Source organism: Curcuma longa, unplaced genomic scaffold (genome assembly GCF_044706935.1).
Source record: "Curcuma longa cultivar G26 ecotype Majalengka, Jawa Barat unplaced genomic scaffold, ITB_CL_G26_1.1 utg2646_np1212_2152390_RagTag, whole genome shotgun sequence".
Taxonomy (NCBI): domain Eukaryota; kingdom Viridiplantae; phylum Streptophyta; class Magnoliopsida; order Zingiberales; family Zingiberaceae; genus Curcuma; species Curcuma longa.
In genome coordinates, this window is record NW_027435599.1 from 1,674,734 (window position 1) to 1,924,075 (window position 249,342).

The 249,342-nt window shown below is 36.6% G+C and overlaps 27 protein-coding genes, 1 non-coding gene and 4 pseudogenes across 37 annotated transcripts; 12 read left to right on the forward strand and 20 right to left on the reverse strand.

Annotated features, from left to right (window-relative positions):
* The first annotated feature begins 6,100 nt into the window (after positions 1–6,100).
* LOC141820030 (transcription initiation factor IIB) lies at positions 6,101–14,765 on the forward strand. The gene is made up of 7 exons (XM_074707310.1): positions 6,101–6,552; positions 10,639–10,663; positions 13,286–13,415; positions 13,511–13,641; positions 13,771–13,859; positions 14,110–14,186; positions 14,278–14,765. Exons 1-7 carry the CDS (start codon positions 6,200–6,202, stop codon positions 14,409–14,411), a joined length of 939 nt encoding a protein of 312 aa, XP_074563411.1. The 5' UTR covers positions 6,101–6,199; the 3' UTR covers positions 14,412–14,765.
* Positions 14,766–17,567: 2,802 nt separating this feature from the next.
* Positions 17,568–19,804, reverse strand: LOC141820015 (transport inhibitor response 1-like protein). 2 transcript variants are annotated; one of them, XM_074707295.1, is made up of 3 exons: positions 19,178–19,804; positions 18,509–19,037; positions 17,568–18,433 (listed from the first exon to the last, which is right to left on the reverse strand). In XM_074707295.1, exons 1-3 carry the CDS (start codon positions 19,792–19,794, stop codon positions 17,675–17,677), a joined length of 1,905 nt encoding a protein of 634 aa, XP_074563396.1. In that variant the 5' UTR covers positions 19,795–19,804; the 3' UTR covers positions 17,568–17,674. The 2 variants fall into 2 exon arrangements, with proteins under 2 accessions (XP_074563396.1, XP_074563395.1); XM_074707294.1 differs by having other exon boundaries at positions 17,568–18,457.
* An 8,812-nt stretch (positions 19,805–28,616) lies between these two features.
* Positions 28,617–31,501, forward strand: LOC141819901 (protein DETOXIFICATION 27-like). 2 transcript variants are annotated; one of them, XM_074707159.1, is made up of 8 exons: positions 28,617–28,964; positions 29,040–29,581; positions 29,666–29,752; positions 29,834–29,890; positions 30,009–30,247; positions 30,317–30,435; positions 30,559–30,614; positions 31,293–31,501. In XM_074707159.1, exons 1-7 carry the CDS (start codon positions 28,695–28,697, stop codon positions 30,571–30,573), a joined length of 1,329 nt encoding a protein of 442 aa, XP_074563260.1. In that variant the 5' UTR covers positions 28,617–28,694; the 3' UTR covers positions 30,574–30,614; positions 31,293–31,501. The 2 variants fall into 2 exon arrangements, with proteins under 2 accessions (XP_074563260.1, XP_074563259.1); XM_074707158.1 differs by having other exon boundaries at positions 28,620–28,964; positions 30,528–30,614.
* Positions 31,502–31,557: 56 nt separating this feature from the next.
* LOC141819903 (alcohol dehydrogenase-like 7) lies at positions 31,558–33,522 on the reverse strand. Its single transcript, XM_074707160.1, has 9 exons — positions 33,439–33,522; positions 33,177–33,360; positions 32,775–33,103; positions 32,579–32,661; positions 32,355–32,430; positions 32,223–32,287; positions 32,068–32,163; positions 31,828–31,989; positions 31,558–31,739 (listed from the first exon to the last, which is right to left on the reverse strand). The coding sequence occupies exons 1-9, from the start codon at positions 33,473–33,475 to the stop codon at positions 31,623–31,625; spliced, it is 1,149 nt and encodes a 382-aa protein (XP_074563261.1). The 5' UTR covers positions 33,476–33,522; the 3' UTR covers positions 31,558–31,622.
* Positions 33,523–35,579: 2,057 nt separating this feature from the next.
* On the reverse strand, positions 35,580–39,797 carry LOC141820002 (uncharacterized). The gene is made up of 5 exons (XM_074707277.1): positions 39,577–39,797; positions 38,428–38,846; positions 37,072–38,344; positions 36,837–36,983; positions 35,580–36,357 (listed from the first exon to the last, which is right to left on the reverse strand). The coding sequence occupies exons 2-5, from the start codon at positions 38,479–38,481 to the stop codon at positions 35,843–35,845; spliced, it is 1,989 nt and encodes a 662-aa protein (XP_074563378.1). The 5' UTR covers positions 38,482–38,846; positions 39,577–39,797; the 3' UTR covers positions 35,580–35,842.
* A 6,085-nt stretch (positions 39,798–45,882) lies between these two features.
* LOC141819875 (putative trehalose-phosphate phosphatase 6) lies at positions 45,883–48,326 on the reverse strand. Of its 2 annotated transcripts, none has more exons than XM_074707129.1 (11): positions 47,958–48,326; positions 47,720–47,860; positions 47,526–47,597; positions 47,334–47,432; positions 47,195–47,248; positions 46,971–47,072; positions 46,799–46,876; positions 46,607–46,676; positions 46,440–46,510; positions 46,258–46,350; positions 45,883–46,166 (listed from the first exon to the last, which is right to left on the reverse strand). In XM_074707129.1, the coding sequence occupies exons 1-11, from the start codon at positions 48,219–48,221 to the stop codon at positions 46,125–46,127; spliced, it is 1,086 nt and encodes a 361-aa protein (XP_074563230.1). In that variant the 5' UTR covers positions 48,222–48,326; the 3' UTR covers positions 45,883–46,124. The 2 variants fall into 2 exon arrangements, with proteins under 2 accessions (XP_074563230.1, XP_074563229.1); XM_074707128.1 differs by having other exon boundaries at positions 46,971–47,114.
* An 888-nt stretch (positions 48,327–49,214) lies between these two features.
* Positions 49,215–49,815, reverse strand: LOC141820105 (non-specific lipid transfer protein GPI-anchored 31-like). The gene is made up of 2 exons (XM_074707386.1): positions 49,458–49,815; positions 49,215–49,375 (listed from the first exon to the last, which is right to left on the reverse strand). Exons 1-2 carry the CDS (start codon positions 49,813–49,815, stop codon positions 49,215–49,217), a joined length of 519 nt encoding a protein of 172 aa, XP_074563487.1.
* Positions 49,816–50,381: 566 nt separating this feature from the next.
* On the reverse strand, positions 50,382–50,453 carry TRNAP-AGG (transfer RNA proline (anticodon AGG)). Its single transcript has one exon. It is a non-coding gene; the product is annotated as a tRNA-Pro (tRNA).
* Positions 50,454–52,923: 2,470 nt separating this feature from the next.
* LOC141820025 (NAC domain-containing protein 100-like) lies at positions 52,924–54,008 on the reverse strand (annotated as a pseudogene).
* Positions 54,009–56,782: 2,774 nt separating this feature from the next.
* Positions 56,783–57,292, forward strand: LOC141819980 (transcription factor ILI5-like). The gene is made up of 2 exons (XM_074707250.1): positions 56,783–56,909; positions 57,002–57,292. Exons 1-2 carry the CDS (start codon positions 56,808–56,810, stop codon positions 57,155–57,157), a joined length of 258 nt encoding a protein of 85 aa, XP_074563351.1. The 5' UTR covers positions 56,783–56,807; the 3' UTR covers positions 57,158–57,292.
* A 3,815-nt stretch (positions 57,293–61,107) lies between these two features.
* Positions 61,108–62,215, reverse strand: LOC141819976 (homeobox-leucine zipper protein HOX21-like). Its single transcript, XM_074707244.1, has 2 exons — positions 61,664–62,215; positions 61,108–61,576 (listed from the first exon to the last, which is right to left on the reverse strand). Exons 1-2 carry the CDS (start codon positions 62,177–62,179, stop codon positions 61,238–61,240), a joined length of 855 nt encoding a protein of 284 aa, XP_074563345.1. The 5' UTR covers positions 62,180–62,215; the 3' UTR covers positions 61,108–61,237.
* A 3,632-nt stretch (positions 62,216–65,847) lies between these two features.
* LOC141819961 (large ribosomal subunit protein uL15x-like) lies at positions 65,848–66,536 on the forward strand. The gene has a single exon (XM_074707229.1). The coding sequence runs from the start codon at positions 65,919–65,921 to the stop codon at positions 66,369–66,371; it is 453 nt and encodes a 150-aa protein (XP_074563330.1). The 5' UTR covers positions 65,848–65,918; the 3' UTR covers positions 66,372–66,536.
* A 2,186-nt stretch (positions 66,537–68,722) lies between these two features.
* On the reverse strand, positions 68,723–72,740 carry LOC141820074 (uncharacterized). The gene is made up of 7 exons (XM_074707358.1): positions 72,288–72,740; positions 72,122–72,177; positions 71,998–72,043; positions 71,100–71,183; positions 70,618–70,734; positions 70,063–70,142; positions 68,723–69,093 (listed from the first exon to the last, which is right to left on the reverse strand). Exons 1-7 carry the CDS (start codon positions 72,738–72,740, stop codon positions 68,991–68,993), a joined length of 939 nt encoding a protein of 312 aa, XP_074563459.1. The 3' UTR covers positions 68,723–68,990.
* A 422-nt stretch (positions 72,741–73,162) lies between these two features.
* LOC141819889 (phragmoplastin DRP1C-like) lies at positions 73,163–80,193 on the reverse strand. The gene is made up of 17 exons (XM_074707145.1): positions 80,005–80,193; positions 79,828–79,891; positions 79,637–79,741; positions 79,143–79,244; positions 77,597–77,647; positions 77,443–77,504; positions 76,991–77,081; positions 76,624–76,688; positions 76,324–76,518; positions 76,105–76,224; positions 75,955–76,025; positions 75,378–75,603; positions 75,119–75,169; positions 74,633–74,873; positions 74,306–74,445; positions 73,741–73,913; positions 73,163–73,354 (listed from the first exon to the last, which is right to left on the reverse strand). Exons 1-16 carry the CDS (start codon positions 80,134–80,136, stop codon positions 73,788–73,790), a joined length of 1,842 nt encoding a protein of 613 aa, XP_074563246.1. The 5' UTR covers positions 80,137–80,193; the 3' UTR covers positions 73,163–73,354; positions 73,741–73,787.
* A 7,770-nt stretch (positions 80,194–87,963) lies between these two features.
* Positions 87,964–90,761, forward strand: LOC141819861 (uncharacterized; annotated as a pseudogene).
* A 529-nt stretch (positions 90,762–91,290) lies between these two features.
* LOC141820052 (uncharacterized) lies at positions 91,291–95,321 on the reverse strand. The gene is made up of 7 exons (XM_074707332.1): positions 95,195–95,321; positions 95,083–95,118; positions 94,853–94,990; positions 94,559–94,645; positions 93,583–93,630; positions 93,433–93,509; positions 91,291–91,560 (listed from the first exon to the last, which is right to left on the reverse strand). The coding sequence occupies exons 1-7, from the start codon at positions 95,267–95,269 to the stop codon at positions 91,413–91,415; spliced, it is 609 nt and encodes a 202-aa protein (XP_074563433.1). The 5' UTR covers positions 95,270–95,321; the 3' UTR covers positions 91,291–91,412.
* Positions 95,304–97,194, forward strand: LOC141820106 (uncharacterized). Its single transcript, XM_074707387.1, has 6 exons — positions 95,304–95,344; positions 95,545–95,575; positions 95,667–95,804; positions 96,012–96,098; positions 97,023–97,070; positions 97,144–97,194. Exons 1-6 carry the CDS (start codon positions 95,304–95,306, stop codon positions 97,192–97,194), a joined length of 396 nt encoding a protein of 131 aa, XP_074563488.1.
* Positions 97,195–100,142: 2,948 nt separating this feature from the next.
* Positions 100,143–102,739, reverse strand: LOC141819851 (uncharacterized; annotated as a pseudogene).
* Positions 102,740–117,934: 15,195 nt separating this feature from the next.
* Positions 117,935–122,038, forward strand: LOC141819983 (triose phosphate/phosphate translocator TPT, chloroplastic). Its single transcript, XM_074707253.1, has 12 exons — positions 117,935–118,309; positions 118,404–118,469; positions 118,575–118,640; positions 118,730–118,808; positions 119,205–119,325; positions 119,428–119,523; positions 119,794–119,906; positions 119,985–120,062; positions 120,520–120,636; positions 121,154–121,253; positions 121,343–121,443; positions 121,649–122,038. The coding sequence occupies exons 1-12, from the start codon at positions 118,011–118,013 to the stop codon at positions 121,664–121,666; spliced, it is 1,254 nt and encodes a 417-aa protein (XP_074563354.1). The 5' UTR covers positions 117,935–118,010; the 3' UTR covers positions 121,667–122,038.
* A 260-nt stretch (positions 122,039–122,298) lies between these two features.
* LOC141819969 (uncharacterized) lies at positions 122,299–125,186 on the reverse strand. The gene is made up of 3 exons (XM_074707239.1): positions 124,800–125,186; positions 124,255–124,703; positions 122,299–122,951 (listed from the first exon to the last, which is right to left on the reverse strand). The coding sequence occupies exons 1-3, from the start codon at positions 124,962–124,964 to the stop codon at positions 122,513–122,515; spliced, it is 1,053 nt and encodes a 350-aa protein (XP_074563340.1). The 5' UTR covers positions 124,965–125,186; the 3' UTR covers positions 122,299–122,512.
* A 245-nt stretch (positions 125,187–125,431) lies between these two features.
* LOC141820064 (putative 2-carboxy-D-arabinitol-1-phosphatase) lies at positions 125,432–128,243 on the forward strand. The gene is made up of 7 exons (XM_074707347.1): positions 125,432–125,625; positions 126,394–126,602; positions 127,008–127,127; positions 127,236–127,335; positions 127,417–127,556; positions 127,639–127,718; positions 127,946–128,243. Exons 1-7 carry the CDS (start codon positions 125,493–125,495, stop codon positions 128,070–128,072), a joined length of 909 nt encoding a protein of 302 aa, XP_074563448.1. The 5' UTR covers positions 125,432–125,492; the 3' UTR covers positions 128,073–128,243.
* A 729-nt stretch (positions 128,244–128,972) lies between these two features.
* Positions 128,973–129,807, reverse strand: LOC141820065 (CASP-like protein 1C1). The gene is made up of 3 exons (XM_074707348.1): positions 129,573–129,807; positions 129,398–129,500; positions 128,973–129,315 (listed from the first exon to the last, which is right to left on the reverse strand). Exons 1-3 carry the CDS (start codon positions 129,755–129,757, stop codon positions 129,091–129,093), a joined length of 513 nt encoding a protein of 170 aa, XP_074563449.1. The 5' UTR covers positions 129,758–129,807; the 3' UTR covers positions 128,973–129,090.
* An 8,206-nt stretch (positions 129,808–138,013) lies between these two features.
* On the reverse strand, positions 138,014–141,703 carry LOC141819906 (auxin response factor 9-like). Of its 2 annotated transcripts, none has more exons than XM_074707163.1 (14): positions 141,536–141,703; positions 141,348–141,466; positions 141,145–141,240; positions 140,985–141,041; positions 140,725–140,874; positions 140,546–140,630; positions 140,342–140,432; positions 140,098–140,262; positions 139,867–139,980; positions 139,698–139,770; positions 139,445–139,610; positions 138,808–139,361; positions 138,521–138,708; positions 138,014–138,417 (listed from the first exon to the last, which is right to left on the reverse strand). In XM_074707163.1, the coding sequence occupies exons 1-14, from the start codon at positions 141,561–141,563 to the stop codon at positions 138,312–138,314; spliced, it is 1,992 nt and encodes a 663-aa protein (XP_074563264.1). In that variant the 5' UTR covers positions 141,564–141,703; the 3' UTR covers positions 138,014–138,311. The 2 variants fall into 2 exon arrangements, with proteins under 2 accessions (XP_074563264.1, XP_074563265.1); XM_074707164.1 differs by having other exon boundaries at positions 140,985–141,004; positions 141,141–141,240.
* Positions 141,704–146,653: 4,950 nt separating this feature from the next.
* On the reverse strand, positions 146,654–169,470 carry LOC141819905 (protein REDUCED CHLOROPLAST COVERAGE 1-like). Its single transcript, XM_074707162.1, has 24 exons — positions 169,346–169,470; positions 169,174–169,235; positions 168,852–168,944; positions 166,380–166,452; positions 163,022–163,375; positions 162,850–162,917; positions 162,645–162,776; positions 162,381–162,422; positions 161,323–161,847; positions 161,057–161,214; positions 160,420–160,960; positions 159,013–159,075; positions 158,811–158,912; positions 158,387–158,704; positions 158,216–158,308; positions 158,034–158,135; positions 157,833–157,937; positions 156,474–156,607; positions 154,843–155,026; positions 152,800–152,931; positions 152,583–152,695; positions 151,741–151,831; positions 148,382–150,874; positions 146,654–146,860 (listed from the first exon to the last, which is right to left on the reverse strand). Exons 1-23 carry the CDS (start codon positions 169,404–169,406, stop codon positions 148,598–148,600), a joined length of 5,823 nt encoding a protein of 1,940 aa, XP_074563263.1. The 5' UTR covers positions 169,407–169,470; the 3' UTR covers positions 146,654–146,860; positions 148,382–148,597.
* An 8,452-nt stretch (positions 169,471–177,922) lies between these two features.
* On the forward strand, positions 177,923–181,351 carry LOC141819876 (auxin-responsive protein IAA21-like). Of its 2 annotated transcripts, XM_074707131.1 has the most exons (6): positions 177,923–178,211; positions 178,313–178,760; positions 179,891–180,120; positions 180,197–180,338; positions 180,495–180,556; positions 181,050–181,351. In XM_074707131.1, the coding sequence occupies exons 2-6, from the start codon at positions 178,321–178,323 to the stop codon at positions 181,082–181,084; spliced, it is 909 nt and encodes a 302-aa protein (XP_074563232.1). In that variant the 5' UTR covers positions 177,923–178,211; positions 178,313–178,320; the 3' UTR covers positions 181,085–181,351. The 2 variants fall into 2 exon arrangements, with proteins under 2 accessions (XP_074563232.1, XP_074563231.1); XM_074707130.1 differs by lacking the exon at positions 177,923–178,211 and having other exon boundaries at positions 178,225–178,760.
* A 458-nt stretch (positions 181,352–181,809) lies between these two features.
* LOC141819931 (NADPH:adrenodoxin oxidoreductase, mitochondrial) lies at positions 181,810–191,874 on the reverse strand. The gene is made up of 15 exons (XM_074707194.1): positions 191,799–191,874; positions 191,659–191,710; positions 191,316–191,527; positions 191,100–191,204; positions 189,709–189,822; positions 189,555–189,608; positions 188,724–188,840; positions 186,869–186,978; positions 186,484–186,557; positions 185,928–185,989; positions 183,268–183,463; positions 183,086–183,149; positions 182,913–182,980; positions 182,535–182,680; positions 181,810–182,292 (listed from the first exon to the last, which is right to left on the reverse strand). Exons 3-15 carry the CDS (start codon positions 191,442–191,444, stop codon positions 182,053–182,055), a joined length of 1,479 nt encoding a protein of 492 aa, XP_074563295.1. The 5' UTR covers positions 191,445–191,527; positions 191,659–191,710; positions 191,799–191,874; the 3' UTR covers positions 181,810–182,052.
* A 3,475-nt stretch (positions 191,875–195,349) lies between these two features.
* LOC141819930 (uncharacterized) lies at positions 195,350–198,587 on the forward strand. Of its 3 annotated transcripts, none has more exons than XM_074707191.1 (5): positions 195,350–195,418; positions 195,543–195,589; positions 195,676–197,265; positions 197,518–197,659; positions 197,816–198,587. In XM_074707191.1, exons 3-5 carry the CDS (start codon positions 195,679–195,681, stop codon positions 198,475–198,477), a joined length of 2,391 nt encoding a protein of 796 aa, XP_074563292.1. In that variant the 5' UTR covers positions 195,350–195,418; positions 195,543–195,589; positions 195,676–195,678; the 3' UTR covers positions 198,478–198,587. The 3 variants fall into 3 exon arrangements, with proteins under 3 accessions (XP_074563292.1, XP_074563294.1, XP_074563293.1); XM_074707193.1 differs by having other exon boundaries at positions 197,822–198,587; XM_074707192.1 differs by having other exon boundaries at positions 195,366–195,589.
* A 969-nt stretch (positions 198,588–199,556) lies between these two features.
* On the forward strand, positions 199,557–200,961 carry LOC141819932 (GDSL esterase/lipase At4g10955-like; annotated as a pseudogene).
* A 6,910-nt stretch (positions 200,962–207,871) lies between these two features.
* LOC141820108 (protein FLOWERING LOCUS T-like) lies at positions 207,872–208,906 on the forward strand. The gene is made up of 5 exons (XM_074707389.1): positions 207,872–208,066; positions 208,142–208,203; positions 208,409–208,449; positions 208,546–208,762; positions 208,876–208,906. Exons 1-5 carry the CDS (start codon positions 207,872–207,874, stop codon positions 208,904–208,906), a joined length of 546 nt encoding a protein of 181 aa, XP_074563490.1.
* A 330-nt stretch (positions 208,907–209,236) lies between these two features.
* LOC141819879 (adenylylsulfatase HINT3-like) lies at positions 209,237–214,080 on the reverse strand. The gene is made up of 7 exons (XM_074707133.1): positions 213,805–214,080; positions 211,892–211,947; positions 211,628–211,685; positions 210,687–210,753; positions 209,794–209,849; positions 209,659–209,712; positions 209,237–209,587 (listed from the first exon to the last, which is right to left on the reverse strand). The coding sequence occupies exons 1-7, from the start codon at positions 214,012–214,014 to the stop codon at positions 209,501–209,503; spliced, it is 588 nt and encodes a 195-aa protein (XP_074563234.1). The 5' UTR covers positions 214,015–214,080; the 3' UTR covers positions 209,237–209,500.
* A 5,259-nt stretch (positions 214,081–219,339) lies between these two features.
* Positions 219,340–236,051, reverse strand: LOC141819977 (uncharacterized). 3 transcript variants are annotated; one of them, XM_074707247.1, is made up of 16 exons: positions 235,730–236,051; positions 232,258–232,660; positions 231,983–232,160; positions 231,762–231,901; positions 230,771–231,255; positions 230,439–230,698; positions 229,244–229,344; positions 228,643–228,787; positions 228,494–228,562; positions 228,324–228,369; positions 226,705–227,141; positions 225,356–225,435; positions 223,838–223,973; positions 220,900–221,089; positions 220,014–220,096; positions 219,340–219,907 (listed from the first exon to the last, which is right to left on the reverse strand). In XM_074707247.1, exons 1-16 carry the CDS (start codon positions 235,827–235,829, stop codon positions 219,785–219,787), a joined length of 2,976 nt encoding a protein of 991 aa, XP_074563348.1. In that variant the 5' UTR covers positions 235,830–236,051; the 3' UTR covers positions 219,340–219,784. The 3 variants fall into 3 exon arrangements, 2 of the variants coding, with proteins under 2 accessions (XP_074563348.1, XP_074563347.1); XM_074707246.1 differs by having other exon boundaries at positions 230,439–231,255; XR_012601111.1 differs by lacking the exons at positions 219,340–219,907; positions 220,014–220,096 and having other exon boundaries at positions 220,974–221,089; positions 225,342–225,435; positions 230,439–231,255.
* A 6,209-nt stretch (positions 236,052–242,260) lies between these two features.
* LOC141819904 (PH, RCC1 and FYVE domains-containing protein 1-like) lies at positions 242,261–248,468 on the reverse strand. Its single transcript, XM_074707161.1, has 9 exons — positions 248,373–248,468; positions 248,122–248,211; positions 247,891–247,977; positions 247,680–247,799; positions 244,736–246,835; positions 244,517–244,663; positions 243,299–243,819; positions 242,782–242,989; positions 242,261–242,528 (listed from the first exon to the last, which is right to left on the reverse strand). The coding sequence occupies exons 5-8, from the start codon at positions 246,674–246,676 to the stop codon at positions 242,818–242,820; spliced, it is 2,781 nt and encodes a 926-aa protein (XP_074563262.1). The 5' UTR covers positions 246,677–246,835; positions 247,680–247,799; positions 247,891–247,977; positions 248,122–248,211; positions 248,373–248,468; the 3' UTR covers positions 242,261–242,528; positions 242,782–242,817.
* Between the last annotated feature and the right edge of the window lie 874 nt (positions 248,469–249,342).

Sequence of the window (249,342 nt, forward strand, 5' to 3'; positions counted from 1 at the left end):
TCTGATCTTTCATAGATTATGTAAATTATTATGTTCTGCAGCCACTGTTCCTTCTCTTTCAATATATTTTAGTCAATCCTGCCGGTGCCAAGACCTTTCTAACAAGCACAGTAGTTTTTTCCAAAAGAAATTGTTATGATAAAGACCTGAAATCTATTTTGATCTCAACGCTTCCTTTTAACACATTTCAACTTAAGTTCTGTTTGATGGTTTTCCCCACTCATTAGTTGGACAAACCATGTCTAACTAGAAGCCAATCCAATCTCACTTGATCAGAATGAACACTGCTGTCATGAACAGGTTTCTGCATGTTCAGCACTCTCCTTTCTTGTTTAGATGGTTCTTTATATGATGATTTGAGAATTAAGAAACCCACTGTGGTTATGGTTGTCCCTTTGTGTTTAAATGTATTTGCTCCTGACATCAGAAAGCATCTAGACTAGAAAACCAAAGATTGCTATCATCTGTTTGAGTAATGATTGCCAATTTCTCTATTGCTTTGTTCCTTACCATGAGTAGTATGCACTCTTTGTACCTATCATTTTCTTTAAGTTTCTTAAAGTTATTAGTTTGTTCTTCTACTTACCATTTACTGCAAGTAACAATCTTCTCTTGTATTATAAGCTGGAGCTTGAAAAGGAAAAAAGAGAGGTTGACAACAATTATTATATGAGTTGGATGCTCATCAGTTCATCCGCATAAATTGCCAGATGCTCAGAACTTGGACATGACTCTGAGGGGACCATCACTCACCACTGGAGATTGGGTTCTTCAAATCTGACAGGATCTATGCGGCCTTCGCTACGACGATAGTGAGTATTGATTGAAGATTTGGTGGTTTGGAAAATTAAACATTCCCTGCTCATCTTTCACCTCTCTAGAGAATCACTCTTACTTCATAGCACAATTATTCAGTGAGTTGGCCCATTGCATCAGTGTTTGTCAGTGTTTGTAATTCCCCCCCCCACCCCTGCCCTTTGTTGTTCTATCAATATTGCTGTGTGAATTCTCCCACCTTCTCAGCTCATACCTTATCGTTGAACCTTGATTCCTTTCCCTGTCTTGCCAAAAGTTCATTAAGTCTTGAAAATAACAGGAAGTATGATAGAGTAGCTTGTCCAAACCAACAACATACTCCTCGTCGGCTACCCTCTCCTTCTGTTCTCCTTGGTACTTGGAGTGGTCCCTCTCAATAATTAACTATCTGCTCTTCTCCCATCCTCTCTTTATTTAGACGTGCGCTGTCGTTTTTTTCGAAAGAATCGGTCGGTTCAAATGTGGTTTATGTGTTTATCTGTAGTAATCAGTTGGTTGCACTGGCTGGTCCAGCTTTAAAAAGCTTTGCTTCTCTTGAACCTTCATGATATTAATGTCGATCAGTAATCTGAATGAGTTGAGCTGCAGAATTTTACCTCTTTACTTCTTTAAAGCACTGCTTATAGCGAAATTCCATGGTTTTGGTCTTTATATCGGCAGAAGTCCAAAGTTGCCACATGACCTTAGATTTGGAATAATGTGAAGCTATTAGGCAAGATCAAGGAGGATTAGATAAAACTCGGAGAGTAGCCAATTGACAACTTTAGCCTCGGATCTCAACCTCGACGTCTACTTGGTCTTGGATCCCAACCACAGCATTTACTGGATCTCATATGCTGATCTCATCTCAGCTTCGGGTCCCGACCTCGACCCCTACTTGATCTCGGGTCCCGACTTTGGCATCTACTGGATCTCATACGTCGACCTCATCTCAGCCTCGAGTCTTGACCTCGACCTTTACTTAATCTCGGAGCCCGACCTCGAACTCTACTGGATTTCATACGTCGACCTCATCTGAGCCTCAGGTCCCGACCTCGACATTTATTTGGTCTCAGATCCTGACCTCGACGTCTACTGGATCTCATACGTCGACCTCATCTCAATCTCGGGTCCTGATCTCGACGTCTCCTTAGTCTTGGGTCCCGACTTCGATGTCTATTGGATCTCATGTGCCAACTTCATCTCGACTTATGGTCCCAACCTTGGTCTCTACTTGATCTCGGAGCCCGACCTCGGAGTCTATTAGATCTCATATGCTGATCTCATTTCAGCCTCGAGTCCCTACCTCAGCGTTTACTTGGTCTCAGATCCCAACCTCGACGTCTACTGGATCTCATACGTCGACCTCATCTCAATCTCGAGTCCCATCCTCGGCGCCTCCTTAGTCTTGGGTCCCGACCTCAGTGTCTACTGGATTTCATGTGCTAACCTCATCTCGGCTTATGGTCCCAACCTCGGTCTCATGTGTTGACCTTATCTCGGCTTATGATCTTGACCTCGGTCTTATGTGCCGACCTCATCTCAGCTTATGATCTCGACTTCGATCTCTGCTTGCCCTCATCTCGGTCTTATGTGCCAACCTCATTTCAGCTTATGATCCCGACCTCGATCTTTGTTTACCCTCACCTCGGTCTTATGTGCCAATCTCATCCTTGTCGCGAATCTTTTGTCATTCACTTCTAAGTGGGGCTCATGAAGCCGGTTCGTTTGTAAGATCAGGAAACTCTAAGACTGTTTCCTTCGGAGAACAAGAAAAATATCTTGGAACACATGGACAATTGGAACGCGCATATCGGAGTATACCATAAATGGAAACACGTATTTCGAAACATATTTAAAATGGGTGCTGATGCTTCTGAGATTGAGTACATTGACAACTCTATAAAAGGTTATCTATACCTATGGAGACAGGTATGCACGCATAATATCTTAATTTCCCTAAGCCTTTAATCTCCTCTAGCAAAACCGTAACTTAAGTGTTGGAGTGACTTGTTGGGATTTAACTCCGGTATTATTTTAACTCTCTTTTGGAGTATTTTTTAGGTCTCTCATCCCTTCCAACGACTATCTTTGATGAGCGTGCATGTCAGCCTGTTCATTAATCGGTAGTTTAATCATCCACGGTATTTGACCGGAACGATAAGTATTCTGATTGACCTAAACTGTAAAATTTCAGTTATAGAAAATATTGCTTCTTGTGAAACTTGATGATTTTAGTGTTGATCAGTAATCTGAATGAGTTAAACTGCAGAATTTTAATTCTTTACCTCTTTAAAACACTGCTTTTAGCAAAATTTCATGGTTTTGGTGTTTGTCAGTAATCTGAATGAGCTAAATTACAAAATTCCAGTTTTAGAAACGTTGCTCCTCGTGAAACTTGATGATTTTAATGTTGATCAGTAATCTGAATGAGTTAAACTGCAATACTTTACCTCTTTAAAAACACTGCTTCTAGAGAAATCCCATGATTTTGGTGTTTAACAGTAATCTAAATGAGCTAAACTGCAAAATTCCAGTTCTAGAAAACATTGCTTCTCGTATAACTTGATGATTTTAGTGTTGATCAGTAATCTGAATAAGTTAAACTACTGAATTTTACTGCTTCTAGCGAATTTTCCATGGTTTTGGAATTTATCAATAATCTGAATGAGATAAACTGCAAAATTCCGACTCTAAGAAACATTGCTTCTCGTGAAACTTGATTGCAGTGTTAATCAGTAATCTGAATGAGTTAAACTGCAGAATTTTACCTCTTTAAAAACACTGCTTCTAACTAAATTGCATGGTTTTGGTGTTTGTCAGTGATCTGCATGAGCTAAACTTCAAAATTCAAGTTCTTGAAAACATTGCTTCTCGTGAAACTTGATGATTGTTGATCAGTAATCTGAATGAGTTTTAACTGCAGAATTTTACCTCTTTAAAAACACTGCCTCTAGCGAAATTCCATGGTTTTGGTACTTATCAGTAATCTGAATGAGCTAAACTACAAAATTTTGCTTCTCGTGAAACTTGATGATTTTATTGTTGATCAGTAACCATAAAGGCACTGCTACTGAAATTCCATGGTTTTGATGTTTATCAGCAATCTGAATGAGTTAAACTGCAAAATTCCAGTTTTAGAAAACACTGCTTCTCGTGAAACTTGATGATTTTAGTGTTGATCAGTAATCTGAAAGAGCTATACTGCAGAATTTCACCTCTTTACCTCTTTAAACACACTGCTTCTATCAAAATTCCATGGTTTTGGTGTTTATCAGTAATCTAGATGAGCTAAACTGAATATTTTTTACAGGTAGGAACTGCATTTGATATCATTTCTTTGTCGAGAAGCTTGAGATCAGTGGAGGACCACAAAGTCGATCGTATCATCTGCTTCTTTCAGGTAAGCCCATTGCCTGCTCTTTGTTTCAGCCTTCCATCATCATGCAAGTGTGAACTTGAAGTGATTCTGTAGGAGCCACCAGATTACATGTTTGAACAAATCTTTGAAAAGCAAAAGAAAATCTCCACAAGAAAATTGATCTGTGGACACTTAATTCTTGTTTGGATGAACAGGAATTGATATATCATTCCTCATGAAAATTTTTTCTTTTTTCTTTTTTCTTTTTTTGATAATCCACAAATCAACTGAGGAAATTTGAAATTACTATGGAAACATTTTGCCTAAAAGAGAAGAAGCCCAATGACTATAGGCTTGGCCCATGAGGAGGCCCAAAAGTTAACCTTCCATGTGTCCTTATCAAAGTTGTTTATATTTATTTAATAATATAGGGATAATTATTATATTTAACTAATAATATTTAAATTTAATAACTAATATGCTTATGATTTTTGTGAGAGTAAAATATTTAAATACAACTTGACGGCCTTTTATTCACATTTACTAGAATTCAAACCCTTAAAGAGGTCTTTAAACTTCTATAAGTTCACTCAACCATAAATGCCTTAAGGTGGCTATTTTAAATGCTCAAATATTAAATTCTAAATGAATAATGAATTTGTTAGTTTAAAACGTACTCAAATATTGAAATTATTTATCTACTTTTTTTTTCCTACTCAATATATAAGAAACCCAACATTATAAATAAAGTAGAATTTTCAAAGGACCCACTTTGACTTTTGAATTTCCCAATTTCATACCTTTTTGCTTCCAAAATGCCAAAAATATTTCTCATTTGATATGCTAAACTCATTTCTTATTTTTTGCTTATTTATTTTTTGAAAATTTAAAATTTTTAGTTGTATTGATGGAGCAATATCTTGCAAGTCAAGTTAAAGTGTTTGAAGTTTTTTTAGTTAAAACTAGTCTCTAATAAAAAAAGAAAAACTATTTCATATATTTTTCCAGGTTAAATAATATATTTCAACCATAAAAATATTAAATATTTTCAATTCAAAATACATAAATACTTTATCTTTCACAATAAAAAATATAACCAGATGAGTGGGAGCAAACTTTTCAATTCTCACTATAATTATATATATATATTTAGAAATCCCTAATCCTTTTTTAAAAACTAAAATGACATATTTTAGCTCATTAGGACATCTACAACGCTCATTAAAAGAGCGTTAATAACCCTTCCTTAATTTCTCTCCACATGACGTGGAGGAGTGGTGGAGGAGTAATCACATGAACGCGTTCAAAGGTTTGAACGCGTTCATGTGGTAGAGGAGGGTCCCACATATATTTTTTTTAATATTTTTAAGTGTTATTAACAAGTAGCGTTGCAGATGCTCTTAACAACTGTTTGATAACTCTTAAATTCTAGTTTAAATAATATTTTGACAACTTTTGATCTCGGACTGATGGTAAGAGATGAAGTGAGAATTTAAATTTCATTCTGAGCATATTATATGTGAGAAATTTAAAAAATTTATGATGTTAGATGGATCTATATACACTTTAGTAGATGAAAATTTTTTATGATATTAAATTGATTATTTTTAAAATTAATCTGATCCCAAGGTTAGATATCTAAATTTTTTAAAAGAAGTCAAATTCTATTTTATATTTCTAAAATGAACGAATTTGTGGTATTAAAATAATTTGTAAGAATAAAAACTTTTTTAAGCATGTGAAAAAGGAGGATGTATTATTAAAATAATTAAAAAGAAAAAACAAGTAGTTTTGGTATGTGAAGGAGGAGGAAGTAATATAACGTACGATCTCCGTTTACGGACGTTCGTATAAACTATTGAGCCTTGGCACTTGCCATTCATTATTTTCTGCTATCCGTCCGCATAATATATACCACTTGGCCGTTCGGTGCACCTACCGCACGCGCCCCATTTGTTTCTCCCCCTTTCTCCCCCCTGCGATTCGGCGCACCGGCGAGGAAGGCGATTTCGAATTCGATCGCGAGGGAGGGAGATCGAGGGCATGGGTGACGCCTACTGCTCGGACTGCAAGAGGAGCACGGAGGTGGTGTTCGACCACTCGGCGGGGGACACCGTGTGCTCCGAGTGCGGGCTGGTGCTGGAGGCGCACTCCATAGACGAGACCTCCGAGTGGAGGACGTTCGCGAACGAGTCGGGGGACAACGACCCGGTCCGCGTCGGCGGGCCCAGCAACCCCCTCCTCGCAGACGGCGGTCTCTCCACCGTCATCTCCAAGCCCAACGGCGCGCAGGGGGAGTTCCTCTCGTCCTCGCTGGGCCGGTGGCAGAACCGCGGATCCAACCCCGACAGGAACCTCATCCTCGCCTTCAAGACCATCGCCACCATGGCCGATAGGTTATTTGTTATTTTTTCCCCACTTCTTGTTTGCTCCGCAATACCTCGTTATTTCCTTCGATGGATGCATCAAAGTTTTCCCAATTCGCCACCGTCCTCGTTATTGCCGATTGATCCGTTACCTTTTGCACGATTTCGATATGGAGATTTCCGATGACGGCGAGGGCAATGTGCCCTAATAAAGAGAGTTGTATTTCTATAATCAGTAGAGGAGTTGGCTCTTGCATAAATTCTACAACCGGACTGCAAGTTTTAGGGCGGGGAAATTTCTTTTTGTTATAAAACCATCAGATGCCCCCTGTGTCGGAACGCTATTCGAAACTACTTTTGGGAAATTTAGAGTTTCGCTGACAGTTTCGTAAGCTTATTTTTCTTCTTCATTTAAACTTCTTTATGGGAAGAGAATACCTTACTAAATCAAAACCAGATTAGAGAAAAGATTCAACTGCAAGGGAAATAATTAGAAAAGTTAGGAGCTGATCTATTATGCCTTTTGCTTGACGCCTTGCCTCTTTCTTTTCCACCTTGGGCCACGAAGTCATGAGAAGGATTCGTTTTCTTGAAGAGAATATAGAAGACTGACCCTATCATGTGCATCACTGCTGAAGCACCTCCTGGCACTTTATGGCATTCTGACATACACCTATTTCCTTGAGAATTCATAACTTCCTTGTTAGTGTATGGCATTGATTTCTCATTATGACATACCCTAGTTTTTTACAAGTTCATACTGTAACTATACTATATTAATTGTAAGTTCATACTATAACTATACTATATTCATTATGACATAACATAGGTTTTTCAAGAACGATTATAAATCATGTATGCTAATGTAGAAAGAGTTTTTGCTATCTTAGCATCATCTACCAATTAAATGACATTATCAAGGAAGACATATGATGAATGTGAGGTTCAAAGGTTCAGAACTTCAATTCTACCTATGAGGAGATTGTATATAGATTTGAAAAGCTTCAAGTGATAGGTGGTTCAATTGGACAGCTATCGACTTGATGTTCGTCACAAGAAAACAAGAAGACTAAGAATTGGCTTGATGTAGTTTGACTGGTGGCCTCTTAAAAGAAATTTCAAGAACACTAAGCTGAATGGGGTTCATGGACATACTTATGAGGTTGTGCTCCTTTGTAGTATATTAATACTGTAAGAATAATTCTACTATAGTGTACAATTGAATGAGGATTAGACATGTTATTAAGAGTGTGGGCATGCCTTAAACGCTACTATAGTTTGTTGACTTATTTGAACTCTTAACACCAGAAATTAAATATCAATAATTGTTTTCAATGACAAATATGTTATAGTTGCCAATCAACAAATCCAATAAAGAAAGGGGCTGATATTTTTTGGGTTTGGAATTACTTGAACTAGCCTCCCACCCTTCATACTTTGAGGCTTGGCTTCGAACTATGGATGGTGTAAATCATACTTCTCAAGTCACAACCAAAATTATGAGTGGAGGCAAGGATGAGGTTGGCCAAGGAACCCAAGCAGTTTGGGGGGGGGGGGGGGGGGTGGGGTGGGAAATCATTACTTTGCAATTCAAGGTCAAGTACTACAAGGATGAAATTGCATGCTATAATAGTTTGGCGGACCTTCATTTGCTGTCTCAGATCATTAAGGAGTGATATGAAATATTTTTCTAAATGACATCCTTGATTCCAACATTCTACTGAGGGGTACAGGATACACCTTATGATTAATTGCCTATGGGCCGGAGTTATTTAGGTGACCTAGGGCCAAGGAACCAAGGGAGCTTAACTCTGGTGGATATTTGTTCAAGACAATAGAGGCCCTTCAGACTGAAGCTGCAGTTTCAATCTCAGACCTTACCCTTGTTGAAGCTCCTTTAGCTGAAGTGATATCTTGGTACTCAATCTTCTAGTTATCTTCTAAATTAGTTGGCCAAACTAGTTGTCGATGCACCTTCTGCCAATTCAACTCTTTTGATGTTGGCATCAAGATTTTTGAGTCTCTTTGAGGTAGATGACTAATATTTTTATTTTCTAGTTTCATTCACTTTATTTTGTTGTGGGCTAAGGGCTTCGTCATAGTTTCCCTTTAGCTCCTATGTCTTAGCCATGGGATTTCATCTTAAAATTGATCCTATTCATCAGCCCTCAGCCTCCATGCATGAGGTTAGGTTCAAGAGAGAGGCTTTATGTACAATGGTGTTCTTGATAGGGATTGAATGTCATTACTTTAATGGCGGTGGCTGTCTCTTATATTTTACTGCACATTTTTTAGTTGGTCTTGTTCTATTTTCTGTTGTTACTCAAGGCTCTTGATCCATCTTTGTCTGAATGAGTCTCTAAACAACACTTGTGTCTTTTTTTCTCGACTCAGTTAAGCTTTACCAACTAGCATTGATCCTCAAATTCAGACCTGACCCACCAAAAATCTTCCAACTATCGAGTTTTTTAGGCCTGGACTCGTCATCTTGCCACTGCAAACCTTCAGCTTCTTTGGGGTTTTTTAAGGTATTCTAACCATGCATGCCTTTCAACTACTACTAGACTATGGCTTCTAGAAACTTGGTCTATTGTCATCCTGATCCCACATGCCTTCAGTTGTTTGGATTTCCAGGTTGTCGCGGCCTTGCATACCTTTTGGTTCCTTATGGAGTTCTAGGACTTTGGTCTTCAATCATCTTGATCTTGTAAGACTTGGGCTAGTTTTTAGGGCATCTTAACTCCACAAATCTTTCATTTTCTTGTTTGTTTGGAGGGTTTGGTCATCTAGCTTGGATTTTCTAGGCATCTCAACATGCAAGCTTTTTAGTTTCTTAGATAAGTTATGACTTGAACATTCGGGTTATTCTTTTGCACACTCATGGCAAATTCTCCGCAGGCACTTAGATATACGATCTACAAAAAGAATCATAGTTTTCCCCCCAGGTTTTGAAAAGCATATAAAAACAATATGCTGTCAAACCTCTACATAATGCACATGTGATATACAGGGTATATTTAGGTCCATATTTTGAAAAAAAAAATATCAACATATGTGACAAAATATAATAATCATATATTTAATCATAATTCCATTGAAACGATACAGCAATCATATAGGTAAAACACGCTATATATAATAATGTAATTGTCAAATGATCAAAATTGATTGAGGAAGCTCTCATGCCTTAGTTACCCTCTTAATGTAAGATTTTGAAAGCAATGAAGTGAGTGAGACTCCAATGACATACCTGAGTCTCTTTTGGGGAAGTATTCATACAGTGTAAGGGTACAAGAGTCATCTTTTCAAGGTTCTGGATTAGCCGAATGATGATGGCTGGACACAGGGCCCATTAATTGCTTGGGCATACTAATAGTTGATCCTGGGACTCTGATCCCATCACAGGGGATTTTATGAGTGCTAAACTCTTATCTGAATAGTTTTTTGATGATAGAAAGGCGGATCACTAATAGCACATCCTGGGGCTCCCATCCCATCAGTGGGGATCTCATGAGTGGTAAACGCTTATTGAATAACTTTATGATGATTGAAAGGTGGATCATTAATTTAAATAGAAAATAATTTGTTAATTGTTAATTCTTGTGAGGAAAGTTGGTGAAGCGTCATGGTTGGGTATCTCTAGAAGTATAAGCTAATTGTCATCTCCACATAATAAAAAAACCATCCTATGTTTCAAATGATAGGGTAGCCAGACCTCTTGTTAATTGGAAAAAAAAGATATGGCCAGAAATGTAGACTCATTACTGTCACTTCAATATTCACTTGACCTTGTGTCTTGATGCACATTTCACATTTGCCTACATATTAGCATGCACCTTGTTCCTTTCCTCCTCTTTGCCCACCTCAAAACTATTATTATCTCTGGCCGATGAATTATTTAGATGCCTAAAAATGATCTCAAGAATGTGACATATATATGCACAATTTACTCAATTTAGCACTTTCAGTTAGATTGTATGGCCAGCATTTTCAATTTTTGAATTTTTGATGCTCAGTTGCAGTTAGCATGCAATTGCATTGCCATTTTTTTAAACCTCTATTCACATGGGTAGAATGATTGCTGAAGCAAGTTGTGTTTTGGTTTTCCTTTTCTAGGTTGGGTCTCGTCGCCACTATAAAGGTAAATAATTTTCCATTACATATTTTAATATTTTTTATTTACTTTTTCACTTGAAAATGCATTGTAACTGTATCTAATCTTTTTGATTCGTGAAAGAAACAAGTGGAAAATTTTAGGTCTTCCAAATTTTTTTGATGTTTAATTCGAGACGTGGATGTCATGCCAACTTGTTCTGTTGGCCTCAATCTTCTTTGCTGATTTTCTTGCCCAGTACCATTTGTCTCTCTATTCATTGCCATTTTATTTTGTCAGAAGGAAATGATCATTGTAGGTTCTTTATTGCCATGAAGTTATATTGGTTGACCCTTTTTATTTAAAACTACCTTTAATCTTCATTGTAATCTCACTTATACTGGTAGCTGGTGGATCTCATTGGAGTTGATTGCCGATAGTAGGCCAGAACCTTGCCAAAGGTGATCGTGAGCTTCTGGAGTCAATCAAGTTTTACAAGAGTTTGCCACTGGCTATTGTCAGGCATTAATTTTTAAAATAAAATTTAAAATTTCTATCCTTGTTGAGATTTGAACCATTGAACTTTTGAGAAGCAAAACTTGGCTACCGACTTGGCAACTTAATATATAAGTATATTTAGAACTACACCAATACAATATGGTTATATGTAAACATTATTTTTCTTTTTCAAAACATAGTTCCTTCCAGAGATATCTATTTGCTTCCATGAACCATTCATGTGTGTATATATATGCCATCAAACTACCAATGACATTTCTCATATTTTCATATTTTTCATGCATTAGTGAAGTCTAGAACCATATATTAGTTAAAACATCCTTAGTTTTATGTCACAAAGGCATTCCATTGATATATTTATTATTAGACACTAGGATCTTACAAAACCTTGTTTTGCTCAAATCATGATTTTGTATCAATTAGTTATCCATTGATTTTCATTCTCATATGTAGACATCACCAACACTTTTAACATCACATATTTTTTCCATTAGAATAATGCTGAATCATATTTTTCTCAAATACCTCAAAAATCTCTTGTCCATTAAGGGCCTTGTCTAACTTTGAGCACCTGCGAAGCCTGATCTAAAGCTAAGTAGCAAATCATTTGTCACTTTTTAAAGGATTGAAATTAATACTATCTTTTGCTGGAGCAGGGCGGGAAAAATGATAGTGATGAGAGATGGTTGAGGGGTTGGGTTCAAATGAGGGTGTTTTTAGATATGCGGGTTTCTTTTCATCTTCCTTTTCCCTCATGTAAATGAAATAGTTTGCATATGAAGATTCCACCCTTACATGCAATCATCCAAATAAATATCTTTCAGGCCTCTTCTTTCCACTCCCTTGACCTCCCTCCCCTTCTATTTCCCTCCCTCTAATAAGCATAACCTTAATGCTCTAGTCACCTTGACAACTTGATTTTAAATCAGCAGAAGTTGCACAAGTTTTACCCTGCCAAAATCTGGTGAATCCCAAGTGATGAAGATGAGCAACTCGGTGGGGAGCCTCGATGGCCACTTCTCTGTTGATGGGTCGCACCAAGCTGGCTGGGGCCAGGGAGGAGACGTTGCTTACTGACAAAGGTGACACTGTAGGCTGTTGAAGATGATACCATCACTGGAGCAGACATTGTACGCTGTCAAAGGTGGCAATGGAGGATGTTGAAGGTTGTTCTCGTTGCTGGAGAAGACACCCATGCTGCCAAAGGTTGAACTGGGGGCTGTTGAAGGCATTGCTGTTGAAGATGGCAGCGCTAGGGCGGTTGATGGTGGCACTGTCATTGGAGCAGCAGAGGCTACATGCTGCATCACAGGGAAGTGGTCACCTAGGAGAGACAGAAGGATTCAGTGAAGGAATTAATTTCCTTTCTTTTTTTTTTCCTTTCCCTCACAAAAAAGTAAACATAGCATAGACAGCATAAGAGATAAAATTTCAGCAAGGGCCAGTTATGATCTTTGGCAAGATTGGGTATTTTTGGTCAGTGGTCAACTTGCTGATGAGTTTCTGTCTGGTGTTCAATAATCAACTCCAACAAGGTCTGCCAACCAAAGGATCAACTTTGACGATCTTTGGTTGGCTCAAGCAACCGGGAGATTACATCCAAGGTTATCTTTGAGAAGGCATTGAAATGATGTCCTAATAGGGTATTTGGAGAGATGGGGCCTTGTTAGGGCATTTGGAAAAATTAAGGGCCTTTTTGAGGCTTCTGCCTAATTTATATTGGCTGAAACATAAAATTATATTATCTATCTTTCTTGTAACATGACCAATTTATACCGTTACTAAAAGGGCTTTTATAGAGCTTCAGAACTTCGGCACCACTGGAACCTACTGCTTCAGACCACACACATGCTAATCATTGAAATCTGAAAACACGAAGAAAAATGGCTATATTTTGTTACATCAGTAGCAAAGCACAAGCCATGAATATGTTTTTTGATTTGTTGTGCATATGCCTTTTCAGATCCTGCCATATCACCTCCTAGAACCAGAAGTTCAATTATTTGTGTTTTCAGCTGATAGTTTAGTTTACCTGTGTATTGTCAAATGATATCTATATATCATCTCCAACATCAATGGTTGCGAAGTGTGATAACTTGACAAGCATGTTCCATCAGTTCTTGCTCAGCTCATTGTTTTCTCCTTTTTAAGGACCGAGCCAATGAAATATATAAGAAGGTGGAAGATTTGAAGTCTGTCAAGGGACGAAATCAAGATGCAATTTTAGCTGCCTGTCTATACATTGCTTGCCGCCAGGAGGACAAACCTCGAACCGTCAAAGGCATGAGGCTATTTTTCCAGTTTCTTTGTGCATTCTTGTTTCCTTCCACTACAAATTGCTAGACATTACTGATAATATATTTACCATTCATTTAGAGATTTGTTCGGTTGCTAATGGAGCTACAAAGAAGGAAATAGGTCGGGCCAAAGAGTTCATTGTTAAACAACTTGAAGTTGAGATGGGACAATCTATGGAGATGGGCACAATTCATGCTGGAGATTTCTTGGTTTGTCTTTGCTCTATTCTTAACTAAATAACATTTTTATCACTATTTATTTTTCTATTCCTGCTTGTTATGTCTCGTTGTGAAGCTTGTTATGTTTCGTTGTTTTGACAAAACAATGGAATGCCACAGAGACGATTCTGTTCGCATCTTGGGATGACAAATCAAGCAGTTAAAGCAGCTCAGGAAGCAGTTCAAAAATCAGAGGAACTTGACATAAGGTATATTAATTTGGAATGGCTTAATTAATCTGATTTTTTTTTTTGCTGCTAAAAAGTTAAGACTTATTATAGTTGATGCCATCCATGGTCACATGTTAGCAATAATAGATTGTTAAATTTTATTGTTTATCCTGTATTCCTGAATTTTTTTTGTGCTTTACTCTATAATTAATCATGTTATTAGATTGTCATTATTTTCATTTTAGTATTTCGTTTTCTTCCAAAGCTTCAATTTTCTTAACTTGTGCAGGAGGAGTCCCATTTCAGTTGCAGCAGCTATAATTTACATGATAACTCAGCTATCTGATGAAAAAAAACCCCTCAAAGGTTCTTGTTTCATTATGTAGATCTTCCACCGTGATTTCCTTTATACCTTTTCTCTTGGTTGAATTCTCAATGAAAATTTTGCGGTTCGCAGATATATCACTCGCAACTGGGGTTGCAGAAGGCACCATAAAGAACTCGTACAAAGATCTCTATCCTTATGCTTCCAGGATCATCCCTACCTTCTATGCCAAGGAAGAGGATCTAAAGAACCTTTGCAGCCCATAAACTTGTTCTTCATTGATGGAGAGATCTCAAGAACTTCTGCAGCCAAATTTATTCATGAAGCGACTTCGAAATTTTATGCTATCGGATGTTGCGATGACCAAAAGATTTAACTGATTGGGTCAGTATCATTCGATTCCTATTGCAAATTCGATCTGCTCGTAGGGATTGTTCTCGTATAAGGTTTAGTTGTTGCTTAAATGATGTGGAAAAATAGTCGGCATACAGTGACTCGATTATCGATTATGATTATGGTAGGAGTAGACAAGCAAAGGCTGTTGTCTGAGTGAGATGAAGGATATTGCATGACTGATGTTGCACACAATCTGGTAGATGCTTATTACTTATTCGATCCAAGTTATTTTGCATCACATATATATAAATTGATAGTTTGTTTATATTTGTTTACTGTGAAAAAATAAAAAAAAAAAGCTTGAATATTTTTTATTTAATATGAGATAAACATTCAAGAACAACGCTTTCTGGATCTTTTCTTATGTATAAACATACAATACGTAAAAAAAATTATTTGATGTTTAATAAATTTTAAGGTTCTAGGTTATTTGTAGTGAGTTAAGAATGAATAAATAACATAAGCTTAAGAGCAAAAGTGTTAATATATATACTTTCTAAATTGTTAACGATCCACAAGTGAACTCAAAAGGATTTTTTTTATTTTAAATTAGTAAAAGTGAAAATTTTATTTAGAATCGATGACTTTAATTAGTTTGTGAAATATCAATAGGACATAATTACTATTCTAAATTAAGGTGCGAGAGATACTTGTCACAACAACAGATTCCCGTCACAAATTTGTGACGGGGATCTGGACGGTTCAATTTTAAAATAGAAGATTAAATTCAGATCATCCTAATCACTCATTCAATCTACGACCTAGATTTAATCTTAACTTTAAAATTGAACGATATAGATTTTCGTCACAAATTTGTGACGGAAGTCTATTGTGACAAGTAGCTTTTTTGTATTATTTAATGGTAAGTTACAAGTGAAATTAGAATGATTTTATAATTTTAAAAAATGAAGTTTTCAAGAAGTATTTTTATTTTTTAATAAATCAAAATCACACCTAATTGACTTAAACCGAAACACTTTCGGTTTGTCTAACTCACTTGATATATTTTTTGAATCGCTTAACTTGTATTCACTCCATTTTTAATAAAATTATATTTGAAATAGGGTGGCTTCATCTTTTAAATAACTAATTATTAAAATAATTATTTTATTTTAAATTGATTGATTTAAAATTGAATTTTTTTATGGTATCAACTAGAAATAAATGCCACTATAAATAAATATTTTAGAAGTCAAATCATTTTTAAATAATTATAATAGATATCTAGTTATAGAAACTATTAAATAGCTATTATAGTATTATAATAATATTATATTAAATATTATACGTTGTAATATGTAACTATTATATATTATAGTAGTTAATCATAACTTAATATTATTGTAACTTTTATATATTATAGTAGTTAATCGTAATTTAATATTATTGAAAGTAAAAATATTCTTAAGAAAAAATATTTGATGGATTTTTTTTTTAAACAAAAAGGAATGCCTTTTTTTATGATTTCTTTGTCCATAAGAAATTTAAATGGCATCAACAAGAAGATTTATATATCTTTATTATTAGAGTTGACTACTACATAGATGTTATCTCTTTGCTATGACCCACAGGCCTAATTTATTTTAGTTGCTGTCACTATGAAGCGACTTGCGGGACTTCTGTGGACAATAAAATCTTACCATAAATTATCAATGAGACTTGTATTTACACAAACTAAAAGAAGAAAGAAGAAAGGTAATCAGATAATTTGCAAGCATAAAAGCATCCTTAATGCTGCCAATTTGTAACATATAGTAACTCAACATTCACTTAAACTCTTTCCTACAAATGCTCTAAAGGCTCCATAATAGGTTTCGTTCGATCGATTCAATAAGGATAGATTGAAATTTCAACACCGAGAACTAGATCGTAAGCGGATCAATCGAACCTGTCGCGGTCATAAGCAATGCTGACTCACTCGTAAAGTTGGACGACAACTCTCAGACTAGATCAAGACACCCCTGATAACCTGAACCTACCAATTTCTTTGATATTTTGTTCTCCATGGATCCACAAAGGCCTTTCCCTGTCACACACTGTTGACGTATCATACGATCACAATCCAAAACCAAAACAATTCAGTGTCTTAATGTGCATTTTTATACCTTTCACCCACCTTCTGTCAGTGTCTCCATGGCTCATCCATCACACATAAGCCCTGCCTGGCCCTGCAGAGGGTGTGTTAGTAGCTGATTAGTCTTATAATCATAGTCCCAGTTCCGCAAACATCAGGCCATTTAATGACGATCTCAACAGGACAGAGTGGAAGCCGGTTGTCGCCTCTGAAATTTAAAGACACATTGATGCATGATGCTCCAGCCGCAAACAGTGGCATTGATGGTGCACAAGTGACTTTCAGAGATGCATTTATTTCCCTAGTCCTGCTGTAAACGAGTCAATCACGATTAAATGAATATACTTGAGCAATGGTTAATAATAATATTCATGAATAAAATTTGGTTCGACTCCTTTATAGTGTCCTATTCTATGATGATTTACAGGTAGAAGCACAGGTAAAACGCTGCGCAGAAGAAAGTAAACACAAACATACTAATTTGACAGAAATTATTGAGCAAGGCCTAACTGCTACTGTTCTTTCTGAACATAAGCAATGGCTGTAACTTTCATGCAATATTGCAGATGAGCAGTACCCTTCAGCTCTAAAAAGGATCTTTTAGCATTTAGAGCCAATCAAATACTGAACGAGGCACAGCAAGAAAGCTATTGAAGGAAAAATAAAGAGAGTAATATTTGATCAATGACTTGGAAATCCTGAAGAAAGAAAACACAGAAGATGATAATTCAGGGTTCCAAGGTCTTGTACCTCAACAAAGAATGCCATCTGATACCCGAAGAAGCAGCCTTGCCATCTTTCTCGATCGTTGATTGTCATACGACAAGTGAATTGTATGTTCTATCACATAGCCTTCGCGAGCAGATAATTGGGAAGAACCTTCAATTGCAAAAGCTTTCCTATGCAAACATAGCATCCAAAAAATGCAACTATCTCCTCCTCGTATCATGAGTTAAGAATATCGCTATAGATTTCTTCAACCAGGAGTAACCTCCTGGGTCAAGCTACAAAGGGAAATGACAAATTCCATCTCCCTGACTTCTCTACCGGAATGAAAACTTACAAGATCTTAACGAAAGGTGGTGCATCTTCCCTCGGTCCGGCGAGAGATCGGTACAAGTACAGCTTGTCCACGGCATCGCCATGAAGGTCCTGAGGGGAGTCCCCAATCACTTCCACCACCAAGTGAGGAAGCCTCCGGGCCACCTCCTTGCAGCCCCTCAAAGAGGGCATGCAGGAAGACATCCACAGGAACCTCATGTTGTAGAAATGGCAGACACCGAAGAGGAGGCCTGCGTCGCCGAAGGGGCTGTCCCTGATCTCAAGCTTTTTCAGATTGGGGCAGCCTTGGAAGAGATGCTTCAAGCTCAAGTCGCTGTCCCCTGAGAATGCCACTGAAAGAGTGCGGACTGATCTCCCATGGTTGGCGATGTACTCGAAGACCCTGTCGGTGAGGAGGCCGGAAATAGCAAGTCTGGTTAGCTTCTTGCAGTTCATCACAATGGCACCGAAACCCTCGTCCATGGGCTGGCTGGTGAGCCGATCGGGACGGCGGCGCCCCATGATGCAGAGGCGGAACACGGCTAGATCGGGGCAGTTCTTGGACATTGTCACGACGGCGGCGTTCGTCATACGCTGGCAGAAGTACAGAATCGAACGAAGGTTTGGGCATCCCTCTGAGATGGCGACGAGGCCAGAATCAGACACGAAGCCCTCGGAATCCTCCGAGGCGTCCATGGGGAAAACTCGAAGCTCGGAGAGCTTCTTACAGTTCGTTGCCACCGATCGGAGACCATCGTCGCCTATGGTGTCGAGAACCTGAAGGGATCGGAGAGAAACAGACTGACGACATGGAAATGCAGTTAGAATTTTAGGAAGGTGTTTGGTGGATACCCAGAAGGTCTGGAGGTTGTGGCATTGGACAATGACGGGCTTGAGCTGCTCGGCGGTGAAAACGGCGTAGCTCAGATTGAGGGAGACGAGGTTTGCGCAGGCTGGGAAGATGGCCGGGAGGTACGTGGGATCCAGGACGCGGAATCCCGACAGGCAGACAAGCGACTTGGAGGCGGCGAAACTCGACTCCATGTCAGTGACGTCGAGGTCTCCTGCACCAGCGTCGGCGGACCCCGAGTCGAAGGAGCCGATGCCGAGGTGGGTTAGCTGCGGCGCCCGCTCCATGAGGCGGCGGAGCTGGCTGACGGAGACGTGCTCGTTGACCCGGAGACGCCGGAGGGAGGGCGAGCGGGCTACGAGAGCCTCCAGGGCGGCGAAGTTGACTGGGCAATTCACGCACTCGAATGAGAGCGACTCCAAGCAGGTGATCGTCTCCGGGAACCTCGAAATCCAATCCACCACCTGCTCGTCCTCGTCCTCGTCCTCCTCCTCGACGTCGCTCTCAATCAGATCTAGTACTCTCAGGTTCCTACGGAGAACTAATTGCAATTAATCGTCTGAAAATAAAAAGTGGAGGAATTTCACATCCCCAGAGTTTCAAATTAGGGTTTTGGTGTTTCGTATCAGAGCAATCGGTAAAATGTGAGGAGAGGAGGAGAGAAATCGAGCCTGCAGAGCTCGGCGACGGCGGCGAGACCGGTGGTGCCGAACCCGTCGCAGCAGATGAGGGTGAGGTCGCGGAAGGAGGGGAAGGAGCGGGCGAGGAGGGCGAGATCGGCGTCAGAGACGGTGATGCGCTTGAGGCAAACCCGCTCGAACCACGGGTACGCGGCGGTCATGGCGGTCGCCCACGGCGAGAAGCGCGCGCCCCAGCCTGGAGGGACGAGGTTGAAGTCGTCGAAGCGGGGGCGGCCCTTGAGGACCATCGCCCGCGCGGAGCGGAACCGCGCCACCGTGCGGCCCGGCGACACGGCGTAGCAGTTGCCGATGAAGACCTCGCGCCGGGTCTGCGCCTCCGCCCGGTACCACGACCGGCACACCAGCGACGCCGCGTTCCGGTCGCGCCGGCAGGTGAGGAACTCGAGCACGCTCTCCAGCACGTTCTCCAGCACCTGCTCAGAGAACGGCGGCGGTTGCTCCTTCCCCCCACAGCTGCCGCTCCTCATCCTCGCAGCCGGAGCAGGTGAACCAGAGCACCCAGCGCCGTCGTCCCCGCCGGTGCCGAAACCCAAAGCGCAGCTCCGCTCCTCTTCCTCCTCCCCCTCCCCGTCACCGCCCTCCGCCATTCAGAACCACCCTCACAAGTACGGTACGCCCTCTGAACCATAAAAATCCTATTTTTATTTATGCAATCCATTCCATGGCCAGCGCTAGAAACGTTAACAGTGCAACAGTCTCAATTCCTGTAGAAACTTCCTGCAACAGCGACATTTTTCGTTTGTCGTTAAAATAAAAACAAAATCCACAGCTTTCCATTACACAACGAATATCTTCTATTATTCGAATGATTCTATGAACAAATGGCATATTTGCTTGATCATTTGCATTCTGATCTAGTTACTTTTGAATCTGAAAACACTGCAAGAGTTGAGCATAAGAAGTAACCTTAGATTGATCCTGGAATTAATGATAGACTTTTACTGCATGTGGACTTTAGCAGTAGTTTATTTACGTTGGTTCAGTATATATAAAATCAATTAAATAAATAATTTATTAAATTAAATTAACAAATTTAATACATGTGTTCAATTGAACAATATTCATCAATAATCAATATGATAAATAAACAAAAAAATTATAATAAATCAGTTTATAAAAATTTGAATTGAGAATTAGATAATATCTAAGCGAAATCACCATTTTTAAATGCCTGAAAACTCTTCCCTGAGCATGGTCTGGCACAGCTTGCCACAACCCTTCTCTTTATCTGAAACTGCTTGATGATCTTAACGATGAGACCAGGCCTGAGATTAAGGAATGATAATGTGGTTCCACTGAATAATACAATCATCTTGTAGAAGAGAGGCTCTGCTTTATCACTTTAGACTGATAGGGAGGATCACCTTTGCCTTTAGATGCACTTTGTCGAGCTCATCTCGCAATCTGAGTCCTAAACATCCGGTAAGGATCGCTGCCTGATTATCAAAAAATCTCCTTGATGATCATTGTAATCACTTTTTGTTATGGAATTGATACAAATGGACCCTTAGTGGCTCTCTTTTTGCTCTAGCATCCTAAAACTGTCAATCGGGTAGTCACAATAGAGAACACAAACAAAACAATGCATTGTCATCAAACACAAAAATTATCAGAGAAACTACTTTTAAGTTACAAAAATTGAAACACTAATTATGCACCAAATAAGACAAACAAAATTATTTATTTGTGTTGCATCTACGTGATCATAAACTATACAAATCATTGTTTAACTACCTACAAGCAATCTTAATGATCTTCTGTTATGACACACTTGTGTTTATCTTACTTGTTCTTCATCTTGCCATAGTGTCTTAAGTTTTTGAAAACAGATTGCTTTGGCGAGGATATATGATATCGATATACAGTTACATAGTTCTTTGAAGTAAAGTAATGCTAACAATATCGGTAGATATTTAGGCACTCGTGAGCTATTGTACATACGGAGTTGCATGAGCTGTGCTTCAAGTCTACAATAACATACTTAGGAAGTGTTTCTATTAGAGAAAATTGCTTTAATAGCCTTTAAAATGAGCTCCAATTTGGGAGTCCAAATTGCTACCAAAGAGAGGGTTGGAGACCCTTTGGTGGTAATGTTGAATGATACTATTGGAAAAGTGTGGACGACTATGAATTGTCTTTTTCCATATTCCACTCGACTTTTCAATCTTAGTGCATTTAACTACCCAAAGGTTGTATCTACTAATTAAGAAGTCATAATCCACATCATTATCCTAATCATGTTGTTATGCAACAAATTACAAGTGGAGCCATCACCTACAAAACTCATCAAATATTGCTCACAATTTACTAAAATGGCATGATGATAAGCATGGCCAAGGACATTCAATAGCAATCAATTATCAAACACTCGTGGCTTGCGTGCGAGATTGATCCAAGCTTTCTGATGTCGTGCCATGCCAAGGTGATGTGGCCGTGATTTGAATACCTAACCCTAGACAGCAAAGAACAGTTTTGAGGTCCCCTGATCACCATTAATTGTGTGGGAACCCATGCATTGGTGTCATTGTAAGTGATAGCTTTTGGGTCTCTTGGTGTTAGGGTTTGTGAGAGGCAAACAATGAACTTCTCAAATTCCTCGCAATAAAACCGAAACATATAGTTATATCTAAACTGAGGGCTCAGTTTATCTAAACATATAGCCATATCAAGAAAATTAGCAGTTTCAGAAACATTCAAGGAAATGCCAATTAAATTGAAGGCTAAGTTTATCATACCTTCATCCTTGAACTAAACCTCATCTTTGATACTGATACAAAGTTGCTAGCTTGCAGCTAAAGTATACTGAACCTGTTGGAACTGGCTCATGAACTAAGAAAAAATGGCACTTTGATCTGCCATTTTTCAGTTTTGTTGTTCCAGTTTCTTTACTGTCAATGACTGTTTGGATGTCGATAAGCTGTGGCAGAGTTCCAAAATCTTCAGATGTGAATACTGATGGTTGTATTCTGGTGTTTGACATCGAAATTGAGTTCTTTTCAGTCTTCTCAAAGAAAACATTAAAGAAAGAAAAAGCATGGAGTTTAGGATTTAGAATTTAGGACGCAATTCTCATAAGCATAAGTGAGTGAACTCACAAAAGGGATGAGCGAGTCTAATCCGACCTAAAATGTCAAGACACTTAAATGAAAGATCTCGGTGAAGATTATCCTCGTCTCTCACTCGACTCCTTTTAATGCATTGAAACCTAAAACAGAATTGAATCCCTTAACCTTTCTTTTTATCATCTAAACATGTTTTAAGAATCATATTAAGCCTAAAAGAGAGTATCATCACTTTGACAAGAGATTTCTTAATATTTAAGCATATTTTAAAAGTGATTAAGTCTTAAGAGTCGCACCATATCGAGATGGGTTGATAGAAAGAGTCGGTAGGTCGTTTCAAGCAAGGTTATAAGCTTTATTTCCATAGAAGTTGTTACTAGGAAGGATTCAAAAAATAATAAATTTATAAGAACCTTACTTAAAATATTTAACAAAAGTCAAACAAAAAAAAAAGAAGATAAATCTGGCCATCTACATTATTTCTATGGAAAGTATTCTAATAGATCCAAAAGAAATAAATAAATATTTCAAATGGCACTGAAATAATTGATACATGCAATCCAAAACTTCATGAAAAATGTGGAAAAGTATACAGTCGTACTATTGGCATTAAATTCTATTAAATTATAAAAAACAGGGATGAATGTCAATAAATAGTCACTTTCTGTATCAAAAATATGCCAATAAGGTTGGTGTCTGACACAATGACGAATTCTGAATGATCTTTAGCTATTTACTTGACACAAAATTAGGAAAAGAAGAGATTCAAAGTTCATCTGAAACGTTTTTTTCCTTATTTTTTTTGTTGTCCATCTAATGAATTGTGAGATTGCGATCGCGGCCTGCCCTGAGCTCATGGTTGTGGAAGACAATCTTAATTGTGACGTACTATGGATTAATTTCTGTAAATACGGAATAGATGAGAATCGAATCGCAGGTGTCTGGATGACAACGTACTATTCATACTCATTGCCCCGGGGAACAGTGCAATTTACTTTAATGATTGCGGAGCAACATATTATTCATACTTTTTGATTTTCTTTGATGATTAATGAAGATTTTAAAATTAATTAATTTGAAGAATTAGATATCTGAATTAATTATCAAAAAAAAATATTTTTTAAAACAAAGCCTTAAAGCTCCATTTGTTGCGAGGAATAAAAGGATGGAGACGTTATATCTGAATGAAAAAGATTAATCTTCCTTTCATCTATATTCACTAGTTTTTTTTTTTACCTTCTCTTACTTCATTCATCTTTTGCCCTTTTTTATTCAATATTTATTTCTTATGATCCGAAGATGGGCGGTTCAAGTTCACAGATCGACCATCAAATATCAAATATATTCAAAAAGCACCAAAGCTCACTGCTGATAGTCTAATGTTACTAGTAGTTTTAGCACAACAGATGTATGATATATACATACCCTAATTATATGGTCATCCCACCTTATTTTTTATCATCTTCTGCAAAAAAAAAAAAAAAAAAAAAAAAAGGTAGAATCCGCCACCTTAACGACCCCACACGGTCGGTCTTACGACCATCTGTGAAGAGGTAAATCGAAAAACTGTAATTGATCACGACGCAAGAAGGAGGGTATTACCTAACTTCATCAGAATTCGAATCTTTGTCCTCTTACTGCAAGTCTTTGCTTTTTACCATCGTACCATGCTAAGGAGACATTCATATGTTCTTATGATGCAATCAATTTCGAAGGTGACCGATTCTATTCCACAAGAAATAAAAAAAATTTGTTTGACCGATTTTATTCCACAAGAAATAAAAAAAATTTCATCAATCATTATGATAAATTCAAAAGTACACGGACTTCATGTATAACAATTAACATCCTAATTTTTTTAAAAGAAAAATATCTTACAATAAGATATCATAATTATTTAGATCATAAAACTTAGTATAATCAAATAAAAAATATTTGAGTAAATCATCGGTCATGTTACCTGCTGCACCTTTGCCCGGGGCCATTCATCCATATCTGTTCTCACGAAGACCGATAAAGCTGCAGACTGATCCTTCAGTTCAATCCCATCCCTTTCTTTTCTCTTGCAAGGGCAGTGGTGCCTTTCTGCCAGCTGATCGTGAGTTGGACCATTCGATAATCGCAAAGAGCCTGATCCGAGAGACTTCAATGCCGCTGCCCGAGTGCCTACCAAACCCTCTCCCTCCTGACATTTGTCTCCGTGCCCCCACAATTCATACTAACATGTGATCTCACTGTAATTAATATACGAGACTACATGTGTGCATAATAATATCTCACTTTATAGGACAAAACCTTCCATAATTAATTTATCATCCTTCCAACTCGTATCAGACAGTCCCCGTACTTCATTCATCCACCATTTTTTTAAAATAGGCAGTTAAGCTTTCACGAGCAAATATACATAAAGTTAATTAAATAAAAAAAATCTTATAATATAGAACAAGTTTTATAGCTATTGTTTCTTTGTCACTCCGTCATCTGTTAAATTTTTAAAGTTATAATCTAGGCTCTGATAGCACAGTCAAAACAAAATACTTGATATCAGCAACTCAATTGAAAAAGAGACAAAGTACTGAAGAATTAATGTATTTTTTTATTGTAGATGAATAAAAATTTAATTATAATCATAGATTATACTTGCTTTTATATAGTATTATGAAAAACTAATATGCTATGGATGTTAAACTTATCCATCTAGATTTAATCTTAACCAATTATTTATTTAAAATATATCATTGACTACAAGATATTTTATCTTAATTTTTGACTTAATTTAAATAATACAATAGACTTTATTCTTACTTTTGATAATGATTTATTTATATGTAGACTCGACTTTTGTTAATCGAAGTTTGACGATTCAAAATTGTCAGTTCGATGATTCTCGACAAATTGACCTTTAACATTAACTGTCCAAAATGATTATGATTCGTGATTTATCATGATTCATCCGAGTTCAATATTATTATATTTAAAAAAATTAAATTATAGATTTAAAACATAAAAATGATTTGAACTTATTTAAGTTGTTTATACATCCATATGGGTATAAGATTGAAATTGAAAACGATCAAGATTTTAAAATTGAGATATGAGAATAGAAAAGATAGTGCGAAAATAATAAAAATAAATTTTTTATTTATAGAATTTGAAGAATAAGGAATACTACAAAATCATAATTTTGATTAAAAAAATATTAAATAATCTTAATTGTTAAAACATAATTAAAAAAATCTCCTCTCTCATCGAAATTATTTTTATTATTTTCCTCTAGCATAAACAAACTATTAGTCAGACTGTTAACTAGACTTGCGAACCTTGATCAGTCTATTTATCATCGGTTCTCGCGTCTGTGAAATTTATTATGAACTGGGATAAAAGCATTGAATGGCCACAACTTTGTTGTCTTTTTGTGGCTGATGGGTCAAATCTTGTAACTCAACGACATCTGCGTGTTCGTCATTGCAAACCTCACTTCACAAGAAAAAAATTTCGGATCTTTTTTTTGTTGTTATTATAATTTAATAGTAGATTTGAGTGATGTGATTAATAGTAGATTTGATAGTATAATGACTTGTTGTGGATTGCTCGTAAGAGCATCTGCAATCGTTCCTTGTTATAACACCTTAAAAAAATAAAAAAAAAAGTATGTAGGATCCACCTCTATCAAATCATTGAACGTGTTCATATGTTCACACCTCCACGTCATGTGGAGAGAGAATAAAGCGATGTTATTAACACGCTAATAACATGCGTTGGAGATGCTCTAAATGTTTGTTGGTTGAGGTCGACCACTCGCTAATAATTCGAGGTCTGGTCACAACTCACAAATGATGTTGTCTTTCGATTGCAATCACATTGTCATTCGTCCACAATTCTATCGAATAAGATTCTTTTCTTTGCAGAAGAAAAGATTGTGAAGCATATATGCACACATGCAACATTACATGCCAGCGATCGAGCGATATGAAAAGAATTTCTCATCTTCAAAGCTCAAGATCAATCACGTGGTCGGTCCACTACCACAACATCTTGTTAGATCTTTTATACGAGCAATGAACTAACTATTCGATAATAATAAAAATAAGGTATCACTTTTTGTGTATATCCCTCGCTGGCATATATAGCGAAGTCACTATTAGACCTCGATTGATGTTTTTTTTAATAATTCAGATTTCGAATTGATTGATTTTAGAGTTGACCGATTCACCGATTGAATTGATGTTGCATCTATTAAAACGTGTCGATCAATAATAGTTATGTTAATAGACTATCATTTGTCCTTGGAGTCTTGGTGCCGCGGTAGGACATCCATATTGTCACCCAAGCATTCACGGTTCGATCCCCAATTACGGCGTATTTGTAAGAATTTTCCTCCAAATAGGGATTGCAATCAAAGGATGCTGGGCATCTGGGTTGGCCGCTACGTGCGCTTCCTAATTTACCCTGATGGTCGATGGAAAACTTCCGTGGGGCCGAATCGATCACCCTAGGAATTGAATTAATGCGACTAACTGAGATTTATCATCTTTTTTTTATTAATAGACTACCATTAAATTACCTGTCCATGTTCACACCCACGAGTCCACGCTAGATAGCTCTTTGTAATTCTACAAAATATGTTCTAACTAATCATTATTATTAGTATAATTATGCTCTTAATTAAACATATAGTTTTGATTAAATTTAAATTAGGATTATATTTTTGTATTTTTTTTATAATCCATATATCTGACTCTTTGAATTGACTAATATTGGAGGCGATTGATGTGACTCTGTAGAAATTTTCCTCTAGTTATCAGGATAAATCCGAGACATGCTCACATTGTTGGACATCGATCGATAGCCAACCTTCACAAGTCACTATTCATTGATGAGACTCATGCTCCACCTGAGTACTCGACCATGGCTCATAACACAGTCCCTCCGTCAGTGGCCCTAGGCTCATGGAGCCAGGACAATGAGTAATCATACTTCATGCCATGTTTCATGTTTTTTCCCCATCAAATAGAGCATAAATATGCTCCGGTCAAGGTTGATTTGTGATGCGCTAGAGATCCACCCATGGGCGGAGCTAATGTAAGCTCAGTATGGACAACCACCCACATTTGGATTCAAACAAAATTAAAAAATATATATTAATTAATTCTAATTTGAGAAGTTGGTAGTAATTATTTGCCCGGATATAAAAATAATTTTATATTCAAAAGCTAGGGGTGACAGAGGAGAGTATGTGTATGCATTAGAGAGACCATGATGGAAAGATATTTAGGCATGTATTTGTTCTAAGAGAAATGATACACTATATGAAAATGCAGCATGAAAATACAACATGATACACTACACTACATGGATGTGGGACTCAGATCTATCATGTATCATATATGCTGCGTTTTCATATATATAGTATATCATTTCTCTTGTTCTAATTATCAACTTTGTAGCCATGATTTTAATTGTGTTGTTCTTGGTGGTTATTACCCCTACCTATTCAACGATAAAGATCCATCAAAGAGATGGATAAGCCATGTAATATTATATAATGTAAGGGCAAACAAATGACGCAGCTCTAGATATGCTTTTAATCTACACTTATGAAAACATGCCTTAGAAATTTTAATTGAATTATGGATAACGTTATAAAAGAAAGATTAAAATATTATGAATGTAATAGATTTAATATAAATATGTAAACATCATTTCTAAAGTATGAGAGATGATGATTGAGATTCATTTATTTAAAAAAATCAATAATATTATATTAATGTTCTTAAAATAATATATTCATATTGAATACTATGATTGGATACTACGATGAATTAGACATATATATATTTCTAACCGGTTAGTAATAAAGCTATATATTGTATAAAATTAAATTTTAAAATATGAAGATTTGAAAAGAACCCTTAGCTTGTAAGATAATTAATTATTTTGTGCTACTTTTAATTATGATTAAGCAATGGGATAATATAGAAAATTAATTAATAAAAAGATAATCCGGCCAAATTTTTATGAATACGAGGAAGAATGGACTACGTGAGGTCTATTACATAACTATATATGTTATATTATAAGAGGTTCATGATGACTTGAATTCATGAGATCTGGCTATATATAGCTCAACAATTTGACCGACTTAAATCGCATACAGAAATCAACGTGATTTGATAATTACAAAGTAGGTATTTAATTTGAATATTTAATACAGTCCGGTTCATTAAATAAAATTAAGAATAATCCTATATTTTTATTTAAAAAAAACAATGGAGAAGTTGGTCCCTGGATTAATTGGAGGAGTCCAAACCAACTACGACAACCACAAAGTATGTTAATGATTAAATTGTCACACAATTCTTCTCTTCTTATAGATCCTGCCAAACCACGGCCACAAGAACAGGGAACGGAGGAGGAGGCGATCAATGGAGAGCGGTGGAGACCAGACGGTGGCGCTTTTAGATCGCCCAGGTGGCGATCGGGAGGAGGATCAGGGGGTCGCCGGACTGGCGAAGCGGAGTTGGATCGAGTCGAAGAAGCTGTGGCAGATCGTCGGTCCGGCCATCTTCGGCAGGGTCGCCCTTTACAGCATGAACGTCATCACGCAGGCCTTCGCCGGCCACCTCGGCGACCTCGAGCTCGCCTCCATCTCCATCGCCAGCACCGTCATCGTCGGCTTTAACTTCGGTCTGATGGTACGGCGGGCGGTAGCTTAATTGCTTGTTTACCTTGCCTTAATTCCATCAGGTTTGTAAGCTTCGATCGTGCAGCTGGGCATGGCGAGCGCCTTGGAGACGCTGTGCGGCCAAGCCTACGGCGCGAGGAAGTTCCACATGCTCGGCATCTACCTTCAGCGGTCGTGGATCGTGCTCTTCCTCTGCGCCGTCCTCCTCCTTCCGATGTACTTGTTCGCCCCGCAGGTGCTCCTCCTGACTGGGCAGCCGCCGGACCTGGCGGCGCAGGCCGGCGCGGTGTCCATCTGGTTCATCCCCACCCAGTTCTGCTTCGTCTTCTTGCTGCCGCTCACTCGGTTCCTCCAGTGCCAGCTCAAGAACAACGTCAACGCCGCCTTCTCCTTCGCCGCGCTTCTCGTCCATGTCTTCATCACCTGGCTCTTCGTCGCCAGGCTCAAGTTCGGCCTCGTCGGCACCGCGCTCACTCTCAACTTCTCGTGGTGGGTCGCCGCCGCCTTGATGTTCGCCTACGTCGTGGGCGGCGGCTGCCCGGACACCTGGAAGGGCTTCTCTCTCGAGGCCTTCGTCGGCCTCTGGGACTTCACGAAGCTCTCTGCCGCCTCCGGCGTCATGCTCTGGTCCGTTCGCTATGTTTCCGGCGATCCGCAACTGATTAAACAACAAATCTTTCCTCTCCTACGCTAACTCTGCTCCGATTTCAGCTTAGAGAATTGGTACTACAAAGTCTTGATCTTATTGACGGGGAATCTTAAGAACGCCAAGATCGCCGTGGACGCAATCTCGATTTGGTAAAACATCACGATTCTTTATCACAACTAGTTCGTCATTTCCAAACACATCAATAATCCGGCGTCACGTGATTAATGCAGCATGAACATAAATGGCTGGGAACTGATGATTCCTCTGGGATTTTTCGCCGGAACTGGGTATGCAAATCTCTTCTTCTTCTTCTTCACTTTTATCCAAAATTTTCAAATTGTGGCGTGCCCCCAACAATTAAAGCTAGCCGATCCTTAAGAAATTATCTTTGTTTAATGTAATTAGAGTGCGAGTGGCCAATGAGCTTGGGGCGGGCAATGGTAGAGCTGCAAAGTTCGCCACCATTGTATCGGTGACCACATCGTCGGTGATCGGCGTCTTCTTCTGGGTCCTCATCATCTCCCTCCACGATAAGTTCGCTCTCATCTTCACCTCCAGCCCGGTCGTGATCGAAGCTGTGGACAAGCTCTCGGTCATATTGGCAGCAACCATTTTGCTCAACAGTATCCAACCAGTTCTCTCAGGTGAAATTCGATTTTTTTTAAAAATAAATAAATATATATACATATTTATATTTATATAAAAATGTGCAGGAGTGGCTGTTGGGTCAGGGTGGCAAGCCATGGTGGCATATGTCAATATTGGGAGCTACTATCTAATTGGAATTCCCCTTGGAGTTTTCATGGGCTGGGTCTTCGATCTAGGAGTTCTGGTATATTTCTTTTTTTTTTTCCAGGAATTATAATTAATAATTTTATAAAAAATAAGAAAAAAATAATCTGTAATTGTAAAAAAAAATGGCAGGGTATTTGGGCTGGAATGGTAGGTGGAACAGCAGTCCAGACATTAATTTTGGCTTTCATCACCATCAGATGTGACTGGGAAAAAGAGGTAAAACTGTTTTTTTTTTTCATATTTTATTTTATTTATTTATTCATTAAAAAAGATTTTTAAAAAATCAAAAGCACATTTTTTTATTAGAATAGTAAAAAAACGCCCATTTTTTATTTATTATCATATTATATTTTATTTTTCAAAATTATTTTTATTTTTAATATTATTATAGTAACAATAAGCTCATAACTATTACTATTTCCATAACTACTATATAATTATAACAATTATGATATCTTAATTTTATGACATATGCAATTATAATAATTATGATTTCATAATTATTATAATATAGTAATGATTAGTATGAATCAGAATAAAATATTTATTTATAATTATTATAATATAATATTAATTATATGGATTAAAAATAAATTATCTATATTATATAAAATTATAATTGTTATAATATAATATAATTTATTTATATTGATTATAATTAAAATGTTCATATTGTAATAATTATCAACTCGTATCTTTTATAATTACGTTAAAAATAAAGCTAATTTTCAATAATAAATTATACTGATGACGTAGGATAGGATTTTTTTTTTTTTTTTGAATAGATACAAAAAAACATCCTCTTTGCTATTCCAATGAAAAAGGATGTCTTTTTCATATACCCATAAAAAAAGAATTTTTTATTTAGTTTTTTAAAATTTATTTATTGTGCAGGCTCTAAGAGCAACCTCGAGAATGGAGAAGTATGGTAGCAGCAGCTCCTCCAGTAAGCCATGAACTCAATGTTGTGATCTCGGAAGAACCTAATGCCTTTCTAGTTATGGCATTTGATGAGATTTTAATGATTATAAATGATTAAGAATTGTAGCTTGTAATAATTTAGATGACTTCTAGCTCTGCCTAAATTGTTCTCAAAACATAAATGTGAAAGATCAAATGGTTAAAAATCTATATAAAAAAAAACATTGACAAATTAAAATTATTTTTCAAAAAAATATCATTATTATTGTTCGAAAATATTACAGACATAAAAAAACATCATTATTATTTATCCATCCATATCACACATCTGATGCATTTTCCTTCAATCAGCAGCTCAAAAGCCTTGTTAATCTCATCCAGTCCAACTTCATGTGTCACAAACTCATCCAAGTGAAGCTCCTAATCCATCAAAGTAAACAGGAAATATTATATATTTTTTTCAGGAAAAAAAAATTCAGTTTGTTTGGCATTTAAAAATGTTGTAAACCTTGTTGAGATACTTGTCTATGAGGATGGGAATGTGAGTCTTGGATTTCAGTCCCCCGAATGCTGAACCAATGATCGTTCTACCGCACAAGATTTCTTTCGAGTCGAATGTGATCGGCGACATGTTCTTTTCGACTCCAAGAATGATGGTCTTCCCCCAACCCTGTATCGAAAAGTTTGGCACAATAATTTGATATGCTTGTTCATGTTCAATAATAGAGAAGGAGAAGAGGAGAAGAACCAATCGAGAGCTTCGATAGGCTTCCAACATCAAGGATGCTAGGCCGATGCACTCGAAACAGTAGTCTGCGCCGCCGTTAGTCATTTCCTTGATCACCTACAAATATATTAATTGAGCATGATATATATGTAGTTATGACTCGTGTGAGACCCAACCTCGTTAATCGATCGATCGCCGATATCATTAGGATTTATGAAATCAGTAAGACCCAACCTCTTCCCTAAAACAAGAAGCAAATAAGTTTTTCTTTCAATTAACAATTTGCTAGACTCATCAAAATGTCTTACCGACTTCAAATTTGTCCGGTTTCAAATCGACTCCAATTATCCTTCCAGCACCTTGAACTCGTGCCCCTTCTACGACCTGAAAAAAAAAAAAGAATTAACGATGGCGATAATCATCTAATTAGATAGATAAAGTACAATTTGACCAACAAAGTTTCACAAAAATTTCTCATTAATCTTGAAACCAAAATTATGCATAAATTTATGGTGCTAAATGAATGAATTACAGCCAATCCAATAGTTCCGAGTCCAAAGACTGCCACGGTGGCTCCGGGGTCCACATTTGCAACCTTCCAAGCTGCTCCAAATCCTGCATAGTTTTTTTTTTCAAAATAAAAAAAGATCTATAGGTTTGAAAGGATTTTGACATTAATGAAACTTTGAGGGGCATTTTGAGAAAGTAGGGCGTCTGTTTTAGCTCACCGGTGGAGAAGCCGCAGCTGAGGACGCAGATCTTCTCCGGCGGCATCTCGGAGGAGACCTTGACGACGTTGGCGACGTCTACGACGGTGTACTGGCTGAAGCTGGAGACGGCGAGAAAGTGGTGCACCGGATCGCCGGCGGCGTCGGTGAACCGGGTGGTCCCGTCCCGCGGCATCCCCGACGTCTGCGCCCGGAACGGGAGTCGCGAGCACATGTTGCTCCGCTCCGACCGGCAGTCGACGCAGTCGCGGCAGTCGGCCAGGAACACCGGCATCACCGTGTCCCCCACCTCCACCTCCTCCACCTCCTCCCCCACGCTCTCTACAACCCTGGGCGGACGCAGAGCAGATCATCGATCCGTAGAGTCAAGAAAGCAAAAAGAGTAATCAATTAACGGAATACCCGATGGCTTCGTGGCCGAAGATTCTGGGGAAGACGGTGGGGAACACGCGGAGGCGCCAAGCGGCGACGTCGCTGTAGCAGAGGGAGGAGCAGATGATCCTGACGCGGACTTCGTGGGCGCGCGGCGGGGCCACCACCACCTCCTCAATTAGGAGAGGCTCACCGGCGGCTCTGCACACCGCCGCTGCAAGCGTAGCTCGATGTACTGTTAGACGACACTGAAAACCACGGAAAAGAGGCGATTGATCGATTGGCTACGTACCTTTGCATCTGATGGGCTCTGGGAAAGGCATCGCCATCGAAGCCGTGTGAAGAAGAAGAAGAAGAAGGAGGAGGAGGATTAGTCTAGGCGTAGCAGAGAGAAAAACTCACAGGAGAGGAAAAGGAGCAGGAGACCACAATTAATAACGGTCGATTATTGCTGAGGGCCGACAAACTCACAGCAGGACAGCACGTCGACGGGCTGGGTTTCACTTGCATGCAGGTGGGTCCCACTACCATGCCTATATCTGTTATGCTGTATTTTCATATTGGATTTTCATGTAGAAAATTATTACTCTGAAAAAATAGTAGATTATAGATGTATTTCAATAAGGAAAAGAGTTTTTTAAGTTTTGAATGAAATTATATAATACAAAAGTTAAATTGTTACATCCGATCGATTAATCTGATGTTATTTATGATTATTGTTGAGAATATTTTCATAGGTGTATTCATCAGGTAGAGGGCAAAAGGATCAATCATTAGAAAGTAGAAGATTATAGACCATAGATTCATCACGAGGGACATATCTTTTTACATTTTGAATGATTAATTGTATAGTAGAAGAGTGAAATTGTATATTAATTATAGATTGTCCTACCAACTATCCAACCGATTAATTTGATGTTATTCACGACGATTAAGAATACTATTAAGGAGGAATCAACCTATAAGAAAATAGTAGGCCATAGGCGTATTTTGACAGATTGATTTTTCATAGTTTTGAATATAAATTGTATAGCAGAGGAGTGAAATTACATAGTAATTGTAGATTGTCCGATCGACTAATCCGATATCATTCACAATTATTACTGAGGGCCGACTAATAAGGAGGGATCAACCTATAATGAGATGGAGAAGATAGACGTATTTCCACCATAAGGGGTAGGTCTTTTTACATTTTGAATATAAATTTCATAACAGAGGTGTAAAATTGAATAGTAATTATAGATTATCTGATCGACTATCTAACCGATTAATTTGATACCATTCGTGATGATTAAGTCCGCCATCTTATTCTTCTTTTGATTAGTCACCATTCACGGCTAAGTCCATCGTCTTATTCTTCTTTCTTTCCCTCTTTTTTTTTTTTATTTTGTCCCCGGGGCCATGGTGCCGTAGATTCCATATCGAAGTTTGAAATTTTCCTCTAAATGGGCATCGCAATCAAATGATGTTTGGCATCTGGGATTTTTTTTTCATAGGACCCGTTTTCTCCCAAGTATTGAATCAATGCAACTAGGATTATTTTTTTTTTCTTTCCCTCTCTTTTCTCAACTTTTTCTTGATTCCATGTCGAAGTTTGTATAATTACTTTTAAATTTTGACTTATATTTATAAGAGCAATAACATGTTATAAAACTTCCAAAGATTATGCTTTAGGATCGATGTTAAACAAAATATTAGATGTAGATTTCAGTATTTAATTTCGATATTTTTTAATGACAAGAAAAACAAAATCAAATCCCACAGATTTTGGTAATCCAATAAATAATACCTTCTATTATTGTAGACGTGGACATCACAACCAAGCAATCTAATAAAATATAATTATATAAAAATAAAATAAAATAATAACTTAAATAAAGTAATCACGCACACAAGCATTATTTTAAAATTTAATGGATTAAAGTCAAAGGGTATCCTAAATTAAATAAATTATAAAAAAAATTAAAAAAACGCTCATGAGATATTTTATGTGAATATCTTTTATTTTTGACGTTATAATAATAATTACGAACTATTTGATAGTTTCTATAACGGTTAAAAGCTACCTAAGTAACTTTTACAATAAAAATTAATTATTTTATTTTAATCAAAATTATTATATAAAAATATTTTTTATTAATTTGATAAAAGTCTTTTAAATTGATCAAAATTATTTTAAATAGTTACAAAATTAGTTTAAATTGATCCAAATTATTTTAAATAGTTGTAGGAGATACTTAGTGGATCATCTTCGATATGCAACAAGATAGAGATTAAGCCATGTCGACAATGAATGAGCCGATGAAACATCCACATCGTTTCTGTTTAAGTTGAAACTCACAAAGCAGGAAAACTATTAAAAAGTTTCAAGTTTACTCTTTCTGAAAAGATAAATATGAAACAACTACAAACTAGTAATCTGAGTCTGTAGTGTTGTGATCGAAAGGAGCACAAATAGATGATATTGAAATCTTCAGCGTGAGAATTAACACACCAACACAGATTGTCTTGCATTATTCAACTAGAAACATATAGATCTAGATAAAGAGAAAGCAAACATGTTTTACCATGCAGCTTGAGTCTTCAGAGCGCAAGCCAATTAAAGATTCAGATCCAACTTGTTCAATCTTCTCCAGTTTATTCCAAACAGCATAACATCAAGCTCATACATTGAGAATGTGAAGCTTTTTGTGTTCTTATTTCCGAGAAGATGTGGAGTATTGGTCTCTGCTCTTTGATCTATTTCTGTTACTCCTTGGTGGGTGCGCAATGCCTCTGAAGCTCCTCCCCTCACCGACACCCTTGATCAAAGGGCTTGAACCATGGCCTACTCGCCTGGCTGACCTCCGGCGGGAACCACCCCAGCTGTTATTTCCCAGTGCTGCCCTTGCAACGCTATCTGTTGCTGCCTCCCTGGCCCTCAGTGGTTTGATTGGCTGCTTGTTCAGATAAGCAAGATGTGGAAGGAGGCCACAGACCGCCTTGCGAATCTGGTCGTCTCCGATGTTGCTTTGAATTGGGTTACCCAGAAGGTTGAGGGCCACTAGAGAGTGGTAGTTGGCGACAAGCTGGCCCAAAGCCTTTGCAGTTGTTATCTTGTTAAAGCTAAGGTCCAGAACAGTGAGTTTCAGAAGCCTGTGAAGTCCCTCCACACCACTTATCTTGTTTCCAGCAAGATACAGCTCCTTGATCACGGTGCAGTTTGACAACCCTGAAAAACAGTCATAATTTGAACAAAACTAAGTTTTAAAGAGGACGAGAAGTTCAAGAATAATGTAGCATTAATGTTCGATTAAGAGCTGCTAGAGGGATGAAGGAAATTGTGTGTATTGCTAATTTGGTCCAAATCGGTTTAGAACGGGAAGAGGTCACAAACTCAAATAAGAGCAAAGCCCACGAATGCAAGTGTACAAGCTGTGAATTTGTATTAAGAACATACATCTCTAAATTTAATGTATACACAGAAATTAAAAGGCCATAGATGGCGCAATGTTCATCAACTAGTTCAACTCATTGCAAATCTTCCCAAGAAGGTTATTGTGATTTGTAAGATATAAGTATTTCAGTAAACCAAAACTAGATATTATTGTCTACATAATCATCTCACAGTCATTTCGTGATAGAGAGAACCAAGTTAAAGAGCATAACAAGCAAATCTGCTAACAAAAGGATAAAAATAGTTATTCATACCATGACCAATTCGTGAAATTCTGTTGTAGCTGAGATTAAGAACTCGAAGCCTTGTTAGTTCCCCAAGTCCTTCAATTGTAGCGATCTTGTTCCTTGACAAGTCAAGCATGTGAAGACTCTTGGGTAGAGATCCTGGTGAAATGTGAACTACACAAACATGAAATAAGTCATATACCACATCGACAGGCATACACAATTCCTATTTAATTTACATAATTCTGAAGCTAAGCTTTACCTATGAAGTTGCCAGATAGATTGACAGATCGGAGGCTACTAAAAGCTGAAATTGCAGGTAACACCTTTAAGCCCATGCCGGCAATGTGAGCGACTGAAGAAAAGGGAGGAAGGGATTGTATAATGTTGTTGGCCTGCAAGACCTCTTCCATTGCACGCCGACCAGTTCGATGGTTGTTTCTACTGGATGATTCCCCAATCTCTAGAAAACTTGGTGGTGTAGCAGACTCAAGTGCAATTTCATCTCCATTGTCATCATCCTCGATTGGGCATAATGGGCTGTCATCAAGACTATGCACCCAAGCATCCACTCTATCTAAAGAGGAGGATTCTGTTGAAAAAGCAACCCACTGGTTTGGAGGCCATATATCATTCCTAAATTTAGCCTCAGACTCTTCCATAATCTTCTTGTTCTTCCAATCAGTACCACGATTGGGTTCTACTGTGTCGGAGCAGTAACCATCCTTCTGGTTGGATGTATGATTGATGGAAGCATACCGATGAGGTTTCATTGACCAGCTCCGATGAAGATTTCTGTGGCTCCATAAGAAAAGCTTCCACCAAAGTTTCCTACTTCGTGAAGGAAGAACCTGGCTTGAAGACCTCTTCTTTAGCATCACTTTATCAGCACTGCAAGAAGTCATTACCGATGCAGGGCTACCTGGGATGCATTTTGGTGGTTCTCCAGGGAAATCTCCGGCCAAGTTTTTGAGGTCGTCGTATGAATGGGACTTGGTTGGAGACATAAGCAATTTACTAGATCTCTTTGTCTCAATATTAGAGCATGAACGCTTCAACATAGGAGAGCCCCAAGGGGCGGTGGTGCGTCCCATCCCTGGATCACTTACATGCCCACTCTGGATCACTAATTCAGGTGTTATTCCCTCGTCTTTCTCAGATTTATCCTCAGGTCCATTGATCATTTTTTGGTTCAAACCATAGGAACTGGTTTCATCTTTTTCTGCCAGGGCCTGCAAATCAAGGTCAGATAAATCCCTTTTAAATGACATGATCTCGTCATGTTCGTCACCTCCCTCATAAGCTGCTTCAGCTGCCACGTCTATTTGGACAGAGTTCTCATCATTCTTTTCACCCCCCACCAGTTTAAGTTCGGTGGAACCTCTTCTGCTTGCATTGGTTTGTATTGGTTGAGAGTATTCGAAAGATGCATTGTTACTTGCTTTCTCGATGGACGCATAGGAGAGAGCTTCAGACTTAATAGGCAAAGCTTCCATGATATTCTCCTCCTTCGAATGGATTTCATTTAGCAATCTCTGCAAGCAAAAGTTGAAATGAGCAACAACCTAGACCAAATTTATCAAAGAGAAAAGGAAACAAAAATACCATCTTTACTCACCTTGGACTTCTTCTTTCCAACCCAAAGAGCGGAAAAGCAACCGATCAATGCCATTTTCTAGCTGTAAACACAAAAGATGCCAGAGCACTTGACAACTATTGTTTCCCTATGATTCTGAAGAACACCTATCAAACTCTATGAAACTAAATGGAAGATTAGGAGGTGAAGAATCAGGTGATCTATTTCTACGGAACTGATTCACTGGTTAGCCATTATCAATTGGAGATCCTTCTATTATACGACAGAGTAGCCAGACAAGCAGGAGAGCGAAAATTGGAATAGAGACAGGGAAAAGTGCATCCTCCCTAGCCCACACCTTTTGCAAGGTGCGAGGGAATGGTAACCCAGTGACTTCCAGAGTGATTTAAGGAGCAACAGTTTTGGCAGAGCTCTCCTTAATCTTTGTCTGGTTCCAGAACCTAAAGAGAAAGATGAAAAAAAGGTAAGATTTTTAAATTTTACAGGAGCAAAACTATCCTTGTTGATGCAATATCCCGATCATTAGCAAACAGTTTGGATGTGTTAATCTTTTTGTTTCAAGGAAAAATGACAAGGAATTTTGAGAAGCAGAAATCCAATGAATCGATAGAAAGAATAAAAAACGGTGCAATGCCAAACAGATACAATTAAATACTGAACTTAATGGTGTTCAATAAATCCTTGAAATATATATAACAAGCAAGGTGTTCTAAACCACAAAACTAATTTTGTTGTTGCGGCGGATGATCCGACGGCTGAAATTAATGGAGCATCAGAGAGCCGACTGAGAGAAGCCTCCAACCTACACAAGCAGGAAGATCCAAAAGCCGTAATTGTGTAAGGAATAGGAAAACTATTGGGAAGCAAGCTGCCGATAACATGGTTCTTGCTTCCTCCTGTTGGAAGGCTTTGGAAGACAGGATCCAAAAAGAGAAGATCTTAATGCGATTCCACAAGCCATAAGAACAGATCAACTTTACGCTTTTGCATCTAAAGTAACATCCGTAGAATCAAAAAGCACAAACAAAACAAAACAAAACAGAAAAGGATCTTTAACAATTCGATCACCAACTGCCCCCGCCCCCAACAAAAGGGCGAATCAAGAGCTCGCGGCGAAAAATGACGAATCAACAATAGAAATACCGACAAGGGGCTCAGAGGAAGACGCACCTGCCTCAATCTGCCCGAGTCTCCACAAGGCGAGCCGGAGACGAGGCAGCGACGAAGACCACCGAGACGAGAGGTGCAAGGGAGGACTTGGAGGCGAGGGCGAGAGGAGAAGGAAGGAAAGGGGAAGGAAGAAGAGGCGAGAATGGAGAGGAAGGCGGTGGAAGTGGCTACAAATAGCCGGGATCCGCCGCCGATGCCATGGACGTGCTCTGACACGCGGATGGACTCGCTTCCTCTCTTCCGTTTCACCAACCTTTTTTATTTATTTTTTCTCACCGAGTTAAAAAAAAAAAACTGACGCGATTTATTTAGCACTTAATTTACCAATTACTATATATATATAACTCATACGTAGTCATATCACGCACCCAATTGCATTTTTTTATTTAAATTAAAAAAAATTAAAATTAAAAAAAAATAACATGAACGGATTGTTCACGGATATTATCTTGCACACCGCAAACGTTTTAGTATTAATTTTTTTTATTTTTTAATTCTAAATTTTAAATTTAAATTTTTAAAAAAAATTAAAAATAAATTAATACCAGATACATATGGACATGATAACATTTCACTATATATAATTTTAATATTGCAACTACACAAAATTTAAAATCTTAATTACATGAAAAAAATAATAAAGATAAATTTTCACGGTAATATTAAAAATATTAAAGTATTTATTCTAAATTTTATATTTAAATTAGCTTTTTATTAGACTGATTTATATTATTTTATTATAATAATTTTGACTAAATTTATTATAATTATTAGATCAGTTGTCTAAAACTCCTATCAATTTTAATTAAAGTTGTTATTTAAATATAAATTCATTGATTAAATTAAAATACACATCCTATCAAATTTAGTCACTATCATTATAATCAACATCTTTATCATCCCCACGTCAAGATATTAAAATAATTTTCTTCAAAATTATTATAATAATATTGAAAAAAAAATAATTTTTTATATATTTTTTTAAAAAATAGAGTGATGAAAAAAATAAGGGCGAGCGTTGTTTGGATTTGATTTTTTGCATTTTATTTTATTTACTTTTCAAAATAATTATCTGATAATATTTTTTTAATTTAATGATATTTTATTTTTTAGCGATACGCACGGATATTGTACTCTATCTTACTTATGGGTCGAAATCAATTCGAATTGATATTCTTCTCTGCGTCATATTCATTTCATTAATTGCATGTCCAAAATGTAATGAGAATATCTCTGACAAACGTGGCGGCTTCAATTTAATTCTTCCAAAGATGCCTCATGGTTCACAGTCTGAGGTGAAAATAAATCGAATCTAATACGAAAATATGGATCGAAATTTGATATTTAAATTTGAGTTTGAAAAATATATATAATATTTAAATTCAATTTAAAATTTAAAAATATAAATAATTTTGATTTGAGTTCGATTCAAAATAAAATTTAAACTCAAATTTAATTTGAATTATTTGAATTTTGATTTTGATATTAAAATTATAATTTAAAATAATTTAAATTTAAGAATTCATTTATTGATCTTAATTGGACATATTTAAATTAAAATTATGAATTTAATTCAAATTTTTGCAAGTAGCGCATGAATAATCAAATAAAATATTATAAATTTGAATTTGATTAAAAAAATTATCAAATATATTTAAATTTATCTTGAATTTGATAATTTTCAATCTGAATTAAATATTTTTGAAACTGATTTGAAAAACTAAACACAAACAAGCTCATTTCGTTTGAACCCTAGTCCTGAGATATACTAAATTTTCTAAAATCTAAAAGTGTTAAAATTAAATAAAAAATATTATTGTCATAAAAAGAACGTTCCACTTAAAAATATAAAATAGTATAGTACCTTATTTATATATTTTTTTTACAAACTATTTGTTAAAATAATCAAGTTAAATCAAATCAAATCTAAAATAAATGAAATCGTTAAAATGATTATTTAAATTTTCTTTATGAGGTTGAGTTTGATTCGTTTAGATGTTATCAAGCTTTCAATTTAAACTTATTTGTTATTAAAACTTTTATATTTTTAAGTTTGTTTAGTTAGTTAGTGAATTTTATATTATAAATTTATTTATTCAGAGTTTTTTTATTTATTTATCATATTGATAAAATTTTTATTGATGAACATAATTTATAAATTTTGTTAGTGAATATATATCATGAATAATTTATAAATTTTATTCATAAATATTAATGAGTTAAATACTTACATGTTTAAATTTATTTACATAATTTAATATGTTGTTCAATTTTACTTATTTAATTGATCTTGTATATATTAAACGAATATAAATAAGATCTTATGAAATATAATACTTCAGTAAAAGGTGGAATCTGCCACTTCAACGGTCCCACACGATCGATCCTATGAGTGAAATCGAATATAAACTTACTTGTAGTTGTAAACTTTAGTTCATTTACATCCCTAAGACCATCTATTACAAAAAAAATATGAATTATACAATGGTATTTTGGACTGATACTCCATAATAATCTATGATTATAAGAGATGGGTTCGTTGGTCCGTAAGGAAAAAGATTGGGTTCAGTACTTAGGCCACAGGAAAAGTTGTGCGCGCAATATAGCATGTTTAGTACCTAGACTTAGGAGGATTCAGAAATTGAGTTCAAGAGTCGTATAGTACTCGACCTTAGAGTTTGATATTTGAGAAGCTGGTCTAGAGTCAAATGGTACTCGGCTTCAAAGTCCAGTGCTCGAAGCCAAATGGCACATCACATTAGAAATGAGAGATTGGGAAAAGAGGAGCGAAGTTTCAGAAGAAGATCAGGTGCAATAAAATTACAATGATGATGAACGTTAATACTCATTAATAATGAAGCATTGCCGAAAGAAAAGATCACAAGGTCGTTGTTAAACCAACGGGTAATAATGGGAAATTCAAAATCATGATGCATGCGATGATGAGGAGTGTTACTCGATGAAGACTATAAAAAGAAAAATAGTTAATAAAAGGGAGGGGATGTTCTTCCTTATCAACATTCTCGTTTATTCTATTGCATTTCTACTTTCTCTTCTCAAATCTCACTTGAGCATTAGAGAGCCATGCCGAAATAAGGTCAATGTCCTTTGATTATGTGTTAATTTTGAATAGGATAGTTATCTTATTATAAGATATAGAAGTTACGGAAGTTACGAAGAGCACGCGCGCGCTCAAACACAAGCATCCAAGGAGTACTAGTATCCAAATTCCACACCGTATCATGGATAAATATAATATTATTTTGATAATTTTAAAAATAATAATACTCGTTTGATGATATAAATAAAAAAAACTCTTTTAATTTATTATATATATAATTATATTTCTCTAAAAATTAATGATTTAATTCCTTCTCAATCACACTCCATGAATCAAATCAAAGAAGTCAATCTCTATCTCTCGCATTTCGTGACATTAACAATATTGGATTCAACCACAATTTCTTTTTAATTCATATATGAAATTTTTTGAATTGATTAATTTTGAAAATGATCGATCCATCTCTATAAAAGTTTTTCATCGATTATTAAGATTAATCAAAAAAACATGAACAATAGAAACTCCACAATCAATAATTTAAGGTTATCTTCAAATTTTAAAAAATAATTTATAATGCACCATAATTTTGATTGTGTTTGGTTCAAGTTATCACATAATCAAGATTGTGGAATATAAAATATAATTTAATATTATTTGGTTCAACTTATTTATTTGAAGTAATAAAAAATAATCTACAATTTAATATTTATTATATTACCCTTAATTTAATATATTTTTAGAATAAATTAAATTAAATTAATAATATGAATATTAATAATATTAATGATAATAATAAATTGATAATATATAAAATAAATAAATAAAATTTATTTATATTTTTTAATTTAAAATAAATTTATATATATATAATAAAATAATTATTTTAGGAAAATAATTCATTAAATTAATAAATATAATTTATTAATTTTATTTTTTAAAATTTAAAATAAATTTATATATATTAATAAAATAATTTATTAAATTAATAAATATAATTTATTAATTTTATTTTAATAAAATAATTTATTAAAATAATTCATTAATTTTATTTTTAATTTAAAATAAATTATCTCTTTTAAATTTATAAATATTTAAATTAAATTTTATTAAATTAATTAATTTGATTTTAATTAGATTTCATGATACATTTCAATTAACTAAATTTTAAAATCAAAGGATAATCATAGAAAAAAATTTTGTTAACTATCGAAATCGTAGAAAATCTTAGACTGTCAAAGTAATCATATTCTCATATTATAATCTATTTGCTAATGTAGTAGTGATGTTAATTGCATTATTAATCAAACGTCGATAATCTTGGACAGATAAAGATAATCAAAAATATCAACGATAATAATCTCCAACTAAATATATAATAATAATATCATGGAGTGCAATGATATGGTACGGAATAATAAAAAAAAATTGGTCATTTCTATGGACTATTAATTTGGACGCATCTCACTCCGCCTTATCTTATCCTCTCCTCACCCTCCTTGAAAAATTCATAAAGACGAAGAATATTTACAACATTTATATGTTCTAAAATGCTCAAATCTTTACAACATTTATATGACTAACACCTCCAAACTAATTAAGAACGCCCCCAAATATTAAAAAAGGAAGTATTATTATACATAAGATCGAGCATGCGTAAACAAAATCAAGAAAAGAAGTTGCCTCAAAAATTAGTCCTCCCTACTACTATGTTCTCAATTTACTCCTCCTCCTATCTAATCCAAGTTAACTCGGTTCTCCGATCATTAAGTCTCTTAGCTTGGGATGAGAACATGGCAGAATTCACTAAGTCTCTTAAAAAAGGAAGTGACTGATTCATTCCATCGATCGGCGATCATTTTTCTTGATTTTGTTATGCACGATTGAATATTTGAATATTTAGCACTTTATTTTTTGAGTAGTAAGTTTTAGAGTGTTATTAATGTGTATCTATCTCGGCTCATCTCAACCCCCAAGTTTCAAATACAAATCCTAAACCTCAAACCCTGAAAGATATGAGTTTTATCCGTGCTTTAGTTGCGATTCTCTCTTTACTTGCAATAATGTAATTATGTTTGAGAATTAAAAATAGTAATTATGAATCTTAAACCCCAAATTAAACCCCCTGAAAGATACTGCTACTTCACATGAGAGTTTTCTCCCTGTTATGTTTGCTTGTGTCTCCTCTGTGTCTGTCTTATTATTGGATTGGGACTGATTAGGCGCCGTGGTCCTTGACTCCTTCTTGTGTACCAAAGAGATGAGACGAGATGAGATGATCACAAGTCCACACTGGAATAGGGATGAATGCCAGATTATGACGTTTTGATTGCCACTTACTGCCTGCACCATTCCTTTTCATTCAATTCAGTCATTATTAAGCACCTCACCAAACACCAATAAAACACAATTGATTCAGTCCAGTCCAGTCCAGTCCAGACAAGAAGACACACCACATGATCATCAACTTTCATTTCCTTCACTCAAATATATATGTAAGACAAGAATCTGATGGATATATGTGTGGTCCTTGTGAGGGAGGGTCTTAAAGGTTGCGAGTATTGTTAGGTGGCCTACAAGGGAAGAGAAGGAAAGGGAAGGAAAGTCAGTGACTGCTGTCTCTGCCAAAGCAAACGGCCACACGTTATCATGTGTGTATTGAGTGGGGTTTGAAAGTGACCAAACTAAGTTTATAATGGAATCTAGCAAGTAATTGATTATTGATCCAAATTGAAGTTTGTTTATGATGGAATCTAGTAAATATCGATTATCGATCCAATTTGAACATCACTAGAAAACTACAAGTGATTGAAGTATTGTTGCAGTGAACAATATTAATACAACGGTACATTAATATTTCCTTCTTTTCACGGCTTGCCTGTGGCTGTGGTTTGTGGACGACCAACTCGGCATAGATGCCAAAGAGAAGAAGGAAGATCGCTGTTGGATTGGATGGATACAAAAATCTTAAAAATTCATTCCTCCATTATTTTATAATAAATAAATAATAAAAAAAGACGAGTAATCCATCATTTTTAATGAAACTTAAATTTTTCCGTTCTTAAATTCGTCTTCCCAAATAAACAGAACATAAGGAGCGGCTTCTGAGAGCCCAACTAAATAATTGAGAAATATGGGCCGTCCGATTGGCCTACAAAATCTAGTTGTGAACCTGATATATATTTTCTGCCATTGAAGAATTACAATGCATAACTGTTGGCTATACACCTATTTCAACTAGACTGAAGTTGAATAATTGAGAGACAGTAAGTTATCGACTTTACATATACATAAAATGAGGCAGGAAAACCAGTAAATAATGGTCTCAAAAGAATGAGAGACCGTGTATTTAAAAAGTTGAAGAACAGAAAAATAAAATGAAAGAAAGAAAGAAAGGAGAACAAACTGTTCTTTGTTCTTGTGTTTTCCTATGGACATGGCAAAAAAGCCCATGCCTTTAGATGCTGCTCCTCAAACCAGACACTGTGGATCATTGGTTGAGCTCCACAATACGACGCAAAAACGTCAGAACCTGTGGAAATAACCCAAATTAATGATATTAGCAACAAGTTGTGAAATGAGGAAAACAAACTGAGAGACAAGTTGAAGTTGGTAAGTCTCACCTCGGCTGGCTCTCTGAGAGAAAAAGCAGCATTTGTTTCCTTTGCAATCTTTGAAACAAGGATGCCAAATCCTTGTCCTCTATCACGCAACACCTAAACAGATTGATCAAACACTAATTTTATTGTCCGTTCATACGACAACAAATGATGATATATATATATACACACACATATATATATACCTTGAAGGCATCTTCATCAGTACGATCATCTCCAATGTACAAAGGCAATACGTCATTGCGGTTACTTAACCCTGGATGATCATGTTTCCATCATGATGAGCAACAAAAACAAACTTATGATCACTGTTTAGTAATAATTTCAGATAAGATTTGATCACAAAGCATACCAAGAGACTCCAACAAGAACTCGAGGGCCTTCCCCTTGTCCCATTTAATTGTCGGTCGAATCTCCATAACCTAAAGTTTAAGAATCAGTCATCAAGAAGTACTCGAGTAACAGGGGAATCCAGTTCACAGAAATTGAATGTAGCCAAATGTTGTTGAATAAATGTTGAAAACTGATGGTTAAGATGTTTTACCTTTCTTCCATGAGTAAGCCTCAGCTTGGGGTACTCCTTTAGAAGAGATCGGACTTTGTCGGATAGTAAATTCCATTTCTGAGATTAAGAAGGCAAAAGTTAGTTTATTTTGTAAGCAAGAAACTGGAGTATTATTTGTCGCAGTGGTTTACGATGTGTATCACATGTTTACCTTCTCTTCGACACATCGGAAGTGAACAGAGAGACAAAATTTATTGTTCTCCACTCGTGATCCACGGACACTCTTTGTAGCCTCCACCAATTTCTTGTAGACCTTGACAAGGGCAGAATGCAAACCATCAAATTCTTGCTTAGCCTTGTAGTAAAGCAATTAAAAATATTATTCCTTTAGAAAAGGAACATTTTTAATTGAGATCCGGGAATGAACAAACTCACCTCATCAATCATTGGAAGGAATTCACTGGCCGGCTGAAAAAGAACAGATTTTGCCTGTGACACCAAGGTAAAGTAAGGATCTCCAAAGCAACATAAGAAAGGTGGTGGGTAGACGGAAGAAGTTCAAGAGGAGAGCCACCTTGGCTTTTGTGTGCTTGTGCCCATGAATGGGGCCTTTGATGTCCATGCCATGACTACCAGCGTAGTACAATTCTGATAGCCTCACAAAGCTGGAAACCTGATCCAGAATGGACCATGCACCAGAACCAAATGTCAAAGGCAATGGAAGAAACTTGACTGCAAGAATTCTTGTGCAAGCGCAGTAACGTACCTTTTCTCTGCACCTCCCGCTAACGATAGCAGTTGGGAAATGGCTTGCAACATCTCTCACGGCCTCCCTCATCTAGTTCAAAAGAAGTAATTGACCAGGTCAAGGGTTTGAAAAGAAATTACAAAACATTTTCCACATAGAAAAATATTGTTGACCTAAAAATTCCTTCATTTTTTTTGGGGGAGCAAACTCACCTCATCGGACATGAAGGCACAGTCAGGGTCGTCGACAATGGGAGACAGGGTGCCATCATAGTCGAGGAACATCACGATCTGATTCCCCTTGGACGCGACCATCAGCTCCTCGAAATTGTCCAATGCGGACGGATGCAATTCCTGCGCGCAAATTACCCCAATTCAACCCCCGGGCCAAATTCCACGGCTGATTTATAGAGAAAAAAAAAATCCAACAATCTTCAACAGTAACACTCACCAGCCATCTTTCATAGTCACCTCCTCCATGGGAGGCCGTCAACAACGCCGCCTTGATCTGAGTCGGAGACGATGCCGGGATGGACTCGATCCACGAACTGGGTCTCCCGCCGCGGCCGAGTTCGATCTGGCGGAACATTTTCTTGCAACTAGGGTAACCGACGATGGAGTCGGTGGTCGGATAGGGGAAGCGAGCGAACTTGTTCGCGGCGGCGACCACCGCGACGGCGAACTCCTCCGACAGCATCAATCCCTGCCTCATCATCTTCTTCGACACACTTTCCGTCACCTAAAGACCGAGAGCAGAATCGAATCAACCAAATGGAATCGAGCTCTTCCTCCTGCTCCGGCCACTGGCTTCGGTTTCCGATTTGTGGGAATGGGCGAGGAGGGGCGACGGACACCCGGGCCTTAAATAGCACTCCGCCGCGCAACAGCAGCAGAAACTCGTGGACTCGTCGGATTCAACTGGGCCCGCCACGCTCGAGAGAGAGAGAGAGAGAGAGAGAGAGAGAGAGAGAGAGAGAAGGTGTGGAGCCCGCCGAAATCGCGGGTGAGAGGCGGGGGAAGCGTGTGCGGGCCGCTGTGGGGCCCGGGAAGCGGACCGGACACATGGCGCCCGTGTCCCGACCCACGGACTCGACGCCCACCGAGTCCAACCCAGCTAATCGCAGCCTCACGTCCGCGACAGCCCTCGTGTGGTTGGCCACTCGCTGCCTTCACTGCGGGGCCCACATAAAAATAAATACTAAAACGAAACTCAACATTAATTACGGCCGCTTTCCCCGTAACTTCTCGCACGAAACGGTCGTCGTTAATTACCAACTAACCTCTCTTAATTATCACTAATTCACAAGTTAGTTAGTCGCACGTCTCTTATTCGACCATGTATTGTTGCATATTTATTAGAATCATGTGAATTTCCATGAAATTGGCGCGCAATAAATATGATTGAAGTTCTTCTTTCTTCTTTCTTTGATATTTCTCAGATGTGGCATAGGAAGCCTGTCTGAAAAATTAATTAGTTGACCTTAGAAAGATTGTTTTTGTGTGTTTAAAGACAGATTTAAATTAGCTTTTATCTTGAGTTTGAAGTCTGAGTTACTTGATATATATATAGTACACATTTGACCTATTCATTCCCTTTTTCTATGATGATTTAGATTGGCAAACGGAAGAACAGATTCATTTTGAAGAACCAAAATGGAAAAGATCATCATCAAATTAAACATTCAAGCTGATCAAATCCCTCTTGCTGCTACATGCCGCTACAGTAGTAAAAGATCAAAGCAGTTGCCACTCCGATCATGCCTGCAACGCTAACTGGTGGTGCAGCTGCTGCGTTAGACGACTGGCCGGCGAGCGGAGACGGTGCAATGGCAGCTCTCAAGGAGGGAGACGGAGCTCCGCCGAGAGCAACTGCAACGATCGACATGAACAGTTGAGTAAATCTATATATATATCTGAAACAGAGATCGAGAATAAGCAGCAACAGAGGCACCTTTACAGTCGGCGAGGGGAGGGACGGAGACGGCACAGGAAGAAGGGAGAGCCAGGGCCCTGGTCATGTTGATCCTGACCCCCATGGCGGCGCCCTGGCTGAAGGCCACGCAGAGGCAGCTTTCCTGTTCTACGGCGACCTCGTTGAGCCCGGAGCAGCATCGCTTCTGTGGCCGGGCCTCGCTGCTGCCCTCCTCCACGAAGGAGAGGCAGCCGGACAGGCTGAGCAGGGCGGAGGAGCAGTCCTCCGTGGGGGGAGGTGATGGTGCAACTGCATGGCGACGGCGAGCGCCGTCCCCGTGCACGGCCACGGCAGCCAGCCAGATGAAGAGAGGCAGCAGAGCGCGAGTCCGGGCCATGGCTGTGGAAATCGATGGATTGAGAGATGTTAAGGAAGAAGAGAGGCGGCGTTGGAAGTGCAGGGCGATGCAGAGGTCGACAGGTGTGGGCAGCGATGGACTGGAAGAAGACAAGTTTCTTCGTCTCCGTTTGGAAGGTGCAGCTTTTTGCCTCGTTCTTCGGCGTACGTTATCATTTTTTTTTCTTTTCTGGGAAACTGTGGACCATTTTCAGGAAAATCGATTCCTTATAAAGAAAAAAAGAAAAAAAAAATCGAGTTCATATAAACATTTATATTATAACTATTTGATCTTTACTCTTTAGATGAGTATTTTTGTAAACAAAAAAAGTATTATTATTTTACTTAATTAAGATATATAGATTATATTTTATGATTTCTCTATTCAAATTAGTATAAATAAGTAATTTTATTGAAATTGTTAACTTTTTAATAAGTCACAGTAAAGATAAATATAATAGACATAAATTTAAAAATAAAAAAACGGCTATTTAATTTTAGATTTTTAAATATAAAATCATATCAAATTTTTATTTCTCAATAGCAAAAAACATTAAAATAACTGAGGGGGCATTCCGAGAATTGAACTCGGGACCTCTCGCACCCTAAGCGAGAATCATACCACTAGACCAAATGCCCATGTGATAGCTAATTGTTCGCTAGTAACTTTATTTAAATATTATTTACAATATTATAAATGTTTGCTATTGTTTTTCAAGCAAAAAAAATTTAAAAGCACCCTAATTATCATGTTCATCAAAAGGTTATTATTTATAAAAAATAAGAATAAGGCACTATCATATTTTTTTATCTTGAAAAATACTCTTATTCTAATATTATTATAGTAGTTAAAGAGTAACTATTATATAACGTGTCCAAATAAATCATTTTTCTTTTTATTCAATACGGTTAAAATCATTTTAAAAAATTTAGTAATTTTGATCAAGTTAACAAAAAAATTAATATAAAAGTGCTCAATCTATATATATATTTTTTGACTAAGTTAAATATTTTAACAAGTAGCTGTTATAATAATATTATTGAAATAAAAATATTTTCAAAAAAAAAATATAGTAGGGTGTTATTTAATTTTTTAAAAAAATATTTTTAACAAAAAAATTTATAATAAAGGCTACCTTTTAATTTTTGCCTATATTATAATTTACCTTATCTGATTTTTATAATTTTCTACGTATCTGATTTCAGTATTGGTTCAACATAAATTAATATTAATAATTTTTAATTTTGATAATTTAATAGTAGAACTTCCACTCCACACATGTTACTTATGTGGATTTATGCCCAACCTGTGAACATGATCAAAACATGAACAGTTGAGTAAAACTTTAAACCCTAAACTCTATCAACAAGACGTGATTACAATGCAAATTAATTCTTTTTTTTTTCTATATGTTAATTGCTTCTGTTTTCTTTATGATCTTCCGTATGATTACTCAACATTTTTTGTCTCAACTGAGACATTAGATTTGCATGTGAATCTATTGAAAGTGATGTGAAATCACCCCGTGATCATCATAGACAGATCCAAGAATTAAAGATAGACTGGACTTTGAGTGTGGAAGGGATGGACTAAGCATCAAATAAAATGAACAAAGTGAAAAAGAAGGAAAGAACATATCAATTTCTCTTTGGTGTCAATTTATAAGCTATAAAATGTCTCTATAAGTTTTTTTTTAGGATTGGGCTAGAGCCTATAAGACAACTCTATCTTAGATTCGTCTTTATTCGTGATACATATATACAACAACCAAATGATGTTTATGCACACTGAATCTACCATGTGCTAGGAATAGAGTAAGTTATTTTCGTTTGGTTTTTGAGGAATGAAGATCTTGCAAGTGTTTTTGAAGTTCAAGTCAAAGACCTAGTATTAGATTTAATTTTTCAATAGGTGGGTTTACATGTTAATTTAAGAATACACCCGATGACTAATCTAATTAAATTATTCATTGGATTTGAGTTATTAGATGTGAGTTTATATGTGTAGAATTTATTAACTCGCAATCTGTTATTGATGATGGGTTGCTAATAGATTTGGGCCCACCATATAAAAGGACGTGGTCCCTATAGAGTTAGGTCATTCTGATAGATAACTTCGCCTTCCATTAGCAAGGAGAATATGATGTCATCACCCTAACACCCTACAGAAGATTCGTCCATTGCATCTTCATAGGATTTTTGGATTTCGTAGACAACGTTGAGACGATGATATTTCCACTACAATTAGGTTCTGTTGATTTTGTATCATCATTTAGTTTTGATTTTAATTTTGTTGTAAAATTCGATAAAACTAGATTTTGTAGCATGAATCTATTTTTGCATGTTTTAGATTCATGTTTCCATCACCTTAGTCATGGCTTAATTTAACATCATACTTGATTTCAGTTTGCTGAAACTTCTCAATAAACACAAACATTAATACTGAAACGAGAAACTTCTTTTTCTTTAATGAAGATCTTTCTAATGGCAAAAAATCTTAACACAAACATGTTTTCAGACTGTTTATTATCTTTTATTTAATGAAGATCTTGCAAGTGTTTCTAATGCCTGAGAAATTTTTTTGATGAGATCTGTTTTTTACTAGAACTTTAAATTTTATTTCTGATGATTCAAGTCAGACACCTCATTCATGGTTTGATTACTGAATCTTCTCAACAAACACAAACATTAATACTGAAAAAGACGATTCTTTTTCTTTAATGAAGATCTTGCAAAGTGTTTCTAATGGCAGAAATGATGAGGTAATTTATTTTTCCGATTTAATATCAGACTTATTACAGATTACTAGATCTTACAATCACAATCTTCTCAATGAACACAAATATATTTTCAAACTATTTATTATTCTTTCTTTAATGAAGATCTTCAAACTTTATTTCTGATGATTGAGATCAGATACACCTCATTCATGACATCAGACTTGATATCAATTTGCTGAATCTGCTCAACAAACACAAACATTAATATTGAAAAAGACAGTTTTCAATCTCTCTATCATTTTTTATATATATAAAATTTAGGTGAACTAACTTATTCTCCCAAGTTTGAAACTTCTGGCAAAGTCAATGTCATCAAATCAAAATCACAATTATGGACCACCAAACAATATTTTCTGCTTCAATAAACAAAACAAAAATCACAACACAAGCCTTTAATATCTAAATATCAGTCTGTCTTTACAGTAACACTTGATCAGATAACAATTCTCGGAAGAACTGCTGCTGCAAATCCGTGAACAACTCCATTTCCTCTGTCTTCTCCATCCTCAAGTTGCTGCTGCTGCTGCTGTGATCTCCTCCACCTCCAGGGTTCTTACAGAACACTCTACAGACCACCCAAACATCATTCTATCGAATTAAAGAACATATCAGATGAGTGAAAAATAAAGAAAATGATTAGCAAAATGAATGAATTGTATTGAGAATCAATCAGTACGTGAATTGCTGTAGGGTTTGCTCCTGCTTTTCTGTACTCATGCATGACCCAGTTAGTCTTCTCTCCTCTGGGTGCCCTACCTTTGTGGAAAACCAGTGTCTTCTTCAACCCGATCAAGTCCCTTTTCTGGTGGATTTCCTTATCTTTTCCTGTTGCTTTCCAGTAGCCAGAACCAGTGGCCCTGTTGGTCCTCAATCCCGTAGGGTACTTCCTGTCCTTCTTGCAGAAGAAGTACCACTCTTCTCCCAGTTTGGTGCTCGCTGCAGGATCAAAATATATAGAGATCATCAAAAAGGAGTACTCGATTATGAGTGCTGCAGAACGTACGGCCAAGGAGAGTAGAACTCGCATGGCAAATTCCATGGCTCGACTTTGTTGTCGAGCTCGCTGATCACAGGCGCAGAGACTCTGGAGTCACAGAGCTTGGGAGCAAGGTAGTGAGTGATGAGCTCCTCGTCGGTCGGATGGAATCTGAAACCAGGTGGCAGGTTCATTTTTCTGCAGAAAAAAAAATGAAAAAAAAAAATTTGATCGATCAAGAAAGATGATGAGAGGAATGGTTTAGAAGATGAGAAGGCGAGTTTATATGTGCTGCTGTAGAACATGAAAGAACTATGGCCGACTGTACTTGTAATCCAGCACAGTTAGAAAATCTTTTAAAAAAACAGAGGAATTTGCTGAGAAAATAGCGTTGAATGATCCAAACAAATAGAACCAAACGAGATGGGTTCATTTCAGACATCATTTCTTAGCAACTAAGTAACAGGACGGCATTGAGGTTGATTGGAGCAATGATTTAACCTTTTTCATATAGGAACAGAACAGGATTGAAGATGATGATGATGATGATGTATGACTTTTTTCATTCTTCTGCATTATGATTACAGAGATCTTAAAATATTGTCATTAAATTATTTTATTCTGCTGTAAAATAAACATGAACTTTTTCATTCATTGTTTACTAGAGTGTGAAGTTTTGAGCCAAACTTTTAATTCTTTCTCCTTAACTTCTCATTCTATTGAACTCTTTTGCTTCTCCTTCACCAAGCTCTTCGGTCGCCCACAAGTTTGTTGCCCACTCCCACGCATCCTTTCTCTTTTTGCTTCTCCTCCTTTTTAAACCTGTTTCACGATAACTTTATATTGGACAGTCTAGGCCAAAGCTACTATGATAATGTACTAAATTAAAAATCATAATATTTTAATTTCGATTTATCTATTAAAATAATATAAGTTGATAATTTCAATATATTTTCTGCTAAGTAAGAAGGATGAGTTGTTTGGATGATTGTTGAGTTGCTTGAAAGAATGAGTTACCTTGTATGGCTGAGTTCGAGTTGTCAAATTCGAGTCCTCCTCAAGTCTAAGTTGTCAAGTCCGAGTTGTCAAATCCTAATTGTCGAGTTCTAGATTTGCGAACATATTTCGCCCCACCTTCAATGATGTTTTGAGATTATCATGAGTCATCTATTTTCCAAGATACAACTGCAAATACCAAATCTCCACCAAGCACTGGAGTCACGACAAACTAAGATAGTACTCAAAGACTATCACGAGTAGATCTATCAAGTGAATGCACAACAAAGAAAAAGACAATGAGTGAAGGAAAAATGAATAAAAATTATTTTTGCTTGCACACCCTTCTTCAAGATCATGACCTCCTCTTCTATAAGAGTTCCAACCTTAGATAATGTTAAATGGACATTTACTATTTGACATGCATAGGTCGTGCTCGCACATGAGTCAATTTGGATCAGTGCAATCTATGTCTTATATTTGCACCCCTTACATATCCACGTGTGAGAAAGAATCTCTCCCAATGTATTTGTTTATAATATACAGGAATGTAATTCAATATAAATCAACAATAAAATCATGAGACTCTCAACATAGAATTAAAAAAAAAACTCATGCACAAGAAAGTCTAGCTCTTTCATCTATCTATTATTATTTTCATTCAAATTTCTAACACTTTATTAATAAATATGATTCGTAAACATTTCATAGTCTTTGTTCATCAACATTAATAAATACATGTGAATTCAAATTTATTCAAAAAGGTGGATCCACCATCTGAGTGACCCTTCTAGAATCGGTCATATGGATATAGAGGGAGATAAATTCATATAACAGACAGAAGACATATGACAAGGTAAATAGGAAATCATGAGTTTTCTGTAATATTCAATCTTTATTTGTTACATCAAAAATATCATATGTCCACCATATACGCTCCACCCTAGGGGTGAATTCAACTTACACATTTAATTGATCTTGATGATCATAATCAAACTTCGAACACTAAATTTATTTATAAATATTTAATTCGTTTATAATCCAATCCTATTAACTATAAAAAGTTATATAACATTATTTTACGACTTCTCTTGTCCATATGAATCTTTCAGAATGCGCGAGCCATTCATTTCATTAGTTAACCTTATAATTCGTCGAGTGAATGGTTTTTGTCGATTAGTAGGCCCATCAAGCATGTAACAATATTATTACAATGGTTCTCCCAAGTCCTAAAGGTGTCATCGTAAAGGAAGGGTCCCCTACACTTCTCACCCTCTCTCCGCCGGGCCCCACAGCCCTCCCAACTCCCAAGTGGGTGCAGGTCACTGCCATTAAATCACATCTCTCCTTTAAATAAATAAATAAATATTAATTAATTAATTTTTTAAAAAACAATTACGTGGTAAATCCAAAATGGTAGGAAAATAATAAAATAATAAAAAACGGATCCAATAATTAGGCGATGTGGGCCTCACTGCCGTCCGGCCCACCAAGTGGTCCAGCGACACACCTCGCAGCCCTGCAGCATCACGTGGAGGCACCCACGGTGCCCAGATGGACCGGTCGCCGGCGATCTGCCACCGTCGCCGCCCCACCAGCCACCGCGCGCGCCGTCACGTCAGCCCGCCGCGCCACCAGCCGCAGCGCGTGAATCGCGGGCGCTGGCTGTTTCCTTCGCCGCCTCAACCCAACAAATTAAATCAATCGAATCCATAAAAAAATTATATATAAAATAAATTTTAACAGGACAATAATATACGGAAATTTTCATTTCGGCCCCATGCTAGTTTAACAGATTTTTAGATTTTCCCCTGTAGTTTAAAATATTATATTTCAAAACTATAGCTTTTATTATAATTCACAATAGGGTTACAAACCAGCCAAATCCAACTAAATTTTGTATTGTTCAAGTTTATTTAATTATTTAAGCTTGACTCTCAAGTTTGGTTCTTATGAAATTATACATCAAATTTACTCACAAAAGGTAGGAGCCGTAATAGTTAATTTTAACAAAAAACATTGTGGTAGGTTGTAAAATTGCTAAATATCACCCATGGAGTTAATGCGAGGAGAGTGAAAGAGTGGTGGTCCACCGGCCGGGCCCGACCGTTCGGGCCAATGAAAGCTACCACAGCGAGACATGTGGGCCCACTGCCTTCTCCTACTAATACACACTCCCACCTTCCTCCCCACTACTCCTCCTCCTCCTCCTCCTCCTCCTCACCCTCGCCGGAGGCCATCATGTCGAGCCGCCGCTCCCGGATCTCCGACGACGAGATCAACGACCTCATCTCCAAGCTCCAGGCCCTCCTCCCCGAGTCTCGCCGGAGAACCACGAGCAGGGTAGCACAACCAAACCACAATTCCTGCGTGAGCTATATACTTCTCTCTTTTCCCCCGGACGTTTCTGACAGCGCCGACGAATTATAATGCAGGCGTCGGCGGCGAAGCTGCTGAAGGAGACGTGCGGGTACATAAAGAGCCTCCACCGGGAGGTGGACGACCTGAGCGAGCAGCTCGGCGGGCTGATGGCGACGATGGAGGCCGACAGCCCGCAGGCTGAGATCATTAGGAGCATCTTGAGGTCTTAATTGTTGGTTATGTTAGTTAATCTGCGTAATTAAGGCTGCTAATTAATCCTGTAACCTCGGCCCTGTCTTAATTGGTGGTGTGCAGTGTAAGTGTATTTATGATCTTAATTACTTTATCACTGATTAATTAATGTTTGAGACACAGTAATTTCACAATATTATTATTTGTAATAATAACAATATTATAACATTTATTCTCATAATTGTATTCATATTAAATCCATAAATAAAGGTAATTAAAATAAAACAAACAATTATTTATGTGAATGAATAAAGTTATATGAATATATATATTTTTATAAAAAATAAATTTTATATTTATAATTGAGCAATTTTATCGAATCAAGTATCTAAATTTTTTAATATGCAAACCACACGTCCTACTTTTAAAATTACTAAATCACACGCGCGCTAATTAATTTTTTAATCTCTCTTTCCATCGTTAGCCAATAAAAGTTTCCCAAAGTGCGATAAGCTCGCAACACTGCTTGTAATATGTAGACAATCGACTTAAAACATCCACCACTTTGTTTGTGAGCTCACTTTGTGCTTGATGACAAAGTGAAACACTTGAAGGAACTCCACCCAATTCCCAAAGAGCATGACATTGGTTGAGCTTGGTTTGCGTTCAAGAAATCGAATCGTAAAGGCCATATTCGAAAGGAGATATTGGCTCCAATGATCTAGAGCACGAACAAGAACAAGGGAACGACATCAATGCACATGTTAGAAACACCACATTCAACTTTGAAAGGTTTCTTTAAAGCCCGATAAGGAAGGGACTTAAGGATTTAATTTGTTACCTTTCCTTTGAGAAATTGAAAACTTTGTTGAGCTTGCATAATCCAATCTTACATGCCTGATTCATTATTCATGTTAAAGTGTTAGAGTTTAGAGTTTAGGATTTAAAATTTAGGTTAATCATATCCACTTTGCAAGTCATAGTTTCACATGTATCCCTTGACCCTCCTACAATGATTCAATCTCAATTAGTCAAGACTTAGTCTACCTTATCCTAAAGGATTGGAGTGACAATTTGTTGTCTTATGTTATAAATAATTTGTACCATTTGGATCAATAAAATTATTAAAGGAAAATTAAAATAATTTTATTGTTTAAAACATAATATTAAATTATATATCTTTTTTTAAAATTTAATATTTTTGAAATAAAATATTTTCTTTCAATTTATATTAACCTATTTATAATGTTTTTTAAAAGAAAATAAAATATAAATAGCACATATGGTACAGTTAATAATTCTTTACTATACGATTTTGTTAACACTCATAGTAAAATTCAATAATAAATAAGATAAAATATGATATGATAACACTTAAAATATAATTTAATTAGCATTAAAAAATAATTTATTATATAGTCTAATAGTATTTTAAAATTATAAATATAAAGATATGATTTCAGGAATTAATGGGGAGCAAATTAAACGGTTTCACAGGGAGGAGTACGGTTGCGAAGGGCCCCACAGGCGTCCCAGTTGCGTCACCAAAATTTAACGGCTGTCGGGCGGAGACCGCGAGCACCCGTGTCCGGACTCCCGATTGTAGGAGCAGTCCACGTCAGGCGGAGGGCCCCACGCGGGGCCCGCACCGCCATTCCATTAAATTGCGTTGCATTGCATTAATCGTGCAACCTTGGGCTTGTCGGATCCTCCACCTCCCCAACAACATCGCTCCAAATCCCTTTCTCTCATTTCCTTGTTTATTTATTCAATTTAAAATTATTTTTATTTCTTGATCGATCGAGTCTTTATTCGGCTATACCACTCCCATCCACAATCCATATATAGAAGGACATCGAAACACCTTAAGGACGTGGTTGGATATCTTGGAAGCGATACGAACTCAATGGGAGGCCTTGTATGATTAAAGCCAATGTGAGATTTTGAAAAAGGATCGAATCACATTAGAATTCTAAAAAAATCTAATTTGATCTTCTAAGAATAAATAGATTTCTTAATATCCTATGCTTGTTAACATATTTATATTACTTATAAGGAAGAAATGATGCTTATACGAGACGGGTTTTATCCCTTTTGGATCATTAAGATATTTTAGTTAAAACACCTTTATGACTTTCAAAGGGTGCAAAAAAAATAATGCTATGGGACCTCGACACTTTCATATTCATCGTAAGGATGAAATAATCGATATACAGGCTGATTTGGACTCCTCGAGTCAGCAATAATCTAATTTGGTCACGTGAGAGATCTTCGATTGAGTCTAGAATGTTTCAAGGAATTCCAATAATGTTCTTAGATGTCAAATTTAGATTTCATGAATATTTCAGGGCTCATGTATAAACCCATGCTAAAATGATTTCAGGGCTAATGTATAAACCGATCAGGGTAAATCGAGAAGCGGGTCCATTCTAGCACTATAAGGCTCTTGCTAAGATTTCACAAATATTTTAGGGCTCGTGTGTAAAACAACCAAAGTTACTAATGCAATCAATCATGCACCACCAACTGTACCCGACCATGATTTGAAATCACTGATTTGATAATTTCAAAATATCGACTTTTATCTTTAATTTTTCAAAGCGATCAAAGTTCACGATTTAAAACTATCGATTATGATTTGATTCCTGATTCGTGACAGTTCAAAATTATTGTTATTATTATTTTAAAAATTATAAAACACTTATATTTATTTAAGTTATATACGTATTGTCATTGGTATTAAAATCTTATACTTCCTCCTGTAACAATTTTATTCCTTTTATTTTTTTTTATATTTTTTGTCTTATTATTCGTATTTGAACTTTCAAAAATTAAGAGTCAAATCTAAAATATTATATTAATTCTTGAATGATTTTTATTTTTTTATATCAATAAATTTGTAATCTAATATTAATATTATTATATTATATAGATTAATTTTGTATGTTTTATAATAGTCTTCACTTTATATAATTTTATTATTAGATAAATTATATTCATTGATAAACGTACTATTGAATATAATAGTTTGTATAATAAAATCAATATTGAATATATTGAATGAATAAAAATATAAAAAAAATTAATAAATAATTAAAAGAGTTAAATGAGATTAATAAATTTAATGAGTTAAAAGTACAATAGAAACAATTTAAAATAAATAAATTAAAAAATTTATTTTAATAGAAAGGTAAGATAGTTTTATAATTCAAAATAAATAAATTTAAAAAATTAATTTTAATAAAGAGATAGAATAGTTCCACGTCATAAAATTCAAAATAAAAAAATTGAAAAATTAATTTTAATAGAAAGGAATCCCTACAATTTGCAAAATTTACAAAACGGCCCATCCAAATATCAAATTCAAAATATTCTAGATTTGATTTGAATGAGTGGATAATCAGAAGTGCATCAAGTTTGTCATCTAATCTTTATATTTTTTTGCTCTCCAAATTGTCTTCATGCCTGAGCAGTGGCAGTCCATGCCCCACCTCTTCTGTGCCTCGCACATGTCTATGCCTACAAACAACTTACTTTGAAAAAAAACTCAAATTAAAGGACAATTAATTTGTTAAAAAGGATGAAAAATACTTTAGCATAGTTGGCAACACATGCACTAGTTTCAAGGCTATCATTTTATATGCTGTATATGTACATATATGTGTCTTTAGTCCTTTTCTTCTAAGGGGAAATAGATTCATTCATATATTAATTAGACGACTAGATTGAAGATATATAGTGCAAGACTAGTTGTGTATGGTAAATCTCGATTGATCATAACTTCAAGAGGTCAAAAGAGAAGATAAGTGCATTCGTAGTAGGAAGGAGACATTTTGCTTACACATACAATGAATGACCTTTGCACATGTCTATCTTCGACAAGCATTGTGATCACCTCACTATCGATCATATTGGTGCATTGAATTTACGATACAAGTTGGTTAGAACTTAGCAATTAGTCGTCGAATGAATTGGAGCTCAACTCTCAATCTATTTTTATTTTTCAATCTTTTTTGTTTGCACAATTCAAAAGGAATATCGATCGTTATTATGAGTGTTTCTGATACAAGAGCAATCGATCAATCGCTGAAACTTCGATCGGAGAAGCTAAGATCGAACTAGTGGAAGTGGTGGTGGTGGTCCGACCATGGCCAAATTAAGGCGGGGTGATCCTCCATGCCGCACAGCAAGTTGCTGAAATTCTCCTGCTCATGGCCGCCCTCGAGCTTGGGGCACGCCGCCACCGCCGCCGCCTCTGCCCTGCCGCCCGTGGCGGAGCCCTGGAACGCCTGGTTCATGTCCAGCGGCCTGGGCGTCTGGAACAGCGGCGAAGTGCGGCGCGAAATCTCCAGGTTGATCTCGTAGCTGCTCTCGCTCCGGTTGCTGCAGGAGCCTTCGGTCTCCTTGTTGAGGTTGATCACGTCGGAAGCCGCCTCCCTTCCTCTGATCGCCGAGACCTGCGGCAGATCGTCAACCGGCGAGTCGGATCACTGCAAAATTAATTCAGGGCGTCGGCGAGGAGAATTCGATCGCGAAGATGGTACCTCGGCTTGGAGCTGGTTGTTTTTGGATCTGAGGACCTCGTTCTCGGCCTTGACGGCCTCGAACTCCCTCCGGAGCTCGTCGAAGTCCTTCTCCAGCTGCTTGGTCTTCCAGCGAGCTCGCCGGTTCTGGAACCAAATGGCCACCTGCCGGGGCTGCATCCCCAGCGCCCTAGCCAGCTGCAGCTTCCTCTCCGGCTCGAGCTTGTTCCCGAGCTCGAAGCTCTTCTCCAGAGCTCTCACCTGCTCCACGTTCAGCCTCCGCTTCTTCTCCCCTGCCAGCTGCAGCCCCTCCTCGTCGGACAAGTACTCCTGCTCACCTCCGCCTCCGCCGCGCCCCGCCGCGCCACCTCCCTCACCGTCGCAGGCGCTGCCCATTGGGCGAGGCGGCCAATTGGGTGGACCCAGGCCGGCGCCTTTGGCGTGCACTTGCTGGTGCTGCTCTTGCACCTGCGCCACGAAGGTCGGGTGGAAGAAGGCGGCGGCAGCGGAGCTGGCGGCCATCTCATTGCAGGCCATTGATGAGGTCAAAAGGAGGAAAGCAGAGGAGGAAGATGCATGTGCAGAGATCTGAGACTACAGATGGCTGATGAGATCATTAAGTAGTTGAATATTCTGATAAATTGAAATATATATATATATATATATATATATATATATCTGAAAAAAATTAATTAAACAAAGATTAATGTCTCATTTTTCGTTCATCATCGTACGATAAGATTAGCAAAGTACACAAAATTTCTATCTATCTTGGTCACTATGTAGTTTTACTTCTTATGATAAACAAGGAATTAGGGTTTAACAAAATAAAATATCTCATTTTTTTTGTTCATCATCATCTTTGTCGTACTATAAGATTAACAAAATACATAAAAATTCTATCTATCTTTGTCACTATGTTTAATTAGACTACTTAATTAATTACTAAGGTGATAAACAAAGAATTAGAGTTTATAATAAAATATGATGTCTCATTTTTCGTTCATCATCATATGATAAAATTAGCAAAATGCACAAAAATTCTATCTATCTTTGCCATCATGTTCAATTCTACTTCTTACTATAAGGTGATATTTGCAAAGCAACTATGTGTAAGATAAACAAGGAATTAGGGTTTATAACAAATCAAATATGATGTCTCATTTTTCGCTCATCATAGTACGATAGGATTTGCAAAATGAACAAAAATTCTATCTATCTCAATTCTACTCCTTACTAAGGTGATATTTTAATTAATTTTGTTACCGAACTAAAAAATAAATATTTTTAGGAAAACGTATTGATTATTGGAGTGGGGATTCTTTTCCATGTGAGGTGTGGGGTTGACATGAAAATAAGGTAACCAAATAAAAGATAGGAAATGGAGGAATGGGCTGGATGCGTATAGATAAACCATTGAATTTGTAGGGGGTGGCCATAGGAAAGAATCTTGAGAGAGAGATGGGTCCTAGGGTTACGATTAGGGTTGCCACCTAACCCACAACAAGCTAACGTGCTATCTTGTTCCTTTCTACATCACCTTTCACTCTCCAAACCCTAATTCACGTCTTTATATATTACCATCGAAAAAGAAAGGGTAAAATAAACTTTTTACCGACCATTCATTTGGCCCTTGTGGCAAGTCTAACTAACCCTAGCTCTAAACAAAACAATTTTGAATTAAGAAAATAATTTGCATATTTTACCATTCTGTATTTTTTTTACAAATATGTTATGGTAAAAATCATTATATTTTATCTAGCTAGCACTTTAAATTTATAATTAAAATTTTTGAAATCTAATAGTAAATTTACTTTTTTTTAAAAAAATCTGGTTTATTTTAATTTTTTTAATATCTATATTGTTTCCTCGATATTAATAAATTAATTTTGGATGAGGAAAAACACAAAGTTTGGTGTTCCCAAGGAAATCTATCTACCACATGAACTCAAATAAGGGAAGATTGTTTATGATGCCATCACAACAACTAAATCGTTCTCACACCAAATCCAAAGCAGCATAAGGCGACGTGGGCAATTTTTATATTTTTATTTGAAAATACTTTTATTAGCATTTATGACTATTATAACATGAAGTAATTACTCAATAATTATTATATTATGGCACACTACAATATTTATTTTAATTAAAATTATTATATATAAATATTTTTATCAATTTGATCAAAATTATTTAATCTTTATTAAATTTATTTTAATTTGATCAAAATCATTTTAAAATTTTAATAGCAATTATTTAGTACTCGTTATAATATTACTATTATAATATTTAGGTAATTAATACAATACTATTATAATATTTATAGTAGTTATTGTTATAATAACATTGAAAGTAAAATTATTACAGGTATAAAAAATATAGTGGGGTGTGCGATTAATGGAATGCCTTTTTAATTTTTACTTTTAAAAAAATATTTCTATTTTTAAGAGTTTAAAATTTTTATTTTAGAGAAATTGTTGAATTTGTGACAGGGATACCTAATATTTTCCGAGAATTATTGCTCCTAAATATGAAATTTATAAATGTTATATTTATTTTCCAAATTTGCCTTCTTGGCCCATGAAGGCCCAAAAGTGGAGAGCCCAATTGTATTACCGGCCCAATTGCATTGGTCAAGTCTAACACACTTCAATTTCACTTTTTTTTTAAATAAATAAATAAATATATCAATCAAAGCTTTGTTATTTATTTATTTTTATATTTTCCATTTAAATAATTACATCCTAAAATGATCTTCTATGAAAGTTAGCAAAGTGTAGGAGTTAAGTGATAGAGATTTCTACATTAATGATGGTTTTAATTAATTTAAAATATAATTACACATAAAGATATTTATAATATTATTTATAAATCTCTTTAAACTATATTTTTTTTTTTCATGCATTCAAATCGATAGAGGGATTGAAGAATGCCTCAGGAATTTTCTATTTGGAGAGTCTTATTGGTGAAGATGGCTTTAGTTTTGTTCGCAAAGGTTGGCTAGACGAACAAACTCGAGAGTTTCCAAGGCCATAAGAGAATGACCGGCGTGTGTCATGTATTCATGTGACATAGTTAGTCCATTGTGCTTATGGCGATCGGTAATTGCAAGTAGAGAGTAACTATCTCGGTTAGTTTCAACATTCGAATTTGGTTAAACTAATTAATCGGCTAATGCTTTTGGTTTAAATACATGGCAAAGGGGAGCTTGGAGAGTTCCCTATTCAATAGCGCCTCTTAAGTGAATTGTGCACAAAATTAAGAGATCCCAAATCTTAGTGGAGTAGTCTTTGCATACCAAATTTGTATGTGCTCTATGTGAAACCCGATGTTTCCAGCTTTGGAGTAGTATTGTTGGAGCTTCTATCAAGCCGATGAGGCCCTGGATAGGACTAAAACAACCTCAGATCGAACTCGAGTTAACTCACAAAGGGCCGAGTTAAACAACAAGTGAAAGATACCAAATTTGTATGTGCTCTCTGCGAAACCCGATGTTTACAGCTTCGGAGTAGTATTGTTGGAGCTTCTATCAAGCCGATGAGGCCCTGGATAGGACTAAAACAACCTCAGATCGAACTCGAGTTAACTCACAAAGGGCCGAGTTAAACAACAAGTGAAAGATACCAAATTTGTATGTGCTCTCTGCGAAACCCGATGTTTACAGCTTCGGAGTAGTATTGTTGGAGCTTCTATCAAGTCGATGAGGCCCTGGATAGGACTAAAACAACCTCAGATCGAACTCGAGTTAACTCACAAAGGGCCGAGTTAAACAACAAGTGAAAGATTTACAAGTTAGTTTGCTTATAAACATTAGTCTATTCATGAACGTTTACTTTAGATTCATTTACAATCATACAAATATGGAATATAATTTCGTCTATATGCTTATCTATCAAATAAATCTCAAATATAACTCGTAATTCAATCTTTAAAATCTGTATCTTTATTAGAATTCGAACGCTAGTCCTCGTTTACTATTGTTCATAGGTGCAATTGAGTTCTATCTTGATACTTTGTGTTGGTATTTTTATTATAATATTTCTTTAATTAAGAAATTATTTTACAAGTTTTTTTACTGAAATTTCTTCACTAAACCAGTACCTCGCTGACTTCATTTCATCAGAAGCCGTCCAACTTCAATCGGACGAGTCAGCTTCAACCCCTACTTCTATATAATGCTCGGTCTCGAATTTTTCCCCACCCTCTGTCCCTCTCTCCTCCAGTCTATAGAAACCCTAACCCTAGAGGAGTAGGAGGTGAGCCGCCATCCGCCGCCATGACGACCCGCTTCAAGAAGAACAGGAAGAAGAGGGGCCACGTCAGTGCCGGCCACGGTCGCATAGGGAAGCACCGCAAGCACCCTGGTGGACGCGGAAACGCCGGAGGCATGCACCACCACCGCATCCTCTTCGACAAGTACCACCCGGGGTACTTCGGCAAGGTCGGCATGCGGCACTTCCACCTCCTCCGTAACAAGTACCACTGCCCCATCGTCAACGTCGATCACCTCTGGTCCCTCGTCCCGGACGACGTCAAGGATGCCGCCTCCAAGGATGGCAGCGGCACCAGTGCGCCGCTCATCGACGTCACTCAGTTCGGCTACTTCAAGGTCCTCGGAAAGGGGGAGTTGCCGCCGGGCCGCCCTATCGTCGTCAAGGCCAAGCTCATCTCGAAGATCGCTGAGAAGAAGATCAAGGCTGGTGGCGGCGCCGTCGTGCTCACTGCTTGATCCTGTCGGTTAGTTCCATTTCTTGAGTGACGATTTACTTTACTCTTAAAATTCGTGTACTTTTGGATTTGGATCTGTCAACGTATAAGTCATCGTGGTATTCTGCCGAACGTTCTGGTCAATTCCAATCTTTGTTGCCATTCAAAATTAAGTTTTTTTTGCTCAGGTTTGAACGGCCACTCCATGCATCTCGTATATTTCAATTTGCTACGTTACTGTTCAGTAAGAACTCATCAGGAATGAGTTAGATTCCAATCTACAAAGTTATCTGTAGACAAATATTACATAAAAATTGGATTTTTTTTGCACGTTGAGGTTCTTGAAAACTGAGCTTGCTGCTTGTTTCTTGTGTTATATATTTCAACTGGATGCATTCTGTTTTAGCATCTTTGCCTGTCATTGAGTTAGAAATAATGAGAAATTTAAAAATTTGCAAGTTATCATTTCATGCATCTAACTTTTAAAATTATCTAAATTGCATATTACACTGAAATTTTCTAAAAGGCACCTAATTGTCAAAATAGTGCCACTTGATTAGAAGAGACTTCAATTGATTGAATGCAGCTAGTCAATTGGTTACAGTGTTTGATGATTGTATATAACTTAGATTTGTGTCAAATAAGTATCTGTATAGGGCAATCTTTTCTGAGATTGCATTTTTTTTTCCTTCAAATTTTGAGATTGATAGAGAAGTCAAACACTTTTTGCAAAAAGTACACCTTCAAGGCTTTAGATTCATGTTGTTTCACTATTGGTATTCTTCTAAGTCTATCCATGTTTACCTTTTTCAGATTTTAATCCTATTAGAATCATTAAACACTTTTGGTTGAAGGTGTTTAATTGTGACCAGTAGATTAATCAATCGACTAAAAATGACTCTAGTTGTTTAGATTCAAATTGGCCCTTGGTGATTATGAAGGCCTTGAATTTGTTTGATAAATTGACATTGTTAAACTCTTGGAGTCCCCTTTTTGCCCATTTTTTGTTCATATTTTGAAGCCTTTATAGTTGTTAAATACTTTTGACTAGTGTTTGATTTTATATTGCTGCACTATTGAGTTTTCTTTGAGGCTATAATTTAAAAAAAATTATTTTGCACTTTTTTGTCAAAAAATGTTTGATGGCCTTAGAAGTTTCTTACGCTTGCTAAATAGGTATCATTATACTCTTGGATTTGTTTTCTTATTTTGATTGTTATTGAGTCGTTATTGATTTTAAATTTTAAAAATAATTTTGTAAAATTTTGGTCAGATATAATTGAAAATTTTAACTCCCGATTCTCACGTAGGTTGTTGGGTCGAATCTTGGTGGGATAATCGAATTTGCGTTTTGTCGTCGGTCATTTTAGGATTTAATCGGTCATAAAATAACAAATGAAAATAGAATTTTAAACATTGAAAGAGTGAGTAATTTAGGATTGATAATTGCATCAATTTCAATTATTCATGAGAAAGGATATAAACTAAAAACAATGACCTGTCTCATCATTTATAATTATATCAAGAATTTTTCAGTCATTTAAAAATTATAATTATAACAAATAGATTATAGTATTGAAAAAAAAAGGATTTCAGAAATATCTCATACAAGTGAATCTTTATTAATAAAATTTGTATTAGAAATAATTTCTACCTTTATAAATACGCTAAAAAATACTCATTATGAAATTTCAACAATTTAATTTATTAACACTTTCTGAAAAAAAAAAAATCTAATTTAGATTTTAATTTGGATTTCTAAAGTTGTTACTAAATGATGCTCTTGGGGTTTGGTGCGATGGTAATTGGAATGATGAGTTTTTCAAACAATGAGATTGGATTCTCAAGCAGGGGAAATAAATGTATCACTCATAGTCCTGAGCCATTCTTGTGGCTCATCTGTGTTTTTATAACTTACTTAGATCGATCATCGTGAATGAAGGATAGACATACCTGGACACACATCATTTTTTGTTTTACTAAAAGTGATCGTCACTGCATCTGTTGCCTTTTGATTCAAATTCATGCTTACTAAATTTCCTTCCTAACTAATAATCTATGGAATTAAAATAATTTAAAAATTCAATTTAATTTATTTAATTTTTTTTTAAATAATAAGATTATCTACAAGCACAGAACAGAAACATCAAAGAATTAAATGTAACTTCCAAGAAAGCATTACACAATGCTAAATATGATTAGAAGCAAGTTAATAGGAAGATAAAAATTAGAGACTATGATCCCTGAGAGGACATGATCATATACCATTTGAGTTATATGAATGGAATGATCATGACAAAATTCACAAGTTATTTCTCTCCAATATTTTCTATGTTTCCATCAAAATTATCTACCTTATTCTCAATCCTTAATATATGTGGAGAAGCTCTCTTGTACAGTTGCTTCAAAATCATAAAACTGAAGAAGAAAAGCACTATAAAAGAGGAAGAAATTGGCATAAACAAATCTAGAGCTGTACAATCCATATTCGACAACAATTTTAAAGATTAGCAAACATACATTGGCACGTTTCAACATGGGACAGCTCTGGGTGTAGTTTAACACCAGATTGAGAAGTGGCTGGTAAAGGCACAGCCTGTGGGACGAAGTGAAACACCAAATCGTAATTGGTCAACCGATTTTATGGAGTAATCTCATTTTTACCAAGCTCACTTGGAGGAGGAAGAAGAAGAGCAAGTCTCTGTTTGCACCGTTGAATCCTCTGAAGACGCTGTTTTCTCAATCTACATCACATTGGTGAAGAAACAATAGATTAAGAAAAATCTTTACACTTTTAACAGTTTCTGTAGTTTTTCTTCTTGACTAGCAAAACATAGATTTGTTCTTCGAAACAAAAAAAAAAAAAGAAATATATTGAATGCTAATTGGGCGAACGTCTCTTTGTTCTTAGCTAACAGCCAAATCAAGGCAGCAGCTAGCAGGTGCATTTTTTACAATGCAAAACTCGTTAAGCAGCAAATTCATAATACAGAAATTGGATCAATAGTGATTTTTTTTATTCACAAAAAAAAATGTATTTCTTAGTTAGTAGGATAATAATTCACATATAAACAAAACATTCTTTTAGTCTCTTCTACACTATCTCATCTTACAACAATAATTATTTTATTCCTAATTATTTCCAAATCGATCTTTGCTAAGATAGAACAGCAATATGTTGATAGATTAAAGCACGAACCAGAAGATTGCATGTATGGAAGTGTCAACCTTCAGTAACATCTGAATAAAGCTATCATAAACAGCAAGAGTTTGTAAACGGATATACTCATTGCATAGAAGTAGAGTGGCTCCTAGAAGGCTGGTACTACCTTCTTTAGATAAAAAAGGAGGAAGCACAATGGCCTACGAGGATCCAATAAATAAGAATATTACATACAGTAACAAGGGAAGCAGTGACAGTATTTCAATCATCCATGCCACAATTCTTTGGGTTGTTTGTCCAACAAAACATCGTGGTGGGGAGATATTTTAGGCTAATCAATGACATGTAGTTAACACCATTATATGTATACAACCAACATCTAAAAATTAATGAAAAAAAATTGTATAGTTCTAGCATATGCTAAGCAACTGAACTTGCTTGATAAAGTTCAATTTTCCACTGAAAAATTGAATAACAATATGCAATTTCTTATTGGTTAAGAAAGATGGAAAGGATAACAAAAATAAAGGGAAAAATATCATAAGCATACCGCGCCCTGACACTTTTTGCATGTTTTACATGTCTGTGGAGCAAATCTTCCATAGATAACTCCTCGATAGAGCCAACATGCTGCAAGTTTAATTTACATGTCAGCACAAGTTTGCTTTTCATATTAAAATTATACCATTCTGGTCATTAACAAAGAAAAAATGTTATTAAGCAAATGAAAGCATGCAACAGAAGCACCTAGAAAACCACAAAAGAAGTGATTGTGAAAGTAATGAACGTAGTGCTTGGTATAAAACTTGGTCTTCATTTCTAATGTCTCAGTTCCATCAAGCTATATATATGTCTTGACTACCATATCTAGAGAAAAAAATAATAGGGTCCAAGTCAATAATCCAAGTAGTTAATATAGCTTGCATGACACTGTAAATGGTCCTCTGATTAACAAAATAAAGATTGCAGTTGACAAAAAATTTGTTGATCTCTCTCTCTCTCTCTCTCTCTCCAAGACATCTAAAATCCTCTTTTATTATTGCTGAAGCCATGCTTTACAGCCTCAATACCATTCACAACTTGTTCAGTCACTTCAGAAATATACCTCATCGTCCTTGACATCATCAGCTTCAGTATCATTTCCATGTGCATTCATTTCAGAATCTACCATAGAAGCAGGCAAAGGTCTTGGAAGAAGCTTCTCACCATCTCCAAAGTTTGTCTGTAAATAAATAGGGCTCATGTTCAAATAAAAGAACAAAAAAGAGAGAGGGAGGAAATTGTTAATGCTTGACAAATTATTACAATCCTATGCACCTATGGACGCAAACTACCAGTCCGTATGGCAGGACCCAATGCCATAATGTTCACTCTTGATAGTAGATATACACGAGAAAGATCCTTTTGGAGAGTATAATCACTGGGTATTAAGCAAACTCAAGAAATGGTAAAGTGGTCATCAAATGACAAACTGCTTATCAAGATGATTCTTATAGTTTGAAGCATAGAAGCTTGAAATATCAAATTCACACACACACAAAAAAATCATAGGATATAGTTTTCTTGAATACATGAGAATGTCAAAACCTGAATTTCATGAGGATGACCATTCCACACCCATAATCGGCAAAGAGAATAAAGGGAGGTTGAGCAACCATCCAATAACTTGACCTTCAAGAGCCATAATAGTCATCATCAGCGACGAGGTTTAAACTACTGCACAGTGTGACTGACTACCAATAGATGCCATTACATCAACCAAGCGTGCAAACTATGTCATAAAACAAAACCAGCCTAATTGAACAAACAGTAGTGTTCTAATAATAATAATAATAATAATAATAATATTTGCTTGGAATAGCCAGGTCAATGCAACCTTCATTGAACTAAATAATCTTTTATCCAATAACATATTGACCATGCTCCAAATATTATAGAGGACGAAATACTTAGCTATAAATGTCCTTCATCTTGCTAATGGTTTGAGTATCAACTAATACTTACTAAAAAAATGTTGTTGAATTAATATGAAACTGGAATCAGAACAATAATGGAAATGTGAAACCTATAAGGAAATGCCTTTTACAAACACTAAAGAGCAACAACATTCAGCATTCATGTTCCACCAAATATACTCTATCGACTAAGGTTTCTATCGCCTTTTTAAAACTAGATATTCACTATAAATATTCCCACAAAAATCATGTTAAACCTAATGGAGATATCTCATATCAAACAGATTCTATTTTTATGCACAGAAACATGAAAAAGCATGTCGATTTCACTTAAAAGGATTCAAGCTCGTATATTAGGTTGGTATCTATATGCTTAAGATATTTAATAGTTGTTGAAGGATAACTCTTCATGACATTAGGCATACATAGACATGGAAGACAGCTACAAAGACATATATGCATTAGTGTTAATATTCCTCTTCTACAACATAGCAAATAAGTCTTAAAACGTATCCTGTGCCAATGCTTACTTTACGATCATTAATCACCATAACATCATCTTCCCTGCTCCTTTCCCTGCACAGCTCATTTTGATCGGTGATAGCAAGAAGAAAAGAGGTGAAGTTAAGATAAATCATGCAAATAGTCACTTACCTCTTCCTAAATTTTTTGTCCTCTGGTGTTGAAGACACTGAAGGATGCGGCGTAACCTGAGGTGTAAATTGAGAGGAATGTACAGACCAGAGTTCAATCTACCGTAGCAAGCTCTAGTTGTGATAAAACCACAAACGAAGGTATGAAATCATAGTGAAAAGTGAACCTTTGGATGAACTCCTGATTGGACGCTCTTAGTCGGGCCGGTGGGAGCGACGACAGGCCGAGGGACCACCAACGGCGCAGGAGGCGGCCTCAGGTGGTGGATGGGCACATGCATCTGGGGGACCATCGGATCTGCGGGCCCGTACGCGAAGGGCCTCGCCTGTGCGACTGCCGCAAAGGTCATAACGGCAGCGGCCTGCGAGGGGCGCACGGAGGGGCGCGGGGGGAAGGCGTCGCGGTGGTGGTAGAGGAATCCCTGCGTGGGAGGGGGAGGGTTTAGGGGTTTGCCGAGGAGGGGCTGGTGAGAGAAGACCGGTGAAGGGCGGAGTGAGGCGGAGGCGTATGGGCGCGGTTGAGGGAGGGGATGGGCGGAGGAGGAGGGTGGATCCGGTGCGGAGCCCGCGGGGGAGGCAGCAGCATCGGCAGCGGAGGCGGCGGAGGTGGGAGAGGCCATGGCGGGCAGATTCGAGGGACGAATTGCCAGGGCGGTTCAAAAAGGCAGACCGCCATCACAAAGAGAGAGAGAACCTTTCTTTCAACCCATCTGTCACGTGCTCGGCTTTAAGTAACCCTAAATTCCCGGTCCATTGACTCGGATATGAAGTTGGGTGGATTTTTGCTTTTTTTTGAAGCTAGAAAAATAAAATTTATTTTGCCCCTTAAATTTTACCTCATATTTTACAGGATTAATTATTAAACCTATAAAATTTTATTACAAAACATGTCATATTTATGTTATATATATTGATTGTATGATTTGAGTATTTATATTGGATTAGTATAAATACTTATATCAATTTGGTTCAAATATAAAATTCTTTTTCATTTCCATTTTCATTTTCTTAAAAATTAAAAAAAGTTAGTAATTGCACTCCATTAAATCAATGAGAATTTATTTGGTTGGACAGTTATCATAAGCACTATGCATTAAAGTAGAACACAAGTATTTATCTAATACACGTTTTCTTCATCTTGTCTTTGCCTTCTCCTTGGTGTCCCATCACAATTCACATCTAGGGCATTGCTGTCACTTCACCAGATTGTGGTTCATGGCGAACATAAGTAAGCCTGCACGAGAGAGAGAGACGGTGAAGAAGAGGTGTGTGGACTAAAGACTGCAAAGGGAAGAAGAATGTTGGAGTTTTTATTTGCAAACAAAAATTAGGGGAAAATAACAAACAATAAAGTTTGCCTGAGTTTTTATTTGATACCAAGCATATTTAAAGAAGTAAATGGAAAAAAAGGAGTGATCTGCCTTGAATATACTTTTTATTTTATAAGATATTAAATAAATTAAAAGGGGGGCTAGAGATGATCCAACCAAACAGGATGCAAAAAGAACACTTATGTAAGTACAGATGCATAAGCAGTGACCTACTGCTAGTCGCGATGGTATGGAGAAAATGCTCGATGATAGAATCAAGGAATGGAACTTTGTGGAAGTGGATTCTCACCTTTGCTTTTACTCATTTGTGTGGCATCTGATGCTTAGTTTAGTTTATCATTTCCATGCGACAGAATCAATCTCATGTCTAGCTGACTTATAGAGCTCTAGTCGCTTCGCTATGGCATTCCTCTTCTCCATGAGGGATGGGTCCTCATCCAACATAGCACTAAGTTGTTTCTTCTGCAAGGCAAAAATGAATAATGTCAAACTGAACCAATTTTGAAATTTGTATGGACCTAAAGGTCCAAGTAAAATGCATTCAAGAGCAAATGGATGAGCATTCAAGTGCGGGGTCAACCCTTTTAGTTGGCAAATCAATTGGAGCTAAAAAACGAGGCTCATTATAAAATGTATCGTTTAGTACAACTCTTTTGGGTCTTAGTTCTTCTGTTACGGATAGGTTGTCTGTTATCTTAGCAAGTTCATAAAGATTATATATACGTAGTAGTGTTAGTGGAAAACCCATTGCATAACTACATGATAAGTAGGCATCATTTTAATGCATCTCAAGGCTTTCATGAGTGGCTGTGAAATTAAAAATCACAAGATGAGTGTGGTGACTGAAGACACACCTCCCTACTCCCGACATGGGCATAGAATTGATTAAGCAGTGACCTCTTTGCTTCTCGAACTTGACAATGAACAATAGCCTTCGGGATAGTATTCCTCAGTGTGTCACATACCATGGCGACGTACGCATTAACATTGGAGCCTGAAAATCAGATGATGTGCATCTCAAAGAGGCCATTGTGAAGAAAAGAAAATAATCTTAAGCATTAATTTGACTGGGATAAAGAAAACAGCAGGATGAGATGTCAGATATTATCAGAGTGAACTCAAATTAGTATATATTGTACTCTCAGTGAACGAAAACTTTACAACCAGGAGTATCAACTTACCAATCCTCCTTAAATGGTTATCTCCGTATCTATCTGGTGCTTGAGAATTTGGTATGGAGCCAGGAGCTTGACCTTTATCAGGTTCATGAGAAAGTTTCCTGAAGAACTCCACTGTAAGGTAGGTGGACTCCATTTCTACCAGACGAAGAACTGTTTTACGGCCTTCATCTCGAAATCTTTCCAAGGCTTCATTTGCTGCAGCTGCTATGTCTGACTGGAGAGTTGGAAAACGCTTCAATTCCTACCGATAGAAAAGCAGCCACCACTTCATCACAATCCAAACAACAAAAACTATGGCGCCACAGATAAAGTTCACTACAGTGAAAAGACATCCAGAGAACTTGTAGGAAAATGTTATATGATAATTAATGGACATGATAATGAAGAAGCATTTAGGCACAACTTGAGCTTCTAGATAAACAAGAACCAGAAAGCATGTATTACATAAATTATATGCTTCCAAACTTTTACCAGAAGGATGCTTACCTCTGTCTCACCAATGGACTTCCGAACAAGTTCTTTCAGGACAAAGTGCACCTGGAAATTAAAGTGAACGAAATTTGCTTAGGCTATAGCTAAATGAAAGTTTACAAATTAGTTTGCATAGTTGATTTATATCAATATCCAGACAAAAAAAAAATACATATTTGTAGAGCAATTGCATCACACAATAAGCAAAAATGAAGCGTTCATAGAAGCATAGCAATGATATCAAAGGAATAGGAGAGTGGGCAAAGAGAGTTACAGCATCAACAGAAGCCTCTGCAGGACCTCTGAAATAGCCAAGAGAACTATCTATCAGCCTTCTATATCCTTGTTCAGGAGCAATCAAATGGGGCTGATAACCATCTGCCTCTGAAATAACCTTTTTAACATTCTGCAGAGACAAATGCCTATCAAAAGGGAGTTTTTTTAAAGCAGCAGGTAGTTGGTTGTCGAAGACCCCATATATGCGATCTCCACCAGGTCGTCTAGAACAAAAAAAAATGAAAACATAACACAAGTTAAGTTTGCCATATATTTGCCACATTAAAGAAATTTCTCTTTGTCAATATGATTTCAGCAAAACATAGGTCAATCAAATTTTACCAAAAAAGGGAATAAAAGATAAAATCACAACTGCTACCAGTTTAACGAAGGACCAGTACTCTGACAATACAGCTGTGTCAAAAAATACATACATTTTTTTCCATACACAGACAATTGACTGGCTTATTGCTCGGTAAACCAGTAGATAATTGTCTGAGCTTGGACCAGTATCAATACTTACAGAAGATTTAACTGTGCCATCAACATAAGAAAATCAAGTGAAAACAGTTTACCCTCCATCCAAATGTTCTTTGAAAATTCGATCGAATGCACGGCACATCTCCAATATTGTGTAAAGTTGTGCCTGCAAATTCGAACCATGCAAGAACATTGAGTGGGTTAAAAGTTTATGCACAAAAACAGTATTGGGGTATGTATCTTACTCCTCCATCAGCCCCAATAGGCCTGCCAAGCCGATCCAACTCAGCTTCAAGTTCATCAATTGTTTTGTTAATTAAAGCTATTATACTAGGTATTCGTTGTCTGATCACACTCTCCAGATGCTAGAAAAGAGAAATGATTGATTATTTCCAGTATAAAAAATTACCAACAAAATGGGAAAAGAACAAGAGAGCTAAAATGAGAATGGAGAAAGGATCCACGTTGGACAGTAGTTTTGCAAGATACTCTGAACCCATTTTATGTGCTAGATGTCCATAATCAGGGCTGGCAGCAAAATACTCCTGTTCCTTCCGCCGTGCAGCAATCATGTCCACATTCTTGTTGATATCAGCTTGTGAGCGGTTGACAATTCCTACCCAAGGATGTTGCAGCCGATATGATCTTCCTTCCAGCACCTAGAACAACAAAAACAAAGGTAAGCTTTCAAAGGGAGGGTTGCTCTATAAGATATAATGTTCACAAATTTTACATCATAGATTCATTAGTGATGTATAGCTTACATCAAGAGCATTAGTACCCTTGTCCATAAGATCAAGCTTTGTTACAACACCAAAAGTTCGCTCACCTGGATAAATGAACAAAAAATTTACATCCATTGTTTATATGTATACATGTAATCAAAAGGCCTAAGTGATCTCTATTTTCAAAAAGTTAAATGAGAATGACAAACTTACACATATAAAATTTATTATTATTAATCTCTCAAGTATTATATTCTACATTATTATGCTATACTTTATTATTATTATAATGTGCTATTCATAATCGGCAAATAAATTCTGATTATCTGTATCTCCATGAATAATTTAGTTGTCACTAAAACAAATAAGTTTTATCTCACTAAGTAAATATAAGTAAATTCTCTACCTGTAGGATCCACCTCCCTTGCAAGTTTGATGGCATCTGAGGTGGCAATATCTTGGTTAGCAGGAGAAATGGCCAGAATGATACAATTGGGCTACAATTATGGGAAAAAAAACTCAGCATCAAAATAAGGAAGATGATGTTATAGTTTCAATAGAATTTGAAAAATACTAAAGGCTTCCTTGAAAGAGGACACCAAAAAATAGATTTTCTATGGAAGCAATCACACCTTGTGCAAAGTGGCAAATGACCTTGCAGTATGTATATTAAGAAGGCAAGTAAGTTGGAAGAGTCATGTTAGGTTGGGTACATAATCTTGGTGCCTAAGGTTATATAGATAGGTAAAATAGAACCAGAAACCTAACTATTTGTTGTTTAACTCAACTCAAAATTCAATGCATATAACTAATTCCCATAACAATGGAAAAGCAGAAATCTAGAGGCATTTTGTTAACCTTTTCAACATAAGACCGAACCATATCCTCAATATCTCTCACGATGGATTCAGGTTGTCCCTCTGCATAAAAAAGAAGATTCAGTAATTTCCTCAGAATAGAATAATATTGTTCGCTGAACTACAGTTGATAACTTTTAGGTTTAGATCATTACCTACAGCAACCTTGGTCAACCCAGGAAGATCTATGAGTGTTAAATTAACAACTGCAGAAAAGCAATGTGATCAAACAAAATGATCTGGAAGATACTGATTTTTGTGCAGGAATCAGAACATCCATGTATAACAAAAGATCTGAAAATACACCATAAAAGATACAGTATCTTGCATAATTGGAATTATAACAAACAAAAGATAACATTTCCATAGTTTTATGGCAATAAATATATGGATCTTACATGTGATGCATACTTATCCATATCAGTTTTGTTTATATGCATGTGGAATGTGTGTTTTCATGAGGGTACATAACATAAATGATAAGCACAGCATATCTAGTGCGCCAACCATCTTTCCCAATCAATCATATTAACAAAGTTCCAATTCACGCTTTATTCATTTTTGATCAAATCCTATCTGCAATTTTAAACAGCATCAAGTGTGATATTTTATCAGTATTTCTAATCTTCATACGGTAGCATAAAAGTAAAGGAACTCGTGCAATAAGTATCACATGATATAGAAAGTAACTTCAGATACTTGTGTCAAAAACTAACTTTTGTTTCAACATTTACATAAAATAATGCAGCTAATTTTAATAAAAAAGGCAGACCATAACGATGCAATGTAAATATCACTACTATGTGCACCACCTTTGAAGGTATTGTAGGCTTCAGAAAACAAAAGTTTCTACAAATTGACAGACTAAAGCCACAGGCTAAGTTAATACATGCAGGTGATCAGATGATTAGCAGATAACTTTATCTCATCCAACTGATCAAAGCTCACCTTCTAGATGAATTCCCCTAATGAGCCATAGAATGATGTTGTATAGTGGCTATTTTTGGCTCACTCCTGTGGTACCCAATAGAATGGTCACTCTAGCAAGTTTTTTAAAGGCCTTCAGTACCACCATAATCAGTCAGCTATTGAGTGGGAGAAAAGATAAAAGAAAGAAGAACTGGAGGAGAAAGAAAATAGACATTTCAAAGAAAGACTGAGAAGAAAGTGAGAGGAATCTTCTCTTCATTACCCTAAAAATTGATACATCCAAATTGCACTGGAAACATCATCACAGCTGCCTCATCTTGCCTACCTTTGCCACCATCTTGGACATGACCCCTGACTCTGAGTTCACTTGTCATCTTTCCATTTATCATCCACTCACATGATGTTATTTTTACAAAAAAACACTAACTAGCCAAGTATGAATCCTCATGGTTCCTCAGTTGTAGTTGTATTTCCTTGCCTTGGTGCATTCATTTCATCTCAAATCCATGTAAGGGCTTGCAAAAAACATATCAACTTCCAGAATGTAGTTTTTCCTTATGATTTGGTTACCCTCACCATGTAAGGGATTTATAAATTGACTGAGAACAACAGGTAACATTTACAAGATTCATTTTCCTCTTGCGGGAACTTATGAAAAAGAGGAAAATAAACAAATGGTAAAAAACAAATTTATATATTAACATTTATCAACAACAGTTTGTTAAATGAAAACCTGAGCAAAAACCATTGCAAGCATACTAAGTTACTAACCATGTGGTGAGTAAATGCTCAAATGGATTGGGACATTGGATATTTGTTTTGTTTTTCCAGTAATCCGATCAGTTTCATCTGCAATCTCCTTCCTCACAGCAGCTGTATATTTTAAAAATTCAGACAAGATTAATCATGTTGCTCGTACAAATAGATTTAAGTAAAATAATTAAAGCAAAAATTAGAAGACAAAATCAGAAACCTTTCACTGTACTTGAAAGTACTATAAAGGGTATCAATTCATCAAAATTGTTCAATTTAAAAGAAAGAGGAATTGAATATTTCATCCATCTACCAAGCAAGTAGAATCAAAGAATCACTGCAAATATGCAAGGTCTTTCCGCTTAGAAAAAATATGAGAAAAATCTAAACGTGAAACAGTACTACTACAAAAACGAAAAGTTCATTACAAGATATTGTGCGCATAAATTGAGCTACTAATATTCTTCAGAAGAACAGAGAAAAAGTAAATGAGTTAGTGAACCCGATCGTACCAAAGTCGGTGTACTTCCTCCTAGGAGCATGAAGAAACTCTGCGTATTCCGACCCGCTCTCAGTCTTGTGAAGCTGCAACACCAACGGCCTCCTGGTCACAATACCTGATCCAAACGCACAGATCTCAAACTGTCTCCCAAGGAATAAGAAGACTAACACGGATCGAAACAGATCCTCATTGAGTAATTACCAGATCCACGAGGCAAGAAGTCCCTTCCCACGATGCTCTCTAGCACGGACGACTTCCCCGAACTCTGAGATCCCGAGGAAGCAGATCAAGAGCCGATGAACAAGTCCAAAAATTGGACAGATTCAAGAAATAATAAAGCTGGAAATGGACTAGGAGCGAGGGGAGACGCATCGTTACCTGACCACCAACGACGGCGACGGAGGGGAGGGCTTCCCAGAGGGATCCACCCTCGCCGCCGTAATCGCCGAGGACGGTGCACGCCCTCTGAATCCGGTTCACAAGCCCAATCAGGCTCTCCATGGTCGCCATTGTGGTGGAGGACGAGCACGGCGAGGGAGGAAAGCGGCGAGATCCGCGAGAAGGAAATTAAAAAAAAAAACAAGAAAAAATGGTTTTCGAGGTGTCCTCCACAACGTCGCCATTTAAAAAGGTACGGGACCGGCGATTCAGTTGGACGGATCCTCGCCGTCCATCACATGAGGTTCCATGGAACCTCCGTCAAAATGAACGGACAGGATCGGTGGTAGCTCGAACTGACCCCTCGAAGATTCGAAGTGAACTAATAATTTGAAAACTCGATAGACCTCCACCAACCACCCACCTTCCTTGCTTGCATTTTTTTTTTAAATTTAAATTTAGTTTTAAAAATTAAATCATTTTATTTTTGATCGTTAGCACAATCAACTTTATTAAATATCTGAATATATCTTATTAAATTTAGAGTTCAATGCTAATCATCTAACATAAACTTAAGACTTTAAATATTTGATAATTAATAATCGAGCCAACCAGAACAACCTATGGTCAATTGCTAAGTAAAAAATAAATTATTTAACTATTAATAATCTTAAAGTAGATAGTAATTATTAATTTTTTAGTATGCAAAAATTGCTGCTTATTTCAAAAAACAAATTTAATTAGAAATTAATCTAAAAATAAGAATTATTAAGTTAATTTAAATGGTAAATAGACGTTATCTTTGCTTATTAATTAATTATTAAACAAGTTAAATTATTAATTTAATTGAAGACGTGAATTAATTGCATCCTTACTATATTAAGATAATTAATTAATTATTAAAAAATAATAAATTTTCTGATTTACTGCCTAAATTAAATATATGCATTAATTAAATTCTATGAAGATTTATTTAAAATATGTTTAAATATATATTAAAACTCTCTTGAGAGATTATCTACTTCTAAAATTAATCTAACAAAATTTGAATACCTGAATTATAAAAAAATAAAGATATCAATATTTTCATTACTCTTCGATACAGTGCAAAGAGAAAAAAACTAAGGGAAAACATTTGTAATCAGGAAACAGATCCATGATGCACTTTCAAAAAAGATGGCATTACATGAATGTGCATGATGACTATGAGCAGTCAGTAACTTATTGATATGAACAAGTTCTTATATTCAGACACTAACATAGCTCAATCACAGAGATTGATGTATCGGTTACCCATCCGAAGTTGCGAGTATAGAGCAAAAATTCATGCTTTGGGAGACAAATTATGTAGTTAACAATGACGGTTAGGGAAGACATACTCGAGATAAAAATGAATTAATGAAATATTTAACTTATGGAGACTGGACCGTTCTTCCGTCCTCTGTCCCTCTCAATTGCAGGTCTTAAAGTTACAACATGTTCGATCCTAATGCTGCTTTGATGATAGTTCAGCTTCTATTTGCCGTGCTTCATCTACCAAATCCTTCAGTGCTTTCGACTTCTGTGATTCATTGATAATTTTTTCAAAGGCTGGATTTTTCATAATTGTGATGGTAAGATCCACCAGGTGCTTCAAGCACAAGATGTAATGCTTCTCGACATCGGGGTATTTCAATACCATGCTCCATTTGTAAGACTACATAAGAAGAAAAGAATAAATGATTAACACAGTCTATCAGGAAACTTGCCAAGCAGTTGCAATTCAATACCAAATGAGATTTTTTTTATAATGGACAAACATGGAAGAGATTTTTTCCATGACAAACTGGCATTTCAATCCACAATGTTTATCATAAAATAACAACTGTTTGTCTAAAGGCAATAATTGGTACTCTTTAACAATTGATAATACTCATTCCTTGCAGTTTGGGGTTCTGCTGGTTCAATATTTGCGTCGAGAACTTTGTGAGCCTCATGGAGAAAACTAAGTATAACTAACCACTAAAGAACATCAATAGCATTGACTTGCTCCAAAAAAGGAGGTCAATAACCAGAAGATTTTTTCCTTTTCAATTTTAATTTCTACCTTCGCCGCCTCTTAAACCATCGATAAGTTTCTCTTGCAAAAAGTCTTGGTTATTGCAAAGCAGAGGCTTCACCCAACATATGTTAAAAATCCACTGGGGTTTGGATGAGCAAAATTCAGTTATTTTTACCCATTTAAGAAAGAATATGGAGGGCGTTACGTGTGGGTATCAATGAATCATAAAGCATAGCACAAATCATGACACATGATAAACAAAAAGTATTTAAACTGAGTTATAGATGATATGAATTGAGCTATGGTAATCTACACAACAGTGCGGAACTTGAGCAGAACAAGGAGTTTAACTACTGAAATGCTTAGCTGTTGTCACCACGGGTGAATCACAGACAATAACGGTTGTGTTCATATAGAATACAGAAGTTGATGTTATGTTCATGAAAAGAGGAGTTCAATTTCAAACTTTGAGTGGAACAAAATCAACAAAAACATGTCTTCAGACTTTGAATTGCATGCTGAAAACATATCTGTGTTCACCCATAGAATTGTTCAGTTAAATAGGTAGTTTACTTTCTCAAAGAGCTGAGCCAGAACTAAATTTTAAAGCTATTTTCAAACTGAAGTTTCAGATGCAGCTAAATGTTAGTACACCGTGAACAGGCACAACACACTATCTCTTAACTAGACAATAATCTTGAGTAGATTTCAATCTAGGATAGACTGCTAAATAACTAAGATTTAAGAAAAAAAGAAACAATGCATGTATGGTGTACCTCTTTGAATATAGAAATACACTCGCAAAGAGCAAATTCAATTTCTGATGGATATTCCAATGCATCCTGAATTTAGAAATGCTAAATACATGTAAAAAAGCAAGATAGAATATTTTTAAAAAGTAATATGAAAAATATCATAAACAAGTTGCTCCAAAGCAAAATGTATAGACGGGATGCAGTTCAATAGTCACTAAGTCAACCAAGAATTAGTTTATAGCTGCTTGCAAATCTTCTTGGAAAGCAAGACCATTTGCAAACTATTCCTGAATAAGATACTGTATTTTCCACATAGAAAATACACAATCTGAATGGCTGTAGTGAACATACATCTTGCCCAATCCCATCAATGTAGCCAACATAGTCAATAAATGAAGGGCTGAGAAAGCCAATTACTTTCTTTCAATAGACTGATTGGAGAAGCCCAAACCCCAATGCCTGTGTTTAGGTAATTGTTTACAAAAAACCAAGTCCAAGGTACCACCTTTATCCATTTAGTCCAAAGTTAATTCTAATACACTTCCTTGTTCATTCAGCACGGAAATATGTTGGGTGTCTTTATTCATCATTATTTCAAATATATTCTCTTGCTCATAAAAAAGCCAACTTAGAATAAAATGGTCAAATATAGTCATCATATCAGGCAAAATATTATAGACGCTAAGAATGACAATTTTTTTCAAATTGAGAAAAATGAATTTCCTGTAGATATTCTTGGGACCTGAGACAAAACTTGATCACCTATCACTATTTTGTTCATGTTGTCGTGGAAGGACTTCAAAGATGGCATTCTGTTTATCCATATAAGAATAATGAAAATAAATATGATCCAATATGTCCCCTGCCAACTACTAGCTGGATTAGCTTCCATTATAAAAATACTAGACAATCTGAATCAGAGATGCTTCACCAATGAATCTTAGAAGATAAAATTGACTTCAATTAAAAAAAGACAATCTATATTCAAGATACAGAATGGACAGGAAGCATTAAGGTGAATAAGAAACACATCTAGAGGTAAACTGCAATTCTCTGTTTTCATTTGTACTAAAAAATAGCTACTTGCTGTGGATACTGCAACAAGCATACGTTTGTTTATATTGGAACTCCTTGCACAGTTGTGAGCAGTAACAAATACTAGATGCTTACAGTGTAGATTGATCTCTTTCTTAATAGCTTAAACTTTTTTAAGTGGCTACTAAATCAAATTTACTCAAAGGAGGAGGTGTGCATGATAAACAAGAGAAAATAAGTTCATAGTATGGACATGTTTTAATACCTATTTTTTTATAGTGTCTGTCTAACACTATGATCTAATCTGAGATTGAGGGATGGATCAACTTCCACTGGTTCATCCCTTGTTGACTTTTGCTGAGTCAGTTGTTGGATTGATCTCTTCAATTGACTCGGCTTTTATCGACTTGACTCCTAGCCAATCTGTCTTTAGTGGCCTGGTGTCGAATAGAAAAAATCCTGATGAATCAGCTTTTTTGAAAGAGACTAACATAAGATTAGAAAGGGGCTAAGACGTATCTTGGCGTGTCCCCTCTAATCCTGCTTGCAGTGCAGTAGATTTAAAGAATAGTAGAAGAATTGAATTTTTTTTTTGTTGTTGAAATGACTACCTTATATAGAGAAAAAGACGTTTTGCTCTTGTAATGGTTGCACGCCTTCCCTTTATTTGGCATCATTATTCTAGGCGGCTACATAGCCCCCTGTATTTGTAACTATTGCACCCCTCCAGCCAATGCTCATTATTGTTGATAAGATAACCATCAGACCTTTTGACTTGATGTCTTTTCCGTAACTGATGTGCCTCTTGCTCTACTACACGCTAGTTCAATCTTGTTAATCTGTTCAAGAAAGTCTTCCGTTGACTCAGCCCCAACTTTGTTGAATTCGACAAAGTTGCTTTAATTACTCCCGAGCTCTCAATAAGTACTCAGCTGAATCCAAAGTTAGCATGATCTAATCCAACCCAAACTAGGTGCAGCTAAGACTCCGAGTGACTCAAATCTACATTGATTGAGTTAAGGATATGCCACGTAAAGCCTACGTTGATTGAGTCAAGGACATGTCACATAGAGTCCTTATTTATACCTCCATATAACCCCGTAAATGACAATCTGAAATCCATTAATCAGTTATGGTTTAAAAGCATGAGACTATGAATAGCATAGGTAATATAGGTAATGATGAAAGGAGATATATTTGGACATTAACCTTAATCCCAATCCTCTTTATCTTCTACATTTTTTTTCCTTTTCTCAATTAGGCAAAAAGATCTTATAGGCTGCGTTTGGTTTACAGTAGACAGAAATACAGAGACAGAAATACAGAGACAGAAATACAGTAGAGACAGGGATGCATTTACAATGGTCTCTGTATCGTGTTTGGTAATACATAGACAGGGACACTGTTGGCTGATTTCGGCCGGAATTCGGCCGGATTCCGGTCGAATCGAGGTCGGAGTCCGACCGCGGTCGACGCGCCTGGCGCATATCAGGGTCGGAGTCCGGCCGCGGTCGACACGCCGGCGCCGGGCGCGTCGACCGCGATCGGACTCCGACCCCGATTCGGCCGAAATTCGACCGGAATCCGGCCAACAGTGGCTGGGGTGCGCAGGGCTCTGTTTTTGGTCGGATTCCGACCAAATTTCCGCCCACAATCCGACCGGAATCCGACGTCGGCCGGAGCGCCGGCGAGTTGCGCGTCCAACGCGCTCGGCCTGGCGGCCGGCGATGACCGGACGGCGGCGCGACGGTGCCGGAAGCGGAGATGGGTAGTTTTTGTCTCCGTCTCCGTTTCAGTGTCCCAATTTTTACAGTGGACAGAAATGGAGACAAAGACGGAGACAGAAATCCTATTTTTGTATCTGTCTCTCAAAATCAAACGGGGACAGAGACAAAAGTTTCTACTCTGTCTCTGTATTTATGTCCCTGTCTCTGAAACCAAACGCAGCCATAACGATAACTCTCGACAAGTCCTCTGACATGTGTTATTCTTACAAAATCAATCATGTCACAAAAAGAAGATATTGTCAGCAATCTTGAATGATGCGATAGATTTTTACCACATCATATATACCCATCATTGTTCTTAGATAAATTTAAAAAGAAAATCATAAAAACAAAATTCTGAAATGATTTTTAGAGCAATTGGCCAAATAATAATAATTAACATGAGCATATTTTACAATAATTGTTGCATCCAAAATTCACCTCTTATCTCTATACACCAATAACAAAGTTTAGTGATGAACTTAATTATATGTTCAATCACTAAGGAAGAGTTTGAGACTGAGAAAGAAAATGGAACAAAAAGAGAGAGCGCTGAAGCTTATCATTATTAACTCTCTCCTTTTTGACTTGTCTAAGGTAGGAAGTTTTAGTTTTAGGGTTATTGAATCTTAAAATTTATGAGCTGTATTAGGATTTAGGGATTAGGGTCCCCAAGCAATAACTAAGGGTGTAATCAAATCGAGCCGAACATTAAGAGGCTCGAGCTCAATTCGTTTTCCCTAAGCTCAAGCTTGACTTGATCAGTTCGATTCGAACTTTAATTCTTAAGTTCGAGTTCAGCTTATATTGAAATTAAATAGTTCACAAATAGCTTGAGCTCGGTTTAAAAATGACTCATTTAAAAGTTAAACGAGCTCAACTCGTTATATATATTGTGTGTCTTATAATGTGTGATTCGTCTGTGAAAGAATATTCAGAGTGTCCATAAGTGTTTCGGGCGCCCAAAACACTAACAGTGTAATTTTTTTAATTTTTATATTAGTTATTTATTTTTTAGTTTAAGGTTAAGTCATTTAAGATTTTAACTTTAGGATTTAGGAGTTGAATTATAATATTAAATATAAAAAAAATAAAATAAAAATAAATTAGTTGCTCACAAGATGTATCAGATTATTATTCCGTACTTATTATCTGACACACCTCCTAAGCAACTAAATTTTTTTTTTATGTTTAATATTATAATTCAATCCTTAAATTCTAAAAGAAAAATCTTAAATGATTTAACCGTAATACATTGTTACTGCTCCGGACGTCTCGAATATTATTATATATATAATATGATAAACAAGCTTCTTAACGAACATGTTCGTGAATCTCCAAAAGAATATGTTCACGAGTTCACGAACTAAATACTGTTAAGCTTAAGTTGGCTCAATAATATTTTCAAGTTTGAAATCAAGTTCGAACTTGACTCATTAGCTTAATCGAATGAATTTTTTTTTTTTAATCGAGACCCCGAATGGTTCGCTAACAACTTACTACGTTTACACCTACAGTGACAATAATTTGCATGCCATCCATCGTCATGCTCGACGCCCAGGTGACCTAGCTATCTGTTAAACTTACTCATTAATTAATTAATTTATTTATTAATCATTCTATTTTTCAAAACAAATAATAATAATAATAATAAGCTGTCCTCCACCTCTCGCTCACGTGCCAACCTTCATACAAGATTTTTGGAACCTTCTGCTGCTTCTTTTCCCTTTCCCCCTCATCCCATGTGCCCTCTCTCTTTCTCCAATTACAACTTCACTAATCACTAACAATTACCACCTTAAACTTATTTTTATAATTAAAACAAACAATTAAATACTAATTAAAAAACCTGAGGTTGAAGGATATCCTTTATTTTTATTATCCGAAGAGACATTGCAAATTAAAAAATAATTATTCTAAATAATTATTATAACTAGGGAATATTTTTAAACAAAATAGGGATATTTTAAGATAAAAAAATAAAAATTGATAATTAAAATAAACACCAGTGCATCTTTTTTATTATTATTATTATTTTTTCCTCTCATGAATTATGAGAAGTGGTCCATCCTTAGATTTAGCAGTGACTGGCTATTGCTTTTGGGCCGAGGGCCCCACCCGACGCCGTGTTGTGTCGTTTTGGGTTGTGCTTCGATTATGCGGGGTGACCGTGGTCAACCCTATGCGATCGCAAGCAGACAAAATCTCCTGCGAATCTAATTTTTTAAAAAGGTTTTTTTTATTGTGGCAGTTTGGTAATAAAAGGGAAGGAGTGAGGGCGTTTGTGAGATGGAAATACGCTGCGCCATTTAATTTGCTGTCTCTGTGTCTTTCTCTTGGCTTCCACCCTGAAGCAGCTCGGTGTTGGTGTTGCTGTCATCGCCATGGTCTCTGTGCTGCGCAGTGGCAAACCCTAGATTTGTTTGTTTATTCGTTTTATTTATCGTGGATCTTGAGTTTCTCCGCGATCTCAAGACCCAAGGCGAAGGGCTGTTTCATCTCCTTTCCCTTTCTTTGATTGATTGCGTAGATGAGGCGGCGGAGGAAGGCTTCTTCGTCTGCGGGCGGGGCGGAGCACCCCCATTCGCGCCGCCGGATGCGTGGTCGGGATCTGTTCTTCTGCTTCGGCTCCCAGCCGTCCGGCGGTGCGGCGTCGTCCGCCGGCGGCACCGCCGCCATGCGCGCGCCCTCTTCGAAGTCCGTCCTCAGTCCCGGCCGCGGACGCGAGGCCTCGGCGGGGCCGTCGCTCTCGTCCTCGCTCAGCCGCCGCCTCCGCAGCAGCGGGAGCGTCAAGGGCGGCCAGTCGCCGATGTTTCCCTCGGTGGTCGGGGGGCGGCGGAAAGGCGTCGCCTTTGAGGCCGCCGAACCCTCCTCGCCCAAGGTCACCTGCATCGGCCAGGTCCGCGTCAAGAGCAAGAAGAAGGCCGCCGCCGCCGCTGCTGCCGCCGCCGCCAAGGGCAAGGGCGTCGCAATGCGGTCGCGCTCGATGCGGGGCAGCGAGATCGAGGCCAGCTTCCGGCGGACGGAGGGGATCGGCGGGATGCGCGAGTGCCTTCCGAGCAGGAACCAGAGGTGGGTCTACCAGCTTCCTGTGAGCATCTGCGAGGCGCTGCGGGCGATCGGGTCGGAGTTCAATTGCTTCTTCCCCTGCGGCGGAAGATCCCTGTGTTCCTCTTCGCGGTCCGGCGAAGGGAAGGAAGCCGAAAAGAGGTCGAATTCTTGCGGCGCCGTGTTGGCACGGTGGCTGATGGCAGTTCCCGACGCCAACGACGGGAAGAGAAGGGAGATGGATGATCGGAAGCAAAGGGAGATGACGATGCTAGTGAAAGAGCGCATAGACGGAGAAGACTTGGAGCTGGAGACGAGGGAAGAGGTGGTGATGGTGTTGGAGAAAGGGGAAAATAAAGAAGACGAGGAAGCTAGGGTTAGCATTTGCATTCCCCCCAAGAATGCTCTGCTTCTGATGAGATGTCGATCCGATCCGGTGCAGATGGCTGCACTGGCGAGCCGGTTCTGGGAGTCGCCGGCGATGCAGGTGCGCGTGGACGAGGGCGACGGGAAAGGGGAGGAAGATGGTGCAGATGGAGCATCAGAGGGAGAAAAGAGGGATTTTGAAGTTGCTAAAGAGGAGCTGAAATCGCAAGGCGATGAAGGAATGCGAGGAGGCGATCAAGGTGCGATTTTGATAGCAGAAGAGGCAAAAGAAGAGACGATGCGACTCGTTCCTGATGAATCGAAGAAAGAACTCAGGAAGAAGTAGCTGTAACTGATGCAGAGAAAGCAGATTCGGAAGAGATCGAGAACAAGACTCCCATGGAGGATAAGAAAGCAGAAGGAAAGGAAGATGAAAAAGGAAGGAGAGCATCCAACAGGCATTCTTCCAGATCGAAGGAGACGAGCAAGAGGCGCAGCTCGGCTTCCAGAGAGAGGGACAGGCGGCGGCATAGCTTCTCCACCGACAGGGAGGTAGGGAGGTCGACCTTGGGCAGCGACAAGGAAGCAAGGAGAGCAAGTTTCTCCGGCGAAGCCAAGGGGAGGTGGAGTTTCTCCGTCGAGAAGGATGGTCTAGGACTAAGATAAGATGGTTACAGAAGAATTCTCAGCCAAAGAGAAAGGATTAACGGACAAGATTGTGGTTCAAAATTCTCCTTGCGTCGAAGAAAAAGAGGACTCCGGTGAAGTAATCGATCGAGCCGGAGGAGGGGAAAGGGCGGTAGGATCGGAGGTGGGAGAGAAGAAAGAGCCGGAGAAGAAGAGCACGGCGTTGCCTGACTGCCTTCTCCTAATGATGTATGAACCAAAGTTATCAATGGAGGTTTCCAAAGAAACTTGGGTTTGCAGCAACGACTTCCTACAATGGCAGCTTCACCACCCTAATTATCGGCCTCGGCAGCCTTCCAAAGCCACCGCTGCTATCGGCAACATGACTGATACCTCCACAAGCGCCGCCGCTGGCAGCAACAATGGCACAAGAAACACTACACTGAATGAAGCAAATAAAGACGAGGTAAACAGTGGGAACACAAGTGACAGAAGCATGGAGAACAAGGAAGCTGTTATTTCAATCCCGGAGATACCTCAGCCGCCTCCACTGCCATCTCCTCCTCCACCGGCACCACCCTCTGCGCCAGAGGCAGAGAAGAAGTTGAGAGGCAATGCTGGTGCAGTGCCCACTCCGGTGCCACCTTCTGCGTATGGGCCACTAGTGCTAACACGGTGCAAGTCGGAGCCGATGAGGCCATCGGCGAAGCTGACACCGGATGCCTGCTTTTGGAAGGACCGGCATCGGCCGATCGGAGCCACCGGAATTGGGTTCTGAGTTGATCTACCAATCTGATTTGAATGATTCTGCCCACTTCGGTAAGCTAAGCAAAACTGTATTATCCACTGCTCGAAATGTCGATCACATTCTGTGGTATTGCTGTTATGTAGCTTGTTCAATAACAATATCAATGGAAAGTCCATGCAAAATTTGTATCTTGTCCTTTTATTTGTCACTCATGATCATCAACTCAAGATGAAATGAAGTCGTCCAGCAAAGTGGAGGCCCCTCCCAGCCCTTACCTTGATCATCCTGCCTGCCACTTCACAGTGGTAAAAAGAAGGCAGAGAGGTGGAAAGCTCATGCATGATTGGAGAGCGACCTGAAAATCATTTCTCATCTCTGCCATGGCCATCCATGTTTTGCTCAGGTTCATCACTTTGGCTGCGAAAGCTTGTCACTGCCATCTCCTTTTTCTTACGTCTTTTTGGTATCTGTCGTTTTGAGCACCACAGCATGTTAATGGAAGAGATGTAGCAAAAGAAAACAAGAAGAAATTGAGCTGAAGCTAAAGGATGTAACTTTTACAGTCCACTGAGAAAAAGATTTACCAACCTTTTAGATTCCGTGTTGCATGCCGCCTACTGTGCATTTAGACCTTACAACAGCACGGCTCTGTATTAAGCTTTTCACAAGGATGCAAGCCACGGCTCTGTATTAAGCTTCTCACAAGGCTGCAAGCCATGGAAGAGTAGGAGTGTGCCCATGGTCGATGTTCTCCCAGCCATTATGACCGAATGATAGACAACAGTTACCATGAAAACTGTACCTAAATTTCACAAAATAGACAAAACATGATATGCCTCACTGGCCCCTTTCGTCCCTCGTAAGACTACAATACGTACATATATATATATATCCAACAGGTACACCTGCTTTAGAATTAGATCACCATATGTTTATCAGTGCTGTCACTGTTGAAGAAATTTTTGTCAGCGAGACAGTTCCTAGCATTCTGAATAGTAAAAAGATACATAGATGTCAACTTCTCAAGCTCCTGCATTAAAGAGACCCCAGTCATGGACTTTGAAATTTGTGACTGCGAGTTTGAAGACTTCGGCCAAAGGTAGACATCCAGCTTGGGCAGCAGGTACAGTTGGACCAGCGCCTACAACGCTTGCACTTTCGCTTGATGTGCTAAAATCACAAGCAATAAGATACAAGAATTTCAGATGCAATGTAATTGCCAAAGAATTTAACCATATTAATTGCAAAATTTAACCATGAAAACTTCAACAACAGATAGACTCACATCACTTCGCTATAATTGCACTGTTTTTTTTTAAAATTTTCTTTTATTTAATTAGTTGTTTAATTTAAATTTATTGTCTTTAGTATTCTTAGTTTAACAGTCATCCATCCAAACATAGAAGTAGATTCCCTTCTTTATTGTTTTTTTATATATCCTAGTGTAGTTACTTATCAATAATCTTAGATTAACATAAAGAAAGAAAACTCCACTAATTTTATGACATATGAAAGATATAAATTCTAGCTGCAAAGGTATTAAAATCAAAATAGAAGATGAACTTAGATGTAGGAGAACTAACTTGAAAATTCTAATATAATAGAAAAGAATGAAAATGAATATATTCACTAAAAAATGGACCATTAGACAAAAGATGAAATGAAACAAAAAATAGAAAACTTGACGTAGTAAGATAATTAACTTCACCTATACTAGGTGACATATGAAAGTGCATTAAAATTTTCATGCATGCACATTATATGAAGACAAACAATACAAAATTGTCATGCATAGTGGGAGTTATTTTTCCCATGAAAGTCCTAATCAAACTCACATCAAAACATCACATGAGTCATTTCAAAGTTACATGGATACACTAAATATCCCTTTTAGTCACAAGGAGATGTTTGGTTCTTATCCAGACATACTCCTATATTGATGAGGCAATTTCCAAAAAAAAATAGATATACTGTTAAGATGTTTGTGCCCATTTATAGTCATTTTTTGAGTCACAAAACTCATCAGCCGATTGATTGATTTTATCCATTAAACTAAGAAATTTAAACTTTAGAAGAATTGCACAAGTAATTGATTGGTATAATATTGATGCATCCGATAGACTAAACCATAACCTCTCCACCTTTATCTATACAATTAAATTTAACTTTGTATAAACACTTGGTAAAGCATGAAAACCTTTTTTGAACACTTGGCACAATATTGAGTCATTCTGTGTATTCACATTCTCACTAAGCTATTAAGCTACTCTTGTAGACTCACTCTAAATAAACTATGACAAATTGTAGAATCCATCCAAGCGTAAAAGAAACTTATCAAAATGCCATCTGAAAGAAAGCTCTTCAAGTGATACACAAGATTTTTCAAGGACAGCAATAAATCTTCAAATTCTTTAAGAACTTGCACTCCATTATTATTTGGGTGATATTAAACATTTTTTTAGAAAATAATTTCCCCCTTGATGTTTCAACAGAGTGGCTAGGGGGTGGTTAAACAAATTTGAATTTTCGAAACAAAGAATAAGGATCCAGGAAGCGAGACTTCAAATGCAAACAGCAAAAATATGAAAAAATTACTATGAGAAATTCTATGCGGGTATATTTAGGCTTTTGATGTTATATGTACTACAGGAGGTTGAGTTGACAACTTGAGTATAATAGGAAGTAAATATTTGAAGTTGATTGCGAACAATTCTAAACGCAGGTGTGGATGTAGCAATGCTAGCCAACTTGGCGTCCAGACGACTATACATCTTTGTATATCATTGAGCTTGCCTATCTTGTCTTATTGTGCTTACTTGTTTATTCTTATGTTTTTGCTTTAGCAGTGTTTAAGATATCGTTACATCCTGCTCACATACACTTAACACTTCCTTTCAAATAGCATTCATAACTAATGTTGTCATATTTTGGAAAAGATCCATATAGCCAACTTCAAATAGTTGGTTTACCTTAGTAACTTAGGAAATGATTGATAGAAAAGGAAAAGTGAATAAACGCAAAATAAAAATGGTACAAACTTACTTTATTACTAAGGGCTCATATGCAGTAATTAGCACATCAGTTGTCACTTCCCTAAGGCGCAAATTTGCTAAATATACCTGCAAGAAACAACTCGGGCATTCAAGTCTCCCTAAACCTTAGTTAAGTCATTAGGTGCAAAAGTGAACTTACTCGAACCAAATTTTGTGCCTCTCTCCCTTGCCTTCCCTTAGCAATGGCCTATAACAATATTATAAATATCTCACAAGAATAATAACAAAAAAAGAAAAGAAAGATAGGAAAAGATGAACAAAAAATAAATCAGAGGAGAATATAGTCGTAATCAGAGAAACAGAAAATTGCATAAATGTATGATCTTAACAGATATCAATTATAATATGAATCTCTTAGTTGTCTGGGAATAAAGCTAAAGAAGTATAGACCTACAGTCAATTAGAGCATCTCATCTTTCAATAAATATCATCTGTTATGCACATACATATACTGTAATTGCATTTTCAAGTTCAGATTAAGTTGAATCTGACTAATCTATTAGTTGTTTGTCAATCATTCAATTGCTGAAAGTAGTCAATTTACAACAGATGACAACTTCAGCAAGCAGTAAATGAATAGGACATATTAAAAGAATACACAGAAAACATTTGATAAACATAGTCTATGGTATTTGGAATAATCTCTACGATAGTTAATCCAATAACCCAATCTAAACAAGGACAGAAGTTCTGCTTAAAACTCATTAAAACTAGCTTATATTCAATGTTGACACTAATTTGAATATAACCTTGAAAGATAATGGAATAAACAAATGTGCTATAAAGTTGTTAAAGAGCTAAAAGAATAGTGACGCCTGAGCCATATTGAGAATTCATTAATTCTCATTATTTCCAAATACGGTTTCAAATCATGTATTTTATATTTATGCATTGTTAAACTATCTAAGATTTAGACACATGAGTAGTATATACCTGGACAAGGGTACCTATTTTATTTACAAGTCAGAATTGCAGACAAGACCAAAAAAAACCCACATTTAAATAGTTAATAACCACAATGTTTAAGTATTTTTCCTTTTAAACTATTACACACAAGCATGTAAAAATCCATATCCCAAGAAACCGTATCCAAATAAACATCACGAGTAGCTTACCATTTGAGCAACTGCAATTGAAGCTATTGCAGGACCATTGGTGCTGGTTAAACCGACAGCCTCGAGAGTACCAGACTGCTCAAGGACCTGTGTCGAGAGTCATGGAGGAAAACTATAAATAAACAGTTTATTCACCTTAGATTCTGATTTTTTTTTAAGAAAATGTATTTTAAATCTGATCATACTGGGCCAGTGTGAAACAATAAAATGGATTAGTTTGCAACTTATTAGCTATGGTTTTACATTAACAAAAATAATAATGGATAGCAAAACACTGGATGAAGAGTAATTTACCATAGTATCCTCTGCATCTTGTTCACCTGCAATGTCACGGAGGAACCAAACTGCACTTTCATTATCTCCAACCTCATGCTTAATATCTAACAGCTCAAAAATAAGGCTCTCATCCCGGTCGGGATCTGCAAACACTTCCTTCAATTTTTTTTTAAAAAAGGATACTCCAATCTTAAACTCAAATTTGAAAAATCTGAGACTTAATTTGGTAACAAGCAAAATTTGGGTACCTGATAATCAGGCACTTCTCGAAGGTTGCTCACGTCCTGATTATGCAAAAGCAGCCATCAATGCATAATCATAGCAAAGTGAATTTTAATCCTTGCCTAAAAATAAAGTTACCTGAAACCTCAGAGGAAAGCAACTAGAAATGGAGCCCCCAAATAAAGGACGCACAACACAATCTTCTCCACTCATGTTGCTACTGCTTCTTAAGTGCTTCCCTTTCCCAATGGTCAAAAAATCCAACACTGCTGAAATATGCATAAAGCAGTGTTGGATTTTTTGACCATTGGGAAAGGGAAGCACTTAAGAAGCAGTAGCAACATGAGTGGAGAAGATTGTGTTGTGCGTCCCTTTATTTGGGAGCTCCATTTCTAGGTCTTTATTCTGAGGTTTCAGGTAACTTTATTTTTAGGCAAAGATAAAATTCACTTTGCTATGATTATGCATTGATGGCTGCTTTTGCATAGACAAAGTTCTCGAGAAGTGCCTGATTATCAGGTACCCAAATTTTGCTTGTTCCCAAATTAAGTCTCAGATTTTTCAAATTTGAGTTTAAGATTGGAGTATCCTTTTTTTTTTAAAAATGAAGGAAGTGTTTGCAGATCCCAACCGGGATGAGAGCCTTATTTTTGAGCTGTTAGATATTAAGCATGAGGTTGGAGATAATGAAAGTGCAGTTTGGTTTCTCCGTGACATTGCAGGTGAACAAGATGCAGAGGTTACTATGGTAAATTACTTTTCATCCATTGTTTTGCTATCCATTATTATTTTTGTTAATGTAAAACCATAGCTAATAAGTTGCAAACTAATCCATTTTATTGTTTCACACTGGCCCAGTATGATCAGATTTAAAATACATTTTCTTAAAAAAAAATCAGAATCTAAGGTGAATAAACTGTTTATTTATAGTTTTCCTCCATGACTCTCGACACAGGTCCTTGAGCAGTCTGGTACTCTCGAGGCTGTCGGTTTAACCAGCACCAATGGTCCTGCAATAGCTTCAATTGCAGTTGCTCAAATGGTAAGCTACTCGTGATGTTTATTTGGATACGGTTTCTTGGGATATGATTACATGCTTGTGTGTAATAGTTTAAAAGGAAAAATACTTAAACATTGTGGTTATTAACTATTTAAATGTGGTTTTTTTGGTCTTGTGCAATTCTGACTTGTAAATAAAATAGGTACCCTTGTCCAGGTATATGCTTACTCATGTGTCTAAATCTTAGACAGTTTAACAATGCATAAATATAAAATACATGATTTGAAACCGTATTTGGAAATAATGAGAATTAATAAAAAAATTGTCCAATATGGTTCAGGCGTCACTATTCTTTTAGCTCTTTAACAACTTTATAGCACATTTGTTTATTCCATTATCTTTCAAGGTTATATTCAAATTAGTGTCAACATTCAATATAAGCTAGTTTTAATGAGTTTTAAGCAGAACTTCTGTCCTTGTTTAGATTGGGTTATTGGATTAACTATCGTAAATTATTCCAAATACCATGACTTATGTTTATCAAATGTTTTCTGTGTATTCTTTTAATATGTATTATTCATTTACTGCTTGCTGAAGTTGTCATCTGTTGTAAATTGACTACTTTCAGCAATTGAATGATTGACAAACAACTAATAGATTAGTCAGATTCAACTTAATCTGAACTTGAAAATGCAATTACAGTATATGTATGTGCATAACAGATGATATTTATTGAAAGATGAGATGCTCTAATTGACTGTAGGTCTATACTTCTTTAGCTTTATTCCCAGACAACTAAGAGATTCATATTATAATTGATATCTGTTAAGATCATACATTTATGCAATTTTCTGTTTCTCTGATTACGACTATATTCTCCTCTGATTTATTTTTTGTTCATCTTTTCCTATCTTTCTTTTCTTTTTTTGTTATTATTCTTGTGAGATATTTATAATATTGTTATAGGCCATTGCTAAGGGAAGGCAAGGGAGAGAGGCACAAAATTTGGTTCGAGTAAGTTCACTTTTGCACCTAATGACTTAACTAAGGTTTAGGGAGACTTGAATGCCCGAGTTGTTTCTTGCAGGTATATTTAGCAAATTTGCAACCTTGGGGAAATAAACATTTGATCTGCTAATTACTGCATATGAGCCCTTAGTAATAAATTAAGTTTGTACCATTTTTATTTTGTATTCACTTTTCCCTTTTCTATCAATCATTTCCTAAGTTACTAAGGTAAACCAACTATTTGAAGTTGGCTATATGGATCTTTTCCAAAATATGACAACATTAGTTTATGAATGCTATTTGAAAGGAAGTGTTAAGTGTATGTGAGCAGGATGTAACGATATCTTAAACACTGCTAAAGCAAAAACATAAGAATAAACAAGTAAGCACAATAAGACAAGATAGGCAAGCTCAATGATATACAAAGATGTATAGTTGTCTGGACGCCAAGTTGGCTAGCATTGCTACATCCACACCTGCGTTTAGAATTGTTCGCAATCAACTTCAAATATTTACTTCCTATTATATTCAAGTTGTCAACTCAACCTCCTGTAGTACATATAACATCAAAAGCCTAAATATACCCGCATAGAATTTCTCATAGTAATTTTTTCATATTTTTTCTGTTTGCATTTGAAGTCTCGCTTCTTGGATCCTTATTCTTTGTTTTGAAAATTCAAATTTGTTTAACCACCCCCTAGCCACTCTGTTGAAACATCAAGGGAGAAATTATTTTCTAAAAAAATGTTTAATATCACCCAAATAATAATGGAGTGCAAGTTCTTAAAGAATTTGAAGATTTAGTGCTGTCCTTGAAAAATCTTGTGTATCACTTGAAGAGCTTTCTTTCAGATGACATTTTGATAAGTTTTTTTTACGCTTGGATGGATTCTACAATTTGTCATAGTTTATTTAGAGTGAGTCTACAAGAGAAGTTTAATAGCTTAGAGAGAATGTGAACGCACAGAATGACTCAATATTGTGCCAGGTGTTCAAAAAAGGTTTTCATGCTTTACCAAGTGTTTATACAAAGTTAAATTTAATTGTATAGATAAAGGTGGAGAGGTTATGGTTTAGTCTATCAGATGCATCAATATTATACCAATCAATTACTTGTGCAATTCTTCTAAAGTTGACATGTCTCTCATATGCACATAGTAAATTTCTTAGCTTAATGAATAAAATCAATCAATCGGCTGATGAGTTTTGTGACTCAAAAAATGACTATAAATGGGCACAAACATCTTAACAGTATTTCTATTTTTTTTGGAAATTGTCTCATCAATATAGGAGTATGTCTGGATAAGAATCAAACATCTCTTGTACTAAAAGGGATATTTAGTGTATCCATGTAACTTTGAAATGACTCATGTGATGTTTTGATGTGAGTTTGATTAGGACTTTCATGGGAAAAATAACTCCCACTATGCATGACAATTTTGTATTGTTTGTCTTCATATAATGTGCATGCATGAAAATTTTAATGCACTTTCATATGTCACCTAGTATAGGTGAAGTTAATTATCTTACTACGTCAAGTTTTCTATTTTTTGTTTCATTTCATCTTTTGTCTAATGGTCCATTTTTTAGTGAATATATTCATTTTCATTCTTTTCTATTATATTAGAATTTTCAAGTTAGTTCTCCTACATCTAAGTTCATCTTCTATTTTGATTTTAATACCTTTGCAGCTAGAATTTATATCTTTCATATGTCATAAAATTAGTGGAGTTTTCTTTCATTATGTTAATCTAAGATTATTGATAAGTAACTACACTAGGATATATAAAAAAAATAAAGAAGGGAATCTACTTCTTCTATTGTTGGATGGATGATTGTTAAACTAAGAATACTAAAGAGACTATCTATATAATATGGAAGGAAGTAAATTTAAATTAAACAACTAATTAAATAAAAGAAAATTTAAAAAAAAAATAGCGCAATTATAGCGAAGCGATGTGAGTCTATCTGTTGTTGAAGTTTTCATGGTTAAATTTTGCAATTAATATGGTTAAATTCTTTGGCAATTACATTGCATCTGAAATTCTTGTATCTTATTGCTTGTGATTTTAGCACATTAAGCGAAAGTGCAAGCGTTGTAGGCGCTGGTCCAACTGTACCTGCTGCCCGAGCTGGATGTCTACCTTTGGCCGAAGTCTTCAAACTCGCAGTCACAAATTTCAAAGTCCATGACTGGGGTCTCTTTAATGCAGGAGCTTGAGAAGTTGACATCTATGTATCATTTTACTATTCAGAATGCTAGGAACTGTCTCGCTGACAAAAATTTCTTCAACAGTGACAGCACTGATAAACATATGGTGATCTAATTCTAAAGCAGGTGTACCTGTTATATATATATATATGTACGTATTGTAGTCTTACGAGGGACGAAAGGGGCCAGAGAGGCATATCATGTTTTGTCTATTTTGTGAAATTTAGGTACAGTTTTCATGGTAACTGTTGTCTATCATTCGGTCATAATGGCTGGGAGAACATCGACCATGGGCACTCCTACTCTTCCATGGCTTGCATCCTTGTGAGAAGCTTAATACAGAGCCATGGCTTGCATCCTTGTGAAAAGCTTAATACAGAGCCGTGCTGTTGTAAGGTCTAAATGCACAGTAGGCGGCATGCAACACGGAATCTAAAAGGTTGGTAAATCTTTTTCTCAGTGGACTGTAAAAGTTACATCCTTTAGCTTCAGCTCAATTTCTTCTTGTTTGCTTTTGCTACATCTCTTCCATTAACATGCTGTGGTGCTCAAAACGACAGATACCAAAAAGACGTAAGAAAAAGGAGATGGCAGTGACAAGCTTTCGCAGCCAAAGGTGATGAACCTGAGCAAAACATGGATGGCCATGGCAGAGATGAGAAATGATTTTCAGGTCGCTCTCCAATCATGCATGAGCTTTCCACCTCTCTGCCTTCTTTTTACCACTGTGAAGTGGCAGGCAGGATGATCAAGGTAAGGGCTGGGAGGGGCCTCCACTTTGCTGGACGACTTCATTTCATCTTGAGTTGATGATCATGAGTGACAAATAAAAGGACAAGATACAAATTTTGACAGGTTCAGGACTTTCCATTGATATTGTTATTGAACAAGCTACATAACAGCAATACCACAGAATGTGATCGACATTTCGAGCAGTGGATAATACAGTTTTGCTTAGCTTACCGAAGTGGGCAGAATCATTCAAATCAGATTGGTAGATCAACTCAGAACCCAATTCCGGTGGCTCCGATCGGCCGATGCCGGTCCTTCCAAAAGCAGGCATCCGGTGTCAGCTTCGCCGATGGCCTCATCGGCTCCGACTTGCACCGTGTTAGCACTAGTGGCCCATACGCAGAAGGTGGCACCGGAGTGGGCACTGCACCAGCATTGCCTCTCAACTTCTTCTCTGCCTCTGGTGCAGAGGGTGGTGCCGGTGGAGGAGGAGATGGCAGTGGAGGCGGCTGAGGTATCTCCGGGATTGAAATAACAGCTTCCTTGTTCTCCATGCTTCTGTCACTTGTGTTCCCACTGTTTACCTCGTCTTTCTTTGCTTCATTCAGTGTAGTGCTTCTTGTGTCATTGTTGCTGCTGCCGGCGGCGGCGCTTGTGGAGGTATCAGTCATGTTGCCGATAGCAGCGGTGGCTTTGGAAGGCTGCCGAGGCCGATAATTAGGGTGGTGAAGCTGCCATTGTAGGAAGTCGTTGCTGCAAACCCAAGTTTCTTTGGAAACCTCCATTGATAACTTTGGTTCATACATCATTAGGAGAAGGCAGTCAGGCAACGCCGTGCTCTTCTTCTCCGGCTCTTTCTTCTCTCCCACCTCCGATCCTACCGCCCTTTCCCCTCCTCCGGCTCGATCGATTACTTCACCGGAGTCCTCTTTTTCTTCGACGCAAGGAGAATTTTGAACCACAATCTTGTCCGTTAATCCTTTCTCTTTGGCTGAGAATTCTTCTGTAGCCATCTTATCTTCCTTCTCGACGGAGAAACTCCACCTCCCCTTGGCTTCGCCGGAGAAACTTGCTCTCCTTGCTTCCTTGTCGCTGCCCAAGGTCGACCTCCCTACCTCCCTGTCGGTGGAGAAGCTATGCCGCCGCCTGTCCCTCTCTCTGGAAGCCGAGCTGCGCCTCTTGCTCGTCTCCTTCGATCTGGAAGAATGCCTGTTGGATGCTCTCCTTCCTTTTTCATCTTCCTTTCCTTCTGCTTTCTTATCCTCCATGGGAGTCTTGTTCTCGATCTCTTCCGACTCTGCTTTCTCTGCATCAGTTACAGCTACTTCTTCCTGAGTTCTTCCTGAGTTCTTCGATTCATCAGGAACGAGTCGCATCGTCTCTTCTTTTGCCTCTTCTGCTATCAAAATCGCACCTTGATCGCTTCCTCGCATTCCTTCATCGCCTTGCGATTTCAGCTCCTCTTTAGCAACTTCAAAATCCCTCTTTTCTCCCTCTGATGCTCCATCTGCACCATCTTCCTCCCCTTTCCCGTCGCCCTCGTCCACGCGCACCTGCATCGCCGGCGACTCCCAGAACCGGCTCGCCAGTGCAGCCATCTGCACCGGATCGGATCGACATCTCATCAGAAGCAGAGCATTCTTGGGGGGAATGCAAATGCTAACCCTAGCTTCCTCGTCTTCTTTATTTTCCCCTTTCTCCAACACCATCACCACCTCTTCCCTCGTCTCCAGCTCCAAGTCTTCTCCGTCTATGCGCTCCTTCACTAGCATCGTCATCTCCCTTTGCTTCCGATCACGCTAACCATCTCCCTTCTTTTCCCGTCGTTGGCGTCGGGAACTGCCATCAGCCACCGTGCCAACACGGCGCCGCAAGAATTCGACCTCTTTTCGGCTTCCTTCCCTTCGCCGGACCGCGAAGAGGAACACAGGGATCTTCCGCCGCAGGGGAAGAAGCAATTGAACTCCGACCCGATCGCCCGCAGCGCCTCGCAGATGCTCACAGGAAGCTGGTAGACCCACCTCTGGTTCCTGCTCGGAAGGCACTCGCGCATCCCACCGATCCCCTCCGTCCGCCGGAAGCTGGCCTCGATCTCGCTGCCCCTCATCGACCGCGACCGCATTGCGACGCCCTTGCCCTTGGCGGCGGCGGCAGCAGCGGCGGCGGCGGCCTTCTTCTTGCTCTTGACGCGGACCTGGCCGATGCAGGTGACCTTGGGCGAGGAGGGTTCGGCGGCCTCAAAGGCGACGCCTTTCCGCCGCCCCCCGACCACCGAGGGAAACATCGGCGACTGGCCGCCCTTGACGCTCCCGCTGCTGCGGAGGCGGCGGCTGAGCGAGGACGAGAGCGACGGCCCCGCCGAGGCCTCGCGTCCGCGGCCGGGACTGAGGACGGACTTCGAAGAGGGCGCGCGCATGGCCGCGGCGCCGCCGGCGGACGACGCCGCACCGCCGGACGGCTGGGAGCCGAAGCAGAAGAACAGATCCCGACCACGCATCCGGCGGCGCGAATGGGGGTGCTCCGCCCCGCCCGCAGACGAAGAAGCCTTCCTCCGCCGCCTCATCTACGCAATCAATCAAAGAAAGGGAAAGGAGATGAAACGGGCGTTCGCCTTGGGTCTCGAGATCGCGGAGAAGCTAAAGATCCACGATAAATAAAAGGAATAAACAAACAAATCTAGGGTTTGCCACTGCGCAGCACAGAGACCATGGCGATGACAGCAACACCAACACCGAGCTGCTTCAGGGTGGAAGCCAAGAGAAAGACACAGAGACAGCAAATTAAATGGCGCAGCGTATTTCCATCTCACAAACGCCCTCGCTCCTTCCCTTTTATTACAAAACTGCCACAATAAAAAAAAACCTTTTTTAAAAAATTAGATTCGCAGGAGATTTTGTCTGCTTGCGATCGCATAGAGTTGACCACGGTCACCCCGCATAATCGAAGCACAACCCAAAACGACACAACACGGCGTCGGGTGGGGCCCTCGGCCCAAAAGCAATAGCCAGTCACTGCTAAATCTAAGGATGGACCACTTCTCATAATTCATGAGAGGAAAAAATAATAATAATAATAAAAAAGATGCACTGGTGTTTATTTTAATTATCAATTTTTATTTTTTTTAATCTTAAAATATCCTTATTTTGTTTAAAAATATTCCCTAGTTATAATAATTATTTAGAATAATTATTTTTTTATTTTTTAATTTGCAATGTCTCTTCGGATAATAAAAATAAAGGATATCCTTCAACCTCAGGTTTTTTAATTAGTCTTTAAATTGTTTGTTTTAATTATAAAAATAAGTTTAAGGTGGTAATTGTTAGTGATTAGTGAAGTTGTAATTGGAGAAAGAGAGAGGGCACATGGGAGGAGGGGGAAAGGGAAAAGAAGCAGCAGAAGGTTCCAAAAATTTTGTATGAAGGTTGTCACGTGAGCGAGAGGTGGAGGACAGCTTATTATTATTATTATTATTATTATTTATTTTTAAAAAACAGAATGATTAATAAATTAATTAATTAAGTAATGAGTAAGTTTAACAGATAGCTAGGTCACCTGGGCGTCGAGCATGACGATGGATGACATGCAAATTATTATCACTGTAGGTGTAAACGTAGTAAGTTGTTAGCGAACCATTCGGGTCTCGATTAAAAAAAAAAATTCATTCGATTAAGTTAATGAGTCAAATTTGAACTTGATTTTAAACTTGAAAATATTATTGAGCTAACTTAAGCTTAACAGTATTTAGTTCGTGAACTTGCGAACATATTCTTTTGGAGATTCACGAACGTGTTCGTTAAGAAGCTCGTTTATCATATTATATATATAATAATATTCGAGACGTCTGGAACAATAACAATGTATTATGGTTAAATTATTTAAGATTTTTCCTTTAGGGTTTAAGGGTTGAGTTATAATATTAAACACAAAAAAATTTTCAAATAAAAAAAATTTAATTGCTTAGGAGGTGTGTCAGATAATAAGTACGGAATACTAATCTGACACATCTTGTGAGCAAATAATTTATTTTTATTTTTATTTCTTTATATTTAATATTATAATTCAACTCCTAAATCCTAAAGTTAAAATCTTAAATGACTTAATCTTAAACTAAAAAATAAATAAATAATATAAAAATTAAAAAAATTACACTGTTAGTGTTCTGGGCGCCTGAAATACTTCTGGATACTCTGAATATTCTGTCACAGACGAATCACGCATTATAAGACACACAATATATATAACGAGTCGAGCTCGTTTAACTTTTAAATGAGTCATTTTTAAACCGAGCTCAAGCTGTTCGTGAACTATTTAATTTCATTATAAGCTGAACTCGAACTTAAGAATTAAAATTCGAATCGAACTGATTAAGTCAAGCTTGAGCTTAGGGAAAACGAATTGAGCTTGAGCCTCTTAATGTTCGGCTCGATTTGATTACACCTTAGTTATTGCTTGGGGACCCTAATCCCTAAACCCTAATACAGCTCATAAAATTTAAGATTCAATAACCCTAAAACTAAAACTTCCTACCTTAGACAAGTCAAAAAGGAGAGAGTTAATAATGATAAGCTTCAGCGCTCTCTCTTTTGTTCCATTTTCTTTCTCAATCTCAAACTCTTCCTTAGTGAATGAACATATAATTAAGTTCATCACTAAACTTTGTTATTGGTGTATAGAGATAAGAGGTGAATTATGGATGCAACAATTATTGTAAAATATGCTCATGTTAATTATTATTATTTGGCCAATTGCTCTAAAAAATCATTTCAGAATTTTGTTTTTATGGTTTTCTTTTTAAATTTATCTAAGAACAAGGATGGGTATATACGATGCGGTAAAACTCTATCGCATCATTCAAGATTACTAACAATGCCTTCTTTTTATGACATGATCGACTCAGTAAGAATAACATATGTCAGAGGACTTGTAGAGTTACCCTTACAAGATCCTTTTGATGCCTAATTGAGAAAAGAAAAAGAATGTAGAAGATAAAGATGATTGGGATTAAGGTTAATGTCCAAAGATATCTCATTTCATCATTACCTATGCTATTCATAGCCTCATGCTTTCAAACCCTAACTAGTTAATGGATTTCGGATTGTCATTTACGGGTTGATATGGAGGTATAAATAAGGACTCTATGTGACATGCCCTTGACTCAATCAACGTAGGCTTTACGTGGCATATCCTTAACTCAATCAATGTAGATTTGAGTCACTTGGAGTCTTAGCTGCATCTAGTTTAGGTTGGATTAGATTATGCTAACTTTGGATTCAGTCGAGTACTTATCGAGAGCTCCGGAGTAATTAAAGCAACTTTGTCGAGTTCAGCAAAATTGGGGCTAAGACCATCTCCAACTCATATCACCAAATTTGGTGTCATTTTCACACCAAAATGGTGCAATTTCAACACCAAATACTATTTCAACTCCAATCCACTCACACCATTTTACACCAAAAAAGAATATTCTTTAGAATATTCTATTTATTTTTATTCATTTATTCATAATTTAATTATGAACATACATTTTAATTTAATAATTAATTTATAATAATTATTATATTTAAAATTAATATTTCATTTATATTTAATAAGTTAATTTTTCAAATTTATAATTATTATGATTTTTATTTTTAATATTTATTACATAATTATTCAGACATAAATATATTTTAAAAATATTACAAAATCACACACAATTAGAATAAAATATATTACTAATATAAAGAAGACAATGATACTTAATTAAAAATACAATATTATGGGAATTTAACATTCAGAATTACTATATTGTTCCCATATATGATCAATTAATGTATTTCGCAGAGCAATATGAGCTTCTTTGTCTTTGATTTGTCTGTATCAAGTTAAAAAATCTTCAAACCGAGTACGATCATCTATTGCTGCCTCAACATATGGAGTTGGCACCTCGAAGTGTTCCACAATTGGTGCATTTAAATCACGTTCATCTTCAATTATCATATTATGCATAATAATACATGATGTCATTGTATCATGTAAAATATTTTTCTGCCAAAAACGTGAAGGTCCTGCAATAATTGCAAAGCGTGATTGGAGCACGCCAAATGCTCGCTCAACATCCTTTCTACATGCTTCTTGCTTCATTGCAAATAATTGATTCTTTCTACCTCGTGGATCATGAATCGTTTGAACCAGTGTTGACCATTTGGGATATATACCATCAGCTAAATAATAACCCATATTATACTCTTTTCCTTGAATGACGTAATGAGCAGGAACAGTAATACCTTCAGCAAGATTAGCAAAAATATGAGAAGACTCAAGCACATTAATATCATTGTTCGATCCAGGAAACCCAAAATACGCATGCCAAATCCATAGATCATAATCAGCTACTGCTTCCAAAATAATAGTTGGTTTTCCACTACGACCATAATATTGTCCTGCCCATGCTGTTGGACAATTTTTCCACCTCCAATGCATGCAATCTAGGCTACCTAATATTGTCCGAGGAAGAAATTCGTACACCTTCATCTCCTTATGTTGCTACTTTGGATCTTAATATCACTTCTTCAGATAGCGGTGGTAGTTCTAGCAAACGACCTCCTGGGGTGAAGAAAGCAAAAATGAAGAAAAAAAATGATGATCAAATTGCAAAGGTAATCAATATTAATGCTCAACTTGTTGAGGCAATGAATGCAAGTACTGCTGCTACTACAAAAATGACAGATGCTATGATCTACAAGCAAGAAAATAAAATTTTGTTCAAAGATTTGTACTCGATCTCTGACCCAATGATGCGTGATTATATTCGCAATGAACAAATTAGAATTATGCAAAAGAGAATGGAAGCTCAGGGATCTCGTCCAACTGCACATCAAGGAGAAGGATCTCAATCATCTCCAATACAGAGAGAAAGATCGCAACTCAATCAAAATCAAAGTGAAGATCAAGAATCTCAGAATCCTGCGAATTTTTATAGCCAATATCATAATTATTTGAGTGGAACGGGGAATGATTTTCCCGAATATTAGTATTGTAATGTTAGGTTTAAGTATCTCAATATCGTTTTTATTTGTATCTTAAATATTTTTAAGTTTATGTATGTTGTACTTCTTATGTATTTGAGTGATTATTAGTAATATTTTGAATTTGTGTTAGTACTATTTTTACTTTGTATGTTAACATAATGGATGATGCATTTTATATTTATGCATATTAAATTTTTTAAATTTTTATTATATATGTTTTAAAATTAATTAAATAATATATAATTATAATTAAAATTAAAATATATTAAATATATTATAAATAAAATTTATAATAAATTAAATTATTATAAATATGTATAATATAATTAAAATATGGTATTATATATATTTAATTTATATTTATAATAAATAATTAATATTACTATAAATAATAAGAAAAAATAATAATTATAAATTTATTTTTATTTATGATATTTAATAATATATATTATATTTATTTTTAAATATAATAATATATATTATTTTATTTTTATTTTTAATTATATAATATAATTACAAAAAATAAATAAAAAAATGGCATCACCAAATTTGGTGATGCTACAGTGCATCACCAAATTTGGTAATGCACTGTAGCAACACTAAATTTGGTGATGGTATTTGGGGTACCGGTTGGAGGGGAAATGGTGTCAATTTGACACCATTTTGGGTATTTGGGGTACCGGTTGGAGATGGCCTAAGTCAGCGGAAGGCTTTCCTGAATGGATTAACAAGATTGAACTAGCGTGTAATAGAGCAAGACGCACATCAGTTACGGAAAAGACATCAAGTCAAAAGGTCTGATGGTTATCTTATCAACAATAATGAGCATTGGCTGGAGGGGTGCAACAACTGCAGCAGGGGCGGCTCAAGCTTACGGGGGGCCCTAGGTGAATATTTACGATCTGATAATGAACGATCTACTGAGAATTAATAATAGAACGGAAGTAATTTACGATCTATTAAGAATTAATAATAGAACGGAAGTAATTTACCTTGGTAGTCCGCCTTATCAGAAACGATCCACTGTCCCTCGAACGATTCGTCAGGACTCGTAGAACAGCTGGATCAAACACAAAAAATCACTATCTAAAAGTTAAATCTCAGCAACAATAATACAGAAGGAAGCTAAGGAAAAAAAAACACTGGTATTGGCACAAGTTAAAAGTTGAAATCCAAACAAAAACATACTAACATAGAGAAATTATGGTAATAAAAAAACAACTGATATATTAAAAAAAAGTATAAAGTTATAAAAGAACTTAGATGGTCAATTTTTTTATGGGAAGTATGACATCTGTAGGGAATAAAATTAAGAGCACCATGGAGAAACAACAGGATTTTCATATCTGGTGCAGAACAATAATCAATCCGGAGAAACAACAAAATAAAAAGAAATTATCGGATCCACCCAAATACGGAGTAAACAGTCAGCGAATCCGGTGATCCGCAATGAATCCGGCGATCCACAGTGAACCGTGAACGCCGAACGCCCAGCGAATCCGGCGATCCGCAGTGAACTCCTCGTCTCCTCCCGGTCAGGAACGCCGAACGCCCCGAGGAAGAACGCGAAATTCGCGGTTTCGCCTGGCGCCTGCTTGAGCTCGCTGCTCGCGTCGAACGGTCGAAGAAGAGGGGCGAGGAAGATGGTTTCGCCTAGCGGCTGGCGCCTGCTTGAGCAGTTGAGCTCGCTGTCGCTGCTCGCGTCGAACGGTCGAAGAAGAGGGACGAGGAAGAAGAACGCGAAATTCGCTGCTCGCGTCGAAGAAGAGGGACGGTCGAAGAAGAACGCGAAGAAGAAGCTCGCTGCTCGCGTCGATTCGTCGAACGATCGAAGAAGAGGGGAGAATGGGAGATGAAGAGTCGAAGAGGCGAGATCGGGCGTTTTGAAGAGGCGATATCGGGACGCGGCGAGAAAGAATGCGAAGGGACGGATTTCCGGGTCGGATTTTAATAATCTACCATCCATTAACCCTAAATCCCTTAATTTTTTTTGGGCCCCAATCAAAATTGGGCCCTAGGCATAGGCCTTACCAGCCTATGCCTAGAGCCGGCTCTGAACTGCAGTTACAAATACAAGGGGCTATGTAGCCGCCTAGAATGATGATGCCAAATACAGGGAAGGCGCGCAACCATTACAAGAGCAAAACATATTTTTCTCTATATAAGGTAGTCATTTCAGTAAAAAGAAGTATGCATAATATCCTTGCAGTTCTCCTATTATTTTGTAAATCTAACTTGAACGTCAAAGGGGCCACGCTAAGATGCGTCTTAGCTCCTTTTTAACCTTATGTTAGTCTCTTTCAGAAAAGCTGATTCGTTAGGATTTTATATGTTCGACACCAAATCACTAAAGACAGATTCGCTAGGAGTCAACCCAATAAAAACTGACTTGATTGAAGAGATCAATCCGATAACAACTGACTTAGCAAAAGTCAATAACGGATAATCTAATGGAAGTTGACCCATCCCTCTATCTCATACTGGATCATGATATTAAACAGATGACATTATCAGGTAACAATATACCTTTTAAAATTTTATTGAGTGTCTCGATAAAGTTATTGCTAGCTACCAAATTAGTAGGGTTTGTCATTTTGTTATTTTCGCTTTCTTCTGCAACAAAAGATGGAATCCGCCACCTCAGTAGTCCCACACGGTCGGTGTTACAACCATCTATGAGGAAGTAAATCGAAAAGTTATAGTTGACCTACTAGTTATTTATGCTTTCTAGTTTGACTGCAAGTGTAATTACATAATTCTTTATTGAAAAAAATGATAATCCCAGTCAGTCGCAATGACTCAATCCCTGGGGTGACCGGTACGGTCCCACGGAAATTTCCCACTGGCCACCAGGGTAAATCGGGAAGTGCACGCAGCGGCCAACCCAAATGCCCAGTATCCTTTGATTGCGATCCCCATTTGGAGGAAAATTCCTGCAAATACGCCGTAGCTAGGGATCGAACCGCGGGTGCCTGGGTGACAACCCGGATGTCCTACCGCGGCACCATGACCCCGGGGACCATAATTCTTTATTGAAAATACTTGATTAAGTAGTGTTTGATTATTTTTACGGTTAATGCTAATTAATATTGGTGTCCAGCTTTAGGTTGAATCATGTGACTAAGTTGTATAGTGCCATATTACATGGTCTGACCCTACATTTGGTGCGAGGTCTAATGATAAGTAGCTAGTCCACACTTCATCTAACGATAAGGGAGACTTCAAGTCATGACAATCGATGTCATGATACTATTGATGTAACGGCCTACCAAGAACTTATTTGCATTTCATCTTGCTCAATCATCAAACATATTATCTAATCTACGTTGTTATCTGATCTTTAAAACTTGTTATACTACGAATCACATTAGTAAAAACTTCATCAATGTAAGATTAATATTGCTCACACCTATAAATACAAAAATAGTGGGCAACATATATAGGAGATCGAGATCGATCCCTTATGCATTGTAAATGTAATGAATGTTCGTAAACAAATTAATATTTAATTTGATAAAATTTATTTATATTCATTCAATTATAAAAGAATATATAAAATAAACAAACTTGAAAATTAGTGAGCTTGATTAGTTAATATATATTTATAAAAATATTTATGAATAAATTTATTATTATATAACTTATATAAAATTTAATTGTAGAAAAGATCTTTCGCGCTCTTTACACTTTAGTATTCATAATATGTTAAAATTAATACATATATAAATATAAATTTTATAATTTTATAACACTAACATTGTTGATAGTTCAGCATGATTAAAAACTAGAACAATAAGAGATTTTTAAGCTTAAATAAATTTAATAATTAAATAAATAAATTTAAACACAATTAAATTTAGTTCAGTTCAACTGTTAATTTATTCTCTACTTACGTAAGTGTTATGTTTAAAAATATCTTTCTAAATTGTCATCCTGTATGATAGCACTTTCAAATATAAAGTAATAATTACCGTTCAAAAGGCAAAACGAAGAAAAAAATTATGATTTTTAATAATTCATATATTTAAATTTTATCTGACTAATTCTAAAAGATAGATGATTTTCTACTTTAATTCATCTATCAAATAAATTTAAAATATAATATATACATCCTGGATGGATGTTTTAAATATTTTATTTTTAATGAAATTTAAATTTATTTATTTATTTTTATTTATTTTTACTGTATCACTCTCTAGAAGCATTGTTGGTTTTACATTGTGGAGGAGGAGGAGGAGGATTGCGATGAGGTTGATACAGGCGCATGCATGCGTCAGAGATTTGGTTTCCACTCTCTCCCCAGGCAGGCAAGCAGGCAGGCAGGCAGGCAGGCAGGCAGGCAGAGCATGCAGCAGAACAGAAGCAGCGGCGTCCAGCTCAACGAAGGAGCAGAAAGGCGCATGCAGTGCGGCGGCGTCTCTCATGCTCTCTTTGCCTCCGGCGACTTGAATCATCTAATTAATTAATGCCCTTCCTCCCTCTCTCCTCCCTCTCTTCTCTATACTACTCTTCCAATTCGATCCCTCACTTCGAACCTGCCCTGTTTTCTTCAAGGATGGTCCTCCACTCCACTCCACTGCACTGCACTGCCCTGCACTCCCACCGCTGCAGTGCGGGACAGTAGAGCTAGGGCAGGTACTCCGCCCCCACTCCGCGCACGTGAGTTTCACGTCCTTTGAGGCAGGCTGCTTCTGGGTTAGTAATTAGGGATGACAATAATCCCAAGGAGATATGATATCCGATTTAATTTAATGAAGAATACAGAGAGGGTCCGATTAAATAATAATCATAATCAAGTATGAGAATTTTGAATTTCAAGTCTTAATACGGGATTCATTTGGGATAGAAGATTCGGGACGTCTGTTAATATTTCAGGAGTCTGAAATATTAACAGTATTATTATTTTTATTATTTATTTAATTTTTTAAATTTTGATTAAGTAATTTAAATTTTTTTTTAGGATTTAGAAGTTAGATTATAATATTAAATAAAAAAAATAAAAAAAAATAAAATTTAATTGCTAATGGAGTGTGTGGAGTAAGATGTGTGAGATAACAATTTGATATATGCTATGAACAACTAAATTTTTTTCATTTTTTATTTTTTTTTTGTGTTTAGTATTATAATCCAACCTCTAAAGTACTGTAAAAAAAATCTTAAATAATTTAATCATAAGTTAAAAAATAAATAAAAATAAAAATATCACTGTTACTATTTCAGACGCTTGAAATACTTTCGGGTGCCCCGATTCTTTTGTCGCGGATGAGTCACGCATTATCAGACACACAAGATATCGAAACCCTATATATATAGAGTCCTAATATACTGCGTGTCTGTATGTGTGTGCAACGTCCGTGACAGAAGATTTTGAACTTCTAGAATAGGAACAATACCATTTTATAATTTTTTTATTTTTTACTTACGATTAAGTAATTTAAAATTTTACTTTTAGGATTTAAAAGTTGTGTCATAGTACTAAACATAAAAAAATTTTAAACGAATAAAAATTAATTGCACATGAAGTGTGCAGGATAAAAAGTATGAGATAATAATTCAATATATCCCATGAGCATTAAATTTCTTTTCATATTAAATTTTTTTTCATGTTTAATTTTACAACTCAACTCTTAAATTCTAAAAGTAAAATCTTAAATGACTGTAAGTAAAAAAATAAATAATATTTATAAAATTACATTATTTCTATTCTGAGCATCCAGAATTAATCCGAGGGTTTGGAAACTTCTATCACGGACACTGTATACACAAACATATGCCCATAACATATCAAATTTAATTATATATATACATCTTATGTTGCACATTCCATGATATCTAGTATAATTTTTTTATTTTGATTTTAAATTTACTTTAGAATGTAAGATTTAAAATTTAAAATTTAATGTTAAGATTAAAAAATAAAAATTTAAAAAAGTAATTTATACTATGAGCATATATACTCATAGAATATGCAGCATATAAGTCATTATATATATATAATTTTATTATCCTACCCATTCATTTATGAATGGGCATATGATATATGATGTGATAAATTAATTTAATATTTTTTTGAATTTATTTTTTTTAAAAAAAATACTAAATCAATTTACCTCTTAATATTTTCTTTTTCTAAACACAGAATCGGATCACACATTGCCATCCCAATTCTTGACCCATCTCGGCTATCTTTTTTTTTTCTCTAAATCACTGTTTCATATAATTTTTAATTTATTTTTTTTTCCTTTCTTTCTTTTCTTTTTCGTGATGGTTCGTCAGTTCATGGTCCAGTAACTTGGCCCAAATGCAAAACTGAGCCTCTTTTGTCGTTGGTTTGGCCCATATTTTTAATGTTAAATATTTTTTCGAAATTAAAAATCATTTTCTATATAAATTTTAAATTTTATGATCATGATAATTTTTTATAATAAAAAAGTAGAGTAAAAAAATTCCCTATATATATATATATATATATATATAGTAATTGCTACGAGATCAAATTGAAATGATGTTAATTAAATATTTTAATATAATAAAATTTTATATATAATAATGTGATTCTATATTATAGCAATTACAATCTCAATTGCACTCTAAAATAAGAATATTTTAAAATAAAAATTAAACATATTATTATTATTTTAAAAAATCTTTTTTTTTAAATCTCCAAAAAGAAATGGGCGCATGAACGAGCACGTGCCTTGACCACTGACACAGGCGGCAGCACTAGCAAGTGCATGGGATTCTTTTCTTTTAAAGGAAGTCTGGCACCACGCTCCCTGCATATGTCGGCTACTAATTTAACACAGAGATCGAGTATATGCAAGAGACCCTCAGAATTTTTATATTTTATTTATATTTTTATATTATAAATATGATATTCAAATTAATAAGAACTTATTTATATTTATTTAATATATATAAGATTAATTAAATTATCAAACTTGAATAATTTATTAAAATAAATGAAAAAATTTGAATACCTATATATTCATGAATAATTTTCATGAACAATATTTATAAATCATCATTAGATTTTAGGATTTAGGATTTTAAGGTTTAGGATTTTAGGATTTAGAATTTAGGGTTTAGAGTTTAAGAAAGTTTCAAAATGAATAAATAAATTTATATTATCAAATTCAATAACTAATCAAATAAATTTGAAATGTAAAAATTTTAAACAATCAAATAAGTTGAATTGAGAGTTTGCCGGATATTAGTTTGGTTCGAGAATAACCACGCTGAAGCTGTATACGTCGCTCTTCTCGTTGACTCGAAGTGTGTAAGCATACTCTGCAAATAGGAAAAGAAAATAAGTTACATTGAATCACCAACAATGTGGACGCAATTTTTGACAATTCTAGCTAATGGATCACAACAAGTAGCTGCAAGAGTTTAAATTTTATCAGAAGGGATATCAAACAGTGCAAGCTAAAGTAGGATCAGGAAAGAACTGAGTTTTGAATCATGGAATCAAAGGATAACCAAACCTGGGGCAATGTTTATGTATCCACAAGAACCAGCAATCATGGACATCGATCTCGACCCCAAAATCTGCCACTTTTGCACCATATTCTCCATCCAAAAGGATGTTGTTGGATTTCACATCCTTGTGCACAACAGCATTACCAGAGCTTCACAATGTTCTTATTTGCCTGATCTTCGTTAGGGTAGCAACCTCTGCCTCGAAGAAACTGGCATTGGTGGATGGCTTTGCGTTCTCAACAATCAACATCCATTGAAGATGCCCACAGCTTCTTCACTGCAGCAGTCTCGCCGTGGCTGAGAATTGCCCAGTAAGAGTGGAACCAAACTGCTTCAAGTTCAACTGTTGAACTGCATTGCAGTAAGGAAAGAGCTTCAAATTATGATTTGATGGACTAATACACACACACATCACAACATTTCTGTTTTCTTTTTCATAATATTGTTGCCTTCCTCTAGTGACGGATGTTCTGAATTCTACTTATTTTAGGTTCGTCTACTGGCGACGGTTAGAGGAACGAGACGAAAGAGGAAAGAGAAAGCAGAGTAGTTTGTCTGCCATGATCGATTGAGCAAGTCAATGCCTTGGCTCTGTTTTGTATAATTAAGCAATCTTCATCTCTGCTTTCATCTCACAGCCCAGAGAGGAAGCATGTGCTGCAGCCATATCGACACAATCGCCAACGCTGTAAACACTTCAAACATTCAAGCATGTACTGTTCTCATTTGAAATCGCCTTCCGAATGGATCGTTGGCCACCTGACTTGTAAGTTGACGGTTAAGATAGTACCCACGAAGAACAAAGGACGAGGCCGATGGCCTTTGATGTGCCACCAAACTCTGTATTGCAAGAAGGAAAAAAGAGGATGATAACGAAGGTCAAGGATGCCTGAGCTCAACCGTTCTGATACTCAAGTCAGATCTTTAACCGGAGATGGAGAAGAAAATACGAGAATGTAGAGAGAATGAATATTTGTAATTCTATGCGCGTACCTATATTTGTGAGAGGGGAAAGTTATATTGACTTAAGAAAGAGAACAATAAGAAAATTGTTTTATCTTAATTAAGGAGAATATCCCTCAATAAAAATCTTGTCAGAGGAGATGTCCCATCTGGATAAGGAGAACATCCCATCATCACCGCAGTAACAAAGAATCTTATCACCCATACCTGATACAACATCAGACTGCGTTATCATGACGTATTAATGGGGTAGATGAGCTATCTAAGATATCCTATAATTGTATGTGTTTTTTTGACGGTGGCCTGTTCAGCTAAATGAGGAAATGAGCAGAGTCAGTTGAGCGCGGTGTAGGCATTGAGGAGGCAGAGTGCGGGCGGCAGAGAGAGTCTGAGCTGAGGACAGCTTAGACGAGTCTTGAGGCCGAGGCGGGGCTTGATATAATAGGGAGGAGACTTGGTGAGGCAACTTAGTCTCAGAGCTCGGAGTCGGATGTCGAACCAGAGTTGGACTTTGGGAGGGGTTGAGAGCATGATCCCGAGCTGAACTGAATGCCGAGTCGAGTCTTGGATCTTGATCTGTGTTGGTTACTCAGGCCTGACCACCTTTCTCGAGTTAGGAATGTGAGCGCAAAGCCGAGTCGAGACGTGAGACCAAACCAGTCAACCCTGGAGTCAAGTCTTCTATCTGACATATCATCTAACCAGATCGGTAAAATCTTAACCTTTTGGACCAAATCGTACTGACCCAAAACAATTACTGATTCATACACTATGTGTGAGTCTACTCAATGCTGACCTAGATCATTCAACAACATTTTCTTCTTGCTTAGTTGTGTTTTATAAACGTCTTGATTAATACACATGATACTTAATATTCATCAGAAGATAACCAAGTCTCTTCAACAAAATTTATCTCCTATAATAGAACACACTGAACACTGAACAAAATTAATAATTAAAGAGAAAGATGAACTACATGATGACAATACAAACTCTTATCTCCATTTTCTTTCTATATCACTTTGTTTTAGATAATTTGTACAGTATCTACGTCCACAAAATTGTTCACGAGAACCTTCAAGTCCCACAAAAAGTTTGGGTCCGTGTCATCGCGAAAGAGGATAAGGAGGGTAGCCACAATGTGTGGGTTAGATAACCCGATGACTCTCCACCACTGCTCTCTGGATAACCCTCGCATACAACAACCCTGCGCCGCTCCCTTATCAAATCATAGTTTTAAATGTTATTCTCACTCCCCTCCTTTCTTGCTTGTGTAATAAAATTAGAATAGAAATTAAAGACGTTTCATTTTACATTTTAATTACTTTTTAAAATTAACTTTATTTTTAACTATTATAACAATTCATAACTCCTACCATATATATATATATTTCAATTCTAATTAATACAAATAAATTATATTATTAATAATTATAATTCATAATTATTATAACATAAATACCAATACATTATATTATAGTAACATTTTATTTTTATCCATATAAATAAATATATTATAATAATATTTCTATTATATTATAACAATTACTATTGATCTTCTTTTATAAAAGGTAGAATCCTACTATCCCAATGACCCCACACGGTCGGTCCTACGACTATCTATGAGGAAGTAAATTGAGAAACACGGTCGGTCCTACGACTATCTAGGAGGGATATTGATTTTGTCGTAACCAACTCTATTATGCGTAATCAACTCAATATATGCTTCAAAGCAATAATTATTATTCATAATTCTTATAATATAAATATTTTATTTCTCATCAATCAATATTAGTTAACATAGATGAACTCATATTATAACAAATTAACAATTAAATCATAACTGTTATAATATAGATAATTTATTTTTAATCAATATTATTCAATATTATATTATAATAATTACAAAATTATAATTATTATAATTATATAAAATCAACATATAACAACTATCTATAATAGCATAAAAATAAAAATATTTTTTTTATAAATTAAATATTTAATTTTTACCATCTGATTAATTCAAAATATAATTAGTTCGATCTTATAAAATTTTTTATCGGCTATAAAAAGGCATATCTTATAATATTATAAAAATTTTAAACTATTCAAATGTCCACCATTATATCATAACCTAGGGACAAAATAAAAATAATTTAAAAATAAAATATCCTTAAAATTGAATATCTTTTACTAATAATAAATAAATAAATAAATAAAAGACTTCCGTTCAATAAACAATACAAAGCACCATTTTAATTTTTATCCAGCGGACGAGATGCGGATGTATTAAAAATCTACGTGAGAATAACATGGCGGAGGCGTACCTGCCAAACGATGCGTAGGAACTTATATGCGGGGAGATCATCCGCCGTCCGTGCGCGCTGAGATTAGCGTGCTCGCCGGCGAATAATTTTCCGGATGCAGTTTTTATGCGGTCGGATGGCGCAGCTCCTTTGTCTCTTCGCTGCCAACGGTTGCGCTTAACTTCTCCCTCTCTTCGCCCCCTTTCCTCCATTGCTCGGCTCTCGATCGATCGCGAGCAGGATGGCGGCGGCGATGGCGGCGAGTATCTCCGGCAGCGGTAGCGGCATGACCTCCCTTCTCCGTCTCCGGCGCCCGGCCATCGCGGCCCTCTCCGCTGCCCGGCCCGCCGGCTCCGTGGCCGACGGAGGAAACCTCATCTGGGGCCGCCAGCTCCGCGCCGCGCTTCTCCACCTCGACCGCGCCACTCCGCCTGCCAGAATCGCTGCAGCCGTCGCCGGAGGCGACCATAAGGCGCCGCTCCGCCCCGTGGTGGCCGCCGCCGCGTCCTCCTCGCCGGCCGAAGGGAGCGATCCCGTCGGGTGAAGCCCGCCTCCACTTCCTCCGTCGAATTCTCGAAATCCCTTCGCTAAAATTTAGGGTTTTTTTCTTTATTTTCTTTTATATTTAAATCAGGGAACCAAAGCTGAGCTTCGCTGCCAAATACCCCGCTCTGGTCACCGGCTTCTTCTTCTTCATGTGGTACGGTAACCTCACCGCCAAACTTTTACTCGCAGTTTGACTTGATGGACTACTTTTTATTCCACTCAATTTAAATATATATATATTTAAAAAATTTATTTGCAGGTATTTCTTGAACGTGATTTTTAACATCCTCAACAAGAAGATATACAATTACTTTCCCTACCCATAGTGAGTTCGTTGTTAATGGCGCACAGAGATTCATAATTTGGTCACTTTATCTAGCTTTGCGGTAAGCTCACCGGGTTCCGTCGATGCAGCTTCGTTTCCGTGATCCACTTGTTCGTCGGCGTGGTCTACTGTTTGGTCAGCTGGGGCGTTGGTCTTCCCAAGCGCGCCGTAAGTCCTGCCGTCCGTTTTCAAATTGCACGTTGCCTCTTAGAATTACCCTTGCATTTGATCCTTCGATAAGTTTAGTAGCGAGTTAATTGTTGAGAAATGATATATTACATGAAAACGCAGCATGATACACTATAGAAAAAGCAAGACCTGGGTCTCACATCCATGTAGTGTAGTGTATCATGTTGCGTTTTCATGCTGCGTTTTCATGTAATGTATCATTTCTCTTAATTGTTATTCCTGTAAATGCCCGATCGTGAGTAGCGATCAGGTATTTGTGCGTGGACACGGTTCAGATAACTGATATCGTTTCACTGCAGAATTTTGCTAATTTTGGAGCTTTGCTTAGTAAGCTATGGCATGGTATTCGATTTAAGCTTGTTTATTTTCTTATAGCCCCTCGACTCGAACCTGTTGAAGTTGCTCATCCCTGTTGCCGTCTGCCATGCTCTTGGCCATGTCACTAGCAATGTGTCTTTTGCTGCGGTTGCAGTCTCATTCACTCACACAATCAAAGGTAACCTTGAACTTTGGCTTACTGGAGTTTTCGAGTTTCAAGAATTGTTCCAGTTCAGTGCTTCTAAATTGTACTCTTGACATTAAACTGTTTTCGTGCCAGCTTTGGAGCCCTTCTTTAATGCAGCGGCTTCCCAATTCATCCTTGGACAGCAGATACCATGGACTCTCTGGTTATCTCTAGCTCCAGTTGTGATTGGTAATTTACTGCTCTTGTGTTTTTGCATGTTTATATCTTTTGAAAATGTGAAAGAAATGCTGCTAAAGATCATGCAATCTTCTTTATGCATTTATATTGGAAGTGTGAATTGTGAGTTCAGTTTTTGTTATATCAAAAATATTAATGAAAGGAGTTGCTATAGATTGACAATTCCTTCTGGACACTGCAACTGTATTTTCATTTCCTATTCACATTAAGTGGGGAAAATATTTCATATATGAGAGAATTGTATGGTAAATCTTGTTACAGGTGTTTCAATGGCATCCCTCACGGAGCTATCGTTCAACTGGACAGGCTTCATTAGTGCTATGATCTCAAACATCTCCTTCACGTATCGCAGCATTTATTCTAAGAAAGCCATGGTTATTGTGTCTCTTCACCCTATATTTCATGTCATATTTGTGTAATTTGCTTACAAACTGGCAATTTGTTTGTTGCAGACTGACATGGATAGTACAAACGTTTATGCTTACATATCAATCATTGCTCTGGTTGTTTGTATCCCTCCTGCAATTCTGGTGAGTATGTCAATAAAATGTATAGAACAATCAAGAGGATGTTTTTTTTACTGCATTCAAATGCTGCACATCAGATATTGTATATCATACTTTGAATCTCACCCAATCATAATAGACCATTTTAGTTAGTCTAAGATTCATTCCATATTTTTGAGCAATTCATTATGATCCTATATTCGCATGTTGGCTGCTTTGAATGGTTGACATGATTGGTTAGCCTATGGAACCAACTACTTTAAGAACCTAATATACACTCTTGCTGTACTGCTTCTTAATGTATTAATATCAAGGTTCAACCTAAAACAATAGGCATTGAGTAGAAGACCTGTCAGTTTTCACACTATAATATGCTATTCCCTCTTTGCTTAATGTATTAGTTGTTCCTTAATTTAATGACAATTGTTTTTAGCATCTTCATAATTTAGTTTTCACTGGTCATTCATGTTGGAACTTGCAGTTGGAGGGACCTCAACTTTTGCAGCATGGCTTTAAGGATGCAATTGCCAAAGTCGGTACCACAAAATTTATCTCTGACCTTTTCTGGGTTGGAATGTTTTATCACCTCTACAACCAGGTAATTGTTTGACATGAAGAATTAATAGTCATAAATCTATCATCTCCACCTGCAATTCTACAAATAATTACTTTGTTTACATAATATTATCATTTTGTATTTTTCAATCACTTGACTAGGAAGAGCAAAGATTAACTTTTAGATGCACCCTTTAGTGATTCACTGTCCCAGCCGATTAATGGGATGGATTATCAACACCACACACTGTTCCTTGTTTTCTACTTTACTAACTTAGATGGCTCTCAAGGAAAGAAAAAAACACAACTAAAGAAAATATATGTTTTCTTTAACAATGCCAATATCCCATTTTAAAAACAATGTAGTACTATTCCATTGACATTCTACAATGCACAAGAAGTAAGATTTCAGTTGCATTTGCCAGAGAATTATCGGAGTTGGTTGGGTGGCACATAGCCGTTCGTCTGATGATTCTTTCATAGAGTTAAATGTCACGATATTTCTAATCAAGCCATTCAATATAATTATTCTTACAAAGTCTAATGCAAATGATCAACAGCTAGCAACCAACACCTTGGAACGAGTTGCTCCTCTCACACATGCTGTTGGAAATGTTCTCAAACGTGTATTCGTGATCGGCTTCTCAATCGTAATCTTTGGTATGAGCTACCATAGATTAGTACAATATCTCTTTGTCTATATATTTACCATACGCCGTTGGCATTTTAACTCTTCCGGCCTTTCACAGGGAACAAGATTTCAACACAAACAGGCATTGGCACCGGCATTGCCATTGCTGGCGTCGCCCTCTACTCGTATATTAAGGCAAAGATGGAAGAGGAGAAAAGAGTAAGTTTTTCTGCTCAATCAGCAAACAAGTAACTAGGTTAACTCCAAACTGAAGAATAAGTTTAAAGACGAGAACTCAATCAGCAAACACCTTTCTTTTTACTGAACTCCAGGCCGGTTGGTCTTTTGCTTCACTAGGAAAACTCGGTTTGCTTCGCTAGGAAAACTCGGTTTTCCCGACTAATCTCTTTTGAAACATCTGCAGCAAATAAAAGCTGCGTGAACAGTGGACAGCTTTGGGCTTGGAAGATTCCATGGACTTCAAGGTCTGGCACAACATTTGTGCCAGTTGAAGAAGAGAAAGAATAGTGATGTGAGGCAGGCAGCCACTTGAAGCCCACCTACTTTTACATCTCATTTCTTTCTCTGGTTCTTGTGTTCCTTCATTGCAGAGTAGAAATCCTCCTTCCTGGCTAATTAATTTCTATAACTGCAAATAAATTCTTGTTTATAAGCTTAAATAAGAGCATCAGAGTGCTTGTAGTAAAATTAAGCTGGAGATTTGGAACTGTGGGATTTTGAGTGTATTTATTTTGCTGCTCTGCCTGTCTTTGAATGTAAAATCTCAATCAAAATTGTGTCTAAGTTGGAATTGTTTGGTTGGATCTTCCACTAGGTTATTCGTACAGATTCTCTTGTGGTGCACTTGGTTGAAATAACTATAAAATTAGTTTATATAAATATAAATTATAAATTTATTATATTTGTAAATCGAAATTTAATCTTTCTCAGCATATTAGATAACACAAGAAAATCTTCCTACAATTTTTAAAACTCAAGATGATATATTTTGTTTAACCTTATGGAACATAAAACATGTTAAATTTTCTGAAATTTGTATTCAAATAACTGAATCATTGCAACTTTGCTGATCAAACAAAAAAGCAGTTACAAATCGTTGCGAAGATTGATTTGTGACCTCATTATTCTATGACTTGACAAATGCATTATATAAATCCTGCAAACATTAAATGACATAGAAGATGATAATAAACCATGTTTTCTTAGTTAACATCCATGTTTATGGCACTAAACTAGGAAGCTGCATATTCTCAAAGTCTCATTTTTCTCATGGAACCAACAACCTCTTGAAGCCAGCCTTCTGATCTGCAGTCAACCTCGTCGGGAACTTGATGTCGAACTTGATGCGAAGATTTCCCTTCCTGGATGGATCTTTGGGAATTGGCATTCCTTCTCCAGGCACCACCTCCTCGTAGCCAGGATGGATGACCTTGCTTATGGGAATGGTGAGGCTCCGACCATCAAGTGTAGTCAAATGAGCTGTGTAACCGGTCAGGGCTTCTGCCAAAGAGATCTTTTGTGTTGTAACCAGATCATTGCCTTCCCTGCTGAACACAGGATGAGGCTTCTCGTCGATGATGAAGGCGATATCCGCGGGAACTACATTTGGTGATTCATTTCCTTTTGCTGGGAATGTTATTTTCGTGCCCTTCTTCCATCCTGGTTTGACATCGATCGTTAAGATTTCTTCCACAGTCAATGTTTTCCTGCAAAACATGTATACAGAAGATAGTCTTTTAACAGAATGATCCAAACTGACTGAATAAGCTGAACATCAGTCTAGAAGGCAAGTCGACTCTTCGTAGGAAACATATACGAGTCAGAAATTGAAGATGTACTAGTTAGTGATGACTCAAACTCAACTTCAGCAAAAATCAAAACAAGCGTACGATTCATTTGCTGCTTGATCTGCCCAATCTGAGTGTATCAAGAATAGGAGACGCGTCTACCGTCATCCTTGTTCCATCAGCTTAGTAAACACAAAACGTTAAAATGATTCATCTATTCCCTCATCCATTGTCCAACAAACTGGGTCCTTCGTTCTCAATGCATCAACAAATCTTTGTTCTAAGTAGGGTACACAGTTCAAACTTTTGAACTAAAATCTTTTCATGATAACCATAACCACAAACAATATTGACAATAAGACCACTTACATAACCATTTGATTGACTACAAAACTTAGTTGTACCTGCATGTTAACTTGAACTCACACAATTCATTATCATTAAAACAATTTTTTTTTTACAAAATGATCGGATAATACAGTATTATTGCATCACAATTTAACGATAACCACAGTGAACTAGGTGGCAAGATTTAGTGTGTCATGATTTGTTGTTTAATGCCATAGTTTACTACCATCAAGTGCCACAGTTTAGTGTAATCCGATTTCCAAGATTCAATATTACTAAATGCCATGATTTATTGTTTAGTGTTTTATCATGTGCTCCACCATTTAAGATTCGCTGTTACCAAGTGCCACAACTTTATGCTAAAAACTCTTGTGCCTTAAGATCTGAGCAGATCCGGATGACCAGGTGTGCTAACATACAGAATAACAAGCAAGTCACATAAAACTAAAAGCAATGAAAACCATTGTCCCAGTGCTATAGTAGTGAAGTAGCCAAACACTGTGCAGAAGAAAATTGCAGGTTTGATCCTCACTAATCATGAGAAACTGGAGAACCATAGAACTACAAATTACCATCTTCATATGTGAAGACGGAAAAAGGGGCAAAAACACTTCTTCCTAACCTTAGGATCCACTTTTGCGAAGAGCCTAAATTGATCGAATCTTCTTTCCCTCATTTATAAAGCATAATATTAAAGAGAGCAATCATTTATGCAGGAACAGTTTGTTTTCAAAAAGAATGCAGGAACAATTTCATCTCACCAAGACATTCCAGGAAAAAAATACTGTAAATTCACCGAAGGAAGATGCACTAAGTACGTGAAGATAAGAAAACACTTTGAATCTTAATCAGAAAGATAGGAGCAGAAGCTTACCCACTAGCATCCAAAATTTCTCTGGAGATTTTCATCTTTTTGGTGGTCCCTTTGTACAACTCCTCGAGGCTGCACGGCAGCCGCTGCTCAATGGGGGCTGCCTTCCGCGGCACTTGAGAGGTCATCGATGCACCCTCCCCGGCCGCGCCAAAGGGAGAATTGAAGATATCTTCACTGAACATCCCCATTCCCCCGGGGAATCTGGATCCGGCCCTGGTGCCACCGCCACCGCCGCCCATCCCACCAAACGGGCTGGAAAACCCGAAGAATTCTGCAAAAATATCGTCGGCGTTCCTGGGGTTGAACCTAAACGAGGTCGGCCCATCCCCGCCGCTGGAGAAAAAGGTGGTGCCTCCTGGACCACCGGCGCCCGGCGGGGGGACCTGACCCTTGAGTCCCTCCTCGCCGTACTGGTCGTAGACAGCCCGCTTTTGGGGATCGCTCAGGACCTATAACAGACAGGCAAAAGCAAACGATGAGATCTTGAATCAGAAAAAAATCAGAAATTTACAAGAGAAATCGAAGAGCGAGGCTCCGATTCGTGCCTCATAAGCTTCCGAGATCTGCTTGAACTTGGCCTCCGCCTCCTTCTTGTTGTTCGGGTTCTTGTCAGGATGCCACTTCATGGCGAGCTTGCGATAGGATTTCTTCAGATCGTCGTCCTTAGCGCTCTTCTCCACGCCGAGTATCTTGTAGTAATCCACCCCCATCTCTCCGTCCGCCGCCTCTTCCCTCCTGCTGCCCTCACCGGCGAAATCACTATCGCTACGATTGCTGCTGCTGTACCTTCTTCTCTTCTCCTGATGATGAGGCCTGTCGGTGCCGCTCCGCTTGGCTCCCCTCGATTCTTCCACCGTGCCGTTCTTCTCCTCCCTCTTCCGCAAATCGCAATGCGAATGGATCGATCGAAGCTCCGCCTCCTCTCGATAGTTCTGCGCGATGGCAGCGTCGAATCCAACGGCTATCAGGAACAGATCGACCTCTCGAGAAGGTCGTCGAAGATTCGAGAAGCATCCATCCCAAGACAGGAGTTAATTGGGCTCAAATTGTTAGCCCGACAAGTCAATTTGGGCTCGAATTTTCGGCCCATCTTCAACCTCTCTCTCTCTAAGTGAAAGCGCCACCCTATCCAATCTCCCTCCCGTCTGAGCTGGCAGAAGGCGATCCACTCAAGTAAACACGCGCAAGCGGTCGGCACTGTGGTTCCTGGAGCGGCGGAGGACTCCGAGGGGACGGCGATGGCTGTTGTGGTCTGCGCTTCTCTGTCCTCGAGCTCATCGGCGGCATTCCTCCGCTCTTTGAGGCCGAGGCCCTCTCCTCTCCCGGCCTTCCTTTGCTCCTTTCGCAACCCCGACTCCACCCACCGCGACGGTAACGGTTTGTTTTAAATCCAGGGCCTTGTGGCGCGTGCTTCTTTTTGTTTTAGGTAAGAATTAGGGCATTATATTGTGTATTAGATTGAAGTCCATTTGATGTCTACCTTGAGTTGAACATCAAGCTAGAGTTTAATAGGATTCAGAAGTTGGGACCTCGGAAGAGCTTCTTATGTGCAGAATTGACTGTGGATGGATGATTAAGGAAGTTGGTTTGGATTGTAAAGGAAACCTGCTTGAACAATAACTCTACTGCCTAATAGGAGAGGAAGTAGTTTCACAGGGAAGAAAGGAACATTGATTTTCTTATCATGTAAAATTTAATGATAGTTTTAAATATTTTGAGTGTTGATTTGTGTTTTTTTATTGAAAATAACATGAACATATAATTGGAAATTTAATGTCTTTTTTGTTTTTTTTCTTGAAAGAGTTGTTTTTACTAGGACGTCTGTGAAGGCACCTTTATTACTTTGAATACACAATTTGAAAAAAAAATTTCTTTGGCGCACTATTTTCTGTTGTAACCCTTAGCCCTTCATGTGTTGGTTCTGAATGACTTCCGTGTTACAAGAAAGCTGTTTTAGTTATTCCCTTCCATGGATGTAGTTTAGCTACCTTGCTAGAACTAATGCAATTTATATTATGTGTGTCTTTTAAAAAAATGTTGCCACGTAATCTGTACTGAGTCCATCTTATGTTTCAAATTAATTTTTATTCATGTATTCTAGGAATCTTTGCAATCTACTTACATAAGACAATGTCACAGGTAAACTTAAAAGTCTGGAAACTTATGTCCAAAATCCAACTAGTAGCGTATCCATAAACCAACTTGAAAGTCAAGTTCCAACAACTGGAGGCGCATATGATTTTAAGGGAGCTACAATATCAGTAACTGACGAAATCTTGTCTTCTCCAAAAATGGTGACTCTAGTAAGACATGGTTTGAGCTCTTGGAATGAAGAAAATCGAGTTCAGGTGTGATTCACCACTTTAAGAAAAGCTTTTAGTAGTTATTTTGCCTTTATTGAATAGTTATACTTTGAATTGGATACTAGTTTCTACCCAATCATGCATCTGAATCATCTGAGTTCTTCCCACCATTTTAATCTGACTAGCTATCAGCTCATCAGTACCTACATCTACTATTATCATTTCTAAATTTTATACAATTTCATTTTGATTGTCACTTTCAAATCGGATTTTTCTCTTCTGTTTTCACTAAACATATGAAATTTCATTTGAGTCATTCCAGTTATATTCTTTTTTGTGTTTCTAGGGCTTCTTTTAGTTATCTATCCTGTTTGCTTTGAAAAAATGGTCTATAAAACTATGATGCAGCCTATGCTGTATTAACAATAATTTTTGTTCTCTTTACTACAGGGTAGCTCAAACTTGTCCTTACTGACAGATGTTGGAGCCAGGCAAGCAGAGAAATGCCGTAGTGCTTTAACCAACATAAGCTTTGACATTTGTTTTTCTAGTCCTATATCACGTGCAAAGGTTCGAACTGTTTTTCAGAATTCTACCATTTCCATTTGTTATCTTATCTTCCAAAGACAATTTGGTTTATAGCAATCTTGTTCTTGATTTATTCCTTACCTTGTATAGTCTACTGCTGAACTTATTTGGCATGGAAGAGAGGAACCATTGATTTTCCTTGATTCATTGAAAGAAGCACATCTATTTTTTCTTGAGGGAATGACAAATGGTAAGTCAGCTAGAAATCATCCTTTTCTTTCTGGCCTCTTTTGAATTGTGTGCATAATAATGTTTGAACTTTTGGAGGCAGCGGATGCTAAAAAGAAGTACCCAGAATTATATACTGCTTGGAGAGAAGATCCTTCCAATTTTAGTGTTAATGGAATTTATCCTGTTCGAAAATTGTGGGGCACGGCCAAACAGGCCTGGAAGGATATTTTGTTCACACCAGTAAGTAGCTAGTGTGTATGTCCTCTGTTGAGTTTTTTTTTATTTTTAAAAACATGCATAATGATTATTTTATTTGTATCAGGGAGAGAGCATTCTTGTTATCACCCATAAATCAATTTTGCGGGCCCTTATTTGCACAGCTCTTGGACTTGGTCCAGAGAGGCAAGTTTCTCTTGTTTTTCCATAGAGGATTAAGGTCACTACTGTGCATATGAGCATGATATCTTAGTTTTACTGAAATTTTTTTTTGTTCTGTCCGAGTATATTATATTTCCTATATAGCCCTTAGATGAAAAATTGAGAACTTGTCCAAGTTTATTATGTTTATTTGAGTTTTTTTTCCTTGTTGATGGAAAATAACTTCACAAGCAACTTCTTTGGTGCTGTAGGTTTCGTGCTGTTGATGTGAATAATGGTGGGATTTCGGTCTTCACTTTCAATAGACGAGGAGAAGCTATGCTTCAAAGCTTGAATATGACGGCCCATATGTATAGCAGTCACATCTATCAGTATTAGAATTTATAGCATTGTCCCATGAAGATAGATACCTTTCTATTTTAGACTAACTATAGGAAAAAATCTCAAGTTTTTCATGGGGTTAGAAAATGAGAACTTGGTAAATGACTAGGATGCATGAATCATCCTGTATAGAAATATATCAATCAATAAAATTCCTGTCCTATGATTTCATTATTGTTGTACATTATGATATTTTTTTCAAACAGCTTATTGTGGATTTTACTTTTCACTGTAATGAAGCATTTTACTCCACAAGAACTGAATAAAAGGAATTACAAAGGTGACTTCATCCTCCACAAACAAGGTATGATATATCTGGCAACAATAGCTCTTATTTTATCACATCACTGCCTCATGTTGAAATTGCTTTATAATTTGAGAAAAACAATAGCCTCAAATTCGTACCAACCATAAAGAGAACACACTAGTAATTTGAGAACTGAAGTATTTGGTTGTCTTAAAGGATCATTTATAACATGGAAGCAAAATAATAAAGAGCTTTGATTTCATATGATTAGATTTTACAATTTAAAGTTGGTAACAATTTATTACTCATCATGTTTAGAAGAGATTGCATTTAGAATCTTGCATTTAGAAGAGATTAAGCTAGTTTAGCTTTCAAACTTGTTGGTGCAAATTTAGCTGCAAAATTCATCTCGAAATTATATCTATTGTTTGCATCAGTGTTTTCATACATAATGATAGTACTTTCAGGATCAAGCTAGTTTTGGTGAAGAATGACCTAAACTCCGATAAAGATGATTCATTAAAGTTGTATAGTTGTTTGATCTAGCAATATCTTATATGAGAAGCTCAAACTCATGACTGATCATTGACAGAGTTGGTGGATTGGCCACTAGGATGTATAGTCACTCTATTCAGTGATTGAATGGAATGGAAGATGAATACCAATATAGTGATTGATTCTGTAGAAATTTTTTTTAGCAGATCAATACATGAATATCTGCAGTGAAATTAAATGTATCGATGCATCATTTCCCAATAGATATTAGGATCATGGAAACTTAGGACTCAACACTTGGTGAATGTCATAGAACACAATCAGAAGGAAGGTAACAACACCGACACAGCCGCATATCATTGCTCCCATGACATGATCACAAAAGTTTGGAACTCTGTCACATATAGGGAACCATCCTGCATGAGAGTTGCCCTTCTTCCCTAGCTGTGCCATGGCTCCTGCTGCTGCAATGGCAGCTGTTAGCAGCATCGCCAAAATCTACAATAAAGGTAATCAGATGAGAAGAGTTTAAGAAAGTAGGTCAATGATAAATAGGCCAGGATGAAGTTCATGGACTTACCACATCAAACACAATGATCGACCTCGATAGCAAGCTTGTTGAAGGTACAAAAAGCACAATCAAGCTGTAGATAAAAGCTATACCATTTGCTATGACAAAGAACCTACACAAAAAAAGTTTGTTGAGAGATTTACATCAAACAGAAATGGAGATGGTTCTCGTTATGATAGCATACACAAGGGCAGGAGTGTGCTGGAACTTGGCTTCCAAGGTAATGCCAAACACGATGGTGGAATCATGGCTCGTTGCCATGACGATCACCGCGCAAAGAGTGGCTGCCACAGCCAGCAACCTGAGAAGAAGAAAGAAAACTCTCACAACCTTGGCCATTCCGGTGAGGTTGTAAGTTGCAGTGCTCATCTGCTGCTATAGAAACATAGGAAATCCAGAGTTGATACTGAACTTAGCATTTAAATAAGCAGAGCAGGTGGTGGTAGCTTTGGGGGTTAAACAAGAGTGTGAATATATTTGTGTTGGTAATCTGTTTCTATGCTCGGTTGAAAAATCTCACCTGTCTCCATCTCCTGTGCTACCTTCTAGGAAGCTAATTACATCACTGCATATGATTTTAGGTGTGTCCAGATGGCTGTGGTTAGTTGTCTTTGTCCCTATGAAGTTATGCTGGGGCTCCAATGATACTTGTCATGTTGTTAGGATATGTATAAGATGGGCAGATGGCCAACCTTAAGAAGTTGCTAGTGTTTGAAGGATTTCTGGAGTGACTTTTCAACAAAGAAAAGGGCATACTGATATGAGCAATCAGTGAAAATCTGTTAATGCTATTAAAATCTTCATTGATTTATTTTTCTCATTCTCACTCAATTATTGTTTTTCTTATTCAAAGAAGTTGAGCGTTAAACAGTGATTGCTTGATTAAGATGTTTTTTTATTATTAATGTGTAGTAGGAGTTTAAATTTATATAATGAATTTAATTTTGTTGTTATGTTATGTACAGAAAATATTCTCACACTCTTCAGCAAGAGGTGGAATTCTCTACCCCAACGGTCTCACACAGTCAGTCTCACGACCATCTATGAGTACAGCTGTGGGCCAACCCATGGCAGGGCGGGTCAACCCATGGTGGGCCTATCATATGGCAGGGCGGGACGGGCCGACCCATCAAGTTGGCGGATTTGAAAATCTCCAATCCAACTCAAGGCGAGCCGCGGGTTAGGCGGGTTAACCCATGGGTCTGTTAAAAAATATTAAAAATTTTAAGTTTGAATTATAATTTAAATTGATTAAGTTAAAATTTTAAATTTGAATTGTAATTTTTAAGCTGTAATTTAAATGGATCAAACCCATTTTCATTGAATTTTCTACTTTAATTTTAAAATTTAAAATAAATAAATAAATTTTTTCAATCCGCGGGCCAATCCAAGTCCGTCGCGGGCCAACCCAAGCCCGTCGCGGGCTTAGGCGGGCTAACCCATCTGAATCCCTTTTAAAATGGGTTGATAAAATTGCAACTCAATCCGTCTAAATTACTTGGCGGGGTGGGCCAACCCGACAGACCTAACCTAAATTGACGACTATATATGTGAGGAGGTAAATCGAAAAACTATAGTTGACCACGACGGAGGAGGGCATTGCCTCGGCTTCGCCGAAATTGAACCTTTGCCCACTTCAACAAGTCAATATTCTCACACTCAATAGGTAAACAAATGGGGATCGTAATTATGGTGAACTTGCTACTCACCTACTCTGTCATTAGACTCTATTAGGCTTTCAAAAAATATCTAGGGGGTGTGGTGCAGTAGTAAAGTAGAAACAATAAGAGGATCAAGATTTGAATTTCAAATGATATAAATATTTTGAAGGTGGGCTTTTTAAGTGTGCATAAGTTGTGCTTTGAATTTATAGATGAATATTTAATAGAAAATATATATAGGATTTAGTATCATCGAAATTACAATAGAAATTAAATTGCATAAGATTAAGATGATGAATTTGAGTATATAGTGGAATTGGTATCGTTTCTATGATGGGTTTTTTTTTTTTTTTGATGTCGGCATCACACTCTTCTCACCAATAGAAAATAGAGAGATCTTGAACTATTCAATCCTATAGGGATGCACTCTATATATAACAATGAATTCAATTCTATTCTCAATCCATTATTAATAGTTATAAAATAACATATCAGCCCATCAAATTATGAGATAATATCTAATAATTATCTGATTATTATTGGACATGTCTTCTTCGAGATTATGTACATCAAGAATAGGACATTTGCCTCTCTTGTGAGGGAACATTTAGTGATTTCTTCAAGTCACAAGGAAAAGGAAAATATCGTCAAAGAATCTTAAGAGTTTTCCTTATTTTTTATTTATTTATTTTTGTTCCATCGACAAATGTTGTCTTAATTATTACAAGTTGATGGAGGGAGGGTATGGTTGGATTACAATAACTCTCCCCCCATCATTCTAGTCAAACTCGAGTCGTAGTCTAAGCTTGTCCTAGTCCCTCAACCTCCATCTAGTTCGAACAACTTGCATTTTTGATCCAAAAGACATTATTAGGAGATCGAGGAGTCCTCTCAATCTCCATCCAAATAGTTGCATAAGAGACAATGCTCGAAGATAAGATCATCATTTTTATTTTTTTTTATAATTTAAGTATCTAGTTCTTTGAATCGATTAATCTTAAATGTGAGAAACAATAGACATGGATCTTATTTGGGTAATGATGTCTTATTTGGGTACTGATGTCATCATCAATAGGAAACAAGGAGATCTCAAACTATCCAATTGGGATCAGCAATGAATCTAATTCTATTATAAGTTCATCATTAATAATTACGGAATGAATTAATGGATTATAATATATCAATCCACATCCAATAATATAAACTCGCAATTATATTTACTGAGATGGATTTGTTCTACCAACCAAATAGCGAGATAATATCCAACAAGTATATGATAGGTAAACTAGAGAAAAAGTCATCTATTCTATAGTCCAACTCGGGTCATAGTCTAAGCTTGTCCTAGTCCAATGTGTAGGGACTCTCAACCTCCATCTAGTTTGAACAACTTGCATTTTTGACCCAAAAGACATTAATTATCATCGATCGAGACGTTGAGAAAATAAATTCCTATTAGGGTTTTGAAAGTCTTAATCTATCATCTTTATTAGGAGATCAAGGAGTCCTCTCAATCTCCATCCAAATACCAATCGATGCATAAGAGACAATGCTCGAAGATAAGATCATCAATTGTTGCACTGCTGAAAAACCTCTAAGGCATGACATAGCTCCACTCATATTATGCAACATGAATTGACCATGTCAATATCGACATCCGTATTGATTTGAACATTAATATATATGTCACCTTTATAAAAAAATATATGATTCACATATCACATATATATTATATTAACATACATTCATATTCATTTTAATATTAATACTTATTATTTATGAATTTTACTGTTCATTCATTTTATCTTTATTTTTATTTTATATTAAATAAATATATATATTCACGCATATTAACAGTGTTCAAAGAATTGAACGTTAGTGTGTGTGTGAGAATTTTATAACACTCATCCATATTGATTGTAATATCATTTGAATGTTATAACACCGACACATTAACATCAATATGAATACTCTAAACGTTTTAAGAGTGCACTACTATCATCACATATAACTAGCTAGATGTACTGCATAACAAGTAATGTTTCAATTATTTTCCTTAACTTCTTGAAACATTTCTTCATACTAGAAATCTCTCCTAGCATTGGCTTGTAGGTAAAAAGTGTCTTGAACTTGTCAAATCATATCGAACATATCAAGGATGTACAATCACCTGAATCACCCTTTCTATTCGATCACTGATGTGCTTAGGTTGGACGAGACAAACTTTTCTTCATCCCGTGCCAAATCTCTCCCAACGGTACGCCAACCTGTGAGAGACGGCTTGTGTTTGCGGATGACCTCACTCATGGTTACGTTGTGTGCTCACGGCCACAGGGTGACCTCGCTCATGATTATGAACGACTTCATGGCCACAAGCGGCCTCGCTCTGCGACCACGAGTAAAGTAAACAAAACAAAGCCTCCTTCCACTAGGACTTCACTGATATGTCGGATTTTAGTAGACCCAAGAAAGACCAACATGTTTAACCCTTGAGTCATGAGTAGTCAACTTTTATTTCAGTGAAATAAGACACTTCCAATTTGCTGACAATATGAAATAGGGTTCGTGTTGACACGTGGCCTAAGAGGAATGATCATAAGATTTCGTATGAGACTTTAATTCTTAAGTGGTGGTTCTGCATACAAGTTTCGGTATTATCTAAATCACTTATCCAACTTTCATAATATCCAAATTATGTATTAAATTCTAGAAATATCCTTTCTCTTTTTTCTTTCTCTATAGGTTCATTAGTCAATTTTGTCCAAAACTGATTGATGAACTTAGAGAATCTAAGCAACTTTAAATCAAAATTAATATATTCCTAATTTTAAAAAATATATTTTATGGCCTCGAATCTAAATTTGAGAATAGAAAATTAAATTGAGAGTAAATTTTTAAATGTTTACTCTATCAATTTAAAAATTTACTATTCTCAATTTATATTATTGAATTCAAATCGGAGAGTATACATATATTAAAAATATGTTGATTTTGATTTAAATTCAGAATTCTTTAGGTCCATAAGTTAGTTTCCAATAAAATTAACTGATAAATATACATCATTCAAAAATTTAAAAATTTAATATTTTTCAAATAAGGGAGTTCTAAAAATAGTATCATTATTCTCAATTTGTGATAATTTTTATCAAATTTTTATAAATTTAAAAATTAATTATGCTTAATCTATATTATTGAATTTAGATATGATAGCGTAGATATATTAACGGCTTTGGTTTTGATTTAAATTATTCACTGCAACGCAGCCGAAGAGGAATGATCTTAAGATTTCGTAGGAGGCTTTATTCTTTAACGGTGGTAGTAACCTCTTCCCAATAAAAAAACCCCACTAAAATAATGTTCATACATAAAAAAGTTGACAAAAATAAAAAATCATTGATGTCTCGATCAATTTAATATTTAACGCACATTCACACACCAATTAATAGGTCGAATTTACACCAATGTATAAGAGAGATCTATACATATTCATAATATTTATAATTATAATTTATTATAAATCAATAATAATTGTTTTAAAACTTTAATGTGAGACTATTCGCTATTATCTTCAATTTCATTCGTTATTCCCTTCCAATTCCCACGTTAATATAATATAACGTTAGTAGGTACTAGGTATTTAACCCTTCTAGTCGATTAATTTTGAGGTAATCGACCACCATCAATCACCTGAGTAAATTGAGAAGTTAAGATAGACAACCCAACCTAACAGTCAACATTCTCAGATCCGCTACCCATTTAAGGAAAAATTTTCGTAAATTTGTTACAGTTAAGTTTCGTTGACGGACTTAGTCATCTCACTATTGCCTCGGGAGCAAAAAAAATATTAAGAGCCTAGATATCAATAATTGAATCATGTATGATATATAGGTGAGTTTTATTTTTTGAACTTTAAGATATATATAGCTACTAAATAGACTTGATATCCTTAAACTGTTTATGTAAACGATGGCATATCTTATCTAAAATTCTCATTGATACAATTAAGTTCTCATGATCGTGTTTGTTTTTTGTCATGAACACTCGTCTAGTTCTATGAGAGGCTCTAAAAATTATGCCTAATAATTTTCTTCAAAAGGTCTCACTTCCCTCTCACATATGTGATTTTTTAATTAAGGGTAACTCGTATTACTCCGTTTGAAAGCATAAAGTGTTGGTACAATCGATCTCAAATCAAGGTTGACCAAGTTGACTAAATTTGGTTTGACTCAAGTTGAGTTTTAATATTTAATCAATATGTTAGTTAGATGTCAAATAAATAGGTCAAAGTTAATTGAATACTTGATAGGTGAAATAGAAGTCAAGTAGATCAAGGTTAATTGGATACTTGGTGCTGGAAAAATCTAAGTGGATCATGGAGGACCAAACATTTGACATAAGACGAGAAGTCCAAGTGGATCACGATTGACTGACACTTGGTGATGATGAAAGTCCTAGTAGGTCAAGATTAACCGAATGTCAAACAACAATTGAGGAAGTTCTGATAGATCAAGGTTGACCGGATGTCATGCAATAATGAAATCCCGACAGGTCAAGGCCAATCGGATGTTAGGCAACAAGGAAGTCATGACAAGTTAATATTGATCAGATGCTAGACAATAGAAACTTTAGGTAGGTTAATTTTAATCAGATGTTGAGCAGGAAGTCCTGCTATGTTAAAGTCAATTGGATATTGGACAAAATGAGAATTCAGTTTTGATAAGACTAAAACAGGAGTATTAGCCAATTGATAGTGATGTGAAAATGATAGAACAAACTTTCAAAGGTCATAACTTTTGATTCAGATATTAGAACTAGATAATGTTTGATGCAAAATGAAGCTCGTTCAAAGCTCTTTGTTACTTGATATCAATCAACTAATCATGAGTATGAGTCAACTGATGGCAATCAAAAGTGAATAGAAGCAAGTCAAATTCGATTGCTTGATTCGACTAATGAAATCAGTTGATTGATGGGTTGTATTAGTTGATTGATGGTAGTTTACAGCGAATAGAAGTAAGTCGAATTTGATTGCTTGATTCGACTGATAGTATCAGTCGACTGATATTGATCAGAAGTTGAATAGAAATATATTGACATTGTTGCTTAATTTGACTGATGGAATTAATCGACTAAGGAGTTGCATCAATCGACTAATGTTTAAATAATTAATAACATCAAATAGATTTCAAAAGGTTCAAAGGTTGTTCAATGGGTCGAAGACATATCAATCGACTAATGTGTAAGATCAGTCGACTGATAGATAGAAGAAATTAATCCTAACCTAAAGATTTTAAAAGAATGGTGTCGAGAAGTTTTTTGTGGCCGGTTCTTAGAGGTTTGATGAAGTACTGGTGCATTTCCAGACCAACAAGAGATAATTCCAAGCAATAAGAAAATCCTCAAAGCAAGATATATTCATGTAAAGTAGTTTACTTTAATTGTATTTACATTTGTATTTATTTTCTTATTGTGTTTGTTGTAAGAACAACTTGTCAGAGACTTCCCCGTCTTTGGAAGGTATCCGAAAAGGAGAAGTTTAAAAGAGATCACTAGGAGTGAGCCTTGAATTAGTCTCCTCGAAAAGGTGGATACTAAGTAAATCCCAAATTTATGCATGTGGTCGTAAGTTTGAGTCAAGATTTCTACTGTATATTCAAACGATGAGCTCGAAATCAAAAAGATAAGCGATCATGACTATTCACCTCCTCTAGCTCGCAAGGTCCTAACATAAGGATCATTAAAAATCATATGTTTAACCTTAATACTAGATAGGTATCACTGATTTATTGGATAATTCAACTAATTACAATATTTTATCACTTGAATTATTTTCCAAAATAAACGTCTTTGAGCCTAAGCATCAGTTTGACATTCGATGCGTATAGATCATGCTCACACACAAATCAATTAGATTTAGTGTAATCTAGGTATTGGATTTGCACCCTCACACACACAAGAGAGAGAGAGAGAGAGAGAGAGAGAGAGAGAGAGAGAGCCTCTTGTGATTCAATATAAATCATTCATATTATTCTAAAACTCTCAATGTGTAACTATTCTTCTATTCATATCCGAGGATTTCATTCATTATTCTCTTTCAATACGAGACTATTCTCCCAATCAAATGGGAACTAATTTCTAATCGTTTTTTCCATTCACCTTTCCAACAGTCCATAATTTATCGTTCATGCCACCATGGTTTCATTGTTTTCCAGAGCACCTTAGTTGTCATCATGCATTGTTACTTTTCTGTAAAAAGGTAAAATTCACCATCCTAACGCTCTCATACGGTTGGCTCCACGACCATCTGTGAGGAGGTAAATCGAGAAACTACAATTGACCACGACGGAAAAGGATATTACTCAACTTCGCCGCATGCATTGTTACTCGATTCTATACCAATTGAACTTTCAAACAATATCTCTATATAGACTGATTCACCTATTAAATAAATTAAAATATAATTTATACATATTCAAAGTCAACCTCTAAAATATTCATCCCTATTAGAATTTCTTTCTTTTGAATTTGACACAACTCCTCTCGGAATCCACCTCTGTTAAATTATGAACTCGATGAATAGTGGATGATAGAAATCATCTTCGAGGGTTGATGGGTATCAGTTGACCTTCCCAGTTTGCCATGCTCCTCTATTAAAGGAGAGCTCTTCGCCTTCCTCTCATCAAATCCACAATGGCGAAAGACACAAGGAAGGGGAAGCCTGGAAATGGAGGAAGACTTGATTCAGTGAGAGTTTTGCTCATGATCACCTTCTTGGATGAAAATTACTACTTCACTATGTACTCGATCAGTATGTTTAAGTGCATTCATCCATTTAGAAAGTAGATTGAAGTTTAAATTTTGAAAGAACAATCATTCATGAATGACTCAGTATGTGGTTGTTGATGAATCTTTCATCCATACTCATCTCAGTGCTTCAGTAAAGAACAGCACTAGCTACAAATGCTAACTGAGAAATAATTCACACCACATTTTTACAAGTCTAATACATCGAGGTCGCAACACTAAGACTCGCAGAATCAACTCCAAACTACAGATTCGACACATTAGAAGTATATCGTCTTCTGTATATACATATATTTATATATATATGATACTAAGAGGTAGTGATTAACATTGACCGCAATGTTCGCATCTCCGATTTATTTTTACCAAGTTCTTAAAGACATGAGCTGTGAATTCTCGTGATTTCGACGTCAACAAATGATGTTAGCAGTCATCCTTCAGTTCAGGATCCTCTTTCGCCGTCATCCACTGTTTAAGTAAGACTGGCTAAGACTGCCCATAGGCTTCATTTTCTTCACCTCTTCAGTTGGGTAGATGTAAATCTTCCTAACCATATTGCAGAATTCCCTGTTTCATTCATATAATGTGATTTTAGATAAACCCAACAAGTTATACATGTTAACTATACAAAGCGGAAAAGGAAGTAGGTAACAAGATTTGAGGGAAATACATCCAAGGGTCATCGCCGAGTAGCATAATATCACCCTCATCGTCAGCGAAGACGATTTCCCATTTATTCGGGTGATGAAGTTCCCCTTTGATATCGAACATTTCTTCTAGTTCTGTTATCAGTTGATCATATCCTTCTAAGATGGTAAGATCCACGGCTCGGCCCACTGCAATGCCTTGCATGTGAACCTATTCACAATACAAAATTGTTTTAGCGAGTTAACAATAGTGTTTTTAAACAAGCCAATTCTGGAAAAAATACATAGCATCAGTTGAGGAAGTGCTCACCTTGATGCGGCTTCTGGCTAGACAATTCGGTTGACCGTGAATTTCCTTTGGACCATCTTGGGGGAATTGTTTTTGTTCTTTTGGAGTTTTGGAAAGTCCCAACTTCTGTTCGGAGTCTTCCGAAGGAGTAGATGGTTTTGCAGGATGATGCTCAAGAGGCACAATGTTTGAGTGATTGGATAGATCGATCCCGAATAGGCGGTAATTGGCAGCACTACTTTCAGGTTTCTTCAAGTCCTCTGTGGCATTACCTAACTTAAGGGCAGTCATACTGCAAGTAGTGTACTTGATCTCTTCACTTGCTTCTTGAGATAGTTTCAGTGAAGTTAGAGAGGAAGCTGAGCTCTTCACTGGAGATCGGGCTTCCTTCAACCAGCCATCAAACATTAAAGCATCCTGTGGACTTGTCGCACGTAGGATACTGTTTCTTTTGTGTCCTTTTCGAATCGATAGCCATGTATCTCCTGTTTCGTCAATTTCTGCATTTCTACCAGTTAATGCTGCTAAATCTTGTGGCTCAGACACTTCCGAGTACCAGAATGATGCATTAGATTCTGCAAGAAGAAACAACTGAAAATATAAGATAGAGTAACAGACAATAGAAATAAGTCGATAAAAGTAAACTAATCTTCTCTACCAAAGACTGAGATATCATCAATGTCACTGGGCTGCCTTGATCTTTTGCTCTTGGCAATCACCGGTGGTGGCACATTTTCAGCGGAAACATTGGCATTGAAAGGTTCAATCTCCCAAGGAGAGACTCTCTTCGGTCGCTCAATATTAGTTGCCTCATCCCATTGAACCTGAAAAATATATGCATTATAGATGAAAATTCAAATCATGCAAAATATCTTAGCACAGTAGATCAAATCATATAAAATCAAATCAACCTTCAAGGATCTCCATTTAGAATCTTTCCACTGAGAAGAAAGATCTTCAATCCCAACAATGGTCCCCAAAAACCTTGAGGTTAAAAATTATATCCATCAGAGAGATGACAAGGGACTAGCAAATACATCTGAGGATGCAAAATGAGATATATTTTCTCTTCTGAATTACCTTTTTTCAGGAACATCATCACCCTCAAATCTCATCTTAAATCTAGTCCCTACCGAGTATCCAACTTTCAAAGCTTCTAAGTACTTGTTGACGTTTACAATATACTGGCATGTCCTGTTGTATGGACCACAAACCGCAATCATAAGAATACAACCAGAGCAATAGAAGGAAAGAGTTTCTCCATTCATCAGAGCGTGCTTTATTGAATGTGGATAAGTGTTTGTTTCCAACCTTGGTTTGTAGTAGACGGTAAAGAGAGTATGAGTTGTGAAAGCATGCGAGGCAGTCGCAAGCACACCAAGATGCATACTCTGGCTGGATATGACTGATGCTGGAATTGTCATCGGTTGCCTAGCAAGGCGTCTTACCCCCACATGTAGCTCTCCATCCTCCCCTCTGATGAACAAAAATCCTCAAGACTCGAGACCCTTGCAATTCCTCAAACTCTTGTTTTTGGAAGTGCATGTAATAATACCTTAAGAAAATAAATGCATCTCCAGCAACTAATCTCTTAGATGTGATGAAGGTACTCCATCCAGTGGTGAGCAAGTGCCTCCGCGGTTGACCTGTATAGCTCAAGTGAAACAACACATAAGGGTTGACCACAGAAGAATTGATGGAAACTAGTGAATTTCAATCAGAAATAGAGTGCTCGAGAAGAAGTTGAAAACTTATTTACCTCTGAAGATATGCTTGAATCTCCATTCAAAGTTGTGGAGATCCTTAGCCACAAGTTCCTGAGTTGGAATTTGTTGTGACATGTCCTGCAGTAGTAAGAGTATCTCACAATACACAAAATGATCTTTAAAAGCCCCTAAACAGGCAAAATAGAGATGGCTTGAAAGAAATGGAACTCACAAGTGGAGGAAGACATTCAGTAGCATGCCTCCTAAGAACAGAGAATCCACCATGAGTGCTTGTGTCTGAGGCTGTCAAAATCTTACAGAAAGAGTGCACTTTAGGTCTTGCCTCCACGGGACATTCATTAGGACTTGGAACTTCATGTTGCTATCAGAGCCCCATCCAAAAAAATGAGTACTCATTAATAATCTCAAAAACTCAAAGTGAGGAGTACAAAAAGAAAGGAAAATGGGTCAAGAACTAATTTGAGTCCTTACATCAACTTCCGGGAGAAGAACTATTTGAGCAAACACTTCATCTGTTTCAGTATCAGCCTAACATGTATGGTAATCAAAGAGTAGCAAGAACAGAACCTTGATAAGTTTAAGGAAAAAAAATCATCGTAACTAAAGCAATAGTCAAGAAATATGAACTCGCTTTCAGTCGAACATCCACAACGCTGCAGAGAATCTTGAAAGGGAGATTGAAGAGAGGAATCTGCTGATTTAGCTCCTGATTCATCGATGCTTCCAACTATAAGTACATCCAGACACCACAACATCAAGAAAACAACCATAAACAAAATAACTCTTTTCTTTTTTTGCTTTTGCAGCTTTTTTGTGGCGAGTTCGTGCGTTCACCTGTTCCATATGGCCCTGAGGGAAGTAGAAGACCTTTTCCTTGGCCCTCGGCACTTCCACCAGAGGACCAGCGCAAGCCCGCCACAGCTCCTCATAGAGCAGATCCCCTGCAGACAGACCTTAACAAGAGCACTCTACGGTTAGAAACAATCGGGAGAGTGACCCAAACAAGGCCCCAAAGGAGGCACCTTTCTTGCTCTCGCGCCCTTCCGCCATCACCGTCAGCAGCAGAAGAAGAAGCTAATAACCAGCCGATGGCGATCCCAATTTCCTCCTCCTCCTCCCTTCTCCTACGCGAGGACCTATTGCAGGAGCAGCAGCAACGGCAGTTATCTTATTATTACCCCATTAAAGCAGCGGCGCTACCATATTCGCCAAAACAACGCCGCCTTTATTAAGCATAAAAAACTCATTTTTAACTCCTCCGTCATCACTCTCCCTCCCACCATTGCTCTTCTATCTTCTTCCCCCTAGTCTAGATTGGTCCCACGCTTGGCTTGGCATGCTTTTGGAGTCAGTTTTGTCCTGGCCAGTGACGCTTCAGAACTGTGATCTCAATAAAGCGAGCAGCTTGCGCCTCCTTCTCACGCTCGTCTCCTTTCGCCTGCCACGCACTACAATGTTTAGTTTAGATTATAAACTACTCTACCAAAACACCATTCTTATCCGTACGTGTACGCAATGGGTTCGCCACTTCGCTGTGCCACCCAATGACAAACAGATGGCGGCCGGATGGGTGGTTAAGGCAAGGTCTCGGTTTGACAAGCCAGCGCGAGGGAGAGAAGGAAGAAGGTAGAGAGAAGCACAGCCGAGGAACTAAATTATTAGGAGCTAAAGGGAAAAAGGGGAACACCGTCGCCGGACCGCCCCCATTTCATTCTTCGACTCCCTCTCTCGCCGTCTCACGTTGCCTCCGACGACGGCGGCCACGGCCGGAAGCGGTGTCGCCCGGACAGCCTCCGACGGCGTCAGGCATCCCATTCCATCGCATTGCCACCGTCGATCTTCCCGTCGGTCGGCGCCCTGCGCCCTCGGAAGGATGCATAACGACGGTCTTGCCGCTGAATCCGCAGTTTCAGGAAATGAACGGTGGATACCGATCCGACGACCTTTGCTGCACCACGTGTCAGATTTGCATTTCCACGCATCCAACCCATGATCATTTAATATTAATTTTTTTTTAATTTTCATTTCTTTCGACTTAAATATAAAATTTTTAATCTTAAATTATAAATTTTAAATTTTAAAAAAATAAAAAAAATTAATATTAAATATTCATGAATGTTCACGGATGAGTATATAAAGTAATATTTCATTATATATATAATAAAATAGAGCAATGATACACTACATAAAAAATATAGCATAAAATTCATCATGACACGTTATATACAATGGATCTCACATTCATGCAGTTAAATGTGTCATGTTAAATTTCATGCTACATTTTTTATATAGCGTATCATTTTTCAATGAAATATTATCCTACATACTCATCTGTGAATGCTCCATAAATACCTAATGTTAATTTATTTTAGAATTTAAATGAAATGAAAATTGAAGAAAAAAATTAATTATGTGCTCAAGAATTGATCGCACATGAGGATAATAAAATTCTATATATAAAGATAGAAATATTACCCTACTAATTCATCCATGGGTAGCCCATGGATTTTTTTTTAAAATTCTCACTTCTTTTATATGAAAATTGAAAAAACATATTTAGATAAAATTTCATCTCTAAATTTTAAATCTTAAATCCTAAAAAAATACTGAATTAATTTGCTACGAATTGTCCATGGATGGATAAGGCAACAATTTCTAAAACTAAGTAACTTTTTTTTTCTATAATTCAATTATCTAACTCAAATACTTTATAAGCTCACACTCTAAACTATGTATGATATAGTATGAGAATTATCCCCGGGGCAATTGTGCAACGGTAGGACATCCAAATTGTGACCTAGGGACCCGCGGTTCGATCTCCAACTATGACGTATTTACAGGAATTTTCCTTCAAATGGGAAACACAATCAAAGAATGCTGGGCATCTGGATTGGCCGTCGTATGCGCTTCCCGATTTACCCTGGTGGTCGGTGGGAAACTTCTGTAGGACCGGACTGACCACCCCCAAGGATTGAGTCCATAAGATTTATCATTTTTGATATAGTATGAGAATTGAGTTGCTAAAACCTCAAATTAGCATGAGAATTGTTTTTTATTGTTTTATTTTTTTTATTGTTATGAAGTGATCTCCATCTTAAAAAAACGAAGGACTTGTTGGATGAGCTCAACACATTTATATCTCTCTTATATTATCAAAGTGATTAGGATTGTGATTGCACGCCAACAAGACGTTGTAGTGATCCTCTTAGTGCTTTGTAACACTAAGACCACCAATTTAATTGGATTTTATCAATTAATTTTAGAGACAGACTCTTGAGGTAAGAGGTGAGAGAAAGTAAGTTCTTTATTCTAAAACTTTTAAAATTAATTATGTTAATTAAAAAATTATCTCTTTGAGAGAATTGAAATTATGGGTCACTAGATACCTAATTGACAACTAATCGTATCCGACAAATAAACAAACGCTAATCATATTCTAATTATTGTTTAACAACGACATCTTGCACTTACTTGGTTCGATTCCTTGTGGGGCCCAAGAATCTCACCTAAAATATTTGATATGGATTGTGATATTTATATAAAATGGATTTTACTAATTAATTAGCTTGTCATGAATATTAATTATATGAATATATCGCGGTAATTAATCTGTCGGCACACTCATAATTCTTTTATTATCGAGTAGTATATTTGTGCAAGCACGCGCATTAAGCTTTAATTGGATGGCATCTAAATCTATCTTGAATAAAGTTACAAGATATAGAAATTAAATCAAATTCAAATTCTTCGACAATCAAAGTTGTCGTTTGGTGAAAAATCAAAGTTGAAGAGATAATTAATTATTAACACTTTATAATTATTGAGAAGATTGATTTTGGGGGAATTATCTTTGGAAACTAAAAGTTGCTATACTTCTTCTAGGGTGACGTGGCAGAATCTTAGTGCTCCTATGTGGCACTAATAGTCAAAGATCTAGTTGATCTGTTAAATCAAAAGGCAAGAGAAAATAGAACTTATCTGAAGCTCCTATATATACAAATCTCAGCCTCTCGGTATCTCGACTTCTTGATCTCTCAGTCTCTCGGCTTCTTGACTTCTTAGCCTCTCGGCCTCTTGGCATTTTGACACCTCAACTTGTCAGCCTCTCGGCCTCTTGGCACCTTGGCTTCTTGGCCTCTCGATATCTCGACCTCTCGATCTCTTGACCTCTATCTCAACCTCTCGGCACCTCAATATCTCGACCTCGGACACCATCTTGACCTTAGATGTCATCCTTACCCTGACTCAGGGGCTACGAATGTTTCCGAAACACGCAGCAACTTAAGAATAAAAGGACGGTTACGAGATTATCAGATATGGTTCTCCCGAATACCCTCATATCCGCACATAATGTCAAAAAAAAAAAAAAACAGAAGCAATCAACATTGTCAGATATTGTCCCCTTGTACACCCCCATAATGATATCGATCCGGTCGACGTGGAGATGTTTTCCTAATGGTTATATAAACCTTAGAAAAGGTACATCTAAAGGATATTTTTTTTTCTTTTCTTCTTCTCCTTCTTTGAGAGCTATCTATTCTTCCGAACAACCATAACTTGAGCGTTGGTGTGGCCCACCAGAGATTTTTTGGTGTCAGTCTAACCTCCGGCCATAGTGTGTTTCAAGTCCCCTTCATTTTCTTAAGCGGGAGTCTACGCACATCGGATCCTTCATTAACTGATGGCTTAACCATCCATGGTAGCTAACTGGAACATATGGAATATCATAATCTAAATGACATTGAATATCTAATAATTAACACTCATTTATTTGGATAGTGAATTTGAATTTGTGTAATCGAATACATGTTAATGTTTCCTTCTATTTACAGTTTATGATGTAACAATAAAGACGAATACATACTTATTAATGTTACAACATCGAATTTTCACAATATTTCATATTTCAACGACTAGTGACCTTCCTCAATCTCACTACTAAAGCTCTAACCTTACTTACCCTCCCCTATGCTTTCGATAACTAACTTAAGACCTAGTTACCCTCCTCACTCCCTTCTTCAGTAAAAGATGGAATCCGCCACCCCAACTCCGATCACTCACGATCATCTATGACAACATTGTCTCGACTACCCTCCTCACTCCCACAACAACCTTGTCCTTGAGATCAAATTTCAATGACCATAAATTCACTTGCTCTCTCGCTCGCAATCGTAACTCAACTCGTAGTACCTCGAAGAAAGATACAAAATGCAAGAAAGCTATCGATATAGTTGAGGGCTCAATCATGATTAGAAGAAGTCAAGTAAAGTAGTTGCAATAAGAGTCGACTTGATTGAAGCATGCACTTTGCATTCCTAGAGTTGGACCAAGGATCTAGTACCTAGCCACTCTTTGCAACATGCATCTTTGTGAAATGGGGCATGGCCACATTGAGAGGCTCTTAGTCTTCTCAAACCTACATTAGAGGCAGCCTTTCCACATGTAACTCACTATCTAGTGCACCAATATGCTCTCCTCTTTTCGACATGTTTAATTATTGAGTCTTCTTCCACAAGGATCTCGCAAGATAATGATGGGATCAAGCATATATTTGGATATATCTAGACCTAATCCTAACTATGTTTTTTTTAATTTCTTGTTGAACGAATATATGGTACATTGTTCTTCCACCTCTTTTTGACCTAGACTTAAACTTGTTAGGGTTAAGTGGGCATGTCGGGTCGGATAGATTGATTGAGTCGATCCTGAAGGTAAGTCAAGCTAGGGGTGGACTCATTCCGACCGAGTAAAATTATCATCTTCATTCTCCACCCTTCATTCACGTTCAAGAAGGCCGATCAATCCAAATGGACTAAGCAAGTCAAGTGAGATAGTCGAGCTAAGTAGGTCAATCAAGCCAAGTGAGTCGGTTGGGTCAAGCTAATCAAATTGGTCGATCTAAACAAGTCTATCAGTTCTAACTCAGAAAGAAAAATTAAATTTAAAATCAACTTGTTTGGGAAAGAGTGACTATATTTTGGTACACAATGACAACAAACACATGATAAGAGGGTAATTTTGTTCATCTTCTGCATTGGATCAACTAGCTGATTCTTCTCATCTCTCAACAAGAATAAATCATTATTAGTACTAGATGATATCTAAATCAAAATCCAATTAATTATCATTACATTGACTAATGAAATAAAAACATTCAAGGAGCATTTTATTGTGATGTGAAAAATCAGTTTAACAAAATACTCTGATTTTAAAAATAAGTTCCAGAGTAGTATGAAGTTCTACCTTAACAATAAACAGCAGATCTTCTATAGGATTAGTACATGAATGGAATCACAAGTAACTTTTGCCACATCTCGTGATCGTCTTGTTTGTCTTTTCAGCATCCCCTGTAGATTTTCATGAAAATAAAACTTCAGATTTTTTTTTGTTTTTTGAATTAGAATCTCCAGAAAGCCCTAAATGTTGTTCAGTGCTAAGAAATCAAAGAAGAGATTCCAAAAACTTGCAAATAAAAAACATAGTAAATGTTGTAGTGAGTAGTTCCCTGTGAAGTTTGCTGGAATTATAGTCTTGCAGGAAACCAAACAAGCATAATGAAGGAGAAAACGAAAAAAATTTGGGTGGTTTTGGGCTATTTGGTTAGAGTAAAACCATATTTTCAGACCAGTGTTTCAAAACTCCCTTAGTGATTGACTAAAGTGTTCTATCTTTGGTTTAATTAACTTCCTAACCATTGCGCGTTTTAATGTACATAATTGTTCATCTCTGATGCTACTACTATCCCACCTCATATTTCTTAGGAAAGCCTTTGGCCTTGCATTCCCACTAGAACAATTTAAACGCAACCAGAAAGGAAAGCAAAATCTTATGACCTTAAAAGAAATGATGAAAACTTTTTCCTTAATCAGTATGATTCCTTTACTAACTTGGCACTAAAACCTTGGGCAATTTCGCAAATACATGAAAATGATAATTTATAGGAGGTTACAATGAACTACCTTAGAGCAGTGCAGAAGCAAGCATATTTGGAAGTGTGACAATAAGACGTGTTCCTAGAATTTGAAAATGAAGGCGAGTTTCTAGATCTAACTCTGGAATATAACTTAGCCACATGTATTACAAAACTGTGCACAATACAAAATATTTGAAAAAGGAAAAGTTGAAACATCACACACGTACCATTATATGGATAGAAACCTATATAGAAGATGTATATTATCAAATGGAAGTTACTATAATTTTGATCCAAGTTTACAGAAACTTGACTTGGATATTACAAGAACAGAATTAGAGTTGATATCTTCACTGAGGCAATTAGGAGAGCAAATAACCAGAATTAGAATACAATATGGCAACATTTCAGAAATCATTGTCATTTACAACAGGAAAGTTTGTGAATTAATCTACATGTCGGACAACCAGACAATTGCTTAATATTATCCACAATCCAAGACAGAAAAAAAACATCTGAAACATGAGGCAACCATAAACATGTGGCAATTTCATTCAGTAAAATAAGGTGAAAGTGCCATTTATGATGAATTGACTAAGAAAGTTTGTCCTAAATAATGAAATAGTTTTCACTAATTACAGCCAAATAATCAAGTCTATTGATGCTTTCAACTATTTGCCAAGTTGGCTGAACATTGGACAACTTACAATATACAGAACCAAGGTGTATGCATCTCCTGAAAAAATGAGCAGGCCACTCTTAGTTAAGATAAATTTTAAATTTCTGAATCTTAGTCTCATGTCCTAATAGAATAGTGAACCAGTGTATAATCACCATTGGTTAATATCAAAGAGACTTCTAGGTTTCTGATTTAAGTTAATGCAACGAAACAAAAGCTCATTATTGCTGTATGCGCAATTATGAAGATAAGTAACATCATCAACAGATAAATTACCTGCCTCAGACAATGAGATGATTCATCCCTTCTTATCTCAATATCTCATCTACCAAAATTTGGCCCAACTTCTTTATCAAAAGCAGTGAGAGAAGAATTCCAATAAACTGTAAGATCACATATTCAATTCTCAAGTCCCTTTTGTTGATTGAAGAATAAGAAAATCTTTCGAGCCAGTTAGCATATGAAGTCATGATGGATTTCTTTCTTGTGTGACTAACTGGCATTAGTATTTTCGCTGGAAGACATAATTTCTGGCCTTGCCACGTCACTTACTCTTACTACTCTGCTACAGATAACTTTGAAGGACTGTGATTCATAAGGCCTATTGAGCAAACTTATGGGAAGCCTTAATGTCAGTTTACGTCGACGTCGACCCTTGATGTATAAGCTAAACCTCCCCTGGTTCTCATTCTTTCTGCTACTTCCATTGACACTTGTTGTGCTGTCATCTTGTGTGTCTTCTCTTAAAACAGTCTCAGAATTCAGTTGACCAGCCTTTATGTTACTTTTTGATTCTTCTGATTCTTGTTTCTCTATCCAGCTTACATCCAGTGATTTGCTAGCGTTTATTAACTCAGTAATTCCATCATTCTCTTCAGTCCCGTTTCCTTCTTCATTATTGATATCTGACTGAGACCTTGTGCTGACGCCAGTGCTTATTTCAGATGCTATCGTTGGTGCCAATATAGATTCAGCAATAGAATTTATAACAGGTGGCCAAATATCCACTGGATGGCTTCCAGACCATACAGATCCTGGTACAAAATCAGGTACATTTCGACCAGCATTGCACTGCCATGGATAACAGTCTCCATGAAACATGTTGCTATTCATACCAAAAGTGGAATTGGGAATGACTGGAGGTTGGGTGTATGGTGGATACATTATTGGGAAGGTATGAACGATGCTAAGAGGCCTAGGAGAAGAAGGATAAGGAAGATGAGGTGAGCTACACATGGGAGTACCAGCATGAAGGCTAGTACTCAAAGGCCACGGGGCAACTGCAGGAATTGTACCACTAGGAGGAAGACCAATACTTACAGGAAGGGGACCAAGTACTGGGGTAGGAGATGGATTAAATGGCGTAGCAAAGGCAGACAGCTTTTTGGAGGGGATTTCTCTCCCGTCGGTGATACTAATCTGTGATTGCACAATTGAATCAGCGGCACAAACTTTGTCAGAAGTGTCATCGTCAACCTTTTCGAAATCTTCCTGGACACTAGAGTATGAAGTGATTTGAGCAATGCTACATGAGGTGTCCTCATCATTTCCTTCATTTTCAACAGTGATAATGCACTGTAATGCTTCCGCAGATATATTTCTAGGTGAATTCAGACTGCAATTGACATTTTCTTCTTGAATCTCATGATCAAGCACATTAGTCACAACGTTATTATTGGTAGGCAAGCTCCCACTAGAGGCCACCTCCAATCCAGAAGATAAAGGTTCTAGAGGACTATAAATTTCACAATCTTGCTTTCTTCCTTCTTCCTTCTCAACTTCAACATTTCTAACTGTGTTTAAAACCTCTTGCTTTTTAACCAAGTCCTCCTGAGCTATGCTAGATATCTCAAGTAGCATAGTAGAATTTTCATGTTCCACAAATGGAAGTGAGTCCTTTACTTCTGGTACATTGCTTCCAACAAATTCCTCTTGTTTTGATGACATATCCTCCAGGGATTTCCTATTCTGTATCTTGGCAATGGTTCCTGGAGGTGCCAATGCTACATCTTTGTATGATGGAGAGTTACATAGACCAAGAAGCGATTGATTGTGAGGCTCAGAGATAGTATTTTCCTGGTTATCATTGTGAACAGAGAATGACTGCGAATCTATGACTGCCATGCTTTCAGAAGCATTCCCAGGCTTACTCGAGTTCTCATGGTTGGTGGATGAAGGCAATGACTTGACCCTGTAAGTGACAGCCCTGTATACCTTCTGACTAAATTTGGTTCCAGGTGACTGAACTTTCATGTTAACATCCTCATTGACGTTTCCAGGAACCACAGTTCGTTTTCTTAGCAAGTAATACCCTTTGCTCAAATAAGAAGATTGTGTCTTTGATTGCACCATCTCATTAGGAACATTATTCATCTGGTAATTGTAGGATTTCCTAATATTTGTATACTGATGTTTGATTCGGTGGAATGACCCTCCAGTGGACCTTGGCCTTTGAACAGATTGCCAACCATTTTCTACCTCTGTATTTGCCTCCCTTACACCTTCACTAAATGAATTGAGATTCTGTTCTCTCTCCATAAATTGTTGAGGAACTGCTAACGGTTTTCTGCTAACTTCTTCATATTTAGCCTGTTGACAAACTGCTAAATGATTTTCAATAACAGCTTGTTCATGACCTGCATCAGTGATTTCATTATCGACAATGTGAATGCCATCTTTCACCAGTTTCACATCATCTGCAAGATTTTGTTTTTGTTGTTGGGATGATGAATCAGCGACATTCAAATTTTGAGAAGATAGCACTTTGACCTGAATTGGTAGGCAATTGAGTTTACTAGGATTGAAACAAATTACAAATAAGGTAAAATTAAATTTCATGAAATATCAATTCCAGGGTAAATTGGCGGTTTACCATACAATTTGAGAATATCCATCAAACAGTATTTATCCAAGATTGTTTACAAAAATTTGAGGATATTCTGGAATAAAGAACTAAACTAAGCATCAACCTAAATGAATGATATACTTATCATACATTATTCTAAGAACACTCGTAAGTCAAAGGACTGAAGGTTACTTTCATTGAACATTTATCCAAACTTTTTTATAAGAGTTTATTTGGGAACAAAGAACTAAAATTATCTGACAAAAATCAATATATAATTATGATACCTTAATCTAAGAACACTTATTAAGTCGTAATTTTGTAGTATTTCAAGGTCATTTTCATTGAATATGGCTGAATAGATGTTGTTTCTCAAGAATTAGTTTTGGAAAACTGTAAAATTACTTTATAAGTACAACACTAGGTATCTTGGTTATTCAAGTTCAAACACAGGAAAATCCAACTGTCTTGACTCTTGAGCCACTCCTCTGTTGGACTGTCATTGTTATGGATAAAATGTTGCAAAGCAAGATGCTTTTATGTAACAAGCTTATCTTCTTGATGCTGAAAGGTACGCATGGTGAAGAATATGTATGTTCATGTTATCAATAACTTGATGAGTGTGAATATCAAACAAATATCCATTATTTTACATGAGCGTATCGAAACCAGTACTAAAACAAACCAACACAGTTTTGGCAAGCCATCATTTGAATTATGCAGAGATTAAGCATTATAATAATAACCATTCTTTATTGAAGAATAAAAACAAGATGACTTATCAACACACCTTCAAACCCAGGTTTTTCCTCTTCAATAACTCTGCGTCCTTTGCTTTATCATCTTGATTGGGATCAATATAATCAAGAAGATCAGACACACTGCCCGACAGAATACATAACCAATCAAGTTTTCTTAGGTAAAAAAACAATCAAAGGAATTTTTTGTTGCATATCTATGGGATTAAAAAAAAGTACATTTATTTCAGGAGCACTCTTTATTTTATTTGAAGCATGTTGGGGGCACGCTCTTCTTAGTTCTTTAATCAAAAATGTGCATCTCTTGTTTATCCCTCTTATGTAGAATTAGATTTCTTTTTTCAAAAATATATAAATATCCAAACCAGCTCTAAATAATGGAATTCACCAGAACATTTTATATACTAGCTAGGTGTTACAAGATGTTAATATAGTGAAATTAGTTTCATGTTTAAGTTTTTAGCTGGATCTGACAAAATAAATAATTTTTCATAAAACCACTAATTTCCCTTCCTTCCAATGTAAAATTAACCATTTTTATTGATCGGACGGATAATGAATGTGAGTTCTACAGAATTTTTGTTAAGTTTCAAGATGAGTTAGAACTTGTAAGAAATTAGATGATTTCTGATAAAAAAAAATCTAATTTTGGCATTAAAAAATAAGGTAAAAAGCAGGGAGCGATTTTAATTTTTTTTAAAAAAACATAGGTGACCCCATCAGGATAAGCCCAGAGATAAATGCCTAAATATTAAATCAGTATAAGCAAATGCTACAAGACAGGACGTATGTTGGCAGTGCATTCATCTATCTGAGAATATTCATGTTCAATGACTGCAATAGTGTTGGAACAATTATCCATCTGTTGTAGTACCTTAGGTGGCCTTTGCTGGCAATAGATGCATCCGGCTTTCGCATACCATTCCGAGCAGCTTCTTGCTGCTCAATAGCCTTTGATTCAAAGTACTCAAGCCAGGCAGCGGCATCCTGCAAAACCAAACAACAGTTTCCACAAACCAGACATTGATGCTGTACAAGATCCTTAAAAAAAAGCTTTACAACATGTCGCCACATAAAGACACCTAAATTACCTGAGTACGCAAGTCATCTGGACCCAGCTTTGCTCTAAGTATTTGAAGTGTTGTTTGCTCATGTTGAACACTCAAAGGATATGCTTCCATTAAGGATAGTGCAATAGCTATGGCATGGTAGCTTGCTGCAGTCTGATAATTAATGCAATAGCAAAACTTGTTATACTGCATAATGATGATAGCATTTAAATTTATCAAGCTTTCAAGAGAAAGGGAGCAGTAGAATCTAACTGTTATTTTATGATCAACTAAATCTAACTTTTGTTACAACAGATGGACTGGAAAGTGAATTTGGTTAGTTAGAGTTCATTTGAAAGATCTTCATAGTAGATCATACAAAAGCACAATAACAAAGGGGACCTCAAAAAACCCACCTAATTTAGGCTATCATGTTTTACGCTACCCACATTCAGGACGAGAATGGAAAGGACTAAGTAGAAAAAGCAACTCAAGGAGAGGTGGGAAGGAGATATGAGATGGGCAGAGGATTTTACATCCCATCTTGCCCACACAATTTTTGCCCAATACTCCTATGTTCTGCCACCATCAAACTGATAAGCACACACCCAAAAAGGGTGCCTTATTAAGAGGAATGCCTAAGTAGGCACTTATATTCTAAAACATTTCATTATACTAAAAGACCATCTACTCTTGAAAATAGTTTGATTTCTTTGAATCAAGCTATTTTAGTGAAATAGCTTGAGTAAATAGAAAGAAAAAAATTAAAAATAAAAAGAGGTAAATGTCTATTCAATTTTTATAAGTAAATATATTTTTTAATTTAAAATATAAATTAGTTAATTAATGAGTTGACTTGTTCAATGTTAATAAGGCAAGCTGTTTAAAAAAATATTTAAAAAAATGAAAGTAAATATTGATTAAATTATATAGGCATTGAAAATTTCTAAAAATGCAAAATAAATTAATTCAAATGATCAAATAGTTGGATGGAACAACTTGAGTAACTGAAATAATTTTTTTTTAAAAATAATTTACATTTAAATTTATCCTTTCTTGGTTTTTTTTTTTTAATCTATTTTAATTAGTTGACACATCCTTTTTTCGTGAAAAAATATATAAAATAATTTTTCAAAATTCAGTCCAGCAACTTCTTGCATCAAGAGCTTGATAAAATAAATTTGATTAATTTTAACCATGTTTAATTTAAACAATATAAATAGATTTCCTTATAGAATAAGATAAACAATTATTTTAAACAAATGAATTATTTTAGCCCAGCAATTTTATAAAATGAGAACCCCTCTCCTTTTTTTGAAATAATTCTAATTTAAAACATTTAAATCAATAGGAATTTATTACTAAAGAACAAAAACAAAAATTATAACCAATTTCAATTAGTCAAGCTATTTCACCTACACAACTTGACTGATTGGAATTAACTAATGTTATATTTTTTAAAAATAAAAATTAAATTTACCTATTAAATGACCATTTGCTTCCTATTATTATTATTTTTTCTAAATCCTCTTTAGTCACTCGAGTTGTTTCACCATATAGCTTAGTTCAAATAAATTGTCATCCTCAAAAGTGAAGGGTATTTTAGTCCAAAGAAATGAAATGGGCCTTATTTTGGCATTTTGAAACACATTGGCCATGTTTGGTCATTCCACATTATGAGTAGCAGTATTTGGGTAGCTCCAAGTCGATATAGTTTTTATCCCTCGTGAAGCAAAGGAAGAGATTTTTGTACCTTAACATGAATTTATGCTACTAGTATTGATGGAGATCAAGTTTCTGATTTAAGTTCCATTCTCAATACCATCATCAGACACTGGAATATGGAGAAATGAAATTAAATGCAAAAAAAAAAAAAAAAAAAAAAAAACTTAACCCAAACCTATGGACCATGCTAACTCTATTAACACCAAATGAAAAGTAAGTACCAGCTGCACCAGCAAGAAGTAATTACTAATTATTTGTGGGATTTATTACATCAACCCAATGTTTTAAAACCATTAAAACGCACACAGATTATTCAAAAAATCATGAGAAAAAAGAGATAAATGAAAAACAAGAACAAACCTGAATATGGTCGGGGCCAAGTAACTTCTGATTGCATTTCAAAGCTTTATGAAGATATCTAAGTGCCACATGCACATTTCCCAGGCCTTCCTCCATCATAGCCACATTAATATATGTAGCAGCTGTGTTTGGATGAGATGGCCCACAAGTAAGATGTAAAAGATACAATGCACGCTTCACATACCTGATTACAATTAAACAAAATAATTTATGGAAGATAGAAAGCAACATGTTCTGGAGCATGATCACACATATCAGTCTTAGTAAACCTATTGAAATCTACTAGTCAATGCAAGTTACGACATATTTTAAAAACTGATGACCTTTTTGTGCATCAATTTTAACACTTGCATTGACATTGAGCTAACTAAAAGGAGAATATTCATTTATCTACTATGTCTATTAATAAAGAAAATATTTCAAACAGTAAAAAAAGTTGGAACTCAGAAAAATAGCTAATGTTGGAACCTCAAATAAACTTCTCGATTCTTTGAGTAGACAAATTCCAGCTTTTACCGGATGCATAACACCATCAACAATGAACAGAATGACAAAAGTACTGAATATTCAAGCCAGATCATAATGACAAACATCAAGAATAGACAATGTACTTATTAATATCCTTTATCAACATATGTAGACAATTTTCCTTTTGTGAATAAAGGGAAAACAAGAAAATTCAACTAATCTAGCAGTCTGACAACCATTGCAGACCACAGATCTATGGCAAAGGACCAACTTACGACCATGGGAGAATAAGTGCTAAGTTCTAACTTCATCAGATCTACTTTCCCAAAGAAAAAGCCAAAATTCAAATACATTGAATTTTCTTTTATAAGGCCCCAAAATAAATGAAAGAATCTATGACATCAACATGTTTAATGAACCCTTTGACACTGACAAAGCTTTAAATTAAATGAAGTACCAGAACATAGACTTGAGGATTGTAGGCAAAGACTTCATCCTCATTGTAGCCAGGATACAGTTTTCTTCTGTTCTTTCATAATAAGTCCAAACTATTTGGATCTACATTCTTCTAGGTTCTTTTTGGCAAATATATGTTTAGTCAAAAAAATTTACATATATAGCTCTAATCTCTGTTCAAACCAAGCGGCTTTTGTACCAAAAATCATCTTTTGCCATTGTAGAAATCTTACATCTCAAGTTCAATAGCTTCTGATGAACTTTCACTCTTCAATAGTCTGTTTGGTAGTGTACTTCTTTCCAACACAAAACAAAGAAAGACATCTTCCTTGCAGTGCCCTATATCAAGAATATTCTACCAATGCACTATCCTAGTTTTACTGAAACTAAGGTTTCTACTCCTGTGTTATAAGTTATAACTCAGGAAGTATTATTTCATGCAGATAACCTAGTTCAAAAGTTTCAATGAACACTACTGAAATTCTGTCTCCCTCTATTCAGGACATGAACCAAGGCTAAGAAGTATTTAGTCAATTCTGATTGACAACATGGATATGATGTGTCATGAGATATGATACCAGCATTTAAAGCCATGTATTTGTAAGAAACGATACAGATGTCTACTGTACTTCCGGAGAGAGAAGCTTCGGCACTAGGAAGAATGAAAATAATCCATGAAGTATAAAAGATATAAAATTGGATCTTACTTTAGTGCCAATTCAGTGTGTTGAAGTCTGTAATAAAATACAGCTAGATCACCATAACTCTTCATTGTGTCTGGATGATCCAAACCAAGCTCCCTCTCATTTATGTCCAATGCCTTCTGCTGATAAGTTGTAGCCTAAATGTTGCAAAAACTCAGTGGACTCCCAATTAAAAATGTAGAACAAGTTGTGAAGTGCAAAAACAGAATCATAAACAATTGTCATGTATATTTTAGAGATACACGAATAATAAGAATGATGGATAAAAAAACAGAGCCATTATTATTCAGGTATGAAGAGGAAATTTTGATGGAACATTTTGTGTTTATCTCTTAAGCGAGACATGTAAAGTTGTACCCGATGCGCGCTTGACCATTCTATATCACGTGCCATGATCTCATATAAGTGGCCCATATTCAAGATACCTAAATTTAATTTTATTGTTAATAATTTAATATATCAATAGAAAAGAAATTTCAGATCTACCACAAAACATATCAATCGACCTAGTGAATCCATATAAGAGCAAATCCTGTTCTCCTGGATGGCAAATGAGGTGCAAACTCGTGCACTTCACTCCTCAAATGGACAGGAGCAATAACCTGATTGCTCAATCCACATGCCATAGGTCAATAGTGTAGGTGGCACTGATACCATGTTAAGGCACAAAATGGAAGTCCAATCCAACCAAAAATGTCAATGCACTTTGTAGGAAGCCTTCTAGCACTCATGAATCACCAAGTGGAGTGCAGTTAACCACATCGGACTGAAAATGGGTGCAGATAGGCTATCCAAGAGGGTGGAGCAAGCTGTAGACCCTATAGTCTCAATGCCAATCAAACGCACAAACAGCTTCAAAGACCATAGTTGGAACTAGATGTGTGAGTTATTTTGATTAAATAGAATTATATATTGTCAATACCAAATCAATGATCTAGTCTCAATTGCATAAATATAAATTCATGTTCACCATTTGTTGAAAGGTTGATACCGTGGGCTCGTTCTCAATATAGTAGCATTGCAGTATTTTTTTTTCTATTCAGATGAATGTTCAATCACTTGACAGAATACAATAGACACATGCATTCATCATGATATATGGCTCTGAAAAGACTGCACTCTAATCTGCTTTAACTGGCAGATGAATCACAATGACACACTCGAAGAATTTTCTCATGCATAGTGAGAATGAAGGATTAAAGCAGGTAAAGAAAAGTATAGATCACATGCATATACATGTGTTAGATTGATTGTAGGTTGAAAATCCTAATAAATAGTCACAAGTATGAAGTACGAAACAAATTAGATACTCAAATTCCATGAAACATAACATTAAGTTGCACAAGTAAAATGAAAATGCACCTGATTAAAATCACCAGTATGGTATAGGACTACAGCTAAAAGACTGTATGCTCCAGCAGTCATCCGATGATAGGGACCACAGACTGCAATCAGTTTTGCCAGAGCCTGCGTCCATATAACACTTGAAGACATGAGAAAACGATACACCAAGAAGGCTTGGTTTAGAAGGAAATACATAAATGTATGTTACAAAAAAATGACCTTTGTCCCATAGTTGATTGCATCTTCAAGTTTTCCCTTGTCAAGTGCTGTTTTTGAAGATTCCAGTAGTTGTCGCCCATCTGCAGATGAGCATGCAACTTGCTGCAGAAGATTTGAAAGAAATTAAGGCCCTCCATTGCATGGAACACTTTTAAGCTGATAATCAGTTTTTGTTGGTTTACCTTGTGAACAGGAACAAGGCTGATGATGTCCAATTTATCAAATGGAGAAGCTGAATCCATATCAAAATCTCTGGGTGCCAGTTCGATCCCCACCTAGGAAGAGTGAAGGTAATATAAAAAGGAAAATTATATGTCATGCAAAACTTTTCCATAGGTGAAAATGATAATTACCTTATGGCATACCCCTCTCAAGAGGGCATACTTTCTTATGTCCTGATAGTTTGAGATTGTGAGTTCCCAATCATATCGCTTCTTCAAGAACAGTGTGAGCCATGTCCAGACCAGAGAATGAACATTGACAGAACGATGTGAAATTCCAGCATCAGGGATCCCAAGGAGCAAGTTAAGAGTTGCAGCTATTGATGTAGACAAGTCTCTGGTTTCATTAACAGCAGCAATCACAGCCCGTACAATATGTTTAAAAGATCTTACTATCATCTCATGAATGCAGAGTGACTGCACATGAGATAGCTTCTCTGAAAGATTCACCTGAACAATGAACATAATAAAAAATGTATTTTAACCATTTTAGCGGTGAAATACATCTTGAAAATGTAAGTATACTGAATCTCTTCGAGTTAAATGGGTAACTTACAACTTGACCAAGCGAACGCATTCGTAGGCCTCTTGTATGCATGAAATCGGTCAGAGTTCGACCATCAACAGGGGAAAGTTCTAACGACCCAAAGTCTGAAACCTTTAGCACATATCAAGGAACAATTCATAATTGTTGAAGTCATCAACAGAAAAAAAAGAAGCATGCAACAGATGTGAAATAAACAATCCTATGAACCTACCAACTTCGGGAGAGCAACTTCATTGTAATATCTTGTTGCCATTTCAGTTAATTCCTGTGGAGACTGATGATGAAAAAATGAATAAATTAGCACAACACTATGCAAAATTGGTAATTCTCAAATGATTGAAACAAAACAAAATTCATGATGTGTGATAGATGGAGAAAGGTAATGATGTTGGATTTTTTTCCTTTTTTGTCCCTGGGCCTTTCTGTCTACAAAATTTATGCTACTTCATAGGAGCAAAGTGCACAGAGTATTTTTTTACCCTGACTTGAATCCTAAATCATTGAGAAAGAGAATGTGGAAAGATTGAACACATTCAAGAAATAAAGCATCGCCATAATGCCTGACCTTACATAGGTTTATACCAGAGTTGTGAATATCCTAACCTTATTGGTAGTAAATTAAAACTGACTTAGCTGATTAGTTTACTACATCAGGCTAACAAGGGGCATGCTCTGCACTCCCTATGAGCTTACTTTTAGATACAGTAAACAACACAAGTTCTCTCAAAGTAGCAACCTGATTCAGGCTAACCAATTTGTAATTGTGGATGAAAGACTAGTTATCAAGTAGCAAGTCACAAAAGTTCTACTACATGGTAGTGAGATAGCTTAACAAAACAATGCACATGATAGTACAACTTGTTGCTTGTTGAAGCCAATAAGACTCTAATTTCCAATCAGTTAAAGGATAAACCACAACCTAAACTCAGAACCTCAAACACTATACCACTGAAGCTGACCTTTCATTTAAATGTTAGATAAGTAGTCAGTTTGACTGGATAATGTTTTCTTTGAACTTCCACATAAATTGAATTTGAGATAAAAAATACAATTCACTCATGAATAATCAGATAATATCTAAATAGAGATACTTTATTCATATCCGTTGCTCCCAGAACAGCATATTCAGACTGAATTTGCATGTGTTGCGTGCTCATTGAAATGTGAAAAGACATACTTGTAAAATAAGATCAAAAGCCAGAATAGGAGTACAGAAATTTAATGCCACACAATTCTACTATACTAAAAGTAGATTCCAGAAGTCTTGCTGATCTTAAATATTTTGAGTAAAGGAATACATCATAGAGATTAACATTGATCGGTAAACAAGAATTAGAATTTTGCATGAATGTCTAAACTTCCAGTCAAAGTTATTTTCACTTATCTTCTGCTTGAGAATTGAGAAGAAAGAACATTTCATTAATGATAAAACTCAAAAATCATAATTAATTATGTAGAGAAGCATTCTTGTCTCAATATTGCAGAAATTTTCTCAGAATTCTGTTGCAACTCTATTGTGTAGGGTTGATAATTTCTGGAATTCTTAATTTAGCAAGTGAAAAAATTAAGACATAAAAAAAAAAAAAAAGCTACCCTAAATCCTCTATCCCATAATTACCTTCATATCGAGTCTAACATTAGATTCTTTTAACCGTGTATATGCTGGTTCAGGTAGCAAATCTTTGAGCATGGAAGCTTTCTCAGCTTCTCTACTTTCATTCTGAGGTTCACTGAATGGCAGGCTCACATTTTGCTTCCCGTCAAGGGTCTTAGTAGTTAAATTTTTATCAACAATTGAAGTTTTCTCTTCATCAGGGTGTGGTTGCTTTGAAGGGATTTTGAGGATTTTAAAAGGTTTCCCAAGGCCTTCCACTTTCATCTCATTTTTGGTCGTTTCTCCTGTTTGTTTTTCACTTTTTCCACCTGCTTGTTTCTTGTCCTCCTCACCATTATTTTGATCCTGCAAATGTTGAATCCAACAGGCCCCCAGTTCCCATCTCATGAAGGCATTGCTTCCAGCTTGCTCTTCCTCAAGTTTAACCAAACTCTCCTTCAGTAATTTCTCCACAAACATTTGTGCTCCAGAGAGTTCCTCCTGTTTTGAGCTTTGATCCCTTTTCTCTCGTGATGTATGGCTCTTATGAAGAAGCATTCTGAGACTGAAACAACAGATAATAGATTCAACATATTAGGCATGTAAACATATAAAATGGGTTCAGACAAAGAAACAAATACATCTATATACCAACAAGAACCTGTTAATATTCAAAGCATTTGCACCACCGTTTGTTTGATCCTTGATTTCAACGCCTTGGAAAGGTAAATTTATTTCACTTTCCTCATTGTAATTGACTTTCACAACAGCTATGTAACCACAGTAACGCACAATAACGACCCCTAAAGTGACAATATCCTGCAGTCAAAACCCGCAAATTTGTTGATTGACAACAAACATTAAAAACCAAAATAGATAATTGCATAGTTATCGTAAGATTTACTAACAATATACAAGTTCTCTTACATGAGCTGCTGTATTCTCATCAGCAGTAATTCCTTTTAGCAAGTTCCTCTGGATAAGATTCTGGAAATCAATTCCAGTAGTTTTCCTCCCATCAATCTTTGTGTCTATCTTACAGCTTGCATCTGAAGCGTCTTTGATGACAGTGATGCTAAAATCTCCCACTGTCTCAAAGTGCAGTATTTCATCTTCCCCCAGTGAAAGCTTGTCATGATTTTTCTCCATAAGTTGCTTCATTGTTGCAATAGCTCTTAACATTGCAACATCAACAAATAAGCTATGAAGAAGGAAGGCTCTTCTGTCACGTATTTGTCTCTCTTCTGCTGTCTTACAAGGCATGGACTTAAGAAAAAGGAACTCATTTACCCAAGGCATGGTTTCGCCTTCACCATCCCATGCACATCCACCTCCATTCCCTCCCCAGGTTTCATCCTCAGCGGGTAGGGAAGGAAATATAGATGGCGACTGAGAAGCAACTGGAGGTACAAGCCATGTGTTTGCACGAAATCCATATGGAAGATTTCCAAACTGAAATGAGATGATAGAGCAGCTAAAGAATGACAATACTACATCCATGGCTAAAATAAAGCATCATAAATTGTAAGATTGACACACAATAAAAAAAATGTACATAGGCTACACTCTAAATGTTGCAAGCATAATTTGAAATGAGAGGAGCTAAATTTTAAGAGCTCCTGAACAGTAATCAGGCACATTATAGTTACAGGGAAATAAAGTTGATATAGCTACGGATCAAACTCAGGGTCTCTCAAACATAATTATGTATGAGAACCTGATGGTTTGTTTATTTTTGGTCAAGATTCACGTTGAAAAATATTTTGGATCATAAATGAAGAGGACGCCACAATCAAACTGCAAGTCACAAATTTAATCATACAACAAATCGATATGAAAAGAAGTAATAGTGTATCATTTCATCCAAAGAAAAGGGAACTAGAACAATGAAGTACCAAAACGTAAAAAAGAAACAATAAAAATATTTCCTTGGAACTTTTTAGAGGAAAAAAACTTGAATCTACCAAGATAGAAAATAAACCAACCTTATTACGTTTTATGAAGGCTTTCATGAGATCCTCGTAAGCCTGAAAAGAACATATCATTGGGATGATGACTATGTTAGAAGTAACACTAACGCATGAGAAATAACTCACAATGTGTTCAAAATTGTCAAAATCAACTGTTCTAGCATTGTTTTGGGAGAAAATTCTCCAGCATTGTTACTTCAGCTAATTGCCAGTAATGAATAAAGTAGAAGACAAATGATTGAAGATCAAATGTAATCAGGGAAGGGATGAAAGCCTGACATTGTCAAATGCTCTACTGAGATGTCTCAAGAGATCGACAAGATTGTGGCAAAGGACGCGATGCTTCCCGAGACTGTAAAATCCTCTAGCACAAGCCTCGATGATCACAACCTTCCCGTTACATAGCTTCACCTAGCCCAATAACGAAATAAACATGATCAAATCATTCGAAACAGAGTAGAATGTTAGGGCGGAAAATACATACTTCGAGGAAGAAAAGATGGTCGTCGGATGGGCATTCATCCTTCCGAAGACTTGTCGTCCGTCTTATAACTGCAAAATAGGAATCGACCATAAAAAGGCCGAAGAAAACAAAAAACAAAAAAAAAAGGAAACAGTTTGATTCTAAATTCAAGTAGGGAAGAAAATGGACTCACACTGGACGGGAGGGGTCAGATCGGCAAGCGAGAAGAACTCGTAGAAGGCTCCCAGACGAGGGCAAGCGCCACTCATCTCGGCCTCCAGATCATCCGACGAATCCTTGGCTGGCGGCGAGGATGAGTCAGACTTTGGTGGTCCTTGGCACTGATGTTCCGAAGGGGTCTTCCGGTTCCCCTCGGCGTCGGCGCTTCTGAGGCTCTTCTTCCCATCCTTTTCGGTAGCGGAGGCGGCCTCACTGGGAGACGGCGACGGCGACGGCGACGGCGGAGGCGGGCCAAAGCAGGTGGTGGGGGAGACAAGGTCCAAAAGGCGCCGCACGTGCTCGACGGCACGCTCCTCGTCGTAGCCCTCTGCCCATTTTATTAAAAAGTCCCCTCAAAATTTTAATTCGCCATAATATTATTCAGTGTTCAAAATCTTTTATCATGGATCTCTTAATTATTCACATTATTAAAATTATTAACAAAATATAACATAATAATTTTTAACTCTCATAAAATAATATGAGATGTTTGCTATATTGTCGCCATTAAATAATTTACTAGGATAATGGTTGAAAATAAAATGATAGTATTTAGACACATAACACCTCCAAACACAGTAAAAAAAATAAAAAGTAAAAATAAATTAAGATCTTCAAGAACTTCATGCATGGAATGAAGATTTGTTAAATAAGATACTTTGGGATATATAATCACAGAAGAATTTTCTATGGATAAATTGGATGCATTATCATTATGTTAAGAATGCAGATTTTAATTTGAGCATAGAAGGTAAAGTTTTCGGATTCTCCTCTAATTAAAAGATTTATTGAAATTTGAAACAAGACTGTCCACAGTTCAAATGGTGTGGAGAGGGCTAATATGGCTATGATAGATTTGATTATTGGTGAGATAAAAGGGGTTTCTAAGGCTTATCATTTTTTCATGCCACGGAGTTTGGAGGTAGTTTGGAGGACGGGTGAGATGCTATCTAATTTAAATCAACACTGATAATAGTATATTACATCGGTTATAAATAATCATTATTATTTCAGTAATAAGGTGGAATCCACCATTTCAACGGTTTCACATGGTCGGGCCCACAATCATATGTGAAGAGATAAATCGGGAAGCTACAATTAGCCACTGCAGGGAAGACATTATCTCAGTTTAGCCGAGATTCGACCATTATCTACTTCAGTAAATTTGCTCCATAGTAACCAACTCAATTATGTTCCGAAAGCAAAATATATAATTGATAACTATAATGTTATAATAGTTGTAGTTGATAGCTACTATAATACGTGCACATGTGATTAATAGTATTTTTTAATTTAATATTTAATTTTTTAAATCGATTAATTTTGAAGATGATTAACCTGACTTCACATAAGTTTTTTCTCGGCCATTAAGATAAATTCAATTAATTATTTGATAAAATTTATGATTGACTACTTAGTTGTTGGCTATACAATTATTTTTGTTAATTATTCGACTAGAGGTTGGTCTAACTGATTAGAGTCGGCTCTTAATAAAAGCTCTTGAGAGTTTTGAGCTGATATAACTCTAATTTGAAGTCCTTATACTAAGTAAATACATCAATCATAGGTCTTTGGCATTGACAAAATTATAAGTTCAAATTCAAAAAAACTATTGTATTGTAAGTATTTTAAGTAAAGACTATAAGAAATATATCTTACTTTCTCTTATGAAGGGACATATAGAAGTGGAAATTTTTGCAAGTCATTGGATGAGTGATAGGTCAGAAAGTAGGAATGGAGTTAGTTGATAAATCGGAAAACACTCGTAACGAGCAATCCATCAGAACACAATTCATCTTAAATACATGGGAAACTGAGAAGGTGTCCTGTCGTTCCACCATTGTCCCATAATAAGAATAGAATCTTTAAACCATGTTAAAGAAGTGAGTTAGCAATTTTTATACTATTACTTATCTTCCTTGGGGCTATATATGACACAAACAATCAAATATACACTAGCACCTACCTTATATATCTATGATTTTATTTGTCTATTCTCCTCTTTAGTCGAGTTCAATTCATATTTAGATCGCCATTATGTTTTAAACAGATGCAAAGTGCTATTATATTAGATAGGGGTCAATATCTCCACAAAAGCATAACTACAAGTAACTAGTAATTTTTTCTAATTATTATTAATCTAAATTATCTTAATTTTATTGTAACTATATTTTTCTTAAGGTTGCGACAAGGCATTTTTCCACTTTGATTTTTTTATCAAAATGATATTTTATTATATTGTTCAAATCATGTATAATTATCCAACCATTATAATCTTTTATTTAATTTCTAAATCAATTTAACATATTATAGTAACTACCAACGTATTCGTCTGATTCAAAATTTAGATGAAAGATAATAGTGCTGAATAATTTTAAGTATAATTAAGCAATTATACATGTATGAATAATAGTATTGAAAGTTTTTTTAATAAAAAAATTAAAATAGGATGTGATGATTTGAAGAAAATAAATATTCTTTTGATTTTTATCCTAAATATATGCTATTATATTAAATAGGGGTCAATATCTCAACAATAACTACAAGTAACTAGTTTTTTTTAATTATTATTAATTTAAATTATCTTAATTTTATTGTAACTAATCATTGGCGTAGCTAGTGCTGGGCTACATTGGACTGGAGCCCACTGGGCTCATGGGCTGGAGCCCAGTGCAATCCAATAATTTTTAATTTAATATATTAAATTAAAATTTAAAAAAATTAAAATAGTCTAATTTAACTTTATTAATTTAGTCCAAGGCAATTGAAGATCTTAGTTATGTCTTTGGTAACTATATATTTCTTAAGGTTGAGACAAAGGATAAAGTCGACTCTAGCACCCATCAATGTAACGACGATGAGGGAGAGCGAACTACCTCTTGGGTGAAGAAGCCTGCAATATGACTAGTTTATTCCTAGATAGTATTCCTTGCTTAGCTCCCACTTTGGTTTAAAAATAACAATAACCAAAATGATACTTCATATATTATTCAATCATGTATAATTATCCAACTATCTCTCTAGTACTATATAATATTCTATCTAATTTTTGGACACTTTATAGCAACTACAAATGTGTTCATCCGACTCAAAATTTAGATGGAAGATAATAATATTGAATAATATTTGAGGATAATTAAGTAATTATATATACATATATAAATAATATAATTGAATATCTTTCCAATAAAAAATAAAAATAGAATGTGATGATTTGAAGAAAATAATTTTTTTTATTTTTATTCTAAATATATGGTCATTACTTATAACTATATATAATCATTTTGTGTGCCTATTGATAATCATTACTCGAATGCTCATATTTTAATTACCTTCGACCAACGTGAGAGTGCATGGTTTAAGGACTGCGACATCCACTGACTCATTCAGCTTTGATCCTTTCACCTGAAAAGAAAAAGACAACACGATTTATAATAAACAAATTACACATGTGCCAATATTTCAAATTTTATATAAATAAATCCAATCATTTTGTCTGCTGACGTCAGAAACATCCCATCCCTGATTCTGATAAATTTATTTAATTCTTCCATTACCAACGTTTATTTTCTGTCAAATTATCTCTTATTCGACGCTAAAATACCTTATTTTTAGGGCCCTATTCGTGAATAAATTTAGTGTTTATGTTAATAAAGATTTATATCATTCAATACTAATAGGATTAATTCAATAAATAAGCTTGAGTAATTTTTTAAATTAAATAAATATTTAAATAAATATGTTCAACTTATTAATATTCATAAATAATATTTTTAAATAATATAAATAATATATTCATTAATAAATTTTTTATTAATATGTTCAACTTATTAATATTCATAAATAATATTTTTAAATAATATAAATAATATATTCATTAATAAATTTTTATTAATATATTAAATAAATAAATAAAATTTAAAATAAATAAATAAATATAAATTATCAAATTCAATAATCAATCAAATAAATAAAAATTTCAAATAAACATAATTAAGAATTCAATAATATCTAAACGAATCAATCAATCTATTTTATCTTTTAAAATCATTATTTAAAAAATATTTTAAAAATTTCTTTGATCAAATAAATTGATACGACTGAAAAGCGTGGTGACTGAGAAGTGAAATATGATAATATTATTTTACTCATGTGATATCTCTATAATTTAATTTATCACAAATGCTATCCGAGAATAAAATTAAATAAAATGTTGTCAAACTTTATTCATTAATTGCAATACTAGTATTTTGTCCTCATGAACCGTATAAAACTCTTTGAAAGAGACAGAACAACTTCATTAAATACAATTAATTTTGACAACAAACAAAAGTATTTCGAGACGTCGATGGTACGTGGGCTCCATGTGATATTCATGAGTTTTAAGAAAAAAGTATTTCTAATTATTTAAATAGATATTTTTGTTCAAAAATTATTAATAACAGTGTTTTATACTACTCTTTCTGTTAAATTTTAAAATAATTTTGATTAATTTAATCAAAATTACTTAAGCATGATGTCTTTTAGAATAATATATTTTAGAGACGAATCTTAAAAACAGGATTGTTCTAAGCTCTAAATTATTATCTATGTAAAATTTTCTATTTAGCCCATTAAAATCCATTCCTTCCACACCCAAAGTTAGAGTCTTCAATTTATGTTGCCTCCTGAGACATAGCTAAATTGGTTATAACGAAACAAACGTACAGAAAAGGATAAGAGTTCGAATCTCGATAAAATCGAGCAATACCCTCCTCCGTCATGACAAACTGTTTATTGATTTACCTCCTCACAGATGATCGTGGGCCGACCATGTAGGGCCGCTGGGGTGGCGGATTTAGTTAAAAAATTTAAATAGGTTATATTAGTATTTTATCAATTCATTTTAAAATAAATTCAAATGGGTTGACTCACTTGGACCTGTGATCCTCGCAGGCTGATCCACGGTGGATTTGGGTTGGCCTGCGGATTGAGATTTTTTTCATTCTAAAATTTAAAATAAAAGTAAAAAAATTTTAATGAGATCTTGTGCTTAACTTATCTAACACGCAACTAAACTTAATTTTTTTTTTCAATATTTTTTATATATATTTTATGAACTCGTGAGCTTAATTCACTTAATCCACAACCTATGGATTGACCTATCTAACTCACAATCTATCTGGAGTTGGGTTAGATTAGAGATTTTTTAACCTGTCAAGATGGCAGGCTAGCCCATCCCGCCCCATCATATGATGAATTTTTGATAAGTTGGCATGTCCCATCATGAATTAATCCATTTGACTACATTATCCAAAATCCATCCTAATTTCTAGATTTGTCCCTAGAGTATTTTCAAGGTGAAAGAATTTTGTATTAAAATTGTTCTAAAATGATATAATTTTAATCTAAATTAATTTAAATATGAAATATAAAGGTTATTTTAGTTATAGCTGAAATGTTATTTTTGATAGTTTTTGAAAAATATAATCATGCATTTGATTTGATTGGGATTGAATTTTTTTTCATACATTTTAAATCTTAGCGTATTTATGTCAAATGTATTTTAGTACCCTTTGTTCAACTGGGCCATCTTCCGTCAAACGAATTATATCCACCATTCAATTTCCATTCTTTTAATTTCAGAAGTTATTTTCTCAAATACGCTACCTATGTACTTCCAATTGATCTCCGACTTTTTTTGGATTTCTTGAGAAATAAAAACTAATAATAATAAAAAAAGAATTAGTTGATTACGTGCAACACGATTTCAGAAAAAGGAAAGAAAAAAAAAAAAAAAAAAAAAAAAGATTGCGTTTAGTTACCTCGTGGGACAAGGAGAAATTGGTGATGTTGCAAGCGACGGTGTTGAGGCAGAGCAGCCGCCGCACATCGATGATCTTGTCAGTGGATATTCCCTGCAAACGATTCACGCAGGAGGATCAAACGATTTTGCTTTTGCAAAAAGGAAAATCAATTTTGATTTCGTTGTTCGATGGCAGAGACCGGCATTAGCGGAATCTAAGTGTTCTTGAGTCCGTCGTGTTCGTCGGGAGCTTGTTTGCGTCTTTACGTTTTCAGATTTCAAATCTGAATGCGAATTAAGCAGATAGAAGAAGAAGAAGAAGAAGAAGAGAGATAGCAGACCTTCAAGACGACATGAGACTCATCTGGAAGGTTCACCCGGACGTCCAGAGCCAGAGGAAGAACTGCGCGAGGACAACAGCAATCGATCGGCAGTTTAGGTCATCAAATCCAACTGAAGGAGAGAGAGAGAGATAGAGAAAACAAGGAGAAATAGATCGGTTTGTTTGCTTACCTTTCTCATCCTTCTTCTTCCGCTCGCCCTTGCCCTTTCCTCGACCGCCCTTGGGCGCCATGAGGACGACCGACTCGCCGCTCCGCCCGCTGCTTCAAGGAATCACAGAGTAGCCAATCTCTCCGCCGAGCACTAATGAGTTGGATTTCGAATTAGCGAATGGGGGACGAAGGCCTCGCGCGTCTAGAGGAATCGATTAGCACTCCGTGAGCTGAAGAACTCGGCGACACTCACCGCGGAAGCTAAGGGAGGACGCCGATGACGCCGGCGATGAAATCTAAGCCCGTCGGAGAGGAGAGGAAGCCGCCATTGGTGGCGAGGGGAGGGAAGGAGGAGGTGAATGGATAGAAGCAGCAGCGGAAGGAGGAGGATAGCGAGAGGGGGGTGATAAGGGAGGAAGGGCGGAGATTCAACGGTCAGATATAACGTTGGCAGCTACTGGGAGCGACCCGGATCCGAACACCGTTCTCTGCTCACTCGGCGTCCACCTACCCGAGATCTACACGCGCATTTCCCAGCGTCCCCGACGTTCACATGGCCGGGTACGGAAAATGGTAGCCCGCGCGGGGATGTCATTTATTTCGGGTTGAATTGCAACCGTCGGATCGTCGATGGAGGGCGGAGAGCGGTAGGTGTTTCTCAATTTAATTGGGATATCGTTTAATTATGTGTTAATATATTAAAAGAAAATATTGTAGTAGATGGGCCAGTTTTGGGCCTGGTAATGGCCCAATTAGCTTGTGAGCCATAATTTTAGGTTGTTAAAGTTTGTTCGTCTTCGAAAGACTTAAAGCTTAGAAGATGCCTTGAGATGTATTTGGACACTCCCCACTCTAATCCCCTTTCTCACGGCGCAAACAAGGAGCTTGAGAAATGATTACACTAACATGTGGATGAACCGATTGTTTGCGTTAAGATGTATTTGCAATGGTAATAAAGAGATACAAAGGTAACATTAGCTATACGGTTCGCCGGTTTCACTCACATTAGGCCCTCTATGCTTCAAATGCATCAAGTTCCTCCACATGTTCATCCTTCTTTGCTCGTGTATGAGCTCACTTCTCGTTAGGCCATCTACAACTAAAAATATTCGGTCACATCGAGTTACCGAGGTTCTCGAGCTCCTATACACACTATTCTAAATCTTGGCACAGTCTAATTTAAATCATTTACTAAGCAACTCAAAATAACTTACTCAAATTCAAATACTTGAAAGTATCATTGCACCTGCACAATAACAACAACAAATAAGTTTTTTCCACTAAATGAGATCAATTATATCATAATCTATATTTAAATAAATTTTATTATATTTTATTATTGATAATCTATTGTATCATCATCTTTATTGTTATTGTTGCACCACAAATTAATATATTTTACAATTTATCTTAAACTCCATTTTTTAGGATAAAAAAGTTTAATAATTTAGATTTCATCTTGGAGTCAGACTATCTTTTTTATTATTTCCATTTTAAACTATAATAAATTAAAAATGTATTAGCATATTATAATATATGGACTTAAATTAGTAAAAATTACAAATTAAAAAATAAACAATATAAAAATTAGTTGGATGAAATTTGAATTATTACGTGGAGTCTATATTAACTATATTGATTAAGTCAAAGAGATATTACGTGGAGTTTATATCCATCGAGTCAACATCGTGCCACGTAAGATATTTATTAGTCAAGCTTTCATCTATTTTTTTAGTTTTAAGTCAAGGTGTTTGGACAGATATCTTTAGAGCTCTGCTGTCTGGAAACGGCGACAACGTTGACGTCCCCGTTTCCGAAACGCTGGAAAACGTTTCTATCTGTGGAAACGTTGAATTCCGCCCCTGCCGCCTTCGTCAGGCCCCGGAAATGCAAGTCCCTCTGCTCCTTATTTGCTAGGCTCCTTGTCCACCCCTTCCAGTGGCTCCCTCCTCAGCAAATCCGCCAGCACGAACACCCCGCCGACGTCCATCAGCGCCGCTACCCCTTCGTGCTCCTTCGTGGCACCCCTTCGCCCTGCCGCCTTCGCCAGGCCCGGGAAACGCAAACCCCTCTAGCTCATAAAGTATAGCGCTGTCATGCAGTGCTCATTGTCCGCCCCTTCTAGTGGCTCCTTCCTCAGCAAATCCGCCAGCACAGACACCCCGTCGACGTCCATCAACGTCGCTGCCCCTCGTGCCCCTTCGTGGCACCCCTTCGTAACGATTTGATGAGGTCTTTAACGTTTTCAAAATCTGAAAACTTCCAACTATTGCCGTTTCTCGTTTCCGTTTCCGTTTCTACGTTTCCCGTTTCTGTCTCCAAGTTTACAGTATAGCTTTAGAGTGCTGTTTTTTAATCTTTTAATAATAAATAATAAATTAAAATGGGAAGCCTTTTTCAGTTATTTATTTTTTGGCAAAAGAAAGAAAGAAAGAAAAAAAAAAAAGGTATTCCAATAATGACGCGCGCAGCCATGTCCGCCGCCGACAGTAGCGAGCGACGGCGACGCAGCATCCGCAGGCGTTTTGTCGCCGCCTGCCCGCGAAGCTGGCCATCACCTACCTTTTCCCGACCACAATCATTTGCGAGCCGATACCTTCTGCTACCCCACCCATTTAGCCCTCCTCCTCCAACAACAACAGCAACAGCAACAGCAACAGCAAAGAGCGAAAGGCAATTATTCCCATTCCTTTGCCTTCCAGGGAAGGATTGGCCTGGGGAGGCGAAGCCACGGCAACGAGCTACTTCACCCTCAAGATCGCTGCTCGTTCTGATTAGTCATTAGATGGAGAATTGATTTAATTACCATCGGAATGAAGCCGTAAATATAATGGGCTAAAATCCCCAGCTCTGTTTAATTTCAGATCGAACTGGCGTCTACAGAGTAAAACCGGAAATCACTACAACAATGACCATTAACTTGATTCACTGCGTCTCCTCAGAGCGTGAGCATGGAGATGGCCGTGAGCATCTCGTCGCTGGGGCCGAGGACCCGCCTCCGTCTGTCACTGCCGGCGACGACGGCCCGATCGCGGAGGAGAAGGCGGATGGACCTTTCCCAGCGGTGGAAGCGGCGGCGCGTGGAGACGTGGCCTAGTCGGAAGAGGAAGAAGCGGATGGAAACGGCGAGCGCGGAGCAGGAGTTGGGGTGGCGGCCGGCGGCGACGAAGGGCAGCTTGAGGGCGAAAGGGCAGAACAGGGAGGCAAGCAGCTGCCAGCTGCCGTGCCCACCGCAGAGGAGCTTGAACTTGCCGATGATCAAGAGGTGGACGCCCATGGCGAACGGCGAAGAGTCGACGACGACGACGACGAAGAAGAAAAATAAATAAACGGTGTCGTAATGATAAATAAACGCCGCCTGGTTCGCTTGAATTATTAATTAATATTTTAAGATACAATCATTGTGAAAATGACATCATCGCCGACGTCATCGCGTAGGGACGAGTCCTCCTGCTTGACCGACTCATTGTTCCCGTTAAATAATTTAATTGGATTGATCATTTCATTTGAATATAGATTTAGGTGGATTGCCCCATTTGAGTCTAATCATTTAGTCTTCAAATTTTTTTTTTTTTTGATTCTGGAACATAATTGAGTTGATTAAGATGAGATAAATTTATTGAAATAGACAAGAGTTGAATTTTAACGAAGCCGAGATAATATCATCCCCATTGTAGCCAATTGGAACTTCTTAATTTACCTCCTCATATATGGTTATGAGACCGACCATGTTGTCCCCGGGGCAATGGTGTAACGGTAGGACATTCGGATTGTAACTCAGGGACCTGTGGTTCGATCCCTAGCTACGGCGTATTTACAGGAATTTTCTTCCAAATGGGGAACGCAATCAAAAGGATGCTGGGCATCTGGATTGGCTGCCGTATGCGCTTCCCGATTTACCCTGGTGGTCGGTGGGAAACTTCCGTGGGACCGGGCCGACCACCCCCAGAGATGTGGCTACTGGGATTATCATGTTGAACTGGCAGATTCTACTTTTTTTATTGAAGTAGTCGTCATCATACTAACCTATTTAGGCCTGCAACCCATGTGGATTGGCTCGTGATGGACTTAAATTGAATCAAAAATTGAGAAAATTTATTTATTTTTTTTAATTTAAAATTAGAATAAAACTCAATAAACTAATAGTTTTGATTCATCTAAATCGTAATTTAAGTTTAAAATTTTTAACTTAATCAATTTAAATTATAATCTAAATTTAAAAAATTTTATATTTTTTATATATTTTTATTTTTTAACAGACTCGTGGGTTGACCTATCTAACTCATAATCTGTCTTAAGTTGACGATTTTTCAACTAGTCATGTTGATACACCGACATGCTCCGCTCCATCATACGATGGATTTTTAATGGGCTGACCCACTCCGTCATGAATTAACCCATTTGACAGCTTTCAAGCCTATGACCTGCACGGATTGCTCCATGATGGACTTGGGTTGATCCACAAGTTAAAAAGCTTATTTTTCTTTTAAAATTTAAAATAAAAATAGAAAATTTAATGGATTTGTAGATTTAACTCACTTAATCTACAACCAAATATAAATTTATTAATATTATATATATATATATATATATATATATATATATATATATATAATTTTGATGAATTTATAGGTTTAACTCATCTAATCCGTAATTCAAATGTACAATTTTTAATCATATATATATTTTTTATTTTTTTATAAGTCCATGGAGTAGCCCGTTTAATCCATAATCTGTCTTGAGTTGGCTTTAATCAGTAAAAATGATGGATCAGCTCGTCCAATCATATTTCGTCTCACCTTGTAATATGAATGGATTTTTGATGGATTGATCTATTCCATCATAATTTAATTTGTTTGATCGCACTAATTTTGAGTGGGTGCAAATTGAAAAATGAAAATGGAAGAAGAATAATTTCAAGTAAACAAGAATATCCTGAAGTTGTCAGACGAGGGCGGCTGAATAGCTTGGGATCATAAAGCGGTTCTTTATTTAATCCACCCACCACTCCAACTGTCTGTTTCTTTTTCTATGTCAATGGACCAAAACAGGCCTTTAGGGTTCTTTCCTTCCTTCACCAAAATCCAACAGAAACGGTTGGATAAGCTCCATCTGATTTGCCACTGCTGTGCGTGAGAGAGAGAGAGAGAGAGAGAGGGAGCTTAAAATAACAGTGGAAGAGCAAAGGCAGAAAGTAACACAGTCCAGTTTAGTTTAATATTTATTCCGATTAATACATTATGAATGGTTTAAATGTTGGTTCAAGGCTGATCAATATGCACGCTCTTGTAATGAGGCTGTGGAAGGAGAAGACGAGCCCTATAAAGTACTCCAAAAGATGATTAGAATGACAACCGGGGGTGGATCCTGATAAATCACTCCGACGCTCAAGTTAGATTTTGACATATGTTTAAAAAAGCACATCGAAACTGGAACAGGATGTCGACATATGCTTAAGGAAGCACACCGAGATCAGAATAGGAGGTCGGCATATACTTAGGAAAATATATCGAGATCAGAGCAGGAGGTCGACCTATGCTTAAGGAAGCACACCGAGACCAGAGAGGCCGGCATATGCTTAAGGAAACACACCGAGACCGGAGTAGAAGGTCGGCATATGCTTAAGGAAGCACACCGAGACTGGAATAAGAGGTATGGGGGGTTTATTTGGGTTGCTTCAATAACTTCATGACAAATAAAGGATACTTCATACTTATATCCACCCTTTTTTCTCGTACTCTATTATATTCGACGTCCTAGTAATCACTAAATAACCCTCCGGATCAATATTGTTTGATGATTTTTTACTTTAGCATTGTTGCAGGAGACGAATAAAAATGGTCAAATTATTGAATTTAAAGTTATGACTTTATCCGATGTTACGTAATTTATAGAGATGAGTTTGTTTAACTTGCTAAATTTCAACTCAAATAGATCGAGCGGGGAGGTCGGATTGCCAAGTTGGTTAGGTCTGAGCTGTCAAAGAAAGTTGAGCCATCAAGTTGGCTAAGTTGCTGAATTGGTTGAGTGGAGTGCCTGAATTGTCGAGTATCAAGTGGAACATGTGATCAAGTAGGGAGACTGGACAAGAAGACTAGGCTTTCAAGCTAGGAGACTAGGGCCGCTAGACAGGAAGGTTAATTAAGTTGTCAAGTTAGAAGGTTGAGCTATTGAGCCTAGAGGTCGGGCAGAGAGCTACTAAATGGGAGGTCAAGTTGTTGAGTCAGGAGGTCGGATAGGGAGCTATCAAACGAGAGGCTTGACAGGAAACTGCCGAAGTGCTAAGTCGAGAGATCGGGCAAGGAGTTATCGAATGAGATGCCAATCATAGAATTGTTGAATTGCTGATCAGGAAGGTTGGACAGAGAGTTATCGAACGAGAGGTCGATTTAAGAGGTGCCAAACTGTCAAATTGGGAGACCAGACAGGGATTTACTAAGCGGGAGGTTGGGCAGGGAACTTGCCAAACTGTTGAGTCAGCCAGAGAAATTGATTAGGGAGCAAGGTTATCGAACTGATAGGTCGCGTTGCTAGGCAATGAACAGAGCTACCAGGTTGGGAGACAAGGTTATCCAGTAGGGAGGTGTATTGAGCACTATCCAATAGGGAAGTGAAGAACGTCTACAAACTCTTATATTTCTTTCATTACGATATTTTTGAATAACTTTCCATATTCATATTACAAACTCAAGATTTTTTTTAGTGATGATTACCATGATGATATTGATATTAATGAAAGTGATAATATTGATGTTGATCTTAATCTTGATACAAAGTTGTTAAATATGATGAATATGTTAAATATGGATATGTCACCGAGTATATACTAATTTTATATCGATTTCATCTTTCAATTCGCATTAGCATGAGCAATACCTCCTTGCACAATATAGACTCTACTCATCTCTTTTCGGATTCTGCTATGGTATGAGCTTCTTTTTATAGGTTTGAAATCTTGACTGTTTAATGATCATTACTCAACTATTTACTATCTCACTTAGCTACTATCTCACTTGATTGACGATAAATGGCTGAGCAATTAGTTCGTCATTAACATTTGACCATTTTTATATTAATCATTAATATGTCCGTTAGACACTTAAGACAAACATAAAATAGTCCAAGTCAAAAAATATTAACTAAGTTGCTTAAATAAATTTTTATCTCAATCGGTCCGACATTTGACACACATAAGTTAAGCTCATATGAGTCAATTGGGGCCCCCTATGAACATGCACATGAAAGTATTTTGTCGTGATATTTTAACACTTATACTCGTGATTTTAATCCTCTTGTATATTTTAATTCGTGTTTATATCGTATTTCACGAATCGAACTCATTTTTGGGGTTTAATGCAAATTTGCTCATATTTGTGGATTAAATGCTAAGCGATCAAAGGGATTGTGGACTTGAGTCGCATCAAATTGAATTAAGACCGTTCATTCAAGATCATGATCGATTACCATCCGTTAAAGATCTGGTCCATAAGTCAAAGAAGGAGTAGATCAAGACCATAGATCAAGATTTGAAGCCTTTGATCTAGCTTTGAATTCAATCCAACCGTTGATCCAGATCCGGATTAATTCTGGCCGTTGATGTAGATCCAGACTTTGATTCAGACGACGGAGGAGGTCGAGAACAGAGGAAGGGAAGGCGGAGCAGAGGCGCGACTTCATCTCCTTCTCCGACGATCACCTTCGTCGGAAGTCAGGCCATTAGGGTTAACGATTCCCTTCCCTATACATCTACATCCTCGGCCATTACGCTGGGCTCCGGCCAGCTTCAGCTCCATTCCATCTTCATTTCTTCCATCGACGCAGAAGAGGACCTTCTTCTTCGATCATCGCCGGAGCTCCACCATCGTCTTCCGCCTCCACACACCACCGGAATTAGGTAAAGGGAGTTCTCTTCCTAATTACCGATCCATCTTCCATCCGAGGCTCCACCTTCATCTGTCGAGAATTCTTCTTCAACCGGAGTTTGAGGATTCCCTGCATTGGAAAGCAACACGAATTAGTCCTTCGAGGAGGTTAAGAGGATTCTCTTCTTCCTGGGTTCATCACCGGTTCATCTACCTCTGGCGATTCACACTGCAAGCCACAGTCGAAATTCAAGGGGATTCCCTTATTCCGGTCATCCCCGATTCATCCATCCATCTTCCTCCTGAACTAGAGTGCCACCATTGCAATTCTTCGAGCTCCAACAGAATATCAACATCGGAGCCTCCTTCCTCCTGATTTCAGCGGATCCAGATTGATCCGAGCTTGGAGATGACCTAGCTCGACGTGGTAAGCAATCTTAGATTCATAGATACATTCATTGTGATTGTAATTTCTATTCCTATGATCAACTTGATGGTTGCGTTTCAATTCCCGGTTACACTTGATTTGAACTTGATTAATTTCTTTCTGGACTTAGGCGTCCTCTTCGTCTCTTTCAACTCCGGCTGCGTGGCCGCGCGAGAGCAACGGCCGATTGTTGCACGTTTCCGAACTCCGACGGTGGTTCCGGACGTGGCGTGCCCTGTTTGGTTGGGCTGGGATAAGAGCAAACCTGGTCCGTTCATGCTGGATAGGAATTGGGAGACACCGAGACACCGAAGCACTCAAGGTGTTTGTTTTTTTGTCTTCTTCTCCTCTGAAACAACCGTGCGAATTACTCAACTCCTTTGTGGTCCAGCCATGGATGCTCGCGAGCACGGCCAAGCTTTTAGCTTTTCTTCTTTATGGGTCATGGATTTCGTAGACCGTATTATTGTGCTTTTTGGCCGTGCTAAACCAAAGCAAGAACTTTTGGCATCCAATCACAGTGCAGTTTGTTAATAATCCAACCATGAGCCCCGTGTCCAGCAAGCTGCCGTGAGTGGACAAAACCAAGCCCAAAGGTGGCTCCTTTTTCACCTCTCTTTACTTTCTCGCTTGTCTTTGCTGATCTACCGCCTGAGCAGCCTTCGGATCGCCACCGGTTTGATCTGTGATTTGCTAGGGAGGTAGATGTTGCCGCCTGTGGAGCAAGAGTACATAGGCGCCTCGGAGCGGGAGTTTTCCGTTGGAGGCGGCGAGGAAGGGGCTCTCAACCTCAGGGCGACGGAGCTCAGGTTGGGGCTGCCCGGGTCAGAGTCGCACCACCGGGACGACAACGTCGGGCTCACCCTGGATCTTCTCCCCAAGAGCTTCGCCTCCGGCGCCAAGAGGGGGTTCTTCGACGCCATCGATAATGTCGGGAAGTGGGGCTTTGCGGCCGGCGAGGGCGGGTCTGAGGTGGACTTGGTGAAAGGCGGCGGCTTGTTCTCGCCGAGGGGCGAGGTTGCCGCCGGAAGCAGCGCGGGCCAGGCCTCTGAACAAGGGAATGTAGGGAAGGGGCAGGAGCGGAAGGTGGCAGCTCACTGCGGCGGTTCCATTGGGAGAGATCGCTCGGTGGCTCCGGCAGCGAAGTAAGTTGCTCCGGTTCTTCATATGCTTTGCTTTGATGGAAAGTTTTGAGATTTGCATCTTCATATACATTGAAAGTTGAGATTTTTGGATTCAGTTCCTTTTCCTAGATGACTAAGTTTATATCTTCGTAGTTGAAGAAAGATCTTCATAGTTTAGATCTTCAGAAATGAGAGGAAACTTATACAAAGGTTTTTGAAGTTTGCATGAAACAGCATGATGGAACACATGATTTCTGATTGAGAAATAGAGATTTTTTGGATTACTTACTGCTAATGCCTAATCGAACAACCCACCAAGAATGATCTGTGCATTCTTAGGGGATGATGATTTGCACATTTTCTAACAAGGATAACATAATATCACCTGATGTTATGTTGATTGAATGAGGGAATGATGATCTTAAGGATGATGACAAGCTGCTTGTAATAATTGGTGGTTCAAGGAATGCAGGAGACAATCCATCCAGCCACAAGCATGGTTGAAATGATAAGACCAGAAGGTAGCAACACTTCAATTTGACAATTGGGGGGTCATTATTGAAGCAGACATGTCTGAGATGCAACCAAATTTGTTTACGATTGTATCTTTAATATCGTTCTGCTACCCGAAAGTGAAGGCACAATTGTGGTGGTCCAAGGTGGTGCAAGTAGAGGAGGATGAGGTGAGGTTATTTGTGGTGAGGGAAATTCTGTGAAATATTTCCATGGTAGGTAAGGTAGCTAACAACGCGAAGCACAGACCAAAAGATAGATTTATCGAAACACAAGGATGAAGGAAAGAAGAGTCTATTGCTGGGGAGGAAATAGATTTTCAGTCCCATAGATTTTTACCAAAAAGGTTCGAGATATCTATCTCTTCAATGTTTAACTTTTTCTTGTTTATTTCTAATTTTCATAGAAGGAGAAGCAAGTATCTGTGAACTTCATTGTCGTGGTATCCTATATTTTGATACTGAAATGCTTTTCTTCTTTCTTTCGACATTTTCGACATTTTGATACTGAAATGCTTAATATTGGCTATCAATAGACAGGCCTTTAGCATTACTAGTCTATCCTATTTGATGGTGATTCTATATTTCATGTGATTGGAAACTTCAGTTAGAAAATTGAATATGTTGTGTTCATGGCAGGGCACAGGTGGTTGGTTGGCCACCAATCCGTAGTTATCGAAAGAATACCATGGCCGCAAACCCATCGAAGACTGAAGATGATGCTGAGGGTAAACAAGGGCTAAATTGCCTATATGTGAAGGTTAGCATGGACGGAGCTCCTTATCTCAGAAAAGTCGATCTCAAAATATACAAAAACTACAAAGAGCTTTCGTCGGCACTGGAGAAAATGTTCAGATGCTTCACGATCGGTCGGTGAGCAGTTTAGTTTAACCTTTATGTTTATTTTTCTGGGAGTAAATTGTTTTGTCATTTCATGTTTTTCAGGTCAGTGTGATTCTCAAGTATTTCCAGACAATGAGGGATTATCCGAGAACCATTTGACCGACCTTCTAAATGGTTCTGAATACGTACTTACTTACGAAGACAAGGACGGAGACTGGATGCTTGTTGGTGATGTGCCGTGGGGGTCGGTACCTAATCTGTTCAATTTATCTTGAGGGGTTATAAGGAAGAAGATAATTCATGTCTTGCAAGAATTCTGTTATCATATCCTCTTTTCAAGTTTCAATACCCTGATGAATCTCTAATGCCAATCGACTTGTCAATGCTTGTTTCATTTCAGGATGTTCACAGACTCCTGTAGGCGGCTTCGGATCATGAAAAGTTCAGATGCTATTGGTTTAGGTTCGGTTTCTTCTGTTTCATTTTCTAGATCTCAAAATCATGTACCAAGAATTGATTGCTTGTAGATTGCAAACAACTTGCATTGTATCGTATAGATCGCAGTTTCTGGACCAAAAAGATACTTAAATTTATCAATGGATTAGAATGCCGGGCAACTAAGAACTAACAAGTACAAATAGGATGTGTAGGAGATGTGTAGAATTATTAGAAAGGAAACAAGAGATTTAACTCGAATAAATGATGTAAGAGATCTGAATATTACTACTAGCTCAATGGATAGATAAAATTCGGTAGTCGAACCTCAGTAATTGGTAACCTAATCCACAATTATTGAATTGTGTTCTATTACATTAGAATTTTCAGTCATAATTTATTGTCAAATTCTTAAACATTTAGATAGTATTTTCAGTAGTCGAATTCGAACATAAACTCTGTAGTTGCTCACACTGAGATGTGCCATTGGGCCTAACAAGACTGTTTTTTCTTTCTCTAGCTCCAAAGGCCATGAAGTCCCAGAACCACAACTAGGCCCGTGACGCACATGAATCAGAAGCTGCGGGTGCAACCGAGAATAGAGGCGAAGGGGTTTTAGTTAGCAATTGTTTGATGTATTTTGCAAGTAAGACTTGCAAGTCGGTTCCGATTTCATTTTGCGAAATTAGTTAGACTAGTCTGCCTCTTCCATGTTTCCTTCGTTTCTGCAATGTGAATGTTGTTGCCTGTAAAGTAGGCCTTGTATGAACACCTGACTGAGTTCATATAACTTCATATGATGAAAGGACTATAATTTTGTCAGTACCTTTTAGCTCTTTTTTGTGTAGTCGATTAGCTAGTTACTAAAAGCAAGATTCTATTGTTGTTGTTGTTGTTGTTACTAAGAGCTAGCTTCTTCGTCCGGTTTCACCATTCATTTGTTGCAAGCTTGTGTTGTCGATTGCCTTTGCGTGAGTCAAAGTGTATGATCACCCTAAACCCTAAAACCAGTAGGATGTTTGGCATGAGGAAGCCTGTGTCGTTTCGCTACCTCAAGGTCATGGTGTTTGTTATTTATAGTTTGATCAAGTCTTCCTGTCGACACCCAACTATAGTGAGCTTGCTGTAGGGCTCGCAGCAAGTGATGGCCTAGCCGCGAGCTCACAGAGGAAGCATCTACAAGCTGGACGCAAACTCGTTGTTGGACTCACGACAAGCAACAAGTATGCTCGAGAAGACAATAGAGGAAAGAAATATTGTTCCATCCAATTTTGGGTGGATTGAAATCTAACTAAAAATTAAGTCCCAAATGGATTGTTAATCCATCCTTTAACTAAAGGAAAAAACATCTCAATTCTCATACCTTCTCCATCCTTTACTACTAGGCGAAAAAAATAAAGAAATAAATTTAAAAAAAACTTACCCATGAACAAAGAACATTGTTGCAGCATTCTTGAGGAAATACATCTTGAGGCTTCAGCAACAGGTTATTAATAAGATGCATTTGTTTGTACCGTTAACGGTCAGCGTTCATGATGCGCAACTTTGAGGAGTTCATCCCATGTCGTCAGTTTCTCTCTCGGTTTGTTTCTCAGTTGACCTTCGAATTTTTCCTTGGCATCTATCTTCTCCCATCCACTGAAAGTAACATATTTTACGTTCTTACTTTCGAGAATCTGGAGTAGCTGTTTCCTTCCTGGTTTGGGTGATGTAGAAGCTGCCGCGATCAAACCATTGTTCAGATCCTCTAAAATACTTGCTACCTGCGATTTCAACACCGCTCGTCTTAGTGATGCACGCTAGAAGAAGAATAGTTGTATGCATCAATGTGGGACATAAACTCCAAGCAGAGATAGTTTATGTATTGTATCAAATCAAAATGCAAGCTTGCTTGTGAATGTAAATTGTTCTTGTTTACGATCGAAGTAATCTAATGGTTGATGTAACTACCACACTCGTAAATGAAAATATGAGAATATTCGTATTCAATGAGATGTTAACGTACTGTTTCTTCGGCGCAGTACAGGTTTGTTCCGATAATTCCTGTTGGTCCTCTTTTCAACCACCCGACAACGTATAAACCTTTCTCCAAGTTTGCTTGCTCTTCTTGGTCGCGGCTGAGCACTCTACCCTTCACATTGGGTACTACGCCTGTGAGCATTCATTATCTTAGAAGAAATCAATGTTATGATACAAAAGAATTGGGTCAGACTAATCCCACAGTAATAACTGAGTTTTGGCAATGGCAAATGAAGCAACTGTATAATTAAAGCAATAAATTTCTCAAAAAAAAGTATCTAAAAGAAAGAAGTTTGTTAGCAATTGGTCAGGAAACCATTTCAAGTCCGAGTGTGGACACTGCAAAGGGGCATGGACAACTGACCTTTGTAATCATCAAAAGGCAATCCATGAACTGGTAGAGACTTGTAACCAATGCTCTTCAAGACCAATCTAAAAAGAGAGTATGAAATTATATAACAAAGCGAGCATTCTCTACATTCAAATTGCTTCCGAGAAGGAAAACGAAAAGCAAGGAGGTAAACTTGAAGTGCTTACCCACAACTGAGTTCCTCAAATTCACCAGTTCCAACCGCAACTTGTTTGCCAGAAAGACCATTTTCTATTTGAATAAAACATGTGCACATGATAGTCAGAAAATAAGAAATCTTGCATTCGAAAGTAAATTGGAAAAGAACGCAAACTTTCTCATGAAGAGCTAATTGCCACAGAGATCTAACCTTTCAGACAAGTCTTCTCAAGACACACACCTCCAACTCTTAATGGATCCTCTGAAGGTAAGAACCTGTGAGGTTTCCTGAAAAATTTGAAGTTCAATTCTCGCTGGGCAACAAGATCACGTTGTTGATGGGAAGTAGCTGATTTACATAGCAAATCATAAACCCGTCTATGAATTCTACTACTCTTCAGTTCTTCCTATAAAATAGCAAGAATAAGCATAAGCTCCAATAATTTAGGGACTGTAGTAATGCTAGATGATTAATCTTTAATACAAGTACAGTTTCATGAAAATGAACCGTGTTTGCAGAATTAATTGACAATGAACAGCCAAACCTACAATAATCATCTACCTTTTTCATCTAGTCTTAGGACCAATACTAGCATTGACAATGTTTCTTCAGTTATTTCTATAACCAGCACAAATATTACCACAGGTTCAAATTTTGTTCCATGCTGGCCAGCACGATCAGCATTTTTTGTTCTGGTGGCCGACCAGCATGCAAGATGGTACAAAATGCCTTGAGCCCTCGACATGGCTGCAAGAAGCTCCACCTTTCTCCTCCGATACGCTCCAAGCCCCCCAACATGGCCATGAGAAGCTGCATCTTCCTCCTCTGAGATACTCCAAACCCCCGACACATCCACTAGAAGCTTAGTCTTCCTCATCAAAGATGTCGCAAGCCCCTAACACAGCCACGAGAAGCTCTGACCTCCTCCTCTGAGTTTCCGTGTGTGCCACAAGAAGCTCCACCTTCCTCATCTACAAGCAATGAAGCAAACCAGCAGCGTGGCACTGCTGCTGCATATGATCTTCAAGCGGGCCAGCAGGAAGTCATGGGCAGAGGTTATATGGAAGCCGTATATTATGCCAAAGCACCAATTCGTCATGTGGCTTCTTGCAAGTGACAGAACACGCACCAAGTACAAATTGGTGTACGAAGACTACAAGACATGTCCCTTGTGCCGACGGGAGGATGAGATGGCAGACCACGTTTTCTTCACTTGATCGGCCATTAAATCTCTATGGGAAAAGGTCTGACGATGGCTGCATATGAGCGACAAATTTTGGACAGCGGAAGATATGGTGAACCTCTTCCAATGCAGGTTCAGTGGGAGTAGTATGCTCAACAAAGCCCCACATTTGGGTATCACATGTATGATCTATTTGATTTGGCAAACCCGTAACCGATGCCAATATGAGGGTGTGGTTCCTAGCATTGAGGGAATGTTTATGAAAGTTCAAACACGTCTTTAGATTTTTGAGTGCTCCCCATGTAAGATCATGACTTAGGGTCATGAAACTCTTTTAATACAATTTACCTTTACCCAAAAAATGAAGCAAACTAGGGTTCCCAAATGTTTCTTCAAGGTACACGATTCTTCCATCTCTTCCTCCACTCCATCCACCTCTTCCTCCGGCACCTCCTCTACCTCATACTCCTCTTCCTCTGCCACCTCTTCCTACAACTGAGACCTGACCAAAATAAGATGATACTGTTTTGAAACAATATCGTTCCAGTCTCTGGCCGATACTCTGAATCAGATTGAGACTTTAAACCTTGACCAAACTTATTGTGCATTTGATAGCATGTAATGATAAACAAAGCCAACTTAATTCCAATAAACTATTGCACCCATATATTGGACAAGACACTCTATGCTACACATAACATGTCATGTAGCCACACATATATGTTAACCTGTAGGCACCATATGCATGATGTTATAAATTATCAGGGATAAAAGAGAACCCAATTAGGATTTGATTTATTCACGCAATGAAATTGATTGACCAAAGTTGAGGTAATGATGCTAGACAATAAAGAGGTGATAACCAGCAGAACCTACAATGTACCTCATCGGTTTTCCTCAACTCTTGAGACCAAGACTAGCATTGACAATGTTCCTTTAGTTATTCCTACAACTAGAACCAATATTATGCTCAAACTTCTAAATAAACTATGAATTTCAATTTTACAAGGAAATAGTAAAACATAATCAAAAGTTGTATTAAAAGGCAAGAGTTAAGCCAGAGTCTCCTAAGGATGAAAGGATACCATCTAGCAATTATTCATGGTGAATATATTATTCCTTGCAATCTAAATGAGATGGAAAACAAAATTTAGTTAGGAAATAAATGAATTTGATTAACTATAACTTGCAACTCAAGTAGAATGTTTGAAAGTAATATCTGCTTCAATGTGGAAGGAAAAGCTAGGTCAAGCTGCTGCTAAAAAATCTGACACGAGATGTGAAAGAAAAAAAAATCAAGATGCAGCATGCATTGCTAATGTATACCAGATCTACAGGCCATTTGCTGGTATGCAGTGGTAAATAGTGTGAACTGAGATAAACTCTGGTGACCATATATTAGACAAGCACAGAATGCTAAAATGTCAAAGTGGCCACAGATATATATTATACTGTAATCACCATATATGTTAGGCTATAAATTATCAGGGATAAAAAAGAACCAAAATAGAACTTGATGCTATTTTCAGGAGTTAATGAGATGAAATTGATCGACCAAACTTGTGATAATGATGCTAGACAATAAAAAGTGGAATCACAAAAGAAAATAGAACACAAACAAATAAGCTTATAGTTGCTAGTGAATATATACATGATTCTTTCTTTTTTTAAAAATATATATACATACTTCTTCAGCAGGGGATATAACCAAGTCAGGTTCATTGATGTGAACTTGGAGATCTTTCACACCTGCATGACATTCAAAAATAACTGTAATCTCCATTGAACACCATAAAGGTTATGGGCTCAATATCAAGTTACTATTTCTCTAATAAGTTAGCTAGGCTAGGATGTGGAATGCATATATGTATCCGACAGGTAAAAAGCACTTTGCATCTGCCACAGCTAATGGCATCAGGCATCTAATCCCTTAATCTCTTTGCTCTTCCAGTGTTCATGTTTTCTTAAAGGCTTGAAATTCGAATTATTAAATGATCAGCTTTTATTCTTTTCAAGATTTTATATCGTTCAATAAACTCTATATGTTGCTCTAAGAGTTAGATTCTTGCACAAAGGAACAACTGTCTCCCATAAGAGGATATGCACTATAACCTACTTCAGGAGGTCGGAGAACTTTTCCATAAAGATGGATTAGATGCCAGTTTCTTTCACAGCAACACTTTTCTAAAAGAAAATTGCTGTTGTATTGAAATCTCTACAACATATCTTAAAACAAATCATACCTAAGATTTCACGCAGTTCCTTTGCAGTGCATGCCATCTGTGCTGGGCCCCGTCTTCCAACCAAATAAACCTTTCTTTGTAAAGAAGAAGAATGGGCGAAAGCCCAAACAAAACCCCCATTGTCTACAAATACCTATAGAAAACCTTCTGTTCTAAAAACTTCCTATAAGGCCTCAATATATTAAAAAAAAAAATTGAAAATATCTTTTTGATGAGGATGAGGCCTTAATAGGGAGTTTTCAGAAAAAATAGGCCCTTTTTGGGTGCTTTCAACAATAGGGGTCTTGGAGGGCTTTTCACCAAAAAGAAAAACTTCAGTATTGAGAACAGATTTTGCAAGGTGAACATTAATGTAGAACAAATGAACAGTTGGCTGAGCCAAAACCTTATGGTGCTCTCATGAAGAGAAACTAAAGCATGCTCTGCAATATCTGTTTTCTGCAATTCACTGGTCGACCGCAAAAGAATACGTGCCACATCCAAGGCCACATTCCCCTGAAAGCAAAGCATTTGGAATTGGAATTGAAATATTGAGGGGAACAACCATGAAATTAATGAAAGAAGGTACACATTAGAACTAACATTTCAAAACTAAATTGAAATGCAAACAAAATAATGTACATTTTCCTCTACTGAATAGGTAATAAACCACATTTTTTGTTTCAAACAACATAACAGTCTTTATGAAAACTCTGTTCCTGATCATATGTAAATCAGACTTCCCCACATACAGATGCTCAAGAAACTTGATATGCCTTGTTGTTAATTTTGAAATATATATATAACAGGAAAGCCATCAATTGGAAGAAAAAAAAGTGAAATGCAAGTAGTTTGACAGTAGTCATTTTAAATGCAGGCGAGGTGGTGAGGAGGTGTTTTCAAGAATCATACAAAGAGATCAACCTAAAGAAGAACAACTTGACTATGAACAAGACTTATTTGAATAAGCTTCAGCATTTTAGGAATAACTGCAAAGAACTTTTAATTTTTAGGCAATAGTATAATGCTGCTATTGGAGAATATATTAGAATAATAAATGCATTCCTGGATTCAGGGTAGATGAGACGTTGGTGAGAGAAATGGAGAAGACTAACAGAACAGCAAAACAAAGTTAGTCAAACAACAAAGAAAGAAGGGACAAGTGAACCAATCTAGGAGTATGTCATGATAAGAGGAAATTTAGGAGTAAAAGCTAAGACAAGGGTGCTAATAGTGCATTTGGTTTGCAAGGTTAGCTATTCTATATTTCTATTCCTTATTAATTTTCATGGAATAGGTATCCTATATTTGGTCGGGTGAATGAATTTGAAAAACTAATTCCTAGAATTGTTATTCCTTATTGATCCTGCTTAGCCATCCCTTTTGCTATTCCAAGGAATGCATATTCCTCTTCTACCCATTTTCCAATGATCACATTCTTAGTAGGGTGGACAAGTTAGGCGAACCAAGTGGGTTGAATAAGTCAAACCAAAAGGATGAATAGATTGAGATTGAGAGAGCCAAGCAAAATAGACGAATTGGGAGGGTGAGCTAATTGGACAGGAGGAGCAGATTAGGTGGACTGGCTGGATTTGTTGAGATGGATGGGATGAGCTAGTCCGGATGAATGAGTAGAATGAGTGGGAAAATAGGCCTAGCAAGTTGGGCAAAAAGGATAGGCCTGGTAAGTTGAGCAAGTCGGATACACTGGGAAGATCACAAAGGCAAAGCAGACCAAGCAGATCAGACAAGTAGGGTGGGTCAGGTGAGTGAGCAAAGCAAGCAATTGAGGCAAACAGTGTGGGCAACCCAAGCAATTGGGGCAAACAGTGTGGGCTAAGCAAACCCATGTGTTCCAAGCAAATCAGACATAGTTATGTAGAATATCTCTACATAACATACAAGTAAAAATGAACCATCTATTCCATTCTATAGACTAAATACATAGTCTTATTACATGCCTTCTGTTCCAATTTCTAAAAACAATTGTCACATTCTATCAATTTCAGTCCATGATCCAGATGTACCATCAGAGAAAACAACAATGAAATCTTAAAACATGGAATGGATGCAAAAGAATCACAATGGGAAAACTCAACCTACCCATTGGCATGATTAATGATCCAGATTCTAGATTTCTTTAGTCTGAAACAATATACTTCATTGTGATTAAACCACCACAAATTTCAAAAATGTTACAATTTTTTGTTAGCATCAATTACGTGATTATAGAATCTGGCAAATAAATTTCAGTAAGATACCTGGCCAAGCACAACAGCTGTATCCGTGCTCTTCAAATCAGGTGTCATGTTATGGTAGTCAGGGTGTCCATTGTACCACCACACAAACTCTCTAGCTGAGTGTATCCCCATCAAATCCTAAAACATAAAATGTCGAAGTTGAAAATGAATAGACATTGGTAAAAGAATAATTCAAAAATAATAAATGTCTGAAAGAAATGTATTACTACTGGAGTTGACTGGAGACAGATTAAGAACCTAAAATTATCACAAGGTTAAGGTAAAAGGGAATGCTTTTATAATTTTAGCTGGTATCATAACCTCATGTTGCTGTGTTCCACACTTCCAATCATACTATGCTATGTTTTGATATAAAAACACGGTACAAAACAAACTTGTTTAATTTTTAACTTAAATCCTCTATTTTTCCATTGCCTGCTGCCGTGACTGTTGCTATAGCTAGTGGAAATATTTGAGACAATTATGAGGATGAAAATAAGTACTCTTTATCCATTTAGACGTTCCACCATTTTACCAAATATCTAATAGTTTCTATGCATTAAGATTCAAGCTTTTGAACATTCACTCCAGAATGATAAGTAAAACAAACTATCAAGTTTTATTTCATTCAGACATTATATAGTGGCATATTGAACTTGTGGAACACTGGTCACAAGCAACATTTCAAACATTAGCACTGCAACACAACTTCTACAGTGCTGTTATCAACCTGCAAAGCCTGAGACAAGCGAAAACATATAAACAATACATGTACTACCCAATAGATGCATAATTCCATCTTGTGCTCAGTTGAGATAAGAATGCAAAGGGGATCGACTGAAAGGAACTTACTTCCCCAGGCACTCCAAGAGATCTGTCAGTTTCAGCACCATATGCAACAACAACCTGACCAAGAAACCATAAAGGCTGAATTAAGAATATTAATGGAAAAAAAAATTAAGAAGTATGAATCACATCTGCTACCGTCAAACCTTATGAAACTTACCACATCATAAATATCACGGAGCTCAGGCAGATTAACATCAGAACCCAGTGACACATTCCCAAAAAATGAGCATCTCTCACTTGAAGCAACCCGAGAGAACTGGTTTATAACAATCTGTTCGCAAATTTCTGATGAATTGAGCACAACAAATAGACATCCTAATGAAAAAACGAGAACCTACATAACAAAGAATAGAAACCAACTAGAATATCTAATTTTATCAAGCAATTTGATTTAATTGGCGTGTCAAATAATATCAACTGTCGACATAGTACGATACTTAATTGACACGATTAGCAAGAGCAACAAGGAGAGATTATAGTAATTTGACGAAATAATATATTTCAGTAGTGCTACAAAAGGACACATTATTCAAATGAATCATGATCAGTACCAAGAGAATAAGTATGCCTACCAAGCCAATATCCATAAGCATCTACAAATACCTTCAACTAACTACATTGATGACAAGTAGGGCTCACATTTTCTACGTTGCCTCAGTACTTTACAATGTATAGGAAGTTGCATTTCTTCCATATGGAGCCAAAATTCTCAGAGTGGATTTTTCAGCTACAAGCAAGTAAACTAAAACGAGCCAGGAAAAACCCAGCCTGATATTTAGGAATGTTTGGGAAAGGTTCAAAAGTTCAGAGTTAAGACCTAGATTCAATAGCACTAACTCGGACTAAAGGCTATGTGATACAATGTTGCAACATCACCTTCTTCTTTTAATCATAAGCCTTTGTACACACATTGAACACCTCCCCTTCATCACCCTTGTTTTTGTAGTCATATATCATGGATCCAATGCCTCAAAAAGCTTCTTGATCGAGACTCCAATTTCTCCAAAATTACATTTAAAGTAAAAAATTCTAATCAAGCTGAACTTATCCTCATTTCCCACAAAATAGGGAACACCATTACAACTCAAACAAGATCTAAATTTCTCAATTATATTGAGTTGATGAATACAAAGATTGGAAAGAAGGCAATGAATAACATCTGTTGTTCGTATTTCAGAAAAAATAAGCTTGCAAGATGTGTAGAGATGTCAACTGGCAGCAGTAAAACCCACCAATGAAAACCTGACTCAATCATAATGAACTTAAGACAGCCACTGCCTAAACCTAGAGAATCTATCTTGTAGAACCAACTGACAATTATCTGTTCTGATAAAAAAATCTTTAACTAGCAGGATAATTTTAGTCTTGTTTATTTCACCATATTTTTATAGTTCTTGTACACACATTTGTAGCATTAAGCTCGTATTAATATCTCTGCATTTGAAATTAGCAATCGGACAAGAATAAAACTCCAAAAATAGTTGATCTATTTGTCAATATAAATTCTTTAAAAAAAAGAGAATGAAATCAAAAGTTAACATAACCTGCCTTTGTTTCAGGATGATCAGGTGCTACTCCTGAGCGAACTAATCCAAATGGAGTTGGCAATCGGTCAAGAATGTCAACTTGTGCCCTTTCCTGTGCCTTTAACATCTGCCAACAAAAATTCCAAAGTCATGACACTGAACAAAATCTGCAACTTCTAAACAAATAAATAAAATAAAGTTTAGTAGAAACAAGGAGCAATCAGAAAAAAAAAAAAACCTTTTCTGCTGTGTAAAAACCAGCAGGACCACTGCCAACGACGCAAACATGGAGAGGTTTATGATTCAAGGAACAAAAACTTTTAGAGCTGATCTGTTTCCACCCACGCAGAAGCAACCCAATCATCATGCTTTCTTAAAACCCCGAATGCGAGCGTAACAGTAACTATACCAGAGGAGTGCCAAATGAGAAAAAATTTGGCATGCAACAACCTGAAGGAAAAAAAGAAAAAAAATTCAACTATCACGCCCCAAGCAGCTCACTACAGCCGTTGGCATATGAAACCCACTACACATTAGGAACATTCATATAGCAAGAACATAAATCGCCAAAATCACTTGACCGCACGAAGCTCCTTCGTTGATGCAAGACGATCCTCACTCACTCAGGGGCTGCTGGAAATGAAGAACAGCAAGAAAACATCAATTTTTACCATCAACAACCACCCAAAACTCCGAAATCACAGAAATGCTCAAAACGCACGTCACCGCACGAAGCTGTGATGCGACAGAAGAATATGAAGAGGGCTAGGGCTACTGATTCCGGAGATGGGGGCTGCACGCGACGGCGACCACAGGATGACAGCGAACGCGGGCTGCTAGCAGGTGATGAGAGCGACTGCAGCGGCGTCGATCACGCAAAGAGGATAAAAGGGGAGGGGAGACTGCCGGAGGGGGAAAAAGAGGCGGCGACGGCGGAGGCGGAGGCGGCGGCGGAAGTCGCGAGAGGTCGAGGGGATTCGGACAAGCTCATCGATCAAATCGGCCGTCGTTCCATTATTTCCAATTTTATAGATATTATTACAATATAAAATTCTAATTATACAAAATATTTAGATATTAACTCATTTAAATAAATTGTGATTCACTAACATCGACAAATAAATTTATTTATCTCAAATTTAATTTTGACAGGCTTTAATTTGAATATTTCACACTTATGAAATATATTTTTATAGCATTTTAACAAGGTAATTAGTATTAGATTATAAATTTATTTTATATTAATTTTTTTTAAATATTTAAATCCTAATGAACCTATTCGTTTCAACTTGTTACGAAATGACTCAAACAAGGCTAAGCTTTGCACATCATCCCCGGGCAATGAAATGGTAGGACATTTGGATTGTGATTAGGGATTCACGGTTATCCAACTACGATGTATTTGTAGGAATTTTCTTCCAAATGGAAAATGCAATCATTTGATTGGACGTATAAGATTTATCATAGTGGTCGGTGGGAAATTTTACACGCACCGAATCGATCACCCCTAAAGATTGTCCAAAATTTATCTTTTTTTTTAGACATCATCTTTGAACAACAGGGTCTAACTTACCTCTATATGTGTGGTACAGATAAAATATTTAAAAATAATAAATAAGAATATTAGAGTTTAAATTTTAATATAGATAAATATTTTAAACGTCGTCCTAAGGAGGAGAAAATCTTTGGATAGAAAAATTTTAGATATCTAAATCAAGTCAAGCTAAGCATAGTCTAGCCCATACCAAGTTTAGTCGCAAAGTAAAGATAGTTTAGTCGCAAAGTAAAGATTTCTAAATGGAAAAAATAAAATAAAGGTAAAAGATTTTTTTTTTTATCGAATCATCAAATGAACGCTCTATATTAAATTTTTTTTTTTTATCAAAATAGTACCTCGCCCTGTATTCTGTAAAATGACAAATGTCTTCCAATGTTATTTTTGTCAGTATCCTATTTCCCATTTTAATCATATGTGTTATAATAATAATAGCAAATACAGTTTCATAGTTACTACAACTGAATTATTTTACAATTATAACAGTTATGATTTTATAGTTGTTATAATATATTTTTTTAATTAAAATTATTCAAAGTTTTTTTTAAAAAATTTAAATGATATTTTTTGAGTTTGAAACAGGACCATTATGAGTTTTCCTTGGTAATCAAGTGTAAAACTCTAAACGAACTTCAATTTCATATATTGTGCTCTTGTGGTTCAATCCGAGTTAAAAAATTATAATTTCTTAAAATTTAAGATTTAACATTCATGTTGTAATAGTTGCTACAATTGAGCTGTCATGCAATTTGTAACAGTTACAATTTCGTAATTACTATAACGTGAATGTTAAATCTTAAACATTGAAATGTCATAACTTTTGACTTAAATTAAATCACACAACGCATAATATATCAAATCAAAACTTGTTTAGAAATCTACAATTGATTATTTGGTGGAATATATAATAACTCGGTTTCATGTATAAAAAAATATCATTTAAAGCATTTTCAAAGACTTTGAACAATTTATCTTAATTTTTTTAATGTTATAATAGTTATAATTTCATAACTGCTATAACTGGGTAGCGACTATGATTTCATAATTATCATAATATGTCCGATCAATTCAAGATTTAGATTGGAGATATAAATAAGATAATAATGAAAATAGTATTAAAAGATAGTTGTGATATCTTGCGTGCCTTAAAACATGCGACCGTATGCGACATCATAATCAGGGCGCTCGAAAGAATTCCGGATGCCTGGAACAGTAAATAGTATCATTTTATAGTTTATATTTTAATTTATATTTTTATATTTAATACTATAATTCAATCTCTAAATCCTAAAGAAAAATACTTAATCGTAAAAAAATAAATAAATAAAATTCATTATAAAATTTTTTTACGTTTAATACTATAATCTAATCCTTAAATCTTAAATGGTTTAACCATAAGTAAAAAATAATAATAATAATAATAAAAATAAAATAACACTATTTATCAACCCTAAACTCTCAGAATTCTTCCAGGCACTTCGATTTTGATGTCACACACGATGATGTATTTTAAGACACGTAAGATATTAATTATATATACACACGAAAATGCTATGATGTGCGACCCGTGCTACGCGACCCGTGCGCGACACCCGCGATCCACCGCCGTTGCCGCCGCCCTCGCTGCGCTATCCGACTACTTCCGATTGCTGTCTCGGGCACGATCGATGCACCACTCACCGACGCTCCGGGACCAGCGTTGGATTCCGGCCGGATAGTGGCCGGAATTCAATGAATTCAGGCCCGATCGTGATCGGCAGTGGCAAAAAAGTATTATCATGTGATTTGATGAATATAGCTATCGCGGCAGGCAGTTTTCGCGCCACTGTCAAATTTATCTGAGCTAAAAAAAATTATCTACTTTCAAAATTAATCGAACAGGACACAAGGGCGAAAGTGAATAAAACCAACCTTAAGCAAAAATTGTCGGTAGTTCACTAGCTTTTGATTCTCACAAATGGACTTCACATGATGCTCCATGGGACCATGTGTCTCCCCTTGCAGACGATCCCTGTGATCGAGCTTTTGGCATCGACTCACATGCTCACTTCGCTTTGCCTTTGGGAAGAAACTCCCTCCCTCCCCCAAATTTGAACCCCAGGGCAGGGCAAGATCTAGACAAACCTCCAGATCCAGCCCTGGAACCGCGCAGGCAGAGCTAGAGCACTGACACCCACCAGAGCCCATCCCTCTCCTCTCTCAAGATCTCATCGAAATGCTATGCGATCGAACACCTTCTTGGAAAATTCAAGGTTCCGGTGCAGAACCCACCCTCATTCTCAATGGTTCATCAGAAAGGTGATGTTTTTCTTGTTCTAAATAGGTGTCTGCTCACAATCAAGGTGTTGTTAATGGAGGACAGGAGATGATTAAGGAGCACACAGTGGTCGTGACAAGTAGGCGGTGGACCAACATGCGCATTTATGCTAGAGATAGAGATTAAAGTCTGATGTCGCAGGGCCTCCATGCCATGGGACGGTGGAAGGATGACCGTGGTAATTTTTGTTCATATTCGTTCGTTCTTTTGAATACGATTTGCTCAACAGTAGCTTTGCCTCCTGCTGCGTTCGCAACTAAATTGGTATTTTTTTCATCCTGGTAATTTTCCAAGTTTTGACAGGAGGCAGAAGAAATTGAGCGAGAGTGAATGAATCAGTGCCAAAAGCATTGAAGTCTATGTCCATAAGAAAAATAACAGCTTCGCCACAGATCTGGAGCTTGGAGTGTCTCAGAACGCCAGAGAAATGGAGGCACTTGACCTAACCTCCCTCCATTGTGGTTTGTAGGTGCATTTTTGTCTCCCCCCTTTGTTTTTTCTTGTCAGTCCTGCTAAAGATCTGTTTCCATTCGTGAGTTGTTTGCTAAAATGCCCTAATTTTTCTTGTGCCCCTTTTCTCTGAATCTGGTTAGATTTTAAGTTTCAGAATTGAACTTGGGGAAAGCAAACATTGATCTAGGTATATTATTTTTCTTCCATGAGAAGAAACTTTGAATCTGGTGTTTCAGCCCCTGATTCTGTCAGTGTTCTTTCTCTTGTTCATAGAATATGCATCAGGGCAGTCTGAAATCGGCTGTTCGCAGATCATTAAGCAAGTCTCTTCTATTGCCATCTGATGATGATAATGAAACGATCCAAACTAGAGCAAATGGGAAGGCCAAAACTACGGCTGCCGTTGGGTCTATGTCGGCAAGAGCTCGCCAAGGCCGACATCCAACTCCTGCAAAGGGCAAAGAAGAAGAAGAAAAGGCCTTGGCCTACAGAAACAGCAGTGATTTTCAGCTTATGCAGGTGTCCAGAGAAGCTCACAAATTGACACAGATGATTGATTCATGGTCAATGGCTAGACATGTTTGCGGTAGTTCGGAATTTTTTGCAGAAGATCTTCTTAGAGGTGCAATAGGTCTGCAGGAGTCACTAGACATGCTCAAAAAGCTTCAGGATGGATCAAAGAAAATGCCTCAGGTGAGTAATAAGCAGAAACAGAATATCTTGGACAAGAGATACGAAAAGATGTCACCACAAGAATTCAGCTCTGAAGGATTCAGAGTCAGTGATCACCAAAGAAGAATCTGTGAGCCACGAGTTTCATCTGATGACTTTTCGAGAAGTTGCATTGAAGAGCTGAAACAAGTCATCAAAGAGAGTCTTCACAAACAAAATATAATGTTTGATGATGATAAGAGTTCCTCTAGTAGATCAATGCGATACAGTGCAATTAGTAATTTGGAGGATAAGTATCTTCGACAAAACATGGAGCCACTTAATTCTTCTGGCCAACCAAAGAAAGCTAGATCTTCAAATCTAGTTGCTAAGCTTATGGGTTTGGAAGAAGCCCCTTTGAAAACTATTCAACCTGTCAGAAAAGAAGAAAGGAACTTTGTGAGCCCACCAAGGCCTAGGTTTGATATAGAAATGCCTAAAGCAAGGAAGTCACACTTTCTTGTTCAGAATAACGAACGACAAGATAACAGACTAGATGACCTCGTTGAGATTATGCATTTTAAAGGACTTTTGAAGCGAAGCCAGATTGAAGAAAAAGGACTCGAGCCGATGTTCTTTAGTACTGAAGAACTGGAACAATGTGGGAGAAACTTACAAAGGGTTGATCAGCTGCCACCAATTGTGATAATGAAGCCTCTGCATTGGCACTGCCGGGATAACAATGTCCAGGATGAACCTCTTGCGAATGCCTTGATGCAAGATAAGATCCAAGATATTAAATTGGTTAAGGAGAATAATAGACCAGATTATCATAAACATATTTTAGCTGAGAAGCAAGAACTGAAAGAATGGAAGCATATGGAGAGGCATGTTGCTAACACATCACCCTATTATGTTAACAACAAACAGCAAAGGAAAAAGGTGATTATTACTCAGAAGCTGAACAGCGTGGAGACGAAACCGACAAGACTAAATATGAAGCAGCAGGAAGATAAGGGAGTTCAAGCAACAAGGAACAAAGTGCTTAATCCCAAGACTTCTATGGTGCAACTGAAGCATAATGGAGAACCACAACATCAGGATCCAAAGTCTCATTACAGAACCATAGCAAAAGCAATCACCAATTCTTCAAAAGATACGACCAAGTCAGGAGTAAAAGCAACTAGGAGAGCTGCCATTACCATTTCTGCAGTATGTCTCCATTTCTTTAGATGTGTTTGTTCATTTATTGTCTACTATGATATTCAAATGAGGAACAAGAGATTCTTTCCTCAACTTGCTGAATCTATTTCCACTCAAAATATTGACACAACAAACATAAACATGTCTTGTTATATGGTCCTGGTTTAAACTATTGTTCCATCACACTATAACTCCAAACTTCTCCAAATAATGAATCATCTAGATGGTATTCCTAATCCAATATCACTACTCTTTTTTCAGAATGAGGACATGAAAGGCAATGAGAGTGACACTGCAATTAAACATTGCATTAAGGTGAATGATATTCTAAAAGCTGCGTGTGGTTCCAATGGCAGCATACTCATCGAGCAGATGAATAAAGAAAAGAAGTCCTCAAATTCAGGTTGGAATAAGGATTATATATTGTGATTCTTTTAAAATTTTGAGAAGACAATGCTTCTTGATTCCTTGTGGATAGCTAATGAGCTTAAACCTCTATAAGCACACATGCTATTTGAATACAAACTGTAAAATGAAGTTATCCATATGCTTTTCTTAGCTGTAGATAACCTGAACAAAGACCCTGAAACAATTGCCGAGGCTATACTGAAGACCAACCAGGACGTACAAAATTCTAAATTAAAAGAAATTGTTGAGCTACCTGATTGCAAGAAAATTGGAGTAGAGACCACAGTAGAAGAGGAGCTCAAGAGCGTCCTTCTGAGCAGCCAATCATTTCTGAGCTGTGTAAAAAAGCTATTCAGTGTTGATGCTACTCGATCTATCAACTATCAGAAAGAAAGTGCTAGTATGGATAGGAAAGTGCACTCTAAGCTATACCTAGACATTTCAGAGGAGCTAATGGCACAAAAATACATCCAGTTGAAGAATACATTTCATCCCTTGATGCAAGGCCAATCATGGGGGAGGATAAAATACTTCTCCATTGACAAATTGGTGGAGGAAATTAACAAAGAGATCAGCAAATTGGCAAGCTACAGTGAACTACAGAGTATTGATGCTTGTGAAGGTAGCCTCTACCTAAGTTTGGAGAGAGAGCTGATGTCCAAGGATACTATCATAAATTCTGTATGGGATATTGGATGGGACTGTTGGATATGCTTCGAAGAGGCGGACAAAGTTGCCGATGAAGTTAGCGACCAAATATTTTCTCAGCTCATCGAGGAGGCTGCATTGGAGTTGACACAAGATTGCACCTAGTGATCCCTCTTTTACACATAATCTCTAGTTGCTGTTTCTACTATGAAGAACATTGATGTGCTGATTGCACAGGGCAAATCAAGTGTCACATAGAATTTGTCCTTTTTGTGTTTTTCTTGCATATATAATTGATATATAATGATCAATGAATTAAAGGTCAGCTTCCAACTCATTCAGAAATCATTGAACCTTTCCCTTCTCTTGCTTTACTTTCATTCTAATTTTTTTTCCCATTGATTTTTGTTGTCAAGGTTTCTTTCAGCACCTCAAAAAGCAGGAGGCTTCAAACAACAAAGTCTTGTTTCTCCTTATGATAGTAAGATTTTGTTGACTATGGGATTTGTGAGTGATACTATGGGAAAAAATTTATCAAATTTATCATTTGTGAGTGATACAACTTCGTGATCATTTGTAGTAAATTAAAAGCAGATCATTATGGGAAGGGATCTAGTTCTTGTTCACTTCATTGATAAAAATATTACACAAATCGAATTGAAGTTGAAGTTGTTGACTAATATTAATCGACCTCAAATGGTAATCAAATTCTACCGTGCTTACAATTTTGATAACTTTGGCCATCGAGTTAAGTTTGTTTGTATAGGAATAGTTGAATTAATTTTTTTAATATGTTATAGTAGTTATGATGTAGTTGTTACTCATTGCAATAGTATGTCGTGATTGTCATAATAATATTAAAATAAAGATATTTCTAATAATTAGGAGGCCTAATCATGATCCTTGAAATTATGATCACAAAAAATTCATATATTTTTTTTTCACATATAATCTGCATATGAGATCTTGCACCATATATTGGATGGTAAAAGTTCGGAGCTTACAAAATGTTTCCTGAAAACAATAAATTTAAATAAATGGATATTCTTGAGTTTTAAAAGAAAAATTAGTTACCGTTACAAATGCTTTTTTTTTTAATGATTTGGCTTTCAAATGATCGAATTAAAATCAAATTAATCCTCTTTTTTTTTTCTTTTTATGAATCCGATAATAGATTGCCCTAATTTAAAGTATAGGCTCAATTTAGAAATTTCCAGAAAATTCCCAAAACTAAACGCGGTTTCTCCTCGTCCGCTCGCACGCGACGTCGCCGCCGCCGCCGACACCGTTCTCGCCTTTTCTTCAATGCCGCTCGATCTCTCCCCCTTTCCCATTCGTCCTGTCGCCTCCCTTCGCCGAGAAGTCCACGACGACAGAGCCGCGGCAGGCGGAGTGGAAGCCCGCCGATCATGGTCGACGGCGATCGCAGAGAGGAAGACGACGACGCGCCGTGAGCGTCGCCTGCCATCCCTACCATTTCCTCGTCTCCGGCCCTCGCAATCTCCCCACCCCTAATTGGAAAGATCTCCTCCGCTCTAGCTGGTACGCAGACACTCCGATCTCCCTGTTCGCATTCCCAAAATCAAATTTCGATTTTGATCTCGATCGACCTCGATCGGCTGGACATGGATTTGCAGGAAGGATCCGGACTATCGGCGGACGGCCATGGCTTGCTTTGTGCAAGCGGCGTACCTCCTCGAGTTGGACAGGCAAGGGAAGCGAGCAGAGGCGACCGGACTCGCCCCCAATTGGTGGAAGCCCTTCCGGTACAAATTAGGGCGCACGCTGGTGGACGCCAGGGACGGCTCCATCTACGGCGCTGTCCTCGAATGGGACCGCGCCGCCGCCATGGCGGACCTCGTGCTCGCGCGGCCCCGCGGCGCGCCGAAGCTCGTGCTGGCCCTCCGGGGCACCCTGCTGTGCCGCCCCACCGCGCGGCGGGACCTTCTGGACGACCTCCGCTTCTTGGCTCGCGAGAGCCTGAAGGGCTCCGTGCGCTTCGCCGGAGCTCTGGAGGTGGCTCGCGCGGCCGCCCAGCGCTTCGGCAGCGCCGGCGTGTGCGTCTGCGGCCACTCCTTGGGCGCCGCCTTCGCGCTCCAAGTCGGCAAGGCGCTGGCGAAGGAAGGACTGCTCGTGGAGTGCCACCTGTTCAACCCGCCCTCGGTCTCCCTCGCCGCGAGCCTCAGGATCGCCGGCGAGAAGGCCAGCTACGCGCTGCGAAGAACGCCCCCATCGAAGCTTGCTTCGACCAGCACCGCGAACACCTGGCGCGCACGGTGGCTGCCGAACCTGTACGTCAACAACAACGACTACATTTGCTGCTACTACGGCGTCTCCTCCGAGCAAGACGCCGGCGGCGAGGAAGGCCGAATGGCGAAGCTGTTCGTGGTGGCGAAGGGGCCCAAAAGCTTCCTGGAAGCTCACGGGCTGCAACAATGGTGGTCCGATGATCTGGAGCTGGAATTGGCGGCGAATGACAGCAAGCTCATAAACAGGCAGCTGCGGTCCCTGTATGCCGTCTCCGATCGAAGCTAGCTAATCCGCCATTGAACTCCTCCACGGTGTTCTCAGCCATGGCCGTGCTTCTTCTCCCATGCACACATAAGCCAAAGCTTATGCTGCATCATCAATGAGGCAGATGAATTATTATTATCGTATACAATCTCAAGTACATATGCATATTTCTCCTCTTTTTTTTTTGTCAATTCTTCTAATCCTACTTTAATAAATTTAAAGTACATCTTATGCATATTTAGAAGTCGATCTTTAGCTCTCGGGACATAGTTGAGTTGGTTACGACGGAGCAGAACTGCTGAATTGGACAAGAGTAGAATTTCGACGAAGCTGAAACAATGCTCTCTTCCATCGTGGTTAATTGCAATTTTCTCAATTTACCTACTCACAGATAGTCATGGGTTAGGATGATAGATTCTATTTTTTACTGAAGAAGTCGATATCAAGAATATTTGTGAACTCGCTCTTGAGATGTGTAAATAAGTTTGAAGACGAGTTTGAACGCGGTTAAACTCGACTCTTAACTCATTTAATAAGACATTTAAAGTGAAGTAACTTACAAATGTATCAACTTATTGCAAGATATATCAATGGACTATTGCTACCTATAAAAACAAAATGAAGGCTTCTAGCAAATATACTTCCATGAACTTGAGCAAGAAGAATAAAAACAAAGTTGAAAGATCTTGTGTGCTAGTATAATTTATAAATTTGGATGTGATTTGAGTTTTTTTTTATGTCTTGACAAATCAAATATGATGCTGTATTTTCTTAATGAAAATGTTAGACATGAGGACCCAAGTATCGTATTCCTTTGTATATATAAATAAATATAGAGCATTATTTATATATATTTAAAAGTCAACTTTTAAAATATTCTTAATTTTTTCTAAAAAAAAATTGATAAATCTCAGTCAATCTCATGGACTCAATCTCTGAGGGTGGTCGATCCGGTCCCACAGAAGTTTCTCACCGACCACCAGAATAAATCGGAGTCCAATCCCTGAGGGTCGGTCCCACAGAAGTTTCTCACCGACCACCAGAGTAAATCGGGAAGTACGGAAGTTTCCCATCGACCACCAGAGTAAATCGGGAAGCACATACGACAGCCAATCCAGATGCTCAACGTCCTTTGATCAGCATCCTTTGATTGCGTTCTCCATTTGGAAGAAAATTCTTACAAATACGCCGTAGCTGATCGAGGATCGAATCGCGGGTCCCTGGGTCACAGTCCGGATTCAAACGTTGACCATTGCCTCTTAGTTTTTTCTTTTAAATATTTTATCACTGTATCATATTGTGAGAGCAATTAGTATGATAATTTATTATTTTTTTTAAAGATAACATGAGAAGAAAAATTATAATGACGTAGCAAAATTGAAATTCACTTTAGATTTAATGTTTCATCTTTAAATCTCTTAATTCTTAATATCCGATCAATTATAATCTATTTAAACTTTTATCTTATTAATTTTTTATTGAATTATTGACCGTTAAGTGTCCAATCAATCATGATCCATTTAAAATTTTCATTTCTTATCGAATATCTAATTAATCTTAACGTACTTAACTTATTTGATAAACTAACATATTGATTAAACATTTAAATTCAACTCGAGTCAATTTAAATTTGATCAATTACACTAATGGTACTATATCCATCAGAGCAATTAGTCTGATAACCTATAATTTTTTTCGATATTAGATAAAATACTTCAACTATAAACAACTGACTGACTCTTTCCAGCATGAGATGAGAAGGAAAATTACAATGAAAGGGCAAAACTGTTTTTTTTTTTCACTTTTGATTTACTGTCTCTTATCTTCAAATTAACCTCTCAGTTCTTGATGTTTGGCTTCCAACACAGGCATTATCCAATTCACGTCAACAAAAATGGAAATCCATTATTTCAATGGTTCTATATAGTCAATTCCATGATTGTATGTAAAAAGATAAATTTAAAAATTATAATTGACTACTACAAGGAAAGATATCAATTCTTGATTTATTTATTTTTTATCCACTTTAACAAATTTACTGTAGGAATTGAGCATTATCTAGTTCACAATCTCTACATGCATCCAGTTATAAGATTAAGCCAACTAAACTAGAGTTAAGAAGGTCCACTAATTAACCGTGGTTAACTGTATCTGATGCATATATATCTTCCCCATCCAAATCGAGAAAGCCATCCAGAACAAGTTAAAATCCTTTTATTCTCCATCACTGCGTTTGTTTAAGAACTCGATCGATCATTGAAGGAAAGAACAAAAGAAAAGAAAAAAAAAAAAGAATGGATTCTTCACCTTTTCAAAATCTCGTCCATTATATATTCCCATCCGAGGAAAGCATTCAGTGCTGATAATTTTTAAAAACTAATTAATAGTGATGCTTAATTACGTTGTTTTAGTAGATAAGGTTCCTAAAAGAGTAAAAGTTAAGTTCAAATCTATAGAATTTAAATTTGATAATAGTAGTAGATGTAATAATATAATTGTTAAGATAGACGATGATAAATATAATAGATATAACTGAGAGTTTAGGTATCTTGACGTATGGATTCTTCACGTTATTCCCATTTGAGGAATTAAAGCATCTAGTGATGAGATTTTTTAGAAATTAATAGTGATAAAAGAGTAAATATAAAATTTGAACCTTGACGGAGATGTTGGAAGTTACAAGTTTTAAGTTTAATAGAGTAAAAATAGAATAAATGAAATTTAAATTTAATAGATATAGTAATATAATTGGTAAGATATAAGATGATGAATTATTTATAATTGAAAGTTTTAAATATTTTGAATTATTTTTGTAAAAGAATAGAAGGGTTGATAGAGATATTTTACATAGGATACAAACACCGTAGTTGAAATGGAGAAGGATGTTACATGTCCTTTGTGATCGTAAGGTATCTTTAAAATTATATATATATATATAATAGTGGTAATATGAAGTAAATACATGAGTAGAAGATGAGAATTGTAGACATAAAGATATTAAAATGGATATGTAGATATATGAGGATAGATAGAATAAAGAAATGAGAAATTAAAAAGAAAGTTAGGTTACATATATTGAGAGAAAACTTTAAAAGATATGTTTAAAATGATGTAAATATATACTTAGATGATCAATAAATGTCTTAGTGAGACAATATAAAAAGACTTAATTAGCAATAATAAAATATATATTTAAATATAGATAATTATATAGTAAGGAATTGAATCCAATAACATTGAAGAATTCATATAATTGACCATGCTTAGTAGGATAAAAACTTAATTATTATTGTTGTTATTGAATACTAATGCTTATTATGAATTCTATGTGTTAGTTTAGATGTATACAATTTATCCTCTCCATAACACTATTAAGTAGTGAAGTAGTACTTATAAGAAGCCCTTGGTTCTAATAATCCACTCCGTATCAAAATTTTACACACGATCTACATTTTCGTGGCACAAACTAGTTACGATTCTTATGGCCCGACAATGTATCAACTATGGTAGTGAATTTGGTAAGACTGAATTCCACCATTGTTAGGGATGAGAACATATTTGATGGTTTTGGAATTGCCTACGTTGCAAATAAAGGCTTCTCAATGTCGTTCTTATTGTAATTGTTTCGGTCTAAAATTGAGGATGAATGAACTATAGAGTGAGCTGTCTATCAAATAAATCTAGAGCAGAATTTATACATATTTAAAAGTCGACTTTTAAAATATTTGTTCCTAGTGGAATTTAAATTCTGATCCTCTTAGTTTTTTTTATCACTACTGTAATATATCCGTGGGAGTAATTAATATGAGAATATATAATTTTTTCAGTATCAGATGAAATACAGTTGACTTACTTTCAACATGAGAAGAAAAATTATAATGACGGAACAAAACTGTAACCCCATTTAAATTTTCAAGTGTCGAGTCAATTATGACCCATTTAAACTTTTCACTTCTTATCGAGTATCCAGTCAACCTTAACTTCTACTCGATAAAATTAATATATTGATCAAATATTTAAACTCAAGTCAACTCAAACTTGATTAACTTGATAATCTTAATCGAGATTGATTACACCAACAATACTATATCTGTCAGGGCAATTAATCTAATACCCTACAATTTTTTCGGTATTAGATAAAATACTTCAACTATAAACAACAACTAACTGACTGATCCAGCATGAGAAGAAAATTAACAAAAAAATTTTCACTTTAGATTTACTGTCTCTTATCTTCTAACCTCTCAGTTCTTGATGTTCGGCTTCCAACACAGGCATTATCCAGTTCACAGTCTCTACGTGCATCTAGTCATAAGATTAAGCCAACTAAACTAGAGTTAAGAAGGCCCACTAGTTAACCGTGGTTAACTGTATCTGATGCATATATATCTTCCCCATCCAAATCGAGCAAGCCATACAGAACAAGTTAAAATCCTTTTATTCTCCATCACTGCGTTTGTTTAATTAAGAACTCAAAGAAAAAAGAAAAGAAAGTAGTAAAGGATTCCCTCTTGTTTTGCATGACGTATGGATTCTTCACATAAAAGAGTAAAAGTTAAGTTCGAATCTATCGAATTTAAATTTGATAAATAGTAGATCTAGTAATTTAATTATATATTAAGATAGACGATGATAAATACACGTAACTACGAGCTTTAAATATATATATGATTGTTTTTATAAAAAAAGATAAAGATATCCTAAATATAGGATACAAATAAGATAATTAAAATAGAGAAGGGGGTCAAGTAATTTTTTTTATAATCATACGGTACCTTTAAAAGTTAAAAAGAAATTGTATAAAATGCATGGCAGTTAAAGCTGACTATGTTATATAGAATTAAATGTTGAACTATGAAACGAGTACACTAATAAAAATGAGAGCTTAAGGTTTAGGGTTTATAGATTAGAATATGAAGGTGAAAATACAAACTTACAAAGATAGATAGAATAAGAAATGAAAATATTATAAAAGAAATCAAACTTAAAAGAAAAAATCCGAAAGACACATTTAAGATGATATATTATATATATATATATTATATATACACGATTAATAAATATTTCAATTAGACGATGTGAGATGTGATAAATGCGTACATTAATTGATGAAGAGAGAAACTAAGAGAGACTTAATTAGTAATTAAAAAATATAATAATATAGATAATACTATAATAGATGATCATTCAACCTAATGGTATATAAAGATCTGTATAACCGATCCTATTTAATGGGATAAAGAGTTAATTGTTATTGTTGTTGAATAGTGATGCTTACTATGAATTTCATGTGTTAGTTTAGACAATTTATCCTCTTGACAACACAATAAGTAGTGAATTAGTACTTATAAGAGGCCTTTGATGTTGATAATCCACTCCATGTCTAAATTTCACACATGATCACATTTCCTTGCGGCACAAACTAGTGACGACTTCTCATGGCTTACGATGTAACAACCAATGTAGTGAATTTGGTAAGACTGAATTCCACCATTGTTGGGGCTTGGAGAACATATTTGATGGTTTTGGACTTCTTCTCAATGTGGTTCTTATTTGCTACGGTTGCATATAATTGTAATAAATGGGATAAAAATGGAATCTAAGACAATAAATCATGTATAAATCCAAAATGCTCATCATTATCCAAAGTTGCTTTAGATCATCAAAGTATCAAATCTTTCCTCATTTCACTTTTTTGTGTACATTGTTCCTTTTTATATATACAAATAACACTAAATGATTAACAATAAAAAGGCAAATATGTGCACCCTTCAAATAGAATTTTCATGCTAATGAATCAACCCATATCCAAAACTTTACTTGTTAGAATAATATTGCATGAGTTGAGCTCTCGGGCTACTATGCAATGGCAGGATGCGTACGTAGTTTCTTGAGCATCTAAGGGTTGAATCTCAGCTGTGGCGCATTGTAAGATTAATTTCCTCTTGTGGGAGATTGAGCCTAAGAAAGTCAGGCTGCTAGGTTGTCTAAAACAGATTGATTATCTTCAAAATTAATTGGTTCGAAGAGTTAGATACCAAACAATAAGACATGGTATCTTCACTTGTGCACAAATGGGGCTCCCTCTTCTCGCTTCTCTTTGCATTTGAGTCCTTGTATTCTCGAGAAAGGAAACTATATATACATGCTATTCGATGGCCTAGATCAGGCCATCAAATAATACATGATTGTTATAGACTCATTAAAAACAAACAATTGTGCCAATAAAATGTGTAAACTTGAATTTTGATTTGATAAATTAACTCATTTATGTTCATTCAATTATACAAGGACATATAAAATAAACTTCAACAAAAAAGATAGAATCTACCACCCCAACGGTGCCACACGATCGACCCCACAATCATCTATGAAGAGGTAAATCGAGAAGCTATAGTTGACCATGACGAAGGAGAACATTGCCTCGGCTTCGTCGAGATTCGACCCTTACCCACAACATATAAAATAAACAACCTTAACACTAGCGAACCCAATTCGTACGAATAATTTATAAATAAACTTATTTAGTATTCATAAAACTTTAAAAATAAAGAATAGTATAGATTTCATGAATAGATAAACATTTAACATAAATTATAAACTTAAATAATATTCACCAAGAAATTTCCAGTTTGAACCAGCTTGATAAGTAAATAAACAAGTTTGAAGACAACTAAGTTGTATAGAGATCATGACTCACTGAACAACATTTGCCCTACTTCGCCGCACAACTGTTTTAAAAGGATCCAAATCTAAAGATATTATTCACAAGACCACTAACCCTCACAAAATTCAATTCCCATGACCTCAGTCTCCCCCACATTGTTCTCCCCACATTATACTAATCTCATATTCCTAGACCAACATTAGCCACTCTCTATATAACATCCCCATCTCTACTTGTCATTTGCACCACCAATTGAGTTTCTCTATTCACAATCCTAATCTCATATTCCTAGACCAACATTAGCCACTCTCTATATAACATCCCCATCTCTACTTGTCATTTGCACCACCAATTGAGTTTCTCTATTCACAATCGATCATGTCAAGAGACCCACTTGTAGTTGGCAACATTGTGGGCGACATGTTGGACCCGTTTGTTCGGTCCGGTTCACTCAGAGTGCTCTACAATGGCAAAGAGCTGACAAGTGGGTCGGAGCTCAAGCCGTCGGTCGTGGCTAACCAACCGAGGGTTGAGATCAAAGGACATGACTCTAGGGCTTATTATTACACTCTTGTGAGTGTATTTCTCCACTCAATTAGGTCAGGTTAATTGCATGAGTTTACTGACCCTGATAATGTTTGTGTTCAGGTGATGGTGGATCCTGATTCACCAAGCCCTAGCAATCCAACCAAGAGGGAGTACCTCCATTGGTAAAAACTAACCTTTTGGAATCATCAAAAAGAATGTCTCCACCTCGACTATGATTTATAGTTGTTACAACATAGATACTTCAACTCCAATCAATAGTAATAACAATATGTTATAATAGTTATAAATTAATTTTTGCCAAATATATTTACCTCTCTGAAACTGATTGATTAGGAGCTCATAAATTCCCTTAAACTGTTGCTGTAGGTTGGTGACTGATGTCCTAGAAACACCAAGGGCAACTTATGGTGAGTATGAAAGCAATGCTAAAAGTGCAGATATATTTCTACCCTTTTGCCAAAGGAGTGAACTCTGATTGTAAGATTGATATTCATTAGTTGCAGGAAATGAGATTGTAGCCTACGAGAGTCCCCGGCCAATCGCAGGAATCCATCGGTTTGTGCTCGTGTTGTTTCGGCAATCCATCCGGCAAACTATTGATGCGCCGGGATGGAGGCAAAACTTCAACACCAGAGATTTCGCAGCAGTCTACAACCTCGGTGATCCAGTGACTGCAGTGTTCTTCAACTGCCAAAGGGAGAATGGATGTGGTGGAAGAAGGCAAGTACAGAAACTAGCTAGTATCTGCTACCGAGTCGGATACCGGATATCGATCGTATGACCTTCTCCTGTGTTCATCTCTCACATGAATCTTTTGTTTGATTGATGAACAGGTACCAAACTGTCGGTGGATGGATGCAGTGATTTTTCTTCCAACTGCAATTGTTTGAAGATAGTTGAGGATGACCTCCCTGCAACAAAGCAAAATATGCAATAACAAAAAACATAGTATGAGATGTGCACTCTCAGTAACTCCTAAATGCTGTTCATGAATGTGTTTACTTTTACCTGTTCAACTGTGTATCTGTTGAATGTTGGAAATGCTTCAGCATCAGAATCTCTAGGAAGGTTGACTTAAACATCTAATCTGTGACATGTAATTCATTTCTGAAGACTAAAATTGTATGACAGTTCTATTGAAGCATTCAGAAATCATGTCCTTGACCAAGTACAGAAAATGTTTTAGATGATAGATGATGGTTGGAACACACATGTGATATTTGCTTGGTATGTAGCATTTTCAACTACATTATTACAGGCTCAAGATATATTCAGTCGTCGGCATTATCATCTATTTTGGGTGGGTCGGATAGCATGAGAAATATTCAGCGCCGGCGCTAATTTGTATAGATAACAGCAATGGCATATACAAAGTTCTGTGCACATCAGGTACCAAGATGGAGGTCCCTATTCTTCAAAACTCTTTGAGAGTATCTATTCAGAAAAAAAGATAAGGTTCTAGGCCTGCGAAGAAACTAGATCCCGGACAGTATTCACCAGATCAACTATTTCCTGGTTTGATTCAAGGGGCTGTCTAGGAAAACTCTGCATGTTGCAAGTGTAAAAAGTCGTGATAAATGAAGGTAGTTAAATGATCAGAGTTTATAGGTTCTTACCTCAGAGGGCCATAGCTTGTCTCCAGCTTTTCGAGGGATTATGTGGAAGTGAGTCTGCAGCGAGCTTAGGTTAAATAAGGCAACATATAGCCAGTGCAGTTGAAAATCATCTAATGAATTATGATCAGTACTAACATGAAATATTACTTGTCCAGCTGCTGATCCATTGTTGACTAATAAATTAAATGAATCTGCAAAATTCAAAAAATTAGTGTAACCGATAACTACAAAAACGCAGATCTTCCAGCAGGTGATGGGACAAAGGTGATTTAACAGGGAAAGATCCAACAGCTTATATGATTTCTTTTTCAAACATTTCACATCATTCTTTCACACAAACAGCAGGCAGCTAGGAGTGGAATAGTGTTTACTTCACAAGGATGAATAACTTGGGATAATTGGTGCCAAGGTGAGAGGTGGATTGCTGATGATCAATTCAGCTAATAACTTTATATGACATTTGATGCTAATTAAACCTTTGGGTGATTATAATTTCAAAAATATTCTAAAACAATATATGATAACAAAGAAGAAACAGAAGTTTGGCTATTTCAAAAGTACCATAAGCAAGGACAAAAAACTATCAACAATAGCGATGGAAGTATTTGAATTTGAAAGAGCAAAAACAAAATAATGTCCTTTGATGCAGAGGCAAAAAAGTTGAATGCATGTATGAGCACAAGACTGCACAACTAATATACGCAAGCCAGTTAGTTGATTACATGAATCTATGATGACCAAGAGTAGTTAAATGACCAAAGAAAGGGAAGGAAAAAAATTTGAAGCAAAGAGAATTAGATCTGATGCACAAATTTTTCCTCAATGCAACATCTAAGTGACTCATTAAACACAATCCTCTCTGAAAGAAAGGTACCGTGATCTAGATATGGTTCACCAGATCCTCAAGGAGAAACCCAGTTTCTAAGGGAAAGGATGAGGCTAAGGGGAAGGATAATAAGCAACACAGAAAAGAATATTTGCAAAACCCATCATACACAGCAGACATCTTTTTAATATGTCCCACCTACCACTTTGAGTAGCTTTTCTTATACAATTGCTAAGAATTGGTATCTTTGAACACATGGCAGCTACCACCTGCATCAAAAACATAGCACTACTAAAAGAGTAGAACGATGATGCTGTTTTCCTATATCTTTTAATTTCAATTAAATCATAGTGGGAAGTTGATTTTACCATGAAAATATAAACTATTAATAGTACAAAAGGCTGGATTATATTATATTGACATATGAGATAATGGGCAAAAGCAATGTAAGGAGGTACAAGTCTTCAAAATACATGATCCTGGAAAACAACCTAGTATGCACTTATCCATAGGTGTCTAATATGCACAGCCAAAGGTATTAAGTGCATACGGAACTGAGAGGGAATTATTGAGCCCTTGACTCAATATTTCCAAAGAATTATTCTTTAGTTATAGATCAAACTCCAGAAATTTTGATAAGTAAAAGTAAAAAAAGATTAGCAATTGATCATAAGGGAAAATCATGGTGGATTATGTAATGCCCAACTACACTAACAAACATTGCAGAATCTCAAATTAGTAGAAAGCAATAATTATTGAAGGTATTTAGCATGCATCCTTACTGATACTAAAAATGCATGCTATTCATGTGCAACTACTGTCTCAGATGATAACTCTAAAGGGCTCCAATTCTGATGAACAAGTGAAACTGCAATGCTACCCAAGTAAATTTCCCATCAACTCTATTGCAAGTCATTTGCCAAATCCTTAGGACAGTGGAAAACAAGAAACCAAAGCTAACATTAGCTATCCCTATAGTTAGACTTATGTAACTATAACTTCCAACTTTATAGCACAGGAACAAAAGTTAAAACAGCATCCTGCACAGTATTGTTTGGTTTTCAGTCAAATAAAAGTTATACCTAATGCTACTGTAAGATGCAAGAATTACAAGTGATCACAGTAAGGACACAAGAAACTCACAGCAGGTGGTGTTGCTTCCAATGAAGGAGTATGTGATTTTGGAATGATAAGGGAGTGCCTGCACACCAAATGGAAGGATAAAGGGTTTTAAAATACAAACAAAAAACAAAGTCATCATAATTGTGTAACAAAAGAATATCAATTGCTAATTCCTTATTTCAATTCATTTTTTATTCATTTAACATTTAAGAGAAAGGATGCCAAAATTTGAGAAATCATGTAGCATCTAAGAGAGTATATCATAAAACAGAAGAAATACTTTACCCAAAAGCCAATGGATTAGAATCCAAAATACACATGCATACATCATCTTCATAAAGCTGCAAACAAAATAAAAGTAGCAATTAAGCCAAGACCAAAATATCAAAAGCTGCAAGGTTCCAAATAGGATATTTCTAACCTATTATCAGTAGATGGATTACTGAGATGGAAACCCAAGCTTGTGATAACAGACCAAGAATAACAAACATGAAAGGTTAAAGGTCCAAAAGACAATGAATCATAAGTGAATTGTTTTTCAGTATTTAGCTGCCGCTTTGGTTTCATCTCTTTATATTTCCACTATATTCTTTATAGTTCAGCAGACTATCACAGGAACTGTTCCTTCTCCTAATAATTTATGCCCAATAGAAAGCATATTGATATTTCCGATGGAAATTAGGATAGCTTACTAAATTCACTAATAAGTTTGACTTAAAAAGATTAAATAACCAGATTGTCTTGTTGAACCAGAAGCCAAAGCACCAAAATTCCTAGAGTAACAATGTTGAAACTGAAAATACCCCTTTTGCTAAATCATCATGAAGTCCTAATTTGATTATTTGCAGGAGCACAGCATATTGCAAATTTAGAAGATTCCAAATACTAAGGATCAAAACCAATTTCTATGGGTAAAAAAATGGACCTCGGCTGTTCCTAAAGTAACTATTACTGTTTTCTGGAATTCTTTAAGAAAAGGCTGTGTAATGGATATCATTGATGTGCAAGTTACATTAGAACAATACATATGCTGACAATAAATATAATGAAGAGGAGCACAAAGCAATTTCCAGATTTCTAAGTGTTGTGATAAAGATGAAACTAACTTATTTTGGGTATCATATAACTTTCTTGCCTCAGTATGTCCAAACTACCCTTTGCAAATCAAGGTATAGTTTACTTCTTTATATAAAGAATAATTATTTCTTTTAATGTTTTTTCTCTAACATTACAAGACATTTCTTTGTTGGTGGAAGCTATTGGACATCTTATTTATTGTTCAACTCGCAAATTGTGTGAATATCTACCTAAATCTAGATCCTCAAATCATTAGTAGATAATATACCATATGTATAGTACTAGGTAACAATCTCAACTTTGTTATTACTTATCATTGACCAATGTTATTTTTATTTTTTTAGTCAACAGATTACAGATGTACATTTTTTTTCTTCATTTCTTATTAAGTATTTCATTTTCATCTTTCCTTGTTGAATTTGTTTCTGCCTAATTTTCATATAGTTATAATGCAACATTTTCCCCTTAAATCTCAAGGCAACCTCTTCATTACAGACAGAGCATCCAGATTCCCTACTTAAAATCTAACTGAAGCTAAATAGTAATGGGAGGTTCTCTACATGCTCCCTGAGTACGATTTGATGCATATTACTATCATAGTCTATGTGGTTTTTGCTTCCTACTAAAATACGTTCTAGAACTCTATTTCTCTCTCAAGTGGTATAAGTTTCTTTGTGCATGACCCATGGCAATAGTATATTAAATCTCCATTTTATCTCTTAGGGCCTCTTGGAAAACTTAAAATAAGAACAAAATAATTTTTTTCCATCATGATTGGACGTTCAATTTCTCCATTGCTAGAACTTATACTGCCAGTATCAGACTTCGTTCAAGGCTTCAATCATGTCATTCTAGATAATCTACTCTATAAATCAATTAGACAACTGTAAAATAATGACTCTATATTAGATGAGAAACAAAAAGGTTGGCCCCAATTAACATTTGAGCAAAGAGTGACACAGAAATAGAATAAACACTTCTGAAACAAATGATAAAAAAAGAGAACTAAACAACATGGTCAGGGATTCCAGTACGAAGAACTATCATACAACATCATCCTTTTACAAAGAGGGCCGGCATCTGAAAATCCTAAAGGACCAAAGAACGAAAAAAGGTTATACCGTGAATGCAGGGGATTCGCCACGGACGATCCGGCAAAAGACGCATCCCTTTTCCCCACCCAGCTCCGCCTCGGCATCCACCTCGGCCTCGCAGCTGGAAGTGGCTGCGCAAGTGGATCCGCATGGCCGAGGGGGAGGGCTGTGAGGGGCCGAGGCAGGGCCGGGCAGATGCAGATGGGATGAGAGGTCGGAGAGGCGGCGCTGCGCCATTGGAGAAATCGGCGGCGGATATCGGGCTCCGGCGGACTGCCGACGCCTGGAAGGAGCAGAGTCTCTCTTTCTCTGTCAGGTTCACACGGAGCCGCATAGTTTGAAGTATTTCCGAGTGGTTGACTAAAATGCCTCAGGGTGTGTTTATTTGGAAGGGAAGGAAACGATGTTTATTGGGAGGGGAGGGGAGGGGAGGGGAGGGGAGTATATATATAAAAATGATATACTGTACGACGAGGAATGCGTGACTCGTGCACGACACCACCGATCTACCGCCACTGCCCTCGCTGCACCGTTCGGTTACCGCTGGCCGCCGCCTCGGGCGCGATCGATGTGTCGCTCGTCGGTGCTTCGTCCGGCGTCGGATTTCGATCGAATTGTAGTCGGAATCCAGTGTAATTTAGTCGAAATCCGACCAAATCATGTGGTCGGCAATGGCGCGCCCACTGCCGACCTTGATCGGGCCAGATTTTGACCAAATCGCGGTCGGAGACCGGCCGAGGAAGGACCAATGTCGCACGGCGATCCTTCCTCGATCGGTCTCCGACCGTAATTTGGTCGGAATTCGGCCCGATTGAGGTTAGCAGTGCGTGCATGCCTGATTGCGGGTCCGATTCTGACCGAAATTCGATCGAAGTTCGAGTCTTGATCGGCTGGAAGGTGGCGCCTGCCAGTTGATCGTCGGATTCTAGTCGGACCGGGGGTGGCAGGCGACTACCGGCGGTGTGCTGAGTAGGAACGGGGCGGTGGCATTGTGTATTCCCACATTTGGACGGTTCAGATCTGGCGCGCGATCATGTAATGGACGATGGATCGCGTGTCGCTCACGGACGCGCACGAACCCATTGCGTAGTATATCAAAGCTATATATATATATATAGAGAGAGAGAGAGAGATTTGCTATCCTGCACTCCGCCTCGTACGCTCCTGTGCGCTCCCACCCGACCCAGCCCTGCTCCAGCCGCTGCCACATCGTCGTCCGGCCACCGTCGGTCGCCGCATCACGCCCGATGGACGCACAACTCGCCGACGCACAACCCGGCACCGGATTCCGTCCGGAAAGTGGCCGGAATCCGACGAATTCGATCGGAATCGGTCGCTCGGCACTGGCAGCTGATTTCCGACCGAATTCGCCGGATTCCGGCCACTATCCGGCCGGAATCCGGTGCCAGGTGGTGCGCCCGTGAGTCGCGCTTCCATCTTGCCTGGGGCAGGTGCTGACGGTGGCCGGACGGCGAAGCGGCAGTGGCGAGGGGTCGGAGGAGTGCGCACGGGTCGCGCAGGATACGAGCCGCAGCATAACAAATTCCTATATATATATATATATATATATATATGATGTTTCTTTGAAAGGAATGGAATATATATATTGGGAAGGAAGCTATGTTTATTTGAGAGGGGAGGGGAGGGAGAATTGAAGGAAGCGATGTTTATTTGGGAGGTGGGAGGGGAGGAAGTGATGTTTATTTGGGAGGGAAGGGAAAGGAAGTGAATATATATATTGGAAGGGAAGGAAGCTATGTTTATTTGGGAGGGGAGGGGAGGGAAGGGGAAGGAAAGGGACAACTCATGGGAAGGGAAGGATGCTATGTTTATATGACAAATTGACTCAATATTTTTTTAAAATAAAATTTGGATTTAGAATTTAGGATTTTAGGATTTTGAATTTTAGAGATGAGTTTTATCCATATTTGATTTTCAATTATCACATAAAAGAAGTGAGAATTAATAATAATAATAATTTTAATAGTAGGTATCCATGGATTGCTCATAGAATTGATATTCTGCGCGACCTACGCTGCGTGAACATGTGCGCGATACAATCGACACCCCTCGCTTCCAGCTGCCCTCGCCGCACCATCTGGTCACCGTCGATCGTCAGACTGGGCTCGATCGACGCACCACTCGCTGGCGCGTCGGCCGGCGTTAGATTTCGGCCAGATTGTGATCGGAATCCAGCGCAATTTAACCGGAATGTGACCGGCAGTGGCACGCGGCGTTTCCAGCCAAATCATAATCGGATTCCGACCAAACCGCGGTTGGAGACCGACCGGGGAAGGATCGACATGCGACGGCGGTTCTTAGTTGGTCGGTCTCCGATCGTGATTTGGCTGGAATCCGACCGCGATTTGGTCGGAAACGCCGCGTGCCACTGCCGGCCACGTTCCGACTGGAATTCGACGCCGGCCTATGCGCCAACGAGTGGTGCGTTGATTGGGCTCAGTCCGGTAGCCGGCGGTGACCGGACGGTGAGGCGAGGCCGGCCGGAAGCGGCAGGGGTCGGGCGAGCGGAACACTATGCATTCCCACATTTGGACGGTCAGATCTGGTTCGCGATCGCGTGATGGACGGTGGATCGCGAGTCGCGCACGGGCACGTACGAGACCGTCGCACAAAATATCAAATTATATATTTATATATATAAAAGATTTTGATATGCTAGTCACCATCCGTGAGCACCACCATAAATATCAAGTGTAAAAAATAAATTAAATAAATAAATTTTTTTCAAGTTTAGACTTTAAAATTTAGTGTTTAGTTTAAAGAAAATGAAAATAAAAAAAATAAATAAATTTACACTTAGTGTTCACGAATGGTACCCAACATAATATTCTTATATATGAATTTTAAGCACCATCTGAGAATCAAGTGTAAAAAAACTTAAAATTTTCTTAAAGTTTAGGGTTTAGTTCAAAGGAAGTAAAAATAAAAAAAAATTTAATTTTTTTTTACACCTGATACTCATAGTAGTGCTCACAGATGGTGCTTACGGCTATAAGAATGTTATATTGACACCATTCGTGAGCATCATCAATGATACCAAGTGTAAAAAAATTAATTTTTTTTAGGATTTAGTGTTTAGTATAAAAAAGTGAAAATAAAATAAAATAAATTTTTTTTGCACTTGATGCTCACAGATGGTGCCCAACATAACATTACTATATATGGATTATGGATTTTAATACGTTGGGCACCATCGGTGAGCACCATCTGAGCATCAAATGTAAAAAAAAAAATTATTTATCATAGGGTTTAAGTTTTAAAGTTTAGGCTTTAGTTTAAAGAAAGTGAAAATAAAAAATAGATAAATTTTTTTTACACTTGGTGCTCACGATGGTACTCATAGATGGTGTCCAACATAACATTTATATATATAGAATTTGATATACTGTGCGTCATCTGTAAGCGGTAAGCATAAGTGTAAAAAAATAAATTTTTTATTAAATTTTAGGGTTTAATATTTAATTTAAAGAAGTGAAAAAATAAAAGATAAAAAAAAATTTACACTTGGATCATGGATAATGCTCAACATAATATATTCCATGAGCACCACCGTAAGCACCAAGTGTAAAAAAAATTAATTTTTTTTAGAATTTAAGTTTTAAGTTTTAGGGTTTAATGTTTAGTTTAAAAAAATAAAAATAAATAAATAAAAATAAAAATTTACACTGTGTATCTTAATGCTATGCACCATCCGGTGATCCGGATGAGTAGGGCTGAGCATTCGGTTAAAACCGAACCGAACCGAACCGAATAAACCGAAAACCGAATAAACCGAATTTTTTCAAACCAACCGAACCGACCGAATTTTCCAATAAAAATCGAATAAACCGAACCGATATTTTATCGGTTAATTCGGTTTTTAACCGAATTAACCGAATTAACCGAATTTTTTAAATATTATAAAAATTTTATTAATTAATTAGGGATTTATAAATTTAGTTATTTAAAATTTATAAATTATTTTTTAAAATTTGAATAATTCGGTTTATTCGGTTTATTCGGTTTAACCGAATAAGAAACTTTAAAACCGAAACCGAACCGAATTAACCGAATTAACCGATTTTTATAAAAAAAATAACCGAATTTCCGAAATAACCGAACCGAATTTTTTAATCGGTTTATTCGGTTTAACCGAATTGTTGCTCACCCCTACGGATGAGTATCAAGTGTAAAAAAAATTAATTTTTTCTTAAGTTTAATTTTAGGATTTAAGATTTAGAATTTAAGATTTAGGATTAAGTATTTAGTTTAAAAGATGTGAAAGTAAAATAAAAATAAAAACAATTTACATGGGTGCCCACGGAATTTATTTTGATATTGAACAAGCACCGGCGTGTATATATATATATATATATATAATATGTTCATCATTCATTCTCTCCTTAAATATCAAATATCAAGCAAGATCTAGGTAAATAAATGCTTCCATAAATGTGATAATTGTATCTTAAATGGGATAAAAATTTCTAATCCATTATCTCCTTAAATATCAAATATTAATTAAGCAACATCTAGGTAAATAAATGCTTCCATAAATGTGATAATCGTATCTTAAATGGGACAAAGATTTTGAACATCGATTTATGAGCGTATATAAATTATATTCTGAATTAAAAAAAAGTCTACTTTCAAAATTAATTGACTTAAATTCAGACATTTGAATTATTAAAAAAATTAAATAAATAAAAGAACAATTACATTTAGGTTGATTGAACAGATAGCAGATTGATTGGCTTAGAAAGGTTCCAAGAGTCACGTTTGTCCGGATGGGTAAAGGTAGGCCGGTAAATGGAAGTAAATTAAATTAAATGTTCATGATGTTTAATTTGATAAAAATTTATTTAACCTACACAATATTAATTAACTAAATAAATAAATATCAACACATACGTATTCAATTTGTTAATATTTATAAATAAAATTTATAAATAAATTTTTTATCAATATATTAAATAAATAAATAAATTTATATTATCAAACTCAATATATAAAAATTTCAAACAATCAAACAAATTTAAATTAAAAACGTCATAACATCTAAACAAATTAAACTCAAATCAAGCTTAAATCAAACTCAAACAATCATTTTAAAAATTTAATTCATTTTAAATTCAACTTGACTCTCTTGACAAATAAACTTGAACATCATCATAAAACTTAACTTAGCCTGTTTATAGCCCTAGGTAAAGTTGAACGATCCAATTAGTTCAATTATTCGTATTGTTTAGACACTTTAGGTGGGTTGATTGATCTACACGACCCAATTTACTCTGTCGGTTAATAATATTTATAATAAAATTTGATGATATTTTAAAATTATAAAAACTACACGCTACTTTAAAAGAAAATACAACTTTTATTTTAAAAACATTAAAAATTAGTTTTAAAAAATAGAATAGAAAAGAAAACGTTTAGCATGAGTAGTGATAGATTAATTTGGGCAAAAAACAAAATCAAAAAAATCAAAAATAGATTCCCTTTAACTTACTCTACTCTACGTTACATCAACTAGAGTCGTAACTACTACAATAACACTCTGAATGAACCAATATTGGATGAATATTGACTGGAAAATCGATCGATATTCAACTTAAAGCCTATAATAAATACATCCCGAAACGTTAAGAAAATGAGACTTCTTAATAGAGTTTGAGAAAACAGAGTTGGAAAGGATTGAGGAATAACTTTACATACCGAGTCTGAAGACTTTACAAAAGGGACAAGGAAGTTGTTTTTCCTACATATACAGCTTACCTGCTAGGATCAAGTTCATGTGGCTCAGGGACATGTACACAACTCTAGTATCCACCCACCTTCCTTTCTGATTCAGTTTTCGACCGATCGAGAACGTTGACACGCCAAAAAAAAGGTCAACTGGTATTAAATTATATAGTTTGCAATCCTGCTAACTGTGCTGCGGCTAACAAGATTTGTAGGATTGAATGAATTGAGGGCCGAGGCAACTAGGTGAAAATTTGAACCATAATCAAGAGGCCTGCTTGCGTGCGGTCTCATGTATGTCGATCAGCAGTTCGCGTAATTCTGGAAAGACTGAAACGATTACCATTTCAAATATGCTGTACGCGAGCTGCTTAACGCATACGGTGGACTGCGAGTAAACATGGATGGTCAGATGTGAGGGCGAGGTTAAAGGCACAATTTCGCAGTTCCATAAGATAATGGTTACACTCTCTATGCCGCAAGTAAAGACTTACCTGCAGAAAATAGTAGATATCCCTAGCACACCGTCGATATTGATTTGATCCGATCAAGCTGACCAATGCAGTTGGAGCTCCACCTGGCAACAAATTGCTTCTTGAGTAAAAATCATCAGGTATTTGAAAGTGCAATAAAATTAGTCGTAAACTTTTTTATCGATAGATAGATCTTGATTATCATATTTCTAACAATAAAGGTCATAATGTTTGCTGGGTACACCCTTGTACACAAATGTGTGCCGCATGAAATTCACTAAACTTTGATTGAAAGTTTCAAAGGGTTAAATTGTGATATCCTAAAAAATGATTTACCACAAGGATAGCACCCAACTCAGCCGAAACTATCCAGATATAATTTCAAGTGGTAGAAGAAATACACTATTAGGGGATGCATTTCTCAGTCATTTAGAAAGTATCACACTAGCGACAAAAAGATCAGGAAGAACAAGTTGAGATGACAAGATCTAGATTATGCCTTTGGCTATTTTAAGAAACAAATGAGATACTCTCAGAAAGCAGTATGCAATTAACAAGAATAGCCTTGTTGGAAGCTAAAACAAGAGATGAAAAAACAACATTGTTTGTGATAAGGAGAAAGTACAACAAAAATCTGAATCATAATCCCATTGTTAGTCCTACCAAATAGTTTAAATAAGAATATCCTCGTTGGAATCTTATAATGTCAAATATCATCCATTGATAGATTAAAAAAATTCAGCATTGATAGATCAAAGTTTTGATAATGAACAAAGATAACAAGAAGATCAAATAAATGCGGCCATGGACATGTCAAAGAGTGTGCATCAAATGGAAAAGGAAAAAATGCCAACTAACAGAACTGGAATGCGCACTTAATAGAGGACACAGATAGCAAATGACTCACCGAGTAGCATTTTCTTAATATCATCAGCCCTGCGAGCTGCCTCAAGCTGGACCTCAAAAGAGCTTGAGCTATTGGCCTTACCACCACTCATCTTACTTTTACTCTGAGAAGGTTTCTGATCAAGCTCAAAATCATCCACCTCTTGTCTGCTCCCGAACTTGATTATGAATGTACCATTAGGCCAGAGAATCTGTTTAGAGAAAAAAACAAAGAGGGAACAAACTGTTGGCTTATATGAAATCTAGAGGCAATAAGCTAAAATAGACAATGCATGATATATTGTTGGTTTATGCTTTCCGCTAAAATAACACATCAGTTTACAGGTTAACCAAACTGGACCCTGCACACTTGGATCTGATTAATTCATAAATATGAAATGTATAAATTGTTCTCTTTCCTTGAATATAGCATTACATGAACTGTCACAGGGTCACTTAATTGAATCATTTTTTAAAAAAATAAGGAACTAATTGTAATTTTTGAAAAATGAACCTATTGCAAAAATGTCCAGTAAGTTCCTAACCTACTCTTCCTTTTCACCCATGCTTTCTTTTTTTTATTCTTCCTCAAAACACAGCCACCACATACTCCCTGTTCGCCATAGTTGCCATAGAAGGAGGCAGCCACATGCGACTATCATTGATGCTTGTCTGGTTGCCGCACAGAAGTCCGTTGTCACTGCCACAGCAAGCAAACCCCTTTCCCCTTGTTGTGTTTCTTCAAGCCTTTCTTTCTTTTAGAATGACTTCAATTTAATTTTTATATATTATGTTTAATTTAATGCCTTAGAGGGGTATATTTACATTTAATTGGTCAGATTTCACTTTTAATATATATTTTTTTCTTTTTAAAGTAAGATTTATGCCAAATTGTATTAAATCAAACTGAATCTCTTAAAAATGCCAACTCATAAGAATCATAATATTTTACAATTGAAACGTAACTTATTATATGATATCATAAATTGTACAATTCTAACAATTATTATTTAAACTTAAGAAATCGACATTCTCATGTGACTAAAATAAGTGCATTTCTTTATGTACATCAAGGGGTATTATTCTACAACATTAAGGAGAATTTGATGAATATTTCAAGGAAAGAGAAGGCCAAAGGCCTACACAAGATCTATGAGGAATTAAATATGAACGAAAATAGGGCAGAGATAAAGTAGCAAAAGGGAGAAGGAAATCTAACTTCAAATAACATTGAGTCTCAATGTTGCACATCAACCATGAGGTCCACTGCATGGAAGTGGCAAAATAAGGGCCTAAAAGGATCCCCAATATACATCAAAACGACCCCCATTACTAACAAATCAACCACATATACTTGACTCAATCATCAGGTCCACTACACGGAGGTAGCAATAAAGGGTAATAAGAAAAGACATCCACTAGGTTGTTGCCTCCACTATGTTGACATGGGATCACAATGTCAGTGTTCATGAGTATGCTATTGAAGGAAAATTTAAATTTACCACTCGCCACTCATTAGAATAGTCATACACTGGTCAAGATGTCAAAGGCAGCCAACACAAGTGTTGGTAGGGCACCCATAAGCACGAGCATTTCTTGACAATCACCTCGTCATCACAAATACTTGAAATTGCCAACAGTTGATAGCAACCTTTCTTGACAAAACCATAAGGGGCCTTTCCTAGACGGGTTGGTTAAGGTTTACAATAAAAAATAAACCGTGGACCACTAGTTTGAACAGGTGGTTCCAAATGTTGGAATTCCAATAGTCAGTTTATTTATTTATTAATTTTTGAATGATCCAAATTATTTGACTGTTTTTTCTTAACAGGGCACAATTACGTGACTGTTATTCCCTAAATCTATAAATACCCTATTCCATTTCATTTTTTTTACATCAACTCTTCTACTCTCATCTCTCAATTCTCAAATTTCAATTATTTTCAACTTCAAGTCAAATGGAAGGATTGAGTTCATCTCCCAAGAGCAAGGAGAAGATTAAGGCTAACCGTTGGTGAACCATAATTGTAACTGGCAGTTTCGAACTATGAACAGGCTAACTGTCGGTGAACCATAATCATAACTGGCAGTTTGTAACTATGAACAGGCTAACCGTCAGTGAACCATAACCGTAGTCATCGTAATTGGCAATTTCTAACTATGAACCGTAACTGGCTTTGATAGTTAAGATTAAAGGTCAACATTTTTTACTTAGTCGAACCACCTGTTCCAAACCGTGGTCAGGTCTAGATCTCAAGGCCTCCTAAACAGCCCCAACATCAAGAAGATTAAAATGGAAAATAACTAGTGTGATATTCTTACATAAAGAGCCAGCAATACTTAAAAGAGAAACAGAAAGAATATAATAAGAAAGAATGTTCACTAAAAATATGTTTCAAGAATTATAGGTAAGATGAATCTTAGAAAAATGGTCAGATCAGCACCTAGTGCATAGTGCATATGGTATTTAGGTAAATATATTGCCCTATAAAAAGATCAAGATTGCATAGGATTTTCACTCTAAATTAACTCTCCATCTTAGCCTCCATAGCTCACCAGTGCAATGTCAATCAAACTCATGAATTATACTATCAAACAAATGCATCAACTGCAACACAAACGGTAATCTGAATCTAAAGAACAGTTGCCATTGTTTGCAAGCAAATAGCATAAACAACCATTCCTTCAGTACCCAAGTCGAGTAAAGCTGTATTGAATACAACTCAATGAAATGATGCAGATAATCAACCAAATGCGCATTGACCAAGAAGAGTTGGAAATGATCACAAAAGAATTCGCTGGAGTTATAGAATACTTGAGATATTCAAAAATATTAGGCCTGAACTGTTTTTTATTTTTCTCTAGGAAATATAGGCTGTTAAATTAAACATCTATATATATATATATCCAAAAATAAGCCAACTATAGTACAACATACTATTATTTATATAAATTCTTACATCTTGAACCCATCGAATTCCTTGAGCAATAATATCATCCCTCCTTATCCAATGGATTTGTCTCAAAATCCAATCATCAATTGCATCTTCCATTATCAATTGCAAAATTTGTTTTGACATCCAGTAAGCTTGTCTCCTGTAGGGGCGAAAACATTATGTCAAATACTAATAGTTAAACTTCAAAAAGATTGAAACATTATTCTCAATCCTGATTTGGCATGTTAGCAAAATGTCAAAAGCTTGATTAGAAAATTTGTTTGTGATACATGTGACTGGTCGACTTATATTAAAAGTTTAAGAGGTCAGCCTATGCAATTATATTCTAGCTATAGTTGTCAAACTCATATGATTCATGATTTGTAACATATGATACATTATGACCCTCATGTAAAATGATATGATTCTTGTATGTGAATCGAAATTTGAAAAAAAAAAAAAACATGACGATTCAGTTTGATCTAAAATCTAACATTATATGATTCTAGAAAAAAATAAAGTTAAATCCAATAAATTAAAAGTAAATCTAATCATCTAAGATATTAAATTAGCTGAAATATATCAGAAATTAAATCAAAGTAATTATAAAAGAAGAAAGAACGGAATAATTTTTAAGTGCACAATAAAGGTATAAAGGCAGAAAGTCTTGCCACATTGATCAAGAAGACGATGACATGGAAGAAGAAAAATGTTATCATGTGGACATACAGACGCCAGCCAAGGTGAATTAACATGTAACAATGATCAAGAAGATCAAGTCTTGCCACATTGATACACAAATTAACAATGAAAGCAAAACTGATGATGGCTTGGAAGTTAGCAGTCATGTCAAAGTTGTCTTATGCTCCTTTCTTCCAATAGAATGGTATATCGAATAACTATCTATCCCAGTATAACCTTTAATAGAATTTCTGTTTTAATGATATTTATGTTATATTTTCATTATAAATTTATATTAACACAGTTAAATAATATGCATAATTTATAAAACATCTAACAGTTAATATTATTATTCCTTGTATTAATTTTAATTATAAGTAATATTATGATTCATAAGATTTTTATAGCAATATATATTAATATTTGTGTTGTATTAATATTTATGATTTAAAGTGTTGAAAATATAAAGATAGTTATTAATATGTTAAACTTTAATTATATTAATATCAATCATCTTGTTGAAGTGTGCCAAGTATGGGCAAGGTTAACTATCAAAACCATACCATTCTGACTGGATAGAGATACTTTAAACCTTAACCTTGATCCTACACCTTGTAGACTTATATGAATGATTATTCAATAATAAATTGTCAAATGCATTTATTAAAGGGTACTTCTTAGGATGAATACTGATATGTTCAAGCCTTTCTCTTGTACATGTACATGACAAAGGTTGGCATGCTAAATAGCATCTCAATAATTCTGAAATTTAAATATTACTATCATAGAAACCAAATCTGCACCAATTGAATTAAGCATCTTCAAGAAATGATAAATGATTAATTACCATGTGAAACACACCTTAGCCAACCTCTTCTATTTAGCTGAAATATTTTGTCAACCAAATTCAATATTGGCACGCTAACATTTGGTGGTGTCCACTGAAAAAAGAATCAGGAGAAAACATATGAGAATTAGCGAAACTTTTTCTTGCAAGGATGATTAATATTGAAAAAACTAGAAAAAAATAATGGTTAATCAATTAATCTAGCACAATCCTTACATCAAGTTTCAAATCCAGCATAACATTTAAAATTTTTCATATCTAGCACAGTGTAAGTATAGCACATGTTAAGGTTCCATCTTCTGCCTGTTAAATGTGGAGCTAATACGGCATCATGTCAAGTCAACAAATAGATTGCATGCATGCCAAAAAATCAAATCTTTCAAAAGTGAATTTTTTGTGTAATCTGATCTATGAGTAAATTGGATCTAAACAAGGAGATTATATTTCCAGCATTTCAAGCTGACATACAGGTTTTCTGGCATGGCAAAATGTCATGTCAGTACCATGTCATTAGTTTAACAATTTGAAGATTAAAACTTAATATGTATTATATTTAAAACAAAATCAATATGAAAAATTTTAAACATTGTATTAGATTTGAATTAAGGGTTGTGCTAGATTAATAAATTAACCAAGAGAAAACTGGACCAAAGCTAGGCAAAGGGATGTGCTTCTCACTTTTATTTAAAAGACAAGGTTATGTTCATAACTTAATCAAACTTCCAAATTTTAAACTATACAATATTAATCAAATGATGTTCAGTTTCCCTATTCTCTTTTTTCAAACAATTGTGTTAAGGTCAAATGGTTGAGCATCAGTTTTTTAACAATATTACAAAATTAAAGCTCAAGAAAGATTGCGATGAACTCAGTAGCATGATTCTCAATGAGAGTTCCAATCCAAGAACCTAATCCAATAATATTCTGATTTGAAACAAAGCTTCTAATCCAAAACATTCTATATACAGATGTATGGTTGCTTTTACCTGCATGTGGTCAAAGCTTCAGTTTTGTAGCTATTGGCTATTGTGGAGCATGATTATTATGTCTTAGATTATTTACGTTGAAAGTTAACAGATTATATTGTACCTCGATTGTTAAGACTTCTTGTCATAATAAGTACAGCTTCCCAAATCCATCTAAATAAAAGGAAGTTTAGCACCAATCCTGTTTATATATTAGTTACATATGCATACTTTGGTTGTTTCCATGTATCTTTGGTTTGTCAGATGTCTTTGGCTTATGTTGCTAGAATTGCAGCTTCACAAAGTAGCAAGATAATCATTATGTATAATGATTATTGGTATAAAGCAATGAACAAAAATTGATTCATTTGTTTGGAGAAGACAAGAGTGAGTTTTACCTCAGATGGCATTCCAAATGGATCTTCAAAAGAATTGGCATGTAGTGAGGTTTTCAAAGCATCTGAGCCAATCCTGTCAAACTTCTCTGAGCCTTGGCCCTGCTGATATTCCATACTAGAATGAACTTTTGTGCGCTTGACAACACGAGGAGGAAAGCTTTTGGAGCTCAATTCGTTATCTGAATGCCATCCACTATTTGTTACAGTATCATCATCATGTCCCTCATCCTCGGACAAGCTATGTGATGTTTCCATACTTCTAAATCTAGGGATTTGTTTACTCAGGTCTTCTTGATTCCAGGACAATGACAAGCTCTTGTCATCTAGTGAGGGAGAAACTACATGAGATGATGGTGGGCCGACAACTTTACGCATGAGACCATCAGAAACCCCTTTGAACTGGCGAACTATATCATCCATAGCATCATCCACATTGACTGGCATAATGACATGAAAAGATTGACATAACTGGAAGAAGATGCAACTAGAGGGGAAGTAAAGAGTCTGGAAGTCCCAATGATTTAGAATGATCAAATGGCAAATTTGGCCAATAAAGAAATTGCATATACAAGGGACAAACTCAACATGTAGAATAAAAAATACTGGTCTGAATATGGGCTAATGAGATGTTAAGCTCAGTGCTTGAGATGAGAATGCCTTGTTAAACCTTCACTACTTGTAAATGCTTTCATTCTCTACTATAAGATGACAAATCTTTGTGGAAAAAAAAAGAGTATTTAAATGGTCAAGCTTGTGACTGGACCATTAGTTACAATGAAAATTAGTTGTACTTATACCATAGGAATTAATTTGAAGGAATCCTCTGTTATGGCATCAACTTGGAACAATCACCAAGTAGTTATCGAGATGTGTCTTGCATGTTGTGTCCATGTACTGGTGATGGGTGCTAAATCTATAGATGTTGCAAATCAGGGAAAAAGGATAATTCAAACCCTAATCAATAGGAGATAACTGCTCTTTCATTCAATGAACATTTAAGGTATGGTGTAGACGTGTAGTCTCAAATCTCACCCTCAATGAATGCTAGAGAATATTGGGTTTTCTCTAACTAACCAACAAACAAACTATTGATGACCCATTATCTGATCCCATGTGCATAACTTGGTAATAGAGCTAAACATGGTTGATGATTTTAAAAAATTTGAGATGCTCAGTTAGCAGCCCTTATGAACATGACAGGAAGGAGCGTACAAAAATTCTCAGAAATATTAACTTTAAAACAAGATCAGTAGGTTCTCTTGTCTTCTTCCACAAGCCTACACTATATGCCATCATAGGTTCTCTAGTCTTATTGACAGAAGAGTAGAAGAAATCTCTTAGCAACATAATAATCCCCAAAACATACACAGACTTGTATCGAGCATGCCCACAACAGAGAAAAGACAGCAGAAAAAATTAAAAAGAACAACTTAACTTTTGGTTAACTAAGAAATACAAGTCATTGTCATAAAGACGCTAATCAAAGTTTCTATGTGTGAACTGGAACCTATAAAGAGTGATACTGTGAAGCAAGAAACACTGATTAGAACATTATCTTTGTAACAAGAATGAGAAAGGTAAGAGCTAACAAGTAAAGAAAATTTGAGATATCAACTTACCCGCCAATGTTTTCATCACTGATGATGATTTTCCATAAGAGTAATTCTTCAAAAATGAAAAATAAACAAAAAAGAGGGTCAATATCTCGAATAAAGCAGAGGTGTCAAAAGATTTAAAGCCTGTTCCATGTGTTTCTGAAACAAAAGGTACTAATTGTATTTATAGTTACCTTGGAAGAAACACTTAAAAAATCCCAAACTTCATGTCGCTCTGCAACATTAGCAATTGAAAGTAGATCCTGTAAAGAGAAAAAAAAAAAAAGGTCTAAGAGAAGTGATCCAAACTAAAAGAATGCAAAGCAAAAAATGAAAAACTTACTTGCAAATATTTGTCAAGAAGGATGCAACGTTGGTGCACAAAATAATCGTCAATACTGGACGAAAGAAACCGTTTTGGAGGTAAATGTAATGAATAATTAGGTATCTCCTTGAGTTGGCGGTGCAGCCGCTCAAAATTACGATATCTGTTATTCAAAAGGGAAAACATAAGGATAGCAAAAAACATGGTTAAAATTATCAATAACAATTTCCTTAAGAATTGACCTCTCTTTAATATACTATAAAGAAAGTTATACATCGTTCATTTGTCAAGGATTAGCAAACAATGAGCAGGTAGAAACTCTGTCAAGAAACAAAATTCATTTAATATTAACTTCACAACAAGGATTCCAGCAAATATAAAGAAAAATTAGAGTTCTCCCTCCTTGATGAAATTCAAGGAACAGGAACGATGATAACACTTACTGGAGAACAAAAGGTTATACAAAGATGCAGTTTATGGACACGAACTATCATAAAATCAATTTGCAGAAAAAGAAGGCACCATAATTTTGAGAGATGAGAAATAAAAAATCAGAAAAAAAAACTACTTAGCATTGTAATATTAGAATATGTTTAGTTTGCACGTGATTAAAGAATACCTTCTCTTCACAAACCATGTCTTGCCATCAGTATCAGTTACAGCAATTGAATAAACTGCAAAGGATTTTGAACCAATCTTTTCGAAATATGCCCCAACAACCTGCAAAAACATAATAAATGAAGTGTGAAGGGTACAAACACCAATGAAATATATCTCATGTTTCCTGACTCATGTGCAAAACCGGGTCAGCCTAAACACGTGTCAGATAAATTTCCAATAGTACAAATAGATTATTGTATCCTTCTCAGAAGTAAATATGCACAATAATGCAGCGAAGATCTCACCCCTAGACAACTAGAAAAGGAAAATTTGCCAGTAAAAGAGAGACTTATGGTTAAAAATAAAATATATCTAAAAATAGCAAAATAAATTCAATCAAAAAAGAGATCTTTTTGCTCTTTACATAAAAATATAACAAGTTCAAATGATCATTCCTACATGAAGCCAATTGGTCCAGCATAGGATAGGAAAAGGAATAGTGAAAGGAAATAAGATCATGTATCTTAGTGAGCAATCTCACAATAAAGGTGCATGCCTCAATCAGGCTAACTTGTAGAAAATCAAAGAGAAACTTCTAATAATTACAAACTGAAAGTTGCAATTGTTAAATATCTTCGACAATGATGCTAAAACATTTACATATGCATTACAAGAAACCCAATCTATTACAATTCATGGAATGTAGAATAAGTTTAATTAAAAAATAAATCTATTAAAATGGGTCTCAAAACCAATTTATTTAATTTAAACAGTTTATTTAATTTGAACTAGTTCCCTTTTGTAATACTCCTCCTAATGGGAAGAATTAAATTTGATGAAAGGAACTGAAATTGTCTTACTTCATCATCATCTCCATATTGAAATGTACATTCCAACAAATAAGATGACATGAAAAAAATTGTCATGAGACATGAATTATTTGTGAATCGTCATCCTTTCTAAAAGAAGATAGCACCATGAAGTAATTTGGAGGAAGGGGATCATTCATGCCAATTATAACAAGTGCCACAACCGCAAGCTAGATGTTGAGCCAATGTTGCACATTATCTTACCATAAATTATCAAAGTCAAACAATCAAAAACTAGTCACATGGAATTTGACTTTCTAATAGTGAAAAATAAAAACACAAAAAAAAACTGAAGCAAAAAATCCTTGAGAAAGAAATGGTAATATTGCAGTGAATAATATTCACCCGGCATTTGATTTTAGGAGTATGCAGGTATCCTTCCATGTGGGGAACCACTCTAGCACTTTCCTCGTCTGTAAGTTTAGCACTATCTTGCCGATGGTTCTCCTTGGAACTAGTACTCTCACCTTTTCTGTTTAAAAAATTTGTATCCATATCAGATGTACTGCTTGACCGTTTAAGTTGAATCTTATTACTAGTAACCAATTTGCCAGTATTTTTCTCATTCTGACAACTGAGGGCCATCTCCATGCATTGCTTCTTCTCTGGATCATAGGAAATATGTTCATTTTTTGCTATTCCATGCATTAAGTGAGCCATATAGTTCTCGTCTATACCTTTGATACTATCACTCATGTTGGCCACTAATTCTTTCCCTGGACTTCCTGCTTGGGGAGTAGGAGTTACCAATCCTGAAGTAGCATTTACAGATCCCAGCAATGCCCCTGCTTGTATTAGCTTGGCAGTTTTCTTTTGATAGTTTCTGCCTTTAGTCCACATGTTATCCAGATTCTCAGGAGCAAGAACTTCAGTTCTCCTCTTTGTAGTAGCCTCCAGTGCCACGGCCCAATCTGCAGGACGAGATGGCAAATGGTGGACAGAATTTTTTTGGGTACCCTGAAGAGAAACCTCTGTTGATTTTTCACCAACACTGTGAACTAATGCCGAATGAGGGGAGAAATTGGTTGATGTTTTCCTTAACTCTGATTTACCATCTTGAGTATTCTGTCCAGAATCCTTCTTTGAACTATCAGATTTGACCACCATATTACTGCTATCAGTATTGTTAAGAAACATGTATTCAATTAATTCATTGATATACCTGAAAAACAATAGTAACACTAGTTAATCTTTTCCATATGCAGAGCAAACAACAATAAATCCCAAGAATTCTTGGATTAAGTGATCATATAAAGCTGCAACTAAGTAGGAAATTAACATCCTACAACATCCAATAATGCAAATGAAGAAAATAAATTTCCAGTATCACTGGATTGTTTAACAATATTTAACCTTTTTCCACATGCAGAATAGTTAGCCACTAACACTAAATTCCAAGACTTCTTGGCTTAAATGATTATAAAGCTGCAACATCCTCCAACAATGCAAGAAAAGAAACTTCCAACATTACTGGATTGTCTGATTATCATACCAAAAAAAGGCAGTAACTCATAATGGAGACATTCAAAACCATCATGTTGTGTAACAACATATAGATAATTCCAATTCCAGCTTCTTAGTAAATTAATCAAACTTTTTCAAATAAAAGCTGTGGATGTTTGTCTTCACAATGCAATTACTGAAAATCTGTGAAATTGATTAGCTTACCCAGGGCTGGCAAACTTCAAAATAGGTTGGACGACCAAGCAGGTCAACAACTCCCGGCTGAAACAAGAGACCAATGGACATTGAGCTTCTTGTGGATTCAAGGATATAGCTAAAACTCCTCCAATAATGCGTTGAATTACCTAGACACTAAAACTCAATAAGCCAATGCCTAATGATGCAGAAGTATACATGAGATCGCATCTCTCACTTAATAATTGTACCTTGTATTCACTCTCTGGTGAAAATAAAGCAGGGTGAAGTTCATTGGAAGCCATTAAATGGTGCTTTAACTTTTCATCCCTTTCCTCTGAAGAAAGAGTTATCATAACATTCACACCTATCTCAGACTGTTTTTTCCTGTAGAGATCGAGTTGGTTCCCTATTAAGTCAACAAGATCCCTAAAAAGCAATAGAAGTATATTGCATTAGCTGAACACATCTATAACAAAATAAAAAGAGAAATTGCTGGTGAATAGAAAATGTAACTCAAAAATACCTAGTTAACAAGTCGACAAGGTTCATCTCTTTAAGTCTTCCTGATATTTCACCTAGAACATCAAGTATTAAAGAGCGTATTAACTCCGGAGCCTCTTTATCAGGAGTTATAGATGAATACCAGAGATCTATGACAAAATCCTGTAGAATTTTGCTAATAAACTCATCAATGGCACTATCAACAAGAGGCGAATCAATTTTCTTCTTCCATCTTGAAGGGGTAACTACAGTAGAAAGATGAGAATCATCAAGTTGTAACTGCTTCTTTTCCAAATGAGATAGATATGTTGGCTTAGGAATTGGCCGCACCCTCCAACGGAGCTCAACCTCATATGAGAGAAAACGTAAGGCCACTAGAATGAGAAAAGATATGGGGATATTTGTCCACATAGATTTGCTAGTGTCTGTATGAAAAAGAAAGCAGGATTCAAAAGTTGTACATGGTTTGAAATTAATACAAAATGGAAAGAGAATTAATATACATATGTATGGAACATCAAAATCAGTTTAATCATTTTAAATAACTCCTTGAGTCATTGTCACATGCATTAGTTTCAATAGATAAATCAGATGTATGACTTAACAGGAATGTTTTATGGATAAACAAATAAAGAACTTTTGCTTTGTCATATGAGCTATTTGGCACTCATAAGGCATAACACTAAGAGAAAAAAACTATACATGATTTTTTACCATATTTTCTTGTTAATTGCAAGTGAAACTTATTAAAATGATGTTACTTCTGATTCTCAGGAGTGATACAATAGCAATTGTCCTGTTTGCATCTCTACTAAAAATACAAAAATTGACTTGCTGAATACAAGTTTTGGCATATTTAAATAACAAATAACCAAAATAAAATTTTAAGACGGATGCTCCAATTCCATAAAAAAACAGATCTATGAGGTTATATTATTGATTAAATGTAAAATGCCTGAAAGAAAGTTTTGTATGATGATCCATAAATAAATTTGCATATATCAATTATTTTAATTTGTTTAACTATTGACGGCATTTGATAAACTACTTATACCTGCTGACTCAACAGGTGGGACATCGTAAATAAGTACAAAAGACAAATAACTAAATTGTTCACATAGAATAATCCTGAATTGTTCCACATCAAGTAATTAGGTAAATATAGAATGTCTATAAACAGGAACCTAGAAATAAGACTGGCTACTTCAATCTAAGGGTATGACTAGATATAAGCAGCTCTACCCCTACAAGCGGAGAGATGAGATTTGAGCACAGAAGATTAGTTTGTAAGAAAATTTTCATACAAAAACACTTTGTTTGCAACAATACAAATCTAGGACATCAAAGTAAAAAACTGCAAAAGTCTTACTCCTACTGAATGAGTTCCTTAGAGAGATTGGATATTAATATTTAATTAGCATAGCCACAAGTCCCAATCAATAGATTGCATACAAGAGTTTATCAAATGAAGTCAAAATCAAATTAAATCGTACATATACTGATATGCTAGTTTCTTGATTCAACAAACACAGAAATAGGAGTGTAGTTAGTCAATTTTAATCATAAAGCTAAGGAATAAGCAAAACTGCATAAGTACATTAAAAATATACATTTAATATGAAGCTAAGTCCAGGAGTTCCATCAAGTACATGTTACTCATTTTCTTTTGTTAATTATTAATAAATCTTGGTGCATTGATGTAGTACAGAAGCAGATCAAAAGTCATGCAGAGGTCTAATACTGCTCCATGCAGCATAAGGGATAAACAATTTATCATTAAGAAATAAATCATGGTACACAGAAAAAGAAAAGTTAAATACAGGAAATTTTATTATGCAATGATGATTCAACATGAAAGAATTGGACCTTTTAAAGATTTTGACCAAAACAAAGTAGGAAATAAATAATTAACAAAAATAGAAAATAAACAATCTAAATTAAACTTGTAGCAATGCTTCCCTACACTGTAAGACAAAGCATTAGAAACTTAAAGTCTTCCTTAAAAATTTATTCTCCTAGAGGAGAACCTACCTAAATAAGCTATTACAAATCAAAAACACCAAATAAAACTAAAATCCTATTTTGTATCAAGAGCTCAACTTTGTTGTGTAGGAAAACAAGATAATCCAAAATCAAACTTTGAAACACTGAGAATAGTTACGAAGTGCACAGTTAGGAGGTGCCTCTAAAAAAAATCTAGCACTTATTGTTGCATCAAAATCGAACATCTTGGGAACAAATGTGACGAAGTTCATCTACTATCAATTATGCTCTCAATTTGGGGACTCGATTTCACCACAAAGAGAAGTTTATGCGGTCAGAGTTGCAGGAGCACAACCACGGGCAAATCACTAGACAAAGAGAAAAAGAGAAAGAAAGCACTAAGGGGAAAATGCAATCAAGAACATAATCTTCTAATAATACTCCTAATATTTATATGTCCATGTCAACAAGTATTTTGTAAATTTTATCACCTGAAGCAATTTTTGTAACTATATTTTGTCAAGGGCAAACCGATCATCAGTATGAGCCTCTCAAATATGCTCAACAAATCTCAAATGTACATATGGAAGGAAGGGAAATGGTAAGTAGAAATTTAATTTAGATTACCTTTGTTCCTATTTTGTAATTTGATTGTTTCCTAATTTATTTTAGATTCTTTAAAAGAGGTCTAATCCTCCAATAGTAGATCATTTTGCATAATAAAAGTTATTTTTTGAGTTTTCTTGTTTTGTGTGAGATCATTTATTTCTCCAAGGTTAGGTTTTAATGTTTAATTGGGACTTGTTCAAAGTCAGTGGTTAAGGAAATTAGGGTAAGGCTCAAGTTAGCATCACTGAAATCAAACATCTAAAAGTACCTAACAAACTAAAAACACCACAAATAGTATTAGATTTGAACTGACTTTGACCATTTAAAAACTTTTGAGTCCACCTCACCTAACCTGGTTGCCCTGGTTGCCCTACTGCTTCCCTGACCAATATTGCACCAACCAAATAATTTCCAATTTAGCAGTTGAGGAATTTAGCTAGTTCACTGCCAGAATATCAGCCCACATGCTCTACATCAATCGGAGTTTATACCAAATATAATTGTCAATGCATTGGTCCCGTTCATAAAATATAAATGTGCTCCCTCAAGCCTCTTAAATTGAATGCTAAGTTCATCCCTCGCCAAATCTCTTGATAAAACAACAAAAACAGAGCCAGATTGACCAAATAATCCAAATGCTAACACAAGTTTTGGGCTATTAGTCTATAGTGATATTTGAATTGCTTGCAGATGACCATGACTCGACTCATGAGAGTACAACAAGAAAGCAATGGCTTCTAAAAAGAAATCCACAGACTACAGTCCAAAACGCATCTCTTTCATGCCTCAATTCTAATAGCCAATCCTCCGACTGCAACAAGCAGGTCGCTCGTCCCACATCGCCAGAATCAAGAATGCCGTGTAAAAAATGAAGGAAAATAAGATAAAAATCGGTGGCATACGGGTCAAGAAGTAGGAGATGGCGAAGACGCAGATGCCCCAGCAGACGGTGCGAACCTTGGCCTCCTCGATCAGATCCTGCAGAGTCTCCATGGGCTTCATCGCGGCGCTCTATCGCCGGATCTCCTTGCCCTATCCGAATAAGGAACGATTCCCGACCTCTGGGCTGGAGGCAAATCAACCGGCGATCGGTCGATCGGTCGATCGATCGCCCTACCAGCGCGGAGAGGCGGAGGCCGGTAGAGGCAGTCGGAGTTTTCAGACCTAGAAGAAGAAGAGACGGGAGAGGAAGGGAGAGGAGACGAATGAGAAGGCGACCATGACTTGTTGCTCCACCCTCGCTTCTCTTCGTGTCGGGCTCTTTACGCTGTATCTCATATACGACGTTATATTGCACGTTACGGAAAACCGTTTTAACTTGCACGTTACATATTGCGATATGTTGAGTAAATCAGATAGGAGAAATATTTTTAGTAAAAGAACAAAAATGCCCCTATTTAAATTAGGAAAGATTTTATTTATCATTAATTTTTCTATTTCACTAGTGATTTTTTTCTTTCTGTCCATCTAATAGGGATTGAGAGAATTCGAATATAATTGAGTTGGTTACTATAGGATAGTCGATTTGCATATGATTGAATTGATTATTATGAGATAGATTTATTGAAGTTGGCAAGGATTGAATCTCAACGAAGTCGAGCTAATGTCCTCTCCGTAATGGTCAACTGCAATTTCTCAATTTACCTCTTCATAGACAATCATGAGACTAATCGTATGAGATCGCTAGGATGACAGAATTCACCTCTTACTAAAAGAGAGAATCGGATAGAATTTTTTAATTTTAAAATATATTTTAATTATTAATTAAATATTTAAATTTTTAACAAACAAATAAATCAACAAATCTAATCCATCACAAAGTAAACATGTTGAATTAAAATCAAATTGAGATCAAATAAAATCTATCTACGGAATATATTAGTTGAATTATTTTCTCACAGATGATTATAAGATTAATCATGTGAGATCGTTGGATGGTGAAATCCATCTCTGGCTAAAGAAAGAATCGGATAGAATTTTTTAATTTTAAAATATATTTTAATTATTATATATACTTATGTACGTATAGACGGATGCATGTTGGATTATATCAGGGGTTATAGTCCATCTTAATTTTTTTATTATTATCTACATAAGTATTAAATATTAAAATTTTTAATAAAATAAATAAATAAAAGAATCTAATCATACACATACGAAAAATCAGATTGATTGAGATTTAATAAAATCTATCCATGGAGATAAAGAGTATGTTGATTAAATTATCTCTTCAAATATGATGGTAAGACTGATTAAAGACTTATTAAAATATATTAAAGTAAATTATTCTTCTTTTTAATTCAACTGGATCGAAAATAATATATATATAAAGTATTTTATATAAAAAAATTATCGAAACTATTTAAAATTTTATTTTAAAATATTCAAATTAAAATAGTTTCAACTTATTGTAATAGTTATTTAAGTAATATTAACTAAGTTGATAAAGAAATTTTAATATGAAAGTATTTTATACATAATATTTTAGCAAATTAAATTGATTTATTTAAAATATTTTTAATTGAATCAATTTATTTTAATAGTTGTCAAGACGGATGGTTCGGTCCCACATATCGCCTATTAGACAAATCCGAAAATACACATGGCTCCTCGTTATAAATTGTTTATTCCATTGAAAAAAATATTTTGTAGTATGGGATTCATGGTACTTAATAACCTTACTCGGCACCAGGGAAAAAAAACTAATCATTTTTGGACCTTGTTGTTCCAACTTGGCTGGAGAAGACAGATCATATATTTGACCACAACCATTGTACTGTATTATTTTGTTTATCTATGTCATAAATATTGGTACAAAGAGTACTAATCTATCTCTAGAATTTTAATTTGTGATAATACACTTAGATTTAATCTGTTTGACCAAGAGTTGATTCAAATAGGATCTAATATTTAGATATGAATGAAATCTAGTCAGGTCAAGATTGACCAGAAGATTAACAAAAAGTTCTAGGTTAGATCAGGCAAGAAAAAGTTCTAGTTGAGGCTAGGCAAAAAAAATCATAGTTGGAGGCTAGGCAGGGAAAGTACTAGCTGGAGGCTAAACAGGAAAAGTTCAAACAAGTCAAAGGTGACCGAATATTTGGCAAGTGAGAAGTCTACCTATGGAAGTGATTAATCCTAACTGGAGGTTAAGCAAGAGAAAGTCCAAACAGGATATTTGATAGGTGGGAAGTCTATCTATGAAAGTGATTAGTCCTAATGGGAAGTTATACATAGGCAAGTCAGCAGGTTATACCTAGGGTAAGACTTATGTAAGCCTAGTAGGTCAGATGGACTACAAGTAGGCTTAGGTTGCTTGTTTGTTTGTATGCTGATCTTGCAGGGACCAAGAGCTGGAAATAAGATGGAGAAAACATAAGAGGAGCAAACAAAAATAGTCGAACCAAGCTCCAGGTCAAACTCGAGTTTACTGGATCTAGACATCCGGATGTTACTCCAAGCGCCCGGACTATCCAGGTGCTTGGATAAAAAAGAATCGGCTCCGATAAAGACAAAAGAGATCGGATCGGATCAAATCCAAGCGCCCGGATAAGAATTCAAGCACCCGGATAAGAATTCAAATGCCCAAAAAGATCTTTATAAGATCCTCAACATGCACCCCAAGTGACATCTATTCTACGCTTTATTCATCATCCTACGGTGTTGCTGAACGCGAACGGAGCCAGACTCATGCAACCGGGGAAGTTCCAAGAGGAGTGTACGACGCTCAAGGGCTTCCAGATTGGCTACATGAGAGTTTGTTGTTCTTTTAATTCTTATTGTCCTGTATTTCATTTCTATTACTGATTGGACTGTAAGACGACTTTCTCCGCCTCCAGACAAATGTCCGGAAAGAAGACCATTAGTGGACGAACATCTTCCCGTGCATAGACCTTAGACGTACTAACCCTAAAAGATTAGGAATCAAATAAATTCGCGTGTCCCTACTTATTATTCTAATTCCGCTGTTAGTCTCTGTAATAAAATGAACGAACGATAAAACGCTATTCATCTCCTCTAGTGTACACACCAGTCCTACAATAAGTAATACGAGCAACTAAATTTTTTTTTGGATAATTCAGATATTCATTATTCCGATTAATTTTGAAATTAGTGATCAATTCGATCTCATGAAAATTTTTCACCAGCTATTAAAATAAATCAGAAAGTATAAACTAGTGTAAAATCATAAATTATTTAATTTTTTTAAGTATAATGTACTACGCACTATAACCCTAGGAGGGAGAGACAATTGAATTTCTAATTGACAAGATTGTAGCTAGTGTAGCCATTGTGGGTGGCATTCTTAACCTTGCATGATCTCCAACAAAGAGACATCTTTTTCATATTATAATCTCTAGTGTTGTGTTTTTATTTGCAGTTTGTCTCTTTTAGGCACTACCTTAATGCATGCAGCTGTTGCATGTAGTCTAAAAGCTCCACCCACACAGCTATAAGTTTGTTCACAAGGGACCTTTAACCATGCATCTATTGTTCTTTGTTTTTTATTAGTCCTATTAAAATTCAAATTCTTTTTGAGTTTGGACCATCTTGTTTGGAATTATTCAATTAGATTCCTCCTAATTCATTGTGCATCATCATCTTCATTATATATATGAAAAAAAAATGCAATTTATTAAGTTATTTAGTGAAATTTAGATTCATCAATGCTCTCTTTTTTACTTTGTTTTATAAACTGATTCCTAGCTCCATTCATTATTGGTTAATTAACATTTCCTCTGACACTAGGAGAGGTAGTTCGGTGCATGAAGTTCCTATCAATATGAAGTTTCGAATAAGGATCAGACTATATTGGTATTTTGCAAGAGATTATTTTCGTGACTCGAACACGTGACTTCATGATCACATGGCATGTTCAGAATGCAATCAATATCAAAACGACACGACAAACAAAGATGAAGGTATTATGGTAGCAAAAACACCAACACAATTAATGGGGTTGCTAATGGTGGAGTTGTCGATGAATCTCTATGCCACAATGAAGGTGATGGTGCTAACGACCCTTGGGGCATTAGTCAAAGCCATAGAGAGGGGAAGGATCCACTTCGGAGTCTTTCGTCTCGATGAGAACAAGCTTCAAGCCCGCCTCTCTTTCAACCAAGAATATAAAGGAATCAAACTATATTATATCTATTGTATACAATTTTATCTTGTATTATAATAGGTTATTTCCACGACTCAAATCCATGACATTTAAGTCATACAGTAATAATTTTACCGTTGCACTCCCCTTCATCATAAAAGAAACTATGAAAGAAAAAAAAATAGTTGTAATGCATTAATCGATTATAATTAGTGTTTATAATTTGAATTAATGCTAACTTTTTATTTAGTCTTATAAATAAATGCATTCTTAGTTACTATCTATTTGATAGAATTAAGTGAAATAGAAACATATTATCATTATTATAAGAAAAATAAACATCACCATTGAAATTAACAAACAAGCATTTAAATTTATAATAGTTTATATAAAACAGCATAAATTCTATTTAAATTTATTAAAAAGGTTGAAGCATTACAATACATTAGATCTCAATAATCAACATTCATAAAAGCATGTAAACTCATAAGCACATATATATTTGGATTTCGAGTCCATATATGTGCATCTTTTGTCGATCTCTTTGTCAAGGTGAGTGCTTTCGCTCTAAGCCAATCGAGTTATGTTGCTTCGAAGGCCCTGATGGTGGAATATACCGCATTCGTTCGAGCAAATTAGAACTCGAGCCATAGCTTGGATGTATCTTTCTCCCATAGACAAAGACAATGGAGTAGTCTTCACCAGCCCTTGCACCATGGCAACACAAGAACAATACTACAAGGAGGAGGAGGAGGAAGAGAAAGACGCGAAGAAGAGAACTCCGTGTTGATAGAGTAGTCGAGTGTCTTGCGAGGCGACTCATGAGATCTCAAGTTGTCGTCGTCTTCTTCTTCTTCTTCTTCAACCTCGAAGAGCATACATATATAATTTACACATGGAAATCTTAGTCCTGGTTTGTATTTAAGGAGAGGAGCAGCTAAGTGAGCATGGATTAGTTAATTGATTATAAAATCCAAAGTTGTTTATGAAATGGGACCGGCCAGGTTCAATTATAGGTACGTAACTGAGGAGTCAAAAGTTATTTGTTTAACCCCTGATTATTAGTACAGTGACAAGATGCTAAGTTGTTTACAAATCTGAAACATTAACTATTAAACACTTAAATTTATCTTGATGGTCGATAAAAATTTTTTATAAGATCGAATCAATCATTATAAAAAATAATTGAATAGTAAGAATTGAATAGTTAAATTATAAAATAAATAAATAAAATAATTATTTAGAGGTTAGAGAAGGAATAATTTAATTATTAAAATAAAAAAAGTTAGGAGGGACATTTTGACATTAATAAAATTGTAGAGCCAACCTCCAAGATATTTAATGTTTATAAAAGAATTCCAACTTAAAAAATGAAAAGGTTGCCATTTTTTTTGTTATAGTTATATATAAAGACACCTATTTTTATTTTTTTCATTTTGAAAATAATTTTATTTCAATATTTATCTAACAATTTTACCCTAAACTACTTATAAAAAGACACCTATTGAAATAATTTTGATTAATTTTAATAATTAGAGTATTGCTGCAATTTTAACTTAAAAAACCACAAATTAACCGTCATTGATTCATCTATTGATCTAGAGTTTGTTTACCCTTTAGGAAAGACACAAGACCTAGAAGAGTTGGGATCGGTCTCCTCCCATCCATTTAGTCAAGTGGAAGACACCATGGCCCCCGTAGACATAGTCGAGTTAGTATTCGAGTAGTAGAATTGTCACATAGGAGCAAGATTCGAATCCTCTAGGATTCATTCTCTTAGGGAATAAGTTCTTCCCGTCTAGGAGGTTACTCGGCACCATGAACATCTGAAATGAGCGTTATCACCTTTTGCTACGCAAGTCCGCTTGGAATTGAACAAAAACAACGATACTTGAGAAAAGCTATGCGAAAATCCAACCCTATCCTTCTTCCTCTTGCACCTTCGAGCGAAGGAGGGTGGTGTATGGTAGGGGTTAGGTTTCCTTCCTAACCAAACTCCTTAACAAAACCAACTCAGATGACCTCTAGCGAACCAACCACCCCCAACAACACAAGTTCATAAACTGGTCTCGACCCGCGCAACCGCAGACTAGCTGCAACTCATAGTCACAGACTGACTGCAAGCTTTGGTTAGGTCTGACTACGAACACAAATTTTTTCCTTTTCCTTTCCCTTCCTCTTTCTCATGATCCTTTGCCATTGAATCCTATTCTTCTCTTCCATCCGCAGTGGTGGAAAAGGGATAAAGTAAAGAGGAAACAAAAACAATCAAAAGGTAAAGAGAAAGAGGCAAACAAAAATAAATAAATAAGCAGGAGATGTCTGGGGATTTGGTAACCTGAGAGGGGCCACATCACTTTGAATGGCAGACTGAGCAAATTCCAAACATTCTCAGGCCAAAGCACCACAAACCTGTCTCCAGGATTTTGGTCACACTAATGTTTGTGCTGTTCTATGCATCAAGCCTAACACCTAGCTCAGTGTTTGTTTAGAATTTGCAAGTTTACTTACCAAGATTGAGGGGGCTTCATTCGCACAGCAGTACAATAGCAGCAGCAATCAGACTTGATGGCACAAATCCATTAAGCTTGTAGCTTCTACATATTAAGAAGAATGGAGCATCATTAAGAAAAGGGCATTCTACAATTTAAAAGGAAATTTCATCTCTACTAGCAGGAAGAAAAAGGCTGCTTCCTATTGTTCTCATCTCTGAGATACTGTATGTACATCGCGTTACAATAGGTAATGGCCAGATCTAAAAGAGTAGGGCATGACATTCATGAGGAGAACATACATTTTGAATCATGTATGTACTGCATCGAGTGCAGATAGTAGATCTTAAAAAGGCACCTGGGATTTTCGCTCCTTTGCCTTTGGGTGATCAAACTAACTTCTAAGCTTTGCAGGTACAGAAATGATCTTCTTATGATCTATGTGCAGAATATTAGATACTGCTGTTGATGCCCTATCTGATCCACAAACATTGTATCTCTCGTAGACCTTTTCACGGTTTTCTGACCACCATGCTTCCGCCTGATGCTCCCCAAATTTTCTTCGACTGAAAATGCATACAATCAAATTTTCACAAACAGTTGTTGTGTGAACGAATGCAAGCACAAATTGAAATACAAAAAACAGTGAGTCTCGACTATATATTTAAAAATTATGTTACTAATGACAAGAACAGTAAATGGAAATAACCAATATTTGGGAAGTCATCTAAGATTACTACAGAATCTTTACAAACAAACAAAAAAGCTAGAGCAAAACAACCTTTAATGTAGATGCAACACATAATCACATGAACAGTCTGAGATGATTTAAGAAAAACGAAATTGAACGAGCAATGTTTAGAAGGATAACCAACCTGAACCGGACTCTCTTCAAATCTCGAGTTCCATCATGGAGGGATAAGAGAGTTATATATACACCAGGTTCATACTGCTCAATCCATTCAGCCTCAATTTGATTACCTGAAGGAATAGGACTTTGGGTCTTATAAACCTGGTCAACATTTTGAGGTTGTTCACTTTCTTTGTGATCCACATCAGAATTACTGATGGATGATCTCTCTGCATTGCTGTCATGTTGTCCTCTACTGAAGTCTTGTTCCATTTCGTTGGAACTCACCTGCCTAATGTCTTGTAGATCTGCACTCAGTTTGTTAGATTCACAGCTATCTGTTGATGCATGATTCTGATTTGAGTTTCCATTGACAATAATTCCAATAGGATCAGGAGAATTGTTTGGATTGCTTCTTGGTTGATGATCTCCATCTGGAATGGCAAGAGGACCTGAATATAAGCCCATCCCATTCGGAAAATCTAAGTGTCTAGCTGCATCATTTTTGAAGAAGCCTTGGGGAAATATCTCAGCCATATCTTTAAGCTGCAAGATATAGATCACATAAGTCCAGACAAGGCATGTGTTGTAAGGAGTGGACCAAATTAAAAGTGTCAAGAAAATAAAGGAAACAGGTACAGGACAAAAATGAGGCCTATAAAGTCAAGAAAAGTGACTAAATGCAAGCCAATAGTACCAGTTCCAACTAAGATAAGCATACTACATAAACAAATTTTATTATCTCATTGAAATATATTGGAAGAAAGAGAAGCACAAAGTATTTTCTAGTCTTGAAAGTTTTTTAGCATTCACTAGCATACATAAAGGAATTGATGATTAGCTGAAGCTCATTTGAAGGTGCTTCCTACTCTTTTTCTTCCTCTTTTTTACCAAGCATTCCGGGGCTGATTAGCATGCTGAAACAAAATGTTGTCCATGCCAACCAGTACGGAACGAAAACTTAAATCCATGATATAGGGTATAGGTTGTCAATGATTAATTAAGGAATGTGTATAAAGAATGGACTATTTAGGACAAGAACAGGTGTTTTGCCAAAACTCCAGCACATTCAATTCTGCTAATACAACATATAACTAGCAATATCAACAGAAAACACCAATTGATGAAGACCTTAATCATCAAGGCAAACTATATCAAAAAGCATTGAAGTTTTACATGTGACTTAAAAAGTCAATTCTAACTATGTTATAATGAGCAACAAAGACAACCAACCAAGAACGACCTGTGCTGTTAGGGATTTGATAACTTCTTTTGCAGCTTTTGATTTTGCTGATTCCTCAGCAGCCACTGTCGTAGCCTCTTGAGCTTTCTTAGCCAATTTTCGCAATTCAAGTTCTTGAAGTTCACAATGCTGACTAAGGTTTTCAACCTAATGCAGATCCAAGTTAGATCAGACTAGCAATGGAAAATAAGCTATCCAATAGAGGAGGAAAAAAAATACCTGGAGCCGTAATTTCTGGACTTCCTGAGTCAAGAGCTCATTTGTCTTCCTCAGATTCTCAGTAGAACTTTTTGAGAAAGAAACTCCAGAAGTTGTGGGTACTGGTGTTGCAGAACGTGGAGGACTACATTTTCTAGAAAAAGGTGAAACTGCTCTTGAATGATTGATAGATTGAACCATGGATGTGCTAAGCACTCTAGGAGCTACTCGTTGCAGACCAGTCCCACCAGCAAAAGTAAAATTTTTCATCTGCATGAGTGAGCTGATTTGAGTAGCTCCAATCATGGACAAGGAATCATGTTTCTTCCTGAATCTGGCTGCTTTAATATCCAGGCTCTTTATGAGATCCAAGTTAGTTGGTAACACAAAATTTGCTGATTTTGTCTCTATTTTTTCGAACCTGTCCTTGCTTTCACCTGATAAGCGAGGCAAACCATTTCTTTTGTTGTTTACTACTCCAAATTCTAATACATTGTTCAATTTTACATAGCAGGAATCACAAACTCGGTATGGTTTTGCTGGATTAGGAGACAAGGCAGCTCTCAAGGCCTTCCGGGAACTACATGAGTGGCAATGAACAAGCCCACAATGGTAGCAATTATGTCGCTTGCGGGTGAAGCCAAAAGTTTGTCTACATGATGAGCATAGCGACTGCTCAGCACCTGATACCCACTTATGCTGGCATATCGCAGCTGTAAAGTTAGCACCACAGGCAATATATTTGACAGCTCTATCTTTTAAAGCTTCAACAAGGTTAGGTACTTTCCTATCTTCAAGGTCTCCATGACCCAATCTCCCATTAGCACCTTTTCCCCATGTATAAACTTCACCTCTAATTGTTAGGACTGCAACATGGTACGAACCACAAGCAACTTCAGCCACAGATTCACCAACAAGTATATCTTCAACTAAGCATGGAAGCTTTCCATCAGATTGTGGATTCCCCAGCTGACCATAAACACTACTTCCCATTGTATAAACTTGTCCAGAAGTTGTCAAGCCAACTGTGAGGCTATGACCACAGGCTAGCTTGTAAAAAGTGTGGTCAATCAGTGAAGCAACACAAGTAGGCTCAAGTCGTGGTTCCTTATCACCATGACCAAGGCGATATTTGTCCCCATCACCCCAGGTGAACAATTTTCCAGAAGGTACACTGTTGTTGTGCTGAGCTACTATAACCTCTACTATAGCAGCTGTGTGCCATACACTGCATGCCACTGCAATGGTTTTCAAACCCCTTAAGGATTCTACCTCCCTTGGCTGTACAACAGTTTCTCTGTTCCCATGACCCAAAACACCAAATGTTCCATCACCAAAAGTGAATAACTTCCCCATCGAAGTTACTAAGGCCGTGTGCCAGGTGCCACAACTAACAAATTGAACTTGAATACCCTCCAGTGGCCCTGAAACTCTTTTTGGTATCCAGTGACTGACATCATTACCATGTCCCAGAAGACCAACATTGTGAGTGCCATTACCCCAAGTAAAAAGTTCACCTGAAGAAGTTACAGCGCAAGTGTGGAACTCCCCACAGGCAACCAAATCTGCACTATTTAGAGCCAAAGATTCAATAAGACGAGGGTGAACAACATCATCTCCAACCCCATGGCCAAGTCTCCCTCCGGATTCTTCACCCCATGTGAATACTTCTCCATGTTTTGTGACAAGAGCAGCATGCCGGACACCGCAAGCCACACGGTGAACATCTAAAACTAAATTTGACTCCAAGGGCTTAGGCAAAAGTAAATCAGTTCTCCCATTGGAAAATTTGATACCTCTATCAGTGCCATTTCTCGTTGAAATTTCACATATGACATCACCCCACACATAAACATCACCTAAAGCATCACAGTCATCTTGTGCAGAACCATGACTAGACGTGCTGGGTGCACTAGAAACGCTAACTCTGATAATATCAGAAGAGACACCTTTTACAAGCATATTTGCAACATCTGATCTTTCTGAGTGTACAGAACTTTCAGAATAGATCACTGGTGAATTTCTAACACTAAAATCGATGTCTGGAGAACTACTATCCAAAACAGAGCCAATTGAACTTACACCGGGGCTATTCAATATAAGATTCAGATCCCTGGAATCCTGTAACATTATCCAGATTACCAAGTATTAATACCCATAATTGTGTGCAATCTGTATGCCCAAAAAGTACACTGAAATAGTTTCCCATCCTAAGAAAATATGCAAAATAAGAGAGTGCAAGCAAAGTAAATGCTAAAAATCCTAATTTCAATCATGGACATAATCAAGAAAACCTTGCAGTAGTAATATAATTGAGCCCCCATTAAGCAAAGTGAGCATAGTATAAATCCTTACTGAGAATACAGACCTAAGGGTTTAAAGTATAATGTCTCTAATTGTCTCTACATCATAATCAATAACATACTAGGAATGCTCACTAAAAATAAGAAATCAATAAACCAGTTGTCTGGTCATAGGGTGGCGTTATTTCAGATTTGTAACAAACTCAGAAGCAGACATTCAGTAGCTAATTACACCATGCTTCTAGGATAACTATAGGCAAGGCAACTTGAAGATGAAGAGTTCATCCAGTTGTAGCAATCCTATGACTCCAATGTCCAAGCATGGCAAGATAAATATCTTATTAGATTGGAACATCAAAGATAAATGGACCACAGAGGTAGACTGAAACATATATTTCTAGTCTACAAGCTAGAAGGTATCCCAGCTGAATTTTTAATGATATGAATTGCATAAAGAAACTATGAAAAATCATCTAAAACCTAAATCAATTTCAGGGTAGCTATATAATCATGCTACAGGTACTTGTTGAAGAACAGTGTTAGGCTTCTTAAAAGCACACACATAGATAACATGCATCCTGAAGGCTGAAGTTAGTTGAGAGACCTCATTTGGAAAGAACTTTAACAATAATTAATGGTATTGTGAAAGGTGTATCATTTACTTCAAAATGCAGTCCGCCATCACGCCATCCATCAATTTTTGGTCGTCCACCTTGATGAGAAGAAATCAGTGCCTTAAGGCCAGCAAACCACACCTCCGTCTCAAATCTATCCTTGCATATCTAAATATAAACCACAACATGGAAGTAAATAATCATCTTAAATTGAAAAATGAGAAATATTAGATAGCAATAAGCACTTGGTTACACTCACCAGATCAAGAGACTTTGTCCCATTATCATATATAAGTGAAAAGGAGAGGTGGTCCTTCTCTGAGCATAGATGTCGTTTAAAAACAGGCTGAAAAAAGACTAATTATAATCAGATTCATATAGGTATGGACCACCAGATAAATATATGATGCCAACTAGAAGCCCAAATACTTAACACTATTCCGTAATAGCAATCTCTCCCTGAGATTACAGAATTGGGGGACTAACTTACAGTTCTTTGACCACGGACAATTTCCAAAACAGATGTCAGCTTCAAACATTTCTCTTCACCATTCGATAACCAAATCAATGATGACTTGTCCTGAGAACAACAATATAAGGAATATGTCAAACCAAATATAATGAAGATATCAAACCAGGAGCATTCATGCTTATAGACAAAAACAAAAAATATGCACCATGAAAAATCAATAAATTCAATTCAATCTTTCTCAATTAAAAAATAGTAGGAAACAAACTTACAGCAGACAGTCTAAATGGATAGAATTTTGGTTTCCCTTTTTTACCATACTTCAGCAAATTAGTGCCTCTCTTCAATGCAGAAATTGCCTTCACACAGAACAAAGGAGATTAAATAACAAGGATAAAAATGCATAAATATAATACAGAAAGTGTGGTTTGTTTTTGGTCTCTACCTCGACTATACACAATTACAAATAACTTGAACTGACCAAATTTATGGAAATCACAATGTTTTAAAAAATGGTTAATGTGGCCGCATATTCAACTAAACATTCATATGCAATGTTCGCTCACCTCAACCGACTCTATGCCCTCGCTACAATATGCTCACCTCTACTAGCCCAACATTCTTAATCAGTCAGCCCGGCCCCGTCGATGGGACCCGTTTGATTAATATATCAGATCTCTGACTCGAGCCCACCCTCCCCAATGGTCAACAATACGCGAGACCTCACATTGATTATCATAACATGTGGAACAACAAGACCTCTATAGCATGATCCCACATGATCTTCTACAGTATAGGACATGGGTGACAATTCAAAAACGTGAAGATGAAACATTTGCCTTGATGTGATGGGATGCTCCATTAAAGAGACGATAAGGTACGATTATAGATGATATTAAAGCAGTTTTCGGTTGCGGACAAAGGTACGCGCACAAACCATCATCTCTCCTTGGATTCTCTAGCATACATACTATTTTTCTTCTCTACTCCAACATCAGAAGGTTGACTTGAACGTTGGAGTGGCCAGGCCAGGACACCCCTAGCCTTCATTCTAACCCTCTGCCTTTCTCAAGTTTTGCAGGCTATTCGGTCGTTCAAGATTTCCCTTGGTGTTCCGTGATTGTGTCAACAAAGAAGGCAGTCAAGAAGGCAGCTCATCGATGGCTCATCATCTGGCGATCTCAGGCAGGAACAAATGACAATTACCTTTCATGAGTTATCCAACTTGGGAACCATGGGGTG

Coding starts and splice junctions, on each gene's coding strand:
- LOC141820030 (XM_074707310.1), top strand. CDS start 6,200: ATGGGTGACGCCTACTGCTCGGACTGCAAGAGGAGCACGGAGGTGGTG. Junction 13,642..13,770: donor TTCATGCTGGAGATTTCTTG/GTTTGTCTTTGC, acceptor GGAATGCCACAG/AGACGATTCTGTTCGCATCT. Junction 14,187..14,277: donor TGAAAAAAAACCCCTCAAAG/GTTCTTGTTTCA, acceptor TGCGGTTCGCAG/ATATATCACTCGCAACTGGG.
- LOC141820015 (XM_074707294.1), bottom strand. CDS start 19,794: ATGGCGGAGGGCGGTGACGGGGAGGGGGAGGAGGAAGAGGAGCGGAGC. Junction 19,038..19,177: donor GCCGTCGCCGAGCTCTGCAG/GCTCGATTTCTC, acceptor AGTTCTCCGTAG/GAACCTGAGAGTACTAGATC. Junction 18,458..18,508: donor ACAACCTCCAGACCTTCTGG/GTATCCACCAAA, acceptor CCATGTCGTCAG/TCTGTTTCTCTCCGATCCCT.
- LOC141819901 (XM_074707158.1), top strand. CDS start 28,695: ATGGAGAGCGGTGGAGACCAGACGGTGGCGCTTTTAGATCGCCCAGGT. Junction 28,965..29,039: donor GCTTTAACTTCGGTCTGATG/GTACGGCGGGCG, acceptor TCGATCGTGCAG/CTGGGCATGGCGAGCGCCTT. Junction 30,248..30,316: donor TATCCAACCAGTTCTCTCAG/GTGAAATTCGAT, acceptor AAAAATGTGCAG/GAGTGGCTGTTGGGTCAGGG.
- LOC141819903 (XM_074707160.1), bottom strand. CDS start 33,475: ATGGCGATGCCTTTCCCAGAGCCCATCAGATGCAAAG. Junction 32,662..32,774: donor CAGCTGCGGCTTCTCCACCG/GTGAGCTAAAAC, acceptor AAAACTATGCAG/GATTTGGAGCAGCTTGGAAG. Junction 31,740..31,827: donor TAGACAAGTATCTCAACAAG/GTTTACAACATT, acceptor TTGATGGATTAG/GAGCTTCACTTGGATGAGTT.
- LOC141820002 (XM_074707277.1), bottom strand. CDS start 38,481: ATGGCATTGATCGGTTGCTTTTCCGCTCTTTGGGTTGGAAAGAAGAAG. Junction 38,345..38,427: donor TTGGAAAGAAGAAGTCCAAG/GTGAGTAAAGAT, acceptor TTTTGCTTGCAG/AGATTGCTAAATGAAATCCA. Junction 36,984..37,071: donor TCTATCTGGCAACTTCATAG/GTAAAGCTTAGC, acceptor ATGTTTGTGTAG/TTCACATTTCACCAGGATCT.
- LOC141819875 (XM_074707128.1), bottom strand. CDS start 48,221: ATGATGAGGCAGGGATTGATGCTGTCGGAGGAGTTCGCCGTCGCGGTG. Junction 47,249..47,333: donor ACAAGCACACAAAAGCCAAG/GTGGCTCTCCTC, acceptor TTGGTGTCACAG/GCAAAATCTGTTCTTTTTCA. Junction 46,877..46,970: donor TCCGATGTGTCGAAGAGAAG/GTAAACATGTGA, acceptor TCTTAATCTCAG/AAATGGAATTTACTATCCGA.
- LOC141820105 (XM_074707386.1), bottom strand. CDS start 49,815: ATGGCCCGGACTCGCGCTCTGCTGCCTCTCTTCATCTGGCTGGCTGCC. Junction 49,376..49,457: donor TCCCCTCGCCGACTGTAAAG/GTGCCTCTGTTG, acceptor CGATCGTTGCAG/TTGCTCTCGGCGGAGCTCCG.
- LOC141819980 (XM_074707250.1), top strand. CDS start 56,808: ATGTCGAGCCGCCGCTCCCGGATCTCCGACGACGAGATCAACGACCTC. Junction 56,910..57,001: donor GCCGGAGAACCACGAGCAGG/GTAGCACAACCA, acceptor ATTATAATGCAG/GCGTCGGCGGCGAAGCTGCT.
- LOC141819976 (XM_074707244.1), bottom strand. CDS start 62,179: ATGGCCTGCAATGAGATGGCCGCCAGCTCCGCTGCCGCCGCCTTCTTC. Junction 61,577..61,663: donor ACAACCAGCTCCAAGCCGAG/GTACCATCTTCG, acceptor GATCTGCCGCAG/GTCTCGGCGATCAGAGGAAG.
- LOC141819961 (XM_074707229.1), top strand. CDS start 65,919: ATGACGACCCGCTTCAAGAAGAACAGGAAGAAGAGGGGCCACGTCAGT.
- LOC141820074 (XM_074707358.1), bottom strand. CDS start 72,740: ATGGCCTCTCCCACCTCCGCCGCCTCCGCTGCCGATGCTGCTGCCTCC. Junction 72,178..72,287: donor AATCAGGAGTTCATCCAAAG/GTTCACTTTTCA, acceptor TTTACACCTCAG/GTTACGCCGCATCCTTCAGT. Junction 72,044..72,121: donor GACAAAAAATTTAGGAAGAG/GTAAGTGACTAT, acceptor TGAGCTGTGCAG/GGAAAGGAGCAGGGAAGATG.
- LOC141819889 (XM_074707145.1), bottom strand. CDS start 80,136: ATGGCGACCATGGAGAGCCTGATTGGGCTTGTGAACCGGATTCAGAGG. Junction 76,225..76,323: donor TTGCAAAACTACTGTCCAAC/GTGGATCCTTTC, acceptor TCTCTTTTCTAG/CATCTGGAGAGTGTGATCAG. Junction 75,170..75,377: donor CAGAGGCTTCTGTTGATGCT/GTAACTCTCTTT, acceptor TTTAATTTCCAG/GTGCACTTTGTCCTGAAAGA.
- LOC141820052 (XM_074707332.1), bottom strand. CDS start 95,269: ATGAGTGGAGAAGATTGTGTTGTGCGTCCTTTATTTGGGGGCTCCATT. Junction 95,119..95,194: donor GCTTTCCTCTGAGGTTTCAG/GTAACTTTATTT, acceptor TTGCATAATCAG/GACGTGAGCAACCTTCGAGA. Junction 93,631..94,558: donor CAATTGCAGTTGCTCAAATG/GTAAGCTACTCG, acceptor ATATTGTTATAG/GCCATTGCTAAGGGAAGGCA.
- LOC141820106 (XM_074707387.1), top strand. CDS start 95,304: ATGGTCAAAAAATCCAACACTGCTGAAATATGCATAAAGCA. Junction 95,805..96,011: donor AAGATGCAGAGGTTACTATG/GTAAATTACTTT, acceptor CTCTCGACACAG/GTCCTTGAGCAGTCTGGTAC. Junction 96,099..97,022: donor CAATTGCAGTTGCTCAAATG/GTAAGCTACTCG, acceptor ATATTGTTATAG/GCCATTGCTAAGGGAAGGCA.
- LOC141819983 (XM_074707253.1), top strand. CDS start 118,011: ATGGCGGCGGCGATGGCGGCGAGTATCTCCGGCAGCGGTAGCGGCATG. Junction 118,310..118,403: donor GAAGGGAGCGATCCCGTCGG/GTGAAGCCCGCC, acceptor TATTTAAATCAG/GGAACCAAAGCTGAGCTTCG. Junction 119,907..119,984: donor TTTATTCTAAGAAAGCCATG/GTTATTGTGTCT, acceptor TGTTTGTTGCAG/ACTGACATGGATAGTACAAA.
- LOC141819969 (XM_074707239.1), bottom strand. CDS start 124,964: ATGGGGGTGGATTACTACAAGATACTCGGCGTGGAGAAGAGCGCTAAG. Junction 124,704..124,799: donor AGATCTCGGAAGCTTATGAG/GCACGAATCGGA, acceptor TGTCTGTTATAG/GTCCTGAGCGATCCCCAAAA. Junction 122,952..124,254: donor GAAATTTTGGATGCTAGTGG/GTAAGCTTCTGC, acceptor CATGTTTTGCAG/GAAAACATTGACTGTGGAAG.
- LOC141820064 (XM_074707347.1), top strand. CDS start 125,493: ATGGCTGTTGTGGTCTGCGCTTCTCTGTCCTCGAGCTCATCGGCGGCA. Junction 126,603..127,007: donor ATGAAGAAAATCGAGTTCAG/GTGTGATTCACC, acceptor TCTTTACTACAG/GGTAGCTCAAACTTGTCCTT. Junction 127,557..127,638: donor AGGATATTTTGTTCACACCA/GTAAGTAGCTAG, acceptor TATTTGTATCAG/GGAGAGAGCATTCTTGTTAT.
- LOC141820065 (XM_074707348.1), bottom strand. CDS start 129,757: ATGAGCACTGCAACTTACAACCTCACCGGAATGGCCAAGGTTGTGAGA. Junction 129,501..129,572: donor CAGCACACTCCTGCCCTTGT/GTATGCTATCAT, acceptor TTTTTTGTGTAG/GTTCTTTGTCATAGCAAATG. Junction 129,316..129,397: donor CGATCATTGTGTTTGATGTG/GTAAGTCCATGA, acceptor CCTTTATTGTAG/ATTTTGGCGATGCTGCTAAC.
- LOC141819906 (XM_074707163.1), bottom strand. CDS start 141,563: ATGGCGGAAGGGCGCGAGAGCAAGAAAG. Junction 139,771..139,866: donor GATGATGTTCCTGAAAAAAG/GTAATTCAGAAG, acceptor TTTAACCTCAAG/GTTTTTGGGGACCATTGTTG. Junction 139,611..139,697: donor CTAAATGGAGATCCTTGAAG/GTTGATTTGATT, acceptor TATATTTTTCAG/GTTCAATGGGATGAGGCAAC.
- LOC141819905 (XM_074707162.1), bottom strand. CDS start 169,406: ATGGCGCCCAAGGGCGGTCGAGGAAAGGGCAAGGGCGAGCGGAAGAAG. Junction 161,848..162,380: donor CCTTCATAAAACGTAATAAG/GTTGGTTTATTT, acceptor ATCTCATTTCAG/TTTGGAAATCTTCCATATGG. Junction 155,027..156,473: donor CACACTGAATTGGCACTAAA/GTAAGATCCAAT, acceptor AATTGTAATCAG/GTATGTGAAGCGTGCATTGT.
- LOC141819876 (XM_074707131.1), top strand. CDS start 178,321: ATGTTGCCGCCTGTGGAGCAAGAGTACATAGGCGCCTCGGAGCGGGAG. Junction 178,761..179,890: donor TCGGTGGCTCCGGCAGCGAA/GTAAGTTGCTCC, acceptor TGTTCATGGCAG/GGCACAGGTGGTTGGTTGGC. Junction 180,557..181,049: donor TTCAGATGCTATTGGTTTAG/GTTCGGTTTCTT, acceptor TTCTTTCTCTAG/CTCCAAAGGCCATGAAGTCC.
- LOC141819931 (XM_074707194.1), bottom strand. CDS start 191,444: ATGATGATTGGGTTGCTTCTGCGTGGGTGGAAACAGATCAGCTCTAAA. Junction 189,823..191,099: donor CTGATCATCCTGAAACAAAG/GCAGGTTATGTT, acceptor ATTTGCGAACAG/ATTGTTATAAACCAGTTCTC. Junction 183,150..183,267: donor TGAGAAGACTTGTCTGAAAG/GTTAGATCTCTG, acceptor TTATTCAAATAG/AAAATGGTCTTTCTGGCAAA.
- LOC141819930 (XM_074707191.1), top strand. CDS start 195,679: ATGCATCAGGGCAGTCTGAAATCGGCTGTTCGCAGATCATTAAGCAAG. Junction 197,266..197,517: donor CTGCCATTACCATTTCTGCA/GTATGTCTCCAT, acceptor CTCTTTTTTCAG/AATGAGGACATGAAAGGCAA. Junction 197,660..197,815: donor AAAGAAGTCCTCAAATTCAG/GTTGGAATAAGG, acceptor TGCTTTTCTTAG/CTGTAGATAACCTGAACAAA.
- LOC141820108 (XM_074707389.1), top strand. CDS start 207,872: ATGTCAAGAGACCCACTTGTAGTTGGCAACATTGTGGGCGACATGTTG. Junction 208,450..208,545: donor AACACCAAGGGCAACTTATG/GTGAGTATGAAA, acceptor CATTAGTTGCAG/GAAATGAGATTGTAGCCTAC. Junction 208,763..208,875: donor AATGGATGTGGTGGAAGAAG/GCAAGTACAGAA, acceptor ATTGATGAACAG/GTACCAAACTGTCGGTGGAT.
- LOC141819879 (XM_074707133.1), bottom strand. CDS start 214,014: ATGGCGCAGCGCCGCCTCTCCGACCTCTCATCCCATCTGCATCTGCCC. Junction 211,686..211,891: donor TCTAATCCATTGGCTTTTGG/GTAAAGTATTTC, acceptor TTTGGTGTGCAG/GCACTCCCTTATCATTCCAA. Junction 209,713..209,793: donor CTGGACAAGTAATATTTCAT/GTTAGTACTGAT, acceptor AGCTCGCTGCAG/ACTCACTTCCACATAATCCC.
- LOC141819977 (XM_074707246.1), bottom strand. CDS start 235,829: ATGAAGCCCATGGAGACTCTGCAGGATCTGATCGAGGAGGCCAAGGTT. Junction 232,661..235,729: donor CATCTCCTACTTCTTGACCC/GTATGCCACCGA, acceptor TTTTTCATACAG/ACACTAGCAAATCTATGTGG. Junction 219,908..220,013: donor ATATCTACTATTTTCTGCAG/GTAAGTCTTTAC, acceptor GTTTACTCGCAG/TCCACCGTATGCGTTAAGCA.
- LOC141819904 (XM_074707161.1), bottom strand. CDS start 246,676: ATGCTTGTAAAAGGTGTCTCTTCTGATATTATCAGAGTTAGCGTTTCT. Junction 244,664..244,735: donor TCCAGAAATTACGGCTCCAG/GTATTTTTTTTC, acceptor GATCTGCATTAG/GTTGAAAACCTTAGTCAGCA. Junction 243,820..244,516: donor TCAAATCCCTAACAGCACAG/GTCGTTCTTGGT, acceptor TATATCTTGCAG/CTTAAAGATATGGCTGAGAT.